This window comes from Netta rufina (genome assembly GCF_964035555.1).
Source record: "Netta rufina genome assembly, chromosome: 3".
Classification (NCBI taxonomy): Eukaryota; Metazoa; Chordata; class Aves; order Anseriformes; family Anatidae; genus Netta; species Netta rufina.
In genome coordinates this window covers 6,364,899-6,653,256 of record NC_140125.1, presented here as the reverse complement: position 1 = coordinate 6,653,256, position 288,358 = coordinate 6,364,899, and the positions used below count along the sequence as shown (strand labels likewise).

At 38.0% G+C, this 288,358-nt stretch overlaps 3 protein-coding genes across 12 annotated transcripts; 2 read left to right on the top strand and 1 right to left on the bottom strand.

Moving 5' to 3' along the window:
• The first annotated feature begins 63,521 nt into the window (after positions 1-63,521).
• XPO1 (exportin 1) lies at positions 63,522-104,501 on the top strand. 2 transcript variants are annotated; one of them, XM_084284897.1, is made up of 26 exons: positions 63,522-63,681; positions 64,214-64,237; positions 67,714-67,845; positions 71,330-71,431; positions 75,308-75,380; positions 83,461-83,522; positions 83,600-83,644; positions 83,733-83,914; positions 84,377-84,425; positions 84,517-84,636; positions 84,730-84,858; positions 87,976-88,134; positions 90,633-90,830; positions 91,626-91,764; positions 92,916-93,097; positions 93,931-94,087; positions 94,200-94,363; positions 95,135-95,269; positions 95,811-95,994; positions 97,464-97,570; positions 97,979-98,173; positions 98,828-98,996; positions 100,050-100,184; positions 100,310-100,469; positions 100,552-100,648; positions 101,299-104,501. In XM_084284897.1, the coding sequence occupies exons 3-26, from the start codon at positions 67,720-67,722 to the stop codon at positions 101,443-101,445; spliced, it is 3,216 nt and encodes a 1,071-aa protein (XP_084141023.1). In that variant the 5' UTR covers positions 63,522-63,681; positions 64,214-64,237; positions 67,714-67,719; the 3' UTR covers positions 101,446-104,501. The 2 variants fall into 2 exon arrangements, with proteins under 2 accessions (XP_084141023.1, XP_084141022.1); XM_084284896.1 differs by having other exon boundaries at positions 64,167-64,237.
• Positions 104,502-109,958: 5,457 nt separating this feature from the next.
• On the top strand, positions 109,959-239,408 carry USP34 (ubiquitin specific peptidase 34). Of its 7 annotated transcripts, none has more exons than XM_084285094.1 (81): positions 109,959-110,092; positions 129,189-129,276; positions 130,996-131,416; positions 136,540-136,590; positions 136,807-136,956; positions 141,107-141,174; positions 148,088-148,280; positions 153,638-153,699; positions 161,693-161,774; positions 161,871-161,963; positions 163,666-163,791; positions 164,189-164,318; positions 164,907-164,942; positions 165,573-165,703; positions 166,210-166,826; positions 167,412-167,626; positions 169,406-169,521; positions 169,607-169,734; positions 170,633-170,722; positions 171,561-171,656; positions 172,390-172,472; positions 172,812-172,966; positions 173,816-173,929; positions 174,808-174,907; positions 175,052-175,211; positions 175,693-175,819; positions 175,916-176,063; positions 179,188-179,288; positions 180,735-180,944; positions 181,588-181,713; positions 182,527-182,649; positions 182,786-182,869; positions 183,089-183,175; positions 184,161-184,361; positions 185,711-185,772; positions 187,135-187,175; positions 188,117-188,241; positions 189,251-189,403; positions 190,565-190,669; positions 191,772-191,827; positions 191,931-192,051; positions 194,324-194,507; positions 200,020-200,183; positions 201,262-201,327; positions 202,471-202,617; positions 202,706-202,762; positions 202,859-202,936; positions 203,674-203,768; positions 204,772-204,944; positions 205,536-205,689; positions 207,024-207,102; positions 207,951-208,004; positions 208,100-208,195; positions 209,771-209,835; positions 209,929-210,004; positions 210,110-210,157; positions 210,892-210,957; positions 212,502-212,582; positions 213,859-213,944; positions 214,793-214,961; positions 215,046-215,120; positions 215,455-215,606; positions 216,046-216,094; positions 216,195-216,299; positions 216,421-216,465; positions 217,886-217,990; positions 220,412-220,559; positions 221,505-222,139; positions 223,506-223,663; positions 224,858-224,936; positions 227,669-227,795; positions 228,134-228,241; positions 229,345-229,449; positions 229,574-229,698; positions 230,763-230,915; positions 231,856-231,979; positions 233,190-233,269; positions 233,643-233,783; positions 233,908-234,054; positions 234,691-234,850; positions 235,165-239,408. In XM_084285094.1, exons 1-81 carry the CDS (start codon positions 110,050-110,052, stop codon positions 235,773-235,775), a joined length of 10,788 nt encoding a protein of 3,595 aa, XP_084141220.1. In that variant the 5' UTR covers positions 109,959-110,049; the 3' UTR covers positions 235,776-239,408. The 7 variants fall into 7 exon arrangements, 6 of the variants coding, with proteins under 6 accessions (XP_084141220.1, XP_084141219.1, XP_084141218.1 ...); XM_084285093.1 differs by having other exon boundaries at positions 185,690-185,772; XM_084285092.1 differs by having other exon boundaries at positions 185,690-185,772; positions 210,892-211,023.
• Positions 239,409-239,904: 496 nt separating this feature from the next.
• Positions 239,905-249,666, bottom strand: LOC311208391 (activator of 90 kDa heat shock protein ATPase homolog 2-like). 3 transcript variants are annotated; one of them, XR_014618337.1, is made up of 11 exons: positions 249,552-249,666; positions 249,256-249,446; positions 245,912-245,997; positions 245,176-245,290; positions 244,450-244,535; positions 243,812-243,934; positions 243,079-243,180; positions 242,188-242,239; positions 241,470-241,921; positions 240,617-240,741; positions 239,905-240,036 (listed from the first exon to the last, which is right to left on the bottom strand). XR_014618337.1 is itself a non-coding variant. In XM_084285098.1 (9 exons), exons 1-9 carry the CDS (start codon positions 249,629-249,631, stop codon positions 241,746-241,748), a joined length of 1,011 nt encoding a protein of 336 aa, XP_084141224.1. In that variant the 5' UTR covers positions 249,632-249,666; the 3' UTR covers positions 240,817-241,745. The 3 variants fall into 3 exon arrangements, 1 of the variants encoding a protein (XP_084141224.1); XR_014618338.1 differs by having other exon boundaries at positions 239,910-240,033; XM_084285098.1 differs by lacking the exons at positions 239,905-240,036; positions 240,617-240,741 and having other exon boundaries at positions 240,817-241,921.
• Between the last annotated feature and the right edge of the window lie 38,692 nt (positions 249,667-288,358).

Here is a 288,358-nt window from a genome sequence, read left to right as displayed (position 1 = left end):
AGATAGAAACAAGTTCACCATGCTTTTAATAAGCCAACTCAGGGAAATTAGAATGGAAACCAGGGCATAATAAGGAAAGGTAGAGATCAAAGATAAACAATGAAAATAAAGATAAGATAAACAAGTTTCAAAATTAAGACATGACCTTGAAATCACACATGACCTTCTACATTAAAAATGGTCGCAAGGGGACTAAGGCCAGACTGTTTCAGGTGACTAAGAATACCCGCAAAGTATTCACCACTTCCCACGGAGGAGCAAAATGTAAAGATCCTAATGGTTTTAAATGAGAAGTACTAAGCATTCTCCATCCCAAATTTCTAGGAAGAACTGCCCTTTGAATTGACAAATCCAGGAGTAAACACTGAAAATAATTTGTGGATAGTATCATGCAATAAGAGCTGCAAATAACACGTCTGTATTTAAGAAGTGAATGGAAACATGGTTCAGACAATTATGGATCTGTTAACCTAGCCCTAAAGACATACGGTTTAAAAATATATACTTTTTTTAAAACAAAGATACAAAGGGTAAAAAAAAGGAAAAATGAGATAAAATGCAAGATGGATGTGTAACAGACCAGTTCTCTGCTAACCAGACATTTGTCTTTGATTAGATCTACTTAGATAGGGAGGAAAAAGGAAGGAGCGAGTGCTAATGGCACGAGTCTGGGAAGTCTCCAGAGCTAGAAGATGGCAGCTTGTATTCAAACTTCCAATTGCTTATTTTTTTTAGACCTGATCTTGAGTTGCCCTATATCACACAACGGTTTAAGAACAAGGTCAGGAGTAAAACAAAAGAAAAAGCTTACCAGTACTCTCTGTCCCTTACAAGTGAGATTAACTGGCAGATTTTTAACAGTATGCAGACACCTACCACACTCTCAAAACAACAAGTCCAGCTTCTTTTTACAAAGCAACTATGGGGTCAACGCTCCCACCGGCTCTATGGAAGCAGACATTTACAAGGCCACCTATATGCCTTTTAGGTCACTAGCTATTGGGATGTAGAAAGATTTTCTATATTTTTTATGCTTTGTATCTAAGCACATGGGAGCCTCAAGGCCAGTGTTCCTAGACACAACAAAAAGTCGGTAAAAATCCTGCCCCTAGAAATGAAATAGGATCTGAGCAGTACTTCAGAAGTGTTGATTTCTTTTTCACAGACAGTGTTAAATTACACAGTTAAACAACTCTGTTCAACAGCTGATATTCCCAATTTGAACAGCACCGCAGACAAAATAAGATTTCAGTATTAATAGCAATTAACGCTTTTCTGGAAGGATAAAGTGTTAAACAAACAAACCAACCTAGCGTTTTGAAGTGTCATGAGCAGAGATTACATCATTACTACAGACCATCTGCTAGGAAGAACACGGAGCAACAGATGATGAGCCAAAATCACTTCTGGCATTAAAGGATAGTGTTCCACTGACTTCAGGAAATTTATCCCAATGTTCCTGTATGCCACAGATTAATGAAACGAAACACACTACAGACTAGTATAGGTGAAATACAGTTAAAACCACAAAGATCGATATAGTGTACTCATTTAGAGTCACTTGTTCTTTTTCATAAGAAAATTCACATTTCATAAGAAATGTGTTGATGCTAAAAATCAAGACTGTGACAACTACTCACATAGGTTAATACACTAAAAAGTAGGATATTTCTGTAGAGATAAGAAGGAACATATGGTCCTTGTTGCCAGCAAAGGGTCCCTTGGAAAACAATTTTCCTCAATCTGATTTGCTTTACAATTACACTAAATCCCACCGTGATTGCTCTCATAGAGCACTTACAGAATTTGACGTCCCTTGAAGATGTATTTTTCCTTCCCCTGGTTACCGCCCTTATTATTGATTTCCAGATAATCCCTGCGGTTACTAGAAAAAGGTTTTGGCAAGTTTCCCCAGAGGCCTGCAGATGCCTATTACCCTTATTAATAGAGCATCCTTTCACCCCCTCAGCTACCATCCTCAGTTACTGTTTGGCTACGCATACATTCTGCTCAGGGACCAGCAGGAGAACATTTAATATCCTCTCAATAACAAACAAGAAAGGCAGCAGCTGCTGGCCTCAGCAGAGGGTCTGCTCAGGGAACTTGTCCCGGAGAGAGGTCTGGCTGGACCCAGCTGTAGGACACTGAGCAGTTCCCCCCCCAAGGCAAAATGGGCTGTGAGAAATTTGGCCCATTTTGTTCTCTCCCTCTTGGAAGGAGATTACTATTCGAACAACCCTTTTAGCCAATGCAGAAGAGCTGCAATTAGAAGAGTACTTTTGTTCAGGTTTCTGACAGAGAGAGCATATCAGAGAGTGGGGGTGTGTGCGTGCTCTTTTGTTAGAGAAATAATGGACTAAATATTTCATTAACAAATAGAAATCATACCCCTAAAAATAGGGCTGCTAGCATGTAATATGCTTTCTGAAAACTACTTGATTGACTAAACCGAGAAAAAAGCTGCAAGAAACCTTTTCAAGGTATTAAAATTCAAACCTAAAACCTAGCTAAGGCTGCCTGTATGGCATGGGACTCGGACTTGCCTGCTGGCTCCAGCCACAGAGGCAACAGGAGGGGCTGCTTCCTACAGCGCCTGCTGCATGACTGTCACTGCCAACCTTTGTTAGCTGAACAGCCACTAAGGTTACATTACTGGGTTTTGGATAGTTTTGTTTGGTTTTAATTTAGAGAGAGAAGGAAAAAAAAAAAAAAAAAAAAAAGCCATCAGCTGGGGACTCAAGTTCCCAGCTTCTCCAGTTACCTAACTGGGAGAGGCTACCAATTTGGGCTTCAGATTTTTTCTTTCTTCCTTTTCTTTCTTCCTGAGAAGGAAGAGCTGGATTGCAGTCCCAAAATTTTCTCCAAGTGAATGCCAAATCTCATAAACCACAAAGCAAATACAAGGATGCCAAGGCCTGCTGAACATAATTCACTGGTTTTCCCTTTTATTTTTGGGACTGGCAGTCCTGTTCAGAAGATGGGGCATTGACACTTCAGGCTGGTGGCAGAGAGAGAAATACTAAACAGGTAACAGAGCTCTTTTCAAGAAAGGAGCTATGGTTCACCTCCAAAACCGGGTAACAGGTTCCTTTAAAAGAAGCTGCTCTCTCCTTAATCTCCAATTGCTCCAGCTGCCGCTCAGGAAAAGGGACAGTCAGAAACTATCAGGGTTAAAAGCTTCTGCCCTCCCTCCAGCCCAAGCAATCAGAGATGACAAACTCAAACGGTGGCCCCTAGCCAGCCCCTTAAAAAGCAACCAGAAGCGTTTAAGGAAGATCCTTCTGCTGGGATCTGGCTGCTGCCCATCCTTCTCCAACAGCAGTCGCTGCAAGCCCAGCGCTGTGGAAACTGCTCCACGCTGCTGGGGAAAGGGAGGCTTGGGCTGTTCTCATCCCGGGCGGATCGAACACTGACAGTAAGTCTGTTTCTGCTCTTGTCCCAGCTTGCTCAGGTTCAGCAGGGCTGGTACAAAGCTAGACTTTGTAAAGGAAAATCATCCTTGCAACTGAAAGCTTCTGTTCTATCATGAGGAAAACCTGCTAGTTTTCCACTAGCGTGGCTACAGCCAAATGTGGGCTGCTACGTGTGCAGTAATGGGTGACTGGAATTGAGCACAGTGGCAAGTGGAAGCCCTTTACTTGGGAGCTAATAAAAATACTCAATTAGTGCCCATTAAACAGGTGTTAGAACTTTTGGGGGCTGGTCAGATACCCAACAAGTTTTCCCCATTTAGTGCTGCAGTGGCCCAGTGTGTAACACGTTCCCATCACTTAATTGTCACCACCTCTGCCACAGTTACCTAGGGCCAGTATGTGAGAGTGGCCCAGGGCTGACCAGAAGCAGCTGAGCCAGCTGGAGGCCACTTTGAGAAGCTGTCACCAGGGTCTCAGCCCACTGCCAAGGCCAGTGTCATTCCTACTGCTGCTGCTCTGCAGATTCAACCAAAAAAAAAAAAAAAAAGGAAAAACAAACAAACAAAAAAAAAAACAGGAGTCCAGGAGATCAAGCAGGCTTGATTCCACATCTCCCAAGTAAAAATCTTTGTCAAATGCTTAAAATATTTTGCATAATTTAGTACGTGATTTAAACAAACAAACAAAAAAATCACTGGTGCATGGAGATGTTTTTGACTAAATCTAGTGGAGTTCTGTCCTCTGCCCACAATATAAACTCTGACACTCTGGAGATTGGAAACAGAAAGGCTGACAGCTTTAACTCTTGCAGTACAAGTGGTTTCACTGAAACACGATACCAAGGCGATAAGGCTGAAACCTGATCGCAGTGTGACTTTCACAGATTAGAATGTCAATCCTGCTACTACCACATACTCCGACTTCAAACACCAGCAGTTAAAGAGACACTTCATTTCTACCGCATATCTGTTAAAAAAAAAAAAAAAAAAAGCCTCATATGAGAAGAGCCTCTTGGTTTATTTATAGGCAAAACAGCTGTTTTCTGCATTCCAGGATCTAGGCCGAGGTCTGCTCCCAGTCCTGCGTGTACCGACACTGCCTGGGTACAGAGTTACCTTGTGTGGAAGAGAAACGTGGAGCCCCTTGTGCAAGCAGTGAAAGGCACCTTCTTCACTTCATGCTCACACCTCCGGTGACGTAGCTTTGTTCATGATTTTCTTTAACCACAAGAAAAGGGATACTTGTTTTGGTGGTGGTGGCAGACTAACCCAGGTCTGGAACTTGCCCTAGATCATTTTGGGAAAAAAAAGAGAGATTTGTCACAGCTACTTTCCTATTTCCCTCCTGAAATGCTCATTAAACATAACAAGCAAAGGCAAATAATTGACTTCAGCCAAATTGGCTCATTCATCTAGGTAAGAGGAAGATATGTTCTTCATCTGCACACTGACACCCGTGTAAAATGTCTCTGCTCTTGTCACTTGTGTACCTAGATGCTGTCATTTTCTACTACTCCTGCTTGGACACTTCACCTCCCCTGCTGCACAAGTGTTGGGTGCAGCATATCCTGCAGTGCAGCTGCCACTCTGAAGTACCAAATACCACCTACCTTTGTTAATTAACACTGGGTACCTGAATGTGTCAGGACAAACAGCCAAAACATGCATTACACATACAAATGCCTCCTTTGTGAAGATCTATGAACAATGAGGGCTGTCTTAAATTCTTTTTCACTTTATTTGTTCTTAAGGAAGCAATAGTACTCATTGCAGCTAAAAGTTTCTTGTTCTGTCTAAACATTTCTCTTCCAGGGATTCACACTCCTAAATCTTAGCATTAATCTACATTTCTTTCCTGTTAATTTTGTTGTTGTTGTTGTTTGTTTTTAAGTTAATATCCTTTTGGAGGAGTTTTGCATAATATATTCAGATTTGTTATTGCTTCACTCACTTTAAAAAAGTTCAGTTTATGGAGCTGGTCCTTAATTTTTGTTTAATAAATATAATTAGATTTTTTTTTATATGTGTGTGTGTCCTGTTCTGCTATCATCAACATTTTGCCACCCAGCAGCAGATATCTGCAGTGTTGCAGCCGGTCTCATGTTGGAGGAGAAATTGCTGACATGTAAATTGCTTTGCCTTATAAGTGCACAAACTACATAAAGTCAAACATCCATAAGCAATTCCTTCTTCCTGGGAATTTCAGCCTAATGTCTTTGCCTGGTTCTCAAAGGCCAAGTGTGCTTAAAAAAAATAAATAAATAAAAAATCAACGAGCAAGACAGAGAATAAGCCTTCCCACCACTTGCACAGTTTCAGACTGAACCTCTCTCTACACACAGTCGTGAATAATCCCAGATGAACTGTCTGCACAATACATCTTCCCAAAACGGAAGACTTACACATACTGCAAAGAAGAACATGAATCTCTGGTTGCTTGCTTCACAATTTGGACTCTTAAACCAAGTACATATGGCAAATTCTCCAATTAAGTTCAATAAGCTCTGTAGTTTACAGGGGAATGCTAAACTTACAAAGCAGCACAAACCAAATGCACTCAGATATTAACAGATTTAAACAGTTGGTTTAATTAAACCATACAAGTTTGAGCGTAGACAAGCCCTCCCGTACTTACTGGAAATGTATTTTTAAAAGCACTAAGTTAGCTTTTTGCCCCGCCTCATTGCCCAAACACACTCATCCTGTTGCCCAGACAGCTTGCAGGTTTTGTGTTGAACCGTACAGCTACTGCAAAGCAGCTGTCGGAGGGGTTTGCAGCGGGCATTTGCCTGCAACGTGAAGCATCTTCCTGCAGGTAGCCAGCACAGCCCTCACTGCTACTGACGGCTTCCTACTTTGGCAGCCAGCAGCTGCTCTCACTGCCGGCCGTACAAAACCTGTACTAAACTGAACCATGGACTGATGCAATCCCCAGCTGGCTGTCGGACTGACGAAGCAGGCAAGGAACGGCCAGGGAACTTCTCACAGCCCTCCCGTTACTCTCGGAGTGTAACTCTGCTGAGCATAACCCCAACAAAGTGCAGGACGTGGCCCAAAGGTTTGCAAACTCAGCCTAAGCACAGTGCGTTCAAATGGCAGCTCTGTGTATCTTCCTTCTCTCTGTTTTCTCTGCCTTCTCCAAAGCTGTAACCAACCACTTGGCTCTTTTTTCACACACGGCTGCCAGCTTCGTTAAACACATCCCAAACCTGGCAATCAAGATGCAGAATACTGGTGTTTTGCTGTCTATTTTTGCAAAGACATTCATTTTCCAATGCTTGCAAGCCAATGCTATTTTCCCTCGGTTAACTATTCTGTCATAAAGGCCAGACAAGCTATATTCCTTATAAAAAAGTTTCCAACTATCCCTCAGGTGCCTTGTAATACATGAAAGTGTTTGTTGTTTTTTTTTCTCTGGCATTGCCAGATTTGCAAGCCAGTATCTGCACGTAAAAAATACTCATTTATTCTGTTCTCTTATCTTCATCATTGCACTCAGCTGATATAAGGCAGGCCAAGTTCACAGTGCCTCCCTAACGCTGCACTGCTGTTCACTCGCTCTTCCAAAGGGAACATTCTCTACATCTATTTAGCAAGTTGGTTTTTAAAAATAGGCACACAAAATCCAGTGCTGAGTTCAGGATAATTATGGGAGATACAGCAGGTGCAAGTATTCTCTTACACAGCATTTTCTGATGATACAACAAAGATAAAATTTACTTGCAAAGTGCTTAGAGAGATTTTTCATGGTGCTTCTATAGCAAACAGCCTACTGTAAATAAGTTTGGCCAAACTAGTAGCTGTAAGTGTCATTTCTGAGGGATGTTCAGCCATTTTAGTAAGCCAGCCAGTATTTTCACTCCCAAATCCACCACTCTCCTGTCAGATGAGCAACCTCGATTTGCATCGCAGACAAGTTGGCCCAGCCTCAAGGCACTATTCAGGATCTTGATTTCTTCCAGATCTAGGAGTCAGGGCCTTAATTGCTTCGCTGAGGCAAGTGCTGCGAGGCCAAAACTACTGTTTTAGTCCCTGCCTGAAGAGAGAGAGCTTGCTAGGAGCAAAGCCACGAGCCACTCAGTACGACACAGGGCACGAGGAGCTATTTCCCCTGATGGATTTACCAAAGGGAAACTATCACCAATTTTCAATGGCATCCCAAGTTTGTAACATCACCCCAGTGCTTTCATGATATGGCAACCAAAATCCCTTTCACCCTATGAGTACTAGAAAATGTTTTTGTTTCAAAAGGTCAAAGTATACCCGACAAGATTAAGCCTTCTGAAGGGGGTCTGAAAACTGTCGCTGCTCTTCTTTTACTTACATGTTTCTCCACACTTCCCACTGTCACCCACGTTTTCCTCTCACAGAATTCCCTGTTGGAGGCAGAGAATTTAAGAACAGCAGAGGTTCAGTAATGGAAATACGCTCACAGAAGATGCATCTCAATTTCATTTCCTATAAATTTGGAGTTGGGATCAGACATGTAGCCTTACACGCACACACACCCTTTGACTGTGTGAGGGTTCCAGAAATTAGCTGTTGGTGTTTGTAACCTAAAAATCTCATGGAATAACTTTTCTGGATGAGAAGTTTGTTATTGCTTAATCTCTCTCTTTTTTTTTTTTTTTTTTTTCTTTCTTGCACGAGAGTTTTATTTGGACAGCAGCTTCCCTTTTCCAATACAAGACTGATTCATATTATTGAATTCCACCCATTAATGTAGTAGCTGGTTGATCCTGCCAAACCCATTTTGAATCAATCAGTATAAAGGTTTATCTGTTTTACAGTGAGTTTTACACATCTGTTTGATTTTCCTGTTCAGCAATGGAAGCATTGGGGAACAGGTTTCTTCTGCACAGAGACAGCCACGAGCTTTTGACACAAGCTGGGGATACAACCTCTTCCTTAACACAAAGACCTATTTCATATCCAAGTGCCACCCGCTTGACGGGTATGCGAGCTCCACGAGTGGCAGCTGCACAAACTGGGAACCCTATCTGGGTCAGTCCCAACAGGATTTCTGGCACATCAGCTCTCTTTGATCAGATACCCCTGCAATGTGTTATGTCCAGCGCTGCAAAGCCTCAGCTCAACAAGCCAACGTAAATCTCCCCTCCTCCAGCTGATGCTCTCCTGACTGCTAAGTCCCCAAGCCTCACCGCTGTCTCTGCTGCAGCGAGATGTAACCAAGTCCTTCTGCCACCCTCCAGTTCCCTTCGTGCTGGCCGTACTGCTCACCTGACATCCTCCTTTTCAGAGAACAGAATAATATTTCAGAAAATAATTGCTATAAAAACATCAGAAACAAATAAATATTTTTTTTTCCAAGTGTCAGTGGCACAGTAAGTATAAGCTGCTAACAGATTTTCTTTATAACTTCTCCCTTACAGCTTTATTTTTCAAGACCTCAAAAAACCTTCCTGCTTCAACATTTTAGCAACAGGCATCTCATCTATTAAAAAGCACCAAATCTAAATCCAACTCAGCTCCATTTATTTTACTATCACGTATAATAATGCTGCAAGCTACCAATTTAGAAGCAAGTTTTGGAACCGCCTGCTTGTAAACAATTTTTACAAACAACCTAGTTATGTAATTATTTCCACAGTTTTCTAGAACGTAATCTGTCTTCCTAGACCTTTTTCCCTGAACTGTAAATACTAGGAAGTTCTTTGTTTCATCTTTCAAGCTAAACAAAATGAGCAAAAATGGTTTTAGACTGTTGATTTATTTTTTTATATGATACAAACTCAAAAGATTTTTTAATTCCTTTTGCTTAAATGCTCTGTTGAACTACTATCCAGGATATAAGGCGTTTTGGATGTCTGTGTTTACTAATGGTGGCACAAAGGCAAAAATCCAAAGTTGTCATTTCTGGACTGCAGAAGGTAAAACAGGAGTACACGCAGCCAACAGCTAGCCCAGAAGTTTGGAGCCAGCAGGCATGCATTCAAACTTAGCCCGGTTACAGTCATCATAGCAAAATGCTTATTTAGTGTCCTCAACAGGCACAGGGGTTTCACCTTTCTCCAAAAACATCCTACTTCAGGCACTAAAGACTCACGTTTTCAGTGTCTGGTCTGAAATCCAGCAAGGCCAATTCCCGAACACTTTTGCAGAGCTGCTCTGCTTAGTGTTAGCAGCCAGCATGCCTGAAGTATCAGGCGTTTCTCTCTCTTTCATTTCCTTATTTGACTTTGCTGACCCCAGCTGTGATAATGGTAAGTGACATCTTGTTCCCAAGGACTCCACTTCTACCCGGCCCTCACGCTCACAGATGTCCCTGCTGAGGCTGGGAGTCCGTTTGGAGGCATGGGAGCGCAGAGGGGGTTTGCAGCCTTCCGATAAAAACAGACCCACTGTAACCTGCAGGTAACCTCTGGTCAGCAAAACCCTTCTCCTGAAGTTCCCAGCCTGCTTCGCAGCTCACTTTTGGCACTGAACCTGGTTGATCGTTTTGTGGCAAAACAAAAAGCTTGGACAATTAGCATTTCTGGAGCTGTAGGACAGCCAACGGGCAGAACTGAGCCCAAGAACCTCCCAGAGGCCAGTTTCAGGAGCCCCCCCCGCTGTTACTTCCACCCCCATAACAAATACATAAGATGAATTTAATACACGGTATCGAAATAACCTGCTAACCTTTAGCATCCAAGCAGTACTCAGGGGTTCCTATGGTATTTTCCCCCTCTAGTACATCTAGTGGAAGTTCTGCATTATTTCTCTGGCTAGACAGAGATGCCTCTGCTGTGTTTAAAAATAGCAGAAAAAGACAAATACTCTGATTCCTCAGCACCAGCTGCTTACGGTTGTTTACAAATAATTGATGCCTCTATCAATCCAACACAATATCCTTCTACTATTTCCAAGCAATTAGTGCCAACGCTTGCAAAAGCAGCTTGTTCTTTTTGTTGTTGCTTGTTTGTTTTGGGGTGTGTGTGCATTTTTTAATCCAGCTTTTTTGTCTCTTTTGCTTGTTTTCCACCATCTATTGCTGTTACTTGCTCTGGACACTTAATCAGAAGTGGCATGTATGAAAAAGAGATTAGCCATGCAAATTTAGGTGCTCAAAATGAGGGGAACCCCCTGAAATTCTGGATGTAAAGCACCTATATATGTCCACAAAGCTAATTGGCAGCCTTATTGCTGGATTTTCAGAAATAGTGTTTTACTCCCCTATTCTAAAGTGCTCACTGCACAGCTTTAGTCCAACCATTTCAAATTCTTTAAAGACCATCCAAATGCAACTCTCTGCTGTAAAACAAAACACGTTTTTCAGAAAGTGCTTCAGTTGACAACTGGAGAATGATGTCCCTCCAAAGGGATCCGGCCTTTCAGCAGATGGCGTTTGGTTAGAACACAGCAGGACAGGCAGCAACATATACGATGATCTCTACTTTGTCACCTTTCTTCTTACAAAACAGCGGTCCTGTCCAAAAGGGCGCAGTCAGATTTGCACAAAAGGCTTAATACCTCACATTAAACTAGGATAAATCATACTGCCTGCCAAGCACCACGGACAAAGGAAGTTTGTGCAAGGGATATCGCCAGACAAAACCAAAGGGTGTGCTGTCAAATTGCCTCTGCTGTTTGGGGAGGGAGAACAGTGCGGACGGCAGATTCCCCAAACCTGCTCTCAGTAGCAACCTGGTGCAAAACATGTTGAGGCCACAGGACAGGATCCCGAGGCTTTGGATCAGTCCTGTGAGAATCTCAACGTGAGCTGTGGCTTCTCTGGGATGTTGGTGCCAGGTGAACGCCCCAGGTTTCAGTCTGCTGTGGGGACCCCCACCCACAATAAGCTCTGGCAAAGAGAGGTCTGATCTGCTGCCACGTGCTGCTGCAGGGGCTGTCCCTGTGCCTGCACACACACCCCCCAGCGTATCTATCCAAGCACTCAGTTAAGCAGCAAACACCTTATTTATTATGCTATTCAGAAACAAAATGCCAACATTCACGCAGCCTAAGCCAGAGCAACATCTGTTATTCGTGGCACTTCAACACAGTGCACCTACTGCCAGATTCAAAAGCACCAAGCTACGAGGCAGAAACCGGGAGCCAAAGTGGGTGAGCAGGGAGGAAATTTCCTTGCTAGGCAGGGTCCAGGGGACTACAGGCGTACTCCAAAGCACAGAGATTAAATAACTTCTTCGCAACTTGACAACTCAGAGCAGCCAGACCAACACCGTTATCTATTCTGCTGCAAGTCTGCTTGTGACAAGATATATATTGCAAGCTACAACAAGCATCAATGTTCACATTATCCTTGCCAAGTTTTAAAAAAATATATAAATGACAGAGTGCAAAGCCAGCTGATCCTTATGGGAAAAACAAATCTCCAAAGACGGACATCTCAAGGCCTGTGTTCCCACATCTCCACCCAGCTTTCTGGAATAAATGTCGCAGTGTATCAAGGAAACACTTCCTTGGGACACTGTGCCAGCAGCCAGCAGCACATCTGTGTGAGAAAAGGGAGGTGTGTCAGGCAGAAGACAGCGCACACAGCTGTGCTGGTCACATCCTTGTTGTGAAGCCGATGAACTCGGAACTTGCACGTGCCCTCAGAGCAGGCGTACCTTGTAGCTCCAAAGAAAGCAACTGATGTAAATGCTCCTCAACAGCTCTAGAGGCAAAAAGTCGAGAATGTTATAAACACCTCACCTAGATGATACAGAATTACTGCAAGCATACGAAAATCAGGACACTGTCATTGGTCTAATTTCCACCAAATTCAGATCCTTCTCTGAGTAAAGCCTGACAAACAGTTAGTAAGGACCCAAAAACATGACAAGGCTTTTCCCCTCCCAACTGTTGCTTTACCCGTGGTAGACAAACACCCATTTAAACTATATTGCTACCAAATATTTTCTCCTTAGAACCTCTGCTTATTTTCTAAATAACCTCTCTAAATAAACCAAACAGAAAGGAGGACTACATTTTAGAGATGAATAAATAGGCCACTATTATTCTAATACAGTGTTCTTATATCCCACTGATGAGAGTAAAAGCCAAATAATTCCCATGGAGGAGGAACAGAACTAATGATACACTTTTCAGCACTTACCATAAGCAATTTTTATTGCAGTAATGGGGAAAAGCAGTGGATTTCAGAGCACATAATGGAAGGCAATTTTAAAATCTGTTTAAAAAAGGGGTGATGCACACAGGTAGTTATATTGGCAATCCTCTCTACAGCAGCAGTGACTGATCCACCCAAACAAGCAGACCCTGTGACCGCTTCCTCTTCACTGTGTGTTTGCATATTTGCTCAAAGGCCAGTAATCTTTCCACTGTATGGAGAGATCACCCGTGGAAATGTTGTGCAGCGAGATCACCAGTCTCAAATAAATCTACAAGAAGCATCCAAATTAACTTCATAGAGAAAGCAAATAGAGGCCAGGCCCCAGACTCCCAGCCTTTTCTCAGCTTTTCCAATAAATCTCGCTCCTGGTGGCTGATGGTGGCTAAAGGTTATCACAGCCTTCCCAGGGCAGCACAAGGTATGTGGAGGAGCTGTGTGGAGAGCTTGGTGCCAGCAGCAGTTACAGAAAAGTATGAGCACACAGAAGAGTATGGACAATAAATCTAGCCCTTTGCGTGGAGACTGGATTTATTAGCATTATTACTAAACTTTCGGTTATGAGCTAAACAGGCAAGTAACCATAAACATCATCAGCTTTTTTTTTTTTTTAATTTCCCATCTGCATCTGTAAGATAATGTAAAACCAGTGAAAGACCACTTATCCATGCAAGTGTATCAGTCTTCCTAGCACAGCCAGGGAAAGCGGCTGCCAGCCAAACAGTACTGAAAATACAAAACAAAACAACAAAAACCACCAGAGCTTTTCAGCAGATACACAGCATCACTACACACCGAGTGAGGAAAGCGGAGCATTTTCAGGCAGGCTTTCTGAAAAAGAAATCGGTCACATCCTTTACTCTCAGGCACGTTTTGGTACTGGTTTTGCTAAGAGCAACAACTGAACCCAGGAGGGCTAAGGTGATAAAAATAAAAAAAATATATATTTTTTTTCTCAGTATTACTTGTGCACATCCCAAGCTGGAGGAAGGCAGGAAACAAAACAGATTGCTACTTTTTATTTTTTTCCTTTTGCTTTTGGAAGTGTCCCAAATTATAGTACTGAAGACACTCGTCAGTGTGCTGAGGTTTTCCCACTGACCGTCGCACTGGCACAGATGGCCAGGTCTGCCCAATCTCATAGCAATCAGAAGCAACAACATAAAGGCAAACAAGACTAACTTTTGCTTAAGCGGAGGTGTGAACCTGTATCAGTGCATGGAAAAAAATACTTCTTGTCTCTGTGCAGACTTCACAGGCAAAAACTGGATCATATAGACCCGGGAATGCCAACATCCAGGAGCAAACAGCTGTACATAACACCGCTATGGGAACTGCTCAGTGGGAGTTCAAGGAATTGAAACGGAAGACAGGCTGATTATGAATCCTGCCTGTTTCTTTGCTCTGTTTCTGAGCTCTCTCAAGGTCATGGATCTCAGTAACTGGGTAAGTAACTTTTATTGGATGGAGCAAAATGAAGCACCAGGCCAGAGGTGTGCTTCCTCTAGCCAGGACAAACTATTTGATCCAAACTAGCAACTAAAGGGCAGGTCTTCCACATTTTAAATGTCCTGTCTTTTCCTGAGTAATTTGCTGCATCTTTCCTCTTCCAAATTTGCACAACATTGCTTAAAGTTGTGATTTTTTTTACAGTCCCTGCCTCCCCTCCTAGGTTCTTCATTCTTTTTTAATACAATCCCAGAAGAGGTGGTTTGCGATTACCAGCTTTTCTTCTTATGAGCTGTACCTATTTAAATTATTTTATTCCTTCCCTCATACATCTATTCAGATACTCTACAGCCTTATTAAGGAAGAGACTTACTGTTTAATAAGCAGCTACTTTTAAGATGGAGCTATATTTCTCACCCTTGAAACAAGTCTCAGCTGACAGGTGAACAACCAAATGGGTTTTAAATTTCAGTATTAAATAGAAAAAAAAATATTTTCTTCAAGTTTCAAGTGAAAATTTTGTCTCATCTGTCCTATATTCAAAATTAAATTCACATAAGGATTTGTGCAGTGCAGCTACAGTCTGAACTCACAGCATCCTCACATCCAGGGGTCTCTACGCTTATGCAGTGGCACTATGTGACGGGTCGATTCGTCCCGTTATTCCTTCAGAGTAGTATGAAGGGAGCAAAGATCTGCGTAAACTCCTAGAATAAACACAACTGCCTCACTACAGACTTGGTAAATTATGGTTTGGTGAAATGGCAGAGATGGCAACAAAGCCAATAGTTATGGAAAAACGTCAGGAAAACTCACTGGCTATAAAAAACTTTTTTTGTTAATCTACAATCAATCTGTGAAGATGCAAAATGCAAAAACTGAAGCAATTCTAAACTAATTTCTATTTTTCTCACCCAGCAATTCCTGTTACAGTCACATCAATGATAGCTGGAGAATGAAAATCACATGTTTTTACTAGAATTTCTCTGAATGGTTACTTACCAAGGATCAGAAGCACATTGGAGGAACCGGGTCTGTCTTTTGCCAAGACAAATCTACTCAGATAAGGTTAGCTTTAAAAATATATATACATCCTGCACTGGAACAGGCATTGCTCCCTGCAAGCAGAAACAGGGCTCTCTCTGTGTGGACAAGATGCCCCAGTTGCTGTCAGCCATGGGGTTTTGCAGCCACTGGCAGGGCAAGGATGGCTGCATTGCAGGCAGGAAACGGGGCTGGGACCCCACTGATAACCCACCCTGCAGCCCCCAAGGAAAGATAAAGAGCTGAGGCTGCTGTTGTTGTAGGAAAGGGGAATGCATTCAGTAACATGGAAGCCTCCCTCCTCATCAGTTATTGCCCCCTTATTCCTCACAGCTTTTCCCCCTCCACCTCACCAGAGCAGGGTGTCCCTGGGACACTTCAGGACTCCTCCTTACACCCAGGAAATGCAGTCAGAGGGAGAAGTACAGGGGCAGTGTCGGAGTCCTTGCAAAAGCCCTCCCCAGGCATGCCCAGCTACAGGCACTTGGAGACCTGACCACCCTGCACTTCTGGCCGCAGCCAGGGGCGTGCAGGGGCAGAGGGTGGCAAAAGGGAATAGAGATGGAATGAGACAAAGCAGGAAAAATCAGCTGAAAGGAGAAAAGGAGCAGGGAAAACCCTCTTTAAAGAGGAAAAGCCTTTTTAAAGAAAAAAAATGGGTAAAAAGCAAAATCAGAAGAAAAGAAAAAAAAGAAAAAGAAAAAAAGACCACCACAGGAGCTGATGGGAAAGGAGAAGAAACAAGAAACATGAGGATGAAGGGAAAATGCAGACTTTGGAAAAGACTAAAACACCACAAGGACAAATAGTAGGTCAGAGAACAGAGAACAGGCACGGGGAGGTCATGTTCAAATTGTTCAAATTTTACTGAAAGTTTGGTTTTCTACAATGACCTTGATTGTGGGTTGATTTAGTTGCTTCAGCCAAACAAAAACAAAACAGGAAACTCCACAATTGACCAAATCAGAAAACATACAGAAGAGAGAAAGGAAATGCCAAACATTTGAATGAGTTTGGCAGAAATTCAAGTGGAAGAATTGAGTCCAGTTGACATTTACATTTCTAGGAACAATGATTTTCTTTTATAATTCTTTTTGAGAGATTTTTCTTATTGGTCTTGTATTTCAACTGTTTGGTTGGGAGAAAATCTTGCACTGAAATATATGATTGCAAAACCAGGTTGGTGTATTTTTAAAATTCACTTAAAAAAAAAAAACTAGTAGTTGTTTCAGTATTTGGTAACCTAAAACTTCAAAATCTCAATGAACTTTGTCCACATTGAAAGCATGACAGCATCTGTCAACCTGAATTATTTTAGAACGAGGCCACACTGACTTAAAATATCTGTTTATGCACAGCACATGGTAAATACTCAGGCAGATAACATGGAATACGCTTTCAAATGTATTTGATTGCACTAGCATAACCCAACAACAACATTACAATGCAGATTTTCTTTTTTCTTAGTCTAAAGCAAAGACAAAAGTCAACAATATTGTGCTTGAGTTTTTGCAAACAGAACCCAAGAGCATTCTGAATTCCTGCACTACATCAGCCAGCAGAATTTGCCCTTAGTGCACCAATATAGAAAGTAATATCTTATGTGTATACCTATGCTTGCATGTTGACATTTGCTCTGTATATAAAAACTTTCTGTGCATAGTCCTAAAATTTCACAAAGGAAACATTGCCTTGATAAATAACTTTTCTTTTACTATTTTATCAATTATGAGCTACAATATCGTATCAAGACTGTTAGTTTGTTTTTTTTTTTTAAGTGACTTAGTCATTTGCATGATCATAATATACGAGTAAATGCACTGAAAAGCATCAAAGTAAAATTAACTACCTCTTAATAACGAGGCCTCTTCCTATCACCAAGTGTTGCTATTTCCAGGAGGACTGGGCAGGTGGAAGCTTAATTTAGTTGCATAACATTCAAGACTGCATTTTTTGTGCACTAAGAGCACCTATTGACTTCAAACAGGAATAACAGGATCTCAAAATAGGGCATAAAATGTGCAGAGCACTGAAGAATTAGTAACTCTGCAAAACAGTGGCAGTTGATCTAAATATACTGCATAGTTCTTGATGACTGGCAATAGGAAAAACACAAATGTAAGAAAGCGCCCTGTATTCCTCCCTAGAGATAACCTGTTTGTTATTTCAAGACAGAAATCCAAAAAAAATTATGGATCTGTGCCCAAGTGCACACATCTGTCTCAACAGTGTCATCATAGGGTTGTCTCTACACATAGCAAGTCAAAAAATGTTGCTACTTGTGTAAGTTTCATGCGAGACATTTCAAGAGTATTATTTTTTCAAACTTGCCTGATGATCAGTCTTGTGCACACTGGGATCCTGCCAGGGAATTGTCTTTTTTTTTATTCCTACCAATGGGAAAGCAAGAGAAAAAAAATGTGTTAGTAGACATAAAATAAGAATGGCTAGACAGCTCTAACATGTGGCAAAATATCAGCCGTCCTACTGCAGCTAAAATACAAAAAGATTACATTAAACAGGAAAGAAGTAGAAGAAATCTAAGTCTTCCTATTTGGACAAGCAATCCTGTCTTTACTTTTCACCTGCCAGCTCTGGCTGTGCACAGCAGTTAAACGCGCCATGCTCACAGGCTGGAGCTATTGTCTTGTAGGACTTTTGTTTAGTCTGCAGAAGATGCCTGCCTTATACAATAATAATAAAAAAGAACTTTGTATTATCAGAACTCGTGCCAAGCAGCAATAAAGCATTTTTATGGCTTTTTGATTTCACGTGAGGTTCTGATCTGTAGCAATTACCTCCTTCCAGCACGTGTGCCCCCTCTTTGTGGCTGACAGGGAACGTAAAGCCAGGAGAACTGATACTGGTTATGCATGAGCCACTTCGATGTGACCTTTTCACGTAACTATTGAAGGCACATTGGCTACTCCTGAGGTTTAATCCTCACTTCTTTACCTGGGCAGAACACTTACAGATCTACAACAACTAATTGACCATTTCTTTCTGCTTTTTTCTCTTCCTAGAGAATATGATCACGTCCGTAGCTCACTGGCACATGCCTTCATGAGACCAACAAAAAAAAATAGTGAGTTACAGGGGGGATTGGTTTGTTTTTTAAATTTAATTTCAAAGCCTATGAACATCAGGTAACGATGCAGTACATCTGAAACAGAATTAATGCACTCCAGATAGAAACAGAGAATCACAGAACAGTTTGGGTTAGAAGGGACCTCAAAGCCCATCTAATTCCACCCCCCTGCCATGGGCAGAGCCCCCTCCCAGCAGCCCAGGTTACCAAAACCCCATCCAGCCAGGCCCTGAACACCCCCAGGGATGGGGCAGCCACAGCTTCTCTGGGCAGCTTGCTCCCATGCCTCACCACCCTCTGAATAAAGAATGCCTTCCTTGTATCTAATCCAAATCTACCTTCTTTTCATTTAATGCCATTACTCCTTGTCGTATCGCTACGCTCCCTGACAAAGAGCCCCTCCCCAGCTTTCCCATAGGCCTGGTTTAGGGACTGGAAGGATAACATAGGATTATTTGGAAAAATATACTTCCTACAAAAAAAGATGTCTCTATTTGTGTATAACACTGGACTCACTGCTGAAATTGTTATTTTAACAGAATTGTTATTTTAACAGGATGTTGCATGTATTGTGTTAGTCTCTTACCAGGGTTTTCATTTTTCTTGCTATTTTAAATACGTAAATTAGTATAAAAGGAAAAATATTTTGCTAAAAGTTCAGACCCACTAAAAGTAAATATTCAAAGTGCTGTACACTGAATCTCTTAAATGATTGCTGCGTGACATTTTCAGTGTATGACTAATTTGTGACTTTCACACCTCTTATCCAAATGATCCTAGATATCCTTGGCTTTTGAGAAAGCTGGAAAATGCAGATTTATTCCAAAGACAGGCATGGAGGGCCACGATTCTTTTAAGTCCAGGACTCAAATCCAAGCTCAGAGATTTAACCCCGCAAGTTTACCTAGCAGTAGTTTGCACCAATTTCTGCAAACCCAAATTCCAGATAGCTGTAGATGTGAGCAATGCCATGGCAAAACTGAAATTGATGGATTTGTGCATTTCTAACAAATCTCAGCAAAGAGCTCAAAAAAAAAAAAAAAAAAAAAAAAAAAAAAAAAAAAGGTGTTATTACAATGACACCTGGGGAAAAGGAAAAAAAAAAAAAATACATGCAAGTGAAACCTTGGAAAAGAGTTTGAACTGAGCCCTTTCTTCTGAGCTGAGACGGATCATTCCAGAGCAATACTTTCCTCCAGGATACCTACAACTGCTTAATCTGTTCTGTTTTGCAGGGGAAACGCATCTTTTCCAAATGGCTGCACCGAATGTAATTTTCCACGCAGGTTCAACAAACCGCAATTACTGACATTTCTCCTCCCAGCAAAGAAGGTGAAAGTTAAGTGTTAGTTTGCAAGATGTGCTGAGCCATCATTAACACGAATGCTGCTCTGCAAAGGCACAGCAACAGCAGTTGCTGTTCAGTCAACAGCAAAATGTTTGTTTGCTGACCATCTGAAGTTCCAACAACTAGGTAGGTTACTCTTTTTTAACATTAAAATAAGAAGCACAATATTCGACGTAGAGTTTTCAAGCAGGAAGAAAACATAACTTAGGGAGATGCTTATCTCTACTAGAACTGCTCCCCAGCAATAACCACAGAATGTGGTATAGAAAAGCCGACAGGATCAGATTAGGATAAGGTTACTTTATTTAGTACCTACAATTTTAGAAACAACTGGCGTTTCAGCTGAAAGTCATCACCAGAATAATGTCGAAGTTTCACTGCATTGACACCAAGGAAGTTAGATTTACACTGCAATGTGATGAAGAGGAACTGTTACCAGCTATCTCTGAGCTGCTGCTTGTGTTTATCTTTATTACAGAGAGTGTTTAGCCAAGAATCAAGACGAGCAGTTCTTTAGTGAGGCTCTCATAGCCTCACTAAAAATCACTCTGAAATAGTACAAACATTTAAGAGAAGATTTCTGAAAGCTCAGAGGTGACTCTCAGTGGAATTCATACCTCTGAATCACGTAGGAAACGTAAGGAGTTTCCCTGGGAATTCCAGGGGAATCTTTAGCTACTTGCTCAGTGTGAGTTTTAGGAGAAGCGTTCATTTACAAGTCAGGTTAGCAGATTGAAAACACCGCTCCCTGAGACATCGCCCAATTTTACAGCAGCTGTTACCTTAAGCCTTTGTAGTCATTCAGATCGAGTTGCACCCCAGCAGTCCACTGAAGGTGACAGCCTTGCACAAAAGATTTACTATACCATACTAATACAATTAAGCCTTAAAGCCCAGATCCTTTAAATTATTTCAGATGGACAGACTGTCAGTCTGTACAAACATCTGTTGCAAGAGGCCTCCATCCTGCAAGGGTTTATTGACGAGAAACAGCTTGCAGAACCGGAGCCTACCTTTGTGTTTGAGCAAATAGGTGCTGAGGATGTTTTACGGGTAACAAAACATCACCAGTGGGCTAATTGCTGAGCGATCGCTTAAACCTGCTGCTTGGAATTCTTCAAAGTTCTGGCTTGTGACGTTTTTCTGCTGGTTTTCCTCCCGGGGAATCAGTCCAAGGGACGGTCCAGGTTACTGCACCACAGCACATGAATCAGTAGCACAACCAGTGAGCGTGAAATCACAACCCCAAATTAATGGGAGCGCTAAGCAGGCCATTTACAGGCAGTTCTCAGCTCGTGAAAGGCCTCATCTTTCAAACTGGGGTGTTTTCAGTTCTGCCCAATTTATTCTAGTTTTGACTTAGAAAATAGTTGGAAAGCTGAAAATGTATTACAAGTTATCGATAGTTTTGTACAGTCGTGTCCTTTTAAGTACTGTTGATATAAAAGGACTCTCTTAATATATAAAAGGATATAAAAGGATCTCTCAATACAGCAATTCATGTCTCCTACTCTGGCTGCAAGCCATGGGGAAGGAACAAGATAAATTCAATTAACAGCTAACTCAGGGTTTTTGTTTGTTTGTTTGTACCAAACAGAACACTTACAGAATAAGCCTTTGATCTTTGTTTTTAGAAGCTGAAATCTTTGTTTTTCCTCACCTCTTTCTTTTGTTTTCTTGAAACAGTAGATAGGTTGGGGCTCTGCAACCACTTGGCAGAGAAGAGAGGAGCAGAGGCGGGGATGCTGTCCAAATGTTCTCTTGCTGTGATCATAGTTAATAAAGCTTCTGTGTGATCCAAAGCTGTACTTGCATTATTATGCACTTGGAGTCCCCATGTCTCCACCCAGACTAATAATTAAATACTGCACATTTGCTTAGATGCCTATCTAAGGCAGTTCAGCTAATCTAGCTCCCTCCAAAACCCAACAAGCCTCAGCTCTGTCCAATCTGTTTTCAATCGTTCCCCAAAGTTCCCCCTCATGATGCGATTTCCTTCCTAGAAGCCCACATTCACATTGGCTCATTTTCAGATATCCTTCATCCTTCCGTACATTGAATTAATTTACCCCCCTTAATTCTAACCATAACAGTGCAAGACCTCAGGTTCATATTTATCACTGGCAAATTCACTTTTTTCTGCAGATAATGTATATTTTGACACTCAAAGTGCAACTAAGTAAACGCAGGGAGTACTCCTGCATGGCAGTTTAAATGAAGTTGAGAGCCCCTTCAGAATCTAAATAGCAGTTTTCTTGTCATTCCTGCTGAAACAAGAAGAACTAGAGAGTAGTACTCATAAAATTTTGTACACTTCCTTCTCATGATTGTAGAGACTGGTGGAAGAAAACTGTAAACTGCAGAGCTGAAACAGAGAACAAGTTTTATCAACTTTATGCAATTCAGCTAAGCATCTACACAAACACGAGTCACTGGTACAGAGCACTTCAATCTCCATCTGCTCTTTCTCTCAGCAGGGGTTGTTTTATGTGGCATAGCAAAGAGAAGGCTTGGATGTGGGAAAACATCGTGTTCTAAATAATGTTAAGCACTTCTGAAAACTGTCAGAGGTATCTTTCTTCGATTTTCTGTGCCTAAATACATGTCAAAATATGACCACTGAGTGCCACCAACACTTCTAATGGGACTTCTACAAGGTAAAACGGGAGAGAAAAGAGTTTTCATAGTGATGCACACTCTGCAAAGTTACATACAACGGGCATTTAAAGATTTAGGCTCAGAAGTACAGCACAGGCATGTCCCTCTGTGCTCTTTGGGCATGACGAGCCATTCCAAGATCCCACAGTTACCACATACGACTTCAATACACGCCCCCAATTTTAAATTGCAGTATTGTTTCATATGCTAAGCAATATACTCTTATGCAAAGACATTACATAAAAGCTCATTAGTATTTATCACAAAACAGTTGCTTTCCTGCAAATATGTCAGCCAGAAAAGAAGGACAGGGGAAGGAGCCTCCTTGCAAGGCTGCACGGGTGAGCATGCCACCTGTAGAGAGCAGGGCCCTGCCTTGCAACACGCACACAGGCTGCTCAGGCCAGGCCTCAGCTCCCCTCTGGGACCTCTGCAGCTGTGCAAACTGCTCTGCAGGCTTCTCTGGTGCCACAGCAGCTCCGCCGGAGCATTAAGTAGGACCCAGGCAAGAGAGCTTGCTTTTCATGAAGCAGAGCAATCCTTCTCCAGCCTCCAGTCCCGCAAGGTCATTGCCTTGGTGAAGAAAGAAGGATGCTGAGCTCCTCAGTGAGGAACTTGATACCTCGTGACATGAGGCCCCAAGCTCTGAGTGACTGGTCAAACAAATGTCCTTACTTATGTGTGCAGCCTCTGCGACACCAGTGCAACTTCCTGTGTGAAGAAATTACTTTAACGAGAATTTGTTAAGAATGGGAAATCTTTAAAAAAAATAAAAATCCAATTCTGGTCACAGTAAAAGGTGCTGATATGAGAACAATGCACTGTGTCTCAGTATATTCTCCAGAGCAATGCCCTTTATATAATGATCACGAGTATAAAACACTGGCTGTGACTACTTATGCTTTTGTTTTGATTTGTCCCCGGCTGTCTGGGAAAAAAACATTCAGTACTGTGTGCTTTCAGTCAGCTCAGAAGTGACATTTCTGCTACCTCAAAAAAACCCTCCAGCCATGCAAAATCTACTACTAGTGAAAAGCCCTGGAATGAACCTATAAACATATTTCATAACATGAACTGTAAACTACGCAAACATGTGCTCTGTGCTCCAGCTCTCAATGCAAAAGTGAACTTCTCTTCAGGTTTGCAGTCCACCATTCAAAATCAAAGAAAAGGTAAACCACTAAGCAGCCAATGTAGTTGCATAAATGTACAACCGACACCTAATGCTGTCATTTTTTTTCCCTCTCCACTAACTTCATTCTCTTGTTTCCTTTTGCCTGCTATTTGAAAAGAACTAAGATAGGATTTAGAGTTGACGTGCACACACAGTCACTTGTTCTTTCACCATAGGCTTGACTATAAACAAAGAGCTAGCAACAGACAGCATCTGTTTTGACAAAAATAATGGCACCTTTCCTACTTCTATAATAATCCAGTTGCCAGAGAAGGCTCAAAACCAATAAATTAAACCTACAAAAAGCAGACATTTTCAAGAGACTGATGTGGCCTCTGACATAAGTGAAAACTCTGCAGTTATGTCCCTACCCCAACTGCACCTTCTTTCCTGGTACCATTATCGCTCCTGTAGATGTTTAGTTCTCTTCACAACAGCCCATTTCCAAGTCCAAAAAAATGTCTGCACGTGTTCCCCCACAGCTTGCAAAAGAATTGACAGGGTAACAGCTAGCAGAATTGTCCCTATTACCAGCAGAGGCATTTGTGAAGGACTGTGACTTAGGGTTTGTATGAATATGAACCAGGATCTGCAGCATTTGTATGAATGAATGGGTTAGTTGGTAACATCTGAAAATACTTATTTCTTATCCTGGCTGAGATGCAGTCAATTGTGTCAGAAGTATGCCGCAGTCTGAGTAAAGCAACAGAGAAATGGTGAAATAGATGAACTACAGGACAACAGGAACGAGCAACAACATTTAAAGCTGGGTGGCATAAGCACCACAGCGCTACTGCAGATCACAGTAGTTTTCTCAGATCTCACCTGTTTTCTCAGTGGTCTACAGATCCCCAGCTTACACCAGGTAACTTACTCAAGCAAGAAGACCTGAGTGGCTGATCATACTAGGCACATCCATTCCACAAGAAATACATAGAATCACACAATGGCCTCAAAACCCACTTCTTTACCTCCTAGGTCTCAGCATTATTTTAGTGTCTAAGTACCAAGCAAACCCCCTAACCTACTTTGAAATTACCTAGTGGAGCATGTGCTCCAGTTTTCCAGGGAATAAGCAAGAAAGGAAATGAGGTCTGCTTTACCCAAGAGAACATATGTGGTGAAAGGTAGCGTGCTACAAGAGGTAAAACGAAGGCCACGCATCTTGCATGCTCCGAGAGCATTCATGCTACTATAGCTCCAGCCATGTGTGCATCTGCGGCTCATGCCCAGCAGTATGATGCTACTCTTCCTCCTTACTGATGCAGAAAAGGTACTTCTCTAAATGTTTTTTGAACCCAGGAGAGATCCTCAGGACTCTGTATTCCCGTCCACTTCCCATTCCTAACCCAGTGCCAATACTAACAGATCATTTCAGAGCATCAAAAGGAGCATCTTCACACCTACTTTTCTTTCCATTAATATCCACAATGTACCAGTCAGATTCCCCAAACCCTGCTTTTGCCCAGAGCAGTTCACAATGCATGCAATAAAACGACATGGGATAGGCACACCTGTCCCACTGGCCTAGACAACGAGTACACAAGTTTATCTGAAACTTGTGTAATTCTCCTCTTCTGGATGGAAGTACCCCTATCACAGCTGGCTCCCTTTGGCAGAGGCATTCTGATCTCTCACATGCCACAATAAAATGGGGTAACTCTGCTGAGATTAGCTGTCAAAGACAGTACTTAAACCAATCTAAATACACTATCTGAAGTTTGGAAAGTAAACCAATCTTTCTTTAAAAAAAAATAAATGTCTTAATTTGGATACCAACCCTTCCTCTCCAACACAGGTAAGTTTATGCAATGAATCGAGACTGACCTGGAGAGCCTTATCATAACTCCTTCACAACTCATGACGGTTAAAGAAAAAAAAAAATTCTGCACTTTGGGAGACTATGTGAAATGTTACATGTTTATCCAAAATAAATAGAACCTCTGAGCCTTTATAAGGAGATTTCTTGCTAGTGAAGTATTAGTAATGCTGAAAGAGAAGACCAAATAGCTGTCCAAACAACCACATCAAGCTGCATTCACATTTATGTACGAACACCACACAAAAATGAGTCAAAATATCATGAGGCAAGAACCCGGCATAGATCTCTCTTATGTGGGTAACAAAACATTGTCTCGTTCTGATTGTATTGTCTTATGGAAAGGGAAGTTTTAAAGGCAAATTATGTTTAATTTAACTTGTGTTCCACTTTTAGAATTCTATTATGACTTTTGATTGCAGGAGCCCAGGTGAGATCCATGACAAGCCCAGCTGAAGTTTTTTAAAAGCTGAGCATCACCAGTTCCATGGTAAAATGCTGATGCTTCCTTCATCTGTTTGGACGGAGCAGGTGGATCACAATGGTGACTTCATCAGAAGCCATCAGGCAATTTTACGCCAAGAATAACAATTTATTTCAAGGATATTCTTTTCCTTATTGAAGGGAAAGAAATGCATGAGATGACAATAACAGGCTAGAGCTTGGATTTCACCGTCTGCCAGCAGATAGATCACAGCTGTAACTAGAGGGAAAGTCACCTTGAAGTGTAATGCAATTCCCAGACCATTCAAGGTCCAGAAGAAATCCATTTACAGCTGAGAACTATATAAATATCGCAAGCAAGAATGACAGGACAGTAACATGAGAAGGTGAGAAAAGAAAATGGACTATTAAGAGAAGGGAAATGAGGAAATACAGCTCAGGGATTCGTTGTTTGCAAGAAAAAGCAGTCATGAATGAAGCCTGAAGTGGGGTTTTGACATTTGAGATGCTCCACCAGGAAAGGGAATGCAGCATTACCCACATCTAAGAGATTTTCTTGCTTTTGGCTCTTCATGATTTCAAGTGGAAGCTGGATCCAATAAAAGGTAGTGTAAATATAGTCTTAAAAAAAAAAAAAAAACCTCAGGTGGAAAATTATAAATGCTGGTATAAATGATAACAGAAGCTTTTATTCGATAACCAGACATTTACCTGGATAATTCACACATATAATTCTCCAGTTACAGGTATATTCTTGCCTGGCCCAAATCAGAGTACTCTTCAAGCCTTATTTGTGCCCTTCAAGGAAGTGCTTAAGGGCCACTGCAGCTATGAGAGGTTTCAGGAACTGTGCTTCAAAAGAGCCTCACCTGGCACTCAGGAAATAGAGGAAAACAAGAACAGGGAAAAAGAAGGGAAAATACAGTAGATTCTGAGAGAACATTGTGCTAGCTCCTACATTAGTTACCCCAAGACTGTGAGGCAAGTCAAGCATCTTTGGTTAACAAGTTAGAGGATACCAGAGCAAGGTGACTGGCTGATTTTGTACAGGCTATTAAGCAAGTGCTTTCCTGACTACCTGTAAGCAACAAACAACATTGTGTACAAAACGAGTCAGTGAATAAATAGCAACAGACAACTGAAGAGACCTCTTCCATGCTGGGAATTTGATAACAGAAGTTGTAATGAACTGCAGTGAAGTTTTGAAATCACCAAAAGAAGGATTCAAGTTGGAGCTGAATCCTCTTCAATAATGTACCAGTTTAACTGTTGTTTAATTTACATTTGGAAATTCAGGTTTTGGTTGTAGGTAACTTGTGTAACAAAATTCTGTATGAGATCTTATGAAAGGGAATATGGTATTTATTAAAAAAATCTGACTACACTGGCTTTATTTACTCATACTCCCCCACTTATATACCCACAAACACCAAGTATATTTATCAGAACATTTTATGCTCCAGCTCTGTTCCCCGTCTTTTTAGCACTTCATCTTTGGGTTAGTTACTTCTCTTCGTTTAAATGAAATCACACATGAAATTCTGTAACCATTAACATACCTTTCCTTTTAACCCTTGTTCTACCATTTTCTCTGGAGTCAGCACAAATCCCCACCCCTCCCATCCCAATCTTAATGTAGATTTGGGATTTTTTTTGATTTTTTTTTTTTCTGTGGGGGGGGAGGAATGGGCATTCTTTTGTTTGTTTAATAAAATAACGACCTATTCAGTAGCAGAAATAACTGCAACATTAGCACTACAAGCTGCAGTTAGAAGTTAGGATATACAAAAAATCAAAATAAACACATAAGGTAGTATTTGTGATGTGAGCACAGAAAGCAACAAACTGTTCTTCACTGAAAAAAGTCTACTAAACATTTGTCCCTTGGAACAATTTTGGACATGTAACATTTTTCAAAGAAAAAAGCAGGAATTCCATCCACTAAGGCTGACCTCAGTTTTTCAAAGTGTTCCAATGACCACAAATTATTATGAAACAAGTGATCCTAAATTTCCTTTTATGGAAAAATATGAATTTTGCTCAAAGACTACACTTCTGCATATAATTTTATCAAAAACTACAGATACAGCATGTAGCATCTGCATAACAGTGTTTCATTCGTTTGCTCTGTCCAGTTCTTTGTTTTGGTGGAAAAAAAAAAAAAGAAATAAACTCTACATGAGGAATAAATACATAGCAAAGCTTAAATCCCCAGCAGAACTGGAGACAGCAAGGTAAACAACAGTGCCAACACTCTGTCCCAGTGAAGACATCTGACAAGCACATTAGTCACAACAGGCATGTTTTATTGATTATAGACTGTCATATGACAGCCCTTCTACTATTTATGTACAATTAGCATCAAGTTTCATCCTGGGCTATTGCCACTTCGGATTTAATTTTACTTGGATCTCACTACACGTGAATGTATCTTCAACAGCTGAATTCCCCAGTGTGAGAACAGTTTTTTCTTGAGACTGATGGGATACATTGTCAATGAGGGTATAAAGACACCACGATTCATAACTTGTGCCTTTAATCTGCAACTCATGCTGAAAAATGTTCTAGATAAAGACACAGATGTGAAGTCAGATTAGGGCTTTCTTTGGCTTTTCACAGAAAAAACAAGACCAAGTTAATACTTGACAACGTTAACTTGCACCTGCATTATGGCCAGCTCAGGAGAAAGGCAGGCTAAGCCCTGCCAAAAGCATGAGTAATCTCAAAAGAAAATGGCATGGGTGGATCAGAGCACTCTCAAAATGCAGGGACTAGGACCCCTGATTATTAAACCACTTTCTCAAATGATATCATGTTAGTGTCTAAAAACACTTGAGAGCCCAGAATGCCAGACAGGGGCAGTGAAAGCCCACAGATTGCTGTTTGGTGTCCTTCAGAATTTGAAGCAGAATTTAGTTTATGGTGTCTCTAACAAAACAAACGAAAAATCACATATGAGCCTTGTGTGCTAGTACTTGGATTCAACTATTTTAGAGTCTAGTAGAAGATGTCACATTATACCATCAAATTCCATGATGTGTGGGTATCATAAATACAATTAAAAGAAAAGCTTCAACTGGCACTGGTAGATAAAAAGGAGACACTAACCTAAAGGAAACCCAGGCTCGCTATTTCACAGACCCAGCCTTAGTTCTTTGTAGATTTAATCAAGCTACTTTTAGATACTCTCTCTTCCATAAAGCTTCTGTAGTTGGTTTATCACTGTAGAATTTGACTATCTTGCTCTTTTCCCTTCACTGCCCTGCAGTCACTGCTCTGCTAAGCTTGGGGGCATTTAGAACATCACAGAAGACACTGACATCAGAGTAAGACCAGGAAACAGCATGTAACACCAGTATGCTAGCAGCACAGCACATTAATATTCTGTATTTCTACAGGAAGCACAAACACTACGAAACATCTTTGAACCTCAGGGTCTTTTACATTGCTGTGACGACTGTGAAGAATTCCCCAAAGAACTACAGAAGCATAAGGTAAGAAGCTAAACCCAAAATGTTAGGACACAGGAAGAAATCTGCATTGGTCTTCAAACTTCCTGACTCCAAGTACACATATACGAACAAAAAGGAGTTAGTGTGTTTTAAAACAACTGGAGGTACGGTATTCATTTTGTACTCAGAAATTTAAACATAACATTAACAGCTCCTGATACAGTAAAGAGTAGTGAAAGGTGGGTTTTTTTTTGGAGGGGATAAGGAATTTAAAAGACTTGAAGTCTTCCATGCACATGGATGCAGTTATTTTTACTGAGACAAATCTACAAACCTAAGCAAGATTTCTTCTCAGAGCAGTGGTTGAATATGCAGACAAATTCAAAACAATTTTTACAGTCTCCAGCTGAGAACTGGTGTTAGATCACTGCCACCTCTCCTAAGTAGGTCACATAGTCCTCCTAATCAGTACTCATATGTTGTTCTTTTCCTGTGTCCACTCATTGGCCAGGAATGGATTTTAAGTTAAATGTGTAGTCAAAACATCATGTTGTGAACTGCAATAGGAAACGATACTGCTAGAGGCGACCTTCTGCAATCTCAAGGCAAGCTAAACAAACCATCCCCTGCATGTCGCTACCGCTCTGCCAGGCTCACACTAAACAACCTCCTGTACACAGATAGTATCCAAGTTACTCTGAAAGCAGCCTGGGCTAATACTGGGAACAAACTCCATTGAAACACAGTTGTGACAGAGGTCACATAAATCATCTCTAGCAGCATGCAAAGGGGCTGTTCAGAACTGGAAAGGTAATGTCCATTTGCATGCTATTTATTTTTTACTCTGCCTTAAAGCTTGAACAAAACCCTCAAGAAATGGAAACCGACTGCCTTCAAACACCTTCAGAATTTGCTCAAGGTAATTCTAAATAGCCAGGCATCCTCCTGGTTACCTGTCTTAACAGAGCCATGAATTCATCTAAGGAGCATGTTGCAATATCACCTTTAGAGTGTCACACTCTGCAAGGCTGACACGTCTTTCTGCAGTCAGCCAATACTACAGAAAATTTTGTGATGATGCTACAAAGCGTTGCCTGAACTGAGAACCAGGTTTTCAAACTGAATGGTAATTTGTATCTGAGGCCCACAAAAGAGAAGGATAGAAAGGGAAGAGATTTTCTTCTCTTTGCATTTTAGCCATCTGGTTGCTGGATAAAAAATGATCTTTCCACGTGACGTAACTGGCTGCTCTGTTTGATCAGGTTCCCCATACGGCAAGGAAACTTTGAGGGGTTATATGCCAAGTCCTACGAGGAGTGGCTGAGGGAGCTGGGCTTGTTCAGCCTGGAGAAGAGGAGGCTCAGGGGCGACCTTATTGCTCTTTACAGATACCTTAAAGGAGGCTGTAGCGAGGTGGGGGTTGGCCTGTTCTCCCACGTGCCTGGTGACAGGACGAGGGGGAATGGGCTAAAGTTGCGCCAGGGGAGGTTTAGGTTGGATCTTAGGAAGAACTTCTTTACTGAAAGGGTTGTGAGGCATTGGAACAGGCTGCCCAGGGAAGTGGTGGAGTCACCATCCCTGGAAGTCTTCAAAAGACGTTTAGATGTAGAGCTTAGGGATATGGTTTAGTGGGGACTGCTAGCGTTAGGTCAGAGGTTGGACTCGATGATCTTGAGGTCTCTTCCAACCTAGAAATTCTGTGATTGTGTGATTCTGTTTGTGCCTGGAATATTTTCGCCCCAGGGGTTTCTCAGAAAGCATACTTCCCTGCATGTACCGAGACTTCACAACCAAGCATCACATGTCTTATTTATTTCAGTCTTCACTGGAAAGACTGACAAGAAACTTACCGAAGCCAAATCCAGTTTAGGAGTAGAGATTCAGTTCAAAATACTAATTTTATCTGTTTCATTGATATGGGAACACGGCTGAAGAAAAGCTGTCAGTCTGTCTAAATGGTCAGAAACAAAGTATGCGAGCTACTTTCCAGTCTTGTCTTCCATTTGGTCACCTACGGACCTTATCACTACAGTATTTTATGAAACAGATCATAATGAAGGCCTAAAGCTAAGAATCTCATGGGTAACACATTATGATTAGTGTAGAGGTTTGGAGCTGGGCTGATGACCCAGCTAGATCATCAGTCTAGAAGCTCTCTCACTCCCTTTACCACAGAAAAGTGGGTGCACGTTTCAATCAGCCTGAATTAGCCTGCCTAAAAAGCTGTCTTTGTGTAAACTGCGGATTAGAAGCATTGTATAAAAGCATGGAAGTAATGTTTGAAATGCTGCAGTTATTACAAAAGGTTGTCATTCACAACTCAAGTGATATCTACCTAGACTCAGTGTTAACACCACCTCACACAAAGCAGTCGTGTACAAAACATTAGCAAGGTGATAAATACTATCTCCTAGTAGTTTGCAAGACATTTGTGGAGTACATTCCCAGATCTTACATGGTTTAATTTTAAAGTCTGCTACCAGTGTGTTCTGACCAGTACAGTAATTTACATCTACGGTGATGATCTACACTGCTGCTATTTTGTATTGTCTGCACTGGATCAGAACACCAGGATTCAGTCACCAGTTAGCGATACTGTTTCCACATACTTATAACCACACTGGTTGCCCTTTATTTTAAATTAGCCTGAACTGATGTGGCCTCACTGAAACTTTGAATTGTTCCACCTCTTATCTTTTCTGATAAAAGACTTTCTACACACAGATGCACGTATTCAAACACACCATAAAGTATGTCTGTAACACCTGGTGTATCTAAGGAGAAGAGCCAAACCACCTTCAGCTACACCACAGAATAGATTACTCCTGGTTTAGGTCTCACGAGGTTCCAAAGATCCCTAAGATCCCGACCACTTCATCTTTCCACTGCCTTTATGAACTGACAGATTCATAGCTGGCAGAACTGATTAGGGGGGTCACTTAATCTTTTACATTTAATAAAGAATTGTATTGATCATTACAAGGTATGCAAAGAGGAAGTCATATTTAGCAGTAAGGAATTTAACATACTGGAATGGCTGTGGTATTGACTGTGATAAAGGCTGCATGTCATGAACAGTTTGGAAGTGTTTCTAAGGGAGCTAGATTACACGAAAAGAAAGGATAGAAAAAACGTAAATCTTCTTTACTACTGAGTAAAGAATAAAAAGGTAATGAATAAAAACAAAAAGGTAATGCTCATCCTATGCTATCAGGAATGGAAATTATCTCCCAGGTTAAATTTGTGTGGAACTTGAGCTAGAGGTGAGTTCGGTACATACATACGCAGTGCGAGATGCCTGGGCTCTGTCTACACCACGCAGCAGTTTTGTCCCCAAGCCATGGGACATGGCTGTGGGTGACTAACCCCAGCTAAGGAAGACTGTCAGGGAATGGGAGGGTCTTGCAGTTGAAAAGAAAAAAGGCCAGAGCCTGATCCTACCAGAATCCCTCATGATGCTGATTAAGTCATTTGATATATCTGACCTTTCATTCCTCATCTCCTGAAAATGGGAACAATAAGGACACCATGCCTTGTAAATTCAAACTACAGGCTTTTTGTTGCAAGGAAAATGATGGCGTTTACTTTCATAGTATCTCCATCACGGGCACTTCACTCTAGGCAGCACCTGCCAGAATGAGAGCTCAGTCTTCAGGCACTGTTGAAACATGAGCAACAACGTTCAGTTTATGAGAAGGAGAAATTTATCCTTTCCAAAAAGCCAGACCCAAAAGATGCTGCATGACCCCCCAGCCCCAGCTGTAATTGTAACATGAACATCACGAGGTTGTTCCTCCTATACTTCCTTTCCATCTTGGAGGTTCACACTAGTTAATGAAACCTGTTTGTATGTGTAGCACACTCGTTCAAAATGCAGTGGGGAATTATTACCTCATGCTGGCCAAACAATTCACTGGTCTGTTTACAGAAAAACTGTGCTAAATAGCTGGACTGTTGTCATGACCCTTCACCCAGATCTTTTGATAGTAACGAGAATGCCATGTAAAAATAAATGCCAAAGCTTAGAGAGTGTCCGTACTAAAAGCAGCTAGTGTAAGGGGAAAGACAAATAAATTCCATATTATGCTTAGCAAATTAATTTATTTGATAGACAGCTCTTTCTTGGGAATGAATGAAAAAATCACTTTAGCATTTACTGCTTGTAATGAATGAAAAAATCACTTCAGCATTTACCACTGGTTACTGCTCCACATCCCTCTGAAACCTGACTAGCTTCAAGCAGATATCATTGCGTAACTGTGTGCACGCTCTGATACAACACGGTAACAGACAACAGCTCCTGAACTCAATTCCGAGTGAAGCCCCTTCCAATTGCTGCAGATCGCTTTTCTCTGAGTCACACTTGCTATCATTTTTCTGCAGAGCTGTCATGCTTAAGACCATGGTAATTTACATGGAACAAGTCCTGGTAAAACAGCATTGCAGAATCTGACACTGCACGGAGCAAGTTTAGATTAGAGTGATTAAAACAAATTTCCCTTATCATAAGTGTGTCACAGATGACCCCAAACTCTCCTCAATATTGAGCAGGGCCTTTGCAACAACACTTTCCAGAGCAACAGCCAGGACTCACAGGCTTTTCTGCACCGAATCTCTCCAGCAAGTATCACATTTCTGAATGAGCGGGGCATTTCTTGCAGGAGAAGCGCTCCTCAACCCAGCTACAGGCTGTAAATTTCCACTGCACCTCATTGTGTGCCGCCAGGCTGGCCTGACCTTTCGGCAGCACGGCCCCTGCCTTTGTGCCGTGTTTATGTGCATTCCAGCAGCCCTCCGTGCTCCCTGGGCAAGGTTAAAGCTGGGGGGACGAGGAGGAGGAGAGTCGGGGAGACAAAAAGTAAGGGAAAGAATTCAAACGGCAGATGCAATCCGGAAGCGAGGCGATATGCTACGCTGTCCCTGCTACAAAGAGACGAGGCTGATTTTGTTTCCAGTGGAGTTTGCCTTGCAGGTATCATAAAGCAAGGAGAATCAGGCTCTCTGCCAGCTCTCATGACCACAAAGCACGCTGAACACGGCTCTTTTCAGTCAAATCCCTTACCTAATCAGCACACGTGGACCTGTGCCGATTTTGTGAATTATGGCCCTAAATGCAGAGCCCTCTACTGCAAGAAGTAAAAACGTCTGAAAAAAATAAAAATAAATAAATAAAAAGAGAAGCAGCGGCAGCTGTGAGGATTTAAGTAACTGCCACGCACAAATTTTTGGTGACAGATTTGTAATGAAGGATGCACATATTTCTCTCTTCTGTCCGTCCTACCACCAAACCTGCTCTTAGGTGGAAAACCCAGCTCCCATCACCTCCTGTCAGCCCTCCGGGTCAGGAGCCTGAGCCCATGCTGCCAGCCCCACCACTGAGGAGTAGCCGAAGAGGGGCAGAGCCACAGGAACCACACAGCTGCCTCCAGCATCCATGCCCTGCCCCATGCTTGGCTCTCAAGTCCAGTGCAAGAGAAACAGACGGCTGCTTTGGACACTTCTGTCATCCTCTACCGCTTTCTCTCACCTTGTTACCGTAACGAGCCTCTCTCAAAGTGCCGGACCCTCTGCTAGGCTTCTTTAGCTTCCAGCTCAAGACTATAAATCACAGGAGCAGAGTGAAGCCTGACTCAAACTTTGCTGGGCTTTAAAAGCCAGCTGCCTGCTCCCTGCTGTCCTGGGAAGGGAAGGGGGATGCCACATCAGGTACATGGAAGACTTGGCTGTATGAGCAGCAGCAGAAGCCATTCAAGGCTCAAGGAGGAGCTTGGGATCACCTTTCTGCACTGATACTAAAAGTGGGGCTGTACAGTCAACATGGAAGAAGACAAAAAATACTTAATGAAATTTCACTTTGGTGGGACAGGAAGGCTTGCCTCTAGTACTCACAGCTGATTCCATGCCTTTAGCATGTTTTTCCTCGTTTATATTAATTTCTGTGATTCTTAGATTATCACTAATACTCTCCTATCTCCTTCCAAAGGTTACATAACTTGTCTTAACCTCATGACTGAATGATAGAAGGTATTAAGATCCATTGTACTCAGCTCTTCATAGCTTTCTGCTGGTCTCCATCATGCTAGTCTCCTTCATGCTGTCCCCCCAGTATGAAATAAACTAAGCTGTGTGCTGACAAACCTAGGTCAGGAATTGGTTGGTGCACCTTTTCTTGTCTCAGCAAGGAGACAGACTGCTATATGTCATGAATTTTTCTGCAGATGTATTTACAGCAGTGATGGTCCTTGGGAACCTGCTCTTGGAATTGATGGGAACCTGCCACGATGGCAGCCTGTCTAGAAACAGGTATCACTTTTAACATTTTGCTTAAAAAATAAAAATGCCAGTGAAACAGCAAAATAGAAGATACCATCAAAAAACGAGGGCTGCAAACAGAAGTTTACAAAAGTAAACATTAAAAAATAAAGAAAAAAAACCCACAAAAACATAAAAATAGATGGACCTACTAGAAACAGCCTACCTGTGCAACTATTTAGTGTTCAGGCAGTGCCCCTGGACTGGAAGGACTCCAGGCACTACTGAAAAGAAGCTAGCAGTGGCATAGTCAGCAGGCTACACTGTGGCTCCGTTTCATTCCTTGTGAGAAACACTTTGTTCTCTCAAAATTATATATATATTTTTTTCTTTGTGTGGGTGGGATGTGGGAAAGGGTGTAGAAATTAGAGAACTCAAAGTAAAAAATTAGTCAAAGCTTCAAAGATATGCCCACCCAGGCGGATGGATCAGAGAAACATACCCAGCAAAAGATAAACTGTCTTCATGCCTGGAATTCCTAAAGGATGATCTAACAACTTCTCTAATACTAGAAAAGCCACCAATACACCTAGGCTGGGGGGCATATGCAAGAGGGCTGTGCTTTGCGTTTACACAACCATTAAGTGAGGAACAAAGGCGTTTCCGTGAAAAGGAAACCTGGTCTACACCACATTAGAGAACCTTACAAATATATACACACAGCACATGTAAGCTGTGTGGGCGTCTCACCAATTACAACAATGACAACCAGACAAATGCAGAGAAAATACACTTCTAATTTAAGAAGAATCATTGATTAGTGAAAAAGCATTCCATATTTGAAATGAATTAATTGTAAACTAGGTGGGTGGTAAATACTGGTCGCCGTTAAGGCTCTTTTCTTCCAGTGAACACATGCAAGTGTAGCGTGAATGTATTTGTAAGTCTAGAGAACTGGATTGCATTGCGCACCATTTGCAACTCAAGCCAGCAACACTGTTATAGATCTATTGTTAAAAACACATTATTTTTCAATACCTGTGATGCAGTAGTGTCTATAAGAAAATATTTGTATAGATGATCCAGAATTTGGAAGTTTGTAGTTTTCTCCTGAATTTCAGGAGATGACAGACAAATCACACTTAGTAGAGTAAATATAAGAGTTAGCTTCAAAACTAAGAAGCAGTTTCAAACATTGCACAGACTAACTTTTTTTTATCCCACTAGTACAAAGTTGTATAGAATTAGGTTCCTGCCCAAAACGTGTCTTAATACTTCCCATTGTAGTGAATCGAAACCAAATTCATAATATCTTACACATAAAATAAAGTAATATTATTAAAGTCATTAAAAGCGACAGTAAGGGGGAAGGTAGGGATTAGAAACTTTTTCCAGTTTAGATGCTGAAAGAATGAGACGTGAGAGCCCATCTAACTGATATTTATTTGTACTACCTAGAGAAAGACCAGATAATCATTATAGGAAATAAATCAGCTATATTCAGTTATCACAGCAATCTCCTAAAAGGAGATTTTAGGTGGTAGAAGCACACCCAAAGAAGCACAGAAAAACAGGACCAATCCAACCAATGTCTTGTTGGGCTACTCCCAGGCCCGTCACACAGCCATCAGCCCCTCAAAGGCCTATCTCCACATATCCAGGGAGGCTCAGGTACACAAGGGCAGGCAGTGAACAGGAGTTACAGCTAAAAACCACCTGGTTCAGGCCCCTCCCAGGGCCATCCCAGCAGAGCCATTAGCACTAGTGGCCTAGGTGTGAAACCCATCACATCCCAGCTCTACAGATCACCTTTCAGACTCAGGAGGGTTACTGCCTAGGGACGCGGGAGGCATTGTGGAATGCAGGGGAACAGGGGATTTATTATGGGGTGTTTATGGGAGGAACTGTAGGAAGTAAAAGAGAGGGGGCTAGGTGATTTGGAGAGGAAGAAGCACGGGAAAATTGAAGGGCAGGAGGATTAAAGAGTGCTGGTTGCATGTACATAGTCTGCTGGTTGGTGTGCTTGTCTGGCCATGCCCTGCACCTCATCAGCCTGTCCTACTTATTCAATCCCATTCTCTTTCCCGTGTTAGGGACCCTCCAGTGAACGTGCATGTGAAAATACAAGTGCTTGCAACTGGAATAAGACCATGAGGGGAAAGCAGCTGCAGAGCTTCCCTTCTCTCTCTCAGGCTGAATGACACAATTTCATCTATTTTCCTCCAGCTGTAGTAGTGACCCCACCACCCCCCCGTGAATTCCTGCAGTTTGAAGGAAGAATATATAAATAAAATTTTAAAATTTCCATGCAGGAACAGAACGTTGGAATTCAACTGACTTCAAACAAGACTGATGGACCACTATGTATTCCATCTGTATGAGCTATTGCTGTGTTACAGCTCTTATGATCAGTGCAATAATTAACATTTTTCCCCCCATGGATATTCACGTTAACTGTGCACTTACTACAATTTATTTTCCCAGGTATAGTAATCAGTCATGAAGAAGAAAAGGCAACTATTTGAGGCATCTACCTGCAAATACAAGAAAGACAATCTGAAAAGCTGCAAGTTTTAATAATATCTTTGTATCATCACATTTAATGCATTTTTTGTGCTTATATAAAATTCTATCTTTCTGGAATTAATACTACTTTTTCTTAAATATTTAATGTTTAATACAGTATATTAGTTCATTAAATTGTAATTCAATTTTTGTACCTGTGGTTGCGTCAGGAAACTTGCATAAACATACAATTTAATACATATATACCTACACATTTAGATAATTCCAAATTAACCAAAACTTAAAGGATTTGAATATACTGAACCTCCCTAAAATTTATATTTCATAGACTTAGATAACCAGTTACAATATGCATCAAAACCAATTTAAAATATATTAGCTCTTTATATAGTAGTTTTCATTAACAGATCTCAGGATTTCATAGGAGGCCAATAGGTATCTTACAGACAGAGAAAACTGAAGCAATGTGAGGAGGAATGATTTATTAGAAGCAGACCCAAAGCCTCCTTGTTTCTAGGCCAGTTGTCCATCCCACAGGCTACATTTCAGCTGAAAATGAGTTCTTGATTATGTAACCAAGTGAAGCATTTGGACCCCTGAACACAATACTGAAATATACAATCTCCTCAGAACGCATAAGTGTTTTTCATTAATATTTTCTTGGTTTTACTCCTTTTTTAAAGAACATCCGTAACTAGAGGGACACTGTAGCATTTGTGGATCCACTGTTTATGCCCTTGAGATAACTAAGTAACAAGCAACAGTAAGAGAAAAAGCTCATTGCAGGATAATCTGAATGTATACAAAATGTGTCAAATATATGAGTGATAACATTAATACTGAATTGATTAAGAATTGAACATGGAATCTGAGCTTTATAGAAATCACAGAAAACACAATAGCCTATTATTAGGCTGCAGGATACAAAGATGGTTCAGCTAAAAGGTCTTACGTAACTGCTATACTGAAGTTGACCCCATACTGGCAGCTTTATTACTCCAGGCTTAACATTGAAATACAGGGAAAATCCATAAGGAAGCATTTTATTTATTTTTTAATACTGTTTTACAAGTAAAGGTGACAATGGGATATAGTGTAATTATGAATTATTATAGAAAGTACAAGTCCATCTAACATGTTTAGACAGAACACGTTCATATTCACAGGACTCTATGCCACAATTCAGACAGTTAAATTTCTCTTGAAAAAGGACTGCCCTACCTGCAAATGCTTCCAGGCTCTATCAAAATTAGGATAAAGTTCTAGGCTGAGAGATCAGGGGTGTGAGAAGGGTTAGTGCCTGCACTTTCAGTTAGCTCATCTTTAACGTTTGTTAGCACTTAACACAGCAGAGACAACTACACTATTTATGGTGAGTTTCCTACTTTTTCACGCTGTATGCTTCAGCAACAATCCAGTCTGAACTGAAATGCAGATCCTATTCAGACCAGTAGATGGCACAAACCATTTATTTCACTATATTCATCACAATATTTATTGTAATGTCAAAGAATCACCTATTACCTTCAAAACAGGATTCGCTGTTTTTAGAATAAACAGGGATGTATAGGGACACTAAGAAACTATAACCTTTAAATGACATGGCGCACTTACATGAATTAGCAGCTAGTCCTAAAAAAACACTTAAAATAATACAAGTATTCTACTATGCAGATGCCAAGTAAATAACCATGCAATAAAAATAGTTAGCAAGTACATTTGCGTTTTAAGCTTGTTGCATATTCATAACAACTGATAATACTCTTAAATATGAAGAGCTTATACAACACTGAAAAAACAAAAATCTAACACGAACAGACTATGTGATAGCTGTGCAAAAGATACATCAGCTGGTGAAACTTAACTTCCCTGGGTAACTGACTGAAAAGCGACTAACCGATTTCCTATAATGACAAACTCCGGAAAAAACCGTCCTCAGTTGACAAAATGTCTTGTGCCTTAGAAAACAAAAAACTTCAGCAGGATAGGGTAGAAGCAACACAGATCAGGTGTAACTGACAACTGGGGGAAAAACTAGCTATTTATTTTAGAGCTAGGAAAAGGTTTAAAAGAAACAGCCAATAATTGAACCTTAAAAAAAAAAAAAATAAGAGTTTGACAGGTAAAAATCAAGAGCTCCAAATATATGCCTAAAGCAAAAATTCTAAGTGAACTTCTAGCCAGTCATACAATAGCAACTTTGCAATCCACACCATTTCAGAGCCAAGAGAAACAGACTTTTCTTCCACTGTATTAGACAGTCAGAAAGTTTAAAATGCCAAAAATACCTAAATATTTGGAACTGAATCAGTTCATATGCAGGCATACTTGCAAGCATACTTCCACATAAATCATTCATGACAGTCATGGGTTATCAGGCTCTGCAGTGGATCTTTCTAAACGAGAAAAACACGGTAAAACAGAGTGTTTGTGTTTCAAAAAGAACACAGCTCCTGAAACATAGCTGTTGTTTGCTTCACTTTTATAAACATGTGTTGGAAAACTTTAGTTCTTGGAAAGAAAAAAGAACAAAGGAAGTGATTCACATTGAAATACAGGGCAGGGGAAATGCATCTTTCCCATTCTGTAGAACACAAAGCTCATTCCCATACAATTTTGATAAAATTCTTGGAATACTAGAGCAAGAAGAACCAGACTCCATTTTTTAAGCTGCAAAGATAACCTATAGCTACATAATTATAGGACTTAATAATACTTAATTTTATATTTTCAAAGAAATATTGTGACATCATGTCACTTTACAGGGCACACCACTTAGAGCAGTTATTTGCTGCAGGAGTACATTAAATGCTATGCAATCATAGGGTAAATTATCCTCATATCTGTTGGGCAAATTACAACTTAACATGAGAAAAATTATAAATAATGTGAAGATTCATGGTTTAATTACTTTAATAGCAAGTAATTTATCAAATAATTAAGAAAAAGAAAGAAGCAGATGAGTAATTGGCTGGAATATACAAGCAAGAGTATTTTTTTGCACTGAGCCAAGAACTCCTAAACTATAATGCTAATAGTATGAGTGTCTTGTTTTTCCCTCTAATCTAGTACAACTTCAGGCTAGCAGAGCCCGAGGTAGTGCTTGTCCCTCCTACCTCTCAGTAAATCATGCCATGAGTCAGTTCAACGGGTAGACCCAAAGGAGAGTTTTGGTTTTGATCATTTGTTTTCTGGTGAATAAATCCAATTTTGCACTACTTGCTTCCTAGATCCAATGCAACAGAAGAGTTGTGAACATGCAGCCAGACATGAAAGAAGCTAATTATTCTCTGTAGGAGCCTAAAAGTAGGCTTTAAGGTAAACCTCCATAAGCTAGCAAAGAGGTCTTGTCTTTATTTTTAGAGGACACAGGGAAGCAGGAAAAAAGCTTTGTTCAAAGTTCAAATCCTGCAGTCTCTAGAGAAGAAGGAAAATGCTGGATCAGAAACAGGCCAAAACGGCTACCTCAGCAGGAGACAGAAGGAGGATCAACAAGTGAAATTGCTCTTTGACAATGAGTATTGCTGAGATGGAAACCACAAACTGCTGGCTGACAAAAAGAATAATGACAATTAGAGTCACATGCTTTAGATACAAGATGCTGCAGCAGACCGATTTATCCCAGCTGAACAGTAAAATAACCTTGTTACTGGCTATTTCCTTATAACCCCGGCTGAAAAGGCCACTCCAGACTACAAGAATTCTACACATTAACGTTTGGTGGAAAGCTTTCTTTTAGTAGAACACAACCAACGTACTCCCAAAACTTCAGTAAAAGCATTTATATTAACAAAGGAAATATGAACTGAGTTACAAAGCAAATACTTAAAAACAAAGCTAGTTAACGTGACGATAGGTATGGTTCCTTGAGAAGACTTTAGAGGTTCCTTATCCCAACCCTGTGACAGAAATAGGAGGCATATGGGGTTTGCAGATTGGTTAGCAGCAAGTTCCCAAGACTTTCCAAGCTCCTCAGTTTTATCTTCTGAAGCAAGAGAAGACATCTTTTACAGTGGCTGAAGTTAACTTCCCTGGATTAGGGACTACTCTTCAAAGAATCATTTAACTAGAGGGTTTTTCTCTTGTCAAAGAAGGAAAAAATGTCATACTTAAGTGTTTTAGCAACATTCACTACAGAAAATCTGTCTGGAAACAAAGAACAAATACAAAATTAAATAACTCAATTGATAAATGTTGGCTACAATCTCCAGATGCTTTCCCCCATCTGCATCTCAAACAAAAAAAAGGAAGAAACAGAATAAAACCTGCTTCTTTGGAGCCTTATCATCTTCTGACATATGCTAATTTGGCAGCCCTAGAAAGCATTCAGTTTCATGTTGTGACAGCATTTTGTAGCTAACGTTTGACTTCCGTTTCAGGTCAAAAATATTTTTTCTGCAAACAAGAGCAAGGCAAAGTCCGCAGACTCCTCAACTCTCCCTCTGGATCGATGTTGTGAGACTTCTACATTATTTTTTGGCCTATTTAGTAAACTTGAGGAATAATACTTGTCTTTGGCTGGTGTGTGTGTGTGTGTGTACTTGTGCCTTGAACTAAAACTGGTGATACCTTCAATCATAGTAAAAATTATAAATACAGATTATAGCTCAGACATGGAAACTTTTTTCCCTCTTGTGGGTAGCTACTGCAAAGCTACAATTAACCTCAATTAAAAGCAGGGATAAACTTTATACAAAGAATATGCTGTTCAGGTGTTCTTAACGAGAACACCATTTGGCACTGTTTGATCTTTTGGTAACAGGGAGTTCTGCTGGGATGAAAATGAAAGTGGCTAAAGCTTAATCCAAGAGGAAAGTATTTTTTTTCCTCTATACAAAAAGGGATTTCTCTAATAAAATGTACCTAGAAAGATTAAGATCTATTTGCACTCTAATTAGCCTGAGCAGCCTCATCTGAGACCTCACCCACACACACAGTCCACTGGCACGTTTAATCGCTGGTGGAAACCTCCAATCCTTTTTCCAAGCTGTGTAGGCAGGTCTGTGCTCAGCCGTGCCCTTGCTGTGCTTGTCTTCAGTGGACTTTGGGAGTTGACCTCCAGCCTGCCTTATCACCTTACATTTGCATCGTTTCTGACACAATTGTATTTCTGAGGAGCACTGGGCTGCTCCCAGTATCTGCCACTGCCACCAACCCTGCCCCATCCAGCTACTAGAAAGCAGATTTTCTGGAACCCTTACCTTACCTTTTCTTGAAACAATTCCCTTGAGATATGTTTAACACTCCTGCCACTGGTACTACTTCCTACTGATTTTCCACAGTGATATCACAGCTCTCCAAGTTACCTCTTGTGGACTACGCAAAGAGTGGTCTTATTTGCATCAATTACATAACTTACATGGAAAAAGCAGTAGTTTACTCTTTTCTTTTTTTTTTTTTTTTTCTAGTTTAATCTTTATGCCATTAATCCAGGTTGCTAACCATTTTCACATAAAGAGTTTTAGTTAACGGTTGCCCAAACTAAAACGTATCAGACTACACTGTACAAAAACCATACAACTTCCCTTGAAGTCAAAGGGTTTGAATTTTGACTTCTGAACTTTATCTTTCATTGAAAGCCTCCCTCTGTGTTTAAAAATACTGTGTTAATTTTCTAGTTGTGTACTTTTAAGGGGACTTATTTTGCATTACATTTCAGATATGCCATTAGTTCAGGATGAGAGCAAGCATCACTACCTGATCAGATGGCTATCAGCCTGGAAGCATCCTCACCTAACCCAAAAAGGCAGGTACAGCAGAAGATGCAAATAGTGGTCTGGGAAAGTTAGGAAAGAGTTGGGAAGCTTTTTTCCCACTCCAAGAAGACACATTTAATTGTCACTCCCGCCACCCCTTTATTTTTTTATTTTTTGTATTCTCAAGCTACTTTTATATACTGTTTAAATCATTACCAACATGCAATGGTGCTGAAACACTGTTCCATCATTCCCCTTCCCACCTACTCCTAGCTACATACCTGATACCTGTCCCTCCCAGCAAAAGTGATATTACAGCCACAGCGATGCATATCCAGGTTAAAACAAATCACTTTGTCAGGTTAGTTTTCAGTGCTAGCTTAAAGCGTACATGAAACCATGGCCTCGTTAATCAGCAAAATTTATCTAATTACCAGAAGTCACAAGGGATGACCCTGCTACCGTAACATTTCACAGCTTCCATTCCCAAACTCCATGGGTTGTGTTCTCCACTTTCATCAAGCTTGTGACCCAAATACTAGCACATACGGACAAAATCCTATTGCCCTTGAGACCCAGTTTGCATCTGCAATGGTCTTTTGCTCATATATTACTGCTGTAATGCAGAAATCTCTCACCTGATTCCACCACCTTTCCCTTCTGCATGAACTATTTTCCACATGCTATCAACGGAGGAAAACGTAGTGTCAGGCTGGGAAGATTAAGGAAAGCCTTCCTCTCACTCCTTTTGTAAGGCTATTGCCTGACCCCCCAGTACAGGCATACCATGTCTCAGCCCAAGAGATCTTTGTTTTTCTGAAATTCTGAACAGAACAAAATTTTCCAAGTGAGAAACCACCATTTATTCCAGCTAAACTAGATGTTTTAGTTTGTGTTTTCTGACAGACTACTATTTGATATGACTGGCATATGTCTTACAGAGGAGGGAAGCTTTTCTAACAGTCTACTTAGGAAATCACAGAGCTTTCCCAAGCTCTTATCACTAACCCACCAGAGCAGGGCTAACAATAGCATGGTTTCTTCCAGAACAATTTACACTACCCATTTTCTTTCAAGAAGCAACTAAACTATTCTGAAAGGTTGTAGATAATACTTATTTACAATAGATGAAACATTTTGGTCTTTTCATTCTCTATTTCCATGGGAAAATCTCCATGATTTCCCTTGAGTTCTCTTTTTTGTGTGTAGTCTAGACTATCATAATAGTTTTGACAATTATTTTTATTACATAACTTTGAAAAACAGACTCTCATAGAATTTGGTTGTTAGAAAAATCCTGCTCTGAATAAGATAGGACAATGTGTGGCTTTTGAAAAAAAATAATCATAAATTCCTCTATTGTTGGTTTGCTTTCAAAGTTGATTTCTCAGTCTAGAAAAGCTAAAGCTATATTTTAGAGCATGCCAACCACCAATATATATATAAGGAGCTTTCCTTTTCCTATACTTCTTCCCATGCAAAAGGAAGCAAGTAAGAGAGTAAAAATAGGGTTTGGCCTTGAACAACTATTCCAAAAGATGCTGAAATGATCACCTCAAACACTAAAAACTTGTAGATACCACTTAAGCTAGCTGATAGAGACTTGTTAGAGCTTTATGTTATCCTAGTCACTCTCAGTTAGAATGGAAAAAATACTTATGCTTGGGAATTCTCCCATGAATGAGTAGTGAATGATTAGGAATCGTTCTCTAGTCCTATGGGCAGTATGTATTTCATACCACTCCATTAAATCAGGTGTGATAAATATTTGTAAAAAAAATTGATTTTGTATACAGGGCCATGATGCTAAGCTGTTCAATGAAGGAGTGCTCATCGCTGTGCCTCTGAACTAGACAGGAGAGACAGGCAGGCTAACATGACATTTTAAATTTTTGTAATAAAAGGTTGCTTAAGGTGCGTTTTCTGCTAAATATCTTTATTATAGACTATTTCTGGTTCTATGTTGACCTCCTCCACTATTCAACCTTCTGGACTACTTCTCTGTATTATTTCACAGTTGGAAAGGATAAAAAAACTTGTTAGTGTTAAATGTTAAATAGAACAGATTCCTGCTAATAGATTATTGATCATACTTGAGTGACCTTTTGAACATCATGGGCAGGATGCCCTTCTCCCATTTAGGCTTAAGGATCTAACATATTTAAAAAATGTTAACATTACAAGCTAGTTATTTTCATGAGCGAAATTGTTAAATTGGGATGCACATCTGCTGTAAGAGGAGGTAGCATCTCTGTTTTTTAACCATAGACTTTATGGAGTATTTTATCAAACTCATAAAACCCACTTACAAAAAAAAAAAAAAACAAAAAACAAAAAACAGTAAAGTTCTTTATTATTCTGCTACAACCACAAACTTATTTGGCTGAATAACTATGAGAAATGATTTTCTACCTCCCTATTTCCTCTAATCTTTAGGTTAACCATTTTAAACAAAGCAAGAATGGAAAAAAGTTACAGGTAAAAAGGGTATATGTATTTCACGCACACTGCCCTACAAACCTTTACTTATTTATTTAAGTTGTATTCTGACATGCAACTTGAAACTAAGATTCAGAATCCCAGATCCTTTTCAATCTAAGATGTGGAACATGAGAGCTCTAGGTTTAAGGCTAACTGCTGTTAGGTGACACCTAGTTAAAAATCACACTACTGCTAGTACGTATTTCACTTTATAAGTAAAAAAGAATCAAACTAAAGATCCTATGAGTACACAAGTTTTTAACCTCATTACAAGCCTAGTTGAAATGGTTAAAGGCACACCAGGTTTGCATCTGTACAACACTGTCACACTGTGTTAATCTAGGCTTTCATCCTGATCCAGACAGCTCACTGGAACACTTACAGGGGAACACATGCTTCTAATTACCAATTTTCTCTGTGCAGACATATCTTAAGACCTGCATTTCCCAAATTATTGAAATCTAATTCCCAGCCATCTTTCCTGCAGTACCATAAGGCAAGATGAACTTAAGAGGACTGCCATAACCACGTACAAATTTGCTGTCAGTACCTCCTAGCACCTTCTTCACACACATCGCATTGAGAAGTGATTGCAGTTACTTTGACACAATGTCTTCTTACAGGGAGCAGGGAAATAAACTTCTGACATTGCAGGTGCCATTGACATCACCCTTAGAAGCATGGTAACCTCTGTCACAGAAGGATTGTGTCTTGTTACAGCATTGTTAACCACGCACAGCACAAGGTTCACAAAGCGTCTGCTTCTTGCTAATTCATTCTTTGAAGAACTTGAACTTGTCTTGCCCACAGATAATCCAAAGCCAATGACAAGCTTTTGTTTTCCAAAGTTTCTGGAAGTTTGCATCTTTGCTTTCTTGTAGATATCTATGTAGTGTTTAGATATTGCCACAGACAGTAGAGGAGTCTCGTCTACCACTGAAACCCTCTACTTACTACTCAAGTAGATCAGGAAATTGTCAAGTCTCAGACCCACAATGCTCCCTTTTGCTTTGAGGTTGGATGATTTTACTCTTTCCTTTTAATTCTGGGATGACTAGTTTCTGGTTCTATCCTGCCTACATAATAAATAGCTTAATTGTTCATAGACACTTAGAGCTTGCAGGGATGTTTTCTTCCACTAAACCTGTCCAGAGGATTCTCACAAGGGAAAAAGTTTTCTATGGACAGGAATACTCCTGATTTTAGTCTTACTTTTCCCTTTAGAGGAGAAAAGGGAAGCCACAGAGGAGCAGGATCAAAGATTAAGTTTAGTCACAGGTATGAATGAAGAAAGTGTTTTAAAAACATAGATTGCCAAAGGCTAAATATTAATTTATTATAGTCTGAAAGAGAGAGATCAGTGAAAATACAGTAAAGCACACAAGAAAGTCTCTAAATCAAAGAGTTCCATATGAAAATCTGAAAAAAATAAAACACTTAAATGAATTGGATCAGAATCACTTACACATTAATCACACATTTATCAATTACAGCTGACAGATTCAGGAAGCTGCACCTTTGTCTTCAAAAAATTTGGGAAGAATATTATAGTTTTCTTCAGTACCGACTTATAGCTTTCTATTTTAGGGAAGTAGTTTCCTATTTTTTTTTTAAATATCCTATCTCCAAGAAAACACTAAGAAGTGATCTAGTTTCTACTCCTTTCTTACCCCTTCTTGTCCACCAAGATATGTAATTAGTTGACAGATTTCCACAATGAACAAGCTAAAGATACATATTTTGGAATTTAAATCCTGTGTTCATCACTTGGGACACATTTTAATTTCACAGGCTGTTCAACGTAAAAACTAGGAAAGTGTCCTAACAGAAGGATAGCCAGGTTGTTGAGGGGGACAAGTTTCTTGTTCTTTCCTTTTGTCTTCCTACCTCTGGGCATCAATGCTTTTCACGTGAACTTGGCAAGCCAGATGTAGCTCGAAAAGGAATTCCACTATCACCAAAACACCGCAAACATTACAGCTTGAAAAGATTGTAGAGGCAGAATTTCTCCCTTGTAATATACATCCCAGTGTTATTTGGCTCTATCTCAAAACCTATTTTTCATGAGTCTGTACTTACTGTGAAAAAAATTCAATGACTAATAACCTTTAGTTACAGTTATTTAAATTACGTGCTTATCTTAAAACCTTCATCAATAGTGTTTATCTTAGGAAATTTATTGGTATGTTCCCACCTGTTTTTCTCTCAGCCACTTTACTGATTTCATTCCTCTGTTCTCTTCTTCCTAAGAAAGAAGTAATTAACATATTTTTTCTGAAATTGTGTCCATCTGTTTGCAACATACTGATAATGATATACTCAAGACTACCTACAACATTCCATGAGTGGTCTCATGAAAATTATATTAAGAAGGCCACTCCCCTGCTACTGTTCAAAACAATCCCCACAGATATGCCATAGTTATATTGTCCTTTTCTTCACCCAGTCACTGAACAAAGACATCTAATCTGCTCCCCATTTCCTCCCTTAGCTATTACTGTCTTCCAAGTTTTCCCTTGTATTGAACTTCTCACTTTTTTCCAAGGACATATCAGTTTGTATTTTTCCTCTCTACTCAGTTACGTTCAATTCCCTGTTTCCAAGATTCTTGGATTATGTTATTTCTTATTACAGCTTATAAAACCTTCTAACTTAAGATCATCTGTAAACACTGTTAATATTCTTTTTACAACTCCTCTAAAATCATTGATCTGGGATCGAGAGAGGGAGTTAAGAGAATCTTAGTAGATAGGATGCTGATTAACGAATACCTAGATTGTTGTATTAAAAATAGATGTTGCTTAATGTCTTTGCTTACTACTGAGCAAATTAACTGAAACAAGTCTTGGGGCCTCTCACAAAGGATAGTTCCTGACAAAAACGGGGAACCTGTCTCAAGAACTGGCTGAGTCCGACCCTGTGGTTTGGAGAAGAGCCAAGGAGCAGCTGAGTCTGCACAAAGGCAGGAAGTCAACGAGTGGTGATGGAGGCGAGTTATCAGCCTTCACCCCCACGACCCCTGGCAACCACCACCAGGAGAAACTGGGCAAATGCAGCTTATGGAAATGACTTCTTGAAACTAATTTTAATATGAAGTGGGGATAGGTCATGCATATGTATAGGCGCATTGGGAAACTTCATGCACACGTAACTCTTCACTGCATATAACCCAGGCGAGTTGCTGCGTTGGGGTGCACACGACTTTGGTGGGACTGCCCCCCGTGCTGCCCAGCTGTACAATCTTACCAGTTGTGGAGTCCGTTTTCTGCACGTCAGGATGTTCAAGGCAGATGAGTTGTTTTCTTCCACACAAGAATAAATTAAAGTGCAAAATCAGTTTGGCCAAATTTGGACTGGGAAGGTAAAGAGCCAAAAGTAATTGAAGAGTAAGGTACGTACATTAGAATCTCTCCCAGTAAGAAAAGAAAAAACACAAAACAATTAAAAACAACAGCAGATGCTCAATGAGAAGAGGAATGCTTAGGTGGGGATTAGTTCTGCCATATCTAGAATGATAAAGTAAGCTTGTAAGGCCAGACCAAGTTCTCTACATTCGATAATTAGCCCATCATATTTTCTGGTCCCGTTACATCAGAAAATCATAGAACTAAGATGACAGCTGCATGAGAAGGTGTGAACTACGAGGCCACCCAACATCTTTCCCTGCTTTCAGAAGAAAGTCTTCACAAAAGACATTGCAAGGTCAAGCAAGAACTCGGCAGAAATCCCAGCCCCCCAGCCCCTGAATAGGTTTGGGAAAGGACCGTTACTGAAGAATGAGGTAGAGGCTGAAGCTGTTTACAGTGACACTGGTGACATTAACAGATTGCTTGTTGTGCATTCCCCAGACATCCTTGGAAATTTATAGCTGGCAATTTCCTCTGAATGCCTCATTCCCTTCACTTCACCATTCCACAACACCTGCTTTCGCTTTTCCTTTCCCTTACTTCCCTTAGCTGTCTCTTTCTCCCCTCCCTGCTCTGCTTATTAATCCTTCATCGAGTTAGTGTCACGATCTCTTTACAGGGTGATGCTTTTTCTCCTACTTGCATGACATTATCTGCTTTTAGAACATCACCTTCCTGAGGTACACGCCACCTAATGCTAGTACACTACATTAGAAAGTAGTCCTGCTCCTGACAAACCTCGAGAGACCAAAAGTAAGCATTGTTTGAGAAGCTTTTCTGCTAAAACTCTGAAAGTGCTAATGACAAACTACTAAACTGATAGAGAAAATTTATGGGAAGAGTGTTCCGAAACCCCAATACTATCAGAAGTTAAAAAAACTAAAACTAAAACAAACAAGCAAATGAAAACACTTGCATTTGAGATAACAGGAAGGAAGAATGCTACACAGCTTTCCAGCTTGTAGGTGAAAGCTAGTAAGCACTTCTTGCTAATCTTTATTTCGTGACAAAATCAGAGCAGTGGCCCATCCCTTCACCTATGAACAGCGTGTGCAGAGATCAGGAAAACGTTCAAAACATTCTTGCTGCCACAAATTGTGGGGCCCTGATGAAGAACAAATAGACTAAACTATTCACTGAATTCTGCCTACACCATTCCAACCTACACCATGTTTGCTGCTGGTTTTCATGGGAAGTTAAGATCTCCTCATAAAAGGTAGGAAAGCAGATCCTTCACGTCTCTACAGACGTGGGTGTAAGGTATTACACAGGACTAATTTACATTCACTTCAGTTTTCCTTTGGCAAAGGAAAACTAAAACTAAATACTCCCACTTCCCAACTTCACTCTCACTGTATTATGCATTTCTTCCTCTGCCCAGGGGTTAGTATCAGTGATACTGGCAGACATTCACAAACACCTGAAAAATCAACTCACAGCACCCAGGTTTAAGATCAAGTAGCAAAGATTTGATACTTTGGGAAAGATAAACATATTAAACCTGTAAACACTCCTCCAACGCAGTTCCATCATATAATATGTGCTAGTGGGGTACAAGATAACTAATCATTTCAACATCTATTTCTTTCAGAGGCCACAAAAGATTTCTGACAGCATTTATTAAAATCAAAATTAGTGATGTCGATTGAAGAAAATCATCCGACCATATCAGGAGTTAAACTATGTTCAAAGACCAGAAATAAGCAACGTTTTCACATACAACATCAGTGAAAGTTATATACACCAATGGGGAACTTAAAGTTCTCTCAAATCACTCAAACTGGAAGGGACCTTAGGACATCTCTGCTCACGAATCCAACCTCCTGCTCGAGCCACAACAAATGCTGAATTCAGACCGAGCAGCTCGCAGCTTTGTTATGCTTATTTTTACAGTGCAGAGTAGTCCCCTCGTCTCCAGTAGGAACCTCCCACTTGCATTTATGCTTGTTGCCTCTTGTTCTCCAGCCATGCATCTCAAAGAACTTGGCTTGCCCTTTCCTGTAAAATTATTCTGGGCACTGGGGGGCTGCCTGGGTGTCCCCTCAGCCATCTCTTTTCCAGAAAGAAGCAGCCCAGCTCCCTCAGCCTCTCCCCCTTCTTATTGCCTGGCCTCTGAAGAGCTCCCATGGAGCTTTCAACATGTTTCTTGTACTGAAGGACCAAAAACCAGGCGTTGTGCTCCAGATGCAGCCTAGTGAGTGCCAAGCTGAAAGGAATAATCACTTCACTTCATCTGCTGGCTACACTCCTGTTGATACAGCCCTGTACAGTTAGCTTTTATCACTACCAGGGCACATTGCTGACCTGAAACCCAACCAAGTTTTCCTATTCATTTCAGCAAGGCCTAAATTCCAGACTGAACATATAATAAAGAAGACAACAGGCAGGGAACAGCGGCAACAAAACACCAGGCATAAGCTTACACATACCAGTGGTCGTTATTGTATTAGAAAGAAGTTGAGATCCATTTATCCTGTTAAAAGAGCTGCTTTTTGTATGACTGCACTCCGTTTCTGAACCATCCTTTACCAAGCTTCTTACAGAAGAAAGGAGACGAATACTCTGTCTTCTCATACTACAGCTTGTTTGTAACAGCCACAGCCTGCATAAAGATACAAGGGCCTTTTCCATCAAAGAATTTAAGAGTTATCTGAAATAAGCAGAGCCAGTGATAACTGCTTCCTACTACAGGATAGCTAGGAACTACCCCCCTGCTCAAGCACAGGATACAGCTTACTAACTTGCCAGACTAAGGCCTGGTTTACTGTTAGGATTTTTAAAGAACACATTTCATTCTGGGATGTTACAGATGCAAGCATGAAAATCTGCGTTTAACCTTCCATCTGAAATAACTAATTTAAACAGAAATAGTGAACAGTCAGTTTAACAAACTAATCTCAAGGATTTGAACTCTTCTCCTGCATAAAAATACAAACAAAAGAAAACAGAAAAGGAAACCTTCTGCACAAGCCAAATGAGTTAATATCTGACTTTCTGGGCTCTTACATCAGTTTGTTTTGAACACCAAGGCTAGCTAGAACATCAAAACATACATAGACACACTGTTTATTCTAAGTGCTAGAATTACAACCCTGTTTTTAACCCATCAGCAACTTGCTACATCTATTCATTCTGGTTTTGAATTACTTACAAATTCAATCCAACCAGTAGCAATGCTATCTTTATTCATAAATCACGCTGCCAAAACTACAGATTTGTTAATTACTAGACAAGTCAACCCATGACACTAAGGTAAACAAGGCGATATAAAGCACTACTTGCTAACATCATGACAGATGTCACAGGATGCAGTTACTTTTATCTGCGATTAAAAATGTGAGTGTTCATATTCCAACTATTCACATTCTTAAGCTCTTCAAAAACTTCCCTCCCCTCATAAAAAAGATACGATTTATTAATCATATGCAGTAAAAATGGAGCTCTCTGCTGTGATTACTTTAAGATAACAACTATTATTTGTAAGAAAGCCTCAGAGTTACAGTTTCCATTTATGAAGGGCAGAGTAATTCAGAATTTATGAATTTGACTACAGAAACAACATCTATCTGTGGGTAACAAAGCTTCCATGAACACCTTCTTGAATTAAGGCAAGCTAAGTTAATACACAACTTTCAGTCACACCTCCTCCTGCCCCTCCACCTGACCTGTGACTATCCTGGACGCAGGGCGATTTCTTCAGTAATACATCACACAGGACCTAATTTGGGAATATATGGTCTTGCATCTCCTCAGCTTCTGCCTGAAAAACACATTTGGATATCAGTGTTGTTTACCTGGCCTTCCCAGAATCATATATAAAAGCACAACACAAACCCACAAAATGAAGACCAAGGAATAAGAACCCCCACAGCACTTTTGGAACCCGTAGGGCTGTTGAGAATCGTAGTTAGGAATAGAATATAAGTAGCTGTAATGATGATTTTCTTACTGCTAGAAATCTTCTGGGAATTACTACAGGAACAACCTTAGTGCTACATCTCACAGAAGGAATGGGTTAAAGTGATAGGAAAAACAGTTCTTGCACACAGCCCAGCAGTTTAATAGCTGAACACATACAATCAGTAAAGGTGGAAAGCTAACGAGAAGACTTCAGAAAAAGCAGCATACACTTCCTTTCTGTAATTTATCAGCAACAGCACAGTCCGTAACTGTCAAGCTCCTTTCTGCTAAGATACATACTTCAAACTACCAGTAATTTAGCAGTGATCTTTATTTACTTCATTTGAGATTTCTGCATGATCCTGCCCTCTGCCTTACATTATTACTATTAGGGAAGGCAACTATACTGAAGGTGGTTTTCCGGTACTAAGATGAGCTTGGTGTTGCTAGGCTAAGCGTTGTTTTAATGACTTGGTTTTGCCAAGCTTTCTCTTTGGTGATTCTCTACCAGCAAGGAAGTGCCTGTTTGAATTGGAAACATAATACATCATTGCTCAATATTGAGTATTAATCATGTGAAATGCCTTCCTTTTTTGGACTGTGATCTCAAAAGCTACTTCAGCTAAAGAAACTAGTGCACTGGGGAACAAATAACCTACTGAGAAGGTATAATTCTTAAATTCAGTTCTGAACTATTCCACATACTTCGCAATTTCATAATCTCACATGGCATTGCAGAGCTAGTAGCTTAGTTCATTTAACATAACAGAATAAGCTCCCAGCATGAATATATATAAACCTATTAATGGACCCTTAGTTGAAAAGGTTAGCTCCCACATAAACCTACTAGCTCCTTAAACTCCTTTGTAGAAGTTAATTGATTTTTAAAGAAGCATGAAGCTTTATTTAAAGGCAAACGTTAAGGTTCTGGCAGCAAGCGCTCAAAACATTATATATGCTGTCATCTATAATGCAAGGAAAGTTAAGTAAATTGTAGGGATTTTTTTTTTTTAAATCACCAGTGTTTTCTGATAACACTTCAGTATTCACATACAAAAAAAAAAAATCAGAAAAAAAAAAAGGCTTATGAAGCTAGTGCTGTAATTATCCATTAACTTCAACAAATATTGGAATGTTTCTGCCAAGGACAAGAGTTTTAGAATAATAAAGTAGGAAAAAATTAAAGATTTATACAACTTGAAGTAATGAATTTAATGTTATTGAATTCTTCATTTTATGTCTGCATGAATTACTCTACAAGACAGACATTTTGTGGACAAGTGGTCCCACAGGAAGCCACCTTCTCTCTCTGTTATTATCCTCAGCATTCTATGGCCCAGTATTTCTTTCTATACTCTTTTATGTTCTGCTAGTGTTTTTTCTTGTTGTTGTTTTGTTTTTTTTGTTTGTTATAAAGCCATGGAGAACTTATCCTAGAAGGTTCAACCACAAGCTTCTTAGAGCCTGTAGACAAAAACAAACAGTAACTGAGAGGCTTATATTTCACATGCTAGGAGCTCAGACTATTAGGGCAGACCACTTGAACCCATAATTGATACAGAACACACACATGTTGACAAAGGGGCACACACCCTTCTGTGTCTCTTCATTTTCCAATTCAATATTGTAACTCCTATTTTAATAACTCAGTGAGGAATCAAAGGGCTTATTTTCATTAAGCTAATTTATTATTAGCAAACAACACTAATCAAAACACTAAGCAAAAATTAACACCTATATACCCCATTTAATACTCTGGGGTAGTTAGTCTCCAAAACTGCTAAAAACAACATACACCTTTCCAAAAAAAACCTAGTACTCCCAAATCTCTACTGTGGTTCCACTTGGGAGAAAAAATAAGCACAGAAACAAACAAACAAACAAACAAACAAACAAAACAAAAAACAAAAAACAAAAACAAAAACAAACAAACAAACAAACAAAAAAAAAACCAGTGAAATGCAAAAGGTACCAGCACAGTTTCTCAAGACAACTACAAGATTAGTTTTTTCAGTTCAGGAAAAAAAAAAATGAGGATGACTGTAGAAGACTTTTTGTGAGCAGAAGTCAGCATTTCTAAGAGGATAGACTTCCTTGTGAAGTCTCAAGCTGAACACACAGAGGAAAGTACAAATCGCTTAAAAAAACCTGTACAAATGAACTTAAGCGTAAACTTTCCCTGCCTTCCAACTGGCCATAGCTCTGGTGAACAATACCTCAGAGTGCTATGTAGGAAGTTTCCTTTAGATTCTACCAAGAGAATTTGGTGCCCTACAAGTTGAATGCACATCTTCTACAAACAGTTTCACTGACAGTACATTGGTGTCCCAGGACTATCAGCAAAAGAAAAGCTTTACCTTAGACTAGGTGGTAAGAACTGCAATGCTTGTTCCTGGGATAAATACTTTGTAATGTTATCCTCCCCTCAGAAATCAGTCCTTTTTGTAAAAGCTCTAGAACTACTCTCTCTCCAGATAAGGCTTTGAAACAGGTACGCAGATACCAAGTACTTTCACTGAACGCAAGTTGTAATACAGCGCATTTGTTTGTACAACAGAACTCACACCAGGCTGTTTTTTAACACGAAACGTGCTAAGTTCATTCCTGCACTCCTTTTGGTGACAGTGAGATGCACAACCACAGCTGCTGAGCCTACATTACCCCTGAGAACCCAGTCCGTGCCCTAAAATCACCCCATCCATTCCCCACATACGGCAGAAGAGTGCTCCTTGCTCGGTTAAAGCCTTCTCTCTCCTCTGTGCCAGGCAGCTGTGCCTGAAGCAGGCTGTGGGGCACAGAGATGCCGCAGAGAGACAGACACCCAGATACGTGGCTGATAGTGGGATGAAACTCCCTCCATCCCCCAGAGGTCTTAGGGCAGGATAGGGGCCAGCCAGGGGTGCCTGAGGCAGCACCCTATGCCTTCAGAGCCCAGCCTGTCCCCTGCTGCCAGCCTGGGCCCACACACTCAGAGGGGCTCCCTCAGAGGTGTGGAAAATGGACTCCACAGTCAGTGAGATCATACAGTAGGTATACTTACTGGGTGCTGGGCAGCACGGGGGGCAGTCCCACCAAAGTCATGCACGTCCCAACACGGCAACTCACCTTGGTTACATGCAGTAAAGAGTTACATGTGCATGAAGCTTCCCAAATGCACCTATACATATGCATGACCTATCCCCGCTTCATATTAAAATTAGTTGCCAGAAGTCATTTCCATAAGCTCCTCCCATCTGCATTTGCGCAGTGTCTCCTGGTGGTGGTCGCTGGGGATCGTGGGGATGAAGGTTGATGACTCTTTCATCACCCCCTGCCTTTGTGCAGACTCAGCTGCTCCTTGGCTCTTGTCCAAACCACAGGGTTGGCCTCAGATGGTTCTTGAGACAGGAACGTTTTTGTCAGGAACCATCCTTTGCGAGGGGCCCCAAGACTTCTTGTTTCAGTTAATTTGCACAGTAGTTAGCAAAGACATTAAGCAACATCTACTAGTTCAGTACAACAATCTAGGTGTTCATTAATCAGCACCCTACCTACTAAGATTCTCTTTTAATTCCCCTCTCTCAGTCCCCCCTTTTCTAAGAAGTCAGTAAATTCTTTACTACCTCTAACCTTAATTCAGTGTTTCCCTATCTAACGCCCCGTCAAGATATTTGTTAGACTCAACGTTACATCTTAGTTGGTTCTTTTTTGATTCACTGTAGGAAACTCCTGTACTCTTAAAACACCATAAGGTACATTGGATCACCACGCAAAGAACCATGGACAAAACTATGACCACGATTATTATGATAAACAACTGTTTCATTTCATGATTATGAAATCCCGTAGGCCTCATCACGAGAGGGTTATCCAGAGCGGTATGTGTTCTTCTTCATAAAGTTCGAACTATTCCTGGAGGTGGTCCAGCGAATATACCACCTCAAGGACTGAGGTAGCCCCCTATACAGTGACCCTTCCAATCTGAGGGCCAGGTTTTTCTAGCAAGCCCATCTCCGCATAACCAACAGAATCCTATTTGTAACTTGCAGGTTTGTGTGAGAAGATTGAGGCCATTAGATCCTGAGTTCATATTATCTTTTTTATCGGCACATATTGTGACTTCTGCACCATAACCTCTAATTTTAGTAAAATTAAAAGCTCCTACATATTCTGCCATATTGCAGTTGTCTGGTTCCTGGGCTAAATGGCTAAGTGGACCTGTACCTACGCATGGGGAGCTATCATTTAAACATCTGGTGTATATGTTAACATTCTTGTGTGGGAGTAGTTCAGGTCTTTCCCCCAGATGTTGACGAATGTCATTGCCAAAAGGACAGGTTCCATTTCTTGGGTGCACAAAGCTCAGTGTTGAATCCATACTGGGTACACCCCATACTAGGAATTCTAGGTTGCCTTTAGGCAGCAGCACGCACACCCAACAGTCAGAAAGGTTGAAACTATCACTCGCTGCCTGGGTGAGTTTCACATAGGTATTGTGCTCCCACTGTCCTGGTTCCTTTATCAAGGATACCAATAAGACCATGAAAAATGTAACTTTTCTGGTTGCACCTGAGTAACCTTCCATGGAGCCTTGTGTGTCTTTTTCAGCCTGGTGTGATGGATCCAGGCATTCTGCTCCTTGATTCTGACCATTGTGAAAGAGGTTAGGAGTACCTGGAATGGTCCTTCCCACTGTGGTTCCAAAGTGGTTTTTTCGACAAGAGACTTTACATACACATAACCTCCAGGTTGTATATTGTGCACGAGTCCATCTCCAGCCCTCTACCCTGAGTCCCATTCACGTGCTTTCCAATCTTGTTGAGCTGTTTACCTAATGCCACCATATAGGAGGTCATAATTTCACCCCCAGCTTGCATGGATGTTCATTTCTGTATTCTGTAAGGTCGTCCATACAAGATTTCAAAGGGGTTTAGTCCTTCCTTCGCCATTAGTCTAGTTCATGTACTGGTTCATTTTTTCTACTTGGCCACTCGACTGAGGTATGAAGATGCCAGTCTATACCCAAATGGCGGCTAATTTGTTGTACCACTTTTGAGATAAAGTGTGGTCCTCTGTTAGAGGATATAGCTACTGGAACCCCAAAATGTGGTATTATCTCTTGTAGTAATATTTTAGTTACCTCCCAAGCCTTGGATGTTCTGGCTGGGAATGCTTCTGGCCATCCTGAAAAGGTGTCAGTTAATACCAATAAATACCAATACTCCCCTTTTCTTGGGAGTTCTGTGAAATCAATCTGCCATTGTTGTCCAGGCCCATTACCTTTTCCGATTTGGCACATTTCTGACTTGGAGGTATTCTTGGGATTAGTCTGGAGGCAAAGATCGCATTGCTGAGTTACCTGTCTCACTGTGGTGTATAAATTTCTGGCCACAATTTCTCTGATTAGACGTTTATACAGGGCTTCTGCTCCCCAGTGCCTTTTCCTATGTTCTTCTCTTACCAAATGCCACATTAGGCAGGAAGGAATAATTAGCTTTCCTTGTGGGGTGTGAGCCCACCCTTCTTTGTTATACAACCCTTCTCAATCCAAGATGAGTTTCTGATCCTCTTTAGTGTATTCTGGCTTACCTTCTAGGGAAATTCGTCCATCAAGAATCAGAGCCCCTTCTATATTTACCTTGGTTTTAGCTACTTGTTTTGCCTTTCCATCCGCCAGCTCATTTCCTCTTTCCAAGTCTGAGCTCACTCTCAGGTGTGCCTTCATGTGCATAATCACCACTTTCTCAGGGAGCTGGACTGCCTCTAACAGTTTCAGGACCTCCTCTGCATGCTTGATGTTTTTGCCCTGAGAGTTTAATAATCCTCTTTCCTTCCAGATTGCTCCACGTACGACCCTGAAGGCATACTTTGAGTCTGTATAGATGTTCACAGTTTTGCCTTGGGCCAATTCCAAGGCACGAGTCAGAGCAATTATTTCCACTTCCTGTGCAGAGGTATTCATGGGCAGAGGCTTTGACTCCATTATTTCTTGGCTGGTGGTGATGGCGTGTCCTGCATGCCTCCTACCACTCAGAACATAGCTGCTTCCATCCACAAACTAGTTCTCCCCATCTTCCATAGGACTGTCTCTCAGGTCCAGACGGCTTGCATATGTTGCTTCAATAGTCTCTGAGCAGTCATGATGCACTGGTTCTCCTGTGTTTCCGCTGAGGAAAGAAGCTGGGCTGACAATGTTAGTGACGATCTCCACATCGTCATCTTCTACCAGTATCGCCTGATAACTCAGGAATCTTTGTGGAGATAGCCAATATCCACCTTTTGCTTTTAGTACTGAGGATACTGTGTGGGACACTAGTACAGTTGTCTTCTGGCCCAGGGTAAATTTTCAGGCTTCTTGTATGTTCAATATTACTGCTGTGACTGCTTGTAAGCATCCAGGCCAACCCTTTGCAGCTGCATCCAATTGCTTGGAAAAGTAGGCAACTGCTCAGCACAAGATCTGGGCCCATATCGACAATATTCCCAAAGCAATCCCCTGCTTCTCATGGGAGATAAAGAAAAATGGCTTACTCACATTGGGAAGCGCTAAGGCCAGGGCCGACACCAAAGCCTTCTTCAGTGACTCAAAAGCTTGCATGGTCTCCTTTTGTCCCATTTAAGGTGTTTCTGATCAGTGGTTGTTAGTGCATATAGTGGTTTAACAAGCAGTCTGTAGTTACAGATCTACAGTTGACACCACCCAGTCATTCCCAAGGAAGTCCGTAACTCCTTTACCATCTGGGGTCTCTGAATTTGGCACATTGCCTCTCTACGGGCCTGTCCCAAAGTTCTTTGTCTAGCACTAATTTCATAGCCCAAATAAATCACCTTATGCTGTATTACCTAAGCCTTCTTCCTGGATACTCGGTACTCTTGGAGTCCCAAGAAATTTAGCAGGCTCACCATCCAGCCATACAGCCACCCTCCATCTCAGCAGCAATCAGGATATCGTCCACATATTGCAATAGCTTCCCTTCCTCAGACGGGGCTTCCCAAGATTCCAGGTCTTCTGTGAGTTGATTACCAAAGATGGTAGGGCTGTTCTTAAATCCTTGTGGCAACATCATCCAAGTGAACTGAGCCTTATGTCCACTTTTAGGATATTCCCATTCAAATGCAAATATCTTCTGGCTAGCTTCATGGAGAGGGAGGCATCCTTCAGGTCTAAAACAGTAAACCACGTTAGTTTGGGTGTCAATACAGTCAACAAGGGATATGGATTTGCTACTACTGGGTGAAGGTCTTCAGTGATCTTATTTACAGCTTGTAGGTCCTGGACCACTTGATACCAGTCAAGTTTACGAACAGGTAATATGGGGGTGTTGAAATCAGACTCACATTCTTTTAATAATCCAAATAGTAAAAATTGTTCTATTACTGGCTGAATTCCTTCCCTATCTTCCTTCTTTAGGGGGTATTGTTTAAATCTTACTGGTTGTTGACCTTCCTTGAGTTTAATCTCAAGAGGTGGAGCATTCTTTGCCTTTCCGGGTACATCGGTGGCCCATACCCCAGGATATACTTGGTCTAGAATCTCTTCACTGATTTTTCCTTCAGTAGGAAGACTAGTTATGGATAGACTCAGAATTGGAATGTACTGCTGATCTTTTACCTTCAGAGTAACTTCCCCTTTTTCAAAGGTAATCTTTGCACCCAGTTGTCTCAACAAATCTCTGCCTAGAAGGGCTTTTGGGGAGTTGGGCATAGACAGAAATTTGTGGTTGCCTCATTGTTTTCCCAATTGCTATTTTAGAGGCTCATAGAAATATTCCTTTCACTTTGGCCAGTTGCCCCTTTTGCCACGATATAATCATTTCCCAGAGGCATCAAGGCTTGATTCAAAACTGAATATGTTGCCCCCATGTCAATTAGAAATTCTACTACTTGTTGTTTCTTCCCTAGCTTTATTATAACCAGTGGATCTGGTAGGGTAGATTCCTGAGGTCCCCGTCAATCTTCCTTCACATGGGCTACTATTCCCTCCATCTGGTGGCTTCATCCCCATTCTTTATTTCTTGGACATTCCTTTTTCCAATGACCAAACTTTTTACACAGAGCACATTAATCCTTGCCTAATCAGGACTGTTCTCATCTAGGCCTCCTTTCCTTCTTTTCCCTGAGAACCAACACCAGTCTCCTTTGCCCTTGTCTATATCCTTCCTCTCTGTTACTAAATACTCTCCATGCTTCATCCCGAAACACTTCCAGATTTCTACTTTCTGTAGGACGCAACTTCTGGAGCTTGTGCCTGATGTTCCTTGTGGACTGACCCAGAAACAGAGAGACTAATGGTTGTATTCCTACCTCTGACCCAGGATCCTGCGGTGTGCTACAGTGCATTACAGCCCTCCGTTGATCCAGGAATTCAGATCGGGACTTGGAAGGACTCTGTTTAACTGCATATAAAGCTGACCAGTTTATGGTTTTTGGGATGGCCATCTCCATTCCCTTTGAAATCCAGTCTTGATACTCCTGCAATTTTTTCATATGCGCAGATTTATTAACATCCCACTTTGGGTCTTGGAGAGGGAAGTATTCCTTAACGTCCCCTCCTGTAATCCAATAATGGTCTCCAGCCAAATTCCCTGCTGTTTTGAAAATCAGTTGCTTCTCTGTCTCAGTCATGTACTCATTAATAATAACTGTATGTCCTTCCAGTCAGGGTTATGCTGTTTTACAATGAAATGAAAATATTTGGTTATACGTACCGGATCACTCCTGTAATCCTTTGCAATCCTTTTCCATTCCCCTGAATCAGCAGTGGAAAAAGGTACTTTGATCAGCATTGTCCCACCATCAGGCCCGACTTACTGCCTTTTGGAGAGGTGTTTGTAAGGCTGCGGGGGCAGATTTCTTCCTACTACGGGAAGATATAGGACTGTCCGGGTGAGCGGATGTTCTATCCAAGTCCACACCCTGTTCCTGCGGTCGAGGGGGAGGCTTAAACAGATACATTAGACCTTGCTCTGGTGCCTGATGAATTTTATCTGCTTTGGTACACCTTCATCCAATACTGCATGCCGAGCAACGCCGCCTCAGTTTACCTCCAAGCTCCTTCTCTAAGCCCTTCTCCTATACGAGGACTATGCTGCATGCCAAACATCTCTGTGCGATTTACCAGCTGCCCTGGCCACACGTATGACTTACGTGCCCTTCTTATAACACATACTGCTGTATCCACACCTTCAGGAGGTTGTTGTCTGCTCCCACGGCGAGCGGCTGGCTGCAGACCCTCCTCCGAGGAAAATGCTGGGGGGGCACCCAGGGGTGTCTGCTCTGTACTCGATCCCACGGTCAAGCAGAGAGCCTCCTGGCTGGTTTTATGCACTGATGTGCAGAAAACAGACCCCACACCCAGTAAGGTTGTACAGTAGGGGTGCTTGTTCACCACTGGGCAGCACGGAGGGCAGTCCCACCAAAGTCGTGTGCACTTCAGTGGTGCAACTCGCCTGGGTTATATGCAGTGAAGAGTTACGTGTGTATGAAGCTTCCCAATGCACCTATACATATGCATGACCTATCCCCGCTTCATATTAAAATTAGCTTCCAGAAGTCATTTCCATAAGCTCCTCCCATCTGCGTTTGGGCAGTGTCTCCTGGTGGTAGTCGCCAGGGGTGGTGGGGATGAAGGCTGCTGACTCTTCCTCATCACCCCCTGCCTTTGTGCAGACCCATCTGCTCCTTGGCTCTTGTCCAAACCACAGGGCCGGCCTCAGCCGCTCCTTGAGACAGGCTCCCCGCTTTTATCAGGAACCATCCTTTGCGAGGGGCCCCAAGACTTCTTATGTCAGTTAATTCGCACAGGAGCAAGCAAAAGGCGTTAAACAGCACCTACTCGCTCGATACAACAACCTAGGTGTTCGTTAATCAGCATCCTACCTGCTAAGATTCCCTTAATTCCCTTAACTCCCCCACTCCCCTCACAGGGAGCCCCTCACAGGCAGCCCCTCACAGGCAGCCCCTCACAGGGAGCACTCCCCCCCCGCACCCCCTGAGGCGCGAACCCGCCGCCCAACGGCCGCCTCCTTTTCCCCCCCCCCCCCTCAAGAAGCCCACGCGCCGCTCACGTCACGCCGAGCCGCCGCCCAATCACAGCGCGCCGGCACCTGCGCCCGCCGTTTGCGAAGCGGAGGCGGGCCCGGCTTTGAGCGACAGCTCGGCCCGGCCACTCAGCGCGCGGCGGCCCGCCCCCCTCTCCTTCCCCCCCCCCTCCGCGGCTCAGCGCCGGACGGACAGCCGCGTCAACCAATCAGCGCGGAGGCCGCTGGCGCGGCGGCCCGCCGGGCGGCCAATGGGAGCGGGCGCTGGGCGGAGGCCCGAGGTTTCCAAACGCTCCGCGGCGCCATGGGCCGCAAACTCAACCGAGATGGAATCTCCCGGTCTGAACCGGTTTGAGCCGGTTCCGCGCCTGTGGCACTAGGAGGGGGAGCCGCGCCGCGCTCAGTCCCTGCCGCCGCCGCCGCCTCGGCCGCCGTGCGTGCGACCTGCTCACAGGGGGAGCCCGCGGGGGGGAGCCGCCGGGGGGCGAAGTTCGCTGCGAGCCGGGGGGCGGGCGGCGGGGATGGGGCTGCCCTGAGCGCCCGCCGGGCTGAGGGGAGGGCGGCGGCGGCAGCGGGACGAGCGGCAGCCCCCGGCCGCCAGCAGCGCCGGCACTGCGGGGCCCGGGGCGGCCGGCGGCGGGGCAGGGAGCCGGAGCCGGAGCCGGCGGGGCCCCGCGGAAGGTAGAAGCGGCCCGGGGGGGCTCGGCGGCGGCGGGGCGCCCTCACGGCCCCTCACGGCCCCGGGGACCGAGCGGAGAGAGGCAGCCGCGCACCCTCCCCTTGATTTTTTTTTAATTCACTTTGGGGGTCGTCGTTCTTTTTTTTTTTATTTTTATTTTTCTTAAATTTTTTTTATCGTCATTATTATTTCTTTTTTTTTTTTTTTTCTCCATTTTATTCCTTTCGGCGTGTGGTTAGAAACTTGGCTCACCTTCCCCCCCTCCCTCCCCCCTTACTTTCCGAAGGAGGAGGCTGCGAGGAACACGGAGGTGAGGGCGCGGAGCGGGCCGGGGGCGGGGGGAGGGCCCTGAGGAGCCCCCCGAGGGCTGGGGGCTGAAGGGAGGGGACGGGGGGGGGGGCTTTGAGGCCCGGGGCTGCGAGCACCGGGGGGCCCCAGGCCGGGCACGGGGCCGCGGTGCTGGGCTCGGGGAGCTGGGGGGGGCCCGGGGGGGCCTGAGGGGGCCTGGGGGGGGGCCTCGGCCTCGGTACGAGGGGGGCGGTGGGGCCGGGGTTGGGTCCGCGCGGGGGGGAGAGCCGGGCCCTAATCTGTAAATTATTAGGAGTGGAAGTTTCCAGAAATATTTTTTGTGTGTCTGTGCAGCAGTATTGAAACGTCCGCCCGCGTCACGTGGGGGCCCTGTATAGAGCGCAGGGCTGGAGCGGAGGCAGGCAGGGAGAGAGGGAGGGAGGGAGAGAGGGAGGGAGGGGAGGCAGGCGGGGAGAGGGGGGCAGGAGGGGGAAGGAGGGGCCCCGCCGCCAGCCACCCGGCCCCCGGCCCCCACCGGGGCGAGCCCGGGGCTCGGCGGCCCCGCAGGAGGAGGATGGCGGGGCCTGGGCACAGCCTGGGCACCGCTGGGGGTAGATCCCCCCCCATGCCCTCTGTGGGGCAGGGAGGGAGGGGATGGGTGCTTGGCCATCCCCGCCGTGCCAGGTGCTCCGCTGAGCAGCGTGGGGCTGGAGGGACGTCCGAAGGATGCGAGGCAATGGCTGGAGGAGGGTGGCTCCCTCCCCCCCTCCGGCGCTGGGCTGGCGTGTGGAGGGCAGAGCGGCTCGCCCAGGGTGGCCTCATGGCTGCCCCCCGAAGCTCTGGGTGCCTGCGGTGGAGGTATGCCTCGGGCTTCCCTGGGAACGCTCTCAGTCTCGCTGCTGCGAATCAATGGTCTCGTTCCCGGGCACGACACGCTTAAATGAATCGGGTGTGTCTTAAGGAGCTAATGGTTGTTTCAAACTGAGGGTCCAGGGTCATGGAGAGTTGGGATAACTGTGTAAACAGTTCTCTGCAAATGCAGTTCTTTTGACCTTCGGTAGATGTCATGTTCTTGCTGTGTTGTAGTTTAGTTTTTTTTAAACTTTCTGTTACCCCACTTATTGCCAGTGTTGAAGAATCGGTGGTGGTGGTGGTGGTTAGAGGTGAGATTTAAAACTGCTCGCATTCAGGCATGACGGGGAAAGTGTAGGGGCATGGTATGCCAAAGGCTGTGAGCTTCGTGTGGGTACGGTGCTGGGAGCAGGAGATCAGGTTGGTTGCCGTTGGTATTGACCACAAAGCCGCCATTTCTGTCTTTCAATTTGCAAGCAGGCAGGTCATTTTGAAGATAATGCTGGGAGTGGCAAAGGGCCCTATTCAAAACATTTCCTTTTTGCCTCCATGTGGTTAATAACTTCTGCTTGTCACGTGGCTGCTCGTTTGTCTTCTTAGGACTGCGTAAAGACCACTGAAGGGGGCTCAGGTCTAAACTGAGTGGCCCTACCCAAAGAATCACAGATTGAAAACGTTCCTCGTAGTCTGAGGGCTGCTTTCCCAGCTCCCGCTTCAGCCATGGAGGGCAGATGCGAAAGGAGAGGGGCGTGCCTGCGAGTACGCGCGGCTGGTGGGAGCGATCGTGCTCTGCGCTGCGCAGCGCATTAATTGGTTGGGTTTCCTCCTAGCAGCGCTGCTCGCTGCCCCTCTGCCAGGTGAAGTCTTGAGGTACCCTTTTAAGTTAGAAGAAGGAAATCATCTTTCCCTGCTGTTTTGTTCCTTGCTTCCGTATGTAGCGATTCCCAAAACTTTCCGAGCTGGGTGGAGGACAGATGCAGGGTTTAATTAATTTTGGTTTCTATTTGATGTTTATTTCCTCGTATTTTTCCAGGGAGATGCTGTAAAAAGCCTGACTGGATAATGCCATGGACCCCTCAAAATGATTACACTAGTGCAATAATACTAATTGCACGAGTTATTTATTCAAAATATTACTAAAATATTATTTTTTTCCCCAGTAAATATAATTCTAAATAGAAGCAGACAAAACTGCTTGATTCTACTTGCAAATGTACATTCTAAACAAAAGATTTTCCCTGTCTGCATGTTACTGTAGGACTTTCACTTAATTAGCAATTGCTTGGGTTGAGTCACAGGTTTGTCTTGCTCTTCACTTTTAAGCATAAGACTTAAATATGTAAGGGATGAAATGAGTTCTTATTTCCCCATGAAGCTATCCAGTAAGAGCAGAACTTTTAGCTTGCCCTAAAGAAGGGGTGGGCTGCGTACGTTGATTTTTCTTGTTTTCCATGTGAATGCATGTGAATTTGTTTCCAGAAGAGATGGATTGTATTGCTTTGAACACGCTGATAGCGCTCCTGTAACTTTTTGAATGACCTTGCAATTTTCCAAACTTCAGGGCATTTCTCAAAAGAGTGGTTTGGTGTGAAGTTTGTATCTATATGGAGGGCCCTGAACAGGAGGGGGAGAGAACTGTAGATAAGAGGGTAGGAATGTGTTACCGTTGCTGTGTGAAGAGGGGAATAAACGTAAGCTATTCCCAGCAGGGGTCTGGTTTAAAAGGAGTGGAGTGTAGCTTCTGATCCGCACTTCCTTGGGTTTTGGCTTGTCTTGTTTGGGGGTGCCTTCATCTTGTAGCAGTTTCTGGCTCGTAAGCATCTTAATGTGCACGGTCACACGTGCTCCATCTAATTTCCTTTGCAAAATGTTGAGGCTACTAGATCTAAGGCAAGGAGTTGGTGTGTTATGGGACCTGAAACCTCCAGAGGGCTTTTCCATTCCAGTGTGAAGTTCTCTGAGGTGGTGTGCTGAATTAACTGCCTCCTTACTTCATCTTGAAATGCCTTCAAACAGGCAACTGCCCTAATTTCAATGGCAATGGCTTGCTTGTATGTAGATAACATGTGAACTCTATCCAAGCATATGAAAAATGACCTCTGTGGCTAACTTCTTACCAAGTTTGTAGATTGTTTCACTTCCATAATGGGTTGTTTAAAAGCTTTCAGAGCCAGATGTGCATGTTGGCCTTGAAAGCTTAAAATCCTACTGAGATGAGTAGGATGGGTATGGGTCGTGTTCCAGAGTCACGGAATGGTTGCTACTGGGTATTTCTACCAGCAAACCTGGTAGTTTTTAAAAATTTCTACTGGTTTACAAATGTTCAGGGAACTGTAGGGGCTGCTGCCTGCTTGGAAAGAAGTTGCTCAGCTTGCTTGATAATGTGGCCCATTGATTAGTCAAACTGCTATTATGGGTTGTGCCTGCTGAACACCCTGAGAATTCGGTTGAGGCAGTAATGTGTGAATTTTAAGTATGGGTTTGTCCTTGTGTTTAACAACGGTGGGAGTTTTGTGTATTTAGTGCTGCCTAGTACTGCTAATGTAGCTCATCTCAATCAAATGAGATGTTTAACTTGAAGCAACTACTTTACAACTGCACCTAATAAGTTCCTATTAATTGATCAAAAAATTCTTTATTTTTCAGTAATCTATGCCAGCAATTATGACAATGTTAGCAGACCATGCAGCTCGGCAGCTGCTGGATTTTAACCAGAAACTGGATATCAATCTTTTGGACAATGTGGTGAACTGCTTGTACCATGGAGAAGGCGCACAGGTAATGTGGACTTTGAACCTATGTGTATGGACTGTGTTTGACCTTATAGCTAATCAGTTGAGCAAAATTAATTAACTTGAATAAAAATCAGTAATATTAACAGATTTACTCGGCTATTGACTAGAGTAGCCATGGTGATTTATGTGCCCTTGTTTAAAGCAGGCCTTTATGCCCATTGAAATAACAGAAAAATGATAGTTTAATGTGTGTTTTCATTTCTATCATGCCTTTGGCTATTATAAGAGATGAGCAAGTATGACTTGGTGGGGGTGTTGTTGCTTGCAGCTCATCTTCTAGGCCTTTGTTCATCAGGAAAGTCTGAGTTACTGTTCTGGACAGGATTGTGAAGCCATAAACTCAATATTGGCCACACTGAATGATTGCATTTAAGAGAGAAAAAAAAAGTGCTGTTAGAACATTTATACTTACAAAAAAGTTTACGTATTAAGAGAAGATTTTGTCCTTTTATCTATTTTTTTTTTCCCATTACTGTTTTCTTCTGCACAGATTCTTGTGCTCTTCTCAGGACTTAGTGCAAATTGTGAAATTTGAGTTCAAATCAGGGGAGTGTGTGTCTGTGAGCATATGTTGTCTTGAAAGTGAATTTTATATTGCTTTTATCTAGTTTCCAACTACTTGGGGAAAAAGGCTTAATGTTGAAAGCAAGTATTGCTACAAGGGTGTTGGCATAGATCCTCTTCTGGCGAGTTCTAATTGTCCATGCTTAAGAAATTGGGAGTTTCAGTGTCAGGCATCTTACTAAGATACTCTTGCACAACAATAAAAAGTGAATTAAAATGAGACAAAGTAGCTGATGCTTTTCTATTCCTTCCTTCCAACTATTGGAATAAAAAGAAAATATACTTCCTTGAACTCATTTTGTGTATCTAAAAAAAGTTTGTCACAAAGTGGCTTGTAGCTTTTGCCTTCGGTAGCATGGACTTCCGAGTGCTTGTGTTGTAAGTGATATGCTTGTTTACTGACTTACAGAATAGGCGCTGTTTGTAAAATTTTTTGGTCCGAATTGACCTTAAAACATAGGAAAGAGATATAAGGAGAGTAGAGGATTAACACTAAATGCAATGATCAAATGGCTATTGTTGTATTGGGAGAAATTATTTCATATAAATCAGCTGGGGATAGTTTTGTGTATCTAGGAAATCAATGCAACAAGAAACAAATGCAAGAGGAGGCTATTAACTGGCAAAAGGGGATCATGATATAAACTTACAAATAAATGGACTAATATTTTTCATGTAAACTTGGTCTGCTATTTTAGTATTTTCCCAAGGGTGTAGATGTTTTTCAGTGAATGTCTGTTAGCTTTTACCTCTTCCAAGAGAAGTTCAAAAGTTCCTGAAGGAAAAAGCACTTCATTGCAGAGTCTGCCAGTTCAGAACATGCTTTAAAAGGTGATGCGAGTAATAGAAATAGAGGAATCTAAATATTGGGATATTAACAGCATTGTGTCTGGAACAGGATATAGTAACATGGAAGAAAGATTTAGGATGCAGTCTGGCTAGCCCTTGCTGAACTTACTTTCAAATCCACCTGACTTCTTCCCCATAATTCTTAGCGTGCCTCCTCCTGCTTAACTCTTACTGCAGCTTGCAAAACTATCTGCACATCTGTGTTAGGCAAGTAAGAAGCTTTGTTCTGTCCTCGACTTCTAGATTTTCTTCTGTTCTTAGCTTTTTTGGTGTACTTTCTGAAAAGAAAGAACGCCCCTAACAACTGAAATAGCTTTGGGACAACTCAAAGGGATGTTTAGCTGTATTCATCCCAGACTCTTTAATTCCATGGGTCTGTTAGGCAGTTGCATGTTCGGAAGCTTCGGTCTTGGTTAAGCATTACCGTTTGCATGAAACTATGGGAGCTGATGTCCAGCAGTGTAAGGCATTGGTGGGTATGAGAGTGAATTTCACAGAGCCTGGGAGAAGGATAGTGAGCATATGTGTATCTTCTTGGTATGTGTGTTTGATCCTGTGATATGTTACTGGTATTAGAAGCACCAAGGCGGGTCAGTGTAAAAACGTACCCAAGTTCAGCATGGCTGTAATACAGTGATTCTTTCCCTCTTGAACGGAACTTTCAGCATAGAACTGCTGGATGTTTTAGCTCTGTGGTACTGTGAGAAAATGGTTATGCTGCCTTCTTAGGTCAATATAATACCCAGGTGTTACTGCTCCATGTATAACCTACAGAGACTTGGTAGTCCAAGTCAGTAACAGACTGGGGAACATTCTGCTGCGCTCAGTTTTCTTCACTAGGGATGTCAGTATTGTATAGATGCCTTTAGATATCTTTTTTTATGTGTTCTCTTAGCTTTGGATTTTAATTCCATAAATTCCATACACAATTTGGCTGTTGCTTGTGTTATATGTGTATTGACTTTGAGTCTTGATGGGGTTTCTGTCTTACCGAACAAGTGTGGTTTTTTTATACTAGTTGATAATTAGCTGAAGTATGTTCTTGTAGCCAACTAGGGGTCTGCATGGCTATAGTAGGGTGTAACTGGTGAACGTAAAGCTTTATCTGCTTTGTAATTCCATTGAATTGGCTCTACAGTGCAGTGGGAGAATGAATTAATCTATGTTAATTGCCGTGTAACTTTTTCTCATAACTTTGAAAATGTTCATGCTGTTGAGAGAGAGCATCTGGTGCTTGTAGGTGATGCAATTTGCTGCAGGATTTGTCAGTACGCTGCATTTTTGGAAGTGGCTTACATCATTTGGCTTCTTAAAAAGATGTTTATGGACATCTAGGCCTAAAAAGGATACCTAAAATGAATTCACCTGTTTCAATGCATAATTGCTTCAGATGAGGAGTTTTGGCAAGTTATTGAAGCCATAGTACCTAGTATAATGATTGCTTGTGGCAGTCCCAAGGAGGAACAAACTGTTAATGTAACCAGCTGCCCTGCTGCCCCCCAGTAAGTAGTTACTGTTTTTGTAAGCTGTTGGATATATCAAGGGATTCCTCACAAGCAGGGATTGGAGAACTTCAGTTCTGCTCTGTGATTCTTCAAAATAAAATCAAAAGTTCATATATCAAGAACTTTGCATCATGGTGCAGTACTCCTTAAAGCTGGCTGGTGTCTTATATGAATGCTTCCAGTAAAAACTAGAAAGTTCGGGTACCCTAGAATAAAATTTTGTCTAGAAGACTTCCTTGGATGGCAGAAAGCTTCTTGCCCTAGTGTGTTTTGTGGTTTTCTCACATCTTCACTGTTGGTCTAGAAGAACTATTCAGGATTGAAGAGGGAAGTAAGTCAATGACCATCTTGCACTAGTGTGTTCCTTGAATTTGATTGTTAAAAGACCTTAATTGACACACAGAAGGAGGTTTAAGTGACCTGTTGCTTCTGATTTAATTCTAACTTGTGGATACATGGTGACATAATACATGAATGTCTTAGCTGATAGTATGTTTTTTCTAAAATAACCCAATGCTAATGCTGTTTTTTTCCCAAACTTGTTTATAGCAAAGAATGGCTCAAGAAGTCTTGACTCACTTAAAAGAACATCCCGATGCATGGACAAGAGTTGATACTATTTTGGAGTTCTCTCAGAACATGAATACCAAAGTAAGCAAATCAACTTTTATTTATTTGGTTTTCCTCCTTCTTCCATTCATAAACTTTGAGGAAGGTATCTCATTTTTAGCCATAGTCTTTCTTGATTCAAACCACATTTTTTTATTGTCTTGTTCCCAAAGTTGGCTTTAGATGAGAACCATAAATGGACAAAATATTTAAATCTCCTCTTCCGTTGACAAGTTTTTTCTCCTAAAAAAAAAAAAAAATAAATTGGAAATAGCATTTTTCTTTATTTTCTAAGCCACATACATGCATAATGCCAGTTCCAAAGATTGGTGTGTGTATACATCGAGTAATGGAAAGTCTCCTAGAGCCACATTTTGTCCTTGGGTAAGTGCTTGGCTGTCTTTGATGTTAATGAGAGCCATGTGCACGTAACTGAGGAGAGAATTTGTCCCTAGGTATATTGAAGACCAAATAGAAACCTTATTAGGCCAAGATTTTGAGCAGTCAATGAAAGTGAAGCACCCCAAACTCTTTGTATTATGAGATTAGTCTTGACTAATATGCAGAACGCATTTGCTTTGTACTGCTATTTAAAATCCATCCATCATGGTAGAGACTGAAGGGACAGCGTTCAGTATTGGTCTACCATTTTCAAGGCTTTACCAAGATTTCTGCAGTTTGAACAGAAAAGTTGATTGAAATGTATTTTCACTGTCTTAAGTTTGATGATTACCTTAAGTAATGGACATGCATGTTTTTCTGCTTGATACACATTGTGTTCGAACAGAAAATGATCATGGTTGGATGGTGTCTGAATTCAGGAGGTTTTCATGAAACCAGTTCAGTTCAAATTTTTTTAATGCTCTAAAGTTCAGGGGAAAACAGTTTAAAGAACTTCCTCAAAGTGCTAACCTATAAGTAACAGTGTTTGCCTGTTTGCTTGCCTGGTAAACTTTGCTTTTTATACTGACAGACATTACTAATGTTTAAGTTGATTTATCAACAGTATTTTTAAAAACTCAAATTTGTCTTGTGAAAAATGAGATGATTAGAGGAACAGAAAGAAAGCAACAGGTAAAGAATTCTTCAATTTACATAAATTGCAAATGATTTGGTGCTAAATTTATGCACTATGACATTTGGCTTTTATGCAATCATATTTTTTTCTTTAATTAAAGCTGTTAACACTACCTGATATTAATCATAATGTTCCATTATGTTGATTGCTTGTAATAGGAAGAAAAGGGGTGTCTTCCTGTGCAACTGACACAGCTAGGCTTTGACGGCAGGCCTCCACAAGGTCTACCCTTTTGATTCCCTTTAACTGAATTCTGTTCATCAATTGTTTTTGTTTCTTGGGAGGTGGGAGGGAGGGGATTTGGTGCATAGAATAAGTAATAAGGGTGCCATAGAAATTTCTACCATAGGGATCATTTCATGTTTTTTTCAGTCTTTGCTGTTAACCTGTCCCTCATCTTCATAACTTGGCAGTGAATCGTTGTTAGATGATTAGAAATAAACCAAGAGCAAATGCATATTGGAAAGACTTCTGTTTTGTGCTTGGTTTAAATGTGATAATGTGTGCTGTTTCACTACTAAATAAAAAGTACACCTCCAATACTTTAGATGGCAAAACTTACAATTGGCATCAGTGACTTTTTTGGACTTTGTGTATCTTTTTTTTTTTTTTTTTTATCAGGGAAGTACCAAAAATAATTATAACCATGAAATCAAATAAAAGTTAAATGGAAAAAAACAACATGGCCCCTTGCAGTATGTTCAGGCAGTCACACAAAACCTTAAAACATGGTACGGCAAGAAAGATGCATAGGTAAAGACTGTATACAGTAACTTTATTACTGTTGCCATTTCATTTCACGTGCAAGTATTAGAGAAAAATGAATATTACTAGTGCTGAGGAAAAGATGAGATGAACACGAGGCTAGCAGAGGGCAGAACTGAGATTGCGTGTACCAAAGAATGAGTAGAAACCTAGACAAGATGAACCTCTATGGCTTAAGGTACATGAGTGCGTATGGGGGGTGTAGGTGTGGCAACTTGCATGCCAAGGTGTGTTGGGGGAGACTGAAGATGATTTCTGCCCATAGTTTCTGTCAAGGTTTTCCTCTAAGTTGTGTTTGGTCATCTGATGTTGTTAAAATGAAATAAGGTTTGCCATTCTGATTTAGAGGCTGAGTAAGTTGACTTGGGGAGGGCTGGAGGGGGGGGGGGAAGCAAAGTGGAAGCAAACATAACCTTTTCGGTTAGATGAAAAGGCTATTAATAGGTGTGCCTGTACAATCTGGAAATAAAACTATAGGAAACTTCCGGAAACTATAGGCTAACTTCAGGAAAGTTAGCACTGTCTGATTATCGATGGCCATACTTCCAATGTTGTTAGAAGCTTTTCTAAGTATATTTAGTTTCATTAGCCTGGATCAGGTGCAGATGACATCTACAAATCTGTGGCAGTAAGTGAAATAGCTTCTTGTGAGGCATTTTACTTAAATTGTTTCCATACATTTTCCTGTATGAGCATCCCCCTTAATTTCTTTTGGTTTTTGTGTGAGATGACTATTGTAAATTTGTAGATTAAAATCTAGTTGATAAACTTTTACTGCTGATAATGAAGAAAAGAATACCCTGCCAATTTTCTGTTATTGCATATTTTTTTTCCTCTGTACCCAAGACTTTGGAAGATGACGCTATTCTAAAGACACTGTTTTGCAGATGCAGGATCCTCACGTGAAGCTGGTGGGAGCTTGGGTCACAGAGGGAAGCGAAGGGGGAGGGAATGTAGGTTATGTTAAGATGAGAACAGCAAAAATGGCATTAAAATGCAATGTAGTTTGGGACAGCCTACATTGTGTTCTTTTAATTAAGCTGAAGTTTATATGATCCCTTTGGTTGAAATGCTTATGATCCTACTTTGTATAACAACTAACCATTTTAAAGAAGAACTCTTATTCTCAGCCAAACTTTTAACTGTAAAAACGTGAGTTTACCTTTCAGGCATTGATATGATACTTTTTTCTTCTTCCTAGGCCGCTGCTGTTTAAAGCAAATGCAAAATTCCCTGTCCAATTTTCTCTGCTGTCTATTCATGCTAACGGGGTTTTACGTATTAAAGCTTTTTGATCACATCAAAACTTCTTTCCCTGTTACTTCGAGTTGGCAGTAGGGATAAATGGGCAGAGGGACTGGCCTTACTGATTACTTTGCATACGTAATGTTTTCAGTTAAGAAACTAGGAAGGAATTCCTGAAAGGTAAAAAGATTTCCAAGAACTTAGTCACATTTTTATTGTTCTTTGACTGAGCACAAAAGTTCATCTTTAAATAGTAGAAATAGCTGCCATATTGGGGTGGGTATTGAAATTGAATAAACCTGTGGGTTGTCTTGCTGTTCCTAAAGTAACACACCAGTGAAGTTTGGGAAGTACTTTCTAAAGAAAGTGTCAGAACATGTGATGCTAAGACAAGATTTTTTTTTTTCCAGCTCTTAGAGGAACGATAGGAAGCTTGAGACCATCCAAGCTGCTAAATATTTTAGGAGCCTGGTTGTGGTAGTACTTGAACATGTGAGCAGTCATTTATGATGCAAATTCATATCTGGCTGCTACTTTCTCTTTTCCAGATAGCCAAAATTGTCTGCCAGAGGGCTTTTCTTTTTTCCTTTTTTTTTTTTTTCCTCCTGGTGTGAGCATGATCAAACAGCAGGACTTAGTATAGCAAAAATAAAACAAGAAAAAATGCATGAAACCTCAGTAAATGGGTGAATAGACATGTTTAATAAATTTGTTAGTTTAATGTTCTTGAAGTCTTAGATATTAAGCGTGAATGTCTGATTGAATGAGAGTCCTGATCGTTAGGTAGTCCTACAGTAACGTACTCACATTTTGCTCTTCTCCAATTTCAGTATTATGGACTGCAAATCTTGGAAAATGTGATAAAAACAAGATGGAAGATTCTTCCGAGGAACCAGTGTGAAGGTAGGGAGAAAATTTTTGCCTTGTCTTCTAACATATATATGCTAATTGAGATTTAGGCCATCAGTCCCCACGTAAATAACTTCCAAGTTCAGACACAATTAGGCTAGTAGCTTTTTGTAATAAGATGTCTGTGTTTCCAGATGATGTTTCCATGTCTTGCCCCTTTTGCCATAGTGGCTTCAGTAGAATGGCAAGCACCTGAAATTCTCAGTGTCATGGGAAGGTAAAAGGTGGACTGATACTTTTAAAACATCATCACTTTAACATTGTATTGATTTGTAGGCCAAACTTAATCTGAAGAGGCTTCTGGGGCTGGCTTCTGGCTTTGAAGTGGAGATGTGGATTCTCTGTGCTTGGCAGTCTTCAGCCTGTCTGGGCTGTATATACAGCCCCACCAATACACGCTCATTTTTCTGATAGACTGCTGCCTCTTGTAGCATATGCAGATTTGACTCTTTTGAACTTGTAAGCAGTCAAAATTATTTTAAAATAGAAATGGTATGTAAGTAGAGTGTCCTGTTTGTTAATGGTCATTCATTCTTTAACGCAGTGAGGTACTATGAAGTCTTTTAATTTGTGTACGTGTATGTACAGGTAGACTGCAAATAAACTGCAGTGTAGGGCAAACTCCAGTCTTAGTCACTGCAATGAATTTGCAAGCCCTAAAACACAGGGTTCTTATTCTTTCTTCCCTTATGGCTTACAATATGTGCTGAATTTTGGAGGTTAGTTAGTACAGTTACAGTAAACAGAGGTACCTCAGTAGTACAGAATTACCGCACGTTCACAAAGCTTTCTGTCAAGTCATGAAACTTAGCTTTCAGAGCAGTAAGTATAACCGCTTAAATTCTTGACATTTCAAAACTTGAATGTTGTCACCACTCTATACTTGTCTTTTTACTAAATACTGGCTTTGGAACTCATTAAAGTTATTCCAAATTTCCGTGTTCTGCTGCGAGCTATTTTTAAAGTGTGAAGCTGTGCTTTGAAGTTTTACTGCCAGTACTTAAGTTCTGAAACTATATTGATTAAAATGCACTTGTAAATGTTGATGAAAACAAATGTGGCGAGGGAGGTTTCCACATCTTTGCAGTTATTTTCCTTACCTCACCCCAGTAGGCTGACAGGTATAGAGTAGCTCTTGAAGTCAGTTTGGTTTCACATTCATTCTGTTAGCGGCAGCATTAGACTTGTATGAAACAGCTTCAACTGAGGCTTAAATACAGCTTTGTCTTTTTAAGAAACAAGCCGAGGGGTCACCCTGAAGTTACGTCTTCTGTGTGCGTTTAGCTCATATATCCACGTTCCTGACTAAGAGCACTTCGTTTCAGTGTTTGGAAGTTGTTCTCAAAGATTTTGGTGCAGGGCGGGAAGGCAATAAGGAGTAAGTGGTTTTGAATTAGTTACAAACTCAGCTTACCTAATGTCTGCTGGTGGAAGAAGCTGTAGTTGAGTAGGAGGAGTAAGAGGTAGACTTGCTTGGTAGTTTGGGGCTGGACAAATGCCAAATAGAGAATATAATTCAATAATCACAAGTTGTAAAGATACTCAGTGCATACATGATAATTGGTGGTAGTATGATGAGGATGCTGGCTGTGCTTTGGCACCTGCTATCCCATCTGTTCTTCAGGTGCCAAAGCACCTTTAGCAAAGTACCAAGGCTTTACACGACTTCAACAAATTCCGAAGTGATATATTTGAGTTAGTGTTTTGTACTTTTATTTTGCTGTCTGCAGTCAAGGTAATATTGTTTGACTAGTTGCCCTCTGAGAAGATGGCAACATTAGATATGCTATATATAGTGTGTGTATATATATACTACACTATATACATGTATAATAGATACAGTACAATGGGAAAAAAAAAATTACTGTTGGAAGTTCTGCAATCATTCAATTATAATTTTAGGAATTCTGTTCTTATTTTGTCTGATTTTTGCTCTTCTGAAAATGGCAGAGGAAAAGATGATCCTTCATCCTAACAAATGAGTATCTTTAGTTCAACCTTTCAAAACATTTGTACTTGTACAGAGCCAAACTGAAATTGTGAAATTGACTTAATTTAGGGGAAATGAATCAGATGGCTTTTACTTGTCTGGTTTCTCCAGTGCATTGATGGAAGAGAAGCCAAGTGTGTACCATCTCATTTGATCCATCTCGGCCTCAATAGTAAAACTATTGGGGGAAAAAAAGATAAAAGTAGCAATAAACCTATCTTGATGTTTCATTTCTGATCTGGTTTAATCTGGACTGTGGCCATAGTTGCAGCTGGCTGGTAAAGATTGGTGCTGGGTGGTACAAGAGAAGCTGCTCCTAAATTCCTTCCAGTGGTTTAATTACTTGGGAGCTGAGAAGACTGGTTACATTGAGGACTCTGACCCCAGTATTCCCTATTGTTGGCAGGAATTTCTTATTTAAAGTGTAACTACTAAAATACAGGTTCAGGGAACAGAAATGTAATATAACAAAGTAAAGCTTAGTAGCAAAGCTATTCATGCAGGTTACGTCAGTTGATTTCTAATTGTGCCTTTAAAAAACTTGTTATGCTTGATTTGTATAACAATCATAGCTGATGAACCTTACTTGCCTTATGAAGGAACTAAATCAATTTATTAGAAAAGACTGTTTTTCCCTTGTAGCAACAGCAGTGTTTAACAATTGAAGTCAAGAGTAGATCTAACTTGAGCATCGGTGAAATAAAAAGTTACTGAAGCAACCTGTCTGAAGGTTCTCGGACAAATAAACCAATGCCATAATTATGGAGCCTGAGCCGTAACCTTGCTTCTCAGATTTTTGTAGCTGTACTTGAAGTTGTGCATCAGAATGTCTTGCTGGGTCTTGAGGCTAGCCAGGGTTTATTGCTTCTGACTGTGTTTAGGAGGTTTTAGCTTCCAGCCTAGAATTCCAAATGCAAGAAGGGAAATGGGCTTTCTTCAGAAGATGTGTTCTTTGGACATGAACCTCAATTCCTAAACTTACTCTTATTTTTAAATAGCTTTTAGCTTTGAGCTCTTCTGGCCCTGTGGCCTTTTAACTTGTAAAAAAGTTACTGTATTCCTCAGGTGGTGTTTTGTTTTTTTTTTTTTCTAAAGATTTAGAATTGTAATCATTTCTGGAGAGTTCGTCTTGTGTGTATACAAATGATGTGGTGTGTGGTTTTCCTTCAAACCTTATTGAGGCTGCTTCAGTATAAGAAAGCCAGGCATATTCCAGAACACCCGATAAGGTGGTGAACTTGTTTATTTCTGGACCATTTTACTATTAATCTACAGAAAAAAAAAATCAGTTTGAGGTGATGCTACACTGTTTTAAGCACCGATACTCTGTAAAGTTGGTTGTTTAATAATGCTTTCAAAGGATGTCATTTGGTCAAAGTGCTATGGTCTTGATAGGATTTTCTCTTTCAGTGTGAAAACCTGCCTAGAAATAAAAGCTTCTTGGTCTTACAATTTGGAGATACGTTTCATTAATCCTGCAATGTGAAATGTAATTTTGTTCCTGTGAACAGAGAGAGCTTGTATGGAGTGTTTTGAGTTGGCATGGATAAGCACTTCCTCATTATGAAACCTGAATTGCTTGTACAATTTTTCTCATTTTCAAATGGAGGGGAAAAAACAAACCACTGAAGTGTTCAGAGAGATGCAGTTTTGTGGCTTGTAGGAAGGTCCTGGAGTTAAGTACACAGCTTTTGATGCAGTGGAAACTGATGTAGAAGAGATTTTTCAGTGGAGTGATTAGATACCTTAATGGAAATTTCTGGCATACTTACAAAGAGATGTTTTTTGATGGTGTCTGTGATGAAGGGGCAATTATATATATAGAACTTCTGGGGAGGGAGAACGGGCAAGATCTATCCTTTATGCTTTTTTAAAGAATTTTTATCACTTTTTTTATACTTGTACTGAAAAAACAAATAGTGAACCCAAACAAAAACTGTTTGGGAAGGATGGTCTTTGGGACAGGAGAGGAATGCATTGTCAAAAGTAAAAATAAGATAGTGCTTAAGCTGCATAACTAGTCTTAGAACACTCAGTTAAATGTGAGCTTGTACACATACAAACCTCTCTGGAAGGAATAATCCAGCTTTATGATTTCAAGCTCTATTTGTGGTTGCAAGTTAGTTTTCATTGGACTGTCCACCTGTTCCACTTTGGTATTGTCTTATTTAAGCAAAAAATGTGCTCATCGTAGCAAAGTAGTGTAAACGCACATTTGCAGCACCAGCTATAGCAATTTTAAACACTTTGGAAATACTGTTTGTGCTCCATAATTGGATAAAAGGATGTGCTTGTGCATCTTAAGTACAAGGCATGGTTTTGTCTATAGGTGTGTACTTGCTGACTGTGTGCGCTCACGATAACATGCTGTAACTCTGTCATGATAGGAGCTGCTCTGAGAGCAGATTACATAGCTTAGATGAGATATAACTGCTTGTACAAGCACATGGAAAGATAAAGCTGAAGGATATTTCACACTTATCACTTTATACTGGCCGCAGAGCTTAGCGATGTTAGGGAATGTGATGTTCCTTTCTCCCCTGTCAGTGCTAACTTGTACAGATTGGGTGACCTATGAAAACATTTTTCCTTCAGGAAGTCTTGTGATTTCCCTTAAGTCTGTAGAAAATGAACTTCCACATAAGGACTACATGTAATGCTCGTCCAGATGCTTTGTGAAAGGCCTTCAATCGGAGGAGTATGGTTGCAGTGTTCTGCTAGTGTCCTTGCTCTGTCTTCCTTCTGTGCGTTGCTTACCAGATAATTCTAACACCAGTTCTAGACCAGGCCTTCTGACAGCACCCTGGCTGGACAGTCTGTCAGTGAACTGGAATGTGGTCTGATGTTGGAGCTAGGCTGATGGTGTAGTTGTCTGCTGTGGGATACAGCTGAGAAGGAACCCCGGCTTTGAGCAAGTGCTGGTGCTTTCTGGCCCTTCAGCGAGCAGGGTTTGGGCAGCTAAGCTGGTGCTAAGATAGCTCAGTTTCAACATGGTTTTGAAACTTCATTGGTAGTTTTCTACTAGCTGAGCCTACAAACCAGTCCGTGAGCAGGAGCTCTGTCTGCCGGTGCCTTCCCATTGATGGTGGTGGAATGCAGAACAGGGACCTCCCCTTGGTCTGGGTTGTCATGAGATGAGTGTAGTTGTGATGTCGAATGGTCCTTGAAGGATGTTAAAGGAAGGGGTCTGGACTTGGCCATTGTTCTTGCCATCTTCGGGCCTTGTTAAGAGCTGCTGTGATTGAAAGGGATCTCCTAGGCTTATGTGGCTTGTACACGTGCTTTCCTCAGGTCCTCAAAACACATTGATTTTAGCAAATACAAGGGACTGTTACCCTCAGTTTCTTGGACACGTTCCACTGAAAAACGTCAACAAGCATATGTGTTGATTTCTGTAATGATATAAAGATAAATTACGCTTTCTTCTACTCAGAATTATTTCCTTTTTCCTATGGAATGGTTATAAAAACCAGAGCTATTAAATATAGAGCAGAAACTATAGTACTTTTTTTCTTTGCAGAAAAAGGGTAATTATGGAGAAAATGCAACTTATGCCAAAAAAAGCATTAGAGAATTGGATGGCTGCTATGTTTGAGGGATTAAGAATGTGACTGTTCCCTGGATGGAAGACCTTAGAAGCTTGCAGCATGACATTTGAAAACTAGTGAGCTGTTCAGGTTGTCTGAGCTGTGGTCACTGTTTTTTTTTTTTTTTCAATGGAGAAGGTTTGGAGCTGAGCAACTGCTTCCATTTGCAGATCTCACAGTGAGATCAACAGTAGCATGGCATTCAAGTTGCAACTGAACAGCCTAATTCTATCAATGCAGCAAGATAGAAAATAGACAGTTTGGAGTAAGAACAATGTTCTTAAGAACAACATTCACTTTCTAGTTCTGTTTTTAGAATGAAAGGAGTTGCAGCAATAGTCTTCCCTCAGTGGTTTGGCAGACAGTTAAAATAGTTTAGCTTCTGGCACTGCAAGCCTCTTTCCGTACTATTTTGGGGGCTTTAACATCTCACTTATGAATTACTGTAATGCTTCATCAAACTGTGGTATGTTTTTTTTTTTTTTTTTTTTTTTCTTTCTGAAAAGGCCTCAATTGTTAGGTCAGGGCAATGATGTCAGAGCAAGTCCGGTGCTTGATAATAACTCCAGTGGTTGACAGTGATATGCTTTGTTAATGAGCATGCTTCTAGAGTAGTGTAGGTTGATCCCAGCTGATAATGATGAAAACTTCAATTTGTAGTTGGAACGACCTGCAGGACAGCTACTGTGTACTATACATCTAATAGCTTAAAGTCCAGACCTACTACTTCCAAATTTCAGGAGAGTGCAATTAAAAAACTGAATGAGCTGTTCCTTTTGCTCAGGCTAGAAATGCAAAAAAAGGCTAATTTTGGCCAAGTAAGTCCTAAAGATATTTTATAATTTAGTGTAGTGGCTGGGGGGGAAAAGAAATTACTTGAATATAAGGCCTTTGTTTTGCTTAAATGACAAATTAAGTTAAAAAAAAAAAAAAAAAAAAACGCTTCTAAGTATGCGTTGTGTCTGTATGCATCAGTTGACTGTCTTGCTGAAGAAATGATTAAAAACAGATTTTGGCTCTGTTAAGCTTAATAGTAAAATATATACATGCTCTAAAACTTTTGCCTGTGGCAAGAGAATTCTTGTCTGGTTTGAAATGTTTAATCCCTGATACATTCAGTTTGATCATTGTGTCAAAGCTATAATGAAGTAGAACCATTAGTAGTGCTCATGTGGTTCATGACTCTAGATCCTCTGTGCAAGCCTTTTCTTGAAGTTGGATACTTTGTAGAGGATGGATTTTAATATGTATATTGTGATGAAAAGTCACTCGGAAAGCCATTGTTCCCGTGTCTTCAGTGCTTGATAGGTTAGTGGTGGGGAGGGAATTGAGGATTAGGTGGTAAAATGGGACTGTAGGCAGTATAGCTTCCTATGGTCTTTTTTCTTGTGGTGAAGCTGAAAATTCAGGTTATTTTAAAACACTTTGTGGAAGTAATGCAATGAAACAAATGATACAAATGCAGGCTGTTCCCAGTTGACATGATCTTAAGCAAAAAAGGCAAAAACAAGCTCCAGTTTAAAAAAAAAGTGTTCTGTAATACATAATAACCTTGTGTGACAAAAAGAACATGGTATTCCAGATGCAAATGCAACAGGCTGCAGTGGTGAATACAATTCGAAGTAGTATTCTTGCAAAGCTGTGCAGGCAAAACTTTGTAAGCTGAGGCATGCTGTTCCGCTGGAGGTGTGTTGTGTGAATTCCCGGTGTCAGAATGGATGTGTACACCTAAGTACACTGGAGCATCTCAGAATCGTTACATACTGTAGAGGTGATGTCCCAGACATTGGCTGTAATTCTAGCCAAGTTGTTGAAACTGGAGACATGCTTAGAAAGCTCTTCTTTTTCTTGGAGTTTGTTTTATTAATAAGGTGTTAGTCAGAGATGCTGGTGAAAGGACTATCTTATTGTAGTTTGTTTTGCCATTGGAAGCATTGGGCTAAAGCTGTAAGAATGTATTTGCCAACTTTGGAGTTGTTAGGTATGACCTGAAAGTGGTAATGGGGTAGAAATGCAGTTGGCTGAGGGAGCTCTACAACAGCACTTGTAAGAACTTACCACAACACGTGTTGTGACGGGACAGTGCTGATGCCATCTTTCTGTCTTCAGCCTAATGCAGTGTTCTACAGTGCTACTGATGCAGGGTTCATTACATTTTCTTGCAGCCTTTGGGAAGCTGATAGGTTGATGGGGTGTAAATTACTATACTTATAAATTCAGGAACTTACTTTAGTCCTTAGTCTGATTTTCTTTTATGTCAAAATAGCTTAATCTGTAAGCTATTTTGTACATCTGAAATTCTCTTGCAGAATTGATACAAAGGTGAGTTTTTGCTATATAGCACGCAAATCAAGAGCTGTGCACACTTATACATGAATATTTGTTCCTTAAAGGTGCTTCTTTTTAAAGATGAGAGAAGAATTTCAATTCAGAAGTATTTATTATTACATTAATGTCATTCAGAATAGTTGAAAATAAATCCTCAATTCTTCTGCAGGTATAAAAAAGTATGTTGTCGGCCTAATTATCAAGACCTCTTCTGATCCAACGTGTGTAGAAGTAAGTGAAGTATTTTCAGGGGAGCAAAAGGGAGGCAAATGATTTGCATAATCTAACTTCTCTTTTCTGTTCTCCAGAAAGAGAAAGTGTACATTGGGAAACTGAATATGATTCTTGTTCAGGTAAGTTAAACTTCCTGAGGTTTTGAATCTTGTCAAAAAGTATTTGCTTTTGCATAAGTACCTAATGTATGGGCGTTTCCCTTTTCAGATTCTGAAACAGGAATGGCCAAAGCACTGGCCAACTTTTATAAGTGATATTGTGGGAGCGAGCAGGACTAGTGAAAGCCTTTGTCAGAACAATATGGTGATCCTTAAACTATTGAGCGAAGAAGTGTTTGATTTTTCCAGTGGCCAGATAACTCAAGTGAAAGCTAAGCATTTGAAAGACAGGCAAGTATATATATTTAGTCCCTCGTAAATAGTGTCTACTTTGTGCCTGCTGCCAAGTAGTTTTTCTCACTGTGGGGTTTTCAGTAAACACCTACATCTGTCTAATTTTATTGCTGAGATTTGTAGAATACTGATTTTTCTTTTAAAGCAAGATTGTTGGGTGGTACCAAACTTTGTAAGTATATTCCTGCATTATTGCAAGTAGCCTCTTTTGACTGATGGTTCTAGCCTTTTAACAGAGATTTCAGTGTTTTGAAGACAGAATTTCTAGGCACAGATTTTGTACCACTTCAAAAATAGAAAGTGTTGTTCTCATCAAAACTTCTAAGAAGTTGGGTGGCTTGTGAATACCTCCATGGATGTAGGCCTTCAGAACCTGTTCTCTAAAAACAGACACTTTGGTTAAATTGGATTGTTTATGGAATGTGGAAATGATTAATTTTTGACTTTTGTTTCTTATAGTATGTGCAATGAGTTCTCTCAGATATTTCAACTGTGTCAGTTTGTGATGGTAAGTTTTATTTTTAATTTTTTAACCTTTCTTCCATTCCACCCCCTCTCCATCGTGCCGAGTAACACCAGACTTGAATGTGTTCTTACAGGAAAACTCCCAAAATGCTCCCTTAGTTCATGCAACGTTGGAAACCTTGCTACGATTTCTGAACTGGATTCCTCTGGGATATATATTTGAGACCAAGTTAATCAGCACACTAATATACAAGGTATTTATGTAATTATTGATGGTTCTTTAATTCAAAAGTTACAAAACTTAGCATGCAGCATTCTTGTAAAATGCTTTTTTCTTTTCTCAATAGTTCTTAAATGTTCCCATGTTTCGGAACGTCTCTTTGAAGTGCCTCACAGAGATTGCAGGTGTCAGTGTAAGCCAGTATGAAGAACAGTTTGTAACACTTTTTACATTGACCATGATGCAGTTAAAACAGGTAAGGTTCTAGTGAATCTGTTTTCTTTTAACAAAATCAACTTCTGTAGAACCTACTTCAATTTATAAATGAATATTCATTATAGAGATCTTGATAGGAGAAATGTTTCTCTTTATTGTGTCCTTCAATAGTATTTTTTGCTTGATCAGAAGATGTTAAGTGTATTTTTTAGAACTCTTGGTTACATCTGTATTTCTGATGGACTGTTTGATTTTGGTTAATTCAAGAGCTGCATTGAACACTTGGGTTGCCTGCTGAGGAAAGTTGAGAGAAATGCAGCAAACTTTGTTCTACATGACACACGAGGCCTAAACTGTCTTAACCTCTACAAGCTGCTGTTTTAGTGTTAGAAAGTGGTGGAAGTTTGTCACATAAATCCCTACTTCTAATTATATAACTTGCTAATTCCTCTGAGCAGTTCAGATTCTTCAGGTACATGAGGTTGTATCTTTCCTAGTTGTATTTGCATCTGATGTGGACGGTTACAAGTGGGGTGTTCTGTTTTTTTGGTTTTTTTGTGTGTCGGGGGGAGGAGGTAGGTTGAACTCGTGCATGGCAGTGTTAAATCATCCTTTGATCTTTTTAAGCATCATATAGGACAGATGCTGTCTTTCTAATTTCTATGAGAATGTTCATAATGTTAAAATTATGGATGTTTCTGAAGAACATTCTGAATAGTGTTAAAATGCAGTTATTTTTGAACAAGTTCCCTATAAACATGTCTACTGATTTGAAGGCAAATTAGCTTGCTCTGAGAATAATTCATAGTAACGTATTATTTTGGGGATTAGTGGTATGCTTAATAGCTTAAATCATTTTATCATAAAAATGCTGCCTTCAAGACTGTGGCTTCACTTCAAATCTGAATGTTTGAATAACTTTGACTTCCAGTACGTTTATTCTGAAGATTACAATATTATGGTATTACTGTACTTCCTCTTCAATGATAAGTAGTATAGTTTTCTGTGTATCTGGTAAGGATGACTTATCTTAAATTTCAGAGTGGCTTGGACTATACAGCTTACCCTTTCTGGAGGGTGAGGACTGTTATGAGTGAAATTCTATGCTGCTCCATGTAAACAGTTTTTTACTTTAATGAAGTAACTGTTAGATTTGCTAGAGGATACAAATGTTTTGTAATCCAGTACTCTTTCAGGTGCTTTGCTTGATTAGCAAAGGTACCTGGCAGCTTTGTGTATTGACTTCAATTGCTGTTGAAATGTTCTTAAATACTGTATGTGACAAATGACATGGAATTTATGAAGAAATGCTGTATTGTCACTTCCAAGCCTGAAGAAAAGCAAGGCCATTTTAAGAGCTACATTTAATATTATGAAACTCATGCCTCTCAGCAACAGATGTACTGAATTCTTCAAAGAAGAAATTGAACTGTTACTTTATTAGTGATAACCACGGACTATAAGTGTGTTGCCACAATATAAATTGGTTTACTTCTGTTTCTCTGACATTGAAGTATAAAGATGAGTTTGTGATACAAATGAGCCAACATGTGCTTGATCCGCATTTTGGGGAATGTGTAAGAACGTGTTTCTTTGACCTCTTTTCCTTGATTTTGTCCAGTTCTTAATGTTCTGTTCAAAACCATGTTTCCCTGTAACTTCTTCAACAAATTCTGTCCCCTGAATTCTAAGTTTTAAGTCTTAAAGGTGCAGGAGTTAATTCTGCTGCCAGTGTTGCATGCCTTGTTTCTTTTGGCCTATTTCTGTTCTGGAATACTGGCTAATGAGGGGAACCATGATTATTTTCAACATGTCATTGGCTACCCACAGATAAGTCTTCTAAGATGCAGGTAATTTTTGTCAGGAATACAACAGCAAGCTATAAGCAGACACTGGGCTCTAAAATTATCTCATTTTCAGTTGTACCTTGCAAAAGGAGATTGACCAAGGGTAAAAAATAGTTCTTACAGAAAGTATTCTGTCATCCTGGGGTTACATATAAAAGCATTTATCTTTCTGAATCTGGAGAATTAGTAATTCAGTGGGCTAGCTGCTACCGCTAGTTGCTTCTGAAGCCAGCAGTTTATTAGCAAATAGTACTTACGCTAGGCAGGGGAGGTGCTGCTGTTGGCTCAGCACACATTAGTTAAGCTCAAGCAGATGCCACAAATTTGTACTAAGCTTTACTTTTTGAGGATAGGGGGAATAGAACATGGTGTTTCACATTTGCCCGTCTTAATGGAAGATATTTTCATGCCAAAGTTTTTTTGAGTGCTTCTTAACAATTAGGTTGTCTATTTTTTAACTGTCTATTTTTCCTGTATTTATAGTGTTAGTCCATCTTTGAAGTGCTTTAGGAAAGGCATATTGCTGTTCATGTTGCATCTCTTTCCTAATCCCCCCCGCTAAAGACTTCAGCTGGAGCTATAGGTTTTTTATTTAGTTATGATTAGACTTAAAGGAAGATTTTTTTATGCAGACACACAAATTACTGTGTGTTAAGTGTTTGAACGCTGTCTTGTTTATTTTTTTTAAAGATGATGCTCTTGATTCTAAATGCAAATACCCATGGCCTAAGTTTTTTTCCTTAAAAGAAAAGTTGAATGCCATCTTGGGTATTTAGCATGTTTTGCAACTTGCAGGTTTTTAGTGTAATTGTTGCATCTGAATTTGAAGCAAACTTGCATTTATTTGGCCAGAAAGAATCAGGACATTGAAAACTTGTTCTTTACCTCTGAAGAGGCCCACCAAATCTTGAATATTTTCCAAATCTTTCTTATTAATTTGTAAATATTATGGGAGAGGTCTTTCAGGTTGTTTTAAAGTTATGACAATGTAATGTTACTGGGTATAGGTAACACACCATTTTGTGGAATGGCTTTGCCCAATGCCAGCAGAAAATGTCTCTAAATAGGGTAATATTACCCTTGTGCCTGCTCTTAGAAGGGGTAGCATGTTCAAGTATATGTTCATGTTTTCATCCTACTGTCCGTTTTGGAGACAAGTATGAAGTGAAGGAGTAGGAAGACATTTGGAAGAGGGGCCTATAAAGGGGATGTTATGAAGGCTTTTTTTCCAAAACAGTGGAATAGTTGTTAATAAACAGTATTTCTACTTGCTTACAGGACATTATTGATCATGTCTATCTTTTTATTAGATGCTTCCTTTAAATACCAATATCCGACTTGCATACTCAAATGGGAAAGATGATGAACAGAACTTCATTCAGAATCTCAGTTTGTTTCTCTGCACGTTCCTCAAGGAGCATGGTCAACTTATAGAAAAAAGATTAAATCTGAGGGAAACATTAATGGAGGTAAGTTGCTTAGTTTATCCAGTTTATAAATGTAGTGTGTTCTCATACTCAAAGGATGTGATGGTATAATCTCTCGATTTCCTTTGGGAGGAAAAAAACATTTTTTATAATTAGTAAATCACATGAATACAAGAAAGTTTCCAAAAATTTTTCCCACTGTGCTTCAATGGTGTTCTAGTTTCAGTGATTCTATAGTAGAAATTAAGCCTAAAAATAATAGGTTTTTCTTTCCTCCTTCTTAATTGCTCCTCCTTGAGAGTGTAAATAAATCTTTAAAATAAGTTGAGAAATACGGTGTATTCTTTTCCATGGGTCTTTACAGACGATATTTGTTTAGCACACATACACAGATAGTTGTTGCTACAACTTCTGACAGCTTGTGTGTGAAGTAAAGTAACACGCTTTCTCTTCATTCAACATCCAAACTTGTTTTCTGGGGTACAGCGCATGCCGTAGTTCAGTCTTGGTGTAGCTTCTTACCAAATTTGCCACTTCCCAAAGTTTGACTGAAATGCTTAGAATGTTGTCCTTGAGGATTATATTCAGTTCCTGCGCAATAAGCGTGACTGCTATACATTGCCTTCAGTGCCAGAGCTCTAGCAAATTGCTACTTACTGAGCACATTTTATTATAGTGTTACAGGTCTTGGCAGAGGACCCGTGATCCGTGATTATCAACTATCTTCCAGTTCCTGAGAATAAGACTTAGTTATCCTTCCTTTCTGTTTTTCCCTTTCCTTTTTTTTTTTTTTTTTTTTTAAACTGTGAATAAAAGATTTGCTGAGGATGAGCTGTTCTGTGGTGACTTCTTTGCTAGCTCCCTCCCATGACTGAGCTCCAAGGGGATGAAACTGGCTCCATAGCCCCTTGAAGCACCACTTCCAGTGTCCCAGAATTGAGCCTTCCGCAGGTATGGAGGCATAGGGTGAGGAACTGCCCTGACACATGTAGAAAAACAAAACCACAGTTTAAACCTGGAGACCAGGTGTCATTGGGAGGGTCCATCTTTTGCAGGTGCACTACTTCTAATCCATCTGAATTCTAGTCAATCTTCCATCTATAGTATTCTCAATACATTTCTCCTCCAGATAGTTCTCTACCCTAAAAAAAAAAGAGTTTATTCATAAGCTTGTTTAGGAAATAAACTAGAAGAGAATTCTTAGTCCATTAATGGAAAAAAAAATCTGTTCCTGAATAATTACTTAACTCAAACTTCACAAACTTTCACAAAATAGCTGTCAGTCAGGGACCACTGCTCACGTTTTGGCCTGTGTTGAGGCTTTATTAAGAAGATAGTGTAAACAGCTGAAGTTGTTGCATGTCCTGTGGAAGTGTTTTTAAGTTGTAGTGCAGTTTTTATATCTTGTCACCTGTCCTGTTCAGTGTGACCACGTTAAAATGTTTAACATCTTTAAAATAGATGTCTACAAAATTCAGTTCTAAATGAGTTTTTGTCTTCTCTAGGATGTTAAAATGTTACACCAGAATTCTTAGGGTGGCTTGAAATTGTTGCAAATTTGACTCTTGTAACCGACGCTGTAACAGAACATAGTGAAAAAGCTTTTTAAGGTAGCTGTGTAATTCTAACCTATTTCCTCTTGCACTGTGGAAGTAGCTGACCACCTATGAAACTGTTCCACAGAGTCATTGGTGCCTTGTAGACTAGTGAAGGAAGGTAGATACTCAAAGTGAAATTGCCAAGAGAAATTGACCTGTATAGGGCCGATACAGGTCAATTTGAGTCCCTCTTTTGATGTAATCTGATTCAACGTCTTTATCTACTATTACTATCTAAAGTGCTCTGAGTTGCTGTAGTGTCTGAGCTTTGAAAATGTATTCAGATTTCATTGCTTCGTTCTGTTTTGTTCACTGGTGGGGTATTGGTTTGTATTTTTCACCAGGGATTTAAAAATAAGCTGTGTTAAAAATGTTGGCATATGTAGTTGGTATCTCTTTCAGAACAGCATCCTTTTCAGTCTGCCTGGTGGCTGTTTTGTCAGTGAAGTAGAAAATGTTCTAATAGATCTCTTCCATAGAATGCAAATGAGTAGTGTGGCTTTGAAGGTTGTCTTCAGGATATAAGGATCTCCAGAATAAAGTAGCAGTAACAGTCTTGAGAGTAGCAGTTCTTGAAACTAGTAGTTGAGGGTTTTTTTTAAGGCCTAAAACAAAAGGTCTTGCAGAAGCTCAGAGGGCATGATTTTGATAATACAGATAATGGGCTGATGTGGCTATTGCATTTTTTAGACATCTAGGCTATTTTAGGTTTAAGAATTGACGTATGATTTCCAAATAACAGCAGATGACATGGCGCTTCTTTTTTTGAGTTCTTCTGGTTGTTACTCGGACTCGTAAGTAGTGTCACTTACATGTAAATGCACCTTGTTCTAAAATTCAGCATTTCATCAGCACTTGGGTAATTGAATTCAGAGCAATATGGTTTTGATATGATTCTGTGTTCAGAAATAATAATTAGGTGTTTGAAACACACTCTTCCAGGCTCTTCATTATATGTTATTGGTATCAGAAGTTGAAGAAACTGAAATTTTCAAGATTTGTCTTGAATATTGGAATCATTTAGCTGCTGAGCTCTACAGAGAGAGTCCATTTTCAACATCTGCTTCTCCATTGCTTTCGGGAAGTCAACACTTCGATGTTCCTCCAAGGAGGCAGCTTTATTTGCCTGTATTATCCAAGGTAATCTTTGCTGTAAAGATACTGTAAAGGTTTAGGTACTGTTCCTAAATTTAGAAACTTCACTTTATGTAAGGAATGACTTCAGAAAACTTGTTAGTTGATTCAACTCCAGTTATTTAACATGGTGCAATTTCCGAAATTATTTTAGGATGACACCAGTAGATGACTGGAGTATTAATACAGAGTTAATTTGCTTTAGACACTGTGTATAAACATAAGACTAATTAATAAAAGAAAAGGAAAAAAGAATTTATTTAATGACTAACCCTGTTTTCTTCCATGAAAGCACTAAAGAACTTACTTTTTTGTAATAGACCTGCTATGTAGGGTTTGCGTAGTAGGTTTACTAGATCCTACTGACAGTTTCTGTAATTACTGGTTTCCAGCATGGATCTTGGTGGGGTTGAGATTTCTCAACTAAGTAAATTTGTCATAGTATTAAAAAAGGAATTGGTTGTATAAGAGCTGAAGTTAAAATTATTGAAGTCTTGAGTGTTGGAGTTGGAGGAAAAAATGTTTGTATTTAAAAGGTGCCTAATGCTACAAACACCTTTGAAGTTCTAGAAGGTATGGTACTTTAATTTGAAAAACAAACGAAAAACAAACAAAAAAAAACCAACTCTTGTTCATGTAGAGAGGGAAATCAGCAGGCACTATTCTTAATGGCTTTTTAGTTAGCATTAGAATATCTCCGTCCAGGTTGCTGGTATATGAGGTGACCTCATGAAGTTCTGGTTGTACCCTTTATTTTCATGCTGCAGTGCAATTCAATTCAAACTGTTTTCTAACATGCAGGTTCGATTGCTAATGGTTAGCCGTATGGCTAAACCTGAAGAAGTGCTAGTTGTGGAAAATGATCAGGGGGAAGTAGTACGAGAATTCATGAAGGATACAGATTCCATAAACTTGTATAAAAATATGAGAGAAACATTGGGTAAGTGCACTAGCTGGTGTTCTTGTTCTGTAAGTCTGTGGAGCTGCACCAGCAGCATGTACGTGTCAGATGGATAGCTCAGGTAGATCTGAATTACATGGGGAGGAAGAGGATCATCACTGAGTAGTAGTACATACACAAATTGGAATGGTAGAGGCAGCATTGATCTGAGGCTTTCAGTTTTGAGCATGTAGTGCTCCTGTATGACTTCAGTAAGCAGTACTATACTACCCATTTTTTGTCACTTGCCTTTTGCCATTGGAAAACCTTGGTTTCTTTGCCAAAATATGTCAGATCCAATGAAGCATGCATGTGCTTCTTGCATTTATGCACGCATACGTTCCCTTTGTTATCTTTTGAAGCCTCATGCTCAACTGTCGACCTTGTTAGCAGTGAATCAGTAGTCCATATGTATTGTAGAGAACTTAGGGGTGTGTGTTTCTTTTAATTGTATTAAAATTGCTACCGCATGTCCTCATCCTTAATCATATTTCAGATACAGGTTGATATTTACAGGTTTAGTTAGTGTTTGATTTCTGGTGTTAATCATTGGTAACAGTGTATTAATCTTAATGGAAGATTCACTTTTTAAAAAGCAAGAGCACAGTGAAACCTGCATTCTAAGGCATTGTAAAAATCTGTTGCTGAATATGGCCTTAAACTGCTCTTGATTTCTGGGGATTTAGAATTTTATATTACAGAGCTGATGCAAATGTATGAGTTGTGATACCTGAATCTTCCCATCCAGACTTGTTCAGGGGTACCATCTCCATTTTAATGGCAGATTTAATGACACAGGAAAATTGACTGTCGACTACTTAACACAGCATAATGTCCCCAGTAGCTAACCAGTCCCGTATTTTCTATAGCCCACGAGTATGAATGTCTTTGGTTAATAATTCAATTTAGTAACTTTACTGATTGATACACAAGACCTTAGTTAACTTAAATTTTTGTATTGTTTCCATACCTTCTTTGAATAGGGTTTAAAAAAAAAAAAAATTGGGTTTAAAGTTCTAGTTCATAAGCTCACAATAGAAGCGTTATGCTTAAATAACATTTTCATTGTCTTAGAATACAGCTTTGCCTATGAAGATGTGATCTGGCTTGTTGTTTGAAAATGCACCTGCTTAATGTTAATTGTCTTTCAGTGTATCTTACACATCTGGATTATGCAGACACAGAACGAATAATGACTGAAAAACTGCACAATCAAGTGAATGGGACAGAGTGGTCGTGGAAAAATTTGAATACCCTATGTTGGGCTATAGGTTCAATCAGTGGAGCAATGCATGAAGAAGATGAAAAAAGATTCCTTGTTACAGTAATTAAGGTATCATAGTGCAGAACTAATAGCATTGTCACACTTTATTTCTTGAGCATAAACTACATTTAAAAAGATACTGCTTTAACATTTTAGCAAGCTACCTTGTATAGCAAACAAGTTAATTAGAAAAATGTAATGGGAAATGTCATATCCCGAATTTAAGGCTGATATTTTTTTCAGTCATGAACAATGCCTTAGTCCAAATAACCTTTTTCCCTGTGAAAATTGGAGGGAGGAGATTCATTCTGATGAAATCTTTGGTATTTCCAAAGCAAAACATAAGGAAAAGGATTAATATTGAAACGAGTGGCAAAATAACCTACGTTATTTTTGACCAACAAGAACCCTCCTTTTCTGCCACTTTCTTGATACTCCTTGATCAAAGTGAATTTTAGGTAAATATGTGCATGAGAAGAGTGCAGGAAGAAAATGTTTTCTACAGGACTACCTTGCCTCACTCTTAACATGTCATACAAATTTGTACAGGGGATTTAGTTTCCTCTATTTGAAGTGTGGCATCTATATCTTTGTTAATATCAGCTGGCTGGCCAGTATTCAACACTGAGGGTTGCTGAAGTCTACCCTGCAGAAAGTATCAGTTACATCTAAAATGTGGATTTCATGGCTGAAAACATGGCGTTCCTGATTTAGTTAAAACTTAAATAACAGCTCCAGCTGTAAATTATTTTTTTAAATTTTTTGGGTTTTGAACTTGATAATGGAAACTACTTTCTTGTATCTTTGTTACAGCTCACTTCAGCCTTTTATACTTATCTTGTAGTGCTTTTAATTGAACTGGACAAGCCTGGGGAGGAAACTAATAATATGTTATATTGTAGGATCTCCTGGGACTCTGTGAACAAAAGCGAGGAAAAGACAATAAAGCCATTATCGCATCAAATATAATGTACATAGTAGGTCAATACCCACGGTTTCTGAGGGCTCACTGGAAATTTTTGAAGACAGTAGTCAACAAGCTATTTGAATTTATGCATGGTAATTATCTTTTTCATTTGCTCTTAACTTTTTAAAGAGAAAAAGTTGATGCTCATACATATGCATGTCTAAGGAAAAATACTAAACCAGTAATTGACTTGACTTAATTTAGAAACCCATGATGGCGTCCAGGATATGGCTTGTGATACCTTCATAAAAATAGCACAAAAATGCCGCCGACATTTTGTTCAGGTTCAAGTGGGAGAGGTCATGCCATTTATTGATGAAATCTTGAACAATATTAATACAATCATCTGTGACCTTCAGCCACAACAGGTATGTTGAATTCAGGAGTGTGGGTCAATTTCTAAAGCCCAATAAAAATTTACTTGACTGAAACCTAGGAATGGTTTTTCAGACTTGAACTGTATTGCTTATTTTTTTCATTACTGACAGTGCTATGATGTGAAGGGTACATTTGGTTTACATTATTAATATCTTAATTAGGATTCTTGTAAGGAGAATGAAAGTGTTTAGTTAAAATCCTATTTTCTAGAATGTTTTTACAAGTGAATAACATGCTGAATCTAAGTTTGAGGTTCTCATTTGGGAAAGAAGAGTATCTGACTATAATAGATAGGTCTTGTATGTGCAGGAGTGAGGGGGTACTTCTAGGGAGGATGCACTCCTTTAAGAGAGCATAGTGCACACATGATGTATTTCAATGTACTGAAGCCTTTGGTAGAGTAGGCATTAAGTGTGAGCTTGCACATAAATATTATCTTAAGTTAGCCCAATGTAAAAGAAAGAAATTGAGATGTATCCTGAGAGTTAAAGGTATATGCCAGAGCTTCTTCACTTCAGGATATGGTGGCAAAATGAAGAAAGACTGCAGGATGTACGTAGTGACATTTGAAGGGACGGGAACGGAGCTTTGCTTTAAATGTGATGAAAGTAAGAAAAGAAGAGAGGTCCTGTAAACTCAAGTGGGAAGAAGGTGTTTAGACAGTGGAAACCCATTTTCAGTCTGTTACGTGCTAGTTGAGAACAATATAAACTCTTCTGTATTCTTTTAACCTTCCCCTTTGACTTCCTTTTTCCAATCAGGTGCATACGTTCTATGAAGCAGTAGGATACATGATTGGGGCACAGACAGACCAGACTGTACAGGAACATCTGATAGAAAAGTACATGTTGCTCCCTAATCAAGTATGGGACAGCATAATTCAACAGGCAACAAAAGTAAGCCCATAAATTTTAAGTGCATTCTGTGTTGAGGTAAAGAAAACCTGCTGTTTTTTCCCCTGCTATTAGGGTATACATAGCTGTGGTGGACTTCTAGAAAGCAATGGTTGTGACGTGATAGTAAAAGTGTTGTTTGGAGAGAGCATGTTAAATGACAATACTGAATTATATCTGATTTAAAGGACAATTTTTTATTACTTTACAGAACATGTTGCTTTGCATGTTCTGTAAAGGAGAAGGAGAATTTTGAGGAGAAGGGAATTCTATGCAAATGATTACTTCTCATCAGAAAAATGGCTTTTTTTTTTTTTCAAGACTCCCTTTGCCTGGGCCACATGTTCAACTGAAGTTTTTATGAAATTAAAACTTTTATGAAATTAAAACCCTGAATTAAACAGCAGTACATATAGTGTGTAAATTTCAGCGTTATGTTCTTCAATGCAGAGTAAGATAAGTTCTTTTAAAGTGATACTTGTTGCACTAAAAGATAAAAGGCATTCTTACTCATTAAACAAAATGAACTCCAATTTTTTGACAGAATGTTGATATTCTGAAGGATCCTGAAACTGTTAAGCAGCTTGGTAGCATTCTGAAAACCAATGTAAGAGCGTGTAAAGCAGTTGGCCACCCCTTTGTGATTCAACTTGGAAGAATTTATTTAGATATGCTGAATGTGTACAAGTGCCTAAGTGAAAATATTTCTGCAGCTATTCAGGCTAATGGTAAGAAATTCTACGTTGTTCTTGAAAATGGGACTGACAATGCATGTAATCAGGTTTCAAGTACGATACAAGGAGGCTAATTTACTGTGTGTTTTTAGTGTTTGGGCAAGTGGAGAATGGCTGAAAGTGTGCTTGCTTAGATGATTTTTTTGTTGTTGTTGTTCACTGAATGCTTTATTCAAATAAAGAAACTCTGTTTCTGGAGGGAGGAAGGCTATATGCAAGAAAGCTTGTGAAAGATGCAAAACACTGTAGGCGCTTGCTTAGAACTAATACCTGTCTTGCTGAGGCAAGTTGTAGCATGCATTCTTCTAGCTTATTCTGGTTTTTGAATACGAGGAAACTATCTTTGAGTTGAGTCTCTTAATGTTGGCAGAGTTATAGCCTGGTACTGCTACTAAATAGCTTTAGTACAGAAATGAAGTACATAGAACTACAGTGAAGATGCCTCAAAGTTGTCATAAAGCAGACCAGTAATCACTGAGAAGGAATTGTCAATTACCTGACCAGTTTTTGCTACATAAGCTCGGGCCTATGGTATCCAAGTAGAATGTGCTGCTACGATAGTTCTTGACAAGATTAAATGAGTCAGTTATTGGATTAGTCATCTGTGTTATGACCAATTTTCTTACCCATGCAGATGACGCTAGATGGAAGTGTGAATGTTAAGTAAGATTTTGTAAGTGAGCAGCTGGTTGACCTTGAAGTAGCTTCTCAGAGTTTAGAATAAAACTGGCTGTGAAATCAGTGTTTTGATTCTGCAGCTCTAATGGCCAGAACTTTTTTTTTTTTTAATATTATGAAGCAGTTGGTAGGACTTCTAGTATGGACATGCTCCTAGAGCAGCAACTACTGCGATTGTGCTTGCCTCAGCGTATGTTTTCACAATTGCCTCTATTTTGCCCATGATGTCTCTGGTGCCAGAAGCAATTCTACTCGTTTCCTAGGCTGCAGTCTTCCAGGGTTTCCCTTGGATGTACTGTAATGGTTGTATGGCTTTGCACTCAATCAGAACAGGTTTTACCGATGAGATTACATTGACTCAGTGTGAGAAACAACTAAGAATGAGGCTCCTTGTGTAAACATCAGTCTGAAGGATTAGGTCTGTCTGGGGAGAAACGAGGAGCTTGCTTTAGAACACTGCGTATTCCCCATGTCACTTAACGAGAACCAGATGTAAGCTTGGTCCAGATAGTAAGATGAATGTGCAAGACTCCTTTACTTAAAAAGTGAGTTGAAGCTTTGTTTTGGATCTGTGCAAGTAGGGTATTGCCTGTAGCACTTTTATAATGCGAAGTAGCAACTTGGACCTATGGAGCTAGAACAGTGGGGAGGTAGTTCTTATCTGCAAAATATGTGTAAGCCTTCATGGGTATAACAATGAAGAATTCTGAGTTTATGGTATCAATTGAAGTGAAATCTGTTTGGTACGCTTTACCCAGATTAAGTGAAGCTTTAAAACTTTTCAGGTGAAATGGTGACAAAGCAGCCTTTGATTAGAAGTATGAGGACTGTAAAAAGGGAAACTTTAAAACTGATTTCTGGCTGGGTGAGCAGGTCCAATGATCCTCAGATGGTAAGTAAATTTATTTTATACGAATAGCTCATAAGACAAAACTAGTAAGAACCCTGTCCTTCTGTTGACTAAAGAGCAGTCAGCGTCAGCACTGTTCCTGTTCACAAGAACTTGTTTCAGGAGGACTGTAAAATATGGAGGATGAAGTGTGATCATACAGAGGTAGGCCTGAACTGTTCGAGATGCTTCAGTTAATTTTAGCTGAGGGTGATCCTAAGGGGGGAGCAAGGTTTAAGAGAATCGTTTTGCAACCACTGCTGGATGGATGCAGTGCGTGGGAAGTTTGTGTAACATATTCCTTTGTTAGGAAAGGTATCTCTGTAACTAAACAATTAAGCTATAACCTGTTCACTTGAGACTTTGTGCAATAACTGCATTGTTATAACCATGGCTTGCTTTTCTATTTAGGTAGCTGAAAACTTTGTTCCTCCCTTGTTGGATGCAGTTCTCATTGACTACCAGAGAAATGTGCCGGCTGCTAGAGAACCCGAAGTACTTAGTACTATGGCTATCATCGTAAACAAGCTGGGTGGACACATTACTGCTGAAATACCTCAGATATTTGATGCTGTTTTTGAGTGCACGTTAAATATGATAAATAAGGTATTTACATTTAAATTTTGGATAAAGCACCCTCCCTAGAAACTGAAGACAAAAAGTGGAGTTACAAGTTGTTTTTCTATTCCAGGAACTTGGAATGTCATGCTTCTGGAAGCAGAAGTATACTTAGTGTAGGGCTAACTACTAAAATTAATAAAACTTTAACATTTATGAATATAGGTATTGATCAGCTCTTTGAGTGTTTCCTCACTGAATACCAAAGCTGATGCAAACTGTAGCATAAAAATTGCAATATGTACTTGCATAATACTCGAGTGCTACCAGCCGCTTTGCAATAGGGTGGAACCAGAAATTGTACCCCTGTAGTAACAGAGGTGCTTAACAAGCGTTGAGACCATCTGTCTTAAATCTGTGCAGCGAGTAGTGCTTAAGGTTGTGTACTGACAAAATGTAGCTCAGCCTGTCAGTGTTGTGTAATGCTAGAAGATGGTTTGATCAAGCTTGGGTCATGAAAGCAAGGGAGAAAAAATTACTCAGAATTGTAACCTTTGCTTTGTATTCAAACTTATTTAAGCCAGGGGCCTAACTGCTGTTCCATATTGGGTATTGACTCTATCTTCTTAGCAGGAGATACCCTGGTAGAGTTTTCATCTGTTCAGGAATTTTCACTTTTTTTTCCCTCATTATTTTTTCTAGGATTTTGAAGAATATCCTGAACATAGAACGAACTTCTTCTTGCTACTCCAGGCTGTAAATTCTCATTGCTTCCCAGCATTCCTGGCCATTCCACCTGCACAGTTCAAACTTGTTCTGGATTCTATTATTTGGGCTTTCAAACACACAATGAGAAATGTTGCAGATACAGGTAAGCTGAATTTTTAAGTATGAAATATGCAGACTTCGCTTGCAGTATCAGATGATATTCTGTGGTAGACTACGACTTCTCTGTATCTTTTTCTTTAGTCAAATACAGTGTTCTAGTTGCACAATGCTATATTGCATTTGTACAGAAATGGTATTTTCCTGTCTTGGTTTGAAGCTGACAATCAGGTATACATGGATGTGCTGGAAGTTGGAGGGGGTTTCTCTCCCACAGCTGCAAGAGTGCCCTGGTAGAATTTCTGCTTGCTGTCTCTTCCAGATGTGAGGGTTCTTCTTCTGAAATTGCTAAACTGACGTGACAACTAATTGCTGCTAAAGCTGGTGTTTTAGCTCTACTTTTGTTGTGCTGCCTGTGATGTTTGACTTTTTACCTCAGTAAGACAGTTGCTGAGTAACCACTGAAAAACCCAACAGAAAAATAAACGCCTGGGGTGAACTCAGTCCGGGAGCCAGCTTTGGCAAATGGAAACACCTTAGATTGTGAAGAATGGTGCTTCCTTTGGACAACAGCAGGTTAAACTTGAGGTGAAGTTTCACTGAGCAGATGTATCAAGGGAGGCTAGGAGAAGCTGCATGTATGTGCTCCATTCTAACAGCATCTTGACTACTGTATAAAAAAGTAGCTGTAAAGCCACCTAGTTTTCAAGTCAGTAGTAGAGTAGAAAGGATTGGAAGAAAAGATATCTTTTGAGTGTCATTTGAGCTAGTAAGCTATCTGTGTTCATGTAATTTTCCTTTCTTAAATTTGAAAATACTTCTTTGCCACAGGGTTTTTCACTTCTGCTGGCACCAGTAGAGTGGTGCAGTTGTTCCTTTACGGTTCTGCTATGTAACAGTAAAAACGAAGTCAGTGCTGCATATGTAATGTGGCTACAGCCCTCTAGCGGCTACCCGAGAAAATCATTACATGTGTAATGCTTCTCAATGCCTATCAGAATTTCCTGGGACGTTTGCCCCACTTCGGAAAGGCAGAAAGACGCATGGAGACTTTAATCCTGTTTTGTTGGTCATCTTTGCTTTTACGCATATTTTCCAGGACTTCAAATACTTTATACTCTACTACAGAACGTTGCGCAAGAAGAGGCAGCTGCCCAGAGTTTCTATCAGACATATTTCTGTGATATCCTCCAGCACATTTTCTCAGTTGTAACAGATACTTCACATACTGCTGGTAAGAATGCATATATGTGAGCCAGTTGATAAAAACAATCCTTTTAAGTGTCAAAACAATGTTACATAACCTGTTCTTGAATAATAGCAATAATAACAGCATATGTATAACTTTGATCCGTTCAGGTTTGACAATGCATGCATCAATCCTTGCATACATGTTCAACTTAGTAGAAGAGGGAAAAATAAGTACTCCATTAAACCCTGGAAATCCAGTGAACAACCAAATGTTTATTCAGGAGTACGTTGCTAACCTTCTCAAATCTGCATTTCCTCATCTGCAAGAGTAAGTGTGCTGTGGTTATTTTATCCTTTTGAGTGGTTTCTTATGTCCTGAAATGCTAACTGATGTGTTTGTTTACTGTTAGTGCCCAGGTTAAGCTGTTTGTAACAGGACTCTTCAGTTTAAACCAGGATATCCCTGCCTTCAAGGAGCACCTAAGGGATTTCCTGGTCCAAATCAAGGTACGTTCAGCATGCTTTATTTTAAGAGATTTAAAGAGATTATTCAGCAGGAAGCTGATCTTGGAAGTTACGGGACAGTGTTTTTTTGAGGAGATAAGTCTACTGCTATTCAAAATGTCAGGAGAAATCTCTTATGACTTGAGCATCAGTGGATGGTGATCGTGCAATCTATTTCAGCATGACTTATGTGTATAAATTGGGATTAAATACTTGATACTGCTTGCACTTTGTGTATACAATTTGTCTAAAATGGCTGCAAAACAGATTGTTTCAATTCTGCTTGGGACTGGGGCATGTTTTGAAACATACCATAGTAGTACTCTGCCTTTTGTTTTTCCAAAGATGCTAGAATTCAGGATGATTGTAGGAAAGCGCGTGTTGAAGTAGTGTCAAGACTACGGTAGTCAGGTAATTGAAAGTAGCAATGATGCTGTTCTGGTGACCATGTGCTTGAAAATCTGATGTGAGACGTGGTGAAAATCTTACAGAATTTTGCATTCCTTTGTATTAATTCTGACCTTAAGAATGGAAGGCAAAGCAAGCAAAAAGTCTGACAGGGAACATGAAGGGAAGATGTTTCCTGCATTATTCTGGTATAGTCTTCCTAAAGCGCTTGACAATAAACTAATGATTTCATGTGAATTATACAGGAATTTGCAGGTGAAGACACATCAGATTTATTCTTGGAGGAAAGAGAAACAGCCCTTCGGCAGGCTCAAGAGGAGAAGCATAAACTTCAGATGTCTGTACCTGGCATCCTTAATCCACATGAAATTCCTGAGGAGATGTGTGATTAAAAAATAATAATAAAACAAGTTATGCAGTTTTCTTTCTGTACAGCTACTTTGTTGTGATAGAAGAAAACAGCACTTGGATATTTGTTGACCAAAATGATGCCAATTTGTAAATTAAAATGTCACCTAGTGGCCCTTTTTCTTATGTGTTTTTTGTATAAGAAATTTTCTGTGAAATATCCTTCCATTGTTTAAGCTTTTGTTTGGTCATCTTTATTTAGATTTGCATGAAGTTGAAAATTAATGCATTTTCAAAGTAATTACTTCATGCCCATTTTGTGGCTAAGGGGAAAATAGGCAAAACATAAGTTGTAAAAGACTATATTGCAAAATTATACAATTTCCTGTAAGAGTATCGATTTTTAATTTGGGATCACTTTCTTTCTAGCCTGCCCTGCAGCCTAGGAGAAAAGGTAATGAGTAAAACAGATTTAATTAATCGTTATGCAGAGGATTATAGTGCTGCATTTTTTTGATCAGTTAGCAGCTTTTTGGACTTGAGTGGTAAGGCTAGGCTACATGTATTTGCAAGTTGTATGGCAAGTTTGCAGCAAGATCATGTGCATATCATCCCATTGTAAAGCAACTTCTAAAGAGTATGGGAACACAGTACAGTTAGTTATTTTTACACAGTTCTTTTGTTTTTGTGTGTGTGCTGTCGCTTTGTCGACAACAGCTTTTTGTTTTCCTCAATGAGGAGTGTTGCTCATTTGTGAGCCTTCATTAACTCGAAGTGAAATGGTTAAAATATTTATCCTGTTAGAATAGGCTGCATCTTTTTAACAACTCATAAAAATAAAAAAAAAAAAAAAAACTCTGGCTTTTGAGATGACTTATACTAATTTACATTGTTTACCATGCTGTAGTGCTTAAAGAACACTACTTAAAAGCAAAATAAACTTGGTTTACATTTATTTTTCTTTCTTCGGCTTATTCTTTCATTGGATGAAAATGCTGTGATCGTATCAAAGATTCCTATCCTGAAGGCACAGGAAAAGTTCTTTGAGGTCTGGATAGCTGTTGCTTCTGGCTTCCCTAATCTCAAGGACTTTGGCTATGCTCAAAAGTTAACACAAAATAAGTTGGGTTCTATTTGGAAGTACAGTAGCTGTTCTGACTTACCTCCATGACTAAAAATATTCCATACTACATTGCTATAAAATGCCATGAATAAGGTACTCTTGCTCTCTATATGGACTCTTTGTAATTTATTTCAAAGAGTTTCTGCACTGTATCTTGACTAAACAATTGATACTAGTACATATTAATAACGCATATAGACAAGATCTGCAGTTATTTTTCTACCTAAAGTTTTGTAGTTAAATGATTTTCACAGATTTATGGATTACAGATAAGAAAAACAAGCAGTATGAACACTAAGATGGTGTACAGTCTTGGCTTCCCCATGTTTGTAATGTCTTTCCTCTGTTTTCTAACAGTTGACATTAAAGTCTCCCAGTTTTTTCCATTTCTTTGGTCTTGTAGTCTTAGGATTGTTACTGTGATGCAAAGTATAACCGTTCATGCAGAGCTGTACAACAAGGTTAGACAGATGTGGAGATGTTTTATGTAAGTTTGGATACTGTAGTTAATTTTGTACTGTACGTTCATTTTGAAGTAGAAGTGCATGAAGTAGCAGTGTTCATAGAGAATTTAGCTGTGACCAGAGTGTTTCCAGCCTTATAGTACTGGTCTCATTCTGTTTGTGAACATCTCTCCATTGTTCAACTTAGCTGGCCTTAAAAAACCAAAGCTCCTACTGCTGGAACATCATTTATCACAAATACTGTGATTTGAAAGTGCTAAGCTGTAGAGAGAAGGTTCCTCAAACCCTTTATGACTAGGACTTAAAATATAGCCTACCAAAATTGTTAATTACTCTGCTAGATGCAAAATTCCATTTTTGTCATACTTGTGCTTTAAGCTTTTCCATGTCTTCCTGTCACATTAAGTATGGCTTTCTGATCTCGTAAGGCAGTATGTACTTTAATAAGCAGTTTAAAATACTTGAAGTACTGTTGAAGGACACATTTGGAATGCCCGTTAAAATTGCTTCTGACCAGGCTGAGTCGCAGCATTATAGAGCTACAGATTATCAAAAGCTCTGCAGACCAGTAAGAAATTAAAATGGAAATGCCCCCAACAGTGTGACTTCAGAATGACCGTATCCCATGAGTCACAGAACAAGATTAGTTCTGATGTGCAGTGACATTAGCAGTACAGAGAAAATAGCTTTTAATGAAAAATACACATACGCCTTTATGTACATCTTTAATGTTCAAGACTGAAGCAAGTCCATGAGGCTCATGGTCTGATGTTAACTAAAGGATTAAACCTGACCTACACCTCCAAACAACATCTTAAATGTGTTTTTAAAAAGGCGATTCAAATAAGAGTTGTTCCATTATTTTGATACCTTTTAGATCATCTAGTAACAAAATTTTAATGTTAGTTTTCACTTCCCTTTTAAATCTAAAAAAAACTGTGGTGTTATCTTCAGAACTGGTGCCTTTTGCTGATCTCTGCAGATGCTATAAAAATTCAGCTTATGCAGAGCTCTTGATACCATTAAAGACTTGGGGGGGGGAAGGGTGTGTGCGTATTTCTAGTGAAGTTATCCTGAATGTGGAAAATAACTATAATGTACAACTAAGAAAGTTCCAGATACTAGTTTGAATGCACACTCTGGAAATGAAAATAAATGGATAAAAAGCATGAACCCATCATATAAATAACTACAACTTGTAATTATATGTAAACCAATGTTTACTTTGTGCATATTTCTATACAGATTTTAAAAGAAAAACAATAATTCTATGTACTCTAGGTACACTCATTAACAAAAATATTACAGGGTGTTTTCTGTGTTTACATGACTTGATTGCCTGTTAGCTGATGAAGACACCCCCAAGTACTTGTTTTAGGCTACCATGTGTTTGCTACTGTAACTGAAGCAGATTATTTTCCAAAGCATTTTAGGTTAGTTTTTTTTTTTTTTTTTAACTTGAATAATTTGGTGTGTGTTAATCTGATTGGTTAAGTGAACTATTTTCCAATAAAGTTAATATTTATGCAAAAAGCTTTAGAAATGCTCATCACTCAAGGAATGTTGAAGAGTTGCTTCCAATAGGTTTTAGCACCAGAAAGGCCATAAAACTGTGGGTTTCCTCATGGGGGGGAAATCAGGAAAAGATGCTGCGTTAGAATGTGTGGAGGTTGACTAACGTGAGGGACTCTCATCAGCGTTGTTTCTGCCTCAGAGCCCATATGTTCCTTTAGATAACTGATTATTGACACAGGTATTATTTATTTGGTGAAAGTATACCTAATTTTTTTCCCTTTCTCCGTGCATGTGTCTTCAAATACAATAGAGCAAAACTATAGAAAAAAAAAATTGCCAAACTTGAGTAAAACAACATACCTCTCTTCCTTGCCCTTTATGAATGCACCTGTGTATTTCTTGTGACTGAAGTTATTTTTTGACTTTTACATTTAGGAGATCCTTGTTTCATTGTCCAAGGCTGACTAACCAACAACGTTCTCTTGGAAAAAAGCTTAGCTGTTCCAGTTGATGAGGGAATCATTTTTCACATGAAGTTTTTTAGGGATTTTAAGTATAATGCACCTTTATTACTTAAAGTACCTGAAGCCACTAATCATTTGAGTGTGGGGGGAAGATCCTGTTTGTATTTTAAAAATGAAAAAAAATCATGAATACTTCTATTTTCAGCAGTGCAGATACTATAGAAGGAAATGGGTAATTTCAGATTTTTCTTCTTTCAAGCCTCTAAATGAACTATTTTATAGTTTGGGATCCTAATTGGTAGCGTCCAGAGAAAGACAGTATGTAAGAATGATAATGAGTCAAAAAGCCTGGCGTTTCCTGGGGAAAACACTTACATTAGACAATTGACGCTTTGCTTCAGCTTAAACTTTGATGTTGGCCGGATGGCAGAAGACCTTTTCTACTACTGTTGCTATTGGAGAACAACGAAGATGAACAACTGAACAACAGCGTAGTCTTAGGAACTTTTAACTAGGTTAGGACTGTGTACCTTTTACCTGTTTCTTGCCATTCCCTGATTGCAGTATTTAAAAATTTGGGTAAGATTGCTTGGGCTGCCTGATGGAGCTGTTAGTGTGATGTAATAGATTGCCTTTATCAAGCTGGCATAGCAGCAGGCAGAAATGTATACTTTTTAAAAATAGAATGTAGCTAACTCAGCCTCTTTGCCAGCAGTCTCTTCAAGAACACTTTCTATCTTAACCAATTAGAACTTGTACCTGCAGTAGCATTTTTTGTCTGCATACATACCTGCACTGTGTCTCGTCTTGCACTGCTCTTGGTTTTCATATGTGTCTACCTGTGAGTGTTTCTTTATGCTGTAAGTGGGTAAAAGAAGATAGAGCACGTAAAAATAAAAATAATTAAAAAAAAATGTGGTTAAGGGAGGCACACATTCAAAATTACAAATACAAATGAGAATGACAGAAGTCAAGAAGCTCAAAGTGACACTCGTATTTTCATTTCATTAAGTTAAATAGCAATTTTTCAAGTCTCCCATCAGAATATGTAAAGGGGCCTACATTTTTTTTGAATAGCATTTAAATCTTGCTCTTAAATATTGCCTCAATTTTTTTAATAATTCTTTGCAACTCTGCAGGCATTTGTGGATCTGTAATTTCATTAAAGACCATCAGGACCATCATTTCATTTCTATATTTAGTCTGTGAACTCCATCTCCAGAGCTCTACCTGTGAGCAGTTTGCTTCTTGAGTTAACTTCTTGCAACTGAGCAATCATTAAAACAGATTTCTACAAGGACAGTTACAAATGCATGCTTTACCAATGAAGAGTCCAAAAGAGGTCCAAATGTATGGAAAAGTTGTGCACATACTTTAGAGACTTAATTTAAAGTTGAAAGACAGTTCATTTACTGATAGCTCTTGTTCTCAGCATGAGTGAGAGTACTATCTGCTTACATTTGAATCGAAAGGATGATCAGTCACGTAACTACTATTTTATCGACTGAAATAATCAAAATAACAATTGAAACACGCTGAGAGATTATCCCAGAATGAGGCTGGGTACAATCCTCAGACTAAATGAAGGCTTAGAAATAGAGTGCACAAGGCAGGCTGGGAAAGGCTGAAGCACTCCAGAAAAAGAAGAGTGGCCATGATCAGCCTTACCACCTGAAACCCTAATCCACAGCAGTTTGTTTGTTTTTTTTGGCAAATGGTTATCTTCATCTTTCCCCTGAAGAATGCCAGGATTACAGTATTAATCCAGTGTTGGTACACAGCAGGGCTCATTTTGGAGAGAACAGGTATGTTTGCAAACTCTCCATCCAGTCCCAAGTTTGGATATAGAGTTTTACTTTTGTTCAGGTCTTGCATTTGTCTTCAATTACTTTAGAAAAACTGTGCTGGCAGTTTACCAGAGGAAGTAGTTCCAGATTAAGAGCAGCAACACAGTCAAGGGAAGGAAAGTGGGCCTCCTGGGGTTCATACAACCTTGCAAGGATGGCACACAGGGAATAAAGGCCAAGAGAAAATAAGCAATGAATAGATGAACCAGCAGCTGATGATCACTATCACCAACACTTACAGCTTCTGTTTGGAAGCTAGCATTTAATTTTCAAACTGCAATTTCATCTTTATTAAAAAAAAAGTAAGACTCTTGTGTGCAGTAAGAAGTATTTGGCAATGTTCCAAGTCTGTACAAAAGTAGGAGACACTCAAGGTCACCCATATTCTTCTGTTGAATTCACTGAACTTGGCATGTGATACCATGCTTCAAAAGGCCCCTTTCCTCGTGCTGACTGGTGTGCGTGGCTGTGCAATCAGATCAAAGAGATGATTTGTCAGAAAACGATCTTTTGAGATGTTTTAGCAGTTAATTTTTGCATCCGTGATCAAATGGACTGCAAGGTTTGTATAAGGAAGGAAGAGGGCAAAGAGAAATGCAAATTCAAATTAGATTATGCAGAGTGGAACTACATTTTCTATCAAAAATGTAATCCTTTTCCAGATGCAGAGGACTCACGTAGATTGAATAGCCATTGATTCATTCCATGCTAGCAGGAATACCCATGCAAAATGTTGCTAAACGTTAGGGAAGCAAATCAACGTGATTTCTTTGAGATACGGTGTTCACAGTAGCTTGCTATGCCAAAGGTAAGATGCTTTATAAGCTTATCTTTGCACAGACCCAGCTTGTAATTACAATAACAAATTCCGATAATGGTAAGAAGTAAAAGGTATTCCAGCAAATACTGAAACTATTCAGCATATGACATATTTCAAAGAAAAATAATTGAAATAATGTCATAGACTCCTTAAGGGTAAGCTAGCACAGTACCAAGTGAAAAAAATTACATTATGCCTACACGTGACAAAAAGCCTCTGATCTACCTTTTCACAGATCTCAAGCTTTGAAAACTGTTTTAGAGAAGAAAGGTGGATGGTGATGCCTTACTTCAAGCATGGACAGAACGTGATTATTTTCAACTCTGGACTGCTCTTTGCCATTATACAAGCTTTTAGGCTACCTGAAGGAAATCACACAACCAAAAAAGCAGCCCTGCAGGGCTCAGTACCTCTAGGAACATTGACTACAAAAGCTCATCTCATTTTGAAGCTAGTGCTGTTCTTCATTGTCTTTGCTTAAACTGAACTTGATCATTGTTAGGAGAGCATTCTGCATACGTGAGTGGGAGGTTACGTACACAAGCGCTAGCGTTGTTATCAGAACCCACATAAATATGTATATGGCAATCAAAAAATAACCGGATTTCAGCAATGACAGACACATATTTTGTATTTCCTCCATTTAAGTCAGTCACTGAGGAACACAAAACATCTACCCTTTTTTTTTTTTTTTCCCCTAACTTGGAAATTTTGATTTATTTTACTGTCTACCAAACTCTACCGCATCTGCATTGCAGCTATTAATAGATTTGTTTCCTTAATCTTATGGACGAGTAGGTAGCACCGCCGAGAGCAGTGCACTGGCCCGCCGCGGGGCGGTACCACACCACCAGCAGCCACCGTGATGCAGCTGCAAATTGCATGGATTCGGGAAGACGAGAGTGCGCGTGTGCACGATTTCGCGAGTTTAAAAAAAAAAAAAAAAAAAAAAAAAAGCTTTTTTTTTATTTTTATTTTTACAGGAAACTGCCGCTCCAACAATTGTCTTTCGGAGGTCTGAAACGGCAACTCGGTGTGTCTGACAGACAGTTACATGGTAGTTGTAATCGGCATAAATTGTGAAATTTTGTTTAGAAAAAGAATAAGAAACTTACGTTGTAGGATAATTTAAAAGCCTTTTCATGAAAATGGGGGTATTTTCAACCATCTATAGAAGCGGCACTTCCCATTAGACATCTATAATGCACTGTCTACCAAGGCAGCAAGCCCCTCTTTCACCAGGATCAAGAACTCCGCCGCACAGGAGGTAAAGAAAAACAAATTAAAACGCAGTTATTCGCACGTAACAATACCGTAGCACCTCAAGTATTTTATTTTCGGGATGCCGGGTTCGGAAGAGCCCCCCCGGCGCCTCCCGCCAGTCACCTCAGCAGCCGCCGCTCGGGCTCCCCTCAGCAGGGCTGGGCGGGAAGGAGATGGCCGCCGCGCCTTCCTTCCCCCCCTCGCCCCGCCAGAGGGAAACGCCACGAACACGTAAAACACGAGGGACCTGCCGGCCATAGGCAGCCTTCTCGCGTCGCAGCGTGCCGACAAAGCGCTCGCTGGAGCCCGGCGCGACGCGGTAAGCGCTCCCTTCAGGCCGGAGGTCCCGAAGGGCCGCGGCCGCTCCCCTCCCGCCGCGCCTCCCTCTTCCTCCACCTCCCTCCCTCCCTCCCGGGCCGAAGAAGCGGCCCCCAGCCCGCCTCAAGAGTTTAATAACGGCGGGGGGAGCACGGAGCGAGCCCGGGGGGCTCGGCCGAGGCTGCCCGGAGCGGCGGGGCCGGGCCCGGCTCCCCCTTCACGGGAGGCGGGCGCGGCTCAGCGCTTCCCGCCCTGCCCGGGCCGCGCGAGGCGCCGCAACCGCCGCCGCCGCCATTTTAGCCCGGCGGCCCCGGCTGCCGGCCCGGCCCCTTCCTCCTCCTCCTCCTCCTCCTCGGCCCGGGGGGAGGAAGGCGGGGCGAGAGGGACGGGAGGAGGGACCCGGCCGCCTTCGCCCGCTGCCTGGTCGGAAACTGCCGAGCTGAGCCCGAGCGCCCCGTCCTCCTCCTCCTCCCCCCCCTCCCCTTCGCCGCCGTCCCCTCCTCCTCCTTCCCCCTCAGCAAAATGGCGGCGCGTGGAGCCACTGGGAGCCAGTGAGTGACTCGGCTTCTCCTCCCCGCCGCCGCCGCCGCCACAGGCTCATTTGCATTGATCAGCCGCCCCATCCCCCCCTCCCCGATCCCACAGCGGCCCCGGCCTCTCCCCCCTCTCCCTGCCCGGCCCTGCCCTGCCCTGCCCTTCCCTTCCCGCCCCCTCCCTCCCCTCCCCCCGGCTGACCCCCGCCCCGGCCCCCATCAATCATCAATCAGCAGCACCGAGCGGATCAATCAATGGTCGGGAGGAGGCGGCGGCGGCGGCTGCTGCTGTTAATGAACAATGTGTGAGAGCTGCGCCGAGCTGCTGGAGGTGTTAAATGAGAGTAAGTGCGGCCGCCCTCCCCCGCTACCCTCCCCCCCGGCGCTCCCCAGCCCGGCCCGGGACCCCGCGGCCCCCGCAGGGGCTGGCTCACGGCCCCGCTTCGCCTCCTTCCTCCCTCCCGCCCTTCCTCCTCCTCCTCCTCCTCGCCGCCGCCAGGCTCGGGCCTCCCGGCCGCGGGGTGGCCGCCGAAGGGGCGACCTGCCCGCTGCGCGGTTCCCCCCTGCTCTTCTTCCTCCTCCTCCTCCTCCTCCTCCTCCTCCCCGAGGCCTGTCCCCGCGTCCCCCCCGGTTTGGCCCAGGAGCCCCCCCAGGGGTGCGCGTGTGGGGCCGGGCGGGGACGGAGCCGCAGCGGGGCCTAGCTGGCTCCGGCTCGCTGAGGAGCTGCCCGCCAGCCGCTCCGGGGGCTGCTCGGCAGCTGGAGGCCGGGCCTGGGCCGGCCGCCTTTTAAAGAAGGCGGCTCCGAGCCCTCCTGCCTCCCCTCGGCAGCCCGAGGGGAAGGGACGAGGCTGGGAGCCGGCGCCCTGAGGAGAGCGGCCGGGCTCGGCGGGGGGCTCCGCCTCGGGGGTGCCCTCCTGCTGCCCACCCCCGAGCTTCCCCCTGCACAGGTGCCGGCTAAAAAACGGGGAGGGCCGGGGGGGGGGGCCCGGCAGGTGGCCCCCCGGCGATCCCCGGCTCGTCTGGGGCACGAGATCGCCGAGATCCCCTCGCCCCCCCCCTGCAGTAGGCCTCGCGTGGCCCCTGCAAGCCGCTGGCGGCTCTCGGCGGGCTGCAAGGCACCTTCCTCCCTCCCCGGGCCGTCTGGGGAGCTGCTGCCTGAACAAAGACCCCCAAACGGTATTTCTGGGAGATGCCGAGGGATTTAACCAACTTACCTCGTGAAGTTGGGGGTTAGCGGGAAGTTTGGCTATCTGAAATCTTCAGCGTAAACGTTTTCCTGGTCACACACCACAGTGGGTTTAGGAGCAAAGCAGCTTCCAGTAAACTGAAACACAGAACGCTACCTAGAGCGGGACCCGGGTAGAGCTTGCCTTCTTTCTCTCCTCTTTTTATTAAAAAAAAAAAAACAACAAAACACTCTCGTGAGGTCTAATTGCATGTGGGATTCATTCTGTGCAAAGATCTATCAGTAGGTGCTATGATAGGTGAGAGTTGGCCTCTTACTTGCTGGGGAAATATGATATTCAGCAGCGGTCAGCATTTTATCTGGAAAGCAAAAACGTGTGTGTAAAACTAACTTTCAGGAGAGTCTGGAGATGGGGATAAATCGGATTCAAAGGTTAGTATCAGAGAACTGTTGGGTCCTTAAAATTGCTGGTTCAGTTTGCTAAGTTTGTAATTCTTATATCTGGTTTGGAACAATTGTTGGGATGTTTACTTAATTTAGCATGTGTATCTTATCTTTTTCAACTGCAGAGGTAAGGAATACTTTGGTATTATGGACTGAGTGCTTATTTAAACAGTAGGCTTGAAATAGGCCTAAATTATCAATGGTGCGCCGATGACAACTGTTTGCTGGAAAAGATAACTTCAGTTGGTTTTGATGGGCTGATAAATAATCGTTGTTTAAACTTGATCAAGGTTGATATAACTAAATATAAAAAAAAATGCAGTGTTAAACTTGATATTTCAAGAAATCTAGGAATTTCCTGTGTGAATTTATTTCTAGAACCGTTTCAAGGTAGTTGGGATGTAGGCATGTAGATATTCCCTTATAGATAAAGTAGTATCATAAATCACTACGATACTGGGCTTTTGATAAGCTATGGTCTAGATAATGTAATGGATAGTTCTGTGTAATTTAAAATACAAACTTGCTAGTTATGAAAAGAAAATTTGGCTTTTACAGCCAAATTTATTAGGGGAATTGTGCACCGTTGTTGTTGTATAATGAACTTCCAGAAATGCTGGTCAAATAGCACTGGATTTGGTCTTCCATTCAGAGGAACAAGGACGCTTTAAGAAAATATACATACTTTGTGTATGCCTTTGGATACTGAGACATATGATACGGTGCATTGTGCATGTCACCTGCATTCCTGCTATGAGCAGGATTTACAAGGGCGATATACTTTTCTTTTGTAACTTCAATTTGTATTTTGTGTATTTCTTAAGTGATATTTAATCTTAATGCACAAAAACAATGCCAGGCCTTGGTTTTTAAAGCATTGCAGCAAAAATGGAAAGTAGTAGTGAAGAATGAGGTCATGCCCAAAATGTGTGAGCCAGAGACTGCCAGCAGTTTCCTTTTCTGCCCGCTGAGCATTTGGGATTGCCTCTTCACTGAAACTACTAAAACAGTATTTTGAAAGAGGTCCAGGAAACATCCTCTACTTTGTTTTAGAAATTCCTTGCTAAACTAAATATTTTTACAGAGTACGTACTGCTCTTTATCTTCATTTGCCCTGATGTTTACAAAATAATTATTTGGTATCGGTTGTATGGCAGGTCACTTAGAAAGCGAATTGACTAACAACTCCTGAGGGATTGTGTGGAAAAGAACATGTGGGGAGCTCCAGTTTTCCTCAGAAGAAATTAGCAACTTAGGGAGGACAGAAGGATGGAACTTTGTGATTCTGCAAGCAGCTGGACATATTTTTATAATGAACATGTTAGTCCCTGTAAACTTAAAATATTAACTCTGCACCCCATCACAGTGTGCAGAGCTGGAGCTTTTGTTTGTCAGACACCTTTGTGTAGGCCCGGGGTTGTCTTGCTGGAGCTCATTGCAAGATTCGAGGTCCGTAGGCCTGATTTCTAACAGGTAGCCAGTTGGTGGGCATACTTCTACAGCGTTTTGCAAGTGCCAGGTGAGTTCTTGTGGAGTTGGAAAACTAGTTTAAAAATGTATTTTGTATGACCAAAGGGGTGTGTGTGTATTCAGCACACAGTTTCATTACTATACCTAAGCATGACAAGCAGGCAGTATTGCGTTTTCTTGCAGCATCTTTACTGTCAGCAGTTAATCTAAGTATGAAACCCAGTAAGTTCCCTGATCTTGAGAATCTTTCCTGAGAAGTAGTAGCAGTTTCAAGTTATGATTTGATCCAGGGACTCCATGAAGCACAATGTCATCTATGAAATAGGCTTTAAAGCAGTTCTTGTATTGCAAGATCTGTTGCTCAGTTGAACGGTTTAATTCCTTGCTGAGCACTCTAGGTGCGTTAGCATCACTTGGTTTTCCCAGGCAAGGTTTTAATAGAAGCAAAGTCTGTATAGAGGTTAGTCTGATTTCTGAATTAATCTTTCTCAACATAAACACTTAAGTAACCTTATTTTATTTTTATTTTTTAAGTTTAAGATAAGGACACTTACTTATAAAAGACTTATAAAAGAACATATTCTCATGAGAAGGGTTCCTTTAAATGTACTTGCTTTCTACAGGAAAAGCATGTAGAAGACATTATGTGCTCTTATGTTAATTTGAAGCATTCTGTATCCTAAAATGAACCCTGGTATCAATACACTGTACATTCCTTGGTTTCTTTGGATGCCAGTTCTTGTTAGTCTAGGAGTAATTATATTGAGTTTCATTTGTTCTTCAGTAATATTTACATTGCTGTGCTGTCCAAAGGCCCTGATCAGGATAATTCTGTTTTGCTAGGTACGGTGCAGATACTCATACAATCATGAACTAATTATTAGTTAACTCAGAAAATACAAAAATTAACATAAACGTGTTTTTCTCTCTCAAGTCTCTCACACCACAGTATTTCAGGTCACTGTGCCGCACGGCGATGGTTTCCAGGAATCTGCAAAACTGTCCTATTGTTGGACACCTATACAGCCTTCACTTAAAGGTGTGGAGTACATGATGCTCCATGATATAGATGTTTAAGATTGCTGTTGTGTGCTTGGGACTGCCTCTTCTGCGCCTGAAGTGGAAATCTGTGGTTCTCATACTGGTCCTGAGTCAGCTGCGCTTGTAATCCTGGCTGTGACATGTCGCGGAGAGCCTTGGTTGCCTAAGAGGCTTCCCTGTGGGACCGCAGCGGGTGTTGATGTATGTTGACTTAAAACTCCATAGATGGTTTCAGTTTACATTTGTTTTGTTCTTTATGCTTGGTTTGTTTTCATAAAAGATTTTTGTTGTTGTTGTTTTTTTTTTTTTTTTTTTTAAAGAAAAACAAAACAGCCACCCACCAGAAAGAACACCAAACTTAGAAAATAGGTTTTAGTATAGAGTGGCAGTCACGGTTTTAGGTAACATTGGCAGGCCTAGGTTATTTGCAGTTCTTTGGTTCTGGAAACGTAAGTGTTTATTCCCAGCGTTCTGCTTCTCTTTCTTCAGTGATGGCCTGTTTAGCCCAACTGTTTTTGTCTAGCAACACTGAAGCCTTATAAAATCAGTTCACATTGATTAGTAGAGGCTTCTAGATATTATTCTGTTGCTCAAGCTTTGGGGCCATATTTGTTTTTTTCTTTAGTGTTTTATAAATAAATCATTAAAAAAACCACCACCAAACACAAGTGAGTTTACTTAAGTATGAGAGATGGATGTAGCACTGCACGTGGATGTGCTACTGGATGTACTACTACAGATTTTAGTCTTCTGTCCATCACTGTCAGCTAGGCTGCAGAACTCCTTCCAACATGATCAGGTCCATAAAAGACTTGAGATACTGGAGTGTATTTGTATAGTTCAGGATAACCCTTAATTGGGATGCTGAAGATGCTTGGCCTGACTTCTTGTCACGGAATCCTGGCATGTGGAGGGTACAAAGAAGAAACTTAAAGGAGGACTCCAGGTGTTCACCGTGAGGTAGAAAAGAAATAAATATATTCAGAACAGTGCATTGCTCAGCCTGGTATTTGGACTCTGGAGAGGATGAATATTTTATGTCGTAGATGCATGCATCACATATTATTTTAGATAATACATATATTTTATAATAAGAATATCACACGCGTTATCTGCATCACTCAGTCTGTAAGAGCTACTGTTGGGCAGGTGGCTGCCTGTAAGCTTTCATATCAATTATTTGACTACCTGTAGGTTTTTGTGCAGATCTAAAGTTTCATTGGACTATTTGACTATGCCTGTTCATCTTGTGCAAGACTTCAAGACAGTTGCCTCTGCTGCATCGTGCATTTATTTACTTCCTTAAATTCTAATTCCTCAATGTTTTTACATTCAGAACCTTTGCAGAGATTCCACTGGGGAGTTATTGGGGTAATCACCCAACTTTACGAAGCTAACCTAAATCTTCGCTTTCTTCCATTGAAGAAAAGCTTTATAAATTATTTATAAACTTTATGTTCGCTGTCTTCCATGTTTACTTTTGTCTTTGACACATTTAAGGGGATGAGCAACCAGACTTAGAGGAAAATGACAATAACTTTTTCTTCATAGCAGTATTTCCCAAATTGTAGTTATCATGGACTGTGGTGAAGTACTACTCCAAATAAATCAGAATAACCAGCAGAAAAAAATGAGAGGAGGAACTTAAATCTTTTTAACTGTGAACTGTTAAAGCAAAAGGGAAGGTGATGCTAAGATAAAGTAGTTTTTACTTCTTGTTTGTAATTGCAAGGCAATTGAAAGATAAACTCTGACTTTCATAGCTGAAAGGCTTCTATTTTTAGCGAGATATTTCAGCTTTTGTTCTGTACAGTGATTTTGGTTCATGCTATTTGATGTGATTAAAAATGATTTTGTCCTGAAACTTTTCCTGTTCAGGCTGCCGAAGACTGGTTCTTTCTCATTGCTCAAGCCGCTTGATCACTGATGCTGAAGATTAGTTACGTAAATCCCATTCTGCTGAGTTTTGTTGTGAGTTATGGGCTGTTGACATGTATTTGCTGAGATTTTTCTCTTTGTGTATAGTGAAATCTTATCCTTAAAGCTTAGGGAAGCTGTAGAAATTGACTTCCTTACTTTTGTTACCATATGTCATATTAAGGAAATTCACTTGCTTGGTTATAGTAAAGGTTTGCAAGTTTTATGCTGTAGATGCTCCCCCCCCTTCCTACTAGTGGGCCTACACAGACTTTACAGTAATTCCTGCTTAGTTATGTGAGTAGCTTGAGCAAAATTCAAGAAAGAAAGGAAAACTCTTTCCATCTCTTACCATTTGACTTTTTAAAAAATATCTGAATAGTGTGGAACTTGAAGTCATTTTATTCCCTGTGAAAACTTCCCGTTACTTTTTCTTTCGTGTCTTTGGGTGCTATATGGTGCTTCCTGTGCGAGGGTAGTTTTCAAGATGTGGAAATCCCAAGCAGTTACTGAGACATGTCCAAGGTGTTGTGTTGCAGTTTGTTCCAGATGTTTTCAGTGCCACTCCTTGGGGAGCCCAGCTACTGTAAGTGTCCTTAGATGCTCAGGTGACGGGGAGCGCAGCGGGACACTGCTGGTAAGAGGACGGTTGGGCAGGGAGCTGTGTGCTGTGCCTGGGGGGGCAGGACCTTGGAGAGCAGACGCTGGCCCTATTTCTTTTCGCCTGGCCTGCATGGAGGTGCTGTCTGGGTGTTTGGAGGACCAAAGGTTTTGTTTTCTCTTGCATAGAGGGATTTATATGGCCTCAGGGGGACTAGGAGACTTCCTTTTAATTTGTAGAATTCTTTTTTTATATTTTTCTGCCGTGTTAAATGGTAAGATACGTCCCTCCATTGTTAATGCCAATTTTTCTTTTTGCGACTTTTAATTCCTCGCTGCTTTGATTTCTCCACCTCATCTGCAGTTTGCTTCTGTCTTCCTGTGTTCAAGTAAGGTTGAGTGAGAAGAGCAGATCTCGTGTCCTGCAGTTGTGTTCTGTAGACAAGTGACGAGCAGTTTGCAATTTGGCATCCTAGAAATTGGAAGGAGAAAGCAGTGTTTACCAGGCTCCTTCATGTTAGTCTTGTATTTTCTACTTTGAGTATTTAGTTTCACCTAAGTACTTGATAATATTCCTACTCTGTCCTGTGCCTCATCATTATTGCAACCCTTCTATTAGCTGTCTTTCAAAGTTGTTCTTTTTCTGTCCTCATGATTTTTTCCATTTCTCACTTTTCCGTTCTGCTTATCTGCATCTCTTTCTGCTCTTCTCTGTCCTCCGCCTTGCTTTATTATCTTCAGTGTTGTTGTATACATATAGTTTTGTCCCTTCATGTTTCATTGTTTCCTTTAACAGTGTTCCGTAATACATTTTTCCCCTTTCCTGTGTTCTCTTGACCACTGTCTGCTCAGGTCTGATCTGGAAAAGATGAGAAATATCAGTAAGAAGTTTCCTGTAGATGATGGCAGCGCTACAGTGGTGTCTTGGTGCTTCCAGCAAGTTCTGTCAAGTCTCCTGCTGTACAGAGCAGAGCTTGCTCATGAGGGAGATACAGATTCTCAGTGTGCGTGTGGAATGGTTTTTGTGATGTACTTACATTTAAAACAAACAAGAACAATAACAAAACATGAAGGAAAAATAGAAAAAGGAAGTTTGCTTACTTTGTTATATACTTTGTTTTAGATTTGCCAGTGCAAGGAGCTAGTAAGTGAGGGTTTTTATAGGCTAAGCCATGCATTTATAGTTGTCAGGATGCAGGGACAACCTGAAAAGTAATCTTACGCTCTTCAGAAGTGGTTGTGTTGATCATTGAATGCTGCATATACAAATGTCATGCTGCAATTAAACGTACTTGTGGCTATTTAATTTCTGTTGTTTAAGCATATGTTGTAACCTTTTTTTTCCATTTAGTGCAGCAAATTGGTGGCTTCTGTAATCTAAACTCTGAGAAGAGGTGAGAAGCCGTTCTTTTCACCCTGTGCTTTGTACAGAAATTGATTTCCAATCTGAATGCTGAACATGAACACGCAACTGTCAGGAACTCCACTGTTCTCTTAACACTTCATTAAAATACCCAGATTATTTGTAGTTTTACAAAGCTTTACTTTGTGAATTTTCCAGATCTGGTGTGTTTGGTGGAAGGTGAGCTTCTTGGGGAGATCTGGTGCAAAGGAATTCCTGCTATTTGTGGATAATATTAGAAGAGGAAAGGCTTATCCTGTTTATCTATACGTACTTCCATGCATGTGTGTAGAACTCCTGTGGGAGATACAGCGCTTCATCAACTGGTTGAAGCTGAAGCTTGTTGGAATAAGTCCTTGTGGAAAAAACGCCTTTGAGTGTTGCTTTTTTTAAGCTAATTTGTAGGTCTGTAAATTACTTTGCCTGAATTGTCTTGTTTTCAATCTCTACATCTGCATCCACACAGCAGATTGGTTCCCATCTAGGAGTGGCAAAGTTTTAGTAGTTGCTGTTGTTTTTCCCTCGCACCATACTAGGTCAATGTAGCCTCCAATTCATTGCAGTTTTATTAACTGACTTGCACTTGAAAATTTTTAATCTATGTAAATCTACAGAAACAGGCAAAACTTGTGTATGAAAACTGAAGTGAGGCAGGGCATTGTGATCTTAAATATGGTAGCCAAAAGGCTAGCTCTGTACATCGCTGTTAAGAACTGTATAGTTTCCTGGAGAATGTGCTATTTCCATACACGCTATGCTAGTGAGCACGCAAGGATGATTTCTTGTAGCTGCCTTTTAGCAGGTTCATGAAGAATAACCGAAGCACTCAAGGTTTCTGCAGGCCTTGAGAAAGTTTTTTGTTCCAGCTATGGAAGCACATCACTTCTAATTTCTTGTTTTGTGTAAAACCAGCATCCTTGAAACTTGAAGTATTTCCCTACGTTCACAAGAGCAGATGTTCCACTTTTTAAGCCACAAGTGGATTTTTCTTGAAAAGGCAGTCTGTTAGCCACTGAAGTGTACCCCTGGACAAAAACCATGGTTCGAGAAGTTGTGTGAGATTAGCGTGAGTGCTTTATGCTGTGCTGTGCAGGGTTTGCTCTCTCAGGCTCTGTACTGTGCTTCCCAACCTATTTGAGGGAAAAGTAATAACTTTTCAGAGAGCTTAATTTAATTGTCAGGAAAGAGTCAGTTGCCTGTTTATCTGTGACGTATAACTATTAAACTGCTCTGAATTTGTTACAACACAAACCCCTTTATTCTTACCACTACTTAAATTGTTTTTTCATGTTCATGGTGTAGGGAGACTGGGCTGAAAAACTAGAGTTTTCCAGAGTTCTCTTCTGCTGGTTGTCTCAGTTTTTGGCAAATCTAGGGATCAGTTTACATTCTAAAATTCTTGAGCATCGAGAAAACTGACAGTGTTTTCTCCTACCTCTGTTTAGAGGAGCTATGAACAGTGCTTGAAATGGGCACTGGCATGTCTGCACAGGAGGACAGCTCCAGAGAAGCAGTAGAAGGGCCAGGATATCAACATCTACTGCGGAATTTAGGAAATCATGTCTGGGAAAGGCTTGCATAATACGCTTTAAGCCACCCTTTTCCATCGCTTGGTATCACAGTCAGGAGGTGTATGGTGGAATTGCATCCCAGGCTGCCTGGCATCTGTTGACACAAGTCCGAGCAGATGTTTAATTTATTTAATTATTTTGCTTGAAAGTATTTGCTTGAAAGTATTGTAGGATAGTGCTGGGGAATGTAAGCTCAGAAACTCAATACAAGTAAGTTCTTTTTCTTAGTTAAGGATGGTCTGTGTTTTTGCTGCATTGATTGGTTTCTGGCTTCTTTCACAGGTAGGAATACCCTGCTTCTTAGTGTATAGAACAGTAGTTCTTCTCCTCTGAGACTTTTCTGTTTAACTGAAAGCTCACCGAGTCTTAACAGCAATATCAGTTTGAATCTTTCCAAAGTGGGTTGGCTTCTAGGTTGTGTGTAGCCACAGTTATAGATTTGACCTGTGTGCACTTGCTGATACTTGACTTGCAAAATACTTGATTATACCAAAATGACATCTGTAAATATGTCTTCTGATGGGAGTGCATGCTTGTCGCGAAACTTAATGCGGTCTTGGAGATGTCTGTATAGACCACAGACATTGCTTTGAGCAATTTTTCATTTGTTTTGGCCTACTAGCTTTAAGAAAAAAAAATGCACTGCATTACCAATAAATTGCTGAATCTATGATGTTTGAGTGAATTATTAAGTACCGATTATTTAGTAAAAGTGACTAAAATTTGAGCGTCTGTTTGAAAGTTGAGAGCAACCTTGGTGCTTGCCAATCCTTTCTCAGTATTTTATTTTCCTTTCTGATTGAGGGTTGCTTGTGTCTGTTTTGATGAAAACAAATAATGCCTTGGAGTTCAAATATTCAGCAAGCTGCTCTTGGGCTTTCTGGGGAACTGCCTGAAGCTCTGTTTAGTGTAATGACCCACTGCACGTTTATCATTCTTATCTTGTTGTTTAAGCAGGCTCAGATATACTTTGTAAGAAACAAATTAATATTTGTCTCTCAGATTTTGTCCTTAAAAGCTCAAAAACAGTTATGAGGTGCTTTTGTTATAAGTTGTTTGTAAACGGAGATGGATGCAGTTGTGGGCTCTGGCCTTTTTTTCTTTTTGTTGGGGGGGGGGAAGCAATTGTTGTTTTCTGTAACTGATTCATAGCGTGCCAAGGAGTACAGCTAAACTAATTTGCAAGGTTCCCTCTTGAAAATAGAATGCTTCCTGGAGTACTTCTTTTCATTTTTGCACTCCTTGTTACTTTTAATTAAGACTAATAGAAAGCCTCTTTAATTGCACGAACAAAGTTCCAAAAGCTACATTTTTGTTCTACTTGTAAAACAGTTTGATAAACTTTGAGATCAGTGCTTTCACTTTAAAGTATTTTTAAAAGTTTCAGAGCTGGGGTACGTGAAGAGAAGTTGTTCAAAACCACAGTTGTTCAAGTTGTGATACTGTTTTCTAAAGTACTGCTATTAAAAAGAAAGAATGCAAGTAAGTACTTCCATTTTAAGCTGGAGGTAAGCAACAATTTACCAGAACATTCATTTCAGCATTGTCAGTGTTAGCCCTAGCTTTGAAATTTATGTTGGAGTAATAAGTGATATGCTAGGAAAGTCTGGTTTTATGCAGTAATTGTCCAATCCTGAATTGATTCCTTAAGAAACTTAAAGTGGACGTTGTCAAATATTTATGATGGGCAGTCTGACTCTCTGCGTGTAGTGTACGTTTAGGTGATGTAAAGCAGACCTGGTTGTATGGGAATACTGCTTTAACTGAGCTGATTTATTTTTTTTTCTATTAAAAGAAGAGGAGTAACAACTTTAATTTGAAGATGTACTCTTCTCAGAACTGTAACATCTCATTTGAAGTTAAAGATAATTTATGACACTGAGTTAAAACAGGACTCTGGAATAAGACTAAAAGAAATGTAATTTTTTAAATAGCTTCTTTCCTTAGCAATGTATAACTTGCCTTTCCCTGGAGAAGCAGGGGCGCGATGTCTTTGCAGATGAAAATCCTGAGATAGCAGAAGTACTAGGAAATACAGTGCACAGGTCTCTTCACAGACGTCTCGTGTCTGACATGACCAACCGTTATATATGCTCATAAACCCTTCTGTACCCAGGCTTACCTGTGCTGTGCCACCAGGATATTGCTCCCCTCTCTTGGGCTTCCATGGAAATGTAAGAGCTTGGACACTGCGCTGGGCCTCTGCAGGCTTTTGGCAGTGCCAGGGTTCTCCTGCTGCTGGCATAACCCAGCATGAATTGGGGATTTCACAGTCCTACCTAGGCTGGGTCACGTTTCAATTGCTAGGTAGTGCTGTGTGGATGCAGCGTCTGGACTTTGAGCTATGGCTGACTCCGGGAACTGTGTGGGTTCACCACCACGTCGTGTCTTAAGCTTTGCTGTGGCTGAAAGATGCAGTGCTTCTCTGGGCCTGAGCTGACTGAAGCAGTACGGTTGTGTTCTGTGTTTCAGGTGGTATATCTAAGATAAGAGATTATCTAGGTGATAATTAATCCTCGCTGTTCTGGGTAGAACCAGTTACAGTGTTCCTGATAAATTATCCACTGATCATCAAACTTTGACTGCATTAAAAATAATTTCATGTGGAACTGTTCTCCTCAGAAGCAGTTGCTGTGGTATGTTTGCTTCAGGCAGGTGAAAGTCACATGCTGCTCTGAATAAAGACAACTGTTGGTTTTACTAAAAGTCCGTGGCCGTTTTAAAGGGGCATTTTAACCCAGAGCAATCGTGACCTAGCACGTGGAAAGCTTCATGATGGCAACGCTTCTGAAAGATGAGAATTCTTTAATTTCTTCATACAGCTTTTCAGTGTCAGCTTCTGCTATTTTGCTCCAGACTGCCTTAGCATTTTACAGTAAAAGGAAAATACACGTTTGCTGGAGAGGGTGAGGGAGATGGAATGGAAAGGGAAATGTATGTTAAATGAAGAGAGTGAGATTCAAAGAGAGAATAACTTTGTGGTATTTGCAGGGAACCAGGGAGATGCCTAAAGATAGAAATTACCTAAGATCAGCTGATTCGCCCTGTTCTGGTGAAGCTGTGTCTTACAGGCGGTCTGTCTGATGAACATACCATGGCCAATGCTACTCTGTGTACCTATGCTGTTTGTTGGAGTATACAATTACAGTAAAACCCCTAAGGCCGTCTGAAGAAGGGCTGTGAGGAACCACACTGAATAACTGTGACTGCTTTTGGGGGTTGCTGGGGCGCCAGCTCTAACTGCTTTTACCGAATGCTTTTGCACAGCTTCTGTATTTTCATTCAGAAGAACAGACTGCTTAGACTTGCAAAACTTTCTTGTATTTCTTGAAATTGCTTTTATGCTTAAAAGTATAAGCCTCTGACAGAGGCCAGTAACTTGGTCGTGGTTTGTTTTTCTAAGGAAATGAGACTTAAAAGGTTTGTTAATTCCTATCTTCAAGTATGTTGTCTCTGTAATACTTGCTTGTCATCTCTGTATACTTTGCTTGGAATTACAAGTTTGCAGGAAACAACTTAATGAAGTCGGAGCATTTATAAATCTAAGAAATTTAAAGTTAGATTTAGACTTAAAAGGAATTCAGGTACATTCTGGGATGGAAGTGGGTATAGTTACCAGTATGCTGTGCTGTAGTGGTATGATGAGGGTGGCCACTGACAGCTCAGTGTCATGAATACATCATAGAGGCACTTAGGAGCACCTTAACCATACATAATTTTATAACTGCAGTATTTTGAGTGACAGATCTGATTTTTCATGTATGAACCCTAGCACTCGAACAATATTTCTAATGCTGAAGAATTAACTGGCTATTTTTAGATAATAGTATATCCTGCGTAGTGTTCCAGTACTTTCTGATTACGTATACCCAATCAATGTTCTGGGGAGGTTTTATTTTACGGAGACTCTGGAATGGAAAGAAGACTTTTTTTTTTTTTTTTTTTTTCTCACTGAAAAGTTATGGGGAAGCACGAACAGTTAAACTATTGCTGTTGAACTTCAGATTGACACAGTTCTTCTATGTGCTCATCAGCAATGGCATTGTAAAGGTCTAGAAGAACTCTCATGAATAAATTTAAGGCAATCGTGAATCTTTTTTAATAAAAAAGGAGGAATTCCAATTGTCGAAGGAGAAAGGGAATGGGAGAGGCTAAGCTCTGGCTGTCGTCTGATTTACTATCAATCATAAACAAAACTCCAGCAAATAACGAAAAACATCTCAGTGCATGTATGTGTATAAAATATTTACTGGTTCAATTTGAATGATGGTAATTCTGTACAAGGCTATGTATATATTTATTTTAAGATTAGCGTTGTTGTCCTAATAGTATTTTGCTTAGTGCGTGGCTCTCATTTCCTCTATTTAGTCAGTATCGGGAAACAATTTCTGAGAATAATGTCCATTTTGAAAGTGATCTATTCTTTCCCATGAGAAGCTGATATCAGATGAGGCCTGGGGGAAGGGAGCAGAATCTGTATACAACCAGAACGTGTTACAGGTTTGAATGCGTAGGAATTGTAATATTACTTAGTGTTCTCTGTCTACCTCCTCCTTTTTAGTTTTGTTTCTGAAAGTAGGGAAAATCACTTTTAAAAATGATTATTTTTACTTGCCATTCGGTTTTGTGCTTAGTGTGATAAGTGACCTTTGGATATAAGATATTCCTCACAAGTCTAGCATGGTGGTTGTCCTTGAGGTCTAATTACAGTCTGTTCCTCTAGCTCTGAAGTTCTTGCTAAAAATGCACTTATGACCGGAGCTTCATTAGTTCACAGTTGAAGTTACAAAAGCTGCAAAGAAGGGGACGATATATTTTTCTTGTCTACTGTAATGTTTTAGTAGCTTTATGAATGGACTTTTTCCTTGTTTAGGAGATCATGTTGTTTCTAGTACTGTAAAATACCTTTAACAAATCACCCTATCACATAGCACTCGTGTTTTAATTTAAGGCTCGCAAAGTGAAGTGAAAGTGAAGGGAAATAGAAACAAGGAGTTTCTTTTTTTCCTGGAATGTGTCAAATTTTTACTTTGACCATCATGGGTTTTCGCCTCTTGTGAACTACTTCAATAAACCATTACGTTTTAAGTATGTCTAATTTTTAAAAATGAAGTATTTGAAAACTATGCCCTAGAAGATAGTTTTTGTTTCCTTTTTTTTTTTTTTTAAATAAAAAAAAAAAACTAAGCAATTATTATTTTGGGTCAGTTAAGTAGCTCAGTTCATTCTAGTGTGGTGTTACGGTGGCAGAAAGGTCTCTGAACAGTCTTGCTGTGGAGTCAGTGAAATGAGATGACGCAGTTATGGAAAAAGTCCCCATTTCCTACATAGTAGTTGTAAAACATTTGGCTGGAATTTGCCTCCATACCAATCTTTCTCCTTCCTGCTGGTTAGCCTTCTCTCAGATGGATCTGTTCAAGGCCTTCAGAGTTCAGCTTTTTTCCGTGCTCTAATAGCAGCAGTATCCTCAGACTGTTCACCTTTTGATGGGCAGTTGCTCCGGGTGGGATAAGGCAAAGTTACCCTTCTTGTCACTGAAGGTGATTGCTTCCCTCAGTCTTGTCCTCATGCTTTCCTTCCCAGCACCTCCTGCTGATGAACTCCGAGGGTTCGGTGGTTTACAAAGCTGACAAAAAAAATAAAATAAAATAAAAAATGGTTTTTAGTTAGATTGGTGAGTTGGACTTGCTTGGTTCTCTGTTGGGTCTTTGGGTTCCTGCCGGAGGGGTGATGGATGTTGGGAGTAGTGGAAATGCACGGCCACGGATGCTGTGAGCGGTGTGGACCTGGGGACTGGGTTGTGCTGATTGTGAAACTGTATCTAGAGCAGGGAAAAGCTGTCTGTGTGGGGGCATGATACAGGAAAAAGGAAGGACTGGAGGGTGAGAAGAAGGTCTAAAAGGCTTTGAGTGAGAAGAAAAATTTGCTGGAGCAGATTCAGGGAAGGAGCAGAAAGTGGAGCTCTGGGAGTAAATTAGAGAAGTTACCTCTAATGTTGCTGGCTTGCAAGAGCTTGGAGAAAGAAGCAGCCACTGGACACAGTGGGCAAAGAAGCTGAGCCTAGGAGCAGGGGGCCACTACTGAAAGAGGCACTGAGAGATCTTCGGAGGACCGGTTTTAAAGCTCTGGAGCCCCATCTTGTTAATCCTTACTGAATTCTTAATTTGGGTCAGTGTAGGCAGTTTAGAGTCAGCCCTTGTATTCTCACAAGTCTTCCAATTCAATAGCAATAGAGGCTCGTTGTATTTTGATGTCTCCCTTTCAAGTGGGGAATTCATTAGGTCAGCATTTCCTAAAATTTTCATGTTCCAGGTGTGCTTGCTTTGGGTCAAAACAGGCTGCAGCAGGCAGATTTCCCCAGTGTTTAGCCCAGGCAGAGGCTGCTTGCCTCATGACACAGCCGACACGTCCCGCTGCTTGTTTCTCCTAGGCTGCAAAGGAGGGGGGTACTCAGGACAGATAGGAGCACCCTGGGTGCTACTCTGACATACTTCTGCTGCTCTCAAAGCACACAGGTATGCCCGCAGGAATCACTTCTGTCCGTATGAAACTAGGAAACAAGGGAAGGTCCTAGCCACCAAATGAAGTTGCAGGAAAGGGGACTGTCAGAATAAAAGTTTTTCAGAAAGTTTGGTGATTTTTCAGTGCTGGGTTTGAAACACTGGAAGTATGGGAGACGGGGGAGACAGCAGGTGTTGGAGGATGCTTGAATATGGGAGAGAAGTAGAGGACATGCTCTATTTAAAAGCAGATGAGTCTGTTTTAACTATTGGCCCATTCAAGATAGATGAAAACGAGCTTGAAAGGTGAGAAAGATATCATTTGGAAGTGAAATCATATGCAGCAAGGGAGTCCTTACAGAACTGACTAACCCAAGAAACGCACAGGAGTGATGAGTGCAGTTGCTTTTATTGCTTTTCTATCTGCACTTCTTTCGATAAAAAATGGATAGAAAGGCTTCATAAGCGATTTTTGCTGTATCAGAAGCTGCATGTGGCCCTAAAGGGAGGTGCCGTAAATCAATGGGTATCCCCAAAGTTGATATTTAGAATGAGCCAAGAACTACAAAGCCTAAGATTTAAGTTCTGGTAGTGCTAACATAAATCAGCTCAGCTGAGAAGTGTCATTTCTGCAGAGGGATAAAAGAGCTTGAGGTAAGGCCCGGTAGGAGAAGCCCTGCTGGATGTGCCACTGCCCCTTTTGGTAAGGGCACCGACTGAGATCTGATAAAATCCACTGGGAGACTGCGGCCTCTGGTTGCTTCTGTTCTGAGCTTCCTGAGTACTTCCAGGAAAAAGAACAATGCTACAAAAGTACAAAAAAAAAAGTACAAAGCCAAACAAACAAAACACAAAACATGAAGTGTATAGGTTGCCACTCTATTAATTAGCAATGATTAATGAATAAGACCAGTTGAGGTTGATCTATGTGTGAGATGTAGAATGTATAAGCTTTCTACAAATACCCAATTTCTCCTACTAGTGCACGTGCTTTATTATTATTATTTTGAGCCAGGGGCATAAGCTTCAGTGTTCCATAACTTTTAGCATCTGTACACTTCATGTGGCAATTCTAGCTGCTGCTTTGGAGGGACCAGTTTACTGAACTTCGTGTACGTTTCTTAAAAGGAGGGGGTTTGGAAGTGTTTCAAACTATCACAGAGAAAAGGCTGCTCTGCAAGTTGGGTGTTAGTGACTTTTTAGAGCATATTTTTAAGTAGGGAAATGTTTTTATAGATGTAGCAATGTGTGTGCGAGACTGTCCAAGTTAGAAATCAGCTCACTGCTACTCAGTTATTGTCAGAGGTTTTTGTGTCAAGTTTAAAAGAACTCATCTTAATGAAAAAGTTAACAACGTTCAGAAAAACAAGGTTTTATGAACTTACACTGAGTAAGGTGATGGTGGTTTTTGGTGTTACTTTTGTTTTGGTTTGTCTTTTTGTTGTAAGATTGACCTAAGTTGTTTGACAGAGTTGTTGACTTCTCTGGTGCTAAACTTTGGCCTTAAAGTCAAGTGTCTTGGTAATTTCTGGGGTTTAAAATAACAAAGTATTAAGGGATACCCATGTGGCCATCTACTTGTCAGCTTTGTACCTTGCCCAAGTGTTACAAAGGGATCTTCAAGTGAGACAGAGGAGTGTCACTTGTAAGTATCCTTCTGAGACCGTTCTCAATGTTTTTAAAAATTATTTATATATTTATATACACATATATGCACACACGTGCATATATAATATCCTTATTTCAAAAATAATATAATTATTTGTCTTGTGTGATCTTTCTGAAGTGGCGTTCTTCTTAAGTTTACTCTCTGATCTGTGCCAGCAGGATTTCAGTAGCTTTAGGTTTTGGAAACCTCTACTGACAGTTCACATAGGACCTTGCAAGCCTGATGCTGGGAAGGAGGTTGAGGCAGGGGTTCTGCAGAGCTTGTTTTGTTAGAGAACCTTTCCCACAAAGCTTACTTGTGAAGGAGCTTTGTAAGCACGTAATACTTGAAATTTCATGTGAAAGGTGGAAATGAATAGATTATTATGAAGTGGAATGGTCAACTTAAAGAAGAACCCTAACATTCTCAATTTGTGTAGTAATTAGATAATTGTAGAACCACAGGGAAATCTAGGGCAAGGAGCAAATGGGAATTTTGTGTTGATAGCTGGAGAAGGGTATGTGGCCGGTAGGCAGAGCCCAGTGCTCAAATATATATAAATGGTGGATACAGAATTGGAAGGGTGAACTACTGATGTTTGGCTTATTAGAGGGTGTAAACATTTTTTAGATGAAGGTGGAATACTTGATGATAACTCACTGAAAGTTTTCAGATTTGAATTCGGTACAAAACTGTTCTGGTATCTGGCTCTACTAAGTGTGGTAAATGTTTATCATTTTGCCAATTAGTCGTTTGGTACAGTTAAATTTCAGTAAAGCCATGTCTATATTTGAAAACAATAACCAACAGCTTAAGTAGTATGAACTGCTTTACATGTAGCTTGTACATCTGTTCTTATCTTGATAGTGTCTTTTTCCTGACCTTTATCTGATCAGGAAAAGGAAGTTAAGGTCTCATGGTCATCTCAAGATGCATACTTTTAAAATCTGGGAGAAAAAAAAGGCTAATGAGTGAAATTATTGAAGATTGATATTTGAAAATGCACATCAATCAGTAGCTCCCAGTGGGGCTTATGAAGAGTACTTTATGCTCAGCTGTCTTGTAAATTTAGCTATTTAGATTCTTACATAGATTAAAAAACCTTTCTCTGAGCATCCATTTCTGAAACACTTGTCTGTCCCTTTCAGCTAAAGAATGAGGCATTTTTAATCAAAAGTGTGTGATTAAGGAACATGAAACCTTTGTTTCTACAGTAGAGCTCTGTGGAATTATAAATCGCACAAGATGTCCCTGGTTACTATCACTTCTAAGTTTTCTGTGCTTGAAGAGGTTGCCATTAGCCATTAATACAGGGTATTGGATTAGAGGAAGGAAGGAGCTGTTCTGAATGACTAATTTTCACAGCCGTGTCCAATATTACCGCACAATATCTGTTTTAAAGTTAGTTGCATTGAAACTTCATTCCTGGTTACCGAAGGCAACAGGTAGGTTTGGAAACTTCAGTTTCCACTGAAAAACCTTTGACATAAAGTTACTGTAACTTGACTACTGGTGTTTATTACTACAAAGCATATTTAAAAAAAAATAAATCTATCTATGTTTTGCTTTCTACTTAAATAACAAAGATGATTTGTAATTAAAATACAGCAATTACATGCTTTTTTTTTTTTTAACACTAATATATTTTTGTTTTCCTTCAGTATCTGACATTGAAGGTGCTGATGGGTTGCAGCTCAGAAAGGAACATGCGCTCAAGATATTTGCTTACATCAATTCCTGGACACAAAGGTATTTTTTTTTTCATGAGTTTGAATATTGATGATAATGAATCTCAACTGTATGTTTCCCTTCATACAAAACTTACTGTACTGTGAACTAGAGCTCTTGTTTACTAGTACATCACAAGAATCTATTTTCAAATGGGTGAAGACACTTAAATGATACTAAAAGGCTTTTTCTTTCTACTTGGCACCAGAAGTTTTAGATGCTTCCATCACTGTACCTGTGCTGAAAGTGGGGAATAATGAATATTAACTTTGTCTGAACCAATGAAAAAAAAAATCTATATTCAAAATGTATATTCTTTAAGTCCTGTAGCTCAAGGCCATGTTTGTGTTCCCTCAAGAGAGGCAGCACCCTCTGCCTGTCATAGTTCTGAGTTCTTTGTCTCTTTTTTCTTCACAAGTTATTGTTTAAGCCAGGTTTCTAGATTAAATTCAGTTCTTTGTGGGAGAGGTTTTTTAATCTCTTCTTGATGCTTTCTTGCCCTTTCTTCTTTCTGCTTATTTTTTAGAAATGGAATGTACAATTTTTATATTACTGTAGTAGCTGAGAATTATATTTATGGACTGAGGTCCGTTGTGCTGCATGCAACAGGAGAAAGGCCTCAATTGGAAGACAGCTCCAGTTCTTATAGCAGTTGCATCATTTAGTAGAGTTTGAGTGAGAGAGTGATGAGTCCAACTCAAATACTGTTACAAGCATGTAACTTCTAATTTTTGTCTTCATGGAAGTCCCCATGCTTATTGATTGCTTTTTTTCCTCTACATTCTCCAGGATTTAGTTCCTTGTAGGGGACTGTCATTCACCTTTTGTTTGGAATGTGGAGATTGCCTTGTTTGCATGGAAGAAGCAAATGTTCCTGTACAATAGGTTCTAGGGTACCTGTCTTGGATGTTTGTGCACCCAGAACATCTTTGGCATATCTAGTTATCCTTGCCCACAACTGAAGCTATAATACAGGGTTTTCTAATTTGATAAGTGGATTGACTTTCTTATTTTATTGATGGAGGAACAGTACGTAGTTTTCTCCTTGTTATTTTCAGTCTACGGTGTATTGGTAGATATTCAGAGGAATAAGCTCTGAGTCTATAAAGTGAAGAAAGTGGTGAAGACAATATTGTTTTTTCCCATCTGGGTAAAGGGTGCTGATGTGCATGGGGTTTCTATCCAAATGCAGATAGAGGACACGAGTTTAAATACTCAGTACAAATTAGAAATTATCTTGCTGACCTGTTGATTAAAAAAAATAATAATAAAATTAAAAATAAAAAATAGTTCTTACACAGCTAACAAGCCTACCAGGTGGTTTAGTGCAGCGGTATTGATAGAGAAATCCAGGTGAAGAAAGGGATTCAGGAACATACTCAAGAACGCTATTTCGTTAGCAGTTCAATGACTTTACCTGTAAGATACCTTATGTGTATTTTAAACTGAAATAATTGGATGTTTACAGGGTTTAAGGAAGCCTTTGTGACTCCAACTTGCTGCTAGGAAGTGTCAGTTTTATTTAGACTTCTTGCTTTCATGACTGTCACATATTCTGTTGTTTGAGAAGTCTTCATGTGCAGAGTCCTTTTGGTTAGTCACCTATGTGTTAGAATTTGTCCTTGCTTTCTCGTTACTAACTTAATAGAGTCTAGCCTTACTGAATTTGTCATTCTAGCTGTTTTGGTTTTTAGCTACTTCAGGAATTCTTATTTATTTATTTTTTCTCTTTTCTTACAGACAATGTCTGTGCTGTTTCAAGGAGTATAAACATTTGGAGATTTTTAACCAAGTAGTATGTGCGCTTATTAACTTAGTGATTGCCCAAGTTCAAGCTCTGCGGGACCAGCTCTGTAAACATTGCACTATTAATATAGATTCAACATGGCAAGATCAGAGTAATCATGCTGATGAGCCCTTGAATGTAGAAAGAGAGTCTCATGAAGAAGAAAATGGAGAACGGCAAAAATCTATAGAGAAAAAAATAGAGTCTGCAAGAACTTGTGTCCTGACAGAGGAGGAGTCTGCAAAGAACACTGATGCTTTTAGCTTATGGAGCACTGATGAGAAGGAAAAGTTGTTGCTGTGTGTGGCAAAAATCTTTCAGATTCAGTTTCCTCTGTACACTGCTTATAAGCATAATACTCATCCCACAATAGAGGTATATCTTATCTTTATGTGTATATTTTTACTTTTGTGAAAGATTATTTGTTCTCACTAGACTGTGTTTGATGATAGTTCTTTCATACAGGATGGGCAAATTCAGCTCTCCTGTTGACTTCAGTAGATCTTTTCAGAGAAACTTTTAAAATGACACATACTCTTACACTTTCTTTAAAATATGCTTAATTGTTATAGGTAATATATTGATAAGTGTTGGATGGAACTGTACACTGAATTATTGTACTGTTTAAATAACAGGAAGGCAAAAAGGGGACTGTAGCGAAGCCTTTCTTCCAGAAGGTAACCCATTAATAGTTTACTAATTTCTTTTCATTACGATCTATGGCTCTAGAAGCAAAGCTTCATAAACTGAACTTTGTGCAAGACCAGACTTTCTTGTTAGAACAGCTGTTTAATTGATGGGAATAACTGATTTCAAAGCAAGTAGCTTTGTTCTGCGAGTCCGATTTTCTGTTATACTTGTTACGCCTACCACTCACACTTTCAATAATGCATTCTGAAAACAACAAAAAACAAAAACCACATTCAAAACTCCTACAAATATTTAACTCATGGTTTCCAAGATAAATATTACAGTGTTAACATTTCCTAGCTGAAACAACATAGTTCATGGAAAGCTTGCTTTTTATTTCAACTTGTGATGGCCTCTTAACATATAAACAGCTTATAAAATCTGTAAACAAAGAAGAGCTGTATAAAGAAAACTTCTATCCAACAAACTTCAGAGTAAGAATAGAGAATGAAACTACAGTTAACTCATTTTTTTTATTTTTTTAATTTTAGTTTCAGAGCTCCATTGGAGCTATGAGTAGTTGAGCTTGCATTTTAAACTTCAGTTCAAATTGAAAAGACGTCATCATGCATCACTTTTCATGTATGCTAGTGGGATCACAATATAATTAGTTGTTGAAGGGATCCTGCCACATTTAACAATAAATCTAGTTTAAAATATTGTAGGGTAGGGTGGGCAACAGCATTTTTTTTGAGTAGGCTGGATTTTGTTCTTATTTTTTCTGCCAAAACACATGGGCATAATTTAACATCGGTAGTTCCACAAATATGTATATAGAGAAATGACACACAGCTTAGGATTTGTGGATTTCAGTTTTCCCATCATTCATTTTGGTTTGCCTCTTAAGCTTTAACCATACGTAAATCTGTAGTTCTGCCTCTGCAAGCAGAAACTGAAGAGGGCTGATGTATCTCATTATTTAAAAAAAAAAAAAAAAAAAAAAAAAAAAGAAAATCAATGCCTGCTTAAGTGATTTAGCTTTTGTACTCCTCTGGGACGCCTACTGAAACTAGTTCCATAGGAATATGCAATGAACAATTCTGGAACAGGTTTTATATGTCTAAACACACTTCTTTTAAATGACATCTTCATGTATTTTTTTTCTTCTCTTTCAATTTCACTTCCAAATGATAAAAAGAAAATATCAAAGTGCTTGGTGAGATTTCTTTTCCACTTGATGTGCAACCATAAAATGATTGGCCGCAGATATGCAGTAGATTGCTGCATTGTGAGTGACTATCACTGTAGAGAGTGTATGTGGTGCATTGATCATTTGAATTACTGAATATGTTCATTCGTTAGCTATGCTAAAAATATATAACTTGTGAGGGAAAAGTGTTTTTTCCCTTTCTGCTAGACTTTTGTGTGCCCAGGTATGGATTATGGATTATGCTGGCTTGCCACGCTTCCTATGTATGTTATTCCTCTTTTTTATTGGGGTGGTTTTTATTTATTTAAAAGGTCCCGCCATCTACCATCAAGCTTTCTTATTTTTCTTCACAAAATGAGATTTTCTATATCTAAGAAGCCCTAGGGTTTATTCTAAAGTAATAGTGATAGCTATTTTAATGTCAAAACTTTTTGCTACTATAACTCATTTCCTGAGATTGAGAATTTAATTTTGGATTTCAGTGTAGAGCATATCTTAGTTGAATTGGGACAAATTACTAGTCTCGGTAATGGGAGCATTTCTCGTTTTAAATCAGTCTTAGAATCAAAATAACAACAAATACCTGTTCTAAATGTACGATCAATACTTGTAAGCTAAATAGATTCCTGGACAGAACAAATCCACCAAGAATTTGTGTGAAAAGCCACTGTAGCTCTCCCTCCTCCTCTGCCTTGGAAAAGGAGAAAACTTCTGATGGAAAAATAGAGTACGCTCTCCACTTCAGAAATTCCTTGTTCCAGATTGCTGAGTTGAAGTTCTACAGGTTGATTCATCACGTCCAGTGAGGTTGCACTTTGCCTAGAAATGACCAACTAGGCTGTCATTTAAACACTTCCACTGCAAGGTTTTCACATGGTGTTGTCTTCTGGTAATGAGTAGTGGTCAATATTTACCGTTAGTCTTTGCATACACAACCAAAATCTTTTTTTTCTTAATGACAGTGAACAGAATACAAGTCTTAAAGCCTAACCCAGGTGTCATTTTATACTTGACCAGATGGAGAAGAACTTTCATACGAAAGTAACAAGTTTTTCCTATTTTAGAAGTCCAAGCTTGATTAAATAAAAAAGGAACAATAGACCAAGAGAAAAGGGTATCAGCCCCTATGTCAGCCTGTAGACTCTGTCCTTAAATAGAACTGGTTAAGAGCTATTTTTGTCAGTTACACATTTATGACATTTCTGGAGAAAGTGAAGACCTTGTGAAATGAGAAGCAAAGACTGGTTGGTAGCCAGAGGGGCTGCATGTTAGCACCAGAAGCTTCCTTAAACAATTAAGTTCTGACAGCAAAGTGAACATGACCTTGCAGAGGGCAGAAATGTGCTGGATATGAGGACAGTGAAAGTATGTTACGTGGAAGTAAATCAAGCTTATGTTACCTGAGAACTGGCGAGTATATAGTCTTGACCTGCGTAGAATGAGTATGGGTCTGTATAGACAGAAAGCGTGCCTCAGCTTTTCTTAAACTGATCAGAAACGTAAGGAAAAATGTCTTTCTACTAAGTTTGTGCTTTCAGAAGAGCAGAGCTGGTTGTAGTCCTTTAGAGGACAGCTCATCTCAGGGCACGAACACTGAAGAATAAAGCTTCAGTGAAGGTGAAGTCTGGAAACACACCATTTATTCCTCTTGGAGTCTACCATTATTTTTGGTGCCCAGACAGAGAAATCTTTGCATTTTTTAAATGATAAAGAATAGACACACTCAGTATTTTTATAAATATGCTTGTGTTTTTGACAATTTAATATATTTTAAGAAATCTTGCATACAGAACAGTTCAAAACTGTATACTCTGTTATTCAGTTTATACTTACTTTATGCAGCAGGTTTAATGGGCAATTCAGAGGGGAAAAAAGGTTTTGAAAATGGAGGCTCTTAAAATCCTGTAAAGAAAGAAGCAAAAAGATAAAATGCACTCCTGAACTTTGTACTGTCTTAAAATTCCTCTAGACAGGAATGAATAATGAATCTTAAGGGAGTAAGCCAACTGTTCAGCAGTTTTTGAAAGAAGGTGAAATTGAAAGAGGAAAAAATCAGTCATTTGGGTGTCTGTAGTCTTCTGGTTCTTTGGAATGTTGCCATCTATGCTTTTGTTTTTCAAGTAAATCTTTCTTTGGAAGATACCCCTAATTAAGTACCCTCCACCCAAAACTGTGTCTGTGGCAGACTTAAGTTAGCATAGTTCATCTGGAGTGGTGGTTGTTAATAGCATATTAGATTCCCATGAGGAATTCTCTTATTTCCTCATAAAGGTGATCATAAGGATTTCTCGCTCTCTGACTGTTCTGTTTCACATCTGCAAGTACAGAAGTCACATTTCCAGACTTGGTCTTTCAACCGTGACGCTTTCAGTAAGCGCTCGCGCACCAAACTTCCATGAGTTGACTTCTGTATTCTAAGAACTGTAGTTTACCTGACAATAATTATTTCTTTATTTTATTCAAGAAAACTAATGAATTTTCTCACAGTATTTTTGCAGTTTTTGTGAGCATAGCACTGAACACCTTTTCTAGCTACTTGAAAACATACCACCTACTGGCTTCAGAGCTGTTTTAAAAATAGCTGTTACGGTGTCACGAGTTCAGGCATGACTTAGATTTCAGCAGGAGAAAAAGGAAAATAAATGCTTAGATATAATAGCAGCATATTGAATAATTCAGAATGTCTGTATCACACTTAATCCCTCCAAAATCACTTGCCTCTGGCATCCTGTGCTATAGTGTACAGAAGCTTATTCCTACAGAGGTATTTGAAATGTATTCAGGAAACTTCATTAAGAAATTAACTTTATCTTAAACTTGCATTTGATTTGTGAATATGAGAACTGGGTGTTTGGTACGGAGAGATGGGAAGAAGAAGGTGTGCTGTAACTACCTACAAGTATCCATGGCAATGTTGTGGTTTTACAGTCGCATTTTATGATAGTTTGAGTGCCCTTTTGCTCCTAGCCACATGCAAGATACACACAGTATGTGTAACAACCCTAATAAAGAAAATTCCCGCTTTATGCTGCCCAACAAGTAGGTGTTGTGAACATTAAAAAGAAGAGTTATTTTTCCAAACTCTCTTCAGTTTAGTACTTCTGGAAAATATGTTTGTCATCATAGCAGATAGCTAACAGATTGATAAGGTGATACAATTCTTTCTTCCTCTTAAATTAGCTTTATCCTGTAAAGAGCATTAGGCACTAATTTTATATGAGGTGTTTCATTATATGTAAAATAATATAATAGTTGAAGTTAAGGAATTATATGCAGCCACTGCACCAGGCTGTATCCGCCTTTGCAGTATTTCTGTTGAAAAATTGCTATTGAGGGTGAAAAGGGAGGGTGGGTAGGTGGGGGGTGAAGAATGATGCTTTGATCCCAGCCATTGAGAGCCGCTGCTGAGATGTTACCTTAAATGTGTATTTGTGTACTTACAAATGCATTTCAACAATAGTAAACTCATAAATAAGAAAAATATGCTTTGGAGTGTGAAACTGGAGCAAAGCTTTAGCTTCTGGCTTCGTCTAATCTAGGTTTTTGATTTCTCTGTTAATTGACTATAATACCTGTTAATGATCAGTTGTGTTTTGTTCTAAAAAATGTTTTTATTGCTTCTATTAGTTAATTTTATTTTTTTTTTCCTTTTAAACAGGATATTTCTGCTCAAGAAAGCAATATACTAGGGGCATTCTGTGACATGAATGTAAGTTGTCCATTTTTACGTAGGTACATATCTCCTAGAAACTTACAATTTTATAATTATATAAATAATAATAGTAATATAAATTAGCTATGTTGCTTCCTCTGTATAGATTTGTGTTATGATATTTTTATTTTATTTTGTGTTTCCTGTATATCTGAATGGATCTAGCATTGATTGTTCGTATTCTTCTCCTTTTTTATTTTTTAATTTCTCTAGGATGTAGAAGTACCATTGCACTTGCTTCGCTATGTTTGTCTATTTTGTGGAAAAAATGGCCTTTCCCTCATGAAGGATTGTTTTGAATACGGAACCCCTGAGACACTGCCATTTCTTATAGCACATGCATTTATCACAGTGGTATCGAATGTAAGTGTTGTCTTTACATTTTTTTTTACTATTAAACACATCATAACAAGTAAAAGGACTGAAGTCTGGAAGAACTGTAGGAGCAGGGAAGTTGTCCTTGTTGGGAATGTGAGGGCTGCTGCTCCACTGGGGCAGCATTTCACCATCCAAACCCTATATATCTCCTGTAGGCATGTAATTAATTTTGCCAGTTTGGATCATTTCATCATTCCTAGACATCAAGATTGTAGGAGCCTCAGAAAATACCTGTAAGGACAGTTTCAGATGTCGTTTTTGTTCCTGAAGTTGTGTCATGAAAATATTCTAAGCTGTCTTAGGCTACGTTAACTTTTTACCTATTTCCTGTATGGCACACGGGATTTCTTTTCCTTTTGGTTTCCTGTGATTTTTTATCGTTATAAACATTTGCAGTGTAGAGAGAGCTGTCTTTTATTTTCAGTTAGTTTTAGAATCAATATCCTTCATTGTTTTTCCATTTTGGAATAATAGCTATTTTTTACTAGAAGAATTACAAATGGATTTTAGTGGAGGAGATTGGAAGAGAGAGATTGGTAATAGAAATTAAAACTTCTTTCTGAAGGACATATGAAGAGTTACAATAATGTGAATGTGAAGTCATGTCCTGTCCTGTTACGTACAGATGTAAATGAAATAACTAGCTTTATACGCCTTGTACAAAGTGAGTTTAACATCATTTTTATATTGGTTCATTGCAGTATTACATGTTTAAAATCAGATCCTTGCTTCCACACATCTTTGCTCCTTCCTTGTTCGGTTCCTGACCAGCCAGGATGATGTTCTAAATAAGTATTGAAACGTTTGCATAGAGGGAACCAATCACTGAAGTAAAGCTGGTGTTGGTGATCATATCGCTTCCTCCTGATCCTTTTAGTGTAATGGTTCTTCACTTGTAGGTCAGAGAACAAATGAGTAAGGCCATGATGTGCTCAGTAGTTGTAATCTTACACAGGAGGACTGCTGCAGCACCTCTTTATGTTAAACTGTAAAGATAGGTTTTCTGGCCCTTTCTGTAGGATCTGATGAGCTTTCAGGTGATGAGCTGATGGGCTTTTCATCTCTGGCTGTTCTCAGCACAACCTGCTGGTATCTCTTGCTCCAGTATATCAGCTGAGTTTCTGCTGTAATGTCCTGACTCAATTAAGTTAAAATGAGCAGAGAGACAAAGCAGCAAGTTGAACTGTTGTAGCTGATTTTCATGTTCTAAATGAAATAGATTCTGATACAAATAGTTTCTGATACAAACTTGTGAGCAGACCAGTTGTTATGTGGTACCATCGAGCAAGGCAGGAACTAGTTTATGTTATCTGTTAAATACATTTTCATAGTAGCACCAACTCTTGAGAGTTGGTATTTCAATAGCCTTTATTTTAACGATTATTAGAGGTAGTAATGATGGAATTATTTAAAGTCGTTGGGACAAATAACTTTTTTAGCTACTACCTTAAATGTTTCAAAAAATATTTCAAAGTCTGTAGTGCAGATGGACTAATCACTTCTCATTAAAATGTTGGGCTTAGTAAGCTCCAGGAAGTGTAATAGATGAAGTTGGAAACAGTAAACCAAAGTCAAATCAATCATCTACTAACAAGCAGTAACATTCAACTTGGAAAGCATTTGCACTGTTTCTTTCACAAAGAATGGTGTATGTCTCATCAAGTGCACTGCAAAGGCTCATTTAAGAGAAGACCACTAGCACAAATCAGTAAATTGTTCAGGGCAACTGAGCTACTTATTATTAGTGGCATTTCCTTTGTATAGAGGACAGAAAAATTATTGAAAAGATGTTTGCTTGAATTCTTGTATAGAGAAGATCTAGTTTGAGTAAATGCCTTCATCAGACAAGTTTATGTTTGTAATAAAGCCAGCAAATGTAATATAACACAATTTGCATCACCCAGGGAGTTGTCTAGTTGGCAGTCTTGGTTTTTCTCCAACTTGCTGCTCGGCAAGATGCTTTCTTAGCAACATTATTGTGGTAGGACTGTTCCTTCCTAAGAGTATTCCTTTGCTCCTTTTTTTAGTCATATACTTGGTTCCACCTTTCTTCCCATATTTCATATTCTGTGGTATTTGCTCAGCTTAACTACCTGACATTATGTTGGTCTCTTTAAAGAACTAACAGATGCAGAGAAATCCATGACCTCCAGCTTGTTCTGTGGAGGGTTTAAATATCCCTGGTAAAGTCTGTCATTGCTTCATTCTGAACGATTTTAGTTTTTTGATGTTGTGGAGGAATTGTTGCCCCTCTCAGTGGAGAAGAATTAGTAGAAATAGGCTGACAACTTCAAAAATGTTCATTAAATTTTACTGTGTGAATCTTCATAAGTCAGAAGTACAAACTGTTAAGAGAGACACTCTTTTAGAAATGAATTATGTTATAAAAAACAGATGATAAAAAAGAAAGAACCTCTGAAGCTGGAGGATAGAACAGATGCAATAAATATTGTATCTTAAAAGCAGGTGGAAGCTTAAGAAGTCTAATGAAAGTTGTGGATTTATTAAAAAAAAAAAAGTCAATATTAGATATTATTTCAATTTGTCATTTAATTTAGTATATTTAGGTTTAATTTCATGATAAAAATTACATTTTCCTTTGTTAACATAAAATTATCAATTAATTCAATTCTGAGGATGAAATTCATATGTAATGCAAACATCTAGATGAATGAAATGGCTTGAGAAGTTTGAATTAATACACAGCGAAAATTAAGACAAACAATGAAAGCTATGAAAACAAAATTATAAAACCCTTTTACTACTTTTATTCCATAAAAAAATACTTCCTTGTGGATTGCTGGCTCGCATATGGAAAACAGCGGATTGTTGTGTTCCAAATCAAATTGTTTGAATACAATAGTATCTTTGTCATCATTGCAATTCCTTGTCAAAATGTTATTTAATTTTTGTTTCTAGCAAAAAATCTTCTAGTTACACTTCCCATATTTGGCATGCTAGACCCTTTTTTTTTTTTCCTTCTTGAGACCAAGTAGAATCAGAAGCTTATTCCAAATGTGGTATTTTTTTGCAATGTGCAGATTTGGCAGGTTTGTCTTGCAAAATAGGTTAGTATTGTTATTGTGTACTAACAGTCACAGAGTAAAAAGTCTGAAAATATTTTTTCCAGAACTGACTCAAAGCTATTTGGCTAATTCCACAAATGTTTAAAATAAATACTGGCCATACAGTTTTCCTACTGCCTAATATTTTTCTCTTCTAGCAAGAAGAATAATGTAGAATTTTCTGCATTTCATCCTTGAGTGATTGTTGGTGTTAGCTATTTGGAAGATATGTGTGCACGCATGATTAAAATTATGTCAGTAGTAACAGCTGCTAATGTTTCATCTGTGCTAGATCCCTTACCTGGCACGTAGTTGTCTTTCTGTAACAGGTTTAACAGGCTCAGCATTCCTTTTTGAAATGCAGATGGAACTTCTAACTTTGCCTGTGTAAGTAGTTTGGTTGGTCCTCTTTTCCTCACAGCAGTGCTAAATAGCTGTTTCAGGGTGTTTTTCTGTGCATACATTTTCGTAGTGCATACAGTTTTGCAAAAGTGGTAAAGGCAGTATGGTAAACATGGGAACGCAAATGTGGTAGTAAAAAAAACTTAATCACTGGTTATAAAACAGTTTTATTTTGTAGGGTATATAAATCATAAGAAGCAAAGCATCAATGTAAGTCAAATGATTTTACTTGATTTAGGAGAGATTTGTAAGGAACAAGATTCTTCATGGAGACTTGAAAAGAAGAAAGAAAAAGAAAAGAAAAAAGGAAAAAAAGGGGAAAAGAAACCCCACATGGCTGAGCAATGGGTTTTCCTACTTAAGAAACTACAGAAAATTCAGAAATGAGATGTCTGGACAGTATGATACTATTTATACAAAGTTCATATTTTCTGAATGACTAGAAGAAAAAATGCAACTCATGTTTCTAAGTCACAGAAACATTCTTCAGCTAATGGCTTTGAAAGTGAGAAAATTAACAAGTTATTAAAATTAACATGAAAACAACAACAAAGCCTTTTTATAGAATGGGGTCACATATGTAAATATATCAACAATATTTCATTCTTAATATTCTTATTAAATGTCATTAATGATTTTTTTAATCTATTTATGTTTTTGCATTATAGATCAGAATATGGCTACACATCCCTGCTGTCATGCAGCACATTATACCCTTTAGGACTTACGTTATCAGGTAAATTTTTAATTTAATAATTTGTTCCTGGGAGGGCTTTTTGATAGCACCTATTTATAATTTCAGTTTACATACTTGCTAGTTGTTCAAGTTATTGCTCTGTCTGTATTATTTCAATGAGGAGAATGAAGGTAATACTTAGAGTTAGTTGAGGTAGCTCCTTCTATCTACCTAATCTCAGTATCAATCAGATCAATCTTAGGAATAGAATTTTTGATACAACATTCAGCCCCATTCTGATATGTCGTGTCAGGATCAATTGTAATTATTTCTCTTATTGCAGTATCTTCATATAACTTCAGTGAAAATTTACACTGAGGTGATACAAGTAGAAGAGTACTAGGTAGTCACTGAAATTTCATCTACTGAGTTTTAACGCCGCTCTGCATTTTTATGTTCTGTATTTCCAGCTGGCATGAACTGAAGTGTGATCAAAAGTCTACTCGCACTTTTCTGTATCTAACTATATTCAGTCTCAATGATTTTCTTTATAAGCTGCCTATCATGAACACTTTAAAATTAAAGTACTTATAAAAATATTTAATTATACAAGGAGTTTATTTTTATTGTCTTTCCTAGGACAATAGCAAAAAATCTAATGAATTGCTGATGAAATTATCTGGGGTTTGTGTATCTGCCTGGATGTGGGTGGGGGCTGGTCACTGCTAGTAGCCCAAACTTAATTTTTTCTGGTGCAGACAACATAAAAAGCCACTGCTCTTGTATGTGCCCACAACTTCTCCAAGGCTTTGGGTTTCCTGTATCTGTACTATTAGAAACGTGCTTGAACTGGTCATAGTTTACTTCCCTGTTATCAGTAAACGTGCCCTTGCAGATTACATTAATTGTACCAGTGTAAAAGCGCACTTAAAAAATAGTAATTACATTGGCAACAAAAACATACATCTAACAGTGAGGCTCAGAACTATGTTTCATACTTTAAAATGTTCTGGTTTTAATTGTAAATAAGTTTCACTGTGTAGAAATTATTTGCTTGGCTACAGGCCTATCCTGGTGTAACATGGTTTCTACCAAAATTATACCAGCAGGCAGGAGAGTATTCTGATCTTTTATTAAAATATATCACTCTTGAGTTACAGTCCAGCTGTGCACACTCCCTTAATGCTGATGTGTTATCTTTGAAGTCCTATAAAAGTAATTATTAATCATGAAACAGCCTGGAAAACAGCCACAGAGGGGCAAGCAGGGGATCTTCAAGTGCTCGTCCCAGTACATATTCAACCCGTAGTTGTTGATGTACTTGGGAATCTGGTTTGTGAGCCTTAACCGTCTTCTTGCAGTGTATGGAAAATAAACAGAGCATTGAAGGATCAACAATTAGAGATAGACTGGTAAGAAGGAACTTGAGTGAGACAGAACAAAGCACCCTGCAGATATTGCTGTTAATTCTCCCTTGCTTGGCATCATACTTTAAGCATGTTCTACTTTGTAGCTGTAGATGTAATTAGGGTCACTTGAATTAAAATGCTTTATTCTTCTGTTTTCCTCATCTCTTTAACTAGTGAAATATTTGCATCTAATTTAAAACATGCTTTGTCAGCACTTTTTTGTCATAAATGGATGTTTGATGTTATTACCAATACATTTGTGTCCATCAGAAAGGTAACATTGATACAGGATACACCTTTCAAAACCACCAGCAGTTTAGAGAAGGATGTTGTCTCAGTTTTCATTTTTTACAATTGAATGCTGATAGATCTGGGACTTCTCAACATTATGAAGTCCAAAACTTTGTGAAGATGCACTTACAAAGTGAGACATGAAGCTGGGAGGCCAAGTAACAAAATCTTTACTGCTGTATCTCTACAGGGGACAGAAGTTAACATAGATGCTTTCAGCAAAATATGGCTTATACAGCTCACCTCATTTGGTTGTCAAGCTTACAGATCTCTCCTCATTGAGTCTCAAGGTCTCCCTCTGCCTTCTACTTCCATATCTGAAAGCAAACATAACCCTGGGCACTGCAAGACAGCACTTTTAAAACAAGTTCTGCATTAGCTTCTGCTGCTCTGCAAAGACATTGAGAGAGCTTGGAGGGGGGTTTAGTCTAGAATGATCCCTTGGGATTCTAATTAACTGCTCGTACTTTGGAGTGGGCCTCCTGTGTGCTCTGGACCCCACTGTGTGACCCTTCTCCCAGGGCAGGTGACAAATGGAGCAACAGTGCTGCAGAGGCATCTTTCACCATGCTGGAGTGAGGTGGATGTGTGGTCAGTGAGGATGTTATTGGTGTCAGCTGTTACTCAAAGTATCTGAAAGAGATGGGTCCCTGCTAGAAACCTTCATAAGAAGATGATTACATCAAATACATGTTAAGTCATGGTCCTTGTGTTGATTGGAAATGGCCTGTTGTCTGCATGTTGGAAACCCCGCAACTAGAAACGCAGTTTACCGTGCATGCCCAGATGTTTCTCTTCACTGACATCTACCCTTTGTAGTTGATAATGGCCACATGGTAGATGCCTTCATGAGATGTCTCATCTAAAGGATATAAACTTTGTTAGTCCAAATTGCTGGACTAGCAAAGTTGTCATTGCTCCTGTTAAAACCAAGTCTAATAAATACTATTAATTAGAATAGAGCAATAGTATTCATATCCTGCCTCTGAAAACCCTATGCTTTTGAACAGTTTAGGAAAGAAATAAAAGATGTAAGTTAAAAAAGGCGTCTTTTAATAAGGAAGCAAAGTATTTCTGACTTCCTCAGAAGGAAGCTTTTATTGATCACAATAACTTACAGTTCTTCATTTCAAATTGCAAAACTCTCATGATAAAATTATCATATTATTTGTGATAAAAAGAAAGACAAGACTTAAAGATAGTTGATTCCAGCTGACTTCACCTGAAGATCAGAGGTGAGAGATGTTCTACATAATGCCAGATATGGGATGCTTCACGATAGCGGTAGTATTGAACAGTGTCATTTTGAGGACAACGTTTTTTTCATCAGCAAACTTCATTGAAACGTAGGGTCTCATGGATAGTTGTGCCCTTGAGAAGGAAACAGGCTATCAGTGAAGTCCATTTTTATAAGTAAGGGATAAACTTGTATGCCTGCTATTGTAAGTGCTTCTATAAACCACTAGAAAGTCTTGGATAGTATGAAGGGAAAGACCTAAAACTCCTCTTTCTTTGACTTCACAGGTGGTATCACCTACTAAATGTTCCTCTGGTAAAATCTGAGAGAGCTATGTGTAGCAACACTACTGATCAATATCATATTTAGTTCTAACCCCTTCTTTGCTCTTCCTTCTTCCTCTGTCCCTTTTTCAGACCGATCTTGAGATATTTTGTTTACAAAGGGTTTGTGTCTCTGCCCCAGTTAGGAAGAAGTGGGACGTTCTGTTCTAAAACACACTGAGAGGAAATTGCGTGTGGCAGTTTTCTCCAGCGTTAGCCTTTTAGTCTCAGAACAGGGCACAAGCACAGAGCTGGTGTATGCAGAGGGAGTGGAAGCTCCAAACTGAATTGTTGATCCATGGTGCTTTCTGTGCAATACAGCGAGACAGAATGGAGCTGAAAGAATTCAAATTACTGCTTAGAAGTATTTTTCTTAAGAATTTGAATTTTATGGAAGTACCCAAGACTACTCTTTGCTACTAAATGTCATGAAAAACTCTTGTAATAAGCCTGACGTTTTCAGTCAGGAGACAGTAGCTAGGCACTTAAGTTAATTCTTGGTAATGCTGAAGAGCCCTGACTCATTTGGCTTGATATACTTTTTGTAGCTGTGGTCCAAAGGAGTCATACTATGGGAAAAAAGATTATTTCACAGTTGTGTAGCTAAAGTCCTGACGCACGAGACGTGATTGTACGCGTTACATAAAAATGGAAATACACATTTAAAACTGAACTCTATCCCCAAATACAGCAACTTTAAATAGTTTCGGCAGACTAAAACTTCTAAAAATTAATGTATATATGTGTATGTTTTGTTAATACCATTTCATAGAGGTAACAACAACTACTGAGGTGATAGAAAGGGTTACGAAGCAGGTAGACAAAAACTGTCATTAAGAGAAGAGGCAGTCTAGTGTGGTTTTTTTTTTTTTTTTTTTTGGACAAAAATGGCTGTTATATGAGTGATATGAAGACAACAACATGAAGATAATAGGGAATGATTATTCAGTTTTTCAAAAATAAAAAGTGGAGAACATCCACTGCAGTCATCAGGTTGCAGGCTTAACAGAAGTTTGTTTTTCATACAAACGCAATTGTGAAACTAATGGCCACAGGTTAATGAGAAATTTGAAAGTATAAAAGGAAGAGATAAATTAATTCACAGTAGTACATAGTTTCATCTTTTCTTTTTTTTTTTCTTGTAACATACGGGACAAATCTTTCATCTGCTTTTAGAGAGTCTATTTTGGGCTGACCAGGCCTTTTGTCTTGCTCCAGTGACACTGTTCTTGTGCAAAGCAGTGCAGTAAATTTACAGCTAGTCGGTGTAAGGAAAGATGTGTATTAATTGCCAGTACTAGCTAAAGATTTAATTTTTGTTAAAAATTAAGTTATACCAGTAAAAGCATAAAATGGACGCTGTTAACTGATAGAGACGGGCCTAGGCCACTGTATCCTTCCGCAACTAAAATGAAGCTTAGCATACTTTGCAAGTTTCAGCAGATTTAATCCTGGTAATGAAAATATGATCGTATTTAATTGACGACCAGCATAATAGTGCCAATAAATTTTCTAATGTAGATCCATTTATACTTGGAAAGGCACGTATGGTATCTTCAAAAGCTATCCGGACATGGCCCTGGTTGAGAAGGGGGTTGGACCAGGTGACCTCCTGAGGTCCCTTCCAACCTCAGCCATTCTGTGACTCTACATATATACTGTGCTTAGCTCTTAGAATAACCTAGTTACGTTAAAAAGGCTTAGAAACAGTGCAAATTAACAAACAAAAAGTGCTCTTTCTCTGTAGCTTTCTCTAGACCCTGGGCAAAGCAGATTGTACTGTTGGAGTACTTCTGTAGCTCTGAAAATGCACCTACAGTGTACGTTAAATTATAAAAGTGGAATTTTTTAAAAGCACCATCAATTATATACTACAGAAAATACGACACAGGTCTGATATAAGCTTAGACTAAATACAATAAATAAATTAAAAGAACCTTAAAAATATTGCTGCGGTGTAAGTTTTATGAATAAAAGTGGGCTTACATTGATACTTGCATAGGAATCAAAACTTTCGTTACATTAACTAGATCAACATAGTTGCTTCACCAAACTTTCTAGTGTAAGCAGGGTTTCAGATGATAGCCTTGTTAGTGAAACGCAGTGAAGCCTCAAAGCATCCTCCTTTCTGTGTAAATTGATCCATGCCCATTCCTGCCTGTTACACACATGCACTCTTTATCTGTTATATGTAGAGTGAGAATTTGTTAATTTCTTTTAACACCTTCAAGATCTTCTGAAATCCTGACAAAACAATCAAGTAGCACTTAATGTGCATTCTAAAATAAAACTGAATAGAATAGTTCAGTTGGAAGGGACCTGCAAAAATCATCTGGTCCAACTGCCTGACGGCTTCAGGGATAACCAAAAGTTAAAGCCTGTTACTGAGGATATCGTCCATATGTCTCTTGAACACTGACAGGCATGGGACATCATCCACTTCTCTAGGAAGCCTGTGCCAGTATTTAAGCAGAAATAAAGGCTTTGGTCGTACACGGGCTTTCCTTCAGTTGCAGTTTCACTTTGAGGTAGGGTCAAGTTTGATGTGCTTCCTCAGAAAGATGGCGTTTCCCATCTTGGAAAAAGACATTTCTTCCCCCATAGCTTAAATTATGACTGAAAAGATTTGGGAACCAGCACTGATTATAGTTTGCATGTAAAAATGTGGAGATAAAAATGGGCCAAGATTACTGATATTTGAGATTATTACATTTTGTAACAGAGACCAATGAATTTTTTCATCAGTGTTTCTAATCCTCTCACCTGTCTGTAGATTAGAAATAGGTGATTAGGTTGGGTTTGCTGCTGAACTTTTTCAAATGAGTTATGCCTTTTCATTGCAGCTTTTTGTTTTGTTTAGAAATCATAGCACAGAAGCATTACTTCCTTGCCATTATCTGTTTTTCAGTGCTCAACATAAGAAAATAAATATTACAATTGATAACGGTGAGGAATCTGGTTACGATGGCCCCCAGTGGTCCTTCTCTTGTCCTCCTGTTACTTATCAGTGATTCCTGTCATAGATGCACAGTCTTTGATTATTTGTGCTGAAGTCTCTTTGCTGTGTTTGACAATGCTAAGTACCATTGAAGTGTGTTTATTTTAAGGCCACTACACAAGAGCTGTGAAAAAGGGCCTCAATCTAAATAAGAATCAGGGCCTGTATTTTTTCTTTTCTTAATTTACTAATGTTTATACAATGCAAATGCAAAGGATTGGTGTATAAATCTAGTTAAGTGTAGTTTAACATCTCTTTTATATTTTAAAAGGTTCTTGCATATATTTGTCCAGTCTCCAAGGATAGATCCAGACTTAGGCTGTCAAACAAATGGATTTTTAACACATTTCTGTGTAGTTAAATCTAGGTTGGATGTAGCCGAAACTTCAAAATACTGAAGGCTTCCAATCTGCATTTCCAAAGAACTGTGTGGGATTCATGTCATTTTGTGGGTATCTGTTTTTTCAACAAAGAAATTTGAAGAGGATTAAAGTCAGAAATGTATTTCCTTTTTAATGTATTTTACATAATTCTGTTCTTCCCTGGTGGTTTTTTTCGTTGTTGTCAACTTCTGATATATTATTGATAGTGATATTTTAACTCGTTACTCCTACAGCTGTTGGAAACACATATTTGCTATAATCGAGATGGTGTTCTAGGATTGTTCTAGTTTGAATCATACTCTTTCTTTTCTTCCATTTGTAATTTATTCCAGGTATTTATGTAAACTGTCAGACCAGGAGTTGAGACAAAGCGCAGCCCGGAACATGGCAGATTTAATGTGGAGCACAGTTAAAGAACCATTGGATACAGCCTTGTGTTTTGATAAAGAAAGTCTTGATCTTGCATTTAAATACTTTATGTCTCCAACTCTAACAATGCGATTGGCTGGGCTGAGTCAAATAACAGTAAGAACTTTTTAAAAATACAAATATTTAGAAAAATAATGTTTCTATTGTGTTTTACAATACTGACTTATTTGGGAGCATTTTTAATGTGTGAAACAAGAGAATCCTTGTATATGCAGTGTTAGGAAATTACAGTTGTGGTTCTGAATGTAAGGTGCACTGAGAGATATGACTAAGACATGTCTGTGTTCTGCAGTATGTGGAATTATAACACATTTCCTGAACAATTTACCATTCTAAACAAAACTAAATTATAACCATGTTTTGCAACAAGGTGTGTAAAATCAAGTCCATTGACATGGCTATAGTTGTTGCTTACAAACGCTTTCAGTCTGTTTGGATTTTTACCTTTACAGTGTCTTGACTGTAGTGTAGCCACTTCTTCAAATTGTAGATACCTCTTTTTCCTGTTTGTTTAGTATAGTCTGTTTCTCAAGAAAGTGCATCAATTAACAGAAGACCGAATTGAATAGGTAAATGTAAATAGTATTAAATAGAAATAGATTAAAACCAGAACCCCCACTCTTCCCTTTCCTATGGAAATGCTCCACATGGCACCAGCCAAGGTACATTGGGCATTCTTTGTCTGTCATTGTTTCCTACATGCGCATTATAGTCACACAGGGATAGAAGTGAACTTTTAATATTAACCTGAGCCTTTTCAATTTTGTGTTTTGCTGACACTCTTGTATTTAAGATTTATAGGTCATATTGTCATGTCTGCCTTAATGCACAAAATGATGAATAGGAACAAACTACACTAAAATGAATAAACATGTTCTGCTGAAGTTTTTTAGTCTTTTCTGAGCACATTTAACCATCTCTGACTAACAGATTACACAGTATCACTCAGTGATTCTCTTCATCACTGAGTGTCAGTAAATACAAGACAAGTTATCTGAATCCATCGTCCATTCAGTTTCGTATTTATATGAATGAAAACATAATGCAGTTTGTCCAGCGTAGGCAAGCTGTAGAGAAATTTAATTTTTGGAAGAAATAGTGACAGCATGTATTTGTTACTCTATATGCAATGTATATACATTTTTATGACTTTACGTAAGTGCTATATTTTGCACACTCAATGCCTGAATTCTAATTTTCTGTCCTAATTAATTAGTGTAAATTGAATTTTTGGACTTTTTTTGTGTAAGAAGATTTGAGTTGAGTTGATGAAGTCTAAGGTGGAAATATGGCATATATTTTTGTTTTGACTTTTCATTTCCATGTCCTTTATTATTTATACAGTTACAGATCTCTCATAATATCTGGTAGATGTATTTTAAAATATGTCCATTGATTGGACATAGAAATAATCCCTCCCTCCTCCTCTTGTTACCATGTTACAATTTATAAATATGTTACAAACTTGCAATTTATAAATATTATGATATATAATGTAAAAATGAGATTTTTAATAACAGGTATGTATTACCAAAAGCAATATTCTATAGTAGTTTTAGATAGAAGAAATAGGTTTCAGCTTGTAAAAACAACCAAAACACACACACACATACAAAAAAAAAAAAAAAAAAAAAGAAAAGAAAAGGAATATTGTTTGTTAATAAGTTATTAATTTTTTGTATGAATAATCTCTAAAACTACTCTGGAACTCTGAGACAGTTCATTATTCTTTCTCATTCAAATAAAAAATTTCTCTTTTTTGGTTCTCTTTTTAAAGATCTCAGGAAGATGTCTTTGGAAGCATCATTTGCTTTTTCTTGTTTGGCTTCTGAATTTTGCTCTACTTTGTTTGGTATGCTTTGCCTGGAACTATTTTGATTGCCAGATTTGTGCAACTTTGAGAGTGAAATTTGAACCAAAATTTTCAGAAAATTTGACTGCTTCTTTACTGAAGTTTTGTGTCCTCTTTGCAAGCAAGGATCTGCTTACAAATATGTAATGTAGGTCAGTTTAGTTAGGTAGTATTTTCAGACAACCTTATCTATTACTGATGTACTTTCATTACTACTTTTCTGATTTTTTTTCTATTAATATCTTTGATGGCTAGAATTTGTTAAAGTAATTCCATTGAAGTGTTCTTCTCAATCAGCACAATTTCAGCCTCCTGTATGTATTTAAGACTTTAGAACCAAGATAACTGCAACTGGAAAATATTTTCCTTTCCTGGACTTCCATTTGCCAAATTTGAGAATTTAGCCTTGAAGCAATTTGTCACTTCATTTCTCAAATAGATGTGAAGATTCAAAGAAAACTTGCAGCGCAGTTTTATGCAAAATATTCAAAAGTGTGAACTTTCAAATATACATTTTATTTCAAAGAAAAATATCTTCTCGTAATTTATATGGAAAATTGACTCGGATATGCATTTCTAACTTAACTCACAGGATCAAGAACAATACAGAGCTGGTCAAATAAGTTCTGTGGCATGTCTAATTATTCCTTTTGCAAGATAAAGATACTTTTGCCATCATTATGGAGAGGGAAATTTTTGACCGAAAACATAAATGAATCTAAACAGATGCATGTGTTCTAACATGGAGGTATTGATTTGTGTCTGCCAAGAGATTTTTTTTTCCTGCCTAACAGCTAACATGACCAGTCCTAAAATTAAACCTTTCAGTTTCGTGAAACCTCTTGAGACTCACAGAATATGTGCTGTATGGCATACAGGGATTATATTTGCTTACCACCAAATATAGACTTGCCTCTCTCGAGGGAGTAGTGTATACATAATGTGTCATATCATCTGACTTAAGTTCTTATTTACAAAACAGGGTTGAAGACAGACACATGTAGGTTAATTTTAGCAAAGTGGAAGCTTGACTAGGTTGAATATCAAGTTGGAAATAGCTACAGAAAACTACGGCAAAGTGTAAACCAAGATATACCTGGAGTTTTATTTTTGTTGTTACCTTGGTTCTTTTTGATTTCATCTCCCAGTCATCCATCAGTTGAGGAGATTCAGTTCTAAAATACCCTCTTCTCTCTTTACTATTGCATCACAGATGGGACTCTTTTTTTTTTTTTTTTTTTTTTTTCATGTCCTTCCAGTTACAGATGAACTTAAATATGTGAAAATGAATTCTCATAACTGATCTGGGCATCCTTCCTTTTTCAGGTTTTCAACACATTTTTATTTCTGTGAATTAGTGAAAATACAAAGGTAACATTGTAGGGTTTTCCCAGAATAAATTCAGTACAAACTTGCACACTGTTTATTCTTCCGATGTTGATTTCTAATGTAGAAAGTGTAATTTCTTTTGATGCCGGGGTCTGGAGACAAGAGTAGCTAGGGAGATTCCTTTTTGTTCTTTGCTGAAAACTTCATTCTTCTGTTGTACTTTTGCAAGGGTAAGGATTTTGTATTGGAAGCTTGGATCAACACATGGCCATAGATTTAAAATCAATAATGGTCATACCTTGATGCTCTTCCACTTTTTGATACCTTTGAAAACATTTTCAGGTGGGGCATGAGTCTTCAGAAATACCAGTGACCTTTCACTTCTTTATTTGACCCAATTCTAATGAGCCATAACAATTTGTTCATTAAGTTCTGTTCACATATTTTTTCCACTCCTAAATGTATTTCATTTGAAAATATCTATTAATAACTTATCTATAATAATGGTGTAATCAGGCTCTCGTGTCTCACTAATTTTAATTCATTTTCAATTTTACTTCTTCAAAAACATGTTTTCACTTTAAAATTTTTGAGGTTAGGCACAAATAAATCTTTCTGTACAGTCTGAAGGAGATTAACTCACCAGAATTGTAGAGCGTGTGAGCTTGAGATGTTTCAAGAAAGAAACAAATAACTTTTTTGAAGAAGTTATGCAACAACTTTAATTTGAATTTCAAAAACTTCATTCCTGTGTCTTTAATGTTTTTGATGACAAGATGACCAAAAAGTTTCATAATGTGATTTTAAATGTTTAAAAATATCATATACATTTAAAGAATTGGAAATGGTCATCTATATATCTGGAAAGTTGGTTCTGAGGGTTGAAATTAGTATTTTCTATAAAGACCCTTTAGGCTTACAGATGTGGAAGAAAACTGGTGTGATTTCAGCCAATTGTGTCAAGTTGAATAGTAGAGAGTTAAAACAGTTTCATGGTATTTTTTTGAGAGCACATCTCCAGAGAAAGTGCATATGGAAAGAAAGCCTTTCTAAGTACTAGAGAAATTCTAAATGTTTAAAGGTGCATTATTTTTTTTATGTTTTTTAAAATTTAGATCCTGTAGTTTAACAAAACATGAATAAAATTTGTGTGTAGCTTTTATTTTAAAATCCCCAGTACTCCTTGTTTACTCTCACTCTCCTCCATCATAACCTTCAGGTATTCTATCGGTCCAAATTTCTCATGCTGCCTTGACCAAAGTTTCAGATGATGATAAACATCTCACTTTTAAAGACAATTTTTTTATAAGTGGTGGTGCAATCCCCACAAGCTATTCTGTCTCGTATTATTTGAATCTGTTTTAGTTAACACTAGTAGATGATTGAAATAGCTGACAGTGAGATTAATAATTATTATTAATGCTAATGATATGTTTAAGTCACGTGGATTTCCAAAGCATGGAGTTCATACGCTAACATAGTAAATAAAGTTTCTTTCCTGTAAATAGAGTAAGGCACTGAATTTAACAAAAACCAACCAACCAATGAGCCAACACCCCCCCACACATACACACACACAGAGGAAAAAACACATCCACTATCAGCTACAGCTTTTCAAAATTTTGAATTTTCAAGGATATTAACAAGGAATTTTGGCAACCTAAACAAAATTCCAATTAGTATACAACCACAAAAATCTGGGGTTCATGAATTACTGAGGTGTTGTGTAAACATGGGATGATTAGTGTGCAAGATGTAATACTTTAATAGGCTTTTCATTTCTTTGTGACATAGTGAAAAAAGTTTCATTATATATACAGTCTTCTGTAATTTTCACTCTCCAATTTTATAGGCTTTCTTTTGTCACATTATCAGTATTGAAATCTTTGCTGTTGTAGTAAGCTTAACAGTACAACAATGGGGGACTCAACCCTACTCATTACTTTCCAGAGTGTGAGTTTCATGTCTCATAAAAACCTGTGTGCAGAGTTACTGCTAGATGCCTTGCTTTGATTTCCATAGAGGGCAGAGTTTCCTAACATTATTTAATTGGTTTAATGAAAGGAAGGTTGATTTAAAAAAACAAACAAAAAAAATCCTTCTTGCCTACTAGAATGCCTGTTGTTTCAATTTCTGTCAAAGAGTTGTATTTAAAAACATTGAAAATATTAGGAAGAATGTTTACTGTCATTAATATTATTTATTAAAGAGGACTACCTCGCAAAATATTTAGATAAAATTTTAATTTTTTTTTTCCTTTTTCTAACTATAGAATCAACTTCATACCTTCAATGATGTGTGTAATAATGAGTCATTAGTTTCAGACACAGAAACGTAAGTAGGAACATTATTATGAATACTTTAAGTGCTCTGTCTGATTGTGGTTCTTTTGTATTGTTATGGATTTAACCCAGTGGGGAGTAGTGATAAGCCGGGGTGTTATCAGAAATATTCTAATCAGGGTGTAATAAATTGTTTTATAATGGTAACTTCAAAATATTTCTAAACGTTTCTGGTTTTTTACTGTTTTTTTTTTTTTTGATTGTTTGTTTGTTTTGTTTTTTAAAGATAAGAGATAAAGCAACCTTTAGAAAAATGTAGATTATGAAATAATAAACACATCAGTTATCATGTATAAATAAGAACTAGCTAACTCATATGCAAGTAGTATTTTTGCCACCTTAACAATGCTCCAGATAATTTATTTAAATAAAGCTTGTTTGGCCATCACTGGCACCTATCCCTGTTATTAGTTTTCCATGAATTCTCTGAGGCTGTGCTTTTAGAACTGTGTGTTGTTTTTCTTCAAAATCTGTGTTTGTGTAATTCAGGTGTGTTTCACAATTCTAAAGAAGACTCCTATAAATCTTTGAAGCTTCATGTGTGGGATTGTATTCCAATGAGGAAATGTATTATTTTTGTAACAACTCTAAAATCAATGTTAGAACTGCTTAGGATTTAGACAAAATTATGTCTTTAGGAAGTTGAAATAACCATTCTTTTGAAATAATAGTCAAATTATCTAAAGGATACCAAGGATTTTATTTGTGATATGCTCTTTATGTTTATCTTGGGGGTTATAGCCACGCGCATTATCTGTTTCACTGGAGACACATTCTCCTGTTGCAGCAGCAGTTGGCTTGCTTTTTATGTGGGTAGTTCTACTATAGATGGTTTTCTTTAACACCTGCTTGTTCAAATGTAGCAGCAGTCAAGACCGCAATGCTGTAGATTTCATGTAAATAGCAACTTGAATGTTTAAAGTGGTAATAGGTTGATATTTTTAAAATAAAGACTCAGAATGTAGCACACTTTTGCTTCCATAAATATATGAAAATACCTTGAGAATACAGAACACATAACTGCTTGAAATCAATTTTTTCATGTCATTCATCATTAAGTCAATAGGTGAGCATGAGTCCATGCTATCCATTTATTTAAAAGTTAATTTTGATACATAGTATCCAAAAACCAAAAAGAAACAAAAAAAGAATTCTCTGCAAGTATGATGGAAATATCTTATTATGATCTGGCGAGACCTGAATGTAATTTCATTAAGCTCCTGTATGCTTCCAAAGATTTGCATTACTAACAAAGATTATTATTTGTTCCCTGAGAGGTGTGTTTTTTTTTTTCCAAAGCCACTAGTTGTGTAGCAGTAGAAGTAAACATTAGAGGAGTATAACTAGCTTTTAGGCTATGCAAAATGAGCATTTTAAGAAGCGCATTGAATATGTGAGGTGGCTTGGTTAGCTGGGGTATTTTCAGTATTGTACTGCCAGTTGTGGTGTATTGTTACAGTGGTAACAGCCAAATCTCAGTTTTATCAATTTTTTCCCATCCTTCCTTTACGTTAAAACTCTGAAACTAGGGTGATTCTTGGTTAATTTACCTTCTGAAGTATAGTGTGAATTAAATTGTTTTTAACAAGTAGTAACTAATTAAGGAATACTAACAAGGAAAACACTAACAACGTACTGTAAGTTCCCTGTAGAAGAGTGGATGTACTATGCAAAAAGATCAGAGTTATCTTAAAGCTGAAGGAAATTGTCAAGTCCTCATTTGAGATACTACTTTCTTGGCAAGGGCATCTGTAAACAGCCTGTCATTTGAAAGGAATGCATCACGAACAGGAGACCTTCTTTTGCACTTTTGTAGCATGTGATTTTTAAAATCTGAATTCCAGTCGTTCCGATGTTCTACCTGAAAAGTTGGGAACAAATCAATATCAAGTGTTGCTGCTCGTCTTCACGTGTCTTTTGCAATCAGTTATCCTGGTATTTTGCTGGCCAAATAATGGCAAAAGGCTGGTGCAGAAGGATGGGGAACATGTCTTACTTCTGCAGTTTGAACAAACTGCAGTACAAAGCTTCCTTCTCATTAGAGACTCTCTTCATGAGAAATTTTTGGATCAGAAAGCAGTTACAGAGCTGGCAGTGATTGAATGAGCAGCAAAAGGAAAGCTTTTCATTCCTTTTTTTTTTTTTTTTTTTTTTTTTTTACTTAGTCAAAGGAGAAAGGAAGTCTAAGATTTATTTTGTACCTTTGTAGCCTCTGCAGGTTTGTCAAAGGAAGATGTTTTCCATTATGTCTGGTCATCCCCATTATGTGTTTTGACTTTTCCAGATGCATTTGGAACTGTCAACCTTTGGGATTTCTGCTTCTGTATCTTGATAAGGTGGGTTTGCGGGAGGTATCTTTTTGTATTTTTTCTAAAAGAGCTATGAGTTAGTTCTAGCTCTTCCCTTTTGTTTAGAAGTATCATCAGAATTTTTTAGCAAATGTTTTGCAACAGTAGCTTCCCACTTTTATCTGCATGGGTTGCAAATTTTTCTGTGGAAAGGCAGCTAAAGCATTTTCTGTCTAGGAAAAACATTAGGTTTCACAACTTCTCATTTGAAAGCAGCAGAAAGCTAAGATAGGGAAATCTGTTCTCTAGCTGTAGGTATTTGCATGTCTTTTTAGATTTAGTTTACTTGACCGTCTTCTGCAGAGCTGAGGGTTTGTGCTGGCTTAGTCGGTATATTGTGCAGTTATGTGCAGTGTCTTAGGGCTCAACTTCATAATATCACAGAGACAGATACCTTTAATTTAGCTGTTCCTGGCTCTTAAGTTTGGCATCAGAGCACTATCTAAGGTACTGAAGAGTATGAAATCTACTGAAGCTAAAAATAATGAGATTGAACAGAAGAGTCTTCAGGTCTTTGAACAGTGATTACTAAAACTATTTTCCCGATGTCAGTTAGTGAAAAATGATCATTCCTTTCATAGACAGAAAGATTTTTTGTGCTATTTAGACCATAAGAAGAAGAAATATTCTTTTTTCTTTAATGAGGAGACTGCCGGTCTGTGAAAATAACAGGTATAAAGAGAGATTTTGTTTTGCGTTTGCACTTGGCAGGCAGCCAAGTATTTGAGTTTCAGGATTCAGGTTGATGCTGAGATGACCTCCCTCCTCATTTGAGAACCTGGCTGCCCTCACTTAAAAGCTTTCTACAGAGTAATTTCAGGTGTCCAAAATTCCTTTCACCTGTGAACAAAAAGATCTAGGCTTTTCTTCTTTCTCTTCCCTCTCTTTCCTCGTATGTTGAGATATTAAACTACAAGTTTTGTGTTGTTTTTTTTTTTTTTTCTTTTTTTTTTTTTTCCCCTTCACCACTGTTTTCTTAGCTCGTGTTAAGTCTTCCTTTCTCATATTTTGCCTTAGCTCACCAACTGAATTTATGGCAACACAATTTAAACATCCCTTCCCCTCTGTTTCCACGTTCCAGGAACCTTCTCAGATTTTCTCTGAAAAAAGTACAGTATTTTTTGAAACACTAATTAAGACAAAATTGTTTTAGAAACACTAATGTTTCTTTCTAGTGGTATACAGCTATCTAGTGGCATAGGTAATTTAACAAATATGCAAGATGTCTGATTGTTGTTTTTGGAACCTGTGGAGTGTCAAATAGGAAAGTGCAGGATGGTAAACAAAACCACGTGTTATGAATGTTTTTTGGAAGGTGTGTGGTGTTATCCTCTTTGTATTTCTGATCCTATATAATTAAGATCAGTGCTTCCCACGTGTAATTATTGTTGTAGACACTATTTCAGTGACTTAAGCAAGAAATGTTAGTGTTTGTCCTTTGCAAGGTGCTCCTTCTCTTGCTACATGCTTTGTTAAAGGTTTTACGTTATTTGTTTCAGTGACATTGCTGACTTGCTGTTGCATTTCATCCAGTACAGAACTAGTGTGTTTTTGTAGCTTCATGGTGAATTGTGCTGGGAATTGACTGGCTGGATAACAAAAGGTTTTATTTTGGGGGGTTATTTTGCTGTGGGATTGTTTCCTGGATCTGGGTGATCATGTGGCTACCAAGTATTGCGCCACAGCCTTAGATTAAAATGTTTCTAGGACTTTAACCCAGTCCTCCTTTAGGGAGACATTCTTGGAGCTACCAGGAAAATGTGCACACTGTAGTTTCCTTCTGGATAGTTTTATTTACAGTAATGAATGGAATTCAAGCTCTAACGCTCACCTTTCAAAAATGCAGTTCACAAACATCCAGTTATATCAGAAATTACATTGCTTCCCCTCCCAAAGTCTCATGGAATGCCTGGGGAAACTAATGTCAAAAATGCTTAAGTTTAATTTCTTGGATCTAAACCAGGTAGTTTTGAAATATGTGGATTGACTATGAATTCTATTAAAAGTATAGGGAGAAATTAATGAAGTCTGGAGACCATCTACCCTAATACGTTGTGTAGTTTTCCAGTATGAAAAGCATTTAGAGACAATTAAACTGGAGTGGCTGCTACCTTCACTTGTAGCACCTTCACACCTTCATAGTGTGTGTCTTTCACTGTTTACCTTTGTATGAAGAGGAAAATTATTCTAAAACCTTTTTGAGAACTTTTTAGAAGAAAATTTGAGCATCTTTTCACTGAAAATTTAGTTCCTGCTAAATTGCCTGACTCATAGAGTTATTGTATAGTAATAGTCAGACAATAATTTGCAAATCGCTCTGAAAAGTACTTCTGAATTTTGAAGAATACAGACTTACATGAAAGGAATTTTAAAATAGCTGAAAGCCAAAATGAAACCATGTTGAACAATGCAGGAGATAATGCTTTAATTCTTGTAGTAAAAAGTAATTCTGGGTTGCCCTGCTTTTTTTGTCTGTGTGAAGTTCTGAAGCTGCTTGTGAGTTGAGATGTTCACTCTGAAGGTGAGGAAACATACTGAGGAAAACCAATAGATAAAAAAAAACTTCTTCTGAAAAGGAAGTGTTCAGAAAGTCTGACATACAACATTTACACTGAAATGAGCTTTTCTTGGTAAATCCTTGATTCCGCTTTCATTAATATATTTCTCAGTATAGCAGAGAACAAAATAGTGCTGGTAGTAGCTTTGTCATTCAGAAACCCAGTATATTTAGTGATCGGTGTGCCTTCAGCAAAACTTTGTTGTAGGAACAATTCTTGCAGGGAAACACAAAAGCTGCATTCTGTCTTTCACAAGGATCTTCTTGTTCTTGGTCATCCTCAATAAATCTATATCAAATGGGTGTTTACTTTCAGAAATCTGAGATGTTATTTTAGCACAGTCTAGCTCACTAGTAAAATAAGAAATTTTTCTGCCTTTGAGAAGACGTGTTAAAAAAGGTACTCCTTCAGATGAATAATCCGTTATTTCTCAAAAGAAAAAATTTTGCTGATTAGAGATGAATTGTCATATGCATTTAATAAAATATGTAGGAGCTCACTCTGCATGGAAGTTTTTATTCTTTCTTTTAGAGTAGCCAAAATGCAACGTACAACTCCGGATACAATGTCTAATGGACATTGTGCCACTAGCAGGAGTATTCAGCTTAAATAGACCCCGAGTAGTATGTCCTTTCGTATTGGCAATGTGTGCTGAATCTAGAAGTGTTTATTTAGGATCAGTTCTCAAAGATTCAGGTTGGAAAATTCAGATCCAAGTAGAAACTTAAGCGGTCCTGGAACAAAATTAAGACTTAAATTGGCTTATGACTGGTGTTAACATAGTTGCCTCTTATGGAGATGACATTTTTCACGTATCCAGAAATGCCTCCATTCAGGTCTCCTGCATCTAGGCGGGTGTATGCTCAGTCATGTGGTCAGATCCGTACCTTTTCTATGAGCAACATGCAAACTCGGGTGCTTTCTGGCTATATGGTGGTCACGTAGCAGGAGCCCTTCTGCCCACAGCAGGGGAAGGCAATATCAAGCAAGAAGAATGAGCTGGGGGCAAACAGGCTGTAAGTGAGGGAATGTTTTTGCAAGCTCAATTCAGCTTTCAGGACTATGGGTTGGGAAATTGTAATTTAAGTCAAATCGTAGTATTTGATGTTGGATTCCGTCACAGCTCTTTATGACTGCTTATGCACTACAGGTTTATTACTTCCCAGAAGGTAATGTAATCCTTGTGGTGGTTGGCTCTGCTACCATGAAGACTGTATGTGAAACAGAGGAAAGAACATTTTCTTTCACAAAGAAATTAAACTGGTTGCTCACTTCTTGTAAATAAATCTATCTGTGAGCACTCCGTTTTCTTTTATCCCGACCTTGCAATTGATACAAAGTCTACCAGCAGCCTGAAAAACTCCCTACTGGGGCAGTGCCACTATGATAATTTCTGCATGGAGGCAGATGGAAAAGAGCATTGTTTAAAGCCATTTTGGTGTCTAAAGGAGACTGGTAGTATATATTCAAATGAATCACAACTTCAGCTGTAAAGTCTGCAGGATCACTACACCCACGTGAAAATGTGTTTCTTCAAATTTTGTTAGAAATCCAAGTTCTGAATGAGTACGTAAAATGTATACTCCAAAGTTTGGTTTGGAGTGGGTGTCTTTGAAGTGCTGGGGGTAGTAGTTATTTTTTCCTTTTTTTTTTTTTTTTTTTTTTTTTTTTTTTTTTTTTTTTTTTTTTTGAAATGAGGCTGTAGGAAGTGAAATAGATCTTAATTTTGTGGAACAGACCTGGCTTATCTTTTTCATCCTTTTTGAGCAGATACCCATGCTGACTTTACAGTACAAGAACTTACTTATTATCAAATCATAAGTGATACTGTTGGTAAATTGTTAGGTCTTGTAAACCAGTTACTTCTTAACTGTTGGGGACATTACTTTTTTTGAATAAGAACATTTGATTCCCTATGTCCTGGAATCAGAACAGAAGTAGATAGTATAGGAATGGTGTTGAGTATAGGAACTTTGCTCTTGAGTTCATCTATAGTGATCAAGCACTTTAAAAGAACTGTAGAACTGTGCCCCAAAAAAGTGAATTCTGCTTGGATAACTTACAAAGGCAATCCCTTTTTACCTAAAGAATCCTGTTTTATTATTGTGGATAATAAAGTCTGGCAATCCTGACTATAATAGTGACCATAAATGCTGCACAGATAGTCGTAAAAATATTCTTCCTGTAGTCCTCTAAGACACCCCTTCCCTCCCCTCCTCTCCTCCTTGTGAAACAGAGCACTTTTATTCCAGGGCCATTTAAACGAGAGGCTGTGCTTTAAATACTGAAATGTCCTCTAATTGCTTCTGGTGCCAAAATCTGGATAAACAAACGTTCGCTTGAAAGGAAGGAATAAAAAGGAGCTTATGCACTAGTTTCCAGACAGGGCAGCTATTTCTGGAAGTTCAACTTTTATTTTGGAAAATTCAGCTTCCTTGCCCTGCTCTGTTTGAATGTTTGGTTATGGATTTGGCAGTAGGTGAACTTCCCTTACTGCTGTGGCTGAAACAAAATCAAAATTTGGAAGTATCTGTACGCTACATGTGAGTGAGTATGAGCATGTAACACATAAGTTTTTAAAACTATATGAATTGTTATTTACTCGAGAGAATTAAAAGTATTCAAGTGCTTTTCTTATAAAACCATTTCCGTCACTCTCAGCTTTCGCTACATTTACAAACTCAATACTTGTTTTGCGATTTCATGATAAACAGGTCAAATAGCAGTGTTTATCAAATCTTACCTCTGAGGTCTCTGGAAGTGGTCTGCAGGTGGTCTGTTGAACTGTATTCAATTGAAAAACAAAACAATCATAGTATTGTTGTTTACATGTTTGCTAACAATCCAGAGGGATAAGTGGGAACTGATGTTTGGCATTTGTCTTCAATTTGAACAAAAAAATACAGAGAACGTTTAAATGACTGAATGCTTTGTGTTCCAAAAAGTTTGTGTATGTTTACCACAATTACAGATATTAATTTGAATTAATTTGAAATACATGCTGTACTAGGGAAAAATCCTGTATGTGCATTATAGAAATACAATTTTACATATATTTCTGCTCCTTTTTCATCTCTAGATCAATTGCAAAAGAGCTTGCAGACTGGCTTATCAGCAACAATGTAGTTGAGCACATTTTTGGACCAAATTTACATATTGAGGTTTGTATAAAATTATTCCTATTATTTTTACTATAAACGTGGAGGAGTAACTTCTTGTTCTAGTAAATCTTTCCTCAATATGTTCTCACTTTGCAGATCATCAAACAGTGCCAAGTGATTCTGAATTTTCTCGCAGCTGAAGGGAGACTCAGTACTCAACATATAGACTGTATTTGGGCTGCAGCACAGGTATATACTATACTTTTAAATGTAATTGCAGGAGTGGTACAAAAAACCTCAGAAAATGGCAAGTTAATTTTGTTTTACATTCATAAAGTTGAGTTTCTTGCATTTTACTCTGTGTTTGTCTTAGTGTTTAGCTCACCAAATTGTGATCTTAGTAATTGACACAATTACTTTGTTTCATTAGTTGCAAAATTCTCCTAAGCTACTTCTATGCACGTAGCAAATGAAGTTGTTTATTGCAGATGCGGTGTTTTCACTAAGGATAGGGATGGAGATTCTAAAGTAGATGTAATTTTTTTTTTACTGTTGTGGTAAATTGCTTTGCTCCGAGGTAGTATAGATTCCTCTTCAGTTAGTGTTGGTGGGGACAAGGTAGTGAAAATTACAGCAGTGAATTTCATAGTTGTGCTTTAGTGCTGGTGGTGATGTCTACAGAATGCACAAAGATTTTATTTTTCACATGGTAAACCTGGAAACTCTGATAGGCTTTTTTGCTTCAGAAAAATATATTTGTTTACTAATCTGAATGTGTATTTGTGACACTGTTTATTTTGGATTTTATTTTATTTTTTTCTTTAGAAGATTTGAATACAGTAGATACTTTGATTTCCTGCTGTGCAAATGTTTTCCTTGGTTTCATTCTGCCTTTATCATTCATTAAAAACAAACAAAACAGAAACAGGCCCATGTTGGAAAAGAAAGAAACCTCAAGGTTTCAGTGTCAGTTTTTCAGAAAAATTACACTCAAAATGAAGGTCAGCAAAATAAAATTGGTCTTTTTAAATAGGTGTAGGGAACAGACTTTTAAACAAGTTACAGTTTGAAAGGTTTTATTTCTCCTGTGTTCAATGGTGTTCGTCTCTAATTTGTTTCATTCAAATACTACTGTGAACATACTGAAAACTTTGTAGTCCATTGTCATTATAAAATGCAGCAGGAATGTTAATAAATGCTCATTTTAATAGCATTCACTCCAACAGGCTCAAAATATTTTCTTTATCAGATTAATAATTACTTCAGTTATATTTTTAAAGTGATCATTTATCTTCTTGGATGTTCTCACACTACAGTAGTTCACACTAGTGTTAGAGCTCTAAATTTTTCTCTTCTATACTATTAGAACTTAATATAATTATCAAATGTGATATTTCTTTTACAGTTTGCATTCTTATTTTAATGTATGGATATTTTCAAAATTCATGTTTGATATCAGAATTAAGTACGTCCAGATTAATTCCTGTAAAGGGTTTAAACCTCTAATGTTGTTTAAAAGGGTGACATCTGCAGAATAAAAGGCCTCAATTTTTTTTTTCCATTTTTTTAGCTAGCTTTTTGACAAAAAATTCTCTTCTCTGGATTGAAGTAGATATCTAAACTTCTGTAATATTCAAGGTGTTTTATTTACATTAAAATGCAAACTTAACTGTAGTTATTTTCACCAGATCTCCTAGAACTGGAACTAAAGAAAATATGTGGTAGTTGTAACATGATTTTACTGAACTTCACCTGCTTTTGAATGTAAAAATTCAGTTGAATCAAAATTGCAAATCTGATGTAGTTTAGAATTATTGGACAAATGTTTCCTCGTATTTTGTGGAAAGATGGTGCATAATTGCTGCAATTTTATCCATCTTTTTATCAAGGAAACTGTTATAACTAACTATTTTACTGTTCTTGTTATTTTCTGTTTGTTTGTGCTTTGTAGCTGAAGCATTGCAGTCGTTACATCCACGATTTATTTCCTTCCTTGATCAAAAACTTGGACCCTGTCCCACTTAGGCATCTTCTTAACCTCGTTTCAACTCTTCATCCAAGTGCTCACACGGAACAGGTAAAGATGAACAAAATCACTGCAATAAATTGTTTTTGTATATTCATTGTTACATGTTTGTCTTTCTAAAGGACTGCATACAAGTAGTATTCACTAATGCATAAAAGAGGAACATATATGAGTAAATTTGTAATGTTTCTTCAAGTAGGCCATTCTGGCTTTGGAATTAGTCTCTTTCTGAGGCTTTGGAGAACTGGATAACCACCATTAGAGTACTTTAATATTATTTCTGAAGTTAGTAAGTGTTCCACACAATATTTCTTCATTTTGTGCATGTTTATCTTGATGCATTTATTTTGATGAACTGTAGTATTGGCACACAGAAATATTAGCAGTGTACATTTGCATACAAAACCTACTGCTTCTTCATGGCACTGTTATCTGGTTTTGTTCACAGACATTGTATTTGGCATCAATGCTTATAAAAGCACTGTGGAATAATGCACTAGCAGCTAAGGCTCAGCTGTCAAAACAAAGCTCTTTTGCATCTTTACTCAGTACTAATCTACCAATGGGAAACAAAAAAGGTACGTATTTTTTCCAATTAATATGGTAGCTAATTTTTTAATTTTCATAGTCTCCTCGTTGACTTTAGACAATAAGGCTGTATAGAACCTTTTACTTAAAATATTTAAAAATACTTCATTTTTAAATGAAGGGTGTAATGCTGGCATATTTTTCAAACAGAACGTGAAATAAAGCAGCCTAAGGATGAAAGCACTAAAACTGTGAATGAGTTTGGAAAGCCTTATGTTTCAGAACAGTTCTCTTTGTATAAATTAGTATATATATATTTTTACTTTAATTCAAAGGATGATCTATTACTGATCAGTTAACTATTTCTGTTCTGATGAGCATCTATAATTTTATAGATACATAATATCATACAAAATTTTATCTATTTTTTACCCTGTTTATGGTATTACATGCTATTTCTATTTTGTTTTTGACTTAACTATGTATTTCCCCATGGTCATTACCAAAGGTGCTGCCAAGCCATTATACTGTAGTTCCCCTTCCTTTTCTTACTGCTGATTTTTATGAATCACGGACAACTATATGCTGGCAAAAAGATTTTTAGTCACCTGTTTTTCCATCCTGTTTTATTCCTTTAGAAGAAGAAGAGCTCAGAAGAGCAGCCCCTTCACCTTGTAAGTATAGTTTTAGAAGTACACCACAATCTGATATGTTTGATATTAAAATATAGGGAAAAAACTACTACAAGTTTGAAATTATATTTTCATAGAATCACAGAATGGTTTGGGTTGGAAGGGACCTTAAAGATCATCTAATTTCAAACCTCTGCCCCAGAGCTTAAATGCAGAACTCCAGTGGGGTCTCAAAAGAGCAGAGAGAATCACCTCCCTCAGCCTGCTGGCCATGCTTCTTTCGATGCAGCCCAGGATATGGTTGACTTTCTGGGCTGCAGGCGCACATTGCTAGCTCATATTGAGCTTATTTATGAGAGCTGAGCTTTTTATGAGAGTTAAATTAAAATTATCCATTGGCTAGGTTCTATAATAAATATATATCTATGTTAGATACTGGCACAGAGACATCAGAACACAAGTTTTATTGTACAATGAACCGTATTAAAAGAATTTTTAGTTTTGAAGTATTTGGGTTGTTTGAGTTGTGTCTCTTGTTCAACTGTTCACAGTTAGAATGCTGTTGAGCAGATGCATGTAACAAGTCAGATTTATGAGGCAGATGTATGTAATGCTGTTACATTCCAATTAATATATAGCACAAAGTAACTGGGAACTGTCATTTTGCATTAGGGTCACCAGCAGCTAGCCCTCAGAGTAGTGACAACAGTGACACCCATCAGAGTGGAGGCAGTGATATTGAAATGGAAGAACAGCTTATTAACAGAACAAAACATGTACAGCAACGACTTTCAGATACAGAGGTAAGAGTGTAAATCTTACTCTGTGAATTTTGTTACTGAGTTGTTTGATATTAGGTGTGGAATTTATTTTTTTTCCCATAATGGTTTCAAAAGCTGAACAGGTACATAACATGCATGCTTATCTGCAGCAGGACAGTGGATAGCTAGAATCTTTACTTCTGTTCCTCATTGTTTGTACAGACTGTATTGTACCTTGCCTATGAGCATGTGCTCTGTAAAAAAAAAAAAAAAAAAAAAAAAAAAGTGGGGGTGGAGGGAATTCCTGGTTTTAATTGTGTTTAAGTGAGATTAATCTCATAAGGGATTCCGTGATGTATTGCTTGTGTCACTGTGTCACTCTATCTGTTTACATGCAAAGAGTATATCTGTTATCATAAAGGTAATACAAAAATTAAATTCTTAAATCCGTATCTTTCTTGGAGTATTTTGTTATTGACAACCAAACTGAGAGAAAGTGAATGAAAACTTGCATCGCTGACACATTTCCTTATAAACAAAAATTTCAGGAGTCCATGCAAGGAAGCTCTGATGAGACAGCAAACAGCGGTGAAGATGGCAGTAGTGGTCCTGGTAGTAGCAGTGGCCACAGTGATGGATCCAGTAATGAGGCCAACTCTAGTCATGCAAGCCAGTCTGCTGGAAGTCCTGGCAGTGAAGTGCAATCTGAAGACATTGCAGATATTGAAGCCCTCAAAGAAGAGGAGGATGAAGAGGAAGAGGATAGGAGTCATAATCCCCAAAAAAGCAGTAGGAGCACAGATCTACGGAGCAGGAAACTGGAATCTCAAACAGGCATTTGTCTGGGAGATTCACAAGGGGCATCAGAGAGGAGCGGTGCAAATAATGGGGCAGGAAAGGACCATGTTTTTAATACTGACTCTGTGACACCAGTGGATAATCGAATTAGAATGCTAGATGCCTGTTCCCATGCTGAGGATGCAGAGCATGACATGGCAGGGGAAATGAGCACTGCTCACATTTCACAAGGGTCTCAAGATTCTTGTATAACTCATACAGGGGACTTTCTGGGGGAAACTATTGGAAATGAATTATTTAACTGTCGGCAATTCATTGGTCCACAGCATCACCACCACCACCACCACCACCACCATCACCATGATGGGTAGGTAGCTTGACATGTCTCCTCATTCCTCCTATAACAAAAATAAAACTGGTGGCAAAGTACTTGGTTTGATCAGAAATTTGTGTTGATGTTTTGGTATACTTGGGATAATTTTTCTTGACAGATAGTTATCTCAAGTAACTATACAGTTATCTTTTTGGTTAATGTGATTAAAGTCTTTCTTTTTTTAAATTAAGTTTTTAGATTGAATCAGTATGATAATATTTAACAGTGTTAATGTTGCTTTGTAAAATGCTGTTCTTTAGCTTAAAGAAGTCAACACAGTTATCATGATAGTGAGACCTTCGGCTTAGCTATAATTGTTTTTCAAATTGATATAAAGGTCTGTTGTTTAGACAAATGCTTCATCCCGACTTTAGCTTACAGAGGTGTGTGTTTATTTGGATTATATTAGCTGTGTATTGAAATACATGTATAAGCTACGCATTGAATAACTTGACTGCATCGTAATGTTTCAGTTGTCTTATAGTAAAGGCTTTAACTCTCATTTATCAAATTAGTCCACTGTAAAAAAAAAAAAAAGCTTTCTTTGATATTATCTATTCTAATATTCCTCTTTTACAGACATATGGTTGATGACATGTTAAGTGCAGATGATGTCAGTTGCAGTAGTTCTCAAGTCAGTGCAAAATCAGAGAAAAATATGGCAGATTTTGATGGGGAAGAGTCTGGCTGTGAAGAAGAGCTTGTACAGATTAATTCACATGCTGAGCTAACATCCCATCTCCAGCAGCATCTTCCTAACCTGGCCTCTATCTATCATGAACATCTTACTCAAGGTAAGAGTAATCAAAAGAAAGCAGAAAAACATTGTCTGTGCTTCTAACTCAGTTTCATGTAATTTTAAAGTATTCTTCAATGGAAGAGTAAATAAATAATAATAAATTGAATAATCAAATTAATTTAACCATACATGTGTGAAGTTGTATGTGAAAAAGTAGTTGTCCAAAGAAACCACAGTGACTAACTGCTGAGATTTTACTGTTTCAAGTAATTAATTTCCAAGGCATTCATTTTGTATCACATTATATGTAACTGTGTTTACCTTTTTTTTTTTTTTTTTAAATAAAAAAATACTGGAGCTTTTAATACAAATTAAAGGCACTAAGAAGCCTAAGAAATGTTTTTGTTTGTTTGTTTGTTTTTTCCAAATCAGTTAATTGAAATTAAGAGAAAAGTGCTACAGAAATGCTGGGTATTTTTTTCCCTGAAACCTTATGTGACTTTTCTTCTGGTGGGTGGATCTTACTGTGATTTCATACATTTATCATCTTAAATGAATTAACCATAATGGACCATGCAAAGGATAACTTCTGAAAAATGAGTTAAAATACAACTTGATATCTGAGGGAGCTTGCCTTAAAGGGCATTTTATGCAATTTTATCTTTCACTGCCAAATCTTCTACTTTTCTTCAGGGTGTAATTTAATATGCTATTGTAATGCTCCATAAGAATTATGGTATCTTTCCATATGCTGCTTTGGCAGCTTTGTTTTCTGTTTTATCCTCCTTTTAAATATAACAGGGTGTATGGTTAGTGAAGGGTTTCACGTTTTTCTTCACTGGTCCAGGAGAACCATGTTTGCTATCTTCCAGCAGACAGTAAAACCACTGCTATTTATATATTTTCCTGAAACGTGGTTTAGTGTTTGTTCTTCAGGCATAGTATTTCTTGTTATCTGAAACTGAATAATAATTTCAGCCTGACACTGAAAATTTGGAATGATGTATTTAAAAAGCTTTGTATTTAAAATATTTTGTAAATCAGCATCATTTTTCCATAGATATTATACATATTGTATAGAGAGATTGGAATTACTGTTTGAGCATGAGACAAATTACTTTTGACACACCTAGTTTTGAATGTACAAATGATTACAGTGTTCTGCACACATTCTAAAATTTTTACTTGACCTTGCTGCAGTATGAAAATAGTATCAAATAGTAGATAAATGAGTGGTGCCAGCTGTGACCACATGTAAGAAGGAAAACGTATATCCCTGTTCATGAAAATATGATGAGTTTCTAAAATCATGCGCTTTAATACTCTATCATATGTAAAAATAGCGTTTGTTTTTCCTGGTTTTTGGTTAGATATAGAATATCATGCGGTATGAGAGGAATTTATTGAAATGTGCTTTTTTACTTTCCAACCATTGTAATTAAAAAGATATCTCCCTTCAGTCCACAGTGCTAAGAATTATGTATAACTACATATATGTTTATATGAATTAAATCTAATTAAATGAAAAAGCAATTGCACCTGCATCTGCAATTCTTAGGTAGTGTTTTTTTTGCACTTGCAGCTAGCCAAAAACCATGCAAATATTACCTGAACTGTCCTGTCAAATTCTTGCATGGTTATAATGTTTTGTCTTGGGTTTTTAACGAAATTATATGCAGAAAAAATCTGCAACTGTAATGTTATTGTATGCACTTTAAAATAGCCAAATGTATAAGTAAAGCATGTTCTTCATGCACTGAGGGAATAATACTCAGATTAGCTTCTATTATTTAATCTTCTATTTATTTAATAACGGTCTTTATATTTTGTTCAGGACCAGCAGTTCATAAACATCAATATAATAGCAATGCGGTGACGGACATTAATTTGGATAATGTCTGTAAGAAAGGAAATACCCTTTTGTGGGATCTGGTCCAGGATGAAGATGCAGTAAGTTGAATACAAGAAAATAATATTTTTTTAAAAGAAAATAAATTATATGCTATTCAATGACCTTTCTTTCTACTTGCTGTAGATTCATCTCTCTGAAGGGTTAATAAATGAAGCAGAGAAGCTGCTCTGTTCTTTAGTATGCTGGTTCACTGACAGACAGATTCGAATGAGATTTATTGAAGGCTGCTTAGAAAATTTAGCAAACAACAGGTAACTTAAATTATCTGTTTTTACGTTTATCTTTTTTCAACATATAAGAAATCCAAGTTGAATATGCCAGTTACTTAATGTTACAGGAAGTCAATTTAAAACAGACAAAAGTTGAAGTATAAAAGCAGTTTTAAAAGTGCTATGGATGTGTCTGATGTTCCATTTTTCTTTTCTGTCAGCATCCTGAATTTCCCATCTTGTGCATTTGTCTTTTCTCCCTTCTGCCAGAGCTTGCTGCCCTCCCACCATTTGGTAAACTTGGGTTCACGTCTTTCTTAAGCAGTTGAGTGCAAAGTCAAGTGCCTTAGCATAAGCATTTTGAGCTGAATATTTAGATTTTACCTTTAAGTGACTGAGAAACAGACAAGTTCTTACCCACCAAGTCTGTTGTGAGATTTAATTTCTATGAAGGAGCAGCTGGAGGATGAAGATGTACCCTGACTTTAGATAACTTTTAATACCAGCCAAAACTGTGAGATTGTACAGTTGGAAAATGGCAATATTGAGTCTGTTTTGACAGTTTGAGATTGATTTCTGCTGTCTCATCTGTTTGCAGAAAAAAAAAAAGTACCCATTTTGGTGAAATTTCAAAAGATCATGAACATCAAAAATAAGAATGTATACGTATATAATTTAAATACTTTCACTTTAAATAAATGAAATGTATACTGTTTTATTTTGATACTTGTCTAACAGCTCTTTGTGAGAGGTATGATATGTAAATATTTTGATATATATGTAGTTCAATTTCAGAAAACTGATTAAACTTCACCCAGATGTATTCCAGTGCTTTCAGTTAGCATATCTGCTCATTGACCAGGAGCTTCCCAAAGTAATTTTAAAACTGTTTTCATTTTCTAATGGTTGCATTTTAGTGATTCTTTCTTTTTTCCTTTAGATCAGTAGTAGTTTCACTTCGTCTTCTTCCAAAGTTATTTGGTACGTTTCAACAGTTTGGGAGCAGTTATGATACGCATTGGATAACGATGTAAGTATACCCCCCCACAAACACACTAAACCAACAGAGGTGATGACATTTGGAGGACTGCTTTGAGCCTTGCTCTTCTACTGTGATCCAAATTAACAATGACCTAAGATTATCATGTCTGTTATCTGGCCTAGTTGTATGAATTTGCCTAATCACTCAGGCCTACTTTTAATCCTTATAAGCTCTGCTGTCGTAACTGAAGTGAAGACTAATTTTTTTTTAACTCTTTCCCCCCAAACCCTGTCAAAGACTTGTCAGACAGTACTAGACATCCAGGAATAGTGTATTGTAAAAGGTTGCAATAACTTGATCAGCATGCTTCTGTTCTGATTGTATATCAAAAGCAGCTAGGTAATAAAATGGTTTGTAAGAAAACCTTTCAAATGTGAAAATACGTAGCACAGCATTGCTTACTAGAACAACCAACTTAGCTAGTTGATTTAACTGTAGAGAATTGGACTACTTGAATTTCTAGGAAAATTTACACTGCTTATTAGAAATCCTTCTTGTTCATTTTGACATGGCATTTAAATAAGAACCCAGTTCTGATTTTTGGCGTGGGTTTTTGCTAAATTAGGGCCTTTAGGAACAGCTTTCATGGGCTGCAAAGGGAAAGTTCTCTGTCAGTTGTGTGCCTGACCTTGTAACTCTGTTATGGAGCCTTATGGATGTAAATAAAGAAGAGAGTGCTGTACTGAAACTTGAATTTATGGTAGATGGAAAATGCAACATTTGATTTATTTTTGTGCATTTTCCTGTAATAGCTGTCTAATTCCTGTGGCTTTTCTGGCATTTTTCAACAAGTCCTAATGCTTTTTTGCTTTCTGAATTGAAACAGGTGGGCAGAAAAGGAACTTAACATGATGAAACTTTTCTTTGATAATTTGGTACACTACATCCAGGCAGTCAGGGAAGGACGACACAAACATACGTTGTAAGTGCACAACAGACTTTGACTGTTTGATACTTTATGTTTTTAAACATATCTTTTCTGCTTTTCTTCTGGTGCTTCTGATGCATAATTTTAAAGTAAATAATTTCTGTAATGGCATTACATGCTTAGAGAGAGAAAAGTCTATGAATGTAGTTGTATTTTAATTAGTTTACTTTTCCTTTAAAAAACAAAACAACAACAAAAAAAAACAGTAACTTTTGTACTCTTGTGTCATTTTTGTTAGACATTGTTTTTCTAATTTTCTAATGAGAAACACTGTTTGAAAGTGGGGTGAACTGCTTTAAATTCAGGCAAGACAGTATACTGTTCTACTCCTTTAACCATTAAGCTTATAAATGGAAGTAAAGTCAATAGTTTTATGTAGGTTGTGAAAATATTTTTGTAAAGAAATTAGGAAAAAATAAGTTCAGTTCCTGCAAGGTGCTAAGGACAAAATACTGCATTTGACTGTATGAAAATAAAACACGCACAAAAAAAAAAAGTCTTAAACTCTTCACCTGATCTACTAATGACTGTTCTCTCATTTCACTTTTTTGATGTGGTTCTTTAATGTATATAACTGGAGTCTAGGCCATATACTGGACTGGATGTTCATAGAAAAGTTTATATGAAAAAATTACACTGTTGAGGGGCATATGCATTAATGAAAGAACAGAAATTAAATATTGCTAAGTTAAATAACTTTTCTTTTTTATACAAATTTAAATTTTAGATACAGTCACAGTGCAGAAGTTCAGGTTCGTCTTCAATTCCTGACATGCGTGTTTTCAACTCTAGGATCACCAGATCATTTCAGTAAGTATTTTAGGTTAACTTACCAGAGAAGCACCTCACAGTAAAACTTGCATACTTCTTAATAATCAGTGATATTTTAATTAAATATGTCATTTTTAAAATACACAATTTTAACGGACATCTCTACCAACCAAAAACTCACTGATTGTCAGCTCTGAAAAGGGAAAAGTCTATGATTTCTCATTGGCAGATGATGCATTTTTCTTCTGCTGCTTCTGAAAACTTCTTGTCCTGACAAAACCTTTTCTAATTTCTCTGTGTGCATTCTTGGGTTTTGTAGAATATTGCCATGTATTTGATGATATACTGAAATAGCTAAAAATGCTTCCCTAACTTTAGGGTTGAGTTTAGAACAAGTGGACATATTGTGGCACTGCTTAGTAGAAGATTCTGAATGTTATGATGATGCACTACACTGGTTCTTGAATCAAGTACGAAGTAAAGATCAGCATGCTATGGGTATGGAGACTTACAAGCATCTTTTCTTGGAAAAGGTATGTAGATAGTAAATCACAACCTTAGTAATTCTAATGAGTTTCTTTACATACCAGCATAGTTTAAAATATTTAAAATTATTTCTATGAAGTGTATCTCTTCAGTACTCTGGGAGGACCCCACTTGCTCTGTAAATGATTTATTTTTTCTTCGTGGAGGGGTTAAGGGAAGGGATTGGCATGAATTCTTTTCACAAGAATGTTTACTCCAGTGCTTCTGTGCATATAGCCTGTGTGTTGTATCTGAAGCTATGTAGCACTTCATTTCAATTAAAAAAGCCAACCAAAACTATATTTTCCCAAGTGATACACAATTACCTGCCAAAATAAAAAGAGAGAAAAAGGAAAAAAAAGACCTCACTTTGGGAGTACCATTTAAATCTCATCCATGTATCCACTGAAAATATGAATGTGCCACAGTAGAGCTTTTTACAAGGGGTCCCATTCATTTCAATAGACTATAGTATAGTATAGATAATGTTATTCAGTAAATTAAGCATTCTAGTTCTTTTTCAGTATTACACAGTTTGTCTACTTTTTGTAAATGTATGAAGCTGTTGAACTGAAGTTTCATATGTGCCAGCACATTCTCTTGCTGTTTTAAGTTAGACAACTAATGTTACAATACTAATTTTTATTCCTTCTGTATCATTACAGTCCAAATCAGTGGTAGAGGAAAGGGGATTGTTGAAGCTGATTATAGTAGATTATTTATATTGTGTATACAATTCAGTAATATTTTGCAAGAACAAATTTTATTTGTAATTTCTCTCTATTTGAAATTTGTAATTTCTACCTATTCCACCACTGAATTTTATTATTTTTGATACTAAATTATATTTTATTTAGATGCCACAGCTAAAACCTGAAACTATTAGTATGACTGGCCTCAACCTCTTCCAACATCTGTGCAATTTGGCTCGGCTGGCAACTAGTGCATATGATGGTGGCTCAAACTCAGAGGTAAGCCTACACTGTGTGCTCAAGTTCTTCTTTTTAAGGGAAAGGGAAAATTAAATTACTTACCTGCAACTGTATTTACCTTGAGAACATACTGATTTGAAAATCTCTCAAAAAGAGAGCTATCTATCTCGAAAGTTTCAAATGTGGGATAGTAAAATGGAAGAGGCCTGCGAATCTCGACCTTTCCTCATGACTTTGGATGTCTTTTGTCTCTAGAGGCAGAGGAAACCATGAAGAAAGTGATACCTGTTGCCTGTGCTTCTTTGTGTAGTTTATCATACTCTTTGCATAACTGAACTGTGTTAGCTGTTATGTTTAAAGAATAGGCTTATAACATTTACTTCCGTAAATAATAAGATTCAGACTACATGAAATTCTTTATGTAGAATTAGGTGTATTTCATTCTGACTACAAATTAGTTTTAAAATGTACCTCAGTTTACATATGTTGCGCTTTAGAATTTTTTTTCTGTAGTTTGTTTTTACTGGGAAACTGTCATAGAAATAAAGTGATAAGTAGGATATTTTCCTGTGAATTGATTTGAGGCAACGATTGATTAAAGGTTTCTGTTCTTACAATGAATACTGATAACAGTTGTCATTTTAAGGCTTCATTTAAAATCATTCCTCTTTGTCAAAAATTAAATCTCACTCTTGAATTTTAACCAATTGTCCTAACACTTCAAAGTATGAACATATTTCTGTCAGTGGTAGGATTTTACAATAATTGGTGTTTGCATTGACGAGAACCTGAGCAGAGGAGATACTTTTAGGATTTGGATGAAGAGGAAAATAAAAGCTCTCAGGTCAGAAAGGCTTTACTCCCAGTAAAATAGTAAGGCAATGTTCTGTTTGTTTGTTTTCCTTTTGTCATAACAGTTGTGTGGCATGGACCAGTTCTGGGGTATTGCTTTAAGAGCACAGTCCGGTGATGTCAGTCGAGCAGCTATCCAGTATATCAACTCTTACTATATCAATGGTAGGAATTTTCATTTTATTTTATTTTTTTTCTGTGTAATATGTTCTAAAGAATATCTAACATTATCCTCCTTTTATTCTTAATATTAAAATGTGTAGTCTTAATTTTGCGCTTATATAATTTACTTTAACATTGATATTACAGGTAAAACTGGTCTTGAAAAAGAACAGGAGTTTATTAGCAAGTGTATGGAGAGTCTGATGATAGCTTCTAGTAATCTTGAGCAAGATTCTCACTCAAGTCTGACAATTATTGAAAGAGGACTCTTAATGCTAAAGACACACCTGGAAGCTTTTAGGAGAAGGTAAATAGCTTCTTCGGTATATTTGGATGCAGAATTTCTTTCAATTTCTCTTATAGTAATGATGAATGAATTACGAGTTACAAAATTACTAATATAAATAATAGTTTCTTCACTTTTCTTTGTGTAAAGTAAGGACAGCAGTGGGTATTTTTGAAAGATAATCTATGAGGTTTAAACAGTTACAAAAGCTGGCCATATAAAGTATAATGTTGTATGAAGTATAAAGTTGTATGGTTATGGTTCACATTTCTGCATCCGTCACAAAAGAAATATTTTTTTCACATTTGTTCAAATCTATTTTTATTTTAAAAAATGAGAATACCAATAATCTCTTCTTACTTTGAAAACAAAAAACAAACAAAAAAAAAACAACAGAGAATAAGGGGCCAAGTTTTGCTTTTCCTGTAATTGTTTACTGACAATTTGTGTTAAATAGATTTTGACAAAAATACTTTGTGAATGTTTTTACCTGCTTCTTAAGGTTTGCGTATCATCTGAGACAGTGGCAGATTGAAGGTACTGGTATCAGCAGTCACTTGAAAGCCCTGAGTGACAAACAGTCACTACCATTAAGAATTGTATGTCAGCCAGCAGGACTTCCTGACAAGGTAGTTAAAAAGCCCTTTTACAATGACATCCTATGCTGTTAAATTCTAGTAAGTTCATTATGTGCTTCAAAAACCAAAATACGTATTTAATTTCAGATGACCATAGAAATGTATCCCAGTGATCAGGTGGCAGATCTACGAGCAGAAGTCACCCATTGGTATGAAAATTTGCAGAAGGAGCAGATAAATCAACAAGCACAGCTTCAGGAGTTTGGCCAAAGCAGCCGCAAAGGGGATTTCCCTGGTAAGCTATAGTACTCATGCATGTATTTTTTGCCCATATGAGTGTTCATCCACTTACAGCTTAGAAGATCATCAGTTTTTCTTCCCCAGATATCCTCAGTAATCAAACATTATTATATGCTTTATTTTACCTGTAGTTACAGTTAGCATCATCCTCACTTAATTAATAGCATTTCTTCTTTAGTGCTATAATTTATTTGAAATTGCAGAGAAAATGTAGACCTGCCAAATGTCCTTAGATCTGGCCAAGATCCAACTCCTAATAGACTTACTTCTCCTGCATTGGATTTATTTTCATTGTTGTTTTAATTATGTAGTTTTCTGTATTTTAGAGATCCTTTTACATAGAACCTTATTCTATATTTTGTTATACGTACACTTTTCTGTCTATGCAATTGATTCATAATATGAATTAATAATTTAAAGTCCTAATTTATACCCTGCACATATGTATTCCAGTCAGGTGTTGTATTTTCCTTACTCCTGCAACTACTTTTTAATTTATGATCATCCTGTAGCTAAATTGATCATTCATCCTGTTTTTATATTCTCAATTTTGAAAGTCATCTTGTTCCTGAGATGGTCATTGCTTGTTTACAGCGTGATGAATAAGCTTCCTGTTGTTGTTCCCTTTCTTTATGTGTTTCTGAGTGATTTTTTTTTAGTTTTATTTTTTAGTTTATCCTTTAGGAGAAGGACATTTTCTGAATCATATTGTTGCTATATATTGTAGCGTTCTCAGTGGCTATTGCTGTTTGTAATGTTCTTGTTCTCTGAATTATTTTTCCCTCAATATTTTCTTGTTTTCTTTCTAACTCCTTATGAGCAAGAGTTAGTGTGCTGGGTATATTATCTGAACAAATTGTGTCCATTAACACATCTCTTTCCAACAACACTGACCATTAGGAAATGTGTAAATGTTAATCTGACTTTCTTTTTGTAGTTTTACAACTTAAAAAAATGTTTTAATGAGACACGGTGTCAGTATACCAGACTTTGAACACTAGACATCTTAATTGCCTTCTTGATGAAGTCTGCTTTCTAGCCACTTCTCAGAAGCTGTTTTAGTAAATAAATTTGTCTTGTTTTCTACCAGGTATGGCCAGATACCAGATTCTTTTAATTTTTTATTTCAAAATCCAGCAAATTCAGAATTGCAGCCCTACAGGAGCTGCAATTCAGCCTAGTTACAGGTACACAAAATACACAAAATTGACTGTTAGACTTAGAAACCTCAGTCATTCTGCATCACAAGAGACATCTTCTGTAAGGCACATGCTACACTCTTCTGTCTCAGTGATCTTAACCGTGTCTATTTAAATATACTAGTAGTGGTCAATCTGTGACAAAAACAAACAAACAAGTTCCTGGTTAGGAACTTGAAATGGCTGTCATTCCATTAACGTAGGTAGAAATCGAAACAGAATTTATCAAATTTCAGTAAGAATTAAAATCTTTTTGCTCAGGAGTACAAATTTTTCTCTCACCTTTTTCTTATAGAGCTAAACCTTTTGTTTTCTCAGGTGTGTTTTCATCTACCACAAAATTCTTTTGAGGTCCCCAAACCTCTTATAACATCTCTTGTTTATTTGAAATTTACAGTGCTGTGAGAAATGTGAGATTGGTTTTGTTTCTCACTCAGGTTATTTCCTGTATTCTTTCTTCTGAAACCTGTTACTGGTTTGCTGAAGTGCAGAAGATGGTAGATCTCTGTATTCTTTTTATGGATGATGTGTTTGCTCGCCTTTAGCTGTTTGAAATTATTTTGCCTGACTGCATTGATAAGTTTTCAAAGCAGCCTGCTGGGGACAATGAGAACAGTGAGAGATAAAATTTTATGCCCAACTCCATCTAAAACATTGATGGTTTTATTGTTCACTGACATAACTTTGAAAGACTACCAAATAGCAGTTTTCACAAGAACGTATCACAAATATTTTGGGGTGCAGGATTTGAGGATCGTGTTTTTGTCTGAGATTTCCATTTGTCTGGCAGTCAAAGCTGCTGCGTTTACATCTGACTGCAGTGCTGTTGTATGGAAAAGTCAGCACATGTGTGTGTATCTGCTGTTTCTGGGAAGCATCACCTGAATGTATTGTGTGCACACAGCAGCAGTGGCTGTGGCTGCAGATCGCAGGTGATGTGCTTTCAGCAGCTACCAGAGGAAGAATGCTGACTGTGTATGCGCTACACTCTGCTTGTTCTTGAGGCAGGGAGAGAATAAAGTTTGATGGTTTTTTTTTGGTTTTAACCCATGTCTTTGAATACTATGTTTCTATAGGCAAATAACATACTGTTTGGAAGCATTTTCAGGCAGCACAACTCTGAGTACTTCCTAGGATCTCTGAAGGAGGATCAAAAACATAGGCTTTTCTGAAGGACCCTCTTTGAAAATCCAGTGCTGAAGTGTAGTGGCAGGGTAGGACTGCTCTTCACTGGTGTGCAGGATCAGTGCCTAGAATTTTGCAGTGCAGGAAAAGCTCTGCAAATTTTGATCCACAACAAATATCTTTGTGCACTGTAATTGGTGATTAGAACTATACAAGTAGTCTGAGATTATACATTCATTGTAAAATGCACAATGAATGTGTATCTGTGGTAATAAGGTTTCTTGCTGGATTGTCTGCACCAAATTAAATTCTTGATCTTTTAATTGTTCAGATTTGTTCAGTGTTGAGAATTCTGTGAAGGGTATTCTGAGTTTCTACTTTCTGTAGTATGCAAGATCTTCAGTTCCAACTTACATTTGAGTAAGATTATTTATTTTGCCTTTGCTTTTGCTGTCTTTATCACAGGTGTGTGTTACAAAGCAATTTTGTTGATGGTCACAATCATTTTCCCACATTCTTCTGTGTGCCATAGTATAACTTAGTACAAAACATGGAAGTCATGTTTTAACCTGTATTGTAGACACTTCTGTCTGCGAGATTGGGTGAACTCTTACTGAAAATGCTATTTTTAAATACATGCAAGGAAATTTAGTTTAATGTAATAAGCAGTTTTCGTAAGGAAATTGCATTGAGTTTTTGTCTGGTTTTAATTGCTGCTGAAGGATGTACTATTAAAAATGAGTCTTAACAACACTTTCATTAGAAAATGAAACTTTTTTTTTTTTTAAATTGTAGGTGGCCTTATGGGACCTGTGAGAATGATTTCATCTGGGCATGAACTGACAACTGATTATGATGAAAAAACCCTTCACGAATTGGGTTTCAAGGATATGCAGGTACATAGTCACCAACAAAAGTTGCTTGATATGTTACCTTTTTTATGCTGCTGCTGTGTGTGGTGATGGTAGAGGACACATTTTTCTTTGGGAGCATCCTACAGTTTTCTGCGTCTGGTTGTTTCTTACTATCCAAGATGTGCCTCCTGTAAGCTCAAAGTAGTACTACCTGTGCTTTCTGCTGTTGTCAGTCTTTAAAATGGTTAATAATTTTAAAAGCCTGATTCTGGTTATGGTAACTGGTCTGAAGACTCAAGGAGTAAAAGGAAAATTTCTTTTTTTTTTCATTCATCAAGGAGAATGAAGGACCAGTGAAAACAGCATTAAGTATCCACTTATTGTCTGAACTGTTGAAGATGAGTTCATTCCACAGTAGCAGTGACTAGCTCTCTTTTTCCATGGGTTAAATCTGAAGCATGTTATAATGCTTATTTGTAATTCTTTATTTTTATTGAAGTTTACTGAAGACTACAGTTTGGAAAAGCCTAGTTTGATTTGTCAAGCCTAGTTTGATGTATGAATGACATTGTGACTGCTTTAGGGAGGTGGGACTCTAACAGATGCCAGCAGATCATCACATACCTTCTTTCTGTATGAAGGAAAACTAAACTTATGCCGCAGAAGGATTATTGCTGACTGATACGCTTACATGTGCCATTGTTGGCTGTTAGCATTTGTAGCAGTTAATCTGTTTTAACTGTTGATGTTCCAAATTGGGTGATCTGTTGGACTACATCTTTGTTTTTTCACTTTGCTAAATAAATCGGGTTGATACAAAACTGAAAACAGACTTTAAAATACTTTTTCAGTGTTAACAAAGGTCACTTTACAGAATCGAACTATGTCACAGTCAGATGAATTCTTATCCTTGCAGAACTTGACAAAACAGTAACATTCCATTTGCATGGCTGGGCACGGAGGTGGTAACTAGTCAGCATAAACATTTCATCTGAGAGTTGCTTTCTACTATGTAGTTATGCCAGCATAACAAATCTCAGCTTTTCCAACTATGCTGATATTTGTGCTGTTATACGCTCTAGCATACTTCTGGTCCTTTTAGACAATTTATCTTATTTTTCTTCTGGATTAGCTTTTGTGCTATTTTATTAGTTTACTGAGAAGTCAGACTGGTACTAGAGGCTTGCCAGCCTGAGTAGCAAAATAAGGGATGGATGGGGGAAAAAGAAACAGCAGTATCTACTATAGCCAAAGCCGGCAGCATATGCAACTATATCCTAAATGTCTTAAGTGAAAGCAAAACCAAGCTTTAGTTATGGCAGTTGCTCAAAATGATGCTCAGTAAAAATTTGACAACACAGGTATTGATTTATCTTGATCATTACCATTAAGGTCTTAATTTAGATGCTGCTGAAAACATTCTGTGACTTTAGCATATGCATTTTTAAAGCTGCCTCTCTCTTCCTCACTGTTTCTCTCTGTTTCTAGATGGTGTTTGTATCCTTGGGAGCACCAAGGAGAGAACGTAAAGGTGAAGGCGTTCAGCTTCCAGCATCTTGCCTACCTCCTCCTCAAAAGGACAACATTCCAATGCTTTTACTATTGCAAGAACCTCATCTTACCACCCTTTTTGATTTGTTAGAGATGCTTGCCTCTTTTAAACCTCCTTCTGGAGAAGTAGCTATGGAGGATAGTGAGGTAATTTAGAGTAACTTCATTAGAATAATTACATTTAAGTCTTACTTAATTTATTTTTCCTATCTAGCTTATTTCTTGTCTTGTGTATGCAGTTGCCAGATATATGTGTTGTATTTATATGTGTATTCATTTTCATGTGTGTTATGGTAAGTCATTACCATGATCTTTCAGATTTTCATAATGTTGTTATGATATCTTTCAGTGTATCCTAAATATTGTAGAAACTCTAATGAAATAATTTTCACAAAAGAATACTGAGTATTTAATTATGGTGACTAATAATGCGAATTGGCTTGAAAGGTTAGTAAAAGTTTTATTGCAAAAACTCAAATTATCAAAACTCAAATATCTCTTATATGCCATCATTAGCTTGTGTGAAATCAAACAACCATTAGTATATTTTAACTGGTAGATTATTTTTAAGTTTTACTTACACTCAAAAAATTTCATAACATGTTATAGGCTATATAAAGATAATGCAACTCAGTTTCTTCCTGGTTGAGTGAGACTTCGTGGTCTGTTGATGGATTTACATTAGATAACTTCTCAATTAAGAATAAATAAATTTTTGGACTTTAAATCTTAGCTAGGTTATTTTCACTAAGAAATTCACAGTAAGCATAGTTATTTTATGATTTGTCAGAGTGCAAGATGTGAAGAACTCCATCTCCATGCAGAAAACTTATCCAGACGTGTTTGGGAACTGTTAATGCTTCTACCAACATGCCCTAATATGTTACAGGCATTCCAAAATATTTCAGATGAGCAGGTAAAACAGATTGCTTGTTTTATATTTTTATCTTTATTATACATGGATATTTTAGTGTTTAGTGTTTTAGTTGAATTTTCGTCAAAGAAGAAGAATGTTTAAAAGTATGTTAATATATTTAGACACAAATAAACCTAATAAGCAAACTTAATGATTCTTTCAAAATTAAATTAAACAGATATCATTTTAGTTCACAAAGTTTGTTTTTATGATTTCTTAAAAAAAAAAAAAAAAAAAGAACTTAAATGAATAGTGAATGCTAGTTATCACAATCTTCTGGTTTGACTGAAAACAGTATGTTCTTCATCTGCTGCCTGGTGTGTATAAAATATTTAAAATGTACTGTTTCACTTTAACATCATGGGTGTTATGATAGCAATCCTTTTTGTGTGGTCTTTCTACAAGTTCAAAACATGGCCACTTACTTGTTTTCTTGCCCAACAGAAGGAAAGTTTGCCTGTTTTAAAGTTCATGAAATAACATATTGTTCTTAGGTATTATGTTTCTTAATAGATGCACTGAAATTTTGCTGGAAATTATAATTCATCCAAACAACATTTGGCTTCCTGTACTTTAAAATTGTGTATACCATAGTTTTTAGTAATGTTAGTGGTCTAACCAAACTTCACTGCTGCATTCACATTCAAATTGAAATCAGACTATTTAAAATATATTTCTATAAATGAATAACAAATAATAGATGCAGTTAAAAACTAAAGGACTTGTCCATTTACTTTAAAAACCCTCTCATTGCCTTTCTTAAGATCAGCATTAAGTTATGTTAATTGTTTTCTGTCTTCTTTATTTGCTAAGGGTAATGATGGCTTTAGCTGGAAGGATCTTCTGCGAATAAAAAGTGCCCATAAACTTTTGTACGCCCTGGAAATTATTGAAGCTCTGGGAAAGCCCAACAGAAGAATAAGACGTGAATCTACGGTAACAGGATTTCTTGCACAAAATGTGTTTTTTCTATGAACCAAAGTATATATTGATAATTTGGTTTACAGTATTTTTAATATTAAACTGTGTTTTTTTGTTTGTTTTTTTGTGACTTATACTTGTTTGTCTTTAGGGAAGTTACAGTGATCTTTACCCAGACTCAGATGATTCAAGTGAAGATCAAATAGAAAATAGTAAAAACACATGGAGCTGCAAGGTCTGATTTTCCTACAGTATTTTGTGATACATATTGTAGTTTTTCAAAAAAAGATGTAAAATGAAAACCCATTTGAAACATTATCTAAGGGTTTCTGTTCTCAAATTTAAATAGAATATTTTAAAGGTTTTCTGTGTTACCAGACCTGTAGGTCTAACTGAAGTTGGTGATATTTCTGCATTTGCTTTTTCTTACATTGGTTCCATAATATACTTACAGTTTGTTGCTGCTGGAGGGCTCCAACAATTACTCGAAATTTTTAATTCTGGAATCTTAGAGCCTAAAGAACAGGAATCATGGACTGTGGTAGGTGATTATTCACCCTTCTACTCCAGAATAACATAGCTGTCCTTTATAAGACATATGTATATATATGTATGAAATTGGCAACAGTTTCTCAAATGCTGAAAAGACAGCAGGCATACCTTTTATTAAAAGGTTTTAAACAGATTTTTAGGTATTTGTTCTAAAATATATTCAGTGTTAGAAACAAATTGTCATTCTTATTCTGTTTATATGCAAAAGATTGCATGATGACTTTTATTGTTCTGTCCAGAAAACTTGGACATCACCATGAAAATAATTACAAATTCCACAACTAAGTGCCTTGTACAGGTCACTGAACTTAAGCAGATCATTTACGTATATAGGTGCTAGACAGTTATCTCCTCCGTGTGTTGCTGTGAAATGGTGCTCTTTTTTTGTTGTTGTTAATTTTACTCTCACACTGCAAGTTTTGCTGGTGGAGCTGACCATGTGCTGTACTTGGCCATAGCTGCACAGCTGAGAGCCATATAAACTGATCTCAAGGGTTACTAAATCAATCAGTGGGTTTTGTCTCTGCATGTGATATTACAATAGAAAATGTTATTTCTGAAGTACTATCTGCTGTCTCCTCGTGGTTAAATGTATTCAACTTGAAAGCATTTCTGTATACCATACCTACTACATTGTGCTATAATTGAATGCAATGCAGGGAAAGCTATTAACTGTAGACATTAACCTCCTATACTATTTCCTCTGTGGTATTTCATGCACACAATAACAGAATGTCTTGAAATGCACCTGTTAATAGGACTAGATAATAAAAATGTCCTTCTTGTAAAAAGTAATTTTTTTAATACCTTTCCTCTTTAGTGTCTATTCTTGTGAGGTTTTGCCAGTTAGAGTTCTAGTTGTTTATCCTTTGTAGCTTACTTAAGCTTTTCTTGTCAAATTCTGTAGTAGACATAGAATTATTTGTAAAATAAATCCTTGCAAAAAGAAAAATTCATTTCCTTTTTATTCACAGTGGCAGCTGGACTGCCTTGCTTGCTTGCTGAAGCTGATATGCCAGTTTGCAGTTGATCCTTCAGATCTGGATTTAGCTTACCACGATGTGTTTGCCTGGTCTGGTGTAGCAGAGAGTCACAGAAAAAGAACGTGGCCAGGCAAATCAAGGAAGACTGCAAGTGACCATGTGAAAGGCCTTCATATACCTCGTTTAACAGAGGTAAGAGATAAACAGTGCGTCTGTTTTGTGAATTTAAATGACTCCTTTGTTGTGTGAAGCTTTTATTTTGGTAATAAAATAATATAGTGGCAAACTTACTAGTATTAATCTATATGTTACATACTGTTCTCGAATATAGCTTGTTTTTAAACCTGCCAATTTTAAAAGCTGGAACTGAAAGGTATTTTGATGAATGTGAGCATGTGAAATGTGAATTTCAGAATTCCACTGTTTTATTCCTATTTCTTACATTTTGTTTTCCATATTATTAACGCTGTTTTTATGGTAACCTTTCGTAGTTGCTGTCCTCATCCTTGGCAAATACATTTTTGTGTCCTTTAGTGCACACTAAGTGTGAAGTAGTTTACTATACTAAGGATATCTGAGCAAGTGTATAAACATACCTAAACGCGTAAACCTTCCTTCCAGATTCTTGCCTGCTAATTTCCAAATATAGACCAAGCCTGATCAATAGCATTTTGTCATCAGATGGCTAGAGATGCATTCACTGTAAATTGATTGCTCTTGGGCACAGGACCAGTTGTGATTGCAGGAAAGGGCAGATTTGAACTGTAAGCTGAAGCCAAACTTCCCATTTGTCATTGTTACACAAGGAAAGACCCTAACTGTTCTATAGGGATGAGGTATTTTTGACAAAACAGATTCCTAAATTGCCAAAGCTGATATGATACAGGGAAATTATTGAATGTATTAGCTTTTTTAATTGTCATCAATGAATATTTTTGATTGCAGTGGATTTGCTATCTAAATACTTTAAAAAACTTCTTTGTAAGGTCTTTAAAGACTTTCTATTCAGACTTCTCAGATTTGAAAATTTTGTATAGCCTGTCAGAGGCTCTTTTTAAGATTAATAATTTAAGTGAATGTGTAGTCAGTCAAATGTGTTGATCACAAAGATACAAGTGAAATTTACATATCCAACTTCACCCACAAAATTGTTCCCTCAAACGTATGATTTTAGAAACAAAGTTAATGTTTTTGGTTTTAAGAAATACACTGGTTTTTTTTAGTAACAAGGTTGAGAAGATTATTGATTTTTCTATTCAGTTATGTTGCCTAAGAGGAATAGAATGAAATTTTAGCATCTAGATGTACTCAGTGAAACACAGGATTTTACATTTGCTTTAATAAAAAACAGAATATGACTGTTTCAACTGTAGAGATGTTATCATTTCTCTTTTGCTGTTCCTCCCTCTACACAGGTGGGTTTTTTTTAGATTCACACAGTGTGTATAATTTAAAAAACAATCAAAAAGCTTGTTGTTATATTAACTGGTCTTTTTTTCTTTTGACTTCAATTTTTAAAGGTGTTTCTTGTACTTGTCCAGGGAACCAGTTTGATTCAGCGACTTATGTCAGTTGCTTATACATATGACAACTTGGCACCTAGGTACAATGTCTTCTTATTTTTGTTATAAAGCTTATAAAGTGTGCACATTTTCCTTGGCTGTTTTAAATAGAATGAATAGCTCTTTCAGTTGTAGTTCCCATTAACATCCATATCAGAAATTTAAGTATATAGGCATTAGATTTGCTTTTCTTAGTCACCTCTTTTTGTAGTTAATCCACACTTATGAATCATGGAGAGAACTCTCAGTGGTCATCAGCAATCAAGCAATCGCTGAACTAAACAAATTGCCCTAAATAGTAATAGTAAGAAATAAATAAAACAGAAACAACAACAACAAAACCTACATGTAAAGTAATTAATCACCATAGAATCCCTTATATAACCAGTTGTTCTCCAAGGTATATGACGTGGAGCAACAAGATATGTACGGGATGCTGTCAGAAATTCTGGTACCAAAACTCATTCTTTGTCTCTTTGTAACAATTAGCATTGTCAATTTCAAGCGAATATAAATGAAAATTTGAAATAAATTCATTTTTAAGCTGCTTATTTATCTGCTGTCTTTGACTTATTTTCCCCATCCTAATGACATTACTTTATTGCTATTGAAATTCCCCTTCTTTTTATAGTTAGTGTGCATGTACTGCAGGCAAAATTTTACTTCCAGAAAATGGTTATTAGTGATTTTTGTCCTTTTTGCGTTTTTTCCTGAGAAAAGCAATTCTGTGTAAGACTGTATAGTGACAGAGTTGGACTGATTCTGGGGAGGTCAATTTTTTGACACATTCAGTGTTGTAGAATTACTTGATTCCAAATAAGGTATAATGTGTTCTACCATATTTGTAAAAGATTGATAACAATATTTAGAGCACTTCCAGCCAGGTCTAGAACTGTGCCTAAATGTAACCTCTAGCTGAGTTCCAAGAATGATTTTAATTATATACGATATATTTTCCATTTCATAAACTTCTACTGCCATTTTCAAAAAATGTAAGTAAATAAGTACAAGCATTTACAGTAGGTACAGAGTTCGCAAAGATTTGTTTAAAGTGTGGTTCCCCATAACAAATGCTAGCTTTCTTCTGTATGCATCTGTTCTTGGTTCCATTTTATATCATCTCTTTCTTGGATAATATAAAGTGGTTGTGATTATTTTTTCTTTACTTTTTACCTTGTAGTCTGTAAAGCTTTAGGGGGGTGATTTGAAGTTCCTAATAGCTTTATAAATACCGCTAATTTTGAATACTGCAAGAAATTAATCTTTTTAGGATTACGGTATTAGTTTTCTTCATTGGTACTTAAGAATAACTTTGTTCTTACTGGCATGTGCTTACATTTCTAAGTGGTAATCTGTTATGATCTGTGATAAAGTTCAAATGGCTTTATCTTCTTCCTGTTCAGGGTGTTGAAAGCTCAGTCAGATCACAGATCAAGACACGAAGGTCAGTGCTGCAAATTACTTGTATGCTATGAACTAATAATATTGAAAACATATTGAAGATAACAGGTTATGTGTTTGATTTATTCCACCTAAAACACAGAGAGGTCCTAAAAGACTTGCATGGCTTTCCTTTTCTGGTAATTATTTATATGATAGAAGTTTTGTATGCTAGTTATGCCTTCCTCTCCAGAATAGCTGTTTTTGATAGGAAAACCAGCAGTATTCTTTTCTGAAGAGCAGAAGATACATGTAGCACCATAATATAGTCACCAACAGTCACCTTTATTCATGTTTACAAAAATAATTCTGGGCCCAGAATTCCTTGGAGATCCCCAGTCCAGCCTTCCTGGGGAGGATTGCTACAAAAGGTCTAAATGACCTGTGTCAGGTTAGGTTTGTATGAGAGTAACTGCCAAAAGTACAGCATAGGTGTGCATAAATATAGGTAGGTCTCCTAAGCTTGTACATTGCCTTTGTTTTTTTTCCCACTTTGTTCTGGCCTACAGATGTTCATGGCTATGAACCTGAATTCTCAGTATGCTGTGTGTCACATACGAAAGTCTTACTCTTGGCTGTTAAGAAGAAAAGAACTGATGTGCTAGTTAGTTCGGGGAAATGTTCATGTTAAGAGCTGATGCAACCCATCTCCAAAGTACCAGCTCACTACCTAAGAAGGAGAGATACAGGAAGGGGTTGTGCTCCAGATTTTGAGTATTTAGTCAAATTAAACTGTGATCAGTAGTACAATGATCAGTATTTAGTAAGCATATTGGTGAAATTCTGAGCTGAAGTAGTGGCTTATGTGCCAATAAGGACTTAGTCTTGTACATTAAGATAATTAAAGTAAATGTCGTTTGTGCTAGAACCATGCAACCCTTCAACCTAGAAACCTTATTCTGTTAGAATAATGATACGATTTACTCTCATCTCATTTCCTATTAGTTACTCATTATTCAATGTGGCTCTTGGTGAGTTGGGCTCACTGCTGTTCCTCGGTGAAATCCAGTCTGGCAGACAGTGATCATTTGCAAGACTGGCTAAAGAAGCTTACCCTTCTTATTCCAGAGGTATGTTAAAGAAGAGGTTGTTACTAATTTGTGCATAATAAGAAACAAGATTAACTTTGGTTTCAAGCTTCCATTAATTTCAAATCATGTTGTTTCCTGCTAAAATTAAGCAGGTTCTCACTCAGTTACTTGCAGTCCTGTTTAAGTAATCATTTTTAGTAAAAATACTGTGTAAGGTGGCACATTTGTGGTTGATTGCAAACCAGTTTATAAACTCCAATCTTTGTTCTTAGCTTTTGTTTGAAGGTAATTCTTTTGTTGTAATTTGTTGGAATTTCTGGATGATGCCCTCCAACATGGATTAATCTAAATATACTTCTGCCATTGTGTTATTTTTTCAGCCGTACTTTTTATCACAAAATGGGGTGAATAAGAGTTTAAATAAACATTTGTCATCAATGAATCTTTGTCTAGTTTTAAGTAATTTTTTGTCTAACATAAGACAAACTTGGAAATTGCATAATATGCACAATAGATTTATTTTTTTACTATCTATTGCTTTAAGGTGCAATATGGACACAATGAGGTGATAGTTATTATCAGCTAATTATTACTCAACCACAGAAAAAACATATGTACTGTCTCCATTTAAAAACACTGGAACTAAATGAGGGCAAACTTCTGAAGCTAAATTAGAGAGAGTCTAGATTTTTTTTTTCCTTAGGAATAAAAGAAGATAATTTTTCTAGTGAAATTAATTTAACCATATAGTTTCATATGCGTAAGTATAGGTTGCAGCATTACATATATGTTCATACTTTGCCCAGATGTGGTATTTTGGGAGCTGGCTGTACTCTTTACTATAGAAAATATGTAACTTGGGAGACAAGGCTTTTTTGTTACAAGGGTATCTTCAGCATAGGTGTTTTTAGACGTATTCTGCCTTGATAAGCTGGTAGATGTTATGAGAGGAACTTAATTATGTATATATGGAAGGAAAGTCAAAAGAGAAAAAAACAAACTTCTAAATAATGTGTGCAGTAATTTTATTTATTTATTTTTCACATAGACTGCCGTTCGCCATGAGTCATGCAATGGTTTATACAAGTTATCTCTGTCTGGTCTCGATGGGGGGGACTCAATTAATCGGTCCTTTCTGCTGCTGGCTGCATCAACATTACTAAAATTTCTTCCTGATGCTCAAGCTCTGAAACCTATCCGGGTAAGAACTTATAAAATTACAAGACCTTGTTAAAGATATATTTTAACTTATTTCTGTTAATATAAAAGGAGAAAAATGGTAGCATATGCCATCATTTTGTCTGACATACTGTTTCTGATCTGCTAAGATATTAAGACTAAGATATTAAGGTTTAGATGGTTCGAGAAGCTTCACAGAAGTTACAGCTGTGATGCTAAAGTAATTGATACCTTACCAGTGCTAGGAGAAAAGTACAAAATAGCATTTTGAAAGTGTTGTGGTTCTGGAATTTTAGCATCCACGTAAGATGCTGTTAAAGAATAACAGTTGTGTTTTCAGTAAATGCCCCATCTTCCCTTTTAAATATAGGCAAGTCCATAAATAAATCAGTAAATAGTTTTATATTTTATAGGTGTCCTCTGTTGTTGCAGTTAAGTGTTACTGTTCCCCAGTCAATTGTTTCTGTTTTTCTTTTGGGGTATTATTGTCCTCACAGTTTCACTAAACAGAAGAGATTCTAGGGATGGTCCAAAGCTACTTTCACACTGTTAATGTATGGAGATTAATAGAGATGGTTTGAACTAACCTGGATGATTTTGCCTAAAGTCAATTAGGAATTGTAGACACACCAATGCATATCAGAGAAGGCTATGCTCACTTCAGCTGTGTAGATCTGAAGAAGACTACTTGTATGACTGTGAAATGTGAACCTTGATTCGGGGGAGATTCTGAGAAAAAAAAAAAAAAAAAGGTTGCATTAAAACAATCTGCAGAAGATTTGCATTATTTGACTAGTTTTCAGAAGAGTTCAAAACGGGATTTTAACCAACACATGTCGAACTGATATTCATGCAAATTTTCTTTTGTTTTGTCCAGTCTAATATTGAAAATTTTGCAATTTGCAGTTCTGAGGACAGATTTAATACTACTGTAAGTTTAAGGCTCTGGCAGATCATCCTGACAGTCTTTCAAGAAAATGAATAAGTATTTCAGAAGAAAAGTAGAACATGCAGTGTTACCATTGTAAAATTCATTGTTCTTGTAAGGACCTTATCTTAAATAGGGACATGTAGAAAGTAATATTCTTGTAACATTGCATTTACTGCACTGCTTTAATACAGTTATTATTACAGTTAACAAAAGAAATTTTTTCTTTTTTCTTTTTTTTTTTTTTTTTCTCAGGTGGAGGATTATGAAGAAGAACCAGTGCTACGACCAGGTTGTAAGGAATATTTTTGGTTGCTGTGCAAACTGATTGATAACATACATGTCAAAGATGCAAGTCAGGTATGTTTTGCTTTGCAGTCATAAAAATGTTTTTGTTTTTAAATATTTGTATTCATATAACTTTTTTCATTGAATGTGATACAATTTTACTTAATATATAGTGGACTGCTACAAACTGCTCTCCAAGCATTCCATCTCTTGACTTCTGCTGCTGTTTGGTGTTTTTAGTAGCTCATGGTCAAAGGAAGCTTCAGATACACACCCTTTAGAGTCAAGAAGGGAGGGTGCATATAATGCACAAATAGAGTGGGCTATATGAAGTTAAGAGACATGAGTATTGGAATCATTTAGGAAAGAGTGACTCTTGGTAATTTCAGTGAAGGAGGAGGTGAGCAAATATCTGACATTAACTGAAAGAGACGAGAAAAAAAAATCAGTTAGAAGCCAATTAGCACAGGTCAGAAAAAATACTCACTCTTTCGAAATATCCCAAAAGGTTTAAAATTAACTTTTTATGCACCTTCTGCAACTACCTCTGCTGGCTGGACATGCTACATAAGTATCTCTAATTTATTCTCAGTGCTCTGGCAGGAGTGTGGGAAGGGAAGGAAGATAAAGCTGTAAACCTTCTTTCTGTAGTGTTGAAAAAAATCTTGTCTCCTAACACCTGATGGTCCCAGTAGAGGCAAAAATTTTGGCCCGTCCATCTTTCTTCCACTCAGTTTCCTACCGTTTCCATTGTATTAATTCAGTCTCTTAGCTAGGCTACAGTTCTGCATAGTTCTTCTGCATGTTGCTTTCAAACTTCTAATGACGAGCTTCTGTGTGTTCCTGTGAGAAATAACAGTTAAGTATTTAAAATAGTAGTATTCAGTTTTTTCAACATGATAATATATTTTTGGGATCTGGAATTGAAAGAATAAGTGTTACTTTATTTGAACGGTGTATCATTGATTTTAAAAAACAGTTATATCACATTTATGAAAATGTATTAAAATACTGTTGCAAGAACATTTGAAAGAGTTTTAATTGTTCCTGTGTTTTTTGTGTACAATAGCAAATTTCCATCCAAAAGAATAACCATAGTTTCTGGCTGGACTTCTAATTCATGACGTACATAACTTTTTTCCATTTATATACCACTTTCTTTCTTTTTGATCAGACCACACTCCTTGATTTAGATGCACTAGCAAGACATCTTGCTGACTGCATTCGGAGGTAAGGTTTAGTAAAGTAATTTCATCTGTAAGTTGCATTAAATTTATTGTTAGTGGGACAGACAGAGTTTTAACATTTCTTTTATATGTATGTGTATATATAGCAGAGAAATCCTTGACCATCAAGACGGTAATATAGAAGATGATGGACTTACAGGACTGCTTCGCCTTGCAACAAGTGTTATTAAGCACAAACCACCTTTTAAATTTTCTCGTGAAGGGCAGGTAAGAAAAGGACCCTGACAGAGATCAAGACAAGGTCATATCTTTTTACTGTACTTTCTTCATTACACCTTTTTACCTAATATTTTGACTGCAGGGCTCAGTACGTGACAGTATGTCATATTTCTAGCTCTAGGTGATTGATGAAAACATGTCTCATTCCTTAATTAATAAGTAGTATGTACAGTCCCTTCCCTTTCTAACTGTATTTAACTTCTGGATAAAGTTCTTACATCCTAGAGATTTTATTTATTTTCATTTTTTATGTCTGACTTTTTTCAGAACAGATCAGTATTAATTACTTAAAAAAAAATAAAAATTAACAACAGCTGCTTTTTGACTATCCTGGGACAGTTGTGATCTAAAAGTAGCTTTTAAACTCTACACCTACCCAGTGGCAGACACGTGTAAAAAGAATACTGCAGTTCACCCATCCACAAAAAGATACACATGATCTTTTTCTTCCTTGCTCCAACATGTCAGAATTCAATCAGATAGTGCAAATACAAGATTAAGAGTATTAATTGGAAAATGATAGATCCAGATCTCTGACATTACTTCTTTTCTAGTCTATGAGACTGCATTTTAGGGTGGCTGGTGTGCTAGGACACCTGTTTGAAAAAGGCTGCACCACCGCACTAGGCTGTAGCCCATAGCACAGTCCAAAACTCCACATACTGGATACAGCTGGTCTGCTGATGAGCTGTAACCATCACCTGGCAAATATGGTTAGGAATGGAAACCAGTCAGATTGCTGCCCCATGAGCACTTGTGGTGCAGAGTTACTACCAAGAAAACAGGTATCCATTTGTTTTCAATTTCATGCATAGTGGGATTAAAATATAACTCCAAAGCGTGGAGAAATCTGGAAGAGCTTTCGTTAACTATTTTGGCCAGAAGAAGACCCCTCAATACTATTCAGACATAAACATGTGACTGCATTTATAATATTTCGTACTAGTGCTACAGGAATTTCTCTATACATTGGAAAAAGACTTTTTTTATAGTGATTTTTTTGTTTGCTCTGCAGGAGGCTATCTTTGGAAACATTTAGATTTTATTTAGATTTTACTGCAGCCTGACCTTTTAACATAGGGAAATCCAAGAAGAACATTTCTTTAATTACAGTCTAGAAATTGCAGAACAAAATATAATAGTTGTATTGGTAACTATGCCTTGCAAATGGGAGAGAATTCTATCCCTAAAAAAAACAATTGAAGAAGATATCATGTAGGGAAAAAAACAAATGAAGATTCTGTAGAGGTAAAGGATAGAGGGTTTATTGTCTGATCATGTAGACTACTACAATGATACACTACTAGTATGATTTAATTTCAATTTGTTAAGATTGCAGCCATTTTGTTGATGCAGTGAAGTGAAGGAAGTAGATCGTGTCATCGGCCCTGGGCATAAAGGTTTTGAATGAATTGCTGATTGTCTAAGGGATTTTGCTGAAATGCCGCTTTCTAAATCAGTTAAATTTCTTCCTTCATGTTCTCTCATTATAGCACTTGGATGACTAATTAGTAATGTTCACTTTAGTAGCTGAAAGGCTGAGGAAAGCCTTTCACCATCCTGTACTTCTTTGAACATATTATAGCTTCTGGAAGAATATGACTCCTTTTCCTACAGACCTAGACAGATTTTGATTTCTTGTTGTCTTAATATTTTACATTTGATACAATTTTATTGAATTAAGTTGACTAAGCAGGACAAAGGTATAGAATTTTAGACATACGCAACTCCACTTTTTAGTGTATTAATCTGGAAAGATAAATATAAATAACAATGTGTTATGGGTCTGTCATCCAAAGGCAACATGACTCGGTACAGCTGTGCTTTATGCCTTTTATAGTTCAGTTAATATTCCAACAGAGTAGCAATACCAAAACATACTTGCAGTACATATGATACATAAATCAGTGCATGTTTTATGGTTAATTAGTGATTTGTAAAACTCAGACTAGTAGAGCGATTATGTACTATGAGAAACCAGCCTTAAATTTATTAAAAATAAATGTGTATGGTTTGTCAAGTTGAATTATCAGTCATGAATCAAGCATAATTTGCCATTCTTTTTCACTGGACATGTTTCTCTTTAGGTTGTAATATAAATAAAATTGTTGAAATTTGCAATTTAAAATGTGTATATGAGTCAGAAAGTTCTATACATGATAGAGGTCCAGAAAGTATACAGAAATTTCTAGAAGATTGGAAAAACATGACTGTCTCATGTGTTCAAACTGCTAAATCTGCTGATGGAATTGTTTTACAGGAGTTTCTGAGAGACATCTTCAATCTTCTGTTCTTGCTGCCAAGTTTAAAAGATAGACAGCAGCCAAAATGCAAGTCACATTCTTCAAGGGCTGCAGCATATGACTTGTTGGTAGAAATGGTGAAAGGGTCCGTGGAAAACTACAGGCTGCTCCACAACTGGGTTATGGCACAACATATGCAGTGTAAGAACCTTCGTTCATATGTAGCTTTCGAGTATTTTGTGGAAAATTAGTCCTTTTGTACCTTCTGTTCATTTTGGTTGTTTTGAATTTTTTGATTTATCGAGTTCAGTAAAGTAAATGGGAGGGTGGCCATTATATGGACTCCTCTTCTGAAGATTGCATGTTTGCGACAGGATTGCTAGCCACCGTTGTGAACAGTACTGCAATCACGGAATTTGCTTTTCCTCCTGACAACTGAGACATCGGTCCCACTAACAGTACTTCTAAAATTCCCTTTGTAGCTCTGCTAGTTATCCAGCATCACTTAAAGAAGCATACAGCACTAGTACAATTTTGTTATGCCTCTTCGCTTTCATGCTTCCTGTTTTTTGGAAACTCAGTTCCTATGTAAAATACGTAAATTACCAAAATCTGAAGCCAGTTAGTATTTTCTCTTTGATTTGCAAATACTTACTATGCATTTTTAGCTTGATAGATTTCCTTTTACATGTCCAGCTTACATTCTGGTAACCTGAGGATTTGTAATTTATTATAATCAATGGAATTGATTTAGTGCCTTACAATTCAGGAAGCAAAAGAGAAATCTGATCTTAATGTTTTGAGTTCTGTAGTTGTATGCCTGAGGCTTTCTGAAAAGCGTCTAAAATGTCATATGCTTAGGGAAAATATTATAAAGAATATGATGTATGAAAATACCTGATATTTGTGTGTGCTGTGAGTGCATCTGCTGCTGCTGAGCCTGTCAGTATCTCTCCAGGTGCAATCATCCATTTTTTTACAGTTAGTATTTTTTAACTCCAAATCCCAGTAATTCAAGCTACCGAAATTTTCTGTAACATTTACCAGTTGCTGCGTTCTTCCAAATATTCTCCTCTAGATTGTTCCTTTCTGAGTTCTCCAGAATCATGTGGTCCATGCTCCTTCTACATATTCAGTGTATTTCAGTTTCTTGAATGTTAATCTTAATACAACTGGCAGAGTGCCGTTGTCTCTTTATGTGCTATTGACCACAGGACTTCTGATACCTCACTTGTTTTAAAGTCTTGTTAATCCATTGATGTGAATCAAAAACTCTTAAAACTGGATTTTTCCTCATTGCTTATCTCTGTAATCTAACTAGTCTTTTAAAATCTTAGTCTTAGGCCTGTTGTGCCATTTTACGTAGGAGATGCATTAAGGAAGATGTTAGCAATTTCCATCTTCTCTTTGGTTTTAACATTTTGGTTTTGTGGTTCACTGGAGAAATTTTCGATCCTGCAACTTGTACTGTAGTCATCATCTAGTCTGACCAGTTGCTGTCTTTTCTACTCTACCCTTTTTTCTCACACCCCTAGCCGATTGAAGCCAGGATGCTCTTAAAAGATTGCTTTAATTTAGTGTAGCAATGTAAGGTACAGTTTTCAAAATGAAATCGTATTTTAAAGGATATCTAGTGTATTTTCCTTGGGACAAAAGAAAGGATTTTAGGATTCTAAGTAAAAATGAGATGTTAAGACTCTATTCAGGTAGTCATATAAAAACATACTACTGTGTACTGTTCTTCAGACTTGAGCTAGTGTGAGTAATGTAAAATAGTTGTAGTAAAGTTTTAACTTCAGCAGCATTTTCTGGAAAGTTTCCAGTAGTGTAGCTGTCTTTGCTGATGGATGCAAAAAGATTAATGTGTGTGTTTTTTTCCTACTTGACAGCATTTACAGCCATATAGCATTTTTCTGTGTTGAACCAGGTGGTGAGATCTACCATTGTGTACATCATTCCCAAACATACAATTGTAAATTCATTTGCCTTTAACTTTTTGGCTTCTCTTTGTGAAGATCTGATGTCTTCTCTTTAGTATGCCGGTCCGGTTCTTTGAGTGAGGAAGAACATCTTAGCCACTACCGTTAGTGGCTTAAATACCTTTCTAGATAAGGTGCTGGCTTACATTGCCACCTGGTATGCAAGTATTGACCAGAAGGGATGTAATGTTCTACCAGCAATGTCCTTGTCCTCAGCAGAAGTGAGTTGTCCTGTAAGACCATGTCCATGATTTAAAAAAAAAAAGGTTAGAATACATAAATTGATTGAAAGCAGGTGGAGGAAGAAACTTAGCTGTATAAAATGGGAAGGAAATGGTCTATAATTCAATGAAATGATGTCCCTTCTAAACCAGCACTCCTAAAGGAAACAATGCAGTGTCTTCATGGATTTTCAGCAATTTTCAGGAAATTAACTGCTAAGAAGCTGATGTCAGCTGACTTTTTTTGCTTTTCTCAACAGGGAGGGTTTACACTAAATGCGGACTTTGATCTTTTGGAGATGGGATTTAGATACCCTTAATTATTCATAAAATTTCTTGTAGGGTTTTGGGGTTTTGCTTTCTTTAAAGGCCAAAAATAATAAAAACATTCGGTTCAAGGGAGGGGAAAAAAGACCAGCTGCCTTGCTGGGAAATTCATTAAGATAATATCTGACGTTATGTTTGGAGCAGAAGCATTATCAGAAGGTGGAATAGAGAAAAATGCACAGTCATTGAGGGGAGATAAATTAATTTTACTTAAAGTAGAATGTGACTGCTGCAACTTTGGTTACAAGTTCCACATTTCTTCCTGAGAAAAGGCAGTTTTCTGTAATGACAGAGGTGAGTAATGAAGATGAGACATAAATGAGGCCAAATTTAACTTTCTAGTTAAGATCCATATGGAAAAAGGAAAGCATTTATTATCACAATGAAGGTAGTTGCTTAAAAGTCCCAGTACAGAGAAAATAGGATCCTCCTGAGAAAATTATTGTAGAATTTTTGAAAGCCCTCTGTCATATATAAGTGGGAGGAAGATACTCCAGCTATTCTCGTGAAGTATAAAGAAGTTGTCTGATTTCTCTGTAATTAATACTTGATGAGCCATGAGCAAAGCAATAGGTGTTGAGTCTTTCCATCAGGAAGGGTGAATGCAGATGCTGCAGTTTAAGGATTTTAGTTAGGTGAAGGAATTTTGTGTTCTTCTACCACGCCAATGACTTCTGCTGGGAGTTTAAACATTGAGAAGAGCTTTGTTTCAAGTGGCTGGTCAGGCCAATTTAACCAGGTAACGTTAGGTCATGCTACTGAGATTTGTTAAAACACGAGAATTAAAACTCTTTCCTTCCCTACTTGAAGCTGCAGGGCTAATGGTAGTTTTGATGCCAATGCCAAAATGAAGATTACAATAATTACTTGTTGTGCAACAGAACATCCTGTGGGTCTGGCATCTGAGGATCTGTTTAGAGGATGCCAGATAGTTCCTTGAAATTACAGCAGGTAGTATGAATTTAGAAGAATACTTAATAAACCTTTAATCTTTGACAAAGTAATTAAGGCTTTAAAATTTGAATCTTGAGCCCACATAGCTTTCGTGGATTGTAAAAAATAAAAATAAAAAAATTAAAATATCACACCTTGACTACTCTTTTTTTCCCCCCCTTTTCTCTACATATCTGAACAGAGGTGCTGAATTACTTGTAGGTCGTTCTACATTTTTGGAGAATGACATCCTTGGGAATGAATAACTAAGTTATTGTAAGTTTTTGTGTCAAACCTCTTGCATACCAAGGAAGACAGGCAGCAGTGAATATCTTTGTATGCTAGATTAGCATCTCTCTGATTTAGTGCCTGTGTCATCTAGTTACTTCAGCAGGTCAAATAATTATTTTCCGATTCTATTCTCCTGTGTGAGATACGGAAAGGAAAGTCTGTCAGTGTCTAGAAGCAGTACGAATCACTTAAAAGTGGTTTGTGTAGTCTGGATACCATCTTCTTGAGTGGCAGGTGAGAACTTTCCCATTCTTCCCATTTCTTGGCAGCCATTTCAGAGCAAGGCTTACAGAGAAGAGTCTGTCAGACTTGCTTAACTTGTCTACTGCCATGCTGTTTATGAAATAGATTGTTACGTCTGGTGTAAAATTGAGAGGAAAAGAAAACTTACAGGAAAAGAAAATGTCTTTTCAGTCTGATTCTTTAGGCAATTTACTTCTTGCTTCTCCTATTTTTCTTACAGATTACAGATTTCTTTGGCTTTCAAGTGCAATAACAAACATTCCTTTACCTCCTGTAAAAGCTGTTCCCAAGTTTATTCAAGCTTATGTATGGCCAAGCACTCTTATCTCTGATAAGCATCTATCTGTCTTTGGTATTGGTCAAAAAGATCTTTTGCTAGCATGGCGTCCATTATAGCAGATACCATTCTGAAACCGGCTGCTAAAAATGAAAGTCTTGCTTCATGTGGGGTTAGCTTTGATAGCAAATGTGTGTTTTGCTATGTGAAAAGAAGGCTCCCTAACTTAAATCTCTGGGTGCAGAGACTCTGCGTTGCTTTCTTCCAGTGTGACACAGCAGTGCATGGGAATGGGTAGGGGAAATGGCAAGTGATTTTGTGTGCTGGGGGAATGACGGGGGTACATTTGGGAGCCTGTAAGTGTTGCACATTACCAGTTATCAGTACGTTGTCACTGCTCCTAGTGTTGTGCTAGTGTTGTGGGGGAAGGAGCGTTCACTATGGAGCTCCTAGTTCACTATGGAGTTCACTAAAGAGCTTTGGTTCCATTTTAATTAAAGCTTTTGCACAATTGTGTAACAGTAGCACTTATTAACATGCATAACACAATGCATTTAATGGGAAAATAAGGTGGACATAAAGAGAATTGAATGAAAGATGAGGGAAGGAAGTCAGGCTAGAAGAAGAAAGATTTAGAATGGTTTGGGCTGGAAGGGGCCTTAAAGATCATCTAATTCCGACTCCATAGAATGAGTAGTCTCTTAAGAAAACTCAGTTCAGCAGAAAGCCTACTTTTTGAAACCTGTGCATCACTTTTCACATCACCTGTTAGCTGTCAGTGGTCAGAAGACAGAATTCTAGATAATAATGTAGATAACAGGGTTGCCATGAAGTTGCTACAGAACAAGAGTAATTTTTTTTTAAATGCATTTCAGGTTAAAATATTATGAAAATAACTTTATTTATAAAAAATGTGTAGCAACCACTATTTAGAAAATGTGGATGCTCTTGATGTTCAGTTTTAATGAAGAGGCCAGAAGACCATTACTTCATGTGATACTACCCCTAGATCAACTACAGGAGCTGCCACTTGCCACGAATAATGCACGTGAGAGCACAGCATACTCATGTAAAAGTACCAAATCATTGCAATCCAAAGTAGCGTGTGCTGCCACACTTTGTTATGCAGAGATTGGAGATGAAATGCATGGAACTGCGTTTCAGGGTACCACCTCTCACTTTCTCAGGGGTCTGTTTCACCTTTGTAGAGGCATCTAGAAAGGCTGGCTTATGTATCCAGATACTAAAAATGCTTTCTTGATGTACCCATAATGCATTTTCTTAAAGAGCAGGTACAGTCCGGCTCATGTTTGAAAATACAGAATGCAGAAACAAGATGTATTTCATTAATGTAGGCATAAAGCTTTGAAATTCATTTATGTCTTTGGAAGTTATTATTGGAATTGATTTTTTGTGCATATGTGCTTACGTACTTCTTCCAGCTTCCCATGCACCTTACAAGTGGGATTATTGGCCCCATGATGATGTTCGAGCTGAATGTAGGTTTGTGGGTCTGACTAATCTTGGAGCAACTTGTTACTTGGCATCCACTATTCAGCAGCTCTATATGATACCAGAGGCCAGACAAGCAATCTTTACTGCAAAGGTATGGTTTGCAATCTTACATTCTTTATTTGTTATTTTGTAAAAGTTTATATTTCGTTTAAAAAAATAATAAGTGTAATTAAAAATAAAAAAGTTTAAATTCATTTTTCCAATGAAAAGGTTAATAAAATATGGATTTACTTTTAGGACTTGTTTCTGTGTAAAGAATATTTCTTCAGGACTTTAGTTTGCTCTGTGTTTGGTTAAATTCTTCTGCTGATGTCTAAAGTGATTTTTAAAAATACATATTTGTAATGCAGTATGTTCTTAAGGTGGCATTATAACAGCATGTTCTCAAACTCATATTTCTGTTGCTGTCAAATAGATTGATTCAGGTTTGTTTTTATATGACTTGTTTGTTGTTTCTTATCTCCTAATCTGTCATTTCATTAGAGTAAATGCCATCCTTCTTGAATGTTTATAAAGCCCTTGAGCATGTTACTGGAAGTATTGCAAGTCTTGTAAATTATTCACTGGGTGTCTTTCAGAAATATTAATATTATTAATTCTAACTATTTATTGTGACAGAGAAAGCTTCATTTTGGTCCTTGATATCAGTAGTGTACATATAACATGTGAAACACCCTGACCGGCAGTGACCTCACTGTTTTTTATTGTCACTCAATTTCAAATAGAATATGCAAATCATGAATAAAAATAAAAAATAAAAAAGGAAGCTGCTGGTCTACAAGTGAAATACACTGTGTAGAGGATTGATCAGAACTCCCACCATGTCTATTAAATAGAAAAAAGTATTCCAAAATTAGTACAGTCTTTTCTGATACTTCCCCAAAGTTCCTAGCTGCTGCACATTTATAGAAAATAGAGTCACCTTTTGCCACAGGTTTAGTGTCAGGCCAAAAAATGAGCAGGAAGTGCTATGTATACATGCAAAATAGTGAGCGTGCTGTGTATTCAACTATGCAATTATTTTTCTTAATTGTCCATAATAAAGGTGGATTTTTATAATAATAATTATTATTATTTTATTTAAAAAGATGTTTACTTCATCTTCTGAAGCTCTGCTTTTGGAAAGTTATAAAGGTTAATTTTTTTTTTTTTTAATGAATTTCTTCTAGTATTCAGAAGATATGAAACACAAGACCACTCTACTAGAACTCCAGAAAATGTTTACATACTTAATGGTAGGTGCTGGTTGGTGTGAAAGAGGATGTTTTATAATGTGCCCTATTTTTCTTTTAAAAAAGGGGGGGGGGGGGGGGAACAAAATACAAGAAAAATGTAGATACCATTCTGTATGTGATTCTTGACGTTGTTCAAGACAGTTCAATGATGTTATAAATGTGAAATATTTCTGAAAAGGTGATGATCCTTGTTGGGTCCCTTCTGACTCAGGATACTGTATGATTTTTAGTATGATGTAGGAAATTAAAAAGAAAACTGTGGAGAGCTGAGTGTTTTTGTTCTTGGCACCAGCTTTTGTCAAAGAAAATCATAACCACTTCGAAGACAAATAGAGAAAAGGAATTTAAGCATGTGGTGCCTGACATAAATCATAGGAAAAATAAATCTAGGTATTTATGTAAGAAAAAAACACAAAGGAATATAAAATAATATGAAGATCTATTATTATTAAAACCTTTAAGAATTACTTAATTCCAAACCAGATAACATTAACAGTGTCTTGTCACATATCGTTAAAAGCAAATAGTATGTATAGAAGGACAAAGTTCCCTTTGCTGTAAGTATGTTCTGCATCTCCAGTGTTAGCATTGGAATGGGTGATGTATTCTAAAGAAATGTAGTATAACGCAAGTTCCTTTCTCAGACTGAACACCTGCAATGGAGAACTAGACAGTGTCATTTTATACAATAGAGAAGTCTGAATGAGAATTAAGCACTTGTCAAGACCCACGTCATTACTGTTTAGAAATACATAAGGACAAACTGCTGTTTGTCATACCGTATTTTGTATCTGAACATATATTCAAAAGCTGGCAAAAACTGGATGTGTCGCATCTTCAGCCAAGTTCTTTTAACACTGGTTCCTTTCATTAAGAATTATTTAATTGTTTTTTGCTAATAATATTTTATAATGAGTAATGTAATAATGGTGGTTAAAAATTGCTTCACATTTCATCATTCATCATTAAGGCCCTTACACGACTTTGTTGCCTGAAAGGCACGTGGAGATACTGTATGTGTATTTTTAAATAGACCTTTATATAGCTATGTTCTGTATATCTGTGTAAATTAAAAGTACAAGGATTTGTGGTTGATTTGTTTTGCTTATTTTTATTCATTTATCTATTTATATTTACCTAAAGGAAAGTGAATGTAAGGCATACAATCCAAGGCCTTTCTGTAAAACCTATACCATGGATAAGCAGCCACTGAACACCGGAGAGCAGAAAGATATGACTGAATTCTTCACTGACCTGATAACAAAAATAGAAGAAATGTCTCCTGAACTGGTGAGTTACTGAGAGGGAGCAAAAGGGAGCTTGAAAAGTTACGGATTTGCTCGAATATCCTTGACAGAATTTATTAATTCATTCGCAGAAAAATACAGTGAAAAGTTTGTTCGGAGGTGTTATTACAAACAATGTTGTTTCTTTGGTAAGTATTCTTTCCTTATCCTTATCTTTTTAAGATACTTTTTAACCTCTCAAAACAGTTAGTTAATTGCTTTTCTCTTTCATTGCTGTGATTCAGGACTGTGAGCATGTAAGTCAGACTGCTGAAGAGTTCTATACAGTAAGGTGCCAGGTGGCAGATATGAAGAATATTTATGTAAGTACTGCCAGACTGGGGTAGATCAGATCACAACTGTAAAAGAAATAAGTCTTTTACATAAGAGACTATACTGTACAGTATTGTATATGCTGGTGCTTTTTGTATCTGTACTCTAGTTTTGGTGTATTTCTATGATGATACTAATAGGTAATTTGGTTGAACTGGTCTGTGTTTTCTATGCAACGTGTTTTCTATAGCAACATGCAATACTTGTGGAATTGACTAAAAAGTTATAGACAGTAATCATTATTTAGTCCCTTCTGTGTTTAAAAAATGGTCATGTTTTATATGAGATTTGTAAATGTCAAAAGATTTATATACATACATGTATTACTAAATTAATTTAAAACTTCTATAAAATAATTTTAGGTTATCTTTTAAAAAAAATACTAATCCTCACATGTGGAATTTGGATTTAGAGCACATAAATTCTTTAGGACAGCTCAGAATATTGGGTACCATTTCTCTGAATTGGTTCCTGAAATTTGTGTTTGTTACAGAAAGACCAGTTTCTAGAACCCAATCTCAAACTCTTTTCTTAGTTCAATTGCATGCTCTTTCTGCAAATTTTCTGGTAGTTTTGACCACCTTAGTTTCAAAGCTTACAGATAGGTATGTTGATTAAACGTGCTGTAAGACTTAGAGAGAGGGTCTTGTAAAGCAGGCTATGTAAGCACAAGATTTAAATATCTAACATAAACGTAAGCTCCTTCTGTATTGTTTGTGATATGTAGGAATCTCTTGATGAAGTAACTATTAAAGATACCTTGGAAGGTGATAACATGTATACATGTTCGCATTGTGGGAAGAAAGTGCGGGCTGAAAAAAGGTATGATTAAGAGGAATTAAGCATTCCTATTTTTTTTGTTGTTTTGTTTTTTGTAAATTACTGAAATCACTATTTGAATTAGAGTAATTCTTTAAATGAAACAGATCCATGGTTTCATTCAGTTCACTAATGTGAAGGCCTATGAGGATGTGATCCCTATACAAATGACCATATAACTAAATAATTGAATTTCAAAAACAAAGACTATAAAATATCTTAGGGAAAGATCACCTAGACAGCAATGTGTTCAAGACCTTTTTTATATAAACAAAAAAAAAAAATTAGAAATCAGTAACTTTTGAAATCTATTACTTTTCCAGTTTTTGAAAGAGCAAATTCTTTCAGAGTTTGTTCAGAATTTTTATTATTTATTATGCAGGATAATTGCTAAGGTTTCATGCATAGCCCTAAATTTCTTAGTCTAAAATTGGTAGTTCTGTAATTGTTTCCTTATTTTAAAAAGTCTACTAATAAATATAAATTAAAATTTTGCATCGTCTCTTTATTGTAACTAACATAATTCTTAAGAGATGAAAAACCTTGCAGTTGTTCTTATAGCTGTTATAAATAGCATGGGTGAAAGTAGCCTGTTAAAATAATTAATGTGAAGTTTGAGATATAATACAAGATACGTTCTACATTGAAACTTGTCAGTTACAGGATAACAACTCCATCTAATGAGGGGATTTGCATTGGTAAATTCCTTCATGACTCATATTACTGTATCATTTTAGAAAGCTGTCACTCATGACAAGCAAATTTGGTCTCTCCTCCAAGGCATAGTGATATGATAAATGGAATTGTTCAGTCGGCTAAATCTGACCTTTCTGCTGCTGGTTACACTACCATACTCTAAGACATTTTGATTGCTGAATTTTATTTTTATGTGACTTTGTAACTGGTTTCCAATTTTATATTTGAATAAATGTGTTGAAAATTGTTGTGGAAACACAATTCAACCAACTAGGCTCTTCATAAATCACAACTATTTTTAATTCTTCAGGGCATGTTTTAAGAAACTACCTCGTATCTTAAGCTTCAACACAATGAGATATACTTTCAATATGGTAACCATGATGAAGGAGAAGGTCAATACTCATTTTTCATTCCCTCTGCGTTTGGATATGACACCTTACACTGAAGATTTCCTCATGGGAAAAAATGACAGAAAAGAAGGTATGCCTCATAGAATGAATTGCAAAGGGGTTTTCTCTTCCATGTTTGTACCATTTTCTGTATATGTTATGTATGCAAACAAGTAGTGATTTTTTAAAAGAAAATAAAATCACTTTTAATTGACTTATATTTCCAATTTCACGTATTTTCTTTAATACAGGAAAATTGGCTAATTATTTTTGTTTTCCCTTGCAGTTCAGTTTGAATTATTCTTAAACTCGTTTTTAAAATATGGGAGATAACTAATAGTTGTATACAGCTTGTTACTAGCCTATTTTGATTTTGCTGAGTAATACTTGAAACGGAAAAGGGCTGACTGACTGCCATCATAAATAAGATGTGCTAACTTAATTATTAGTTCTGATCTCTTCAGTAGAGATGCTTTGGAAAAAACTTAAGCTGTTTTACAAGAGTTGGGATTTCTGTGCCCTTTGTTCTCAGTATGGACTTTCTGGCTCTCATTGTGCACCAATGAAAAGGAAAAATAGAAAATGTTTTAAGCGTAACTTTAGGTAATGTGTGTGTGAGACATACTAATGTTGAAACTCATGTGTTTATGAAATAACTAAATACTGTATTAAATTACTTAAGGTTTTAAGGAAGATGGTGAATATTTGAAAGAAACCGAGAGTTACGAGTATGATCTGATAGGTGTAACGGTTCATACAGGAACTGCAGATGGTGGACATTACTACAGCTTTATCAGAGATATAGTCAATCCCCATGCTTACAAAAACAACAAATGGTGAGTTATACAAAGCAAAATTGTATCATTTTATATCTTTAAGTAACTAAAAACTGTTGACTTTGTCAATAACATAGAAGCTATGCGCTGTAGGTTCTCAAGAGCACAAGATTTTGGCATTTGCTAGGTATGCATATATCAATTTATACATCTGTTCTTGTCTGCTGTAGCAGTAATAATTGTGGAGAGCCTTGGACGCAGGCATCAGGAGAGTACCAGGCTCACCTTACAGTGCAGCAAATACTTGATTCTTGGCATGAATATCAAATGCTATTATATTTCATATTTCAGTATATATGAACAGTAAGATTAAATAGATCATCCTTCATCATAAAATCAGGTTACCTTTGACAAGCATACAGCAGCATTAATGATTGTGGATTTTGATCCTTTTCATTTTCTCCATTTTCAGTTGTTTCAAACAACAATTTGACTTCTTCCCTTTAAACTCAATGCATCCTGTGTGCCAGATAAGCTGTTACAATACGTAGGTTATCAAGATCTGTTCTTACTGTACTTTTTATAGAGTGAATTGTATTCACATTTTAATTTTATCCAGCTAGTGATCTGTCTTGCTTTCTAAGCCACCCTTTTTTTTTTTTTTTTTTTTTTAACCTACAACATCGCGCTTCTAATTTGGGAACTTTTGCATACATTGGACATACAGTGGTTGTGAGGAGGGAGAAAAAATGGGGAGAAGTAGCCTGAGAAAGGGATGAGACACAGGCATGGGAAGGAGGATGGTCTTCCCAGGTGATGAAACAGAGCAGAGAACTCTCTCTCCCATTCGTATCTAGTTTCATATCTCAGATTCTCTGCTGAAGCCATGCATAGGAGATAAGATTTCTTCTTTTGTTCTCTGTAATATCTGCCTGGAACATTTTTGAAGCATTTTCAGCCAGTAGGCTAATCACTGGTCTGAAGGGAATCTTTAACAGCGTACAGTGTTCCTTTGCACCATTCCAGTTGAGTTCTACTGATACATGGGATGGATCTCCTCTTTTTAATTTTGATTACCACTTCACACAGATTGAAAAGCAAGAGGCAAATCTTCTTGGCTGCATTAGAACTTAATCTCTACCACAGTCATATTAGAAAAATGGGGAAAATAATGTTCCTTGAATAAAAAGATAATATGTTGTTAAAATGCCGACTTCCTGATTTTACTGAAAGAAAGTGACTTTTAGGATCACTTTTGAGTTTGCTGTGGTTCAAACAAAGCAATAGGAATTAAGATAAATACTTAATCTGAAGAACAATTTTAAATGCTTGTTAAACATTTGTTTGCCGTGAGAGACAAACAACAGTTCTTTTAAAAGCTTACTCTTTTACAGGTATCTTTTCAATGATGCTGAAGTTAAACCATTTGATTCTGCCCAGCTTGCTTCAGAATGTTTTGGTGGAGAAATGACTGTAAGTGATGACTTGTTTTTGTCATGTTCCACCATTCGAATATCTGTTTTGAAGACTTTCGTGAACAATTCCAAAGTGTTCACCTTTGGTTTTCCATCTGTTGTGAATGTATGAGAAACATATGCAAGTTTTAGATGACTCTTATTAAACTTTTGACATCTTTGTCGTGCAAGTGATACTTTATCTTATTTAGATCAGTCATTCTTCCACTACTGATCTGCTTGAAGAGTCCCCCACTCCTTAGGGGAAGAAAGACAGCAGAGTGCTTGCAGGCTGGTGATTCAAGCTGCCTAGTTTTTGTACGTTATCTGTAGGACAGAAGTTGATCCAACAAAGAAGGGTCCTAATTCCTTCCATACTGACTATTGTATTACTGAATTTGTGCATATGAATCCAAATGTTTATATGTGGTTTTGAAAGATAGGTGTCAGAAGCATAGCATAAGTACTATTAATGAATCAAAATGAATTAGTGTAGTCTATAGTGAAGTATAAAGGCAAAATGCTGAAATAAAAAAAAATAAAATAATAAAAAAAAAACAACAAACTTTGGTTTGTTAAACAGATTACATATACTTAGGTGCCAAAAAGGAGGAGGTATCAGTGAGATAGATGAGACAGGAACTTGTGTGAGAAGGTCAAGATATGCCATAGCAATTCTGAAAAATCAGAATAGGTGACCATAGAAGAAGAAAAAGACTAGTTTGAACGAGAAAGAAATTGTCAGCAATCTCTCTGCAACTAACTTGAAATAGTTCACATGCACGTTTACATCAAATTGTCAGTAAATCATTTTTAAAAAATCATTTAAAAAGGTCACAATTAATGGTGTTACTTTCTTCTTGACAGACAAAAACGTATGATTCCGTTACTGATAAATTTATGGACTTCTCCTTTGAAAAGGTATTTCTCTTCTAAACACTTCCTATATGATGACATTTCTACTTTGATAATTTATCTCTCAAAGCAAAAATTATACAGATGTTTTTTTCTTCAAGACACACAGTGCTTACATGCTGTTTTATAAACGGATGGAACCAGAGGAGGAAAATGGCAAAGACTACAAATTTGATGTTTCATCAGAATTGCTGGAGGTACAAGTTGATTTGTTTTAACACATCTTAAAATACTGTAGGAAATCCTAAACAAATCAGGAATCTGAGTAAACACAGGAAAACAAGTATAATTTGAATGAGTAGGATGATAATCCTTTAATTGAGAAGAATGTTGTTGATAGAAAGTAATTTAAAATCTCCATAGTACATAAATTTCAGACACTTTCTCATTCTGTCCTGTGATTTTTAGTTCACATATCTAAATAGCTTCATATTTGTAAAAAATGGTAGATCGTTTGTTTTTATTTTTATGAGCACTTAGCAACATTTTCTTAATAGTTGCAGTAGTACAGGAAGTGTTCTCATTAACTGTCATCCTTTTTATCCTTCAGTTCCTCAGCAACTTAGTGCTTTCAGGAGGGATGTAAGTTAGTATAGTATACTATACACTAAGAGTAACTCCAGCTGCTTCTTTGCACTTCTCCTAGTGGGTTGCGAAATATAGTTAAACTGTGCTTATTACAAGGAAGCATCAGTCAAAAGAGGTTCCCTTCCTCCACGTAGTCATGGAGAGAATAGCCTGAATATGAATAAAAGGAGTAGGAGGAAAAATAAAAGCCACTAACGAGAGAAAAAAAAAAAACAAAGACCACTTGTTCTCCCCAGTGTTGACTGCTCTGACTGAGGATACCTGGTTATTAATATAAAGATACCGTGTATCCTTGTATGGTCTGAGGAACTGGAAAAGACAATGTAGAGGAGCAGAGCATTATACTAGGGATCTCAATGTGCTAAACATATTCCCAGTATGGGACTCACAAGTGGTATCTCTCTTTTTATCATCTGAAAGGTCAGTCAGTTTACCGGCCCCCTCTGGCCAGAAGTATTGCTTTATCATCTGTCACATGTTTGTTTCTTAACTTAAAAATATCCTTCATCATCAGCCAACAAATCAAATCATGTTTTTTATCTTTCAGTCTTGAAAATAACAGATTTTATCAGATTTAAAATTTAAAACTATTTTTACAGGGGAATGAGAACCTAGTGTGAAATCCTCTTCTGGTTAATGGTGGAGAATGAAATTTTACTCTCTAAGAATTTAGCAAGAGGTTACAGAGCTTATCAGGCTTTGGGTGAAAATTTAAACTGTTAGACCTACCTAGCTAGCTAAGCTGCTGGCACATCTAATTGATCTCAATTAATGAAATGCTTAATGCTTAAAGAGATTTTATTTTGTTTATACTATTGTAGATATCAAAGTATTGTCTTGAACTGCATTTCTTTTTTTTTTTTTTTTTTTTTTTTTAAGAAATTAGACCAATTCTGAAAATTTCAGCCTGAAAATGTAATATAAGGCATGAGATCACGGCAAGAGGGGAAGGTTCAGAACATTGTTTAGCAGTCGTATGGCAGGCAAAACTATCATCTGCTATAGTATCAACAAAGCAACTTGGAGCTACGCCTTTAAAATAGAGGAAATGTTCCCAGAAATCATTTTTCATACAAAAAATGTTGGTTTCCTAGCCACAGCAAGCATTTAAGTATTCTTAAAATCATGCTTATGTAGTGAAATAAACTGCTTTCTTGTATCTGATGTTAGCATTTTTTCTTCAGTGGATATGGCATGATAACATGCAGTTTCTTCAAGACAAGAACATTTTTGAACATACGTATTTTGGGTAAGTTTCTTTAAAAATGTAAATTAATGCTTCTTTTCTTCTTGCAGATTTTCATGATTTATTTTAATTAACAAATAAAATTACTGACTCTAGGTTTATGTGGCAGTTGTGTAGTAGCATCCCAAGCACACTACCAGATCCAAAAGCAGTTTCCCTGATGACAGCAAAGGTAAATATTTCAAAAGTGTATTTTGCTTATCTTAAATGGACGTTTTAATTACATTGTAACTGAGACATTCTGTGATTAATGGTGCTTTTTTTTTTCCCCCCTCAGTTAAGCACTTCCTTTGTGCTAGAGACATTTATTCATTCAAAGGAAAAGGTATTCTATTTACTTGTAAATTTTCATTAAGTAGCTGCATGAATATAGTGAAAAGTGTTTGTAGTTTTTCATTTCAAAAGTGTGATTTTGAGATGTAGTGAGTACAGTAGACAATACAAAAACGTTTGAAGAGTGTCCTTCAACACACTCATAATAAACACCACACAATGGAAAAAATGTGGAGATTTTAGCTTACTTTGCAGAGCATTGGGAACAACATGTCTTGTGTTCTTTTCATTTGAAGATTGTTGGATGATTCAGGTTTTAGCAGGTACTTGTTAAGGTCTAATATAGAGGACATTGTTTACCACTGAGCAACAGTTGTGCTCACGAGTTTTAAGTTACAAACACCAGTGTGAACAACAAGAAAATTTTATTCTATCTGACTATCTGTATTTTCAGTTGACTTTTACTTCTTTCTCATCAATGGTTCCTGTCCTGGTTTCAGCTAGGATACTACTACTAGTTCTAGAGTGCCTAGGATTAGCATGATTGCAGTTACAATCAAACAGAACTAAATGGATAACAATTAAATTTTATGTGTGACTTGCAGTAGTTTCAACAGAAGTACTGTTATTTTTGTGTAGATACAACACATTTCTAGTTCATAAAACATGCAGTGGTTTGTAGTAGCTATTATGCTTAATCTAACTGATCATATAGATTTTTTAAAAAGATTAAACCATCAATTATTATTTTAAGTTATAGTTTTTTTTCTGTATTTCTTTTTACAGCCTACAATGCTTCAGTGGATTGAACTGTTAACAAAACAGTTTAATAACAGTCAGGCAGCTTGTGAAGTAAGTGACTTAGGAACTCAGCAAAGTACAAACCAACTTTCTATATATTGTTTAACTTTCCTGGAGGTTCGTATCCCTGGAATATTTTGGACTATGAACTACTGTATTTGGCATAATTGTGCTCTATGAGATGAAATTCATCCTCTCTGAATACTGCAGATTCTGGGGAATGACTTAACTTTTATTTTCAGAAATGCATGGTCAGACCACAGGTTGTAATCAATTTGTCACTGGAAAAAAAAAAAAAAAAAAAAAGACCCTGCGGCGTGAAAGCCTTTGTATTTGATTAATTATGCCATACTGATTTGTGTGATTAAGAGGTGTTGGAATGAAATTGGACCAGAGAATTGGAAAGACTGACTAAGGTTTAAGGATTGGAATGGAAGGGACTGCAGCTGAATCCAAGGGAAGAAAGAACAGTGTGCTAAAACGCTGTGGCATGATGAAGAGGCTTAGAAAGGGAGTTAAAAGCAGCTCATGTCTGACTTAGCTGGAAACAGATTCGTGCATCACCTTGCTTGTGAAGCTGAGAATCTTGAACCTCTGATGTGTAGAAAAACTGAAAACTCCTAAAAGGAGGAGGAAAATATGGAAGAATGTTTTTACGTTAAGAAAATCAGGAATCTGCCTGAAGGGAGTCTCGGAAAAAGTAAAAAGGGAAAAACTGAGAAACCCCAGACAAAGAATTTACTGTGGTGGTGGTAAAAACAGTTTTGGGATACTGAAGAAAAGTTTGTGGTAGACTTTCTATGACAGTTTGAATGTACAAGGATCCCAGTTGCATACTGCATCCTGCAGTAGACTTGATTAGATACAAATGAATAAAACTTATTGGTCTTCTACAAATTGATTTTGTGTTTTTAAATCATTACATAACAGACGGGGATTGGGCGATAGTTTCATTGGTATGATGTAGTCTAAAGATGCTTAAAACGAGTGAAGGTATTTCCTGTAGTAAATAATACGTTCAGTTAAATTAAAAAAGCAACTTGGATTCTTTAAACTTCTTTTCTTGTGAATAAAATAAAATTCTGGGAATCAGAATATTATTTGAAGAGTCTAATTATGAATGAGTCGTTCTCTGTTGTTCCTACACATTTTCTGCCACTGGAGATAGTAAGACTTTTTAGTAAAGCTCCACATTTTAAAATGCAAAAGGGATCTAATTCAGGAGCTACATTCTTGTTTAAACCTGTCCCTGCTCTGCCAGATTCTTCAGCTGATGCTTCATTGTAAGCATCATTTGTTACTCTGTTGACATCACTTTTCAGGATAAATGTTTCCTTACAGATAATTGAATAATGGCCTGCAGAACACAGGGATAAGAAGATACTGGAAATAAATTTATATTAATGTTTATTGCTGTTGATCCTTATTCCTTTCTTCTCATGCACAGAAGACATTTATATTTCCCTTGGATTAATACTTCCTTATTCCTTAATAATAGTAACATCAATTTCTCTTCAGACTTTAGTATCATGCAAAAAGAAGATTGGACTAAAACAAGTTTGGAACAAAACTAACAAAGTATGTATCTTCTGCAGTGGTTTTTGGATCGTATGGCTGATGATGATTGGTGGCCAATGCAGATTCTAATAAAGTGTCCCAATCAGATTGTGAGACAGGTAAGAAAAGATGTTCCTATATAAATCAAGTGACTGCTTGACCAATGAACAGAAAAGGACAAATATTATGACGCATACAGTGATTCTGAAAGGTTACACTGATACCTTTAATTGTCCTATTCTTTTACATTTTTGCTTAGTGTTTAGAGAATATGCTTGTCCATGGGGGCATTATTGTTTGAAACAAAATCTGTTTTATTGAAGTGCCTTAGTTGTACAGGCAGGATCACAAAATAACACAGTAGATACATAGATACAATTTAAAGCTTATACAGCTCCCACATAATCTCTACAAATTCGAACATTCTACGTTAAAAATGCTTTTCTTTACCAGCTGGTTCAACAATGTTTGAAGATAATGCCTTCAGAAAATAAAAAGTAGTTAATTACGTATTTTCAGTGCTCCTAACGGAAAGCTTCAGTTCTAAACTTTTCTGCCTTTGTGTGTAGGTATCGTTTTAGGACATTATGCCACAAAGTTTTGTTAATACCCTTTTCTGGAAATGTTTAAAATTGGAAACAAAAAAAATAATAACCTATGTTAGTAGCATTTGAATATTTCCAGATATAAATACTATTAATAGTTTAACATATGTGTATATTTTCTTTGCAAGTTGTTCAATTAAAAACTAACTGTACCATTACTTTATCTCACTTGAACCCTCCAACTGGTTTAACTTCTTAAAGTATTAAGGTATTTTTTCCATTTAGAACCAGTCATTGTTTCTATATACAGCACATCATTAAAGGAGCATATTTCGTGGGAAAACTATGCAAGATCTTAGGCAAAACTCTAATCCTTGATGAATTTTTCTAAATTTAATTTAATTTAATTTAATTTAATTAAAGAATGGCCTGAAGGAACTTGCTTAAATTTTTTTGGAAAACAAATCTCCTGATAGCCAGAGGCAAAATAAAAAGTTTGCCAGAACTACCTAAACATTCCTGAAAATAGAGATAGAAGAAAGAATAACGTTTATGAGCAGTGGTCCTAAGTCATGTTTCTGTGGTATACAGTGCACACCAATATTAAAACTTGTTTTTAGGGTTTTTCCATAAAATCTGTTCATAAAAACCAGGTTTGACTATTATGTTGAAATACGTGGTGTCAGTACACTAATAAATGGAATGTGGATGTCTTAATCTCAGCTTTAACTTTGAATAATGTAGAGCTGGAAATAGTACTAGGAGGCAGAATATTCTTCGCTGCAAGAATCTGTATTGGCATGTATGCAAAAGAATGAACACGTGGAGTTCATTTACTTATCATTTGCAGATGTTCCAGCGCTTGTGTATTCATGTGATTCAGAGACTGAGGCCAGTGCATGCACATCTTTATCTCCAGCCAGGAATGGAAGACTGGTAAAATAATAACACCTGAAAATTTATATATATTACATGAAGTACAGCAACCACTTTTGTCTAATGAATTACTCAAAATGGCCTTGTAAGCTTAAAATTGTACTGTTTTAATTATTTTTTATTATTCTACCCAAAATGCTCCCATTCATTTAAAATACTACATGTACTGTGGTTGGAGAAGACAGTGTCTGTAGGTCCAGTGTTTGAAGTATTTGTTCCCTTAGACTAGATTTTCTGCCTGGTTTTCCTTTCAGTATCACTGAAAAGCTGCAAGTGTAAGTTCCTCTGCTTACACGTGAGAATCTTGTACATTGGATCCAGAGGCATATAGGTGGCAGTTAAAATTCGTAAACCAGTACAAGAGGGTGGAGGTTAGAGTCCAGTCCTGTGTCGTATAACTGAATCACAGTTTTCAACACAAAACTACTGGATTTTATTTCATTCTGCTAATTACCAAGGAAACTGTCACTTTTAAAATATTTATTCTTTTGATACTTAATGGGAAGAAGAGAGTGTTTTTTCTTTCATGTCTTGGGTTAAGCTTGTGATCCTTACATGTATGATACCTTTTTCCGGAAAAAAAAAAAAAAAATGGAGCTATACTGCCATAACAAAATTCAGGACATGAAAATACAGTTTTCATATCAAAATACAGAATTCAGTTTTCTCTGGAAGACTAAATTCTACGTCTAGGCTATATTTGGCATAAGAGAAAGTGTCAGAGATCTGAATATTATAGTAGGGAAGAGTGGAAAATGAAGTTTTTCTGGAAAAAAGAAAAGGACAGGTTCAGATGATTTTATACTCCATGTATTGTGTGAAACGTCTAAATCTGATTATGTTTTCAGTTCGGATGACATGGATGGTCCCGTGGAAGACATCGGCAGTCGCTCTTGTGTAACACGTTTTGTGAAGACTCTCTTGTCAATTATGGAGCACGGTGTTAAGCCTCACAGTAAACATCTCACTGAATACTTTGCCTTTCTTTATGAATTTGCCAAAATGGGAGAAGAGGAAGTGAGTATAGCCTTAGATATATGTGTGCAATTTGTAAAACTACATGTCTGTATTTTCAAGTAACTCAATATGTACATATTTCAGAGCCAGTTCTTGCTCTCGTTGCAAGCCATATCAACAATGGTCCATTTCTACATGGGAACTAAAGGACCTGAAAATGTAAGTTTGAGTATCTTTTATAATGAGAACTAGTCTTTCCTATCTGTATATATGAGATCATTGATGCTATGTCTCATGAACTGTCTTTCAGCTGTTAAATTAAAATTGCTTTAATCATGCAGTATTCTCAGTGTTCAGTTGAACATTATATATAAAAAAGATGCTGAATTGACTATTCTATAAACTACAGTTCTCTGTTTAGTACAAAAAGAGAAATTAGGCAGAAGCAATTAAAATTGCCATCATCACACTGTTAACAACTGATTGCATGTTCGTTTTGTACAAATTAAGCATTTAAACTTGTTTATATATATATTTCTTTTTTTTCCTTCAGCCACAGGTTGAAGTACTTTCTGAGGAAGAAGGGGAGGAAGAGGAGGAAGAGGAAGATATACTTTCTTTAGCAGAAGAAAAATACAGGCCTGCTGCACTTGAAAAGATGATTGCCCTGATTGCTCTTCTAGTGGAACAATCTCGCTCAGAAAGGCAAGAGCTTCTGAAAACACAAAAGCAAATTTTAATATAAGTTAGTTCAAAATGGGGATAGATGGTTTTGTTTTGTTTTGTTTTTTAATTGGTTTAAGCTTTTAACAACATAGATCAACTTGTACATGGGTCCTTTAAGCTGTTAACCATTTTAAGATAAATATTTTGTCACTGTTGACAAAACAAAAGATTGAGGCTAAAACACTGAATACATTCAGTTGCCCTGATTTGGATTTCCTTTTTTTTTTTTCTTTTTTTTTTAATTTGGTCTGTCGAATTAGAAAATATTATTTTTATTTAGTTTTATGCCACTACTTGCATTTTTCTTGTATATCCTGATACTGAAGAGCATGAACTAGCATTCACAGTCCTGAATTTCTCCTTAACCTGACTTAATAATCTCTGAAGTAAAATGATGAAGGTTTTCTTATTTTTTTAGACATTTAACTTTATCACAGAATGACATGGCAGCATTAACAGGAGGAAAGGTAATTAATTTAAGTATGAATATATAAACCTCAAAAAAATGCACATTTGTGTACACAGGTAATTGTAGACAATATACTAATATCTTAATATTTGTTTTAGGGTTTTCCTTTTTTGTTTCAACATATCCGTGATGGAATCAACATCAGGCAAACTTGCAATCTCATTTTCAGTTTGTGTCGGTACAATAATCGACTCGCAGAACATGTAAGTATCAGCAGCTACAGCTATTTGTTGAAGATCTTATCTAATAAGTGTAATGGGATTATTTATTATTTTAACTGAAAAAGCACAAGTCTAAGTGAGTTTTGTTTGTTTTGTTTTTAAGATTGTGTCCATGCTTTTCACATCTATAGCAAAGTTGACTCCTGAGGTATGTAAACATACTACCTGTATATTAAATAATTTGTATTAATATTTTTCTGTTTTAAATTACTTAAATAATCCTTTGCTAATCAAAAATCTTGCATGGAAGATGATCCATGAAAGTTTTTGTGACATAAAATAAGCTCTAACTGCGCTGTATATTAAGTTTTCTAAAGCAGAAATCTGGTATGCAGTTTCAGATGGAAGTTTTATTCAAAGCCAAACATGCTTCTAGATTCTCCACCTATGTTAATTAACTTTAAAAAAAAATGGTAACAGTAAAATGTGTATGTTAGAATAAGTGGAGATAAGGAATTACCATCTGTTTGTTCAAGTTTTGGCTCACTATTCTGCAATTCTGTGCATGTAAACACATTTCTCAGTCAGAATAAATTCCTGCCCTGGTAATAACAAAATACTGAGAGTTCCAAATGGATTCCACATGGAAAAATATATACAGAGTGGAGAAGTGTATGCTCACACAAGGACATTCTTGTATACTGCTGTCAGAAAAGAAAAAACAATCAGGAAAAATTGAGGGCATGTCAAGCAGAGGTGACATGATTGTGGATGGAAAAGAAGCACATGCAAAATCATTCTCATGACAGCTTTGCTTTGTGTGATAGAATGGGCACTATCAGATGACAGTCTACTTCCCTCCTATCATGCTAACATTTGCTACATTTTTATGCTTTCTTTGCTTTGCACTTATACACATGCACAAGAGACATTTTTAGTGAGGTGCAAAATATAAAATAGTAATAATAACCACTTTACTAAAGCATTGTTAAAAGCTGGGTGACTTAGCAAACTTAAAAAAAAATAATACTATATCACATTAGAGTGACCATGTTAGAGGAGACGTGTTGCTGTTTTCAGAGGGAAACTGTATGCCAGTAATAATGATCAGTGTCAACCCTCAGAAGTTGTGATGTTTTAGATAAATTTTTCAAGATCCATGTTACATGTTCTGCAAATGCTTAAAAATTATAAATTTCTAAGATAGTGATATTACACACACACATATATATAAAAACAGGGTCAGCTGTTGAATTCTTAAATATTGCATAGCTTGATTTTTTTCCCATTGTTCAGAGTAATGTCTGGCTTAAAATACCTGTCGTTCCCTTGTAACTATATATTTCTACTAGAGATCCTATCTAGTTTGATAATGTTGCCTTGCAGTAGCTATAATCAGTGGGTTAGTTCCATGCATAGCTGTAGTAGAAATAAGATATAGATACAGACAGACGGATTATTTACAGATTAAGTAATAAGGGATTAAAAGCAATTAAAATGTTCACATCTGAAGTTAGTAGATTTTTTAAAAATTGAAATATTTGGGGATGCCTTTTTGAGTCTATAAAAGAATTAATAGAATAAATGAAATAGATTAAAATGTTTATTTTTATTTTTATGCATTACAGGCAGCCAATCCTTTTTTCAAATTGCTGACTATGCTAATGGAATTTGCTGGTGGACCCCCAGGAATGCCCCCCTTTGCTTCTTACATTCTGCAGAGGATATGGGAGGTACAACACATTAAAAAGAAAAACAATTAGAAGCTAAATTGTATTTCTCTTGTTCGCTTTTTTGTGTATATAAAAGGATTTTCCATTTCAGTGTCATCTTTGCTGCATCGATTCATGATCTTTTTTTTAAAACCATTTCTTTTCCAAAGGAACAGCAATGGTTAATATATGTTAAAAGTTCTACTCTAACTATTAATTCTATTTTAACAGCATTTTGTTTAACTGGTATTTCAGTTTAAATTTTAGTTTAATGAGAAATTAATTCAAAATAAGGGTCTAGAATGCTGCCTCTGGGCAAATTCTGCTGTTTTTTCTGAGTTATCCTTTTGTGAGGACTGTAAACTGTTTCAAGGCCCTTCTTTGGTTATTTTATTTTCCATTATGTACTAGTTAAGTGAATATTAGATTGATACTTTTTGTTCTCCTTAAAATGATTAACATTTTAACCCATAAAATAAGTGCTAATTTCATTCTGTTGACTAATTGCTCTGGTGTAGGAGCGTTCTTCCTTGCACTTCTAAAGAGAAAAAAAGACTTCTTAACCAAGTGGCACAGGGATACACTCCTTGATCTGAGAAGTAGATCAGGAGTTACACCTTTAGCTTCAGCTAACTGCTGTTTGAGTTCACGGTTCAGTTTATTGTATTTATTCCTGTCAAAGAACAGCGTGTTCACCCTAAAGACTGATAAGGGTAAACCGTTGAACATCCTTTCCTGTTTAATACCCTTAAAAAAAAAAAAAAAAAAAGGACGGAGGGGTCACAGGAGGAAGTTTGTAAAACTTGTGCAGAATTCAGACCTGTGATAAAACAGAACTACTGAAGTGCTGTGGGATAGAATATGGAAGGCTAAGAGTATTTTTCTCCTGGGTAAGAGCAGTGATAGGATACAAACAGTCAGGTAATCTGGAAAAGCATATACCAGCTGGGTTTCTGATCTGCATATGAGTTAGCTGTAACTGCTGTACCTCATGTAAAAGGAGTTCAAACAGAGGATCTCAAGGTCAAGAGTTATATCCAACTGTTCTCTGCGTACAAGGAAGTCATAGGTTATGAATTTCTCTTAGCAATAAGGAAACCTTTGCAAAAGAGTGTTTGGAATTAACCTACCTATAACAACAGACAAGTTTATGGCATGAAGTACGTGTGCTTCGTGTTTCAATCAGTAGCCACAAAATTTGTAAGTGGTTATGCAGTTCTCTTTTGTAGTTCCCTCCTCTTTCTCACAACACAAACTGAACTTAGAGAGGAAGCTATCAGTGACGGGTTTCTGTTGGAAAGCCAAATGTTAGGTGTAGATGTCATCAGTTCAGTTTCTGGTGTTGCCAGCATAATTATCCTCACCTTGTTGACACATTTGAAGGCTTAGAGAAATTGTGTAGGCAGGGACAAGAGGCACAGTAGTTAATGCACAGACAGATGGATTTAGGGCACAGAACCAACTTTTGCAGCCCTTCCAGTGTCTAGAAGTTGTTAAAAAAAAATAATTGATTGATGAAGATGGTGACCAGTGATAGTGTTTTTCTAACATGGAGGAAATCTGACAGATCATATTGTTATTTCTAAAAATGGGGGGCAATTGTTCTTGATGTGTTTATTTTTTAATGGAGATTAATATTTTATAAGCAGGGTTTTGATCATGTCAGCTGCTCATATTCTTCAGGTGTGTTATGGAAGTAGGGAGAAGCTTCAGCAATACAGTTACTGCCTGCAGTTACCTGTGCAGAGGGAGTTCCTTTCTAATTGTCAGGATACCTGCACTGTAAGGTTCATAGAAAGCAGATTAAAAAAAACTACCAAATGAAAGAATTATTGGTCTAGTAATATGTCAATAAATTTACAACCCCTCAGAACCAGAAAGTCACAATAACTTTTGTTGAGTCTTGTAAGGTTTTCATAATTGTACGATAGCACTCCACAGGCTTTCCATTATCTTTGAAAAGCACGAGATGAATGTATTCTTTGAAAATGATTAGTCAAAAAAAAAACATGACAGCATGAAGCTATATCAACATATTCGCATACCATTTGTTTTCTTCTAACTTGTGTTAAAAACCCTAATTCAGTAATAAGGTTTTGTGTTAGCTTTGTTTGTAAAGACAAGGTAATTAAGTTTTAAAAGTGCTTAACGTTTTAATGCTTGAATATCTTAAAATATACAGAAAAGGACATGTAGAGTAACTTGCTAGACTTGTATTTTCAACAGTTTGGAACAAGATTCAGGAAAAAAAAAAAAGCAAACTGAAATTTAAGAAGTGGTTTTTTTTTGTCTGCCATAACATTAGCGTCTTGCTTGTGCTTTGATAGCCCTATGTGATTTTCAAAATATATTTTGAAGGACTTGATAGTTATTTTTAGTTTAATGCAATCAGTAAATATTATCAAAGTTAATGTACTCTTTTTGATTTTTCCATTCTTTCAGGTCATTGAATACAACCCATCTCAGTGTCTGGATTGGCTGGCTGTGCAAACACCTCGAAATAAACTCGCTCACAGCTGGGTGCTGCAAAACATGGAAAACTGGGTTGAACGTTTTCTTCTGGCACATAACTATCCCAGAGTGAGAACTTGTAAGTTAATTTAAATTTTAAAAAATGATTTTGCTGTTGCAGCAAGTAACTGTATATGGGGTATTCCTGTGACAATTGAAATACGTCTTGTGCTTGTATTTTCCTCCTTTTCCAGTTGTTCTAGGATTGCTGTATTTTAAAATATCAACGTTTTACTACATAATATTTTCGATGGAAGCTATATTTTAATTTGATTACTGAAATGAGATGTTGGTAGGTTCTTTTATCATATGTGATTAATCTACGTGCTTCAGGAAAACCAAAAGAAGAAAAATTACTAATCCAAGCTGTTCTCCGTAGTTTTCATCCCATAGTTGCATTGTAGGTAGGAATAGTACTTGCTCTTCTTTCATGCATCACAGAGTAATCTTTAGTGAAGTCCTTTGAACCTGTGGATGAAGGAGAAGGAAGTCTGTGCTTCTGCCCAGCTCCAGCATATCCTTCCTCTGTAGTTTGTTCTGCCAGGAATCACATTGCCAGGCTATTGCCAAGTTCAGCCGTTCAGGCTTTCCTGTGTCTAAGTTGTGTTGTAAAGGAGATATGATATCTATAGGCCACTCTGAGCTTTAATACAATATCTGTGGTAGAAAGATACGGAAACTGGAGGGGCAGCTTTGTAACTAACTCCAGCTGTTAAACAGGGTTGAAGAGGTAGTGAGGTCTTGATCAAGCAGTAGACAATTCTGCCATAGAAAACATCTGTTCATGTATTTTTGTTCTGGGATGCATGGTGTTACAGTAGTTAGAACCAAGCAGTAGACAGAAATACAGAGTGAATAGGCCTGAAAGCTCATCTTAACACCTCTTTTAACAAGCTTTGTGCTAGTCTTATCCACACAGTTATTTTAATTTCCAGTGTGAGTATAGTAATACCAGATTCTGTAAAATGCTTTGAAATCTGTATATGGAACAAATGTGTAACAAATTTGTTTTTATTATTTGAAGCTGCAGCCTATCTCTTGGTGTCGCTTATTCCAAGCAATTCCTTCCGTCAGATGTTCCGATCAACCCGTTCTTTGCACATCCCTACACGCGATCTGCCTCTCAGTCCCGATACCACCGTAGTTCTGCATCAAGTCTACAACGTGCTTCTTGGCCTTCTTTCAAGAGCTAAACTATATGTCGATGCTGCTGTTCATGGCACTACAAAACTTGTGCCCTACTTCAGTTTCATGACATACTGTTTGATCTCAAAAACTGAGAAACTCATGTTTTCTACCTACTTCATGGACTTATGGAACCTTTTCCAGCCCAAACTTTCTGAGCCAGCTATAGCCACCAACCACAACAAACAGGCTTTGCTGTCCTTTTGGTACAACGTCTGTGTCGACTGTCCAGAGAATGTACGCCTTATTGTACAGAATCCTGTGGTGACGAAGAACATTGCCTTCAATTACATCCTCGCAGACCACGACGATCAAGATGTGGTGCTCTTTAACCGTGGGATGCTGCCTGCCTACTACGGCATCTTGCGCCTCTGCTGTGAGCAGTCTCCTGCATTCACGAGGCAGTTGGCTTCTCACCAGAATATCCAGTGGGCCTTTAAGAATCTTACACCACATGCCAGCCAGTACCCAGGAGTAAGTAGATTGATACCCAGAAGTATGATTTTATCGTCAGTATTTCCTCTTTTACTGGATTTGTCTTTTAATGAAAGGGATGAAAAGACCTATTGGATATATCCAGTGGAAAAAAAAAATTATTTCCTGTTATAAGTAATTGATAATGTGTTTAGATCTGATTACTGTACTTTTGGGTAAGGATTTTTTCCCTTGCGGTATATAGCAGTTGGAGAGCAGATGTTTTTTTCTGGAAGCAGATGCTGATGATTCCACTATTCTTCAATATTCTGTACACCAGTCTAGTTCTATGAAGCAGGGAAAGAGCCTTTAATGGTCTTGCATTGTAACACATTGAGTTGGAGGAATTCCCAGTAAATTGCTTCTCTGCTTTCAGTTTCTGGAATAGGACCAAGATTTGATGGCCTCATGGTCCCTACTTGGGAACACCTGTGTACCTTTTGTAAAGTATTGGTACACTGGGAGTTCCACTGTCTCTGCAATAATATGTCACGGTAAAAATAGATACTAGTTAAAATTGCCCATGTGTAATGGTGAAAAATCAGGTTCACAAAGTTTTTAAGAGAAAAATCACAGAGATTTTTTGCCCTCTGTAGAGAAGGAGAGTATACAGTATATTCTACTTAGAACTCCAGTCTAGTTCAGCTCACAGATTAAATTTATACTGTGGAAGTTCTGGGAATAGTCCTGCTGCCTTAACTGTTTGCATCTGTCCTTGGAAGTCTCAGTCTGTGTCACAAGGGACTGCAGTTACTTTACTACGTGTTTTTCATGCCTGTAGGACTTCAGTGAGTTTTAGCCCAAGCAGCTTCCTGAATTCTGTTATTTAGAGTATGAGAGTATGAATAGTATCACCAGAGTATGTGCTTAATCGTGGTTAAAAAAAAACAAAACAATCAACACCTTCAACTCCCCAAGGAAAGACAGGAAGTTTGGGCACGTGGATCAGGATTTCCCAGATTCTTCTGTCTATGTATATGTAGCAATGAACTGCAGTGTTAGAAAGCACCAAAACATACATTTAAGGTTCAAAAGTATTATCTCAAATATCTGCCATAATCCACACAGTAGACATTAAAGGCTAAAAGCAAACTGCGCTGAAGATAGGTGAGGAATATCTGCACTTTCTTTGTCAGAATTTTATTTTTAGGAACTGTTTTAATTATTTAAGTTTAAAATGTCTGCTGATTTTATAACTTTACTACAAGGGTTAAAATGTTAGCCCATCTGAAGTTGCTTAATATGTTATGTTTTATATATTACTTAGTAGAAGTAATACAGAGGAGTAAATAAGAAGATATAAACCATAACTGAGAGATTTACGTAAATTTACGTAAAAATTACGTAAAATTTTTATGTGTTTCAGGCAGTAGAAGAGCTGTTTAACCTCATGCAACTGTTCGTAGCTCAGAGACCAGACATGAGAGAAGAAGAGATAGAAGACATAAAGCAATTTAAGAAAACAACCATAAGCTGTTACCTGCGCTGCTTGGATGGACGATCTTGTTGGACAACTTTAATAAGGTACGTTAGTAGTGAAGCTGCAGTGTAATAATTGAATTCTGTTTGAATAAGAACTGCATTTCATAGAATGTGAAGTATGATGAAAATTAGTGTTGTTCCAGAGTCAATTGGTTGCAAATATAATTTATTTTAGAAGGTTTCAGCATCTAAAAATTCAGAAGTTATGCAAAAAACAAGGTGTGAAACAAGATAAATATTGTCATGTTTCAAAATAAACACCATGACAAAACTGCTTTAGTAGAGTCCTTGGGGGGAAAAAAAAAAAAAAAAAGGAAAAAAAAAAAACATTTAAATGTACTAATTCAGCATTTAAGCTGAATGCCATTCTCAGCCTACCATGATTTATCTAGATTTGGCAAAGCAGTAATTTCAGCTATTGTTGTTGATATTTGTTATTCTTGGGCAGAAAACTTAGTTAGAAATTGTGCCTATGGAACATTTTTATTGCATCATATCTTCAAATAGTTTTTCATTTCTAGTGTATCTTAATAGCATATCTGAAACTGTTGCTTTTTTTTTTTTTTTTTGTCAGTATAACTAGAAATTGCCTGTACACATAGGTCAGGTACTGGGATTTTAAAATGAACTGATGATGGACAGAAAGAGACTTGTGAGCAGGAGAACAGCCTGTGTCACTTGAAGGGTTTACATACAGTCATCTCTCGTAGAATGCAACCAGATTTTCCCATGTGCACTGGAAGTACTGCAGTGCTGAGATGAGTGGTTCATTTGCTATGTATAATCCTTTCTGTTCTGCTATAAGCATAAAATGTTCTGATAGAAATGGTTTTACACATTTCAAAGTCCAAATATATGCTTAGCTGGACCCATCTATTGAGATGCGTTATTTGAAAAGCATAAAGTTCTGTCTTTAGAAGTACATTTTAAAGTACTTTTTGAAGTACCTAGCTTTTAAACATTTTTGCAAATATTATTTGGGAAATATCTCCTTAAAAGCTATTTATAAGTTACTTTGGACAGCAGGTTGTTTAAAAAGGAAGTCGACATCAGATAAGTCTTTAAATGAAAAAGTTTATAAAAAAAAAAAAAAAGAGAGAGAATAAGCATGTTCTTTTTGGCCTTCTGTGATAATTTTTAAAATAATAGCGTGAGCTTAAAAAATTTAAACATTGGTATGAATTATGAAAATACATGCATTTTTCAGTGTTCTCAATATTTGGATTTTTTTCCTAGTGCCTTCAGAATATTATTAGAATCAGATGAAGACAGACTTCTTGTTGTGTTTAACAGAGGACTGATTCTGATGACTGAGGTAAGTATTCTGCTATTTAATTTTAATGAACACCTCGCTTTCTTATTGCTTCATTGCTCCTTCCTGACAACATTTGCTTTAAATTGTTGTAATATTGTATCATTTAAAATAAATATATGAAATATGTGGATGAAGTACTGGCATATATGTAAAACATTAAAATCTTGAGGGTCATAGGAAGAAAAAAAGAAAAAGAAAAAAAAAAAGAATTTACCAGACACGCCTGAACACTGATGTAGGAGTTTAAATGAATAAATTTGAGACAATAAAAATCTTCATACTGGATTAAGAAGAAAGCTTAATCGGTAACAGAGATTTGGTAGGATAACTGTAAAAGGATGTAGCTTAAATTGGAAACATGAGCAAGAAATAAATAGGTGATAGATCATTTTGTGTATCAAAGACAGGTACACTTGCTCTGAAGTTCATAATGGAGAGCAAATTAGGTCTACAGAAAGCTTGTAAATTATGAAAACATGGGAAAAAGATGATGGGAGATATTGTGGTTTACTCTACTATAGATCCCAAACCAAGAAAATGTGTGAGGTCTTTTATGATTTGGGAGTAATAAGAGATTGCAAGAACTTTGAGTTCTTTTGAGAAGAAATGCTTGGTAACATTTGTTCATCTGCTCTCGGGCATGATCGTCACAGTTTTGTGATGCAGCAAGTGGGGAATGTGACTGGAGAGTTCTAAAGGATTCCAAGTCATGTAGGCACTGACTGAGAAGGTGCAGCTGGGAGGCAGTCAGTGAGCAGGAGCAGGAAATGAATCTCTTACTCTTAAGAATGGAAAGAGAGAAATCAGATGACCTTGATGCATTTAGAGAATTAGTTGGTAAGGTGCGATGGCAGCAAATCTGAGAAGAAGAATGTGCAGATACTCAAAGGGCAAAACTACCCACACGTGAAGAAAGGGTAGGAAGTCTAGTAGGAAATGAATTTAGATAAATCAGACACTCTTTGTTAGCATGAAGAGAAAGAAGAAAACACGCAAAGAGTGGAAAGAAAAGCAGATTTATAATACTGAACATAAAAGAACAAAAGAAGAATGTGAAGGATAAAATTAGAAAGATTTAAGCAGAAAACTGCAACTAGCAAGAGATGTTATGAGTTAGTAAGAAATTCTTAGTAAGAAAGTGACAGCACAAAATAGGAAGAAATGGAGGGAGGAAGGAAGGGAGGGATGTTGGGTGGTTTTGAGAGCAGGAATAACATTTAAGATGATCTAGATATGTTGGAGAAACTGAGTAAAAATAAGAAGAAAATCATTCTTGATATATGCAGATTGGTATCACCACAGAGGGGATAATGAACTGGTACAAATCCATGGTACAAAATAACAGGGCAGGAGGTAGTTGTAGCTGTACAGTAAATGAGATAGTGGAATGGATTGCCTTAGAAGCTGTCAGCACAACTGGAAGTCTTCAGGAGTACTTTGAGCAAACATCTGTCATGGATATAGAGATATTTAGTTTGCCTTAAGGCATGTGGGTGGATTTGATGTTGCTTTGAGTTGATTCCAACCCTATTCTAATATGGTTTCTATTTAAAATATATATATATATATTTAACTTTGTGATGTCAGTACTTTGTATTGTCTGGGACATAATGTGATAGAAAAGGCTGGAATTATAGAAACAGAAAAGATACAAATGATGACACTGCAGTACTGTGAAATTTTAGTTTTCATGAGCTTGTTATAAATATAAGCCTCTTAACTAGTTGCAGTTAGTTACTCCAGAATTCGTTGCTCTCTGTCTTGTAAATGCATACATTCCATAAACTCAAGCTAAAAAGTTAGGAACTTTTCAAGGCTTTATCACATCCAGAAAAGTTTTCCACATAGTGGGGATGGCCATGTATCTTTTATCTTCACTATAATTGAAAAAAGCACCGTGTTGAGATTGTGCTTTATAGGGAATGAGATTAATGTTTGTATATCTTTGAAATAGCCCAACAGATTAAATAACTTTTCTTAGGCCTTGTGCTAGAATTTTTGTGGTGTTGGGAAATCAGTTGCTTTTCTTTTCTGATATTTCTGTAAATCACAGGTGCCCACAAGATATTTTTATTAGAAAGGGAGAAATAATTCATCTGATGTATGTACAATCATAATACACAAGTTCTTAAGCAGGACATTTTAAAAAAGAACTACTGTCTATGTCAATCGTATTTCCTCCCCTCCCCCCCTCATTTTTTGAGCAGAGCTGGGCAGTTACTTGTTATAGACATTATTGTTATAGTAAATCTTACAAATTCAGTTTCCTTCTGGTCTGCACGTGTGAAAAAATTCATGACTCTAGTTTTTGGATTAAGTGAGAAGAACACAAGGCAGACTTACATGACCAAATGCAGGTCTCAGTTTAACTTCCGTAGAAGATTACTTACTGTTCATTGTTACTGAAACTGTATGTTCAGGTCAACAGTTATATTTAGTTGCTGTAAAAGATACCTGGTGATTCATTCTCTATTTCCTTCTTTCTTCCTCTCTCCCCCACCTTTTTTCTTTTTAATCTCTCTCATAGTAAATATGCTAAGTGCATATACAAATTTATTCTCTTTTTAAAATGTCATTATCTTTTGTAACTTTGTGATTACATCTGGCACGATATTCTTTTATACCTTTTTTTTTTTGTGTGCATAAAATAATGTAAAAGCGGTGTCTGTAGGATAGAAATGATGAAGTGTGTTAGGTGGCAACATAAAGTGTTGTGGGTTTTTTCTTCGTAGTCCTTTAACACGTTGCACATGATGTACCACGAGGCTACAGCTTGCCACGTGACTGGAGACCTGGTAGAACTTCTGTCTATATTCCTTTCAGTTCTTAAATCAACACGTCCATATCTTCAAAGAAAAGGTTTGATTATAACTCTTCAAAGGATTATTACGTCTGTTGTCTGTTAATTAATTTTCATGACCTAAAACTTAGTATTCTGTCTTGCTTATTATCTATGTTTACAAACTTTCAATGCAGTAGCAGATTATTTTTAAATTGTTACTTATTAAGTTCTTTTTTGGCATAATCTGACTAGATTAAGTACGTTTAATAGCAGTAGATCAATGAGATTGAATCTGGCTTTTAGATTGATAAAAATGTTAGAGGAAAGAAGATTATTCAGCAGTAAAATTCTGTGTTTCATTTAAAGAGCTTTTGTGAAATTCACTAAGCAGATTTCTGTTTTTTTACCTTTGCAGATGTGAAGCAAGCTCTCATTCAGTGGCAGGAGCGAATTGAATTTGCCCATAAGCTTTTAACTTTGCTAAATTCCTATAGTCCTCCAGAACTTAGAAATGCTTGTATTGGTAAGTTGTAATTTTTAAACTGCAGTCAGGAAGGACCTGTTCTATGCAGGTATCTGATTTGCAATTCAAATTTCATTTTTACAAGTGCAAATACTTATTAGGTGCTCTGTAGATTGGGATTTTTGAAACTAATATTGTCAAATGTAATGTGTCAATATGGCCATTGTTCCTATTATAAATAATTGTATCTTCTTCATTTTAAAGTTAATATTCATATTTTGCTAGGCATGCAGACTGTGTGCACAAAAAGTCAGCCTGCATTTTGAGAGGCCATTGTGCAATGTGGCTTATTAAAAATCAGAGGCATGGTTAAGGAATAAGTCATGAATTCAGGTGTCGGGTTAGTTTACAATCCAATCCCAAATCTTTCATTAGGATTCAAGTACTAGCAAATGCTCCGCTCAGATATATGCTGAGCAAATTCATCTGAATTAACAGCTTTTGGCATAATTTTTTATGATCTATTTTCTACAAAGTATAATAAAAATAAAGCTTAAAGAGCTTATGGAATTGAATACATTTGTATTTTTAAATTGTAGGCAAAGACCTTATACGTAATGTGTCTGTTTTGCACTAGAAAGGCCTATTCCAAAATCTTTTTCTAGTATAGTTGTTTTTGTTTTTTTTTTAAAAATACTATTTTAATGGATATAATCTGAATTCTTACGCATGCTAATGAAGGCCTAAAACTTTGTCCACGTGAAACCTTTTCTGTGTGATTTGCATGCATTTTCCTCTTATTTTGAGTGCCTTTCTCATTGTCCTCCTGACTGCTGCTGGTTACATTTTCCAGGCATCAAACCTGATATGTTAAAGAAGAAGGAAAGAGGGTAATTTTATTGAGCTTCTACTTCCTACGAGCTGGCACCCCTCTCATTGGTTGTAGATCTACCACTGAGCAGGTTTGCTGCCAGTGGCAGAGGTGAAGGGAACCTTGACCGATTCAGGTGTATTCACGTTGCGTGTTACTCACAGTAAGCCTACCTCCACAGTGCACCCTAGCAAAAGAGAGATGAGAGTTTGACAATGCATGAGCCATAAGTTAAACTGTCTTCTGTTAAGAAATAACAATTTGTAATAGCAAAAAAACTTTTTGTTTGTAGATGTCCTCAAGGAGCTTGTACTTTTAAGTCCTCATGATTTCCTACATACTCTGGTTCCATTTCTACAGCACAATCATTGTACATACCACCACAGTAATATCCCAAGTAGGTATTTCAGTGATTGTATTTTGAAGTTCTGTTACGCTATTATTACTCTGTCATGTTCCTTGCTGATGTCAAATATTGACCTTTTTAATATATCCCTGTTTTATCCTAACTTGTACTACAGTGTCTCTAGGACCTTATTTTCCATGTCGTGAAAATTTGAAATTAATAGGGGGAAAAAGCAATATTCGTCCTCCACGTCCTGAACTTAATATGTGCCTCTTGCCTACAATGGTGGAAGCCAGCAAGGTATGTAAACACATAGTCTTATCAATAGCTATTTCTCTGTTGTTTTCCCTTTTTATAGAACTATTGTAATAATCCAGTAGCAGAATATATTTACATTTTATTTGTAAACAAAGCATAATTCTTCTTCAAGATGTGTTGTCCTCATATACTCCATTCTAGATGTGCACTCCAGAAGCACCATTTCCCTGCCCTTGGTGATTACACAGCTTCATATTCTAGACATGATAAGTGTTTAAACCTTGTGCTCAGGGGGAAAAAAAAAAAAAAGCACACAAAAAATTCAACCAACCAACAACAAAAACACATTTTGATAATCTTCCAATCTGTTTGTAGCATTTATAAAAGAATATTCAGGAACCACCCTGGGATAATCCAAATGGGTTTCAAACAGTGTTTAGATTTATTAACAGACAGTTAAGTCAATCCTCCAGGTTTCATTAGAGTCCGCTCCACCAGGACTCAGACACAATCTGCTCTTTGTTTCGGTGAAATGCCAATACCTGAAATACATAGGGCTATTTTGTAGGGCTTTAAGTCTTTTACTTTCTGTTTTCCCTTCCTGATGGGATGCCAGCTTTGGTGGGGCTACTTTGTAGTCACTTGCCATGTCCCATTATTACAGTACCACAGTGGTGGGATTCAACTCACATAACTTTGCCTATCTAGAAGGTCTATGCCCAGCCCTTCCTGTGGTTAATGGAGAGGAATCGGTACCCTCAGAAGGAGGCTGATCCTTCTTGCCTTAGTGATCCGAGTCTGGATCAGTGACACTTCCTCTGGAGGAGTCCCTCTCCATTGACAGCAGGGATTGCTCACACAAGTCGATGATAGATAGCTAAAGTCAGGTAAGATGAATCCCACCTTAACACGAATATGTGTGGACAATCATTCGACGAAGGAAAACTGGTTACTTGCTGTACAATAGCCGTGGTTCTTCAAGATGCTTTGTCCACACAGATTCTGCGGTGGTCCTCTTGTGCTAACGCAGAGCCCTGTCATGGGGGATTCTTATCGGTGAAGGAATTGAGTGGTGGTTGAAGCCGCCATACCCCTTATGCCCTCAGGTACAGTGGTCGCAAGGACACACTGGGTGCAGGCACAGCCCCAGTGGACACTGCTATTCAGAAAGAATCCAATCTCCTGCACATGGGGCCTATGTGCACATAGATGGGAATCTGTGTGGGCAACACATTTCGAAGAAGCACGGTTACTGTAGGGTAAGTAACCCTTCTTTTTTAAAGCTTTCAAAATGATGCTTTGTGTATTTGTGCACCATCAAATTTACTGTATGACCAAAGTTTAAATAAAAATGCCTAGAACCAGAAATTATCTATATTTTCCATCATGTATCCAGTGGTAATGGATGTGACACAAAATAATGTAAATATTTGAACTGAAAAGTCATATTATATGACACAGTACTTTACAATCTGTGATGAATTCATATACAATGGGAACCAAAAGATTTCAAAGCCTTCAAAACTCCATCCACAGTTATGTTTACCTGTGTTTTTGCATGCTTATTTTTCATTCATTTGTTTTATATAAGATGGCATTTTGTTTGCTTGAATTTTTGAGATTTCCTTTTGGCTATCTGGTTTACAGAAGCTGATGCCGTTTTGAGTGCATACATCCATAATATATTAAAATACTGGCAGACCCTTGGCGTATGTTTATCATTTGCTTTGGGACATTCTTGAAAATACTGCTTTGAACGCCTGTGAAGCTTTGTCTTGATAAAATTCTGACTTGCACGGACAGTAACTTACATTATGATTTAAAAAGTAGTAGTGTGCCTGTTTACATATCTGCATATGATTTAAAATTACTGCATTCTTTTCTCATCCTCTTCAAGATAAGCTATTCACATAACTTTGCATCTTCTCAGCCTGTTTATTCAGAATCCTACAACAGAGGAAAATAGAAAGTTTTACTGGTGGGGGAATTGACTTGCCATCCCTGCTCCGATATTTGTTGTGCTTAAGAAGGACAGAGTAGCAAAACACAGCTGGACTGGGTTAGACCTGGAAATCCCCATGATGTTTTCCTGTAGTATTTGATGAAATGTTTTAGGTGAAGAAGTGCAGGGATGCTTAGGAAATCTGGTAGCGGTCCAGTTGCTTATGTAGTTTAAATGAAGTTCTCTTAAATCTCCAGGGCAAAGATGATGTTTATGATCGTATGCTGCTAGACTACTTCTTTTCTTATCATCAGTTCATTCATCTACTATGCCGAGTTGCAATCAACTGTGAAAAATTTACTGAAACATTAGTTAAAATGAGTAAGTATGAAAGTTAAACAGCTTAAAGTTTGTGATTTTTTTTTTTTTTTTTTTCCCTGTGGTAGTTGTGAGCACTTCTCCACCAAGTTTTATATTCAAGATTTGTAAGAAGAAGCAGTGCTTGTGAAAATCGCTGCACTAATTGTTCTGGAAATTACTTTTCCTTAATTCACAGAACTGTGCGGTGTGTATAATGATGCGCTGCCATCTTACCTACACAACTGTCAGGCTTCAGGCCTGTCCAGGAGGGACCTGCGGCAGCCAGTGAGAATTCAGTCTCCTTGCACATTTACAGTTTCATACAGGACTCACTGAAATTGGTTCTTTCACCGACTAAACTAACTAAAAAGTTAGTTCTTTTTAAATAGCTTTGTGTCAGCTCTACATCATCTCTCCAGTTAATGCCATTTCTGGCAAGTATTATTTATCTTCCCAGGAGCGTATGGACCATCTAGACAGCCGCTGATGGTGTTGATTCTGTTGTAAAACATGGATGTGTCTCACTCCATCTTCTGGGAACCCATCACAAATTAACCAAATCAGTAACCACCCAGTCACATAGTTTGTACCTGAAAACATAAATACTGTATCAGCTCACCATTAAGTACCACCAGTATTTGGGTTTCCTCCTGTCACAGTGTAAGCGTTGTTTTTCTGTTATGAGCAAGGCATTCCTGGGTTTATCTGGCTGCTCCGCTCATTCTGCCTGGTTCTCTGCAGGACAGCATCCTGCCTTGAGTTGCCCCATTAATTGCACGTCACTCTGAAGGCATATCATGGTGGTTGTTTTTTCCACCAAGGACTCAGAATAAACTGTTTTTCAGTGTGGTAGGTGCAGAGGCACAAACGTTGCAGTCACACAAATACAGCTGTTACAGAGGTAAGCATTCTGGGAGCTGTCTCTTCAATTCAGTTCTTAAAATTCGGCATCTAGCCAGATTCTAATTACAGACCCAGAAGTAAAGCCAGCTCTTAGTTTTTTTACATTTCATAGCAATACTAAAGGGATACATGTATTTATTAGAGGTACTGTAAAAACTTCACAGACCATCAGTCTGATTATAAAAAATGATTAGAATGTGGTCTTATCAAATGATATGGCACTTTGGTACTGCTTGAGGACTGGTAACTGAATGAGGAAGTGAGCATCTGTCTCCAAGGAAGATTTTTCAATCATTCTCACTAAGTAACTACTATTTTCTCATAACAGGTGTCCTAGTTGCATATGAAGGTTTACCACTTCATCTTGCATTATTCCCCAAACTTTGGACTGAGCTTTGTCAGACTCAGGTAAGTCAGTGGGTTTGAGAACAGAATGGAAATACGGGCAAAAAACAGTAACTGGTACTAACCTGTGAATTTTAACCAGTGGGCATTGTTTAAACATTCAAAACATTAAATGTTAATTCTATTTTGAAAATACCTCTGCTTATGTTATCTTTGTGAAAGGAAAACATGAAATATTTAACAATACTTGATTTGTACAATTTACTAATAGCTGATTGATCTGAAATACTTTTATCATTCAGAACCATACGGTTTGAGTTAAAAATATCAGTGGGCCTGGACAGATTCCTCTGGCTGAGACAGCTGTTGCTGATGGTGTTAGCGCTGTGATGTAGTTCCAGTGATGACTCTGCAGTGTTCTTTCTTTCTTTACCAGTCTGCAATGTCAAAGAACTGTGTAAAGCTCCTCTGTGAAGATCCGGTTTTTGCAGAATATATAAAATGCATTCTAATGGATGAAAGGACCTTTCTTAACAACAACATTGTATACACCTTTCTGACCCATTTTCTTCTAAAGGTAGGTGGTTCTTTAGTGATAGTTTCTGTTCCAAGCAATGCAGTCAGGTCTGTTATTTCAGTTTAGGATACTGTTTTCACAATTCCATTTTTTGTGGTTTAAAAAGAATCTACTCTTTGTGCAGGTTCAGGGGCAGGTGTTTTCTGAAGCAAACTGTGCCAACTTAATCAATACTCTAATTACAAATCTAATAAACCAATATCAAAGCCTAGAATCTGACTTCAGCAACCAGAGACTTGAAATCTCCAAAGCAAGCTCTACTTTAAATGGGGTGAGTCTTTTCTAAGCCGTTCAGTATCATCTAGGAGGCAGCTTATTTTCTGTGGAAGCTCTTCAGTGCTATGCGGCAGGTTCTAAAGAGGTGGGCATTGTTAGCTTAACTTCATGCTTAAGTGGGATTTCTGAGGAGAGCATGGGAGGCTACCTGAACTGTCTGGCTGGGAGTGTTCATCTCCATCAACGAGATAGTCATAAAGTTATGCAGCAGCAGTCTGAGTTCTCCAGAAGTTTCCATTCCACTTGCACACCTTCTCTCGGCACACACAGGATACATACTTGGGTCTCCAAGCAGACAGTGGGAACCACATGACTGGGGGCTGGCTTACTGTAGGGAGGGGAAGCACCACAAAGTGCAGTGACCATTGGCATGCTCTAACCCGGCAAAAGATGTCGTTTTGCAGTGGGCAGCACGGTTTTGTTACCCACTTAGAACAGATAAACGCTAAGGTCAGCATGTGAGTAGAGACTTGGAAATTTTGGTAGTGTCATTGTATTTATAATTTGATCTTTTGGATGTCCAGAACACATGGAAGCCTCTAGTTACTGCACAGATGTCTCTGTGTGAAGCTCTTACCAGAAACAAACTGGAAATAAGGCTAGTTATGGTTGTTGACTCCTTTTTTTTTAGGACCTCCGAGCACTTGCCTTGCTGCTTTCAGTGCACACTCCCAAACAGCTCAATTCAGCCCTGATTCCAACTCTACAAGAGCTTTTAAACAAATGTAGAGCGTGTCAACAACAAAGGAACTCACTACAAGAGCAAGAAGCCAAAGAAAGAAAAACTAAAGGTTTGCCTTCTATCATGATTTCACTGCAATGCTAAAATTTTACAAACTTTTACAAATTAACAGAACACATTGTTTTCTTACCACAGAGTGTAAGCCATTTCTTGGTTCCAATCCCTAAAACTACACAAGAAATGCTGTTTTATTATGGAACTAAAATTTTAAACAATTACACGAATTGTCTCTAAGAAAATAAGTATTTCTTAAATTCATGTTTAATATGGAAGCAGATAAAAAATGTGAAAGAGATGGCCTGTTATGTGGATGTATGGCATGAAAACAATGCAGTTTTTATTAGTTTGGCTTTTTTCCTACAGACGATGAAGGAGCTACTCCTGTAAAAAGAAGACGGGTCAGCAGTGATGAGGAGCACACTGTAGATAGCTGCATCAGTGATATAAAAACTGAACCCCAGGAGGCACTGACCCCAACAAGCACTTCAGATAACGAGACACGGGACTCTTCGATCATTGATCCGGGCACTGAACAAGATCCTCCTTCCCCTGAAAACAGTTCTGTCAAAGAGTACAGAATGGAAGTTCCATCTTCGTTTTCAGAAGACATAATGCTAGCAACGAGGTCGCAACACACAGAAGAGCAGTCAGGAAATGGTAAATTTGAAGAATGCAAAGAATTTAAAGACCTGCAGACTTCCAAGGATTCCATTGTAGCTGAGGAGGACTCGGAGTTTCCTTCCACATCGATTTCAGCGGTTTTATCTGACCTTGCAGATTTGAGAAGCTGTGATGGTCAAGCCTTACCATCCCAGGACCCTGAAACTAGTTTATCAATCAGTTGTGGCCATTCCAGAGGACTTTTTAGTCATATGCAGCAGCATGACATTTTAGACATCCTGTGTAGGACCATTGAGTCTACGATTCATGTGGTCACAAGGATATCTGGAAAAGGAAACCAAGCTGCTTCTTGACATTAGATGGAGCATGTCTGCTTTTAAGTCTTTTTTTTTCCCCAAAAAATGCTGTTTGTATAAGTTTTGCTTATTTCTGTTTTGTGCTTCAGTTTGTCCAGTGCTCTCTGCTTGAATGGCAAGATAGATTTATATGCTTAATTCTTGGTCAGGCAGAACTCCAGATTTTTATTTTATTTTATTTTTTTGCATCTACCGTACACTTTCTTAAAGGGCAATCAGATAATGGATATGTTTTATGTAATTAAGAGTTCACTGTAGTGGCTTTCATTTAATATGGCTGTCTGGGAGAACAGGGCCTCCTTGCCCTGTATGATGTAATTTAAACTTATGGCATTTTTACTGTGTATAATATGGTGTCCTCTGTGCCAGTTTTGTACCTTATAATAGAGGCAGATTGCCTCAGATCGCTGTGGTTCTTATTATCAAAATTAAGTTTACTTGTATACTAAACAACCACAAGAAATTTGATTCTGTAAAGAATCCTCTTTAGCTGTGGCCTGGCAGTATATATATGGTGCTTTATTTAACAGAATACCTGTGGAGGAAATAAAGCACACTTGATGTAAAATTAATTGTTTTATTTTTATTGACATGATCAATTGCTATTCTGTGCACTTCATTAAACTGATTGTGATGACTTTTCATTTGTTTATATATGTTGCTTCAGTCTTTGGATTTTTCATCAAAGACAACTTGAAAACTGAAACAGGTGCAGAAGAAACGATGCTCAATTGTATATAATTTATGTAAATCTTGCTCCTTCTTCGTTTTACTGTGCATGCATGTTCAGTCACACACTTGAGAGGGATTGGTTGTTTTTTACTATTTCTCCAGCATTTAATAACAAAGTGGTGGAAGAAACCAGTAGACCTTTTCATTTCTTCCCTTAATTTTAACCCCTGTTAGACTATTCTCCCCTTTTTTCCTATGCTGTCATCTTTGACTTTCCTCTACCTGTGCTGCCTCTGGGGCCCACTCCCTCTGGCCATGTTCCCACACTTTCTTGACACCTTCTCTGCCTCCTTAAATGCTAGGCTGACTTTATCATCTCTTCTCGTCACCTTTCCTCGTGTTATTTCTGACCAATATCCATTTTGTAGTTACCTCTCTGATTGTTGGTGATTTTGATTTTAACCTGATTAAACAATTTTTAGCTTCATTTTCCAGTATCTAAGGTCATTTGGGGTTTTATATCTTTATGACATGCCTTTTTCTTTTAACTTTCTTCATTCTGTCTACCATATAATGCAGTTTAGCATCATTTACTTGTCCATGATTCTGTTGTGTGGTGCTTTTATGACTTCTCTTACTCTCTTTGAATGTATTCTTTCTTTTTTTAACCTTCTGTATTTTTTTTAACCTTCCACAGTCATTTCTGTCTTCAGTTTATGCTTTATATTCCCTTTCATTAGCACTTTTATTCGTGTATTTACAACCATTAAATTAATGTTGCTGAGGTCTTACGTTGATCTCATCATTATTCAAATATTAATTACATTTTTACTCTCTTTAGGAATAACCTTATTACCTTCTCTGATCAACTTCTCCATAGATTGCAACGTCAGAGAAATCCTCAACAGTTTCTAGTCAGAACTTGTACATAATGACATCAGAATTCATCTATCAAGTCTACCACGCCTTGGAATTTGTGGTTAAGAACTTTGGGATCACACCTCAATTTAAGAGCTTCAAGAAATCAAATTATCCCTTTGGTGAGTAGTCTCTGTAATTAATTACTCTTATTAAAAATGTGCATCAGAGTTTTGTTAATGTTGTTAGACTTCAGCTCTGCCTATGGCATTTTGTTGGGCTTTGGCTTCTCATACAGGATGAGGTCATACCATAATCGTCACTGGAGAGCAGGATTCTGTCTTGCGAGGGTTGTTTTTCCTGATGCTTTGAATGTCCTTTTTGAACCAAATATAGGTATTTTAGCAATTATTTCACATATGTGATACAAGTAATAGCATAGTTCTTCCCCTTCGGTGTGCAGCTCTGCAGTCTTCAGCTGGTCAATGACTGGGTCCTTTTAAGTTATTTTCGAGATGTTTGCCCCTACATATTTGTGTATGGGATTTGCAAATACTGTCAGTAGTAATTTTTGTATTTTATTATAATTTATTCTCCCAAAGACATAACTAGCCCTTTAGAATTCCACTGGAAGTCCATTTACTTGATAATCGTTTTTCATTAACAAGGCCTCTTGGAACTTTCAAGTTCAGACTGTTTCAGTGATGCTGTATTTTGTTTTTGGTAGCTCTTCAAGTAAATGCCTTTAAATAGTAAAACACACATCCTACATAAGTTGTGTTATGCCAGCAGTTCCCCTTGTATCCCCTTCAAAAACCTAGATCGTATTTGTTTGATGCTTTATTAAAAAATGTTGATTAGCTTTAATTAGATGATGATTCTAAACTGACTGAATACTAGCTTTTCTATTATTTTGTTCAAAAATTGTCAAGATTACCCTTATGTTTACCTTTCCCTTTTTCCTTTTAAACTGAGTCTTCCTGCAATTTTACTGGTAATTTTTTCCAGTTTTCTTTCAGTTTCCTAAAAACTTAGATTTGTACACAGTGTTGCCCTTCTTTTACTTGAAATCATTTTTCTAGTTTATATTTCTTTGCCTTCAGTTTCCTAAAACAAAACTAAGTGGTACCTGCACTTGCCATCTCTTCCATATCTGTTTTGCCCTTTGAAGTTTGCACCCATTTCATTCATCTTCCTCTACTGTCCCTTATTTTACATGTTCTTTAAGTCATTATTTTTTGCATAGTATTCCCCTCCTTTTACTTTAAATCATTTTTCTAGTTTGTACTTCTTTGCCTTCAAGAACACCATTGTTTTTGCCTGTCTTCAAAAAAAACCAAGTGTCTTCCTCCCTCTCTTAAAGCTTTTATTCTCTTCCACAGCTCATCCCAACTCTGACTTAATTTGTTTGTATTTCCTCCTAGAGGTCCCGCCTCTCATTTAACCCCTTCAAAACTGAGATTTTAAAACTGTTTCTCCTTTCATTGTCCTCACTGTGCATAGTCTGTTACAGCTAGCCCCTGCCTCCTGGGCTCAAATTGTGAAGATCATTCTCTACACCTATTTTCGGCTGTCCTCTAACAACTCTTCCCTTTCACATTTAAATTATTTTTCCTTTTGGCCTTCTCAGAGATGAGGTTGGTTGTCTAGAAACTTACTCTGTTATGAAAGTGTTATATCGCAAACTATTTTCTTCTGTTCCTGCTTTGTCTCTTCATGCTGCTTGCTCTGCTTAGAATGCCTTCTGTGCTCCTGTGCCTTTTTGCAAACACACAAATTCCAATATGTTCTGTGATTGTTTTCCTCAAACGTTCTTTACCTGTCTCCACTCCTCTACTTTTCCACTTCTGTTATATTGGGAACTCTTAAACAAACATTAACTTATAAAACAAACTAAATTTATGCTACTAAACCATTTATCATTGTATTGTTACCAAATGATAAGTAATTCCTAACTTTGCTCCATCCAGCTCAAGGACTGAGGATAACAAATAATTTAACAGTCTTTGATTTTAAGTAAAGTCTTGGGGAATCTGTGAGAATAGGGAGTTTTAATACTCCAGAATAAATCGTTTTGCCTCTCTAAGATGGTGATTGCCCCCTTTATACTAGGTATGACTAGAAGTGCTAGAAAAGCACCACCTAGTACAAGTAAAACAAACACGCCTTCTAAATCCCAATATAACTGAATGCAGAACTTGAACTTTCAGGTCAGCAATACAACACTAATGTCAGCTAAGTTCCAGCACCTACAGTGAAGATGGGCAGGGTGCAGGAATGCTGGTGAAGCAAAACCAAAAAGACGTCCTTTTTTGCCCCTACGGACAGTCAAACAGAACTCCTCCTGGCTGTGAAAGCAGAGGAACTCATTGCCCAGTTCTTCTGCTGGGCCAGCCTAAAGCAATGAAGAGGTAGGTACTTCATGTCTTAAATTAAAGAAAGCTTATACATATTATCAAACTTACAGCTGCGCAGGCCTGAGGGAACAAGAAGGCGGCTAACCACAGGTCATCTCAAGTTCACTACACCTTGCATTAAAGAGGAACGCAGAGCTGGCTGGGGCTGTTCCTCCTCGCACAGTCTCAGACCTCTCAGTGGCAGCAGCAGTTTCCTGTTTGTTTTGGCTGTCCCACATCTGGAAGTCAGTGGTGCAACACCCAGGAACACAAGTAAGTCATTTCTTTTTTTACACTGGTGTTTTGCAATTGGTCCAGTTGGATTACTCCTGCTAGTGGAAGGAGATGAGAAAATTCAGGCCAGCAAATCATACAAGTGGACACTTGTGACCCTAAAATGGAAGCTTTTGCTAACTGTAGGGAAAAGCGATATGAGGCATATTTCCAGAAACGTACTAGGGCTGCAGTATATACTGTTTGAAGAGACTTGCTATTATTTTTTGTGTTTTGGAGAATACTTTGGATGTAAGTAAGTACTCTCAGATTGTAACAAAAATGGTCACAAAATCTCTTAGCCTATACTTAATTTAGGGATCTCAATTTTATAGCTAGATTTTCTACTTTTACCTAAAGGTTGCCCCTTCATCAACCAATATACTCTAAATGGAAATTGCAAGGTTAGGCAAATCTTCTTAAATATTTATGAAAAAAGGTATCTGTACTTTTAAAAAATTAGAAAAAATTAGAAAGAGAGAAGCCTAATCTACTAAAACATGGCATTTTTCAAGAGGTTGTTCTCCACCCTCTGTATGGACACCTCCAACAAAAGTAATGCAACGTTTACTAAACAGTCTTTGTACATATATCCTATTGATGTTAGGTGTCTGCTCTTGTTAGTGCAACAAACCTCACCTAAGTGCAAAGGGGATAACCAACTGCAAACTTTTAAGGGAAGACCTCTCCTGCTGAAACAGCAGCACATCATTATCTTCTGCATCATTTAAGTTTGTATGATGGGGTTGTCATATGTTGGTGTCCTGTAAAATAAAATATATGGGACTTAACTCCTATACAAACTCAGTTAGACGTATCAGTTAATGGAGAAAGTAAACTGCATGAAAAATGATGCATTTTATTGAATCAACCATGTTTTCCATAGGGAGCTTGCCCTTTCTTGGTAAATTTGTTTGAAATTGCATACTTAAATCATTTGAGAATTAAGTTATTCTTGCTAACCTCAGTGTGGCTATAATTAAGAGTAACAGTTCCTTACTTTCAATTTCCCAACTACTTGCCTGTCAAATTTATCTAACAAACAGTTGTTTGCTAAAGAATTGCAAACAGTCATAAATTATTGGAGTGGAACATGTACAGAATTTCAAGAGGAAAAAATGAATACTGTTTCTTCCAAATTAAATTTCACACTGAGGTCAAGTAAGGCAGTACAGTGCATGCAGACTTAGCAGTGGTAAGCATCGTACCAACCAGATTAACATGGCATTTTTAATAATCTTTCCCTAAAACTGTCTACAGTGTTAGAAACAAATTCCGTCTGCAGTTAAACCAATCTCAAAAAAGGTATTTGAAGAGGCCGCAAACTATATTCTCCACGTTTCTTGAAAGATCTAATTTATCATCTGTTTTATAATCCCTTTCAGTTCACCTCTGATGAGTATGCCCTTTCCTAGGGAGACAATTTGCCACTTAATACAGTGGATGTTAGAGAACTGCAAATGCTTTCTACTGATTCACGTAGCTTACCTACCTCCGATGGTAGTATTTTACTGCAGTTGAATCATAATTGATCTCTCAAGTTAAGTTGTAGGTAAGTGCAAATGAGATCAATTTCCCCCAAGTAAACCTGTTTTATATACATAGTCTGACTTAGAGGCCACCTCATTCACTAAAAATCCATAAATAATGCTTAAATTATATACAGTATTATAGAAGTGGGTCTTTATTCTTCCCACAAATAAATTATACGAAAAAAAATTTAACAATGTATAAAAAGTAATGCCCTAACAAAACTACAGTGCTGTTATCATTCCATATTGTCTTTGGATTGCTGCAGTAAAATACGTATTTCTTCAAAATACTGCTTCTTCCAACATTGTCTTGTACTATCTTCGTTAGCGACAGGAACACCTTTGCACTCTAACTGCAGTTCTGTTTCAGCAGCCATATCCTTGAAATTCAAGGTAACCGTTGCATAATGTTCTGAAGGAAGAAAAGATAACATTTCAATCAAGTGTTTTTCAATGGGTTAAATTAAAAGTATGGTAGCTAATTTCATCTACTTTTGCCTGCATCTGAGTGAAGCCTGTTTTCACAGATGATAATTTCTGTGGACATCAAGCTGTTCTCTAAAAAAACACAGACTAAGCAAGCTTCCAGTTAGCAAGGCTGTTAACTGTCATGTTATTGTTTGTGTTTTTTTTCCATGCAAAGCGTAGCCTCTGTTAGGGGTCCTCAGAAAGACTCACCATCAGGCCAGTTTCTGCACCTCCACTTCAAGACAATTCTTTGGCTTGGGACCTGGATGAAAAGAAGAAGATTCCTCCCATTAGCATGTTCTCTGCTTTCGGGATAATTCACACTGCAACTACTGAATGCTAATTCTTCCCTGAAAAGTAAGGAGAGAAACATTATCTTGCATAAGCAAAAACACCACTGCAAACAGTATGGAAATTGCTTTTTGTCTGTCTGTTTGTAAATAAACTGTTTTCATTAAACTCTAAGCTTGCTACATTCCATTATTTTCATCTCTCTATGGAAAGGTCATGCTGATTAAATACTAGTGTAAAATATCGGTTTTATTGCAGAGCTTGAAATGGGGGCAAATCATGCTTTCACCCCTGCACTTTACTCCCTGTCATCTGGATAGCTATAAGATACCAAGTCTAACCTCAGCCACTCTGCACATGGTTTTCAGAGGTTTCAAAAACAGAGCTGAGCTCTAATCACCACTTTTTTTTTTTTTGGTATTTGCAAGAGCACTCAGTTGGAGACAGTGAAATATATGCCCTGAACAGCAGAGAGATCATTTCTCCAGTTACATGAAGAATAGATTTGGGAGATAAGACTTAAACCTGCTTTCTAATACCTCTTAATCTATTAATTAAAAAAAAAGAGAGAAAGACGGTGCTCAGTTCCCTCCCCCAGTGCAGGTCATTAAAGTATAACTGATCCCTGTTCTTTTGCTGGGGAAGAAAAAAAAATCACATAGTAGCAATTTCTGCCTTTGTTGTAGAGGAGCTTTTCTAATGTCTGTTCAGTTCATGTCAGAAACTTAAGGTACTTTTTAACTCAAAGAAAAAAATGAACCATCTCCACCCCTATTTTTTAAGTACAAAATAGGTTTTGTTTGTTCTTACCAATTCTGCGTATTCACCACTGACACAGCCATCAAACATCTGGAGTTTCCCCCCTTTCTCAGCTTCAATCACAGCAGGACACTTGGAAAACTTCTGTACCAACTAGGAAGAAAAAAATACAGCACAAGTCAGTCACCTACAACCATACACTAATAAATAACGCACCATATTATGAGACAAGGGGGGTTTGTATATAAATTATATAAAGCTGCAGTTTTATTTTGTGAATTTGGCTTTTCTTCCTTTTAAGTTAAGAACTAATAAAAGGTCTAAGCCACCCTAATAAGCTCCCACTAAACATGTAAAGCAGAATGCTCCTCCTGCCACCTTATAGAGCTTTCTGCTTGCTATCTCACGAACTTGACAACTAGGTCAGAGAGCTAGCTTTTGTTCAGTGGTAGGACGCCATCGACCTGACACACTACCTCAGCATCTGTCAACTGTTTTACATTTTCTCCACTGAAATTCCTCAGTGGCTTAAAACATGAATCTTTTCAGCAAAACTTAACAAATAATGACTATCAGAATTATAAATACTTAGTGAAGTTACAAGAAAACGACAGCTCACTAATTTCTGGATGATTACCTCTCTCATTCCATTTAATGTACCTAGAGAAAATTATCTTGACACTACGAACGTTACACATTTTATCACTTACACAACTATTCAGATGTAATGAATGCCTCCTTCCTCGTACAACCCTTAAGCTCTTCTACTGAAAGCATCACTTACTTCCTTAGTTGTGAAGACGCTGTAAAGCTCATCTGCTGGAGAGCTGAATATTTCTCTCATAATGATCTTCACGGTTGGAATTTTTACACCAACTATATCCGAAGAATGTGGTGAAACAGAAGCCTGTAAAGCAAACAATATTCACATGAATGACAGCAAAATCAGGCAATTCTAAGTTCTGAACATTCAACCTTACACATGCTGTGTTGTGAGTATACAGTAACTATACAATGTACTTCCACATTTTTTACAGTAATATTAATCAAGCATCCAGTAATTGAAGTGACACAATGGTAAGTAATTCACACCAAAGACATCTGTAAGACAAAGACAGCTAACTTCAGACTGTGGGAAGTGACCAGTGCTGGTGAACTCCACCCTCACCTTGCAGAAGCTCCCAGCCTTACAGAACACCGTTACAGATACACACTGGTATCCCCACCCAGCAGACCCACACCCGGGTTCTGTGACAGGCATCTCGGTGTCACATGCCCTGATGACAGCAATGAGCAGGCAGTGCCACCCCAAAGACTTCCACGTTTGCAGGAAACCACAGGGATACTTGTTACCACAGCAAAATCTGCAGGGACTGCATTTATGACAGTATTAAATGTGTCTGACACTTGAAGCCAGCATACCTGCACAGCGTTCCCACTTAGTTTTCTCTCAGCAGCCACATCCTGACCAGCAGCTTTCGTTGGCAGAATCATTCCCAAGGTAAACTCTGCAGTGAGGAAGAGCACTGTTCAGCACAACATTTGAGCCATACAACCGCCCTGACACTGTGCTGTGTCATGAAGACTGCTGGCCAAAACTGCAGAATGGGGAAAACCACTGGGATGCACAAAACGGGACATTAAAGATGGGAGCACAGAATAGGCCATACAGTTCCAATCTGGTTTCCATCCCTAACCCATGTGTCTTTATTACCCATAGAGTCAAAAAGCAATTTCCACCAAAAATACAGGCTTTTCAAAAATACCTGACCCCAATTTAGTAAGATTTGCCCATTAAGGCATACACCATCTCCATTAACTTCTCAACTATTTATCAGCAAAAGGACAAAGAGGGTAGAGCCCTGTTCTGCTAGCCAACCAGGCAGCCCGCAGGTCTTGCAGTGATCTCTGTGGTCAGCACGTGTAACAAAAATATAGCCTGGATCACTACAGAAGCTTCTGGACTCTAAACAGTTGACAACAACAAAGATCTTGACTACAAGGCCTAACATTTTTACCTCAGCTGATGACAGTCAGAAAGAAAGAGAAAAAAAAAGAAAAACCCACCAAGAACTTGCCAGTGTGTCACCCATCTCTTTGAGAAATAAGACTGCATAAAAACATACGCAGCACACTGCCTTACATTACCTGTTTTAAGTGCTTTCAGATAATCTCTGAGGGCCTCTCTGACTTTTGTGGTTCCTTCAGTTCTCATAAGGTCCTTCAGAACATCACCTTCCCCTTTCTTTTTGCTAACATTTATCTAGAAACAGAACAATGACAAAGTCTAAGACACATCTAAACATTAGCTTTTTGGATTCTGGCAATAGAAGAGAATATTTTGTTTACTATACTCAGGGGACAGCTGCAGTTTCAAGTTCATTATATTCTCCATTTATCCTACCTTTGCTAGAAAAACATCCTTTTGGGTTTTCACTTAAATAAATGCAGTATCTCATTTCCAGATCAGCTTATTCAAGATCAAGTATAAACGGTTGTCTAATACACAGCAAAGCTGAGGAATCTGTAGAAGCCAGAGTGTCAACTACTATACAACAACCAACTAGGAGAATCCTTAAGTTTTAGGTTGTTTTTTCTTTAGGATTTTAACAATCAGAGCTCTTCTCAAATGTGTAGTTAGTATACAGTCACAAACGATAATTAGCAAAGAAAACAGTGCACATTCCTAGTAGGTAAATTTGAGAACAGAGATAAGTGTAAGATTCCAAATATGAAAATGAAAACAAGAAGAGCAAAATAAACTATCCAAGTGCAATTATCCCACTTAATCAGAGCATAAATCAAAATATGATGCCTATACATTGATTAACGCTTTACTTAAGAATTCTGAACCTATATAGCCATATCAGTATTTCACACCTACCTCTGTATCATCTACCTCATTTTCTTCTGACAGGTTAGGAATTTCAACAGATCCCTTATGTTTCTCACCAGACTCTTTCACTGTACCTGTATTAACATAACGAATTCTTAAATGCATTATTAAAAAATATTTCCCCCATCACAAGAGCTTGGAAATCAGTTGTTCAAAACTGTTACTTGAAGCAAGTTGCCTAGAATCCAATTTAAAGGAACTAAATAGCATCAAAAAGTCTCAAATGTGTCACAATACTTGCACAGTAAACTGTTCTCAGAACTGTATTTCCTGCACAGGGCAGTCAGTGGGTACACATACACACACAGGTACACCCTCTCATTAAGCTCATTTCACACTACCGTTCTGCTCTCATCTTCAGTTGTCAGCTGTTCTAATACTCTCCACTTTCAAAGACATGTCTGCCATCACAGAACATGAATCTAAAAAGGGGGCAGGGGAAAAAAACAAACTTCCTCCTCCCCTAAATTTCTCTGCCCATTAATTAGAAGCTCCCTGGAATGCCAGCTGTTCCTCCTTGAGTGCCTTGAAAGCTCCTACCATACAGAAACATGACCATCAAACACACATACGTGTGACAGACAGGTGGATGACTGAAACACAGAATAGGAAACTCCACTTGTGAACGTTTGAGAACAATCCTTCTGCTCTTCGCAGTTGTACTGCCGCTAATACTGCACCCGTCAGACAGACCATGCAGGACCAGAGAACACGCTCTGCTCCTGCGTCTGTCTGGGCAAAGGCCCACGGTCACTTATCTCCAGGGCTATAAAGCTCTACGAGCTCGATACACGGGTTCTGGAGCAGGAACCCTGTCCCGTGCTTCCTTGCTTTAGACCTTTCTGTGGAAGGATTTAATGCAAGGTCTAAGGTAAGGAATGATCTAATGCAAAGTTTTCATTCCAGTGGAGACCCCCTTGCCTTACAAAAGCATTTAGTTATTTAAATTTGTTCACCATTTAGATCATGTTAAAATTTCTTCAGAGAGCAATAGCAGAAGCATGCACTTCTGCCCCAAATCCAGTTATCTTCATGCTGTTCTATCAGCAAGACTAAAATCCAAACAACCCAGTGTTAAGCATGACTGCAAAAGGGGAGTTACCATCAAGGCCAGCATTGTATTTATTTGGATTCTCTCACCTTCAAAGGAGCTAGCTAAATACCAACTCCCCTTCATTGCCCACACCCCGAAACAATCGGCAGCCTACGGGGCCGCACGAAGCGCAGATACAGCCTCCTGGCTAAAGGTCGAGGCCACACTGAAGTACACAAAGAAAACACTCAGACATCTCTCAGCCAGAAGAGTGAACAGTGGTTAGTAACGGGAAGTGGAGTGTGGTGCAAAGGTTCCATCCCTGTCAGGCACAATTCGGTGAAGCACAGCATGGGACGCAGGCAGTTAGTCCAGAAGGACAGCCACATCCGCACAGCAAAAGGTGAGCTCCAGGACCTCCCTCGGGCTTCTCAGCGTCTCCCAGGAGAACCTGTTAGCTCAAGTAGGAAGCCAGGTGAACGACTTAATTACCCCGTTACTACGCTTCAGAACCCAACACACCTCCCATGCAGCCTCCTCAGTTTTCTCTCTACCGTGTCCTTCCAGTTCCAGGATGAGCACCAACAAAAATACAGAGCACTGTTTCTGCACACGTTAAAGCAAATCTTATGTTCAGCTACTCTCCCCCAAAATAAGTGCAAGCATGCAGGAAGAATTTTTTAGGAGCAAAATACAACCTTGACTTCTATCCATTCCACTAATTTTATTACCAATGTTAAGAACTCTTAAAATAGATTCCCTGGTAACACAGGCCAGGATGACAAATTTAGGTTTATATAAAAACAGTGAACAGACTTTCTCTCCTTTGAAAAATGGTTGTCCAAGGGATTGATGCAGATGTTATCTGTGCTGGACAGTAGAGTCCCACCAGTTAACAAAGTTGGTTCAACATTATGTAGGTACAGCTGTGGTACAGCTTCACAATTTTACTATCACTGTAATGTAAGCAAATTACCTTTTACGAAAATAAAATACAAATACTCCAGTAGCAGAGCTACTATTTAAAAAAAAATGATTATTTGGTTTGTTTTCTGACAATCCACTATTTTAGAAAATTAACAGTAAAAGCATGCTTCCCTACTTATAAAACCACTGTTGCAATACATGTTTAAAAGGACATACACCAGTCCTCATAAAGCTTCCATCACCACGTAGAAGGATCCATTAAAATACTCATTACATCCTCAAAACGTGAAAGAGGGAACAGCCATTTTGCTCAATTACAGTGCCATTAAGTACTGTCAGTTCCTCACTTTCTTGGTGCTCTGTAATCCTAATTGCTAAGGGGCATATTTTTCTTCCCAAATTGGACTTTCCAAACTGGCTGCAAATTTCAGGAATTACATCTTTTTGTTCTTAGGTATCCACATTTTAACTATTGCTTGAATTCCTAGTTATCCTGGAAGCCATGCAGAAGGAAATAATTACAGAAACTGTTGTTTTCGCAGTTTGGTCTTAACTCTCATTTCTAATTAAGAGCTCTCAGGAAACACACAAGGTGGTGGCTAGCAAATAAAGATCAAACAGCCTCAGCTTACTGCAGAATTTCACCGTGTAGTAGCAAACTCCTTCAAAACTAACCTCACACATCACCTAGCCCACTGTTAGCTGTCTGTACTGAAGGGCACAAAGATCTCACACGGAAAATATTGTATGAAGAATTTGTATAGAAATGTAAACAACAAAACACTGCATATCCGCCTATTTCTAAGCTTTGGACACTGAAATAAAACAATCAAAAAGAAGACCAAAACTATTTAAAACTTTGATAATTTGAGCTTATTTAAAAAACGGATTAGAAGTATTTACATTGCGTTGATACAAAGCATACCTCCCGTGGTGTTTTGTTTTTTTATGTTTGCCTTCCTTTGTGTTAAGATTTAGACCGCACGTGTAACTATTTCCTTGGTTCATAACACATTTATAACGTAGTTAGCTTCCGAGGTGAACCCAAACTTAGCCCAGGTACTTCTTTACGCCTCCTCGCCTCAGTTCCGAGTTCGTTCAGCCAGGAGCACCACCCTCACCAAACCAAACGCTGGAGTCGCGCTCAGCCAAACCAAAGCGGAAAATAAATAAATAAATAAATAAAGCGACCAACAGCCGAACCGTGCCGGACACGGCCCCACAAGAGGCAGCGGAGCCAGCAGCGGCCGCAGCCCCTGTCAGCAGGGCTCGGCCGCTGCCCGCGCCGCCCGCGATCGCCTCCGAGCCGCCGCCCGGCTCCCCTCAGGCCGCTCGGCGCCACGCGAGGCCCCCCCGCCCGCCGCCCCCGCACCTCTCCAGGCGAGCCGCAGGTTCCACTCGTAGAAGAAGATGAGCTTCCCCTTCCGGCTGCTGCAGGACGCCTCGCCCTCGGCCTGCTTCAGCTCGCTGATCTCGCAGCGCCCGGCCTCGCCCTCCACCGCCAGCCCCACCAGCACCTCCTTCAGCTTGCTCTTGGACCAGCCGGTCGCGTCCCGCTCCGTCCTGCGGCGGCACAGCGGCGCCGTCAGCGCCCGCCGGCCCGCGCTCCGCTTCCCCGTTCCCCTTCTCCCCTTCCCCCCCATCCCCTCGCGGCCGCCCCCGGCCCACCAGTGCCAGTTGTTGACGTTGGTGGCGTCCGCGCGCTCCTCCACGATCCAGCGCGGGTCCCCCTGCCCCCACTTGGCCATGGCGCTGCCCCGCCGCCCGCGGCCCGCCCGCGCCGCCGGACAGAAGGTGCCAGAAGCCGCCCCTCCCCCGAGGCGGCGCTGAGGCGGCCCCGCGCGGCTCCCGGCCCCTCAGGAGGCGCCGCGGCACGAAACGCGCCCGCACCACCCCTGTGTGAGGGCGAAAAGAACAGAAACAGGGGGACGAAGGCTCGAGAAACGCCTCGTCTGGCCCTAAGGGAAAGGCAGCGCAGCGGGGAGCTGGCTGGTTTTTTTTGCGTTTTGCTTTTGTCTCCTTTTATTCATAACAGACAGAATTAAATAGCCCGTAAGACGTCCTGGGAAAGTAACTGCATCACAACCATGCCACAGCTCTACCGCTTGTTTTCTTTCTTGTCCATCTCTTACAGCACAAACAGGAGTAGCAAGCATTAGAAGGCGGATAGCGTCCCCCTATTATTACACATTTAATTTTGTATTGTTACAGCAGTCTTGTGGCTTTCATAAAAGTTCTCTTCGCCAAGCACAGCTACTGAGGAAAGCTGTCCTCATCGGAGTCATTGAGTTCGGATTCTGTATCCAAAATAATGGCCGCTTCTGAAAATTTTACTCCTTTTATTCCTTTGTCAGGGGCAGGTGTAAGTGAAGGAGCTGAGTCATGCTTTGAGGCGTCCTGCAAGAAAACAAAGAACACAGCTGAGGCAAAGCGACGGATGGTAGAGTGGACAAAATCAAAGCACCAGAAGTTGCATCACTTTAATGTGTATTCTGCCTCTGAAGCCTGCAGTGAAAGCATCATCTTCAAGGCTGCAAGCTTCAGGAGCAGCAACACATGAGAACCCTGTCCTGTACATGTTCTGCAAAAGATGGAAGAGAACCACCCTTCTTTTCTGCTTCACAAAATCCTCCTCCACCCTCCTAAGCAGAGACAAACAGCCCCTCCTCAAAGATGGTCATTACTCAAGATTTTTTTTTTTCCCATGGATGAGTTCAGTCACAAGTTTACAGTTTTTTAATAATTATTTCAGTAATTTGAAACAACTTTCACTCCATTCATTGCAATTGAAAAGCCATTTGCCTGTTTTGTTGTGATTTTGGCAGTGGCTTGGCACTTACATTTCTAGGTAGAGCAGCATTTTCAGAAGCTACCTTTTTTTCTTGTTCACTGCTGATATCTAATAGCAGTGTCTCAAGGTAATTGCACTTTTCATCGGCCTGAAGTGCGTCTTTGTCAGCATTGCCTTCTTTGGTATCCTGCAGGTTGCTAAATGCTATGGTTTCAGTTTTTCTGAAAGAGAGTTAAGAGAATTCATAACACCTTCATCTTGCAAATCGTTACGTGAAAATAATCTTGGCTTGTCTGAAACAGAGAAATACGTATGCTGATTTCAAAATTACTGGGATTTTACCCAGTTGAATGATATGTAGCTTCTTGTAGCCTGAAAGCTTTTTTCCTGGATAAGGCTTAACAATAATGATTTGTGATACAAGATTAAGAGGTATTAGCTCCCTCAAAGCATAGATACTATAGCCTATTACTGTAACAGTTCTTAGAAATCAACATACATGCTATTGAAAGATGCAAGGAAAATCATATGTTACCAGAATAACCAAGAAACACATCTTTTGATATGCTTTTTTTTTTTTTTTTTAATAAATTTATGGTATCAGCATTCTACTTACACTTCCTTTGTGTCCTCTGGTTTCACTAGGCTGTTCAGACTTCCATTTTTGTCAGCTAAATTCGGATTATCAATACCCTCCACTTCATGTAGCTTCTTCACCAAGTATTGTTGGTCATACATTCTGAAAATGATAAATGCATTAAAATTAAATTGCTCATTCGTTTTAAAGACTGGCTTTACAATTGTTTTCCAAATAGAATGTGAAATTACTGGTACCACAATTTTAATACACAGCATCTATTTTCTGTATTATTCTGGCAATTAGTTTTGAGTATTGCCTATTTTTTGATTATATCACAGAATCACAGAATTTCTAGGTTGGAAGAGACCTCAAGATCATCGAGTCCAACCTCTGACCTAACGCTAGCAGTCCCCACTAAACCATATCCCTAAGCTCTACATCTAAACGTCTTTTAAAGACTTCCAGGGATGGTGACTCCACCACTTCCCTGGGCAGCCTGTTCCAGTGCCTCACAACCCTTTCGGTAAAGAAGTTCTTCCTAACATCTAACCTAAAACTCCCCTGGCTCAACTTAAGCCCATTCCCCCTCGTCCTGTCACCAGGCACGTGGGAGAACAGGCCAACCCCCACCTCGCTACAGCCTCCCTTGAGGTACCTGTAGAGAGCGATAAGGTCGCCCCTGAGCCTCCTCTTCTCCAGGCTGAACAAGCCCAGCTCCCTCAGCCGCTCCTCGTAGGACTTGTTCTCCAGGCCCCTCACCAGCTTCGTCGCCCTTCTCTGCACCCGCTCAAGCACCTCGATGTCCTTCTTGTAGCGAGGGGCCCAAAACTGAACACAGTACTCGAGGTGCGGCCTCACCAGAGCTGAGTACAGGGGGACGATCACCTCCCTAGCCCTGCTGGTCACACTGCTTCTTATGCAAGCCAGGATGCCGTTGGCCTTCTTGGCCACCTGAGCACACTGCTGGCTCATATTCAGCCGACTATCAACTATCAACTATATATTAATTGTAACAGTGTAAATATGAGCTAACCTCTTGAAAACATTTCTTTTCCTCATCTACATAGTCCCACAGGCATTGAAGTCAGCAACAAAATGTCCCTTGACTTCAGTACACAAGTTAATGTGGTTAGACTTAACACGTGTATATTACAGCTACTTATGGCCCCCTTCACAGCCAGAATTTTCTGCTATCCATATTTCTCTGTTTTTAAAAGTATTTGTTTCTGCTGTTGCTTTGTGCCAAACACAAAAGAAAACAACTTTAAGTTATCTATATTGAGAGGTGCCTAATACCTAGAGTAAAAAGCCTATTTTGATAGACAGCAAATCTCAGGCAATGCTTGATCCAAATATGAACAATTTATCAGATTAGTCTTTTTCAAGTTGGCATTTAAAGTAAACTAACAGTTGTCTAAACTACGTTGTTAAAGTAAAAATATGCATACCTTTTCCTTTTTATAGAAATAACCACATATACCAGGAAGGCTATGAGGGTACAGGCTAGCAGAACACTGAGAACAATAGTTGCAATGAGTTCAGGACTTGTCGAGTCAGCAGAAGGCTCTTCTACGGCAGCGGTAACAGTTGTTGAAAATATCTTCTCAAGTTCCTTCTCAATGTTTGCCTTCTGCTCCCTAAGTTTTCTGTAGACAGAAAATTAAAATGCTAATGATTTGTCAAACCCTCATTTAAGCTTGCAGAGTACTGAAGAAAATAACAGAATTTCACACCCTGGTCTGCCAAGATTGTCTTGTCATGTCTTCCATTCAGGAAAAATTCCATTTTCTAGCAACCAGTCCTGGTGCTTATGAATTAAAATGATGTAAAACTTAGAAAACTGAACTTGAGAGGTCAGTATCCGTTAAATCCAGATCAAGGCAGCCACATGTAAACAGTTTAGAGACACCAAGAGTGCTTTCTTCAGCGAAAAGGGATCACAGAATCACAGAACCAATTAAGGTTGGAAAAGACCTCCAAGACCATCTGGTCCAGCCATCCCCCAACCACCACTATCACCCACTAAACCTTGTCCCTAAGATCATCCATGCAGAGTGCTTCCTATGACCACAGGCTCTTTTAGTTGTTTCAACCACAACCCATTTTTAGTTATGCAGAGATGCTGAGTCTAGAAATCATTTGCTTTTAAACAGCAGCTTCCCTTAATAGTACGTTTGCGTGAGCATGCGTTCATACCACTATAAGGTTATGAAACAAATGTAAAATACAACTGATATTTAAGTTTTTAACCAAAATTCTGCAATTCAGAAGTGAAGGCAATATCTATTTTAGTGACATTATTTCTGCTTCCATTTTCTGTAAAACTGACTTATAAAATTTATTTTGCACAATTAAACAACCATATTCATGCTCTCACCAGACTCTGGATATTACCTTTGAATAAATAATGTAGGCTTTCTGAATTCTAAAAATTCAGTTTGAGCTTTTAGGTAAGTGGCAGATAAACTGTTATGTCATCAAAACTCATCCAGTTGAGACATTAATAATGTTAAGGGAAACACAACCTAGCTGTACAGATGTGATACCCGGAAGATCGACTGTACAAACCTTTTTACATCTTCTGCAGGTATTTCCTCATTTGCCTCATCAACAGCAATGATTTTCATGTAGGTTACATCAGTGCTTTCTGTTGTTCTACTTTGAAACTCATTGGAATAAACATCAACAATGTATATATTCCATGCAAGTATATCTTCAATGACCCTGCCATCATATTAAGAGAACATTGTTAATTAACTGGGCAATGACAAATTCTTTTAACACTGGAAATTAAATAATAGAAAAGTAGTACTTAATACAATATTTTGCAGATATTTAGCATTTTAATCTAAGGATGTCAAAATGCAGGATTATCATCAGCAAAGGAATTAATCTTTTTGCCCAATATCATTGGGTGACTGAGTAGCAGAGAAAAATAATATCCGGTCCTTGTCTCTGAATATTAAACAAAAGTATATTTCATTAGTAGATGCTATACAACTTTTTTTACGTAGCCAGAAAATTCTTAGCTAGGTGCCATTAGCATAACTGAACAATTAGAGAAAAGAAGGATTAACAAACTCTTAATACCTAGATTTCATAACCAATATTGCATAGCATATCATATCTTTAGTCATGCTCTTCAAAGGGACATACGCTCCATTTCATACTTGACTTTTTATGATAAATACAGGTGGTGATACCTGTGGCGTACCATGAACAGTAAAGGTGGGGAGAGGGGAAATTTGTTCTCATAATCCTTATTGTTTTCTCCCAATTCTTTAATAAAGAGATTTTCTTGCTGGATCAGACCGTTGGTGCCGTTAATCCATCATTCTGATAGAAGTTAGTACCAGCTGCTTCCAAGAAAGGAGGAGCTCTAGGGCTTCCATTTAATTTTTACCAACAAGAAATTGGTGGCATAATAATGTCAAACTCCTTTTTCCACTCTTCAAAGCTATTTCCCCTCAAAAGCACAGGACTTGATATTTCCAGTGCTTATGTATAATCAAAGTACTCTGTGTCTTCATTAACAACACAAAAAGGCCAAAATGTGTTTTTTATTTTATTCTGGCCATCCACACACTGCTCTCTAATCCCCTAGGGTTGTAGGGGCTGAGACCTTGAAAAGCACTGCTGCTGTGTCGCAAGGGGGATTTTCTCATTTGTAGTAAGTGATTTTGTTTTGACTTGTCTTAGGACGCTTGTCAAAGAATGAAAGATTAGTACATCCTCATCCTATCAGTGTCCACATGTGTATATTGGGCCTACACTCCATGAAAAATTATTAAGTGAGTAAAAAAAACCTTCTTCCTAGGCTGTTGAAAATTAGAGAAGCATTGAGGTAGGAATCGTCTCTTGGAATCCTCTAGTCCTACAACACTTGGACATTTGTCAGTTCAGGCCAAAGCCTTACAGGTAAGAACTGCCATATCTTTTTGATGGATTCCTGTGAATTCCCTCAAATTACTCTGCACTACGTCAATTTGAAGGCTTAGCTTTTCATGAGGGCTGTCTGTATCAGCTCCCCTGTAGGCTGTCAGACCCCTATCTCAAAGGAGCTCTACATTTGTCACCAGATATTAGATCAGAATAAGGTTCACAGTTTCATAAATACCTTTCTACTTCATTAATGCTTTTTTCAACAGCATTGATCTTCTGATTAAGAACCAGTACCACAATGTTTTTACTGGAGCTGGAATCAACAATTACCTAAGGAAAAAAAAAACGCCTGTAAGGTTTTCTAAAGCATTTACATCTCTCTCCAAGATTGACTTTCAAAAAAAAAAAAAAAAGACTCTGACGGTGATGCTAAGAATGAGAGATCATAACTTTTTATGTCAGTAATTTCAACAGAAATAAGTTTTAAGATAGCATTCTAGGTGATTCAAAAGTTGAAGAACTTACTAAATTGTAAATGAACCAATAGAGAACTCTACTATGCCTGTGAGCAAGGTTTCAGGGAAAAGTTTGCCAGATTTTCATGTCTTGCATTCTCTTTTCATGCATGCAATTTCAAGAAACAGATTTCCAAAATTAGGTATGGATAAATAAATCTGGATTTCTCTGTACAATCAGTTATACCTGTCAGTGATCTGCACGCACAAGTTATAAATGCAGTATTTAAAGGATGCTTATCTAATTTTATGTTTCAAATCTTCATTGGAGTGGCTGAGACTTGGTGTAAAATGCACCTGCTGTGCATCTACATGGAGGTTCTTGCACTAATAAAGAGGATATCCTAGGGAAATTGCACCAAGGAGGGGAGAAGTGATATCAAATTGTAATACCTCATAACAACTCTTAAGTCAAGGTAAATCTTTCTTTCCAGGGAATAACAACTCAAGAGTAAATTTATCCCAGAAACCAGTTAGCTCCTTCCTCCTGTTCCTGTGCTCAGTGATTGCCAAATGGTTCTCTCCAGACTTATCCCAACCTCCCTCATCTCAAAGCCGCTTTGTTAATATAGCCATGGCATGCGTTAGTTAACAGATTAATTTGTTCCATAAGCAGATAATTGTCCTTTAAAAGTCAATTTTCATGTCAATAGATTTTTATCTGTTAAAGGAAACAGCAACCTTATAATTCTGGCCTGAAGATATGTAGTAGATACTGGTATTACCAACAATCTCACTGCATGGTATTGTTAATTTTTTTTGTTTGTTTTTGGTCATTACCAAACCTAGTCCTTCTTGTATACACAGCTTTGACATGGAAGCAAATCAATACTATAAATAGCAATCTTTCTTACATTGACATTTGTCCGGGCTGTGAGTCCTTTTCCACCTTGGTCTGCAGCCTGGACTTCCAGATAAAATGTTCCAACCTTTCCTGCTACAGAAACTGTAAAAATCTGCCCTGTATTTTCATCGATGTCAAATTCATTTGTTTGATGATTCACTAAGCTGTACAGCAGAAGCCCATTGTCTCCTGAGTCTGGATCTGTGGCCTGGGTTTAAAAAAAAAAAAAAAAAAGAGATGATTATGAGACTCAGCATGTGTCTTTTGGGCTGTTCATTACCCTTCAGTCATAAAGCTGCAGTTTTTATTCATAAGACTGGACTATTCTAGGAAAAAGCTGTCATAAATTTTCCCTTTGCACTAACAAAGTGGGACACAGGCTATCGGAATCAAACCATGGGTATGAAAGGGGAAATAAATTTCCCATGAAGTCTAGGAGGATTCTACACCTGCAAGCATAAAGGAAGCAGAGTTTAGGAACTGAGAAACCTCAGACTTAGAAAGAAAAATATAAGAATTGCTCCATTTTGTAGCTCATTTCATATTTGGTTTTGATAGTAACAAAGCAATTAATAGCACCAAAGAGAGAACAGTATTCTGTGCAGTATGTAATCCTTGAGGCACCACACACATTTATGCAGTGCCAGGAGTCAGAACAGACTGCACACTCTTCTGACAGAAGCACTGGTAGGACAGGTATGGGCCAGTTCCCTAAACACCCCATCCTTCACCTGCATTATGATAAACCTGGATGGTGGGCAGAATTTGCCTCAAGCGTTTGAGAGCAGATTTAACAGCTCTTTTAGGCTAATTTAAATGTGAAAGAAATTCAAATCTTTCAAAAGGTTTCTGTCCTTGTGAAGAGTACAGACAGATACTCTACCTGAACTGTAATAACCGGGTACTTGTATGACACAGAGTTCGGTATCCGAGCAGAGTAGACACTTTGCAAAAATGCTGGCTCTTCGTTTACATCCTGCACTGAGATTGTCAGCATTGCCACATTTGAATCAAACAGGCCTGTTAAACAAACACAGGTTATCTCGGGTGCTGCTCAGCCTCGTGTCTGCAACAACAAACATCAGCAAGGCGCAACTTTCAGAGGCTGGGACAGGCTGTGGCTTTACAGCAGTATCTCTGCTGCATGTGAGGATGAGGAAGAAGGAAGCGAATGCAGCTGGGACGTGCCCAGAGGAGCTCTGTTTGACTTCTGGGACCCTGGGGAGAACAGGCAGTGCAAGGCAAAAAGTGACAGCACTGCTTCTCTGTCAGCCCTCTACAGCTGGCTGTGCTGTATCGGGAAGAGGAGAGCCAGGTTCCTCCAGTTCCTGCTATGGAGTCCAATGTCCAGGTATTACATTCTTTTCTGAGACCACAGTAAGACCCTGTGAGAGCTTGCACCCTTGGAGGAAGGCTACTGCTTTTCTCTGCACAACCTTGATCTTCAGCTGCTTGTCTTTCACACCAGACTTTTCAGTTAAAGAGAATCTTGATTGCAAATACAGAAGGCAAAGAAATATCCTGCGTTCATTGCCCCTGTTTCAAGTCGGAAAGCCCTTCACAGGAAAGTTACCTGAAGACTTGACTGCAGCAGATGAGACATTTACATTTGCTTCAGTTAAAATCACATACTGAGAAGTCTCCTCATAGTTCAAATTAATTCCTGTTCTCAGCTCACCACTTTCTGGATCCAACCTAAAATGACCTGTAAGGAAAAACATGCACCTCCGTTGTTATAGCTGCCATTTCACCTGTAGGTCTCTAACCTTTTGAGTCTCATTTTCTCTTAGGATGCTTCCATGGGCCCTCTCCTCTTACAAACATGAAATGCTTCACTACCACTGGCTAAGCAGTGGACGCACCACAGCTTGGGGGGCATCCCAGGCCAAACAAGCCTTAAACATGTAAAGGAGCAGCTAATTTGGAAAATAAAACTGCAGCCTCTTCTTGCACACATTTTCCAAGTTTTCTATCAGTTTTTAATTACTCCTGTTTTTTTCTGTGCAAATGGAGTTACATCAGAGCTGCAAAAGCTGAAGAATGCCAAATGCCCTGACAAAGGTGTGTGTGTAAGGAAATGATAGACTAAAAGAGATTGGCAAGGAGGAAGCTGCTTGTGTATGAGAACTTCATCTTGGCTTCCTTAACCCCCAAATTACCCTAACTTATGACCACCACAACCCACTGGCAAGTTATAACCACAACTTTAGCCAAAGGAGATTAACAAACTCTCATGCTGAAGAGCTCTGAAGGAAGTTCTTTCTGTGTTTTTATTTTTTTCTCCAAAGAAATGACACACGTTTTTATCCTTGCTCTCCATCTCCTCATTTAAATACAGTGGCATCTACCACACAAAAGACAGGTTAGCCTGTTACCTTAGCTATTTCAAGTCCTAAGGGAAATAGTACTCACCTTTTTCGTTGCCAGATACAACTGTATAAACAATCTGTTTTCCTAAAGTTTCAGCCACAGCAAAAGTGTAAATTAAATGATCCACTCCCGTGTTTTCCAACACTGAAATGCTAATATAGAAAACAAATGATAAAACATGATGTTAAATTTCCCAGCAGTTGTTGTGCTGACAGCCTTCAAGATTTAACTCCTTAAGAATAAGGTATATGTGGAAAACTCTGCCCCATCCCCTCTAGTTGTTTGCCAGAGCTCAAAACAACAACAAAAACTAATGTCCTTTTGTGCACATCAAAAGGGACAGAAATGCTATGATAATTATCTTCAACTTTCAGCTTTACTTTGTTTTCCACTACCTGACAAATATGTACCAGTTACATTATGAAAGCCTCACCTGATTTGGCTCTCATTAAACTGAGGAACAAATGGACGGTTGTCGAACACGTTAAGAGTAATCACAGCAGTGCTGTTTAAAGATGGAGAGCCTTTGTCCTCAGCCATCACTGTTAACCGGATCTCTTCAGAACTAGGCAGGTTTCCAGTTGTTACTATTTTCCCCTCGCTCCTATCTTCTATCAGGAAGAATGCGCTGAAGTTTATATCTGGGAGGATGTAGTATTTGATAAGGCCATTTTGTCCCTGCCATGAAAGGAAGACAGCTTAAATTGACAAAAATTGACAAAACGCCAGAGGCATTTTACCTAACTAGACAGAATCAGGACTCACAGCTACTTCGTGCTGAAATTGTAACACTAGAGCAGCAGCCGCCAATGGACAGAGTCATCGTCGTGTTCCCCCCATCCCCGAAAATTAATTTTCATGCTTTCATGCTTCATGTATGGCCCCAAGACCCATATATAATTATAGTCTAAAAAAATACAAGCTTATATAACAGTGCATTTAGGGAGATTTTATGTCCACAATGACCTTGAGCTTTGCACAAACTTTTAGACTACCGTAGCTCATACAAAAACTCAATAGTTTTGAAATCAAAGTTCATAAATTAGAATATATAAAATGGATTTTTCAGAGAGAGGGCTGAAGAGCAGGATATTGCTAAGTGAAGTGAAGATTTCTTTTTCTGCTAGACTCCCCATGTGACTTTGGACAATGCGCTTCAGATTCCTCATCTGTCAGAGTGAGTTAGAAATAACTGTTCACTTTCCATGGGTGCTATAAAGCTTTGCCCACACTGTAAAATGTACAGAGAACTGTATTTTGATAGTGATATCAGTAGTAATAATGAATTTCCAGGATAAGAAATCCCATTAAAGTACTAAATAAAACTACATGCACTGGGAGTACATGTTGAAGGGTAGGATGAACACTGAAACAAGAAACGTAAAAATGTCGAAATGAAAATTTGGGATTGTCTATGGTAGGATGGGTGCTGATGAAAACACAAAGCAGAAGAAAATTCAGAAGTAGTTTGTGAGTTACACAGCAAAAATGGGGAAAAAAAAAAAAAAGTCTTTTAAAAAAAAATGAAGTTTAGACGTGTAGATGGGGGTACTTAGCCTAGCAAGAGAGTAGCCTAAAGGAGCAATGTCAATAAGAATAAACTAAAGTCCCTTGGGTCTTTGTGGCACCTTGAGGAGAAGTGCAGCCTCCCCACTGCTGTGAGTGTAAGCCATGTTCCTGCCTGCCTACACCCACATCGCTTTCCTGAGACAAGCCTTAGGGTTTACCCTATCACTCTTTGCTCCGTATTTCTGAAAAACGTTATATTCTCTTCTTCCATGGCTCCGCAGAAGCAGGATCAAACCCTGCCACGAGCATCTATTGTCAGTATGTAATCTATAAATTGATGATTATCCCAGGAATAGGGAGGAATAGAAACAAAGTCTAATATCTTCAGAGCTGGACTGTGCCCCACAATCCTGACAGGGTGCAGAGCAGACGACCAGACATGTCCGAAGGATGACAATTTCATTAGGTCTCCATGAAGCACTCTCAGTCTAGCAACATTCATAAAACTTTTTTTTTTTTTTTTATAGATATAAAATAATAGCAAATACAACAAAAAGGGCCTTTCAATTATTTGCAGCAATCTATCTCAACTGCAGCTATTATAACCAAAGTGTTGCATGAAATATTAGGAAGACACCTGATATTCATGCTTTGTTGTCACTTCCAGATGTTTCATCTTTTAAATTGTATAATTAATATTGATTTTGTCATGGTGATCTGACTGACTGATATCTCTCCTGGTGCCTGGACATTACCTGGTGTGGGTGCAGTATGGATAAATCAATCAGTCAAATAAAATTACTTTTAAAAGTGGAAACAGAATTAGCTGGGGTATAGAGGCATTTGGTGAGAAGACATTTCTATGTTCAAGCCAGCTACATGATGCTTAGTTTTTACAGAATCCTCCATTTCACAAGTTCAAATAATTTCACAGTCTCTAAATTACTTGAGTTCTTATATATGTCCGAAAGATATATACAAGTACAAATCCAAATACTAAGGGGAATAATTAAGGCAAATGTAGCTGAAAAAAAAATGCCTGAAGTACGTTAGTGTCAGAGCAGAAACAATAAAATTCCTAATTTCCAGTTCACAGTGCTGCTAGTCAGTCACAATTCACTTTCTGCTACCGTTGGTGTTTCACATCCATAGAACAAAGTATATTTGGGCTGCAGCTTAAAGCAATGTCAAAACCAAACAGGAGTAGTTACCTGATCTTTGTCGGTTGCATGCACAGTTATGACGTGAGCACCTACAGGATTAATCATGTTTATAGAAGCGGAATAGGAATTCTGATCAAACACTGGAACATTATCATTCACATCAATCACTAGAACAGTGACAGTGGTGGTTGCCTAGAAAGAAATGGTTTATTTATTAAATAAAATAATTTTAGAATATTTAGGATGTCTTATTTATTTCTTAGTTTTGTTATTTGCATATGCAACAAGAAGTATAAATCAGAATTTGAAAATGGTGTAGTAAAAGACTGCATTAGATTCAACTTTGTGAACTCAACATCAAAGATCTCTACAGGATTTTAATACAAAAGAGGCAGGAATTTAAATTTGCATTAGGATTCTGCTTCTTGAAAGGCTTCAGAATGGTTAAGAATAGGATGTGTTTAGGAAACCATATGTCCCACTGCCGCTGCTAGATGCAGGGAACTAGGGATGTTCTACTACTGTTAAATAAGTGTATAATACCTTTTCAAATAAAAGAAATATAGCAGGATTAGAACAATCTACTGAAAATTACTTTTGCTGCTATGAAACATTAACACGGTATTTATAGTACTAACTAAAAGCATCAGGCAAGAATTCCTACACCCCCGCAGAGGTTAGTCAGCAAACACTTCAGGGACAAATTCTACCATGCATGATTATGAAGTATTTCAACTATTTATGGAAGATAATATTCCTCAGCATGACACCAAGGGCAAAAATCTGACCCTAACCATGATTAGGAGACTAACTTATGTTGCACAATAACTGTCTTTGATAGACCTACCTCCCACTAGTTCAAATCTACTCCGAAGTGTCACTGTTCATTACAAAGCTCTTTTACCTGATGGAAAGGGGCAGATTTGTTGTTGACTGCATTCACTGTCAGGTTGTACTTATTCATGGTTTCATAGTCTGGAGAATTCTTTATCTTAATGTTCCCAAGTAATTCATCTATTTCAAATATATTTCCTCCACCATCTGAGATACAATCAAAGTTTTATCAGTGAATACATCTTTGAAACACAAAATTAACTACACTTTTAAACTTTATGTTTACTTGTATCTTGAGCTCATCAAAACCAGTCTTTAACATCATATAGATAATGTAGAAGAAAACCAGAAAAGATTGAGTGGACGAGCATTTGAAATGTGAGCCAACAGAACGGGTCAACAAATTCTGCAGATTCATGTCTCACTCATAAATTAATAATGCTTGAGTCATGTAAACGATGATGGACTGCACATCGGAGTTGTGGGGTAAATCTCAAGAAACAAGTTCCTCCTAGTCTACACAACTCTGTGAGGCTAGAGGAGACCAGAGGTGTTCCTAGGCACTTTTACAGTCCTCTGACCTTCTGTATGTTCAGTCTCATTTGCTGGTTGCAGCAGTTATGAACATTGTAACAAGACAGTGCTCCTGCAAAGATCTCTAAGATGACGTGTTGCTGAATTTATTCTGGCTCTACTGAAGATAGAAGTGGCACAGAGATCTAAAGAGAAATCAATGTGACTGCTGAAAGACATGGCAGTGTCCTTTACAGTCTTTGGCTTCCCTGGACAAAACCACCCTAAAGTCTATATGCCTGTTGTAAATAAAGGACACTGAAATATACATAAACGTTATATACATTGCTCTTGATGGTACAAAACCAAATATTTCAATGCCTACAGGCTTTGGTGACGGCAGCTCTAAATCTCCATCTCTGTCAGATTTAGAGGCAGTGGCAAAAGGGGTGCTCTTCCCAACTGTAATTCCATCAGCTACCACAGATAAATGTGACAGAAAGCACAAACCAGAGCTCTCAGTCACTGCAGTTCACAATCTGTCATGTTAATGTAAAATGAAGTTAAAGGTCCTTTACATTAATAGCCTGGGCAGAGATCTGAGGTACCATAGTACACAACCTGCTGCCTGTTGTGCCACTTCTGCTGCAGAGGTAAAGTTGTCCAGCACGAGGGTGAAGCAAGCAGCTCTCTAACAGCCCATGATAGTGTTTCAGGTCCCTGACACACTTGTGATACCATTTACATCTGATCTTTGTAGCTGTAAGATGATCACAGTTGACAAGCTGAGGGGAGGCTTAGTTTAGTAGTATTTAAAACAGTTGTAGGTTCTGCAAAAGAAGCTGCTACTCAATCATTGTGAAAGTTATACGAGCATAAATTAGTAAAATACTAAATCAGGTGAAAGTGAACCTTATCAGCTTATGTGGAACAGAGTTAGGAGCTAACTCACATAATGCTATTTATGCTCATAACAGTGTAACACAACAAAGTAATAGTTGTTCCAGTGCAGTAAGTGAATCTCTTGTTACCTGTAAGGCTGTAACGAATAAAGGCATTGTCTCCTGTGTCTCTGTCGGTTGCTGTGACTTTTCCAACTATGAATCCCACAGCCACGTTTTCATTAACACTGAATGGAGTCACCAGGTCAAACACAGGTGGCCAGTCATTAACATCAATGATGTGTATGACAACTGTGCAGTAACCCCTTTTCTTCTCAGGGATTCCATCATCTTCAGCATATATCACAATCTGAAATTACATAATTATTTGAAAGGAGAAATCATATAAACAGGTATTTGCACTAGGATTAAAAAACTGTGTGAGTTTTAAACTTCAGTGGATTCTTAGAAATGTAAACTCAAGTTCTGAATTCACTTCAAAATAGTTAGTGACAACTTCAGGAATATTTGATTAACAACAAAAAAAAGTCTTTACATACAATCAACAAATTCAGCATTTTTGCTTGAAGCAAAATAAAATCATAAAAAGTGTTCAGCAGTAACAGCAACAGTAAAAAGGATAAAATGGTCATCTTATCTCCAAGATCTCAGTCTGGTACAGATTCAAGCAAATAGACAACACTGAATACATGAGCTGTCATTGGGTAGTTAGTTATTCATGTGCTGAAGTGTTTGAGGGCTTGCAAGATTGGTGAACTCTGAGCCTTGCTTGAATTTCAGGTTAGGCATAATACTCTACAGGCAGCATCTTGCTTTAATAATGCACCACATCTTGAGATACTCATATTCTAAAAGTATGCATAAAATGTTAAAGCAATAGCAAGCTAAATCAAAACAAAAATGTCACCAATTATCCAAGGAGAAGAAAAAAAGTTCTGAATAAGTAACAGGTTTCAGAAATTTAAAGCAAACCTGATACTCTGTAGGTTCCTCTTCATAATCAATGGAGACGGTAGAATAAAGAATTCCAGTTGCTTCATCTATCCGGAATTTTAGTGTGTCTCCACTGAGAATGCCATATGTTAGTAAACCATTTCTACCTGTATCATTATCCTGAGCTTTCAGCTGGACAATCTCAGTAGCAGGTAAATTCTGTCAATGAAAAGCAGATTGAGGTTGTGACAGAGTTTGGTTAGCTGCAATTTCTTGAATTATGTGATGGGGGGAGGTAGACACTGCATACACTTATAATAGTGTAGACACTTTAAAATCAAAATTATACAATTCATTCAGCATAGTGAGAGAATCTCTTGTTTTCTTGAATTTACAGAACACAACTCTTTCCCCTCCATGTCACTACCTATGGCAGTGATCTTCAGAAATAAAATCACCATGTTTAATAACTGGCCAAATGTTAATCTCAAGTGTCTGACTTTCTGTTAAGGAATTATTCATAATTAATAGCCCGTACTCCTCTGAAATTAAAGAGATGTTCTCAACTTCAGAATCATATTTCTGTCTGAACATTATTTGGCTAATAATTATTCTTTTAAAAATACATAATCTATTTCTTCTGTTAAAATGTTATTTGAATTCATATTGCCAGTAAGCATCAGCATTTCACTTGCATGGCTATTTGAGACCTATCTCAAGTTATTTGATCCAACTTGGTGTCTAACAACTAATTCTGTGTAAACATTTCACACGGAAATCAATTTTTAAGGTTGGGAGATGCAACAATAAATCTTCTCAATTCGACTAACTGGCAACATTAAAAATAGGTGTAATAATTAAAAATATATTTAGCTCAATGTCAGAAATGGACTAGTTTTCAAGTTAGTTGTAGCTGTTAAGAAAGTTCATGAATCAGCTGTTAAACTCAAAGGTGTGGTATACAAAACATAAACATCATCAATGTGTTTTGTTATTTTTAAAGTAACAAGCAGATTAAAGCATGCATAGTGCTGAAAAGTGAAATGTTACCTAGATCCTGTTGCATAATTAAATGCTGTGGCTTCCATTGCAGGCTATTGTAACATAATAGCCACAGAGTGAAAATTGGCTTGTTTTCTGCCACCAATTACTTAGTTGCAAGGAGTCACAGCATGTAGTGTTTGAACAAGAGAAGCATGCTAATTTAGAGAAGACTTGTTTCTGCTAATTCTCTGCAAAAAGCTCCTTTACAAAACACAAAGCGATTCTGTCTGTGAATGTACTTGAAGATGCTCTGTGAACAGAAATGCAACATAGAAGTGGCTACTTTTCCTTTCATGGAGCCCTGTATTAGCAAAAGATTCGCTTTTCCTTCAATAAGTCTACACTTCTAGACCATTCTCTATGTATTGGGATTTTCAGGTTGAAATAAAACCTAAAATATCACATGGCAGAACAGAAAGTCTGTCTGGTTTCAGTATATTTACTTGTATACTCAACGTAAGCCCTCCCAGCCTTTTTTTTTTGTAATTATTATTTGAGGGTACATTATTGTGATTCAGTTTGGATGACTTTTTTTTTTTTTTTTTTTTACCTCTTCCAATCTTTGTTCTAGCAGAGAGGATGGGAAAACTGGAGGGAAATCATTTTCATCAATGACGTCCACATGCACAGAAACTTCATTGAATATGCTGGCGTTGGACGAGTCTGTTGCTCTCACATTTAAAATAACTGGGAAATCTTCCACTGTCAATTTCTTTTCTGTTCTTATGATCCCAGTGGATGAATCAATAACAAAATACCCTGGTTAAAAAACAACAGAAAAAGAAGTTATTGTGTTTATGATTTTATTAGTTAAAACTGAAGATATGAAGACTTCAATGCAAGCTACATATCATTTATATGAGTATCGCATGCTACAGTTTTCTGCAAAGAATAAAATAAAATTCAACATGGATTTTCAAGAATGTCAGACATATCCAGGGCTACAAATAACAAAAACAAATAACCAAGAAGGTCAGAATGGGAAAACCAATGAGAAGTTCATTCCACCACTCTTCTGTTCAGCTGGTCTTTGTTCCTGTTTCAGTAAGCCATTATTTTATTTCCTATGAAGTCCTGTTCTGACTGAAGATGCTGCGGATAACTTCTACGAGACCACAACTTCAAACAAAACATTTTTCATAAAGAGAAGTGCAAACTGACTACATTTGATGACTCAGTAATATTAGCTTTATGAGTTTAACATTAGTCTGAAAAATAAAAATAAAACACATGACACAAAGCACTGATACACTTGTCCCATGTATACTCATGGTACACATTTGTGTTTAAGAAAACGTTGCTGAATTAGGAGTTGGTTTGTTTGTTTGTTATGTTTATTTGTTTTTTAACCAACAGTTTTTATGCTGATTTAGGTATTCTTTCTCCAGTCACTGTAACTTTTTGCCTGATCAAGTACTACCTGATCTTTCTGCAGCAGACAAAAAAGCACATACAGCCAGTGTAGTCAGATCTGTATCATGTTGCTCTAATCTGACAGAAATTCAATCATGTGCCTGCACTTGATCCATATCAAATTTGTAAATCTGGTTGATACATACCCAGTATTCATGGCTGTAGAACTGAGATAAGAGCAAAAGAAAAGAGACAAGAAGCAATCCAAAAGCTAAATTGTCTGCAATAGTAGTTCTTTAACATACCATGTTCCTTGTTAGTTCACTTAAAGAGCTTACCCTTTTCATTTCCAGACACGATGCTGTATATCACAGGGACTTTATACAACACACTGATCTCAACAACAAATGAATCTGGCAGTATCTTCTCACTCAGAGGTGTAGGCTGATAGATTGCTTCAGAGAACACTGGGAATGAAATGTTGATGGGAGCTATGGTTACCGATACCTGCAGAGAAAAGAACATGACCACAAGGGTTGTATTTTCATGTTAAGCAGAAGTTTCTTGAGGTATGCAACAGCAGAAGTCTGAAACTTTTTCAGTAAGAAAAAGCCTAGGATTGCTGCATGCTGAGTTTGACACTTTAATATCTTGAGGGTAGCAAAGGTTAGTTTAAAAGAAAAAAAAAAGTCATCAACCTCACTAATTTATGTTCAGATGTATTTTTCCTAAATATACAGAGGGGTTGTTTCCAATTCCTCCCATTACTTCTCTGGCTAAACAGCTCTCAGAAGGAGGATCTATATTTGTAACAAATTATTCCACTGGAGTATGTATGACTAGAGGAGATTGTAAGTACAGTATTTTTAAATGGTTATAACTGATTTTATAGTGGAAAACTTGTGTCAGGCAGTAAATAAATAATGCCTACTACTTCTTAAAAATACAATTTCTTTCTAAATGTTGCCAGCCAGCTGTGGTCTGATGTTCTGAAGAACAATGTTTTTATAACTCTATATTCAACAGGACCTTAAAATGAGATTTTCTATGTTTATCCCTATGCATTTCTACTCTCTTTTCCTGAATTATGCTAACCTGTGATATTTAGTGGCAAAACACCACAGCCTATAAAAAACACTGTAAAAATATTTTCATTATCATATTTCAATTTCTTACTCTTCAATTTATAATTTTTTTCCTTGTCTCATAGGGAAGTAAGAACAACTGTCTACTGTTTATTGTATCACATACTTTCATTATGTCCCCTCTGACTGTCCCACTCTTTGACTTTGCACAGAAGTCTCCATTCCTATAAAATTCCTCCCTCACAGTTCAGAGCTTCTCTCTTTCTTGGATCTTTTCTTAAATGGGATGATCAAAACAATAACAAGTGATGTACTGAGCAGTTGCTACAGCAGCATAACTTTGTAAATATTATCATCTTGTATCCTGTTCCCGAAACAGAACTGAGACTGACATTCCCACTCCCATTTTGCACAGTTTTGCCTCAGTAAAACCCATTGCCTGTTGCTGTTACACTCAGTTTAGAATAAAACAGTGGTGAATAAACTGTATAAGTAGACACTAAAGAAAAAATGTAGTACCTTTACAGAAGTTGAAAGCGGTGGCAGACCTGAATCCGTCGCCGTGATTGTCAAGGAGTAACGCAGGAGAACAGCCTGGCTTTGTAAGTCTCTTGTTAATTTGAGCTCTCCTGTGGTACTGGAGAGACTAAAGAGGCCTTCTGAGTTTCCATCTAAAGAGAGAAAACCAAGTGTTGGAAATGTTCAACAGAGTCAGCAGAGACAAGTGACTGAATTATATGCCCAAAATTAGAGAGATGTGGGTTGAAAGGCTACTCTGTATGTGATTTGAAGCAAGACAAAGCATTTGAAGCAATATCAAGCCCCTCTTGATACTACATCTGTGTCACAGCATCCTTTGGGCCTTTAAAGGGCCTGTGAAGAGCCCTTGAGGCCTCTAGTCCAACCTCGTACTCAAAGCAGGATAATCAATGAAATCAGAGTAAGTTGCTCAGGGCTTTGTCCAGTCTGGTGCTGAAAATCTCCAAGGTATCTCTCAGGACAGCTTGTTCCAGTGCTTAGTTATCTTCATAGAGGATTTTTTTCCTCCCTTATATTCACAGTGGAGGTTTTTTCCCCCTAATGACAGTCAGAACCTTCCATTTCAACTTATGACTATTATGTTTAACTCTTCTGTCATGCTGCTCAGTGCAGAGCTTAGCTCCGTCTTCTCAGTAACCTGCTCTTAGGTATTGGATGAGGAATCTGAGACACAGTCTTCAGCAATCGCTGGTACTTGCTATCCTCCTTGAATCCTGTATCCAGTCCCAAAGGCCTGGAATACCTTATCAGTGTTGTGGTGATGTGAGCTGAGCATCAATTAGGCATTGAGTCTTCCAGGCGTTTGGTTAAGGACTACAACACATCCTTGATGCATGACAGCTATAGAAACCATACAAGTATGGTAGATGCAGATGCAGTTATCCAGTGTAACTGTTGGAGCTCAGATACACTGTTGTGTTAATTCCACCCAAATGTACCTGCTGTATCCTGTGTTTCATTAGGTTTCATACTAAAGGCAGTGTTTAAGTGACACCCAAAATTCCCAATCTCTTCTGTAGGACGAGGATTTCCTACTCTATCTCTATAGTACTCGCTCACTGGATGTCATTATTCTGATCAGAATTTTTGTATAATACCATAATATAATTTCTCCAAAAAAAAGTCAGCTTCATGCATAGATGATTTAAAACACTGTACTTCCACACTTGTATCCATCGGTTTTGAATGGGATTGTTCCAAATCAGTTTTGCTGTACTTGACTTTTTCATGGTCTTCATTTTGCAGAAGTAGTTAATAGCTTAGCAGCATACAACTACAACAGTAATAAACACCCGTGAGATTTTTTCAAACGTACCTGTAATATTGTAGAAAATGCCTTCATCATAACCTTTGTTTTCATCTCTTGCATTGATATCTACTATCAGTGTGTTAGCTGTAGAATTGTCTAGGAGGATCTGGAAATACGAGGGCTTTTCAAATACAGGTCCTTCTTCATTAACGTCTTCCACGATAACTAAGAAAAGAAGGTCCATGAATGTAAATATGAATTTACATATGTAAATATGATTTTCGCCTAAGCAGTTACAGGCTTTTGTTTCAGCTAATATAAACCTGCACGGGCCCTGAGAATTGAGTGGGAACTCTTTCAATCTAAAGAAGATGGCAACCTTATTTTCTTTATTTCAAAACTCCTGCCTTTGTGGATTAAATTATTTACTGCTCAAGCAATAGTTTCCTCACAATGACTGCACTTCTGGCTAGCATGCTGTCACTACTATCTGTCATGAATATCATCACCTTATTGTTTCCCTGTGCTCCCTTCTGTGTCCATAATCATCTGGTATTTCTCATCTTCGGAGGATTCAACTGCAAGCATTGTGAGTCAGGATTGATTAGTTTTATGCTTGTATGTGACCTGGGACAATAGGGTCATGGACCACAATCAGTGAAGCAGGTCCTATGGTAATATAGATGAGACAGAACAACAGGTTCTGCCAAACAAAACCAGGGCTGCCCAGAAACTTGGGTAACAACGTCACAGAAATCTTTTATGTTGTTTTCTATTTTACATAGTTTGAAAAAAAAAAAAAAAAAGTTGCTTGTGTGTTTGTTTTTTTTTAACCCCCAAATGACCAAGAAAATAGCATTATTTAACAATATTTTTATAACACTAAAAATCAGCCTTTTTTTCACCAATCAAGAAGTAGACTGCCAGTAAACATGTAGAAAAAGAAGTGAATGATAATTCTGGAAACCTTTCCAATCAAACAGTCAAACAGGTACTCTACAAACAACATAGAAATATTTGTGAGAATATTGAAGTAAGTGATGCCAGTTAGTGTGGAAACCCTTCATTTTTAACAGAGCAGCCAAACATTTCTAGAGGAAAATTTAATCTGGCCATAATCAAAGGTCACATAATCATTTATATATGTTACTACTGAGGGCTTTCTTCATGCCTTACAATTATGTATACTAAAATAGTCCCTAAGAGAAATTAAAGTTTTTTTTTTTCTTTTGTTTTGTTTTTGTTTGCTTGTTTGCGTTTCTGCAGTAAACTTGAGATACCTGTAATGTTTGCTGTGTCTTGCAGATTTGTCTCTCCAGGATTGAAAGCTTTCAGAGTAAAGGTATACTGGGCACGGCTTTCATAGTCCAAAGGTTGAAGAGTCGTAATAGCTCCAGAAAGTTCTCCGACATAAAATGAAGTCTCTCCAATTATGGTGTAATGAATAATGGCATTGTACCCTATGTCCTTATCTGTGGCTGTTGCATTCAAAATCTAAATGAAAAAAAAAATAACAACAAAACAAACATTCAGAACCAAGAGGATGGCAAAACATCCACAAAATACTGGTATTTAACTGTATAGTGTTTACTGCCTCAGTTACTTATACAGCCATTAATCACACATATAACTAGGGGAAGACAGAACACCTTAAGAACAGGGGGATGCTGGACACATTACATAGAGGAGGCTTATAACACACTGCCTGTAGGTCCTCTGAAAACTAGATCTATACAGCACCAGGAAGCAGGGAGAGCAGCACAAAGAGAGCTTAAGAAAAACTCAGTGGGACAGACACTCTGCTGTTGTATAAAATGAGCACATTGTGTGTCTTTACAGGCTCCACAGAGTCAAAAAAAAAAATACATTCACCAATGCACAATCATGATAGATCAGTGTCACTTCCAAGTTTATGTAAAGAAAACAATTGCAGAAGAACAACCTATTTACTCTTAATGCCACATACCACGTGTGGAGGCTCATTCTCTTTTACAGTCACAGAGTATGACTTCTGGGGGAACACAGGTGGGTTGTCATTCTTGTCTTCTACGGTGATGCTTAGAACTAAGCTTCCAGATAGCGGTGGTCTGCCAGAGTCAGTGGCCTGTGAAGAACCAAGCTGTCATTAAACACAGCACTACATTGATGCAAACTTGTTTCACCTTTGTTCCTAAGTTTTGAAAAGAATCTTTGTCTCAGAAGACTTTCTTCTAGACTACTTATTGTCCAATTACATTCCTTTAACCCTGTGCTTGCTTTCCAAGAGCTCCTTGCCCTGCTAAATAACTTAGTCAGCAGTAGAGATCTCCTTAAAATACACTCATACATTATGGCTGGTGCTGGACCAATTATTTGCATGCACAAACCTTAATTTAACTGATTAATAGCAGTAAAATCAATGGAATCAGCTATAACAACTAGATGCTTACAGAATGAATGTACTTGGATTAAACTTTTACATTTTTAACATGGAAATATAAATATTACTCAGATATTTTAAATATAAGTACATATGTTTTAAAAGGTAGAAAAAATGATGGAAATTAACAACATTATGGACAGGCAAAACAGTAAAAGAAATACAGTGGTGGCAGCCTTACAATCTAAAATGGGCTGAGGAATACTTTGCAGACTTCACAGTAAGCTATCATCTGACTATGATCCTTAAGATCTGATGTTCATGGGTCATTTATTCACTAGTACCAATTCACACGGCAGAAAAGCTTCTGGGTACAAAACATAATATTAATGAATTCTAGTGGAATTCACTAAGATTGAGATTTCCTTGTGATGATTCAGTATTTTTTCTCTTTATTTTTATTCAGTATTTTTTCTCTACATTGAGATTTTTTTCAAACTTGTCAACTTACAATTATTTTCAGTTCATAAGTGTCCGTTGTTTCTCTGTCTAAGGATTTTGTTGTCATCAGCTTGCCCGTGGAACTGTCAATATGGAACACTCCAGCAAAATCATCTTGTAAAGAATAGCTTATCAGTGCATTATCTCCTATATCCGTATCAGTAGCAGAAAATGTGCCCAACTCTAGACTATTTACATTCTCAGGAAAAGATAGTTTTGTTTGAATCAGTGTTGAGAAAACTGGAGGATTGTCATTGATGTCATTTATTCTCACTGTTACCTGTATTAAAAAAAAAAAAAAAAAAAAAAAAAAGACATTCTTGAGCTGTAGAAACAGTATTCAAAGGAGAACTTAAATTCCTTTTAATCTACAGAAGTCCACAGGGGAAAAACAACACCACCATCACAAAGGGATACATAACCAGCATTTTTCAGCATTTGAATGTTTTCACACCTACAGCATCTCAACAACTTATGTATTTATTTTTAATTCTCAGTTGTTACAAGCAAGATAAACTATCATTTCATTGGAAAAAAATTAGCAGGATTAATAATTTATGGCTTTGGGGCAGAATGCACAGAGTCAGTTCCAGTGTTAATAAGTTTCTCTGGTTATGGTTTGTTCATAGAGGAACTCTCAGGAAGTGATGCAATTTGTGAGGTTGACAATATTTCAAAATTGTAATATGTCTTCAGGAAAAATAGAAATTAAATTTGACAAGGCTCTCAAAATATTCATGCTTACATAATCATTACATTTATCTGTATTTTTTTCTTTTAATGTTATAAGCCTTTTTAAAAATAAATAAATAAATGCAGTATACTATACCAAAGCAACAGCTGTGTTTGGTGGCACCACAGAATCAACAGCTTCTACAAGGATGCTATATAGGTCATCATCTTCTCGATCTAGCCTGGCAAGAGTCACAATGTCTCCTTGGTCATCAACAGAGAACTTGTCAGTATGTGATTTCAGAGAGTATGCTACTTGTATGGCTATGCTTCCAGTCAAAGCTTTTACAGAGCCAACAGCAGTCCTAGCTGGTTCCTCTTCAGGAATGCTGAACTCATAGGTGGAGCTTTCAAAAGTCAGTCCGAAGCCAGTGTCATTTACCAGCAAGTAGAGAGTGACCGAAACTAATGAGAGAAAAATATTAAAATATTAAAAATACTAAAATAGCAAAGTTGCTGGTGAAATAATCATGACCCATGCCCTATTTCCCTAGATTTTTGAGGAAGTAATAGAAATTGACAGAAACTGGCACATGGAAAAGAGGAACAAGAACGAGAAGAAAAAAAATAAAAGGCAGCAATGATGAATAATATAAAGGACATGACTTCTAGACCTAACCATTTATACCTAAGTGGGGTTCCACAGTAAGCCCACTTCACTGATTACAGCAGCGTTGCTTCAATACAATAGGACAGCAAGGGTCACCAATTTAAAGTTAGCAGGATTTCCTTTTTTTTTTTTTTTTCCCTTCTCTTACGCTAAATTATTTTGTAACAAAAGAGAAGGGATATCCATAAAACCTCATGATTTCATATTCTATCAGGGCCTTTCATCCTACTTTATCAACATCAGTTGTTGCTACTGTTCATGAGAAATCAAAACTATCTCTTAAAAAATACATTAAAAAAAAAAAGACAATTACATCCATGTTACCGAATATTTTTTAAAAGAACTAAAATGTGTTTGGAAGGCAATTCACTATTTGTTTAAACATTTCTAAATCTACGGAAATACAGGAAAAAGGAACACACTTCATCTGACTTATTTTAATATACCCTTCTAGAATGGCTCCTACCACAAAGTACATTGAGCACTTTTACTGTAACATGAATTCTAGCACTAATTCGTTTTGACTGGACAGTGATAGGATTCATTTCAAATTTTAACATTTGTAAACGTTACGTTTCTGTGGGAAGGAAAAAAAAAAAAAAAAAAAAGTGAAATGAAATAGTTTACCATTTGATGTAAGCTGAGGGACTCCATGATCAGCAGCAATAACTATTAGTGTAACAACCGTGTCAGCTGTGATATGGGCCAAGTTACTGCTGAGGATGATTTCTCCAGTACGGTTATTTATATGGAAATCATCAGAACGGTTCATCAGGCTATATGAAAGAGAAATCAGTATAACATTCATATTAATGACACAGAAAGAATCCTCTACTTCCCGTCACTTCTGTAACAAGCAACAAATTAGTATTTGCCTATTTCTAAAGAATGGCTAAGCAAAATGTTTTAGTAACATTAGCCTAAATATATCAGCCTTTTTTATTTCCTAGTATATCTTCCATACTGACAGCAAAAAAGACAGCATTCATGCTTTCCATTCCCATTAGATCTCAAGCCTTTGATCTTCCCATGAACAGAAGGCAGCTACTGCACACTCAATGCATATTCAGCAATATCAGAAATAGAGGTGATTTTATATGAAGGTTGCAGACCTGCTAATTCCTACTTTCTGCCCACTCTCACAGATAACTGAATAACTCACAAGAACAAGTAATATGTTTAAGGTAGAATGTCATTTCACAGTTAAAAACACTATCCTTCAAGGCATTATTTTTAAACACCCACAGTTTTCTGACTGATTCATCTGTCCTTTTCAATCCATACTTTTCAATGATCCAAGAATCTTCCTCAATTAATATTTTATGCATAGCTCATTATGGGTTACTGTTTCTTGAACTCCTCCTCCCAGAAAACAGAAGCCATATGAAAAGATAGCCCTTCCTGGAGAATCTGTTTTCTACTCAGAAATTCCAACAAGTCTATACAAAATTTCAGAAATTAAAACAAACCTTGGCTTTCAGTTCTTGTTGTTATCATTTGATTGCATTCACTTTTTTTTTTAATGGTGTAATCATAATTTGATGAACTCTAAAACACTGAGTAATTGCTGTCCTCTTTCCTAAGTTTAAAAATCATTACTGGTTACAAGTTCATCACAGCACTTGTAAAATATCTACAAACAGGTCTTATCTTGTCGCCAGTAAAAATACTTCGTGACAAATAAAAAGACTCTTCTGTTTCTTTAACAATAGATACTTATTAACCTCACCTGTATGAAATGATAGAATTGTTCCCAATGTCAAGGTCAGTAGCAGACACTGACAGCACAGACGCTCCTTCTTTTGCTGTTGCTACACGTACACTGGCAGAGTATTGTGCCTTTGTGAACTGAGGAGCGTTATCATTCACATCTAATACTTGAATGCTGACGTATGTGAAATTCTGGCATGGTGACAGGAGAAAATCATGACTCAGAAAATGTACAGATGATTAAATTTTTCAATAAAAGCAAGTTGCAATGAAGAATAATGTGATCCTCTGTATTACCTGCCTTTGAGGAATTCCGTTGTCAGATGCCACCAACAGCAGCTCATACTTCTCTTTGGCTTCTCGGTCTATATAGCCACTAGCCAAAATGGTTCCGTTCTAGAGAAGGTTATACAGTTCAACACTGATCATTTTGATAACTTTTGTAAACCAAGTTCTCTAAAAAGATGAAGAACTTACATTCTCTGTTCTCCTTTGGAGGAAAGTGATATCTGACCAGTATGTCTTAGCTTTTGGACCTGGATTTATATTCCCAAATTAGTTTGTGTGCTGATTTTGATTTCATGTCTACTCAAATAGCTACTTCCTATTATTTTTATCCAGTGAGAATAACCGTGCCAAGTAACCTGCTGAAAAGCAGTATCTAAATACCTTTTTCAGAATATTCAAACCCTTACCTGTTGGATGCTATATGGATTATCCCCATCCTCAGCTGATAAGTAATAAGTAATTCGTGCATTCTCTCCCTCATCCAAATCAGTAGCAGTTACATGGCCAACTACAGCAGGAGCAGCCAACCTGTGATCTCCCTCCAGAACTGCAAAATTGTATGGCTGCATCTGGAACTCAGGGTTATTGTCATTGACATCCAGAACTGTGATGTGGAACAAAGCACTTGAACTAAGTCCACCCACTTCATCAACTGCCCACACCTGCCAAAGGAAACAAAATTAGTTGATTGCATTGCCATTTTAACCAGCTAATGAAGATACAAAAAGAGGAGAAGAGAATGAATTAGAAATGAGCTAAAACTGCAAAGTCAGTCCTCAAATTTACTTGCAAAGTGAATCCAGATGTAGTCTCCCTGTCCAGTTCTGTGTCATTCCTTAATGAAAGTACTCCGGGGAAATCCACAGTAAATGAAGTACTGTTATGAATAAAGTATCCCTGAGAAAATCCAGCCTAAAAGGAAAACATAGTTTATTTAAGATTAAAATAATGAATATTTTTTAAAAATGTGTTTTTTATCAAAATATTAATACCTGACATTTCTATAGGACTTAAAGAAGTGGAAGTGCTTTGCAAGGTTTAATAAATGAAACTTTCCAACCTGACCTATGGGAATAATGGATTTAGGCAAATAGAAACTGGGATAGTAGGAAGCCTCTGTGGGCTTCTCTATTGGGAGCTACCCATTCCCTCCCTAAAGCTCTCTAAGGCCAATCCCCATGATGCAAGGAGCAGCAGCACAGTTTAGTGGGGTCTGAACTGGGAGGAACATTTATGCTTCTTTAAATTACAGCAAACCAGAAATCTTTTCCTCCAAACCAGTTCACTAGCACCATTGGTTGTATATGCAATTTCTTTATAAAGCAAGGAGAGAAAGAAACAACTTTTAATAAAGCGGAGTGAAATTGTGTCATTTACTACTAAAGAAAAACAACCTATACCAGTTATACAACAGATACCTACCTCGTCCTCATCAGTAACACTGAATGAGTAGATAGGACTGCCCTTTTGTATGTTTTCAGGCACAAATACGTCATAAGCTGCCTTATCAAATTTTGGTGGGTTATCGTTGACATCTAGTATGTGGACAACAAGAAGTGTCTTGGTGCTGAGACTTGGCTGCCCTCCATCTGATGCCTCCACTTCTACATCAAATTGCTTTGTGGTTTCATAATCCAGCTGCTGGCTCAGGGAGAGCTGGCCTGTGGCCGAATTGACAAGAAACATTGGCGAGGAGGTTGGAGGCTGCTGGTTAACAATTCTGTACGTCACGAGAGCATTGGCCCCAGCATCCAAATCTGTAGCAGATACTGTCAGGAGTTCACTTCCAATTGCTTTGTCTTCAGGGACGCTCACTTCATATCTACTTGATGAGAAGACTGGAGGGTTATCATTCACATCATCAATGACGACTCTTAAATTGAGAGCTGTAGAAAGCATGGGTTGGCCTTGGTCACTGGCAATCACCGTTAAATTATAGAAGTCTTGTATTTCTCTGTCCAATTCCTTTTTCACCAGAATTAATCCTGAAGAGTCAATATCCATTTTTTCCTCTGTACCTCTCAGAGCATAAGTCACTAGTCCATTAAAACCACTGTCTGCATCAGTAGCCAACACTGTGGTGACAGAAGTTCCAGCAGGCATATTCTCCAGAATATTAATGGTAGTGTTGACTGCACCAAACACAGGATGGTTATCATTGACATCTGTAACTTTGATGAACACGGTAGCATAGTCAGTAGTACTTCCATCTGACAAGGAAACATTTAGTGTGTAACTATTCTGGGATTCGTAGTCCAGTTTAGTTTTTGTCCAGATGACACCATTGACATCGACATCAAATGTAGCTGATTCTGTCAGTACTTTCAGTGTAACTGGTATATGAGGATTTAGAGATTCATATTTTACCTGTGTAAGATACAGAATATTATCCATAAATTAATTTAAACCAGTAAGCGACTGCCTAAAAAGAATAGTTTTAATTATGCCCAAACTCATTTTATAATTTTAATCATTAAGAGTAAGAATCAAGCCACAACGTACACAAAAATACAGCTGGAGAGGACTGCTTCTTATTGGAACACTATAAAAACAGAAATGTAAATACATATAATATATAGTAAAATTATCAGACCACAATTTAACCTTTGGTTCTGCCTTCCTTTACAAATAATAATAGTAATAATAATACAGAAAAAAAAAATAAGCAACTCAGGCAGCCAATAAATCAAAACACTAAAACACATTATGTTCTTTCCAGTTTGGTGTTAGACCTCCCTTCTGTCTTCAGAACTGCATCTAAGAAGGAGCTATCACAGTACACTTTAGTAGCCAGCTTGCCTAAGCATTTTTTAATTAAAACAGGTGCAAGTTCTAGAGTCCTCTTTGAAAATACCTTTATGAAAGTTCTCTAATGGGAAGTCTCCATTCCATAGCTAAATTGAAAACCCCACGACATGATATATCACCAACAAATGAGACAATATTGCTTATCCTGGCCGAAAGGATAAGAAAAAAAATAATCTGATATTGCTTATCCTGGCCGAAAGGATAAGAAAAAAAATAATCTGATATTGCTTATCCTGGCCTTTTGGCCAGGATAAAGTAAAGAATAGTCATTCTTACTCTTGTTACTTCAACAGGACTGGCTATCTCTTCTTCCACAGATGCATTATACATTTTTGGAATAAACCGGGGTTTGGAATCTCCAACTGCAGCGATGTATACTGGCACTGATGAACTTCTTGGAATTACCCCACCTGGAACAAAAAGAAAATGATCTCTCAACAAATGCACAAAATATCTTCTGCCTAATATATATATATACACACACAGATATATACATACATACTTTTCCACTTGTACTGATATTTTTATTTCATCCTTACTGCTACTACTGTGGTACTGCTGAGAGGTCCTACCCAAGATCTGAGTTTCATTTATTGGATGTTATGCTTCCAGCACATGTACTTGGATACACACCACAAGACATACTACCTATTTAGCACAGACAAACACAGGATGCAGCATGCATCTCTTGTGTAACTGTGTTCCCTCCAGCACCCATTTTACCCACACAGCCATGATTCAAAGACACAAAGCTCATAATGATCAAATCAGATAGAGGAAAATCAGAAAGCTGAAAAAAACTTTGGATGTTCGTGTTAGCAGCAGTGAGATACCCTTCCTAGGTTATATTTATCTCTGTCCTTATTCAGATCATGAATGTTCACTGATTTCTCTGTTATTCTTTTAAACCAAAGAAACCCTCAATCCCTCAATAAATATGTCTAAGGAGTGGTTTTGCCATCTCCTTAGTTTTTCTACACATACATGGATGTGAAAACACAGAGCAATATTTTAGTTTTGTTTGATTCCCTGTTGATGGATGACTGAATTATAAACTCCTAGCTTGTGCCTGAATCTCATAATACTATCCTGTGCAACACCAGTCAACAATTAAGCTAAAGGAAGGTGTGAGACTTATGTTATTTTGCAGGTTCCCACAGCCACGAAGCAAAGTGAGAATTGATAGCATCAGCAGGAAACAGAGTTTTACCAGACATGGAGATATTACTTTGGATGAGTAAAACAGCAACCTTCTCATCGTCAGGAAAAAAGAGCAAGTATTTTTAAAGTAAAGTCTAGGAGCCTATTTTGACAGCATTCCTTCAAGACAACAAAACAAAAACAACCAAAAACCAACCAAACAACAACAACAAAAATTCCCAAAGAAAACAAACCCCTTCACTTCAGGGTAGTTGTGTGGATCTGTACTAAAATCTTGTCTTACCATCAGTAGCTGTTATCCACAAGACAAATTCCTTAGACTCATTGACTCCTAGTAGGATTACTGTTTTTAAACTGATTTGTCCTGTGGATGTATCCAAATCAAAGTATCCATCATCATTGCCACCAGCTAAGGTAAAGCTTATCTGTCCATTTATACCATCATCTGGATCAGTAGCAGCAACCTGTAGGGAAAAACTAATTTTATTCTAGTTTCTTATGCTATTATAAAGAAACACATAATTCCTTATTCCTGTGTAGTCTGCAGGTAAAATTATTTATGTAGCAGATACTTACAAATTAGTATCATTTTTTTCTTATTCCCTGATTTATAGTAAAAAAAATATATATATATACATACATAAACAAACAAGTAAAACCAGCAGAAAATAGCAATATTAATATTCGCTTATGCCTTTATCTATTTCCTGTGTGATCGGTGGGTTAAAACTCACTAAGAAAGTTTGCTCTTTGATGCACACCCACTGTCGTTCCAGCAGCAAGAGTGAAATCTTGCACATATGAAATTTATATGAATGACACCAGGCTTATACTTCAGAAGGCCTGCTTCATAGCAATTCTAAAGTCACTGGAGGTAGATTGCTCAAGAGATTACATCAGGTGCCATTAAGTCAGTATACTTGGGTATGAGTTTTGATACTGACTCTCTACACATCTCACCTCTTGAAATCTTTTTAATCTTGGTTTCCCCTGTTTTGCTTGGTTAACTAATTTACCCTCTTACAAAAAGTAGATTGTATCTACAAATTATCTACAATGCTTCAGCATTAAGCTGCCTTTCAACAAATTTTACAATTATATCATCTTCTGTACTTCAGTCACATTCAGTTTTCATTAAACACATTGTAAACACCCAAGTCCAAGATTAATATTTTCTGTCTCATGTTTGTGGAATTCAGAATCTAATATATAAAAAAAAGTCCTTTATCATTCATTCCCTAACCTCATATATGATAAAAGCATCCACGACACTGAGCTTACAAAACACCAAAATATGTAAGTTTTTAAATTAAAGGTAGACTGTTTTTAAACTCAGAGGAGTTCAGAAAAGATCCCTTATTCAAAAGGACCAGAATACAAATTGACGCAAGGATTTGCGCATACATTCAACTTAAACAAAAACGACATTTTTATTTAGTACTTCTAGTACCTGAAGAATGGACATTCCTGCAGTCATATTGATGAAAATAACTTGTTTATATGGTGTGCCTGTAAAGGTCGGGGTGTTGTCATTTTCATCTAGCAAGATGATGCTGATTGTAGACTGTGTGTTATCGTATGGTGGCAAATGATCTGTAGCAGTGACCTTGAAAATGACGCAGGAAAATTATTGCTTTGTTCAAACACATTTTCTAAAAATAGTAAGAAAGATGAACAGCAATTATAAGCCACATAAACTGCATCACTGTACTGGTATTTCCTTCCAGATAATTCTAATGTCAAAGTCTAGATTTGATTCTTCAAACAAGCTGCTGATTCACTTTACTGAGAGTCAGCCTTTTTGCATGACAGATTAGATACCACTTGCTTGCTTCAGCTTGCTTTGGAAAGGAGGAGGCTTATTTTTAATACCTGTAGATGAAAAGATGGTGTTTTCTCCCTATCCAACAGTGTGGAGTTCCTCACAGTTAGGACCCCATCATGACTTAGCTGGAATGGACTGTCAGCTGGAGTAAGACTGAATGTTCCCTGGAAGCCTCCCTGGAAACAGAAATGGTATTTGTTATTAAACAGGACAACCATTTAGAATATTTTCTTATTATTTTCCAGGTGGAGAGCATTTAACCTTCTGATTTAATTGAGTTTTTTGGTTCCACAAAAAGAGGAGTAGGCAACTTGGAAGAAATGCATCACCAAGGCTGGGGGCCACTTGCAGTTTTGTGTCCACTTTGCACTTCCGTACTTTCATATTTGGGACCTTATGCAAACCAGAGGAGTTTCATTCCCTAACCAGACAAAACTTACTCTTTGGATGCATTACTCTCCCTCTCAGAGAAGTTAAATTTAGTTTGTTATGGTTAAACATACTGAGATAGTCAGAAGTAATATCTATAGCACTATTCACTATACCTATACAGTGCATTTTATGGTATATTTCAGAAGTACAGTATTTGTAGCAACCATAACTATGCTGTCATTTTACCTCATCTTTGTCAGAAGCTGTTACTTCGAGAACTTGAGTCCCATCTGGCAAATTTTCTGGAATTGAGACACTGTAGCTTGACTTTGAGAATTCTGGAGGATTGTCATTTTCATCTTCAATAGTAACCAGCACTATTGCATCAGCTGTTTTGAGGTTATTGTCCTGCTGAGCTGCCTAGAAAACAGGGCTTGTAGCTGTTAGTTCCATACCCAGATAACATTGAGCCATTCCACCTTACTACAAAGAGATCATATATGTTCAGTGAATGAAGGCACCCTTTATCCTATGTTTTAAATGACATGTGTAATGAAGCCTTGATGCCAACTGCCCCTTAACATTACCATGTTATACACTATTAACAGCAACATGGATTCTGATACTAGTTTATGTATGAAATGGAGACTCATTATTAACATAGTGAACTGTAAAACAATAATTACCGTAATGCCCACAACAAGAGAGGGACATTGTTCTCTGTCAACTGCAGTCTTTACTTCCAATACTCCACTATCAGCATTGATTGAAAAGCTGTTGTCATAGGCTGGGGGTTTCACTGAAAAGCAACAAAATACTGTGGGTTAATGAGAATGAACTACAACAGTAAGTCCAATCTGTTCCTTCTCTGACTGTTATCTTCTCAACCATAGCAAAAATGAGCAAACATTCCAGGCTTTTGTTTTTTTCCCCCTTCAAACGCTCTGTCCAATTTAAGAAATTCACTTATACTTCAAGAGTCTCAAATTTAAGTATCTCATAAGCTTTTAACAGTTCTGTCAGAAGGAAAACGTCCCTATGAAATTGATATTTCTAGATGGTCTCAAATGGAAATTCTGAATAGAAGCATCTAAGTTGACTTACACTTTGAATCAGGAATTGTTTACTGGCAGGATGTAAAGAACATCTAAACATTTTTGAACTGCTAGACCTTGCTATAATGACTGAAATTAAGCTAACTCGGCTTTCAGAGCAGAAATATCTAGAGCTCTTTCAGAGCAGACATATCTTCAGAATATCTAGATGAAAAGAAAAGCTCTTACCTAATTTGATGCTGTAAACCACTGTTTCATTTATACCTAAGTCTCCATCTGCAGCAAATATCTGCTCTGGGAGAATAGCCACAAGACCCACCTAGAAAACATACACAGCTGATTAACTAAAAATAATACACAGAAACTTAAATGTGTTCATTAATTAAGTCACAATTTTGATTTAAGAAAGTCAGGTTGGATGGGGCTTTGAGCAACCTGATCAGATTAGACTGGATGATCTTTGATGGCCCCTTCCAACCCAAGCTATTCTATGATTCTATGATTTAATCACTGGGATCCAGAAAAAAATAAATAAATCTGTCTGTCATACACGCTTTACCAAGTGAAATGATGAGCAAAATACTTGATGGATATACCACGTTTGCTTTAAGAAGCACCAGACTTTGTAGCAGTAGTCACTGATGGAATTCATGTTAGCAACACTCAGTGTCTCAGTTCCACTGCTCTCTGGGAAAACAATATGCGAGTCTACACTATAGCCCTAGTAAAAGCAACAGTTTATTTTAAAGATAAAACCATTCTAGAAGGTCCAAAAGGATTCTTTTCAGATAATTAAAGATGAACTTCCAGCAAAAGGGACACCAAAGGTATAACACCAAAAGCATTTGTGGTTTAAAATAGATTAACATGAAGATAACAATAAAGAAATAATAAAAATAATAATGATCTATTTTAATTTTAGTGTAATACTTTGATAATGCTGCACTGTGATTTTGTTTTGTTAATATATACAGAAGCATGAATTAATCAAATACATTCCAAATAGAAATTACAACATTCCCTATATAGAAAAAAAAATACAATATAATCTAAACCTCAGCTTACAATTCAGATTCTTATTTTGCTTACTTGATTGTAATAAAGTATGAGGGAATTACATTATCTAAAACTGAAACCAGGCAGCTAACTCCAGGACTGATGGGTAGTCAATCACCCTTCCAAGTTTACAGTACAAGCCCTGTCGCGACTTCTGTTATTTATTTATTTTTCCCTCCACAGAAGAATCTGTTTCTGTGGAAGAAAATTTGATACTTCATTTAATATGTAGGCTCTCTACTTGGTACTTGGAGGCCTATTGTTGATGGGACTCACCAGTTGGTACAAATCAAAGCAGCCTTCCATTAACCCTCAATCTTAAGCAGCTCAAAGAGAAACTTTCCTTGAGAGAAAAACTCTGTGTTCTCTCTAAATAAATCTATTTACATTTGCAGCATTCAGTGAAAAGCTTTTACCTTGTTTTCTTTGATTGTTCCATTGTACATTGATTGTCTGAAATAGGGGTTCAATGTGTCATAATCCTGTACATTAATTATTACTGAGGCATTAGCACTGTTAGTTCCAAATCTTTCCTACATTCCAAGAGAAAGAAGAAAATAAGAAACATTGCGATGAAAGAGCAATTTTTCAGTGGAAACTACAGCAGAATATTAATACTTGTGCTTTGTAATGCCTACATTCCTAATCTAAGAACTCTCACTTCATCAAATGCTTCCATTTAGAAATTCAATTATATTAATAATACTATCAAAAGGTAATTGTTCTTAGGTATTAATTTTGTATCGGGAATGTATTACAGAATAGTACTTAGGATGTAGTAACAGTACATGTACTGCAGCTGTACCATTTCCTAGACAATGATTTTTTGTTGACTTATTTCTTTTTTACTCCTAAAAGGCATTGAAGGCAAATGCATATTTAAATCTCAAAAAGACACAGAAAAAGGCTGTAGATGGTAAGCTACAGCAGTAACAGGATGTTAGATGTGCCAGAGTGACCAGGTGAATATACGATAGAATAGCAAAGAATAAATGTACTTAGACACATACTTAAAGAAATGGACATAGAAGGAAACTCGGGCTGATATTTAAGGGGAGATTCAAGGGGGGCTTAAATATTTAAGAACGTGCTACTTTGCCTGCAGTATGAGCCAAAACGAAGACAGAACTTTTGGTTTAGAAACTCCCTAAGCTGTAGATTTATAGAAACCAGGATGTTACAACAACAGAAATATCACTATATTATATATATTAGATAATATATTGGTTCGTTTTTTGTTGTTTTATTTTATTTTATTTTATTTTATTTTAGAACATACCTTTGCTTGGACTGTTAAATTGAAATGGTTGATCTTGTTGTAATCTAAAGTTTTATTCACCATGATGTTTCCATCTCCTTCCCTTATATAAAAGTAATCAGAGTTTGGTCCCTGAAAAATGAATCAATCACACGTTTTACATGATTAATAATGAAATACATTTTCTTTTCTCTTCCCACCTTTATTATTGGAGTATCCTTTAAGAAAAGGGGGGGGGGGGACACGACACACCAGAGATTCTGCCTAACACCACCTCTAAAATATGCAGACCCTCTTCAACACATTCTATTGCCTCTCCCCTCAGTGCCATTGGAATTTTTATCTGATTTATCACATCATATGGTCAGGAACTCAAGATCAGATAAATGGCATCATAAACTATAAAAGAAGCAGAAACAGCAAGCTCGGATGCAGAGAACTCCACAGCAGATACCTGAAGTTGGTTGAGATAATCTTTTTTTTTAATGGTTTACATTTATACCTCATCAGGACTAGAGATCAACAAGAAATCTTGTTGGCACAAAATTCAGAAAGAGGGGAAACCGTTTCACTCCTGTTTCTAAGAAGTACCACAATGTTCCTTAGCTGTAGCTGGATAGTACCACAAAACATTTCTCAAACTTTAATATACAGATTCAGGGCTCACTGCATGCTATGCTGGTCTTGCAGTACAAGTTATTGTGGTCATCACACTATCCTAATTTTAAGTGGTCTTTCTGATGACAGAATTTTGCTGATCTGTAATAATAACATTACAGTACAAGATGCTATACTTGAATCAGGTACCAGGCTATAAATGTAGACTGGTGTTCACAGTCTCAGATAAACAAAGGATACTCACCCAAAGACTGTAAGCAATAAGGCTGAAATCAGATGAGAAATCTTTATCCCGAGCTTCCACTTTTATAACCGTGAAATTTATTGCAGATACCTAGAAATAAAGACCATCAAGTGTTTGGTCACAACTCCCTTTTGCTATCCCTCCTAACTTCCATCAGGAAAACTTAGCCACCCCTCAGCACATGCAAATTACTTCCAATTTCCACTTTAGATCAGATAGCTGAATGTTCCTTCTTCACCCAGTTCCTCCAAGTAAGAGTGCACGCAGCCCAGCCTTTCTGTTCCACACTCATATGAAGGTATAGGAAAGTCACATGAGTATGCAGATAATTATTAAACATCTGTGTGGTTGCATTAGAACCTTACATGTTTTGGCCCCAGAAAGTAATTTCAAAACACCACATGAAAAATTATTAACAGGTGCTGTAACCCACCTCGGATACTGAAGTGTTATACTGACTTTGCAGAAATTCTGGAGAATGGTCATTAATATCTTGTAATGATACATCCCGTGCATTCACTACCTCAGACTTCATAATGGAAACAAAAGACACATTAGAAGTGACAGCAATAAGGCAGCAGCATACAACTAATATTTAACTTCATCATATAAAGTGAGACCTTCAAAGAGACAATCCCTCAGTTTTAAAAACTCTGTAATGAAAGAGTCAGACTACCACTTCTAACAGTGCAGTAGAAACTTTGTGAAATACTTTGAAATTAACTTTTTTTTTTTTTTTAATTTACCTGAGAACAAAAACACTCATTCCAATTGGCAACTTTAAAAAACATATCTTCTATAAGATGTTCTTAACTCCCTGCATGATACCTTTAAATGAAATAGTATTTCAGAAAATAATAGTTTGGATTAAACTTAGACAAAAAATACTGTTGATTACAAAACTTTTACTTACCATTCCAGTTCTTTGGCAAACAACAGCGTAAAAGAGATTGGCACTCTAAAAATTAACAAACGAGCAAATGAATAATATCATCAATTAATTCCTAATACGTTTGTCAAAGAATCTTTATGTCAACATATACATTGTAAAGTTATACAAAACCACTTCTAGTACTTGAATCTTCAGACATGCCATGCTGAGTTGACAGTGAATTGTTCATCTGATTCTGTTACATGAGCATACTTTAACTGAGGTTTACATTTCAATATGCTGTACCAAAACCAATTGTTTATAATATACTGCAAGTTCATTACAGATTATTAATTGTAATGTTTAACTGGCTGCCATTCATCTACATGTACTACTGGCATTTGTCCATGCAGATCTCACCAGCCATATCCTGGCTATTCTCCCTAATAGAAAATTGACAGGGAAATGGACAATATTCATAACAAGCATAAAAAGTGTCATAAAGTTGTCAAGAAAATGTTTTAGTCCATTTAGAAAAATATCCAAATGAGCAATGAAAGTGTTAATATTGTAATATATTTTCATCAATTAGAAATCTCAATTGTAATGCTGTTTTTTTAAAACTGTGGGTTTTGTATGGTTGAATCCTGCCAAGTCCAGTGCTGGTCTGAAATAATACTTGTACAAAAAGCAGCCTCGGGTTACTCTGCAGAACTATACAAGTTTCATGTTCAGAGGCAAATTCACTGAGGAAAAAACATTAGTATTGCTTTATAGATCACTGGTAGTCCTGCAGAGCAAGCATGGCCTAGGAAGAAGGGGACTGATTCCTTTTGCACATCAGCCAACAGAGGCCAATCGATCTATTTTTGTGTGCAGTTAAATGTTTATATAAATATT

Excerpts from the sequence above, each read along its gene's own strand:
- XPO1 (XM_084284897.1), top strand. The coding sequence starts at position 67,720 with ATGCCAGCAATTATGACAATGTTAGCAGACCATGCAGCTCGGCAGCTG. Across the intron at positions 67,846-71,329 it reads ACCATGGAGAAGGCGCACAG|CAAAGAATGGCTCAAGAAGT; the intron begins GTAATGTGGACT and ends ACTTGTTTATAG. Across the intron at positions 95,270-95,810 it reads TAATTCAACAGGCAACAAAA|AATGTTGATATTCTGAAGGA; the intron begins GTAAGCCCATAA and ends ATTTTTTGACAG.
- USP34 (XM_084285092.1), top strand. The coding sequence starts at position 110,050 with ATGTGTGAGAGCTGCGCCGAGCTGCTGGAGGTGTTAAATGAGA. Across the intron at positions 131,417-136,539 it reads ATACTCATCCCACAATAGAG|GATATTTCTGCTCAAGAAAG; the intron begins GTATATCTTATC and ends CCTTTTAAACAG. Across the intron at positions 210,158-210,891 it reads TTATTCATTCAAAGGAAAAG|CCTACAATGCTTCAGTGGAT; the intron begins GTATTCTATTTA and ends TTCTTTTTACAG.
- LOC311208391 (XM_084285098.1), bottom strand. The coding sequence starts at position 249,631 with ATGGCCAAGTGGGGGCAGGGGGACCCGCGCTGGATCGTGGAGGAGCGC. Across the intron at positions 243,935-244,449 it reads TAAGTGGGAACGCTGTGCAG|GCTTCTGTTTCACCACATTC; the intron begins GTATGCTGGCTT and ends TTTGCTTTACAG. Across the intron at positions 241,922-242,187 it reads GTGCAGAAACTGGCCTGATG|AACATTATGCAACGGTTACC; the intron begins GTGAGTCTTTCT and ends TTCTTCCTTCAG.